Source organism: Phascolarctos cinereus, unplaced genomic scaffold (assembly GCF_003287225.1).
Source record: "Phascolarctos cinereus isolate Bilbo 61053 unplaced genomic scaffold, phaCin_HiC Scaffold_5;HRSCAF=322, whole genome shotgun sequence".
Taxonomy (NCBI): domain Eukaryota; kingdom Metazoa; phylum Chordata; class Mammalia; order Diprotodontia; family Phascolarctidae; genus Phascolarctos; species Phascolarctos cinereus.
In genome coordinates, this window is record NW_027555958.1 from 353,661,451 (window position 1) to 353,949,808 (window position 288,358).

At 37.7% G+C, this 288,358-nt stretch overlaps 1 protein-coding gene across 9 annotated transcripts; it reads left to right on the top strand.

The window, feature by feature from the left end:
• The first annotated feature begins 37,385 nt into the window (after positions 1-37,385).
• ENAH (ENAH actin regulator) lies at positions 37,386-185,937 on the top strand. 9 transcript variants are annotated; one of them, XM_078156289.1, is made up of 17 exons: positions 37,386-37,752; positions 104,944-105,109; positions 110,976-111,153; positions 129,569-129,625; positions 137,282-137,366; positions 158,516-158,796; positions 160,127-160,342; positions 160,826-160,936; positions 164,033-164,340; positions 164,631-164,776; positions 164,943-165,000; positions 165,610-165,658; positions 172,194-172,260; positions 176,316-176,378; positions 180,268-180,346; positions 181,610-181,667; positions 182,260-185,937. In XM_078156289.1, the coding sequence occupies exons 1-17, from the start codon at positions 37,748-37,750 to the stop codon at positions 182,295-182,297; spliced, it is 1,965 nt and encodes a 654-aa protein (XP_078012415.1). In that variant the 5' UTR covers positions 37,386-37,747; the 3' UTR covers positions 182,298-185,937. The 9 variants fall into 9 exon arrangements, with proteins under 9 accessions (XP_078012415.1, XP_078012413.1, XP_078012416.1 ...); XM_078156287.1 differs by having other exon boundaries at positions 160,127-160,936; XM_078156290.1 differs by lacking the exon at positions 160,127-160,342.
• Positions 185,938-288,358: the final 102,421 nt, after the last annotated feature.

A 288,358-nucleotide genomic window follows, 5' to 3' on the forward strand; every position in this document is an offset into this window, starting at 1 on the left:
TGGTGCCAGATTTTGGAGGGTCAGGAGGAAACGGCCAAAGTAATGTGAATAAACACCTGTCTTTAATTTCAAACATTCTGATTTGGAACTTACGCTGGTAGGAAATCAGTTTTTTTTTAAAAAAATCAGTTCTCAAAAAAAAAATACTAGGAATCCTCAAACTTTTTGTAAAGCTGAGCAGCGTTTTGATTGTCTGAACCCTTGAGATTCAATTCAACAAATGAATCCAACAAATATTTATTGCCAAGAGTAGGAAAAGATCTTGGTAAATGTTTAACAACCAGCCCTGGAGGAGATGGGGATGTACTCAGGACATGCTTTTAAGTTTAATCTACATTATTAACATTTTGTCCATCATTTTCGTAAGTCTAAAAAAATCAACAAAACAATAAAACCAAGTCCTCATTTGTAGCATTTGCCAACTTCCTTGGCATAAATGCTCAAATTTAACAATCAGCTCTTCAAAGCCAGTATACGCAGGTTCCAGCACACCCCTGGCAAAACTAAGCCTGGAGTGCCTGAGCAGAGGAAGGGAGTGGCCAACACTGGCAAGTACCAGTCAACTGTGGAGGTGGGGGTTGTGACAATGGCAACCAGCTTGGTGACAAACTGGCAGATTTCAATCACCTGGTTGAGTACTGGTGGATTGCACCTTCACTCCCACCAATAATTTTTCACAAATAACTTCCAGAACAGTCTTTAGTAGAATTAGGAGAGACAGTATGACCAGCTTGGTCTAGTCCAGTTAGGGAGTCAGTAAATGTCTGGTCCAATCCCACTTTTGCCTTTGATTTTGGCAAATTCCTACAAATGTCTTGATTCTTTTATTTAACTGTGAAATAGGATATTGTCACATTCTCTGTAAAAGGGCACAGAAGGAATTTCATAGTGTTTGGCTCACTCGGAGCTTGAACAACAAGCATGCTCTAAATAAAAATGTTATTTATTCCCATATTTCTACTCATTTGTCATGATAGTTCTTAGACCACTTTAAAAACAAATGATGTAAATTGTGGATGTGCTGGGAGGGTTGGTGATGGGGAAAAGAAAATACCACTCTCCCCTTTATCTTAATCTCATCTGCTCTTTGACCAAGCAAATTCTGTGGATGATTCATCAACCTATGACAGGTACACAGTTACCATGAAGAATGGAGTTTCCATTACAATGTTATATTTATATTAGCTCTTTAAGCCACACAAAATTCCACAAAATTATAATTTGCAAAATGCCAGGGGCTGTATGTAATGTAGAAAAACAGAATACTTTTTTCTTTTAGCCTTCCTGATTATTTCATTTTCCAGTTAAGTAGGATATATCCCATTCCCCGCTTACAAAAGAGCATACAGGGTAGAAGTAGTGTGTCATAAGGGATGGAGGACTGAAGCTGGAGTCAGGAAGATTGGGTTCAAACCTGGGTTCAAGTCTCATCACCAGACCTGTGCTTTAGGAAGATCAGTTTGTCAGTTGAGTGAAGGATTGATTGGACTGGGGAGAGACTTGAGGCAGGCCTGAGGTGATGAAGGCCTGCAGTGGGTGGCAGCAGAGTCATAGGAGAAGAGTGAGCATGTTATGAAGATAGAAAGGACAGGACGGGAAAAATGACTGGATATATTGGGAGCAAGAGAGCATGAGGATGATACTGAAGATGTGAGTCTGGGTGACTAGGAGGATGGCTGTATGGTCAACAGTAATAGAGAAATTAGGAAACGGGGAGGGTTTGTAGGGAAAGATAATAAGCTCAGTTTTAGTCTGAGGTTATACCCATACTAAAAGCATCTTAGATTCTTGATGTTTTTAAAAACAGGATAGTTGCTGATTACTCTAGATGTGTCTTCTTAAACTTTAGCTGGCCTTAGTTTCTTCCATTATGCTTTTTTTTTTCATTCCATAAAGTGGATTGAAAGATGCTTCATCTTGCATAAGGTAAAGCAGGTTATTCCACACACAGCAGTATCACACCTGGGGTCAATTTTCTTGATCTCTTTGATGCATCCAACCCTGAAAGATTACTGGGTTTGGGATCAAAAGAACTGAGCTTCTGAGAGTCACTTTCCACCACTCTCCGAAGTCTGTTTCCTCACCTACAAAATTTGAGGATTGAACTAGATAATCTCTGAGATCCCTTCCAGCTCTAAATATGTGATCCTATGGTACCATGAATTTGTGTGTTGTAGTGAAGGCTGTGTAGAGACATCCAAGGGTGGGAACATGGAGGGACAGTCAGAGACACAATAGAAAGACACTAGAATAGCATTCTCCTCAAACTGAGGCACCTCTAAAACATGAAAATGACAGACAGGGATGTTGCTAAAGTCTTGGGTCTAATTGTCTTCAGGACTTTGCAGAGGGGAATTCAAGACAGACCCTTTCAGAGAAAATCTCCCAGGACTTAATGCATCTTACCTAAGGTCTCTCCACTGTTCCATGAATAGGGCTTTTGGGTCTCTTGTGCTCTGTGTATCAGGGCGGCTGCAGAGTGCTGAATGGGAATGGGAGCTTTATAGGGAAGGATGGGGTCTCACTCAGGTTCTTTTGTTTGCCTTCCCACCTCTGGGGTCATAGAGAGTGAGGTGCCAGTCAGCAAGGTTATTTGGGAGATGGAAGCTTCCAGCATAGAAGGTCCCCAGTAGATTCTTTGGAGGCAGAGATTATTTAATTTATGTCTTTACATCACCAGTGTGGAGATCAATACCTGGCTTGTAGCAGGCACTTAATAAATACTTGCTACTCTTGCTGCTCCTTCCTTCCCTTCTGAAATGCTCACGAAGCATGTTGGATTAAATTTTGACAGAGGGACTTAGCTTCTCAGGTCTGAAAGGGACATTAAATGCTGTCTACTCCAAACTCCCTGTTTTATAGCTTCTCCAGTCAATTGTTGTGATAATTTATACCTAAAATGCTTGCCAAAACTCCTACCTTTTAATGATGCTACATATTATATAAATTGTTGTTTTGCAGATTTCTGTATTTCTAAGCAGAGGAAGAGCTGGAAAGAAATGACATTAAAGAATACTATATCAGAGGAAAAGATTTGAATGATGGTTAAAGAATGTTGTGAGGCTTATTCACACGAGCATGAATTTTCCTCCTTCAGGACCCAATACCGCAGCTGCTCAGCAAGGAACGCTCATTGATTCCAAAGGGAATATCACACACAGGGGCAGCTGCAATGTCCAGCCCTTCAGAGAGGATCAGTTGTTACAAAGAAGTGTCTGTGTACAGCTCTGCAAGAAGCCAACCAGAAATCTGGAGAGCTGTAAGCATATGCCAGCAGAGAAAATGTTGCATCATAAGCTTACATGAATGAATCTTTGCCTGAGAGACAGTAACCAAGGCAATGATACTAGTTGAGAAAAATCATGCAAGCTTGTAAGGCCTGAATTTCAGTGGTTACTCGATATCATAAACACTTTTCTAATAATACTTCAGACATTCAGGGTTGTGGGGGAATGAGATATTCCATCGAAGTGAATTTCCAGATAACTGAAACTTATTCCTTTTAAGTAATGTGTTTGTTGAATTGAATTAAGTGCCAAAATTTCAAAAAGTTTGATAATTTTTAATGCAACTTTCTCAAAGGCACATTTCCCTGCCTGCTTCAATAGTAATTCAGAATTTACCTGGTGGTTTTCCTGATGAGTCAATCTCATCATTATAAAAATTAATCATTGCATTCAGGAGCTATTTAGGGGGGTAGGAATCTTTATTTCTGCCCCAATGACCCCAAACTTTTAGGCTGAGCCCTTGTGTCTGTTTTTTATAATTTTTCTGTTTTCCTTCCACATCTATGAGGCTGTCACTTCTGGCTAATTTCAATGTGTCTGCCTTCAGAAGGCACCCCCACTTCACTCCCTTCTGATTTGGTGTTTCTAATCTAATAATACCCCTTTAGAATCGTGTCTAAATTAAGAGCGAATAGGTTTTGAGAAAGAGGATACATTACATCCTCTGATGTATAAAGGATGAGCTTTAGCAGTCTGTGACATTGATCCTAACTGCTCAGAGGCCTTTCTCAGTTAACTTCCTGATTCGTGTCTGTGTTCCAGTTAACAGGGTTACCAGGTTATTGACAAGTAGACAAGGGAGGTATTATTGTACGATGAGTTTTATTAGTATGTCTCCTTATAGACAATGGACATGTTCTTGAAAAGTATGAAAATTGCATTTTTATAAAGCTATTTCAGTGGATTTGCAATCTCACCAATGTAGTTGTTTCTTCCAAAACTAGAGATTGTAGTCCATCACATTACTGATATATCAGTGCAGCACTTGAGCTGAAAGGATTTTTCCCCCCTCTTTACCATTCTTGCTTTAGGATGATTCTATTTTCTTTTCTGAGCATCTATTTCCTGGGGAATATTTTTTACATCAGTTCTTCTGCATGTCATCACTGATAGCATGCAACCATCTATTCGTGCCCAACCAGACATCTGTCCCTTGTCTTCAGATCACTAACAATTTTCACTCTAGAGAGATTGTGTATTGTTCCAGTATTTGTAGACAGACTGATTTTTAAAAGATGGATTTTTTTGTTTTAGGGAATGGCTTTGGATCATTAAGAGTCAGTAAGTCAATCAATAAACATTTAGTAAGTGCCTGCTATGTGCCCGGCACTGTGCTAAGGCTAGGGATACAAAAATGCAAAAGACAGTTCCTGCCCTTAAGGTGCTCACAATCTAATGGGCATGATTTCTCAAATGCAGTTTAGTCTGCTCTTTTGTTCCTATTCAATCCTGAGTTCAACTCTTTGTCTCTCTGTGGCTTCTGTCTCAGATAAATATACTCATTGGTTAAGTCAATTGGCTGTCTGCCCAACTGTATCTCATGTTTAGAACAATAGGCATTATCTATCCACTTGGTTTTTCCTGAGTGGATTCTTAGGCAGAAATCATTAACAAAGTTCTAGAGAATTCTGAGACTTGTGGGAATCAGCAAAATCATCTTTAAAATGGAGCATTGGCTACTCTGGGGAATCCCTTTCCCATTTGTGCTGTGCTAGACATAAGAAAGCACTATATAAATGTCAGCTGTAATTATTATTAAGGTTTGCAAAGCACTTTAAGTATGTTACCTCATTTTATCTTTACAACAATCCTGTGAACTTAGTGCTAGAAGTATTATTCTCCCCATTTTACAGATAAGGAAATTGGGGTTTAGAGAATGGACTCTGGTTACAGAGCTAGTTAGTGTGTGAGGCAGGACTGAAATCTAGCTCTGTCTTGGTTCCAGGCTCAGAATTCTTTCCACTCTATCACTGCTTTGTGACAGTGACCAACACAATAGATGAACATATAGCTCTCTGTTTTGTATATTGATAAACAGAGGATTTTTGCACAAAGTTATCTCTGTTGTATTTATCAGCAAATGTGGCATGTTTATTATTTTAACATATGCATTGGAAACACCTTGTTTAATGAGAATCTTTAAGGCTGCATTTTGTTCTGCTGAATAATTATATTTTGTAAATCAGCAAACAATAAACATGGTCTGGTGTGTTATTCTTTGCACCCTTAGTCAATTGTGCAGCTATGAAGATATGATCTGTTGTAGCTATCTATCAATATATTCATATATCAATATCTATATGTACATGTACACATACAGACAGACATATATCTATGCATACATATATTGTGAATATGTATGATATATATTTATATATTTACAAATGCTGCCTTCTCTTTCTCACATTTTCAAGGATACTCTCAATATACATGTAAATCACTCTCATGAAAACTGTACGTAAATAAATAAAGTAGTCAAGAGTCATTGTTGCCCCATTGATGAGCTTTTTCAGTAATGTTATCATCTGGTTTTTGTTCCATTTGGTGTGTTTCCATCTTCAATATATCTTGAGAATTAATGTCTCAATGCTTTCAAAATCATGTTGTTTGTAGTGTGGAATCCATATTTATTTCATTGTATATGTGCAATGTATATATACATACATATATATATTTAGTTCGGTTCAGCCCCTCTTCTCATTTTCATATTCCTCTAACTAGTGAAACAGCAATATCATTTTGAGACGTTAGAATCTAAATGTTTCATTGTCATCAATGATGAAAATAGTTTGTTATAGAAATTCTGATGAATGTTACATTAATGGTATGTTTGTTATGTAACTTTTAGTTACATAACTAGTCAATAACTAGTAACTAGCTACATAACATAGTCAATTTTAAATGTTCTTAGAATGACCTGGTTTAACTGGGTCTCAAACAAGCTTTCTGCAGACTTGTTTTACCCTGTACCACTCTACTGTGTTTGAAGAGGCAAGGCCATTCATAATCTTCTCATTCTTTTCCATAAGGTTTTAAAAATGAGTTTATGATTTATATCAGTGTTAGCACTCTTGGTTTCCATGTCTCTTTGCTCTGCAATCAATAAATCAACCAATAAACATTTATTAAGTGCCTCCCATGTGCCAAGCACTGTGCAAAAGAGTCAAAAGACAGTCCCTACTCTCAAAGAATTTGCAATCTAATGGAGGAGACAACAGGCAAACAATATATACAAAACAAGCTATAACCAGGATGAATAGGAAATAATTATCAGAGGTAAGGCACTAGAATTAAGAAGGTTGAGGAAGGCTTGTTGTAGAAGGGAAGATTTTAGTTAGGACTTAAAGCCAGGGAGGTCAAGAGTTGGAATGGAGGAAGGAGAGCATTCCAGGCATGAAGGACAGCCAAAGAGAATGCCCAAAGGTAGGAGATCAGGAGCGTGCAGGCTGAGATAACTGCTGGGTTCTTTTGAAATTTTTGTTGTGGGTTTGCTTTATTAATTAAACTTCACAGGAAATTATAATAGGCTTTATTGATGTTTTTTCTTTTATTCATTTTCCTTTTTTTAACATTACATTTTTTTGGAGTAGGATCAAGTTGGACTTGTTGTAGTTGTCTGCTACATCTTCCTCTTATTTTTGTGTAAATAGAATCATATATGAAAGCATCAGGACTGCTTGAAAGAGACCCATGATGAATCCTTTGATAAAGTAAAGAGTCATTTTGTGAAACAATCATTCCTAATTCATTTCAATTCAATAAATACTTATTGAATGTGGTGAATTCAGATTTTATAAATATAAAGGTGTGCTCAGTTTACATTTCAATAAAGTTGAAGGTCCTGAGAAATCTAACTCCGCTTCCCATTGAAAACTCAAAAAAGAAAAAGAAAACCCTTGCCATAAATATCCATAGTCAAGCAAAATAAATCTTCATACTGTCAACTTAAGAAAATGCGTATCTCATTTTGAATCTTGAATATATCATCTCTCTGTCAGGAGGTAAGCAGCATAGTTTATCACTGGTCTTCTGGAATCATAGCTGGTCAATTCATTGATCAGAGTTCTTAAATCTTTCGAAGTTGTGTCAAGATTTTAGGAGACACCCTGTTTTCCAGAGCTGAGGCCCAGCAAGCAAGCTGTGCCCTGAGCTTGGCATAACAACAATCCCTTGTGCTCAAATGCTCTCACCCTCTGGCAAAATCATATAATTATTGTATTGCTTTGACCAGCAAAAGGTGTTCTCTGAGCTCGGACAAGTGCTGGTCATGAAGCCCTGCTATGAATCAGATTGTTGCTGTTACCCATCTTTGTCAGGGCTACAGCTCACTACACAACCATTGGTATAAGCATTGAGATTGCCCCACACTGCCTTGGGTCCCTCCAATAGGGGTGGGGCCCCGGCACATGTGTCCTTGCTTGCAAGCCATTTCCCTCACTTTGACATTAAACTTGTTTAATTCCTGACTCTTCCTGTCAGAGCCTGCTGTGTTCTGCTCCAGCCACTCACAGGTTAGAGATCCAGCTGGCAGTTGATTGTCTTTTACAATGTCATTATTACATAAATTGTTCTCCTGCTTCTGTTCATTTCATTCTGGATCAGTCCATCTTCCTAAGTTTCTCCAAAACCATCCCTTGTGACATTTCTTAAGGCACAATAGTGCTGTTCCATTATATTCATGTGCTATACTTTCGTTTAACCCTTTCCTACTTGATGAGCACTTCCTTAATTTCCAGTTCTTTGCCACTACAAAGGGAAAGAATAAGCATTTATTAAGTACCTCCTATGTGCCAGGCACTGTGATAAGCACTTTAGAAATATTATCTCGCTTGATCCTCACAACAATTCTGAGTGGTAGGTGTTTTTACATCTCCACTTTACAGTTGAGGAACTAGAGACAGAGGGTAAGTGACTTGCCTAGAGTCACATAGCTGGAAAGTATCCTTGGCTGGCTACTCAGGTCTTCATGACTCTAGGTCCAGCACTCTATCCACTGTACCCCACAGCTTCCCAAAAAAGCTGCTAGAATATTTTTGTCCATACAGGTTCTCTACCTTTTTTGAAAGAGTACAGTAGCACTCCTGTTGAACAAAGGACTATTAAACCCCAACTGAAAGAGCATGGAAACACCCAGTCAAGCTTGAAATGGGAGGTAGTGGAGAATGTGACGGCCTATCAAAGAGTGAACTCAGGGAATCTGGTAGATTGATCGCTACATCTAACATGCCATGTGCCCCCATGAGGAGCCTGCCCAAAGTCTGAGTGGCCTGCGTGGCCTAGCCCAGCGGCAATCACGTCCTTTGGGGAGCTAACCTGCCATATTTGGCAGCGATTGTATCCAGCCTAGCAGCAGACCTACATGCTCAGCCCATCCCAATAGTAAATGAGTCCATCCAGCACAGATGCCGGACTTTGCAAGCAGCAAGCCCAGCTGAACCACTTGTCCATTTGAGACTCCATGCTCTGTAGGGGGCCAATCTAGCCAGCCTAGCAGTGGAGTGACTTCTCCATTACCCAACACTCATGTCCCACCCTACAGTGAATTACATGTGGACCCTCTGAGGAAAGAAAGGATGTTAAGGCCTTGCCAGAACTGAGAATGTGACTCAGCCACGTGTATCCCCTATGCATGTTATCTCCTATCATTGTACTTTAAGTATGCACCCATTCTCCAACTCTGTGTGTCTTGGGAGAATGCCACTCAGGTTCTGGGAGGAAATGCTGCTGCTGTTGCTATGTCACTTGAGTAAATATTTGTGAATTGATCTGAATTGTTAGTAGGGAGCAGATGGGTGCAAGGTTAGTTATATTAGTGAAGAGCCAATCCCAGCCATCTTAATAAGCAGGAAAGACTTCGATTATCAGGGTAGTCACCTAGAACCCAAGATAGAAATTGTCTCTCTGGGGACCAAACTTGCAAGTAGGAATGTGAGCTGAGGAAGTAAGCCATGTGCTTGATTTTCTTAGTTACAGTTTCTTTTTTTTTCTTTTCTCTTTTTTTCTGTTTTTTTAAGAAATTGTACTTATCCTTACAAAATTTCTGAGATGTAAACAGGTGGGGTACGGATTAAACCAATTTTAGAGCTAGAGAAAAAAAGTCAGAGATGTTAAGTGTTTTCCTCAAGCTGACGTAGTAAATAACAGGTAGAGTGAGAAAAACAATGTAGACCTCTTGATTCCTAGCCATACCCATAAGACCATGATGTTATTTATAGCTATCAGTTTACTTATATCCTAAAAGAAAATGATATACAAAAAGCATATTCAATGAAGAGTAAAACAACAACAAAAAAACCCTTTTAAAATCCCTTCCTATTTCAAGAAAGTGTACAATTTGGAAAATGAAAGTAAAACATTATAGGAATTTGGTCTGGAAAAGGCCTTAGAGATCATCAAGTCTAACCTATTCATTTTATATGTGATAGAATGGCTGACCTGGAGTTAGGAAGACCTGAGTTCAAATCTACCCCCAGACACTAGCTGTGTAACTCTGGGCAAGTCTCTTAACCTCTGTCTACCTTGGTTTCCTCACCTATAAAATGGAGATAACAACAGCCCTACCTCCCAGGGTTGTTGTGGGGGTCACATGAGAGAGTAATTATAAAGCACTTACTCCATAGTAAGTGTTATGTAAATGTTAGCTATTGTCATTAGTGATGGAAAAGGCTTTCCACTGTACTTAGAGTCAGAAGACCTGGGTTGGGGTCTAATTAGCTTATTACCCTGACTTTGACAATTACCTATATGACACAAATGAATTCCAAGATCTTAGACAAGTCCTTTTCCGAGACATAGCTTTCTCAAGTCTAAAATGGAGGTAATAATACTTGTGATGCTTACTTTTTTTTTTTGGTAATTGGGGTTAAGTGACTTGCCCAGGGTCACACAGCTTGTAAGTGTCAAGTGTTTGGTCTGAGGCTGTATTTGAACTCAGGTCTTCCTGACTTCAAGGCTGGTGCTCTATCCACTATGCCACCTAGCTGCCCCCTGTGATGCTTACTTTTCAAGGATGTTGTGAGAGAAGTGCTGTGTAGACTACAAAACACTATGTAATTATGAGCCAATAATTTAATAACAGCTGATATTTATGTAGCACTTTTCCTATGTTTCATTTAATCCTTACAACAACCCTGGGAAATGAATGTTATTATTATGCCCATTTTACAAATGAGCAAACTAGGGCTAAGGGATGTGAAATGAGTTGTCTAGAATCACATAGCTAGTAAGTGTCAGAGTCAGGATTCAAACTCTGAAATCTTCCTGACACCAAATCCAGCTTTCTATCCACTATGCCATGTTGGACATCTATTATTCCAGTGTTAATTGATAGTTAATGGTAATTCTAGTGGTGTGCTGGCTTTTTCAGAACTTTTGGAACTCAAGCCTTCATGTGTGCCTTTTTGTAGAGCAGTTCATTAATTTTGGCAGCATTTGTGATCTTTCTAAAATGCTTAGGAAGGAGATTGCTGTGACTGCAGCTTTGTGCATTTTGGGTCTTAGAAATGATTTACCATTTACTAAATCTGAAATCCAACTTGTGGATTTGGCTGTGACTCTTGCCAGCTAACAAATGGTAAAATACTGGAAAGAAGTTAAGAAGCTATCATGGTCTGCTTTAATTTCTAACTTTATTTAGTCTGATCATGCGGAAAAGAAACTCCTGGATTTCCAGACCAGAAAATGTGATACAGACTAATCATTTGCATTAGTTGAAACAATTTCTGTCATTTCCCACATGGAAAAAATTCTTCATCCTATATTTATAACATAACATGCTTGAGTAAACTGAACTGCTTTTTTCTTCTTCTAGATTATAAATACAAGTTGTGACTACTTAGTCAAACAGTAGAAATAAATTTTCCTAAGTGCTTCCATTTAGTTTCCTTTTTAAAAAATATTCAATTCATCTCATTTCTCTTTATGCTCTATACATTCAAATCAAATTGGCCTATGAGGTATTCTTCAAGCTTGACATGACTTCTTCCTCCCTCCCTGTGCTTTTTTTTGTACAGGCAGTCCCCAGGACCTAGAATGCACTCCTTCCTTACCCTGCTCTTGGAATCATGACTTTCCTTCTTGGCTTAGTTCAGGAATCACATATTATAAGATATCTTTCCTGTGCTCTATGGTTGTTAGTACTCTCTCCTGGACGATACTACTTTATATTGACTGCTCTGTGTATCTGTTGTGTCCCATCCCCCAGTAGAATGTAAGTTCCCATTTTATTTTTGTTTCTGAATCCCCAAAACCTAGCACAGAGCATTCTTTGTTGATAGTAGGCATTTAATAAAATATTCATTGAATTGAGTTGAATAAAAGAATACACACACACACACACACACACACACACAAAGAGTAAAGTGAAAGAAAAGATGTATTACTTGTGAAAGAATTTAGAGGAGAATTTGCTACCATATCTTGGGTCCTTGTGGATTTAGATTAAAATGGCCTAATTCTTCCCACATCTCCTAGGAAAATTGAAGGGAGGAACATATTTGAGAAGAAAGACCAAGATAAGTCATTTTCCTCCTTTATACAAGAAATCTGATCCTTAAAAAGTCAATTATGAAAAGAATTTCATGTAATGTTCATTATCAGAGATATCTATAACTAAGTTTTATGCATTAGCAAAGGTAAGGTCAAATATACTGAATATTTTCTGCATTCTAGGTTAGCTTCATAAATTTTAATTATTTTGAAATTGTCAATACTTCCAGAATCTGTGATGTTGTTGATGGGTAACCTTCCTCCATTGACATGGGTCACAGCACCTCTGTGATTTAGGAGATAGTTTGAAGAGAGTTGTTGTGGTTGAAAAAAATTCATCAATCTGAAGCCAACATGGTGATGAACCTCTTTGAATCTAGCTAAGCTGGCCATTGGATGACAAAGAATTCATCAAGGCCCATACATGAAGCCTCTTCAGCTTATCAGAACCAGCCAGAGTTTGTTTCACTGGTATTACCTTCAAGAAACCAGGATCATCTCCAAGATAAGAGGAAGCATTAGAATAGGTCTTTGATGGAGGAATTATGTCAGGTTCAATCCAACAGATATTTATTGAATGCCTTCTATGTGGCAGGTACTGCTCTAGGCACTAAGGATAAACAATAAAAACAAAACAATCCCTTGCCCTTCAGTATTTTATACTCTGCTGGAGATAACGATATGTATACATGTAAGTACACAAAAAATGTAGAATAAATGCAAGGCAATTTCTTAGGTAGGGGGTGCAGAAGGGCAAAGAGCATTAACAGCTGGAGAGATTAGGATAGACTTCCTGAAGCAGTTGCCAACCAAGCTTTGTTTTGAAGGAAGCTAGGGACTCTAAAAAGTGTTGAAGAGGGAGGGCATTCCAGATATGGGGCAGAACTTGGACAAAGTCATAGAGGTGGGAGATGACATGTCAAGCTTGGAAAATACCTAGTAGGGCAGTTTGTCTCAAATATTTACTGACAGTAAGATGAACGAGAACATCACGAACCAGGAATGACAAGTAGTATCATTTAGCTGGAACACAGAGTACATGAGTGGGAATGATGTGTGATCATTCTGGAAAGTCAGAATGTAAAGAGCTTTAAATGTTAGGGCTGTATTTTTCTAGAGCCAATAAAATAGTTCACACTTTAAGATTTGCAAAGCACTTTACATGTGTAAAGGATGAAGGGGCATACCACTCTTAACAGCTGTGTCACTAGTAATAAATAGAGGGGGAGTAGGAGCTCCAGCTCCGAATGTAATAGAGATATATTTTAAAAAAATGCAGTCCCGCTTGTAATAGATATGGAGGAAACTTATGCAGAAACAATAGGTAACAGGTAGATGGTCCCATGTAATTCAACAAGTGTTCTTCAGGGTTTTCTAATAGCAATTACCAGGACTGAGGAATCAAAGATGAAGAAGGCGCTCTCAGGAGGGAAGCTCTTTTATTCCCCAATCCTGTCACACCAGAAGTTTCCAAAGAGAAGTTTAGCTCAAAATGTTTACTTTATGAGGTTTTTCCTGGCTGGGTTCTCCCTTGCCTCAAGGTCTTATTGGTGTTAGATCTAGGGGAATATTTAAATTATTGGATAACAGGAACTGGCACACATGCAGAGTATTTCTGACAGTGCCTCCCAAGGCTTTCGAGTCTGCTTTCAGAATTGTGATAAAGTATAACAGAAATGTCTTGGAGAGACTTAAGCATTCAGAGATATTCTGTTTGGTCTGCCAAGGTGGAGAGGATTGGCTGCATAGCTAGAACTGTGGCTACCATCAAAAAATCACTAGTAACCAGGGCCCCCACAATTTTCTCTTTAGCTGTTGGACTGATTGTTCTTGTTTGACTCCTCTAATGTCCAATGAGAGACAACCCTATGAGGAGAGAGGTCTGGAGCCTTCTACCCTCTAAGCTAGACACATGGTCCCACGAAATGGGCCTCAGTCTTTTGTCTCTGTGTTTGTTCTGTTCCATTTTAGCTGAAGGGAGTAGAGACTCTGGAACACTCTGACCTTATGAGTTTTCAAAGGCCAGGAGAGTGAGTCTCTGGACATTCAAGATTCCTGGTGTCCCTGTATCCCAAGTGGCTGGGTTTGTAGCCAACTGAGTATCAATAACCTGGGAATGAGTAGTGACCTTCAGGAGTGACCTTCGGTCACTAGTACAGGGTAGTGGAGATGGAAACTCATTTAGAAGTCATGCCTTATCTGGATATGAACTTGGTAGGATTAGGTCTATGGTGGGAACTGTGCCAAGAATAAGTAAACTCTCTCCAAAGACTGAGGAGGTATAGGGAAGAGAGAGTGCCTCAAGGAGTTGGGGAAAACATTTGTACTTCTGTTATTGCTGTGACTTTGAAGTAAATATCCTTTACTAAAATTTAATTGATGTTAAATGACTAAATGGAACTGGGATGCTAGCTAGTTGGCACTAAAATTGGGGGGAACACAATCAGTGGGGGATAAAGCCAATGGCATTTGGAAAGAGACACTTCCAAACCTCTCAGGGTACTCATCCTGGTGGAAGGCTTGGCTCTGGATGAATAAGCCAGAGCATACTCACTGCAATGTTATATGCTTGTATGGACTCTTATTTATGAAAAACTTGCCTCTGCCTAGGAATGTGATTATAGAACATCTCTCTTGTTTGGGGGCTATCCAAAATAGGTCGGTGTCCACCCTTCCTTCTGCACCAGAGCACCCAGAGAAACAATGATAACGTCTCTTTCCTCTTTAAGGGGGTCTAAGCATCTTTCCAACTCTCCTCTTATTGTTTTCTTAACTCCTCACAATTCAGCTTCTGACCTTATCATTCAACTGAAGTTTAGTTGCCAAATCCAGTGGTCTTTTCTCAATCCTCATTCTCCTTGACCTTTCTGCAGCCTTTGACACTATTGATCACTCTCCTCCTTGATACTTTCCCTCCTGGTTCTCCTCCTACCTATGTGACTGCTCCTTCTCTGTCTCCTTTACTGGAGCTTCTTCCAGATCATGCTCTGTAAGGTGTACATGTAGGTGTTTCAGGATTTGGATTCTTTTCCCTCTATTTTGCTTCACTTGGTGATCTCATCAGCTCCCATGGATTTAATTACCATCTCTATGCTGAGGATTTTCAAATCTCCCCCATTGGATTATAAGCTCCTTACGGGCAGGGACTGTCTTTTGCCTCTTCCCCCCCCCCAATTCTTAGCATAGTGCCTGGCATATAGTAGGTGCTTAATAAATGTTACTGACTGATATCTATATCCAGCACATAACAAGGGTACAGGTGGTCACCTGTTTTTTGTTTATAATCAGACATAGGACATATATGATAACACAAAGGGGGACGTGACTGAAGAAGAAACAACATAAGTGAGTACTGGTTGCTTTGCCTAGTATACAAGAAGATCACACCTCTCTCTCTTTTGTCTCATAATAGCAGCCCACCAAAGTCTGGAAGGGAATGGGTCAGGAGAGCAGACATCCAGAATTCTGACATACCTGTTCAACCCGCCTATTCTTCCTTCCCTATGGCACCAAGATGGAGGAATTCTCTCTTCTTTCTTCCTCCAAGGATTCCCTCCTTCAATAACAAGTTCCACATCACCAAAACTGATGAATTCTGGGAAAGCCTCTGCTTGTAATATCCATTTACAGAGTGACATCTCTATGGCAACATTCTCTGGGCAAAAGCCCAGGAGCCAAGTATTCCACATGTATTATCAGATTTGATCTTCAAAACAACCCTGTGAGGTAGATGTTATTCCTACCCATCCCCCCTCCCCATTTTATAGATGAAGAAACTGAGGCTTAGAAAGGTTAAATGATTTTCCCCAGATCACATATAGTAATAATAATATATTAAAATATGAGCAAATCACTGTTGAATAACAGAATTTCTTTATGTCTTAGGACAATACTGTAAAAGTTACTTTAAATTCTTAGTTCTCAAATCAGTACAAACAATAGAGCAAAGCAAAAGTTTTATGAGAAAAAAACTACATTAGTTCATTAATTTAGGGAAAAATTAGTGACATTATAAGTGTTACTTGAATAAAACAGTTGTAAAATAAATATAAAATTTGCTTTAAATGTTAAAACCAAAAAGACATAATAAATGCCAATATGGAGAAGATGAAGATTTTGATTGAATATGTTCCTTGATTTCTAAAATTAAAATAAGCATATCAGAAGAATTTGGGGGAAAACGACTTCTAAGAAGCTAGTTTGGTTCATATGAAAATAATGAGAAGACAGAATTTTTTGGGGAAATTTTGAATCTCAATTCTCAATATAACACAGAGTAATAATGGACTCAACCACAGGGAAACATTTTTAACAATATAGCAATAATCTAAAATAACTGTTTTGGCTTATTCCTGCTCAAAAGAAATATCACTCCAAAAGTATTTAATGGATGAGCTGTCCCTTGTTTTCAGAGGTGATGCTATTAATCTGAAGCAGAGCCAGTATCCTGTTCTTCTTTTTTCATAGTGGTAAAGGATTATACCAACCCATTAGTGTTTTTTTAGTCATTCCTTTTGATCAGTGATGGCTGTTGGTGATTAGGGATGAGAGCTTCCATTATAGACTACTATATAGCTAATTGGTTCATATAGAAATTGAGTCCATAGGCTTCACATCAAGGGAGAAGGAAACAGGTGTTAATTAACTTAATTAACAGGTATCATTAACCTGGTCAAGTTAGGATATTATCTGATGGGTTTTGAAAGGGCAGGTGTCTGATATAAAATATATCATTTCTTACGAATGCCAATAATCCTTTGGTTCTACCACCTTTAAAAGCATCTACTCAGTCTTGTTTTATATTGTTTTTATTTCTGGACGTGGATTATCTTCTCTCCTAAACTATGAGCCCTTTGATGTTAGAGATCATAACTTTTACATCTTGGCATCTTCTACAACTTTTAGCACAGCTCTCATGTATTGGTTATGCAATACATTTTTGGGAGGGTAGGGGAAGAAGAATGAATGAATGAATGAGGATAATCCAGACTAAATTGCTCATCCTATCTTCAGTGCCATTTTGTACTTAATCAGCTGGAAAATGGCTTCAAATTTTTCCTTTCTTTTTACTAGTTTAGACAAAATTCAAGAGAATAACATACCTTAAAAAAATCTATTTAAACCTTTCTTGGGTCAGAGTCAAAATTAACACAATTTCAAGATAAATTGAAATGAATAAAATAAATAAATAAAACTGAAAACTATAATAGATATGTTTTGAAAAAAATGATTTTCCTTTACTCTATTTTGCCATGAATTGATGTCGTATTAAGGTCACAAATTGACACAGATAGAAAACAATATAGATGGCATTCTCACTCTACCTGCCAACCAACTATTCTAGAGAAGAGGAGAGAATTTATACAATGTGAAATTCAATAGAGCAGTATAATATTTCCTTATTCCTTCATTCATTTAGAAAGGTTATTCTAACATTTATTGAGTGCCTACTATGTGTAAGACACTATTGTATAAGTTATAAAAAAGAAACAATCATATTATACTAGGCAGCACTAATGGAATTGGAAATAACTTATTCTAGGAGCTTAACACACTATTTTTCATTCATTTGAAGACATTTTTATAGTTGAATAAATGAATATAGCATTTATTAAAGGCTTACTATGAGCAAATCATTGTGCTAAGTGCTGGAACTACAAATGGAAAAAAGTAAGGCATCCTTGCTCTCAAGTTGCTCATATCTTAGTGGGAAAGACAACATGCAGATAGTTTCAGCTGCAAATCAGATGGAAAGGTCCTTGGTCCTTAAGGTGAAGCAGCAAAGCAGATGATAATATCTCCTCTTTTAATGTCATTTCTGCTGATAAAATCCTAAGTTTCTGATTTTGAACCATTTGATAGTGCCAAGGACTTTCGTGGCAAGGACTTTCTTTTTTGGGTGTTAAGTAGCCATGGCACCTGCAGGGACATTTGCCTGGTTGCTTCCCAGGTTATTGGCTGTAGTGGTCACTGGGCTGGAAGCACGGCTATGCTGAACCCATCAGAGTGTGAGGGGAGATGGTGCTTAAGGTGACAGTGGTGGTTTGACCTATTTGACATACGTTGCCTCCTGTCCCTCTTCAGGGGGACATGCTATTTCACTTAGGTTGCCTTGCCTGCCCTGTGTGTGGCAGTTGATTGGCAATTGGTAGAGATGACTGGTCCCTTCTCCAAGGGAATTGCTTCTCTGGATATAACTGAAAGGACCATGTGGGAGCAGGACCAACGGTCTGGAAGGTGCTGACACTCCCAAAGATCTTGTGCCAATATGAATCTGCCTACTGATGGCAGCTGATTAGGAGTTGTTGCTGGTGGTAATAGTTTGGGCCTCTTCTCCACAATGATTTCTCTCCTCTCAGTGATGGACATCACTGGGACAGGAACAGGGCAGGAAGCAGGTCTGGTGTGGGACACTGCTTTTCCTGAGGTTCTTAGGTTCAGGGTCCTAGGTTGGCTGCATCAGAGTCTGAGAGGAGATGGTGGTCAAGGAGGTGGTGGTAGTTCAATTTATGCTTCCTCCTGTCTCTCTTCAGGGTGTCCTGATGCTTCACTTAGGCTGCCTTGCCTGCCCTGTGATTGGCAGTTGATGGGGATGGCTGGCTCATTCTCCACAGGAGCTGGTTCCCTGGAATTTCTCTATGAGGTATAAATCAATTCATTTCTTCTTTTGTATTTAGATCTAATAAAATAATTATCTTCTAAAAGTGGCAATTTTAATATTTTTCTTTATTCCCTCTGTTATTATTCTTATCCTAATAGTTTACAAATACAGAAAAAGATAAACTCCTCACATTATTCCTCATCCCCATCCCTTCCCGTCCCCAACTCCTTCACTGGAAAGAAAGCTACCAAAACATCCTATTCACCCTCAAAACAGATTCCTTGTCTCTTAGCTTCTTCCCAGACTTATGTTCTATCCCTTCAGCCCACTTATAGACTGTTACATCTGGAAGTGGCCATAGACCTCAGCTAGTCCAACTCTTCCATTTTGCAGATGACAAAACTGAGGTTTGTGGGGGTGACATGACTTCAAGGTCACACGTGGTTTTCCCCACCCATTTAGTGCAGTCTTTTTTGCCACCCTGAATCACCATTACTGAAAGTCAAGCTCTGAAATGCTATTCTAGGATGTGTGGAGCTATTGTTGTTTTTTCATTTTCTTTCCCTCTCCTCCTAAGTTTGAGGACAAACTTTCATTATAATGCTATGGTTCTCAAGCTGAGAGGGCAAAGGCTCTAGTCCTGGTCCCAGTCTGGCACTGACATGACATGGTAATGTTGGAACCACCCACTGAGAACCCTATCCTCCATGGCTGGTGGGTACAGACCAGGAAAGGCAAAAGTAAATCTACCTGGCTGCTTGGCTTCACTTGTCTATGTGGGCTTCAGGATGAGGTGATGAACTATATACGAGTCACTGTATGTCTAAAGGAAAAGGTCAGAAAGGGAAGAGAATTTCCTGTAGGGTCAGAAAAGAGGGGTTATTATTGCATAAACACTCTCTGTAAGGCTTTCATGCTAATAAAAAGCAGGGATCATAGATTTACGGCTGGAAGGGACTTCTGAGGCTATCAAATCCTTACTTTACAGAGTTGAAAACTGAAGACCAAACAGATTAAGTCACGTGTCTGAGGTCACAGAGATAGAGAATAATGGAGGAGGTATTTGAACCTGACTCCAAAACCATCCCTTTCCACTGACCCAACCTACATTGTATTCTTAGGAGCAGTAAATTAGAGGTGGGCAGAAGGATTGCTTTCAGATGAAAAATATTAATTGAGTACCTAATGTGTGCACTGTATGTGTGTGGGGAAAGAATTTATATAACACTTTAAGGTTTGCTAACCAGTTTACAAGAATTATCTCATTTTATCCTTATAACCTCACCTGAGAAATAGGTGCTATTTTTATCTTTATTTGACAGATGAGGAAATCAGAAAGAGGTTAAGTGACTCATCCAGGGTCACACAGCTAAATAAATATCTGAGGCAGGATTTGAACTCAGGTCTTCTTGAGTCCAGGCCAGCAATTCAAGCTCGGTGCCATCTAACTAGCACATGAGAGTCACTTGATAATGCTCCCCAGATCCTCTCATATTCATCCTCGAAATCCCCTTCCTCTCATTGTCCCGCCTAGCCTCACAACAGATCTCCTTAAAGAAGCATGCACAGAGTCAAACCTAACATAAACATTGAAGTTCCCCAGTACAACAACATTCACATCTGAGAGAACCCCCAAGTACGGTATGATCGTTATGACCACGCTCCATTACACAGACTTGCCACATGCCTGAGATACCAGAATGAGATGAAGAATCCCAGGCTGGTTTCCTGCAGAATTGTTTCCTAACTTAATTTGGGCATTGCCCAGTAGGGGAAGAAGCTAAATCAGACTTGGTATTAAACAGAGGAGTGAAGACATAAAGTGATTATAAAATACATCAGGAATTACCATCTCATTAGCATTAGGAGAGAAAATTAAAGTAGAAAAATAAGAAAGAAAAGACCAGACTGTGGATGTTAGAAAGGAAATATTTGCACGCAAGAGAGACGCCGAATAAATACAGCAAGATGCTGAGTGAGAGCAATATCAAAAGCAAATAGAGGCTGCCCAAAGTCAAAATTGTTCCAAGATGACAAGTCTGCAATGGAGCTTGATTTGGAAAAGAAAACATCAGATGGGAAGCAGGCGTGCTTAAGCTCCATCATGGGTCTTTTACTGATTGTCTGGGTGACCTTAGACATGACACCTGTACTCTTTCTACCTCCAGTTTTATTTTTTTGTACGATGAGCATATAGTCCACAAGCATAGAATAACCGACTCTTTTCCCAAAGACTGAAGTAGAAGTGACCAAAAGGCATCATCATCACCAACAGGTATTTATTCACCACCTGCTCTGTGCCGGACACTTCACTAAAATCTGGAGATGTGATGATGAAGAATGAAACAAATCTCTACTATCAATGAGTTTACATTTCTGATGGGCAGCTAGGTGGTGCAGTGACCAGAGAGAGAGCTGGGCCTGGAGGCAAGAAGACTTGACTTCAAAGCTAACCTCAGACAAGTCCTGGCTGTGTGACCCTGGGCAAATAACTTAACCTTTATTTGCCTCAGTTTCCTAAACTGTGAAATGGAAAATAATGATAATAATAATAAGCACCTACCTTTCACAGTTATAAGAATCAAATGAGATAGTAATTATAAAGCACAGTACCTGGCACGAAGTAAGTACTGTATAAATGTTGTCCATTATTATTATTATTTGCCTCAGTTTCCTCAACTGCAAAATAGGGGATCAAAACAGCACCTGCCTCCAAGGGTTGTGATGATCAAATGAGGTGATAATTATAAAGCACATAGTAAATACTATATAAATATTAGCTATTATTATTATTAGGATGTAAATATATACTTTTTTTGCTGCTGAAAGACAGGACCCCATGCTGTGTCGTTTGAATGGTCCTGGGACCATAGGGTCTTAGATTTAGAGCTAGGCAGAACCTCTGAAGCCATTTGGTCTAGTCTCTTCATTTTAGAGATAAGGAAACGAATCCGAGAGAGGTCATGAGACTTGCCCCAGGTCACACCCCAGAGCAGGCATTTGAAGATTGAGATTAATTTGGGGAGCACTCTGGGCATACTGAGGAATATGGCTCTCGGGGGAGAAATGCCTAAACCCAACACAAATTTGTGTTTGGGACTGGGGAGCAGAGTAGAAGGAGGTTCATAGGGTCATAGATTTAGAGCCAGAAGGGATCTTAGAGGCCATCCCATCCACCACTCCCCACTCCTGTCTATATTTTTTGGTTGTTCAGTTGTGTCTGACTTTTTGTGACCCCACCTGGGGTTTTCTTGGCACAGATACAGCAGTAGTTTTCCATTCTTTCTCTGGATCATTTTATAGATGAGGAAACTGAAGCAAACAACGTTAAGTGATTTTCCCAGTGTCATACAGCTAGTAAATGTCTGGGGCTAGATTTGAGTCTTCTGGAGTCCAGTCCTGCCCAGAGCTCTATCCACTGTGGCACCTAGCTGCCCCTGTATTGCAGAAGAAGAAATCAAAACACAGAGATTAAGTAGGTTACCAAGAAAGAGGTCTTCTTGTCTCCAGGTCAGTGCCTTTGCCACAATACCGGTGCCCTCTGCAAGAAGAGGTAAAATCAGAAGACAGTGTGTCATTCTGGAAGTTAGCACAAAGCCTATTCCAAGTAAATCTGTATTTATGCAGAGACTGTTGGGGGCTCCCTTTTTATGTCCAATGGGTCACTCAGAATTAAATCCTCAGAAAGCACTGATCAGACTTAAATGCATAAGCACATCAAGGGTCACACCCTATGATGCTAAACCTCAAGGTGGTTTAGGAATAGGAAGAGTACACAGCCAAGCACAAAAACTCATACATGGGAGATAATGTTTCTGGGACCTGAAACAGTAGTTACACTGAGGTACTTTCCTCCTCCAAAGGTCTCACTTGACTCTTCCTTGCATTCTGTCCTTCTGTTGAGAGAAGCGGAAAGGGAACAATTTAGTGACCAGCAAAACCATATGTAAGGGATCTCTTAGAAGAGCCTGGATGACCAGTGGTCAAGGATGTTGTAGAGGGTACTCATTCAGGCTTCAGGGCTATGCTGGGGCTAGCTCTAAATGACTGGTGGAGAGATTGTTTAATTTTCAGTGTAAACATTTACGCCTTATTGTTTAGTTGTTTCAGTCATGTCTGACTCTTCATATCCTCATTTCTTGGCAGAAGTATTGGAGTAGTTTGCCTTTTCCTTCTCCAGCTCATTTTACAGATGAGGAAACTGAGGCAAACAGGGTTAAGTGACTTGCCCAGGGTTACACAGCCAGGAAGTGTCTGAGGTCACATTTGAACTCAGGAAGATGAGTTTTCTGACTTCAGACTCAACACTCTATCCACCGTGCCATCTCACTGCCCCATTTATACCTTGGAAATCAATAAATACCACAAAGCAGGGTTTGATTTATGGTTTTGTTATTGAAGATTAAGCTTGAAAGTATATCATGTAAACATCCTCCCTCTCTCCCAAAGAGCTAGTTGTTAAACATTTACTAGCACACTCCTGCCTTGGTGGGACTAGATGACCTTCAAGGTCCCCTCTATTTGTGGAGATTCTGTGATCTTAAGTTACATTGCTTCCCCCACTTAAATATGCTATCTATATACAACTCCAGCATGGGTAGAAATATCAGAAAGGGGACAGCTAGGTGGCGCAGTGAATAGAGCTCTGGTCTAGGAGTTGGGAGGACCTGAGTTCAAATCCAGCCTCAGACACTTAACACTTACTAGCTGTGTGACTCTGGGCAAGTCACTTAAGGCTGATTGCCTCACCAAAAAAAAAAAATCAGAAAGATTTATATTTTCATCATTACTGTGCACATCCTGGGCAATAAATATTGCAATAAATATTCCACTATGTTGCCTTCCCTACTGGGCTAACAAGGGTGAATCTACATATGGAAATAATAAGCTTCAACAAAGGGGAAGCCCTCAGTCTGGAACCTGATTATTAGAGCTATGAGTACTGTCTGGTAAATCCATAACCCACCATCAGACCAGATGAATTCTTAGGCTCCACCATCAACACAAAGGGTACCTCAAGAGAGTTAGAGGAGTTTTGTTCAGTTGTCTTCAGTTGTGTCGGACTCTATGATCCCACTGGGGGTTTTCTTGGCAAAGATACTAGAGTGATTTGCCATTTCCTTCTCCAGCTCATTTTACAGATGAGGAAACTGAGGCAAACAGCTGATTGACTTGCCCCAGGTCACACAGCTATTAAGTGTCTGAGGTCACATTTGAACTCAGGAAGATGAGTATTCTGCCTTCAGACTCAACACTCAATCTACTGTGCTGAGAAGCTGCCCATCTTAGAAGCCATAATTTTCTTCAAAGTTTAGCTTGAAGCACCACCTCCTACATATATGAAGCTTTTCCTGATCCCCCTTGCTGCCAATGCCTCTGCCCAAATGACCTTTATTACCTAGGGGTTGTGGGTATCATTGTGAAGGGTGCAGCTATGCAATAAATTCATGTCACCTCATCCCTACCCCAATAATCTCTGGAGATTTAACGAGACTTACTTTGTTATAACAATTAGCTTCTTTTTTTTTTTTAAGCCTAGGGATAATACAGAATGCCTAAAAGCCTTTACTATAGTAGCTTAACTGCACTAAGATTTTTGGGACACCCAGTGTAATGACCCTGAGGTTTGCCTTGGTCCCCTCTGCGGCTTTATGGAGTTTATATTAAACAAAAAGTTAAAAAGTACAATTATTATAGCTCAGAGCCCCTAGTTAGACAAGGTCCTAACATTTAGGCAAAGGTACGACTCTTTAAACTAATTTAGACTTATGGTGAATTTGGGTTACCAGGAATGTTAGAGTAAAGAAAAAAGCAGAGTACTTTTCAGTGTCTGTTAATAGACAGAGAGGGGAAATTGGGGAAACAACAGATTTCTTGGGACTTCCCTCAGTCCTAGAAAAGGTTGCTTTAGCTCCAGTCTTCTGCTCTGAGATGCCTGTAAGAATCATGGCCCTTCTTGATCTTCTCTGCCCTACTTTTCACTCTCCTTTCACCCATTGTCCTGCTTCCATCCATTCTTTCCAGTTTGGCTCCTTAAGTCCTGTGTGAGGCTGGGGCAGTTAACCTGCCCCCACCGCCGCTGCTGAACCATTGAAGTCTAGCACTTTCCTTTCAGTACTCTCAAAATCTATGTGCCACTTTGAGAACTCCTGGGAGTGACCTGATTTCTTCTTCCTATTCCAAGATCCAGATAGTCCCAAATTGGTCACATGACTGAGAGGGGAATGCTTGTCTCTCTGAACTACAAATCTCCAAGCACCAGTCAGTTCTCAAGCCCCTATTATTTTATTCTTTGTATACATTTTATGTAGCAAGGATAATCAGAAGAACCCTGATGGGGCCCTTAATCAAACAGATGAGATTGTAAAGTGTGGACCTTTGTTAGAAGGGGACACCTTCCAGGGAGCTAAATATGTAACCTGGCCACTTGCTGAGAAATAAATATCTTGGTTTCATGAAGGTAAGATATGTTGAACTCTCCTAGTTGGTTCCCCATTACTGGTGCTTCCTTGAAAATAATTGGCAACTGAGAGTCATACTAGGACACACTTTTTGGAGGAATTATCAACCTCCTTTAAGAGTCGGTTGTCCATGACTATTATGGATATGTTTTGTATGACTACACATGTACAATCTATATTGAATTGGAAGAAGGGAGAGAATTTCGAACTCAAAGTTTTAAAAACAAATGTTAAGAAGTGTTTTTCTATGTAACTGGGGAAAAATAAAATACTAAATATATATAAAATAAAAAAAAGAGATATTAGCAAGGAAAAAAAAGAGTGAGTTGTCTGCAGCCTGACCCATTTTTACCCATTGGTCTCCTCTGTCTTCCAACTGGGATGTACCAAGTGTGAGTGTGGGAGATGGGGCATTCCTTGATCCTGAGACAAGAGTTCTTGGCCTTCCTAGTTCCTGGCTGCCTTCTTTTGCTCTTATATTTCATTTTCTCAGCACAGTTCAGCCACCATCAATCCTAAGAAATGGTTGCTTCCAGCATTGGAGGTTACCTCTTGAATAACCCTGAGTTTGAGAGTTGAGCACTAGCTGACTAGAGAAAGGATTTCTTTAACAGCACATTTCTCAGAGGACATGATAACTTCCAACAGGAGGATCCCTCAACTTGGTGGACCAAGCTGTGCTGAGACTGGGCTGGAGATCTGGACCTTGCCAACCCTTCATGATAAATGCTATGACATGCTCAGACTAAGCAGGTTCTAGGTGAGTGGAAATGATTTGTTTAGTGGTCTGACAAAAGATCTTTATCTTCTGGGGCAATAAAACAAATGTAATAGGCTATCTTAAGTGTTTTATTCCTGTGTTTGTTCATGAACACCTGTGAGTCCTTTGGGTCTTAGGGAGTTAGGTGGTGCAGTGGACAGAGTACTGGGGCTTGAGGTAGGAAGACCTGAGTTTAAATGTGACTCTGAATCTTACTTGCTATGTCCTGATCTGCAAAATGTGGATGAAAGCACCCACCTCCCAGAGTTGCTAAGAGATTCAGTTGAGATATTTTGTAAAGTGCTTTGCAAACCTTAAAGTGCCATTGTTGTTACTATTTTCTGTCTCGGGCCACACCAGATATTCACACTGCACATTAAATACAGTTGTGGGAGGGGGGACTTTCTGGTAACATATGAGGAAACCCTAGACCAGAGCCACACATAACTAAGCTCTGTTTTAGAGATCGCCCTGGAGTTTTACTCTACAGTAGGGCTGATGTCAGAGATGACTCCTCCTGGCCAACTGGCCCCATTTCCAGAAAGGCAACTCTCCATTGCCATCTATAGCTTTGCTTGGTTTGGACTCTACACCCAAGGTAAACTGATTACTCGAAATCTCAACTTTATACCGATTGATTAATTTTGGCTACTACATAGTCTCAACTCCTCTCCCCTCTGATTGAAGAACTGGAGGGTGGAGCACTAAACTCCTCTCAATACCTTATTCAGAGTATTTCTCCCCCTTCCCACTCCATTCCCTGGTGGCCCACCCCTCTTTTCATTTTATATATGGTCTTCCCCCATTAGATTGTAAACTCCTTGAGGGCAGGGACTGTCTTTTTTTTTCTTGTTTGTATCACTTAGCACTGTGACTGGCACATAGTAGGTGCTTAATAAATGTCAAATAAATAAAATGTTAAATGAAATAAAATAAAATAAATGAAATAAAAACCAACTCTCTAGGATTGAACCCAGGTTCAACCTGGCTTGTGGGTAATATCTGCATACTTACTTGTCTAAAGGCTGCCTCCCTTCATCTCCCTAGGATGTAAGCTCCTCTAGGGGCTTTGTCTTATTAGCATCTATGATAATGCCTGGCACATAGCAGGCACCTGGTAAAAGCTTGTGCACCCATTTATGGATGGATCATCAACATCTAATCTTTCTGAATTTTCTGTGCCCAAGATCTTGTAAAATTTGCAGGACAGGCTTGCACATAAGATTTCCCAAGTAACATATACTATACAGGGGTAAAGCACAGGCATTACTTGAGAACACCAGCATTCTGAAGGCAGTTCTAGCCCTGGCTCTCTTGTTTTCTTTCCTTCAAATTCGGAGCAAACTTCGCCAAATGTGCCCTTCAAATATTGGAGCTCTACCCCTGCAATATAATGGACTGGCCTCAACACAAGTCAGGAGAGGCTTGTTTACTGCCCAACTGACTCTCCTTGCCTTTATATGTAAAGAAACCTAAGGCTTTTATATCCTGGCTGCCTCAAGGTGGGAAAGACATTGGTACCCTTCTTAGGGCTAATGAAAGCATCTACTGCCTTTCTGGCCCTGAAGATTATCTGCATTTTCCTTCTGATTGTATTAACTGTGTCAGGAAAAATGAAAAGATTGTGACAGCAACCTATGTAATATAGACTAATGGAGGATTCCGGAATAAGGAAATCTTAGGATGAAGAGACTTATGTGCCAAGGCTATGAGGGATACTGGGGGATTCCCAGTGTGGGACCTTGTGGGACTTGGGCCACAATTCACTTGTGGAGGATATGATAGCATTAGACTTCTTCTATTTGTCCCCAAAAGGCAGAGATAGAAGTGATAGGAGGAATCAGCACAGGGGGAAATTTAAGCTTGCTGTAAGGAAAATTTTCTAATCAATTAGAGATATACAAGTGGGCAACTTTTTTTTTTTTGGTGAGAGGTTAAGTGACTTAGGTAGGGTCATACAGCTAGTATCAGGTGTCTGAGGTTGAATTTGAACTCGGGCCCTCCTGACTCCTCCAGGGCCAGTGCTCTATGCAGTGCTCTATTCACTGTGCCACATAGCTGTCCTCCCTACTTTTTTTTTTTGCATCTGTCTATCTTAGAAGTCATCAAATTACAGGTTTTCTAGAAAAGGGTGATGACTACTTATTAGATAGGTTGTGGAGGGAATTCTTTTTCCATGTGAGATGGATTGGATAGATGCTGAGGGCCCTTCATAGAATCATAGATTTAGGGTTGGAAGGGAGGGTAGAGGTCATTTAGTCTAGGTGGTACAGTGGTTAGTGCACTGGGCCTGGAGTCAGGAAGACCTAAGTTCAAATTCAGGCTCAGATACTTACTAGCTATGTGACTCAGGGCAAGTCACTTAACCTCCATTTGCCTCTGTTTCCTCATCTGTAAAATGGGGATAATAATAGCACTTACCTCCTAGGGTTGTTGTGAGCATCAAATGAGATGATAATTGTAAAATGCTCAGCACAGTGCCTGGCACATAGTAAGTACTATAATAAGTGTTAGCTATTGTCCAATCACCTCATTTTACAGATGAGAAAATTGAGGCACACAGTGGTTAAGTGACTTACCTAGTCACACAGATAATAGGAAGCAGTGACAATGCATGGTTATAATTCTCCTACTGGCCAAATTTAATAGTTGAAAGTTCTAAGTTCAGCAGCATAGAATGTGTGTGATAGATTTTTATATATCCCAAACCCATTTTTTTTTAGTGAGCCAATTGGGGTTAAGTGATTTGCCCAGAGTCACACTGCTAGTGAGTTTTTTTATGTGTCTGAGGCTGGATTTGAACTCAGGTCCACCTGACTCCAGAGACAGTGCTCTACCCACTGTGCAACCTAGCTGCCACTCTAAATCCATTTTTTTTCCAGTCTTCCTCTCTCAGAGTTAGATGCCAAAAGTTTAGCTTCCCTATCAATCACTTTTAAAAAAATTTTTTATTAATTTATTTTGATTTATCAACAATCACTTCCATATGCTTTTGAGTTGAACATTTTTCTTCTCTTCCTCCCCACCTCCCTCCCCGAGACAGCTCACAATCTGATATAGGCGTCTAAATCCATTTTTCAACAAATACTTGGGCAAAAGACATGAACAATTTGAAAAGGATTGCAAACTATCAATAGCCATAAGAAAAATATTTCAAATTCTGAATAAGAGAATTGCAAATTAAAACAATTGTGAGGTTTTGCCTCTTACCATAAAATTGACAAAGATGACAAAAGGCAGAAATCGTCAAGGTTGGAAGGATTATGGGGAGTCAGGCACACTCTAGAATTCTGGAATTCTTTTTTTCTTCTAACAAAATTTCCTTTTGCTGTATAATTCCAGCATGTTTACAAGTCATGGGGTCTGTGGCATATTACTAACAAAGAACTGTTTAGGATAAGCAGTGAAAAGACTGTCATCAGAGACACGTGTGAATAGAAAAGAAGGTGGACTGGTCTTACAGAGAGAGTGAGGAATAACCAATGGGCAGCTGGCAGGCTCTCTCGGCACTCACACAATGCCAAGAAATCTAGAGGAAGCAGAACTGTAACTAGTAATTTCAGAAAATCAGGCAAAGGCAGGTATCCAGGTCAGGCTTCACAAAATGTGCCCTTAAATAAACTTTTTAAGACAAATTCATTTTAGGAAAGGAAGGCCCCATGATGTAAGAACCAATAAGGGGAGAAATCTTAGGGCCATTTATTGTCTTACGGTGAAGAGAAAGACATTTGGGGACACAAGCCCCCTGTAAATGAAAACCCCAGGATATGAAAAGACAGCATGTAGGGAGGCTGCTCAATCAGAGTGGGGCCTAGCTGAGAAGGAAGCTCTTCCTTGGGAAAGAAGGATGGGATGGCAGTCTACCTAGGAGCTTCCTCTTTTAACTAATTATTCCTGTCAATTAGGCTGTAAATGCCTTCTAAACGATGGTGCCCTAGGACGAAGATCTTGGTTATTTTGCCCAAGTTAGGGCTCTGAGAGGAACTCCCCTCTCCCCCACCCTCAGCATGCTGGTTGGAACTCCCATAGAGGATTTGCAGAAAAGACTTGGCTAAGAAGTCAGATAAGAAGAGAGAATGCTGGAGGGAGCACCCAAATTGATAGCATCACACACTTTTCAAAGTGTGTTTATAAGTGGGAGTTGGCACCTGCCTGCTGCACTGTCTAGTAAACAAAAAGATTTCCCCAAGTTTTCTGGGTGAGGGCACAAGGTAAATAATGTGTAAAAGCTGCTCAAAATATAACTTCCACCCTTAGTGCCATGTATAATTCTGACACAAAGTTATTGGGGAAAATCACAGGCATCACACTTCTATCTTGTCTTTAGGTTTACAAAGCCCTTTACATATATGATCTCACATAAGCAACATGATGAAGTAGGTAGTGTTATTATCCCATTTTATGGATAAGGAACCTGAGGCTTAAAGAAGCTAAAGGAATTGCTTGTTTGCACGGAGAGTAGGTGGCAAAGCTTGTACTTGGACCCAGGCCAGCTGAGTCCAAATCCAGTGTTCTATAGCAGAGTGGTGTCAAACTCAGAGAAACAGGTGGCTAGCAAACTGTACATAAGGATCTCTGTGGGCATCATATTGACTTGGAAAATCACATGTTAACACTGTCTATGTCCTATTGTATTTTTATTTATTTTGTTAAATATTTCCCAATTACTTTTTAATCTGGTTCATGTGCTACACGGCTTCACTTATGTTGCAAAGTACTTTGACAGTTTCTAAGGAAAGAAAGACATGCTATATTTGCACAAGTAATACATTTGTAGGCATGAGCGTTGGAATACTAAAAAATTTCACAAGGACAAAGAGAGATGATTGCTCTTGTCCTTCCTTTCTAGTATTTTTACATATCACTCCCCTCCTTATACTCATTATTCAGATGTACTTGCTGTCCTTCCCTGCCTCAATTTCTTTTCTTACCACTCTTTCATCTCCAATCTCTGAGACTTTGCACTGGGTGCTCCTTCCATGTATGGAATGTTTTCCCTCACCTCTGCCTCCTGGAATCTCTGATTTCCTTTAAAACACAACTAAGTACCACCTTCTTTAGTACCCAGGGGTTAGGACACTCCTTCCCCAACCTACCTTTTATTTGTATTGTATTATATATGTGCATACTGTCTCCCCCATTAGACTGTAAACCTCTTGAGGGTAGAGATTATATTGCATAGTGCCTAATTCATAGTAAATACTTAATAAATGTTTGCTGACTGATTGATTCTAAAAAATTCAGTGGTATCCCAAATAATATTTAAAAAAAGAGTTTTTTTCTACTTACTGTGCTGACATGCTTGCAGTATAGTCAATTTCTTCACCTAAAAATGAGTAATGATAATAGCTAATATTTATGTAGCACTTTATGGATTGCAAACATTTTACAAATATTGTTTCATTTTATCCTCACATCATCCCTGGGAGTTAGGTGCTATTATTATCTCTACTTTACAGATAAGGAAGCTGAGGTAGCCAGAGAGAATAAATAACTTGCCCAGGATCTCTAGCTGCCCTCCTTAAAAGAAAGTAGGGGCGCCTGATAAATTAAGGACAATCATGTGCTTTGAAACCAAATGAAAATATTATGATTACTGATGTGACCTGGGTTGATTGTTTGAATAATTATTGATTATCTTTCCTATTAGCTTCGGGGCTACATTACTAGAAGTTGAATTTTGACATTTAACAACTATACAATAGAATAAATATGTGAAGAAGACATGAATTAGAACTTGTCCAGATCACCACAGTTAATAGAAATTCTTGAACAAAAGTAACATGATCCTATGAAACGAATATCACCTAGCAGAATCTTGGTTTTGAAATTCACCTGAAATGCAAGACAGTAGCTTAAAAAGGATATGAAAATAGTGTCTGAATAAGTTGGCAGTTATAGTCAACTTACCAGAGAAGTATGTATTTTAGGTACATCTTGGGTAAAATGTTCATAACTTAGGTACACTAGTGGTCAGTGATGTCACCTTTCTCCTTCATTGTGGTTTGTCAGAAAATAGTTTCTTATTCTCTCACCCTCCTATTCTCCTTTAGGAAAATGCTTCAAGCGCATTATTGAAACCACAATGTCTATCCTTGGTATTGACTGATAATTCTTCGCTGTGTTTATAGTAAAAGCACGAAAGAGGATAAGCTAATGGCTACATCTTATCAAATGTCCTGAATAAGAAGGATTACATTTTAGATCTGGAAGGGACCTTAAAGCTTATATCTACATTGTCTTTCTGTCTAGTTCCTAAGCAATCAACCAGTAAGATTTATTAAGCACCTGTGAATACCTATGTTCTAGGCATTGTTGGGCACTGGAGATACAAAAACAAAAAAGAGCAGTCCTTCCCTCAAGGAGCTTACATTCTATAGTGAGAGATAACATGTATACATGTAAAGATATACAATGTAAATATACATGAAATATAGATACAATAAATATAAGGTAATCTGGAAAAGAAGCACTAGCCAGGAGAAGTTAGGAAAGACCTTATGTAGGAGCTGGCAATAGAACTGAGCTCTGAAGGGAAACTAAGGATTCTGACATGTAGAGCAAGCGAATCCCAGGCTTGAGGGATAGCCAGCCTGTGTAAAAAGCATGATGGAGTTGGAAGCTGAAGGGATGGTGGAGACAGGAATTGTAGTGCAGAACATTAAGAACAGTTTGACTGGACTGAAGAGTGCAGGAAGGGGATTAATAGACAATGTGCCCAAAAGGTAAACAGTATTTTGACTGCTCTTCAGAAATGGCCAAATTTTTAGTGCTTTGCATATGCATAATATTTGTGGATTGTTGAATGAATGGTCTTTAAATGGAAAACGGTATTTTTTTTTGTATGAGATTATGATGCATGTGTAAAGTCAATGATACCAGTCCAACACTGGTCAGGGATGTGGATCTTCTTGCAGTTTCAATCAGCTAAGAGCTAAGAAAAGAAAGAGAAACTAAATTAACCAAATATACCCTAATTTGTAAGACAGAAAAATAACAAAACTGAAGGAAAATCCACACAAGGACGTCTATCTGTATATCCACATATACAACTAAGGTTGAAAAGGGATGACAAAATTGTACCTTCTTGAATCCCACTGCATTAAGTTTCACATATATATTTTTTTCCATTCTTGGAAATATAGGCAAAAATCACAATGAGGCAATAGTAATAAGAAGAAACAGAACACAGAAAGTACTAGTAGCAGACAGAGCAATCCCATTCAACCCCAAACAACACCCCACCTCCCTCTGCTCCTCACTCCTACTCATGTAAACCCTAACTTTTAAAGGGAAAACCTTCTTTAGGTGAGAAGGGAGACTTTCCCAGCTATGCTCAGAACTGATTTCCAGACTGCTGAGTAGCATTAGTCATGCATCCTCCTCATGCCCATAAATGGAGGAAGGCCGACGCTGATGATATCAGACTGACTCAAACAGGGTATATTCAGAGAGAAACCTCAGATCCAGACTGACAATACTCCTGCAGCTAATCGATCTTAAACAGAAGCACACTTTGTTTCATTTTATGCCTGGTGCACACTGCTAACAGGCATTTGTAGACTGGTTCCTGATGACTGTATACACCAAGGTTATGGAGGGAGAGAGTACTCAATGCATCAGCATATTAGTGGTAGAAAAGGTTGAGGATTACTAACAGATCATGGGAACTAAGGTTTGGAAGAGACAAAACATTAGGGTGTGATGCTTCTTTCAATAGCTAAAAGAGTGCTGATCTTAGATCATATCTGATTCAGTGTCAGAATTAATTCTTAGCCAGAGAACATCTCTGATTTTGCTATTTCAACACTCATGAGATGAAAAGTTAAGTACATTCTTATGACATACCCTCTATGATCAAAGGTGTTCTCTGAATTTCCCTGCCTTTCCCTTTTTCTTTGGTTAACACTTAATATGAATGAGATGCAATAAAAAAAATAAGAAAGGTATACTTCAGCACAATACTTTGCACATAGTAAATGCTTAATAAAGGCTTTTAAATTAATTGATAATGAATAACCCAGATAAGGAAAGTATATTTAAGAAAATTGTTTTTACCATAAATAACAATGACAATAGCTAGCATTTATTTATGTACAGTATGTATTTAACCCTGTGAGGTACTGCTGTTATTATCCCAATTTTACAGTTGAGAGAACTGAGGCAAACAGAGGTTAAGTGATTAACCCAGGGTCACATAGTTGGTAAAAATAAGTGTTGTCTGAGGCTGGATTTGAACTTAGGCCTTCCTGACTCCAGCATGCTAGACCATCCATGATAGCGAATCTATATCCAACCATGGCATGACCATGAGCTGGCAAGCATGTTGCTATTCAAAAGGATGGATTTAGTTGTGAGCAGCCAAAACTTTCTGGCTATTATATAAATTATAAGAATTAAAGATAGCCATTCATATTTCCAGTGCTCACTCATCTAACTCCAGTTAATTTTTTAAACAAGAAGTAAGTTAGACAGTCTCATGAGAAGAATTTTGCCCTTTGTCCCTTGGCAGAAGGGGAAAATCAGCTTCTCTTCTGGCCCTCTCTACTGATGTCCTTTTGAACTTGAACTCTGAAGTTTTCCTTGCATTGATATGAATGGACTTAAGTCAGGTACCTGTGATTTCTTTACGATCTCCCAAGGTCTTGCTAACAAAAATACAAACTATATAGAGAGAAGCTGCCTTCAAACCCTGCCTCTGATGTTCAGATATCTATATGACCTTAGACAAGTCATATCATCTCAGTTTCCTCATCTTTAAAAGAGGGGGATGGGCTGAGCTCCCTTAGAATAACAATTCTTGTTACAACATACACCCAAAGTGCTCTTCCTGGCTTTGTTTGGAGACTTCTAGTGAGGGCTAACCCATATTAAATACTTTTCACATTAGTAGAATATTATGTGGACCCATGTTAGCAATTGTGATTTTTAATCACGCCTCTTCCACCAACTCATCTTGTGACTACCACTGTACTTTAGCATTGCCATTATATTAGAATAACAATGACATTTATTTCATTCATTCAACAAGCATTTCTCAATTACCTACTGTGTGCCAGCTGGGGAGTTAAATGCTGGGGGGACAGAATGAAAGTTCTTGCCCGCTAGGTGTTTACACTCTATTAGGGGAAACAGCATGTACATAGATAAGTACATTCAAAGAATACACAAAGTAAACACAAAGTGATTTTTTTGGGGGGGAATGACTAGCAATAGGGTGGTGGGTCAGGATTTGTGATTCAAAAGGGTATTATAAATGAATAAATGAAAAAGCATTTATTCAGCGCTTACTTTGTGTTAGGAAGTGTGTTGTAAAGATTAATAAAGGGCAGCTAGGAGGCAAAATGGATAGAGCACTGGCCCTGGAGTCAGGAAGACCTGAGTTCAAATGTGACCTCACACACTTAACTAGATGTGTAACCCTTGTCACTTAACTCCAATTGCCTCAAAAAAAAAGATTAATAATATCTCAAGTATTTTCACATCCGTTGATAAAAGATATTAGGGATGATTTGGGGGTGGGAATTGCTATAATTTAAGTAAAAAGCCAACAAGCATTTATAGTTATCACTTTCTATGTGCCAGGCACTGACCCAAGCACTGGGGACATAAAGAAAGGCAAAAACCAGTTCCCTGCCCTCAAGGAGCTCTTATTCTAATGAGGAAGATAATATGTAAACCAGTATGTACAAAGGAGATATTTACTGTGTTAATGGGTTTAAAATAGTTAAGGCACCCAAACTAGGGACTGAGACATCGGCCCTTTGCCAAGCACTCCCTGGGCATCTTGACTTAGAGGACTGTTGACCGGGAAAGGACAGGTCCCAGCATGAAAATATAATTCAGTACTCCGTGTAGAGGTTTGAAGTCAATGAAGCCCTTCAGGTTAACAGCCGAAGCAGTCCATAAGCTACACCTTTCTATTATTGACAAAGTAGAGCCACTTAAGATTGACTGCATGTGACCAATAGGCCTGCCATTTGTGAGCCTACACTCCCTCTTTTCTGACAAAAATTTCACACATCTGAGTTAAGACTAGAAATCATATTTGGCCTTCCCCTTCTCGTTACTGCTCTTAATAAGATAAACCTAGCAGCAACTAGCATTTTCTATAACCTCTTTTATTTAAAAAAAAAAGCTTTCTTAGACCTTATGAGGGCTATCATTTGTCTTGGGTTACCATGCATTTGCATAATTGTATTTGCTTTTGGACACTTTAAAACACAAAGACAAGCCCAGGTCTTCCAGGTGGCCCCCCTTCCCCTTTCAAGTTAACTTGACTTCTGTTTGCTTCCTCCACTAGTCTTTACCTATCTTTATATGGCATTGATTTCAGGCCGAGAGAATTTGAATGACTGAGATTTTAAGTCTCATATGAACACACTGCAAGAAAAAAAAAATCCCTTCAGTACAATGGTGAGATAATGGAATTTCAATTGGCTGCATTATTCTTATTCTTCGATTCTTGCCCTAAACGGTTCTATAGTGTTTCTGGGATTTGTTACACAGCTACCGTGGTTTACCCCGAGTTGGCTGCTTTTCACGTGGATGAAGTCATCTCTATACATAGTTTGCATATCAGCTTGTTAAACTGGTAAACCACTATGGGATTCTTCCGGATAGAAAGGACCCGAGCAAACAGAGATCACCACACTTCGCATTTATTTAGTGCTTTCATCTTAGAGGAAAGTAACATGCACCGTAGTGGCCAGACGGAGGGCTGGAGCAGTATGTCAATTTGTGTCTCTCGCCTGCTAATAGGGTAGCAACAGGAGATAACTCGGAGCATAAGCACAGAGAACAGAATCTTAACAAAATGATTTTAAAGGGCCGCTGCTTCTTCCAGGAGAGCATCACACAGGGAATCCCCTGTGCCTGGCCCCCGGTGACGACAGGGACCAAATTCCCAGATGCTTTAATTACACCAGCTCCACCAAGGTCGCGGGGAGAGAAGGGGGCTTTTCATCTACAATTCTGGCACGAAACCCCCCCGCCCAGTGGCGCCTGGGGTTTCTTCCCAGAGGCAGGACCAGCTGGGGGCAGAGTGGGGTGGAGTATGGAGGGGGGAAATCTCTCTTTTCATCTCCTCGTTTCGGGGAGGCCCTCGGACTGAGGTTAGACTGAGTCTCCTCCTTCCGAACGGTTTTGCCGGGGCCTCCAGCAAAGGAGGCAGAGGTTTCTTGGGCACGTCGAAGAGGAGGGAGTAATCCCACCGGGATGGGGTTGGGATAGCAACAAAGAGTCTTTAATAATCCAGCACAGCCTTTTCCCTTTCCCCAAGTCTCAATGCCCCTCCCCACTCTCGCTGCAGGGGAGAGGAGTGGAGGGAAGGGAAAAGCTGGGCCGGCCCGAGGGGGAGGGGGAGGATGGGGGTGGGGGGGGGGACGACGACGCTCTCCCACCAGCCCTTGCCCTCTCCCCGCCTCCCTCCTACCCCCACCTCCCCCCCCCGCCTCTCGGCGCTAGCCCTCCTCCCCCGGGTTGGGCTGGCGCGTGCGTGCTCCTTCGCCTCGCGCCCCGCCCCCTCCCCGGGCTCCTCGCGGCGGCGATCCTGATCCTCCTCCTCCTCCTCCTCCACCTCCTCCTCCTCCTGCTGCCGGTTGCACACGGCCTCGGTAGCGGCGGCGGGAGCGGGAGCTGCACGCAAGTCTGCCTGCCTGCGGCGTCGTCGTCCCCAGACCGGCTTCCCCAGCGGCGGCGCGAGGCCGGCGGGCTCAAGGATCCCCCGCGCCGCGTCGGGGGAGGAGGAGAAGGAGGAGGAAGAGGAGGGAGGCGGCGGTCGCCGCCGGGGGGACCGGCGCCCCCCTGTCCGCTTCTCCGCCCTCCCCCTTCCCTAGTCTCTCTCTCTTTCTCTCTCTCTCCCTCTCCCTCTCACACACACACACACACACGCACGCACATTCACCCAGACACACACGCACTCATACTCACACTCGCACTCGCACTCGCACTCGCACTCCGGCCGGCGGGCGCTTCGGCTTTGTGTACCGAAAGAGGATGGTGTAGCTTCCCCGGCAGCGCCAGAGCCCCGCCGATCCCGGACGCTGCCGGTCTCTTGTCTCCGGAGCCCGGCTCCCGCCCCACCCCGCTCCGCTCCGTCCTCGCCCTCCCTCCTCCTCCGGCCGGGGAAGCCTCCGCACCGCCCGGCACCATGAGGTGAGGGGAGCCCCGGGGGGTCGGGGGGGGGCCCTCGCGCCGTGCGCCGTCACCACCCCGCCCGGGCTGCTCCCCGGGTCCTCCTGCCTCCACCCTCCGCCCCTTCTCACGAGGGGCTTCCTCTGCTCTCCACGTTTCTTTCTCTAGCCTTTCCCCCCTCGGCCGCCTTTTCCCCATCCTTTCCATCCCCCCTTCTTCTTTATGCACCTCTGGCTTTTCCCTTCTCCCCCTCCCCTTATCCTTTATCCCCTAAACCGAGGTGTGGGGGGGAATGGGAAGGGAGAGAGTAATCTGTGCTGATCTACGTGGTCGATGGGAGAGAAGACAGTTTTGTGGTTATTTTTTACACTGTGTACATGCACTTTTCGTTTAAAAGACGTGTTGTTATCATTAAGTTTGAAAAGATATGAAATCCAAAGAGGTAATTAAGAAAAAGCTGTGGCAGGGATAGAAAGGTATAAAATCCAAAGGTGAAATTGCAAAATTGGGGGAGGGGGAGAAGTTAATTTTTCTTTTGAATCTCCTTCACCCCCCCCCATTTTTTAAACCAATACAATGCTAAAATCGCCGCTATGTTTGAGGAGACTTGGGGGTGGTATGTATCGGTTTGTTTCTCAAACCGGTTTTCTCCCCTTTCTCTGTGTCAGCTAGTGTTGCATTGCAGCAGCTGCTTTCCCCCCCTTTCTTCCTTATGTGTAATCAATAAAATAGAAGCCAAATTATCCCTCCACCGCCAATGGAGGGAATTAAATAAATATACAGTTTTTTAAGATTTAAGTCATCAGTGACAAAGAAAAAAGTGAAGCATGATAGGGTAGTGTTTTTTCTTTATATTTCTCCAATTGTGTAGGAGAATAAACCATGATGTGGGGTCTCATTCATTGAAGGAGATTTTTTTAAAAGCCATTTCTAAGCCTGTTTTGTGTCCATAGCCACCTTTTTTCCGGATTGGTGCAAGACTTCGTGAGAAATGTGACATGATAGATGGAATGCTGACCTATTCTGCGTTATCATCATCCTCATTGGCCTTTAGTTTAAATAATTGGGGATAAAGTAAATTACTCCTTTCCTTCCTTCTGAAAGAGATTGTATTACATTTGGTTGGATTTGAATATCCTTTGTGTTAAAGATTAATGGCTAACATTTGCCAAGACCTTTATAATGTAATACAGTGAGATTCGCATGATATAATCTAAAAATTCCTTTGCTTCTGCAAAAATTGTCTAGTCACTGGATTTTTTTCTTGAGTTTAAGTAGTTTCTAGTTTAAACCTGTTTTTTTCCCCCTTTTATCAAAGGTAGTTCTTGACTTGTTTTTTTTTCCACATTCATTTCCTTGTGTTGGCTTTGAGTGGTCAATCTGCAGTTATTTCTGCTTTGTTAGAGTTTTTTTCAAAGTTCTTACTTATATCCCTATAATTGGCAATGTCTTTAAAAAATTCTGTGCCCATCTTCCCTTTTAATTTCCAACTGCTGTAGTGTGACATACCAATATCTATGCATCATTTTGAGAAGTATTAGCTTTATTAAAAATGTTGACACCTGTCAGTGAGTGATTTTATTAATTTATAGGTATCCTCGTGAACACTCAACCTTCTGTTTAATGAAATAACTCGAACCTATTACTGGTTTCTGCAGTCATGCTAAAATACTATAAACAATCTTGAGAGGGAAGGAGAGTTCTGTTTGTTTTAAACCTGAAGTAAATCTATTAAGATTTTATTAACTATTTTATAAAATAGTTATTTTTAAAATATTTAAAATCCAGTAACAATGGAAAAAACAAAATTTTTTAATAGAAATACTGGTTTTTTATATTACAGTGAAGAAAGACTATTCCACTATATAGTTTTCATTCTTGTGTAGATAAAATTTTTCTGCTTACTTCAAAAGTATCCCTTGTAATAAAAAGGAAAACTTCCAAGCTCTAATTTTTCACTTCATCTTTGATTTGGAGAGACCCAGCAATTGCCTTGACGCTTTACTTGTCAGTAAGTAGTAGTACAAAGGGTAATGAAAATTCTTTCAAGTCAGTTTGGATAGACTGACTATCTTTAAATAGCTGCATTTTAGTAATTTAAGAAATTAAATAAAAATGAGTTCCAGCTTTTCTCTTTGAACCGTTGGGAAGAGAGCTGTTTGGTTGGTAGACCTTTACAAGTTGGGCATACATCTGGGTGCACTTTCTTATGTACCAATGAAACTTTCCAAACTCTAATTGGATAGAAAACTGAATATGTGTTGAGCCTTAATAATGAATGCATTGCGGGAGGCTTTGGGTGGATTTGATCCTGCTGTGAGTGACAGTTATGCCAACATTTGACTTTGTTTCAAAATGCTGCTTAAGTACTGTAGTACTACATGGCATGTTTTTCAGCCTATGAATAGCTGATAACGCAACTATTACTGTATCAGAATAGTTAAGTGTATTTTTAAAATAGTGATATTGTGGGATTGTGCTAATGTTCAAAAGTGTGTCCAGAAATAGGTGTACTTGACCAGGGAGTTCCATTTACATTAGTTAGAACTCTGAAGAGATGATACAGTCAATCTGTTGTGGTTTAAGCATTTATGACATGATATATTGGATGCCTTCCATTTGAGAAATACCATAACCACTGTTATCTTAATGTGGAAAAGCATTGTGTAATGGTTTATATATACTGAAATGATCAGAAAGCCACTTTGTAAATGTAAAATCCCATACATAGAATTGCTAACTAACACTTCATTTTTTGAGGTTGGTATCTATGTTTTGATCTTAAACTGATAACTGGATAAAAAAAATATTAAGGCTATAGGGCTCATTCTAGTCCATGTTATTTGGAATAGCTTCTTGATTCTGAAACATAACTATGTTATTGTCATTGTATATTGGACTTTTTGGTTCTGTTGTATTTATATACTATTTTATGTATGTAAACTTTGTAATGTACAGAGGATCACAAGTGAGGAAAACCTAAGCACCAAATTCTGTCAGTTGATTTTCTTTTAATAAAGATTTTAATCATGAATTCATTGTTTAATTATTGAAACTGTTTCCTGGAAAAGCTGAATAGCCAAATATCAGTAGCAGTGCTACTCTCTTAATATTGACACCATGTGTTTAAAAACTAGCTGGAATTTTGTTTTGCCATTGTATGGAAGGAGCGGAAGAGAAAGTCTAGGCAATAGTAATGGAATTTTTTGAGTTCTTGAGATTGTAGATGAGATCTGGATAGTAATGACAAAATGGCTAACGTTTGACAGACTCCCTCCAGTGCTAGTGGCTGTGGCAAATTACAAAGGAATTTGTTGTTATTCTTTACAAAGGACACGTAATGTGGTAGACAAACGTATGAATGCAACAAACATTTACTAGCACCTGTGGTGTACAGAATTTTGAGTTAGGCGCTTGTATAGGAGTTCACTTTAGTCTGGGAATTGGAATTAGAGGATGTGGGTGCAGGTCCTGGCTCTGACACACACTAGCTGTGTGCCCTTAAAGTCACTTCACTCTGAGCTTATTTCTTCATCTGAAAAATGAGGGAGTTGGAGTTGATGACCTCAAAGGCTACTCCTTTCAGTTCAAATAGCAATAAACACCTGCCCTAAAGGAGTTTACAGTTCAGTAGGGGAAAAAGACAGTAACTCACATATCACAATGTTACATGACAAGAATTAGAAATTATTAGAATTAGAAAATAAAGTGGTAACAAGTTGGGAAAATAAAATTGGGGAATATCTGAGAAGGAAGATAAATACTTTTTTGTGTTTTTTTACACCTAACAGTTCAAAAGAAAGCTGGAAACATAAAACCTTAATCCTTTTCCTGTACAGGCTCTCTCTAGGTGGATGGTGCAGTGGATAGAGCCCTGGGCATAGAATCAGGAAGACTCACATTCATAAGTTCAAATCTGGGCTCAGACACTTATTAGCTGTGTGGCCCTGGGCAAGTCACTTAACCCTGTTTGCCTCAGTTCTCATTTGTAAAGTGAGTTGGAGAAGGAAATAGCAATCCACTCCATTATCTCTGCCAAGAAAACCCCAAATAAGGTCATGAAGAGTCTGACACAACTGAAAAAACGACTAAAGAACAAAAGCATTTGTATTGTAATAAATGAGTAATTTAGAGAAAATAGTGACAGTATTCTGACATATGTAATAGAGCACAATTTTTACCCTTTCTTTTTTCTCAATATTAAAAAAAATAAACACTACAAATCTCTAAAATTGATCAATTAATCAAATATTTACTATATTAAGTGCCAATGTCCCAGACCTTGTGCTAGATGTCAGTAAGTCAGTTAAGCACTTATTTAGTGCCTACTGTTTCAAATCAACTAAGTGGAAAGGGCACTGGGCCTAGAGTCAAGAAGATAAATCATTTAGCTTCTGCTTGCCTCAATTTCCTCAGCTGTAGAATGGGGATAATAACAGCAGCTACCTTGAAAGGGTTATTGTGAGGGTCAAATAAGATCCTTGTAAAGTGCTTAGCACAGAGCCTGACACATAGTAGGCACTATGTAAATGCTTATTTCCTTCTCCTTCCACCGTGTTAACTGCTGACTTGACTAAAACTGTCAAAATGACACAAAACAAATATGAAACAGTTACTTCCCACAAGGAGCTTAAATTCCATTGGGGGAGATGTGTACGAGTAAAAATGTCTACAAAATAAATACTAGGTGACTAGGTGGTCCTAGCAGCTGGGGAGGATCAGGGAGGCCTTAGGTAGTAGGTGGTTATGCTGAACATTGAAGGAAACTAGGGATTCTGGGCATAGATTTTGTAGAGAATAGAGATGGCAGATGGAACAGCATGAAGGCCATTTTGACTATTGAAGAGTATAGGAAGGGGAGTCATGTAAAAGAACATTGTAAAGGTAGATTGGTGCTGTCTTGTGAAGGGCTTTAAATGCCAGAGTTCTTGAGTCTAGAAGGAATAGTGAGCTCCTTGAGTTTATTGAGCAAAAGAGTGGTATGGTCAGACCTGTGTTTTAGGAATAGCCCTTTGGCAACTGAGGGGAGAGAATGGAGGTAGAAAAACCAATTAGGAGGCTATTAAAACGGTTCAGCCTGTGAGGTAAGCAGGACTTGAGCTTGGATGGGGCCCTGGGCTAGGATGCTGGCCACGTAAGTGAAGACAAGCGACAGATAGAAAAGATGTGAAGATAAAATCAACAAGACTTTATAATGTAATTTTATTTGTTAAAATTAAATTCTGGTGAGCAGCACTCTTTTTGATCCTCTTATAAAAACATTGTTGCCATTAAATTGATTTTTGTGAGATTTTGTAGTTCTATCTCAGTTGCCCCTCTCCTTTTACCATTTTGTAATCCTGTAGAATTTCAGGCAAATCTCATGTCATTCTCATTTTCAGAATGGGGATATGAATATTTACTTATTGGCCTAAGTAGCCTTTAAAATATTATACTGTAAATAAGCTTTGTTACTTAATCTGTGTAATGCTTTTTCCTCCTAACAAGCAAAAAGCCAGTTTTTGAGGGCTGATAAGTATTGTTTTAGATTGGAGGCCCATGGTCCTCTTAACCTCATTGGTGCTAAATCTGGTTTCAGAATTAATTTATACAAAACGTCACACAATTTAGCCTTATGTAAAACTCTACCTTCTTGGGGCTAGTGCCTTTCCTCTGTGATTATCTTCAGTTTGTTGCTTATATTTCTTGTTAGTTATGTAATTGTTTGCTTGTCTCCCTGATTTGACTGAGAGAGCTCCTTGAGAGCAGGGACTGTTTTTTGCTATAATCACTCATATCTGAAATGAAGAGATATGTATATGTTGTTCCAGATTCTGCTTACTTCACTGCATTAGTTCTATAAAGCTAATTCCTATACATATGGAGTAGCATTACTGTACATACCTATTGATGTCCATATTATCTCCCTCATTAGAATGTAAGTGCCTTGAAGGCAGAAGCTTTTTTTTTGCTTTTTTGTATCCTTAATGCTTAGTATAGTGTCTGATAAATGTTCAGTAATGTTTATTGATTGCTTCCAGGTTGATAATATTATTAATGGCTTCTTTTTGAGGTACCCCTTTTGTACCCCTTTTTGAGTTCCATGTTTTTCTGAATTCCTCATGTATTCGTTGTTTCTTATGCCACAGTATTCTCTTACATTTATGTATCACAGTTTGTTTAGCTTTTACCCGGTTGGATACCTATTTTGCTTTCAATTCTTTTTTACCTTAGCAAGTGCTGCAGTGCATCTTTTGGCATATATTGAACCTTTCTGTTTTTGTCCTCCTTCGTGTAGAAGTTTAGTGGTAGGAGCTTTGGGTTGCAGTATATGTGCAATGTTTTAGTCCCCCTTTTTAAAATCACAATTTTGAAGTATTTTATAGAATAGTTGGATCAATTCACAGATCCACTGACAGTGTTTTTGTTAGTGTACTTGTCTTCCCATTGTCCATTACCATCTTTTGTTGTTTTTTTTTTCTAATTTGTTGGATGTAAGGGGAACAATCTGAGTTGTTTGATTTGGAGTAATCTTTAATATAATTCTTTTTTAAAAAATTTTCAATTCATCTTTTTATAATTGTTGGTATCTTTGGACTATTTGTCTATTGAGAGTGGCCTTTTTTTTTTTTGTGAGGCAGTGAGGTTAAGTGACTTGCCCAGGGTCACACAGCTAGTCACTGTCTGAGGCTGAATTTTGAATTCAGGTCCTGTTGACTTTAGGGCTGGTGCTCCATCCACTGTGCCACCCAGCCGCCTAGAAAATAGCTCTTTTTAAAAAAAGTTAAATTTATTGGTAAATTTTGTTTTGACACAGAAGATATTTTCTTGAAACATCCAAACAAACCCATCTATTAAGTATGTTACCTGAGAAAACAGTATGGGTATGAACAGAAAGGAAGGTTATACTCATTTAACTTAGGCAGTATGGTACAAACTTTGACTGAACAGTGTTTTGTTCCTGTTTTATTTTCATTGGGCAGTCATCGTGAATACTGTTCTTTTGGCCTTGTTTTCCTTTTTTATTCCTTCACACAAGTTTTCCCATGTTTTCTCTGAATTGTTATTCACTTTTATGTTGCAGTAATACTACAATCATATACTAAGTTTGTTAAGCCAATTCCCTGTCTCCCCCAATTCACAGAATTTTATTAAATTTTTTCCCATCTGAAGGATGGGTCATATAGTCTAACTCATAATGGAAAGGCATCTCCTCTATAACATACCTGAGAAGTAGTCTCCTAAGCCTGTTTGAAGACCTCTTGTTGGGCATATATTTTGTTTACTGTTTTTACAACTTTATTGTGAACATTTTTGTACATATCTGTCATTTCTTTCTGCCAGTGATCTCTTTAGGATATAGTGACAAAAGTGGAGATTTTGGTATTTAAAGATTTTAAACAGTTTACTTACTTTTCTTTCATAATTTCAACTTGTTCATCCAAATAGCTGAACCAGTTCGCAGTAGCAGTAAATTGCTGTTCCTGTATTTCCATAGCACATTTTCCAGCAAGTTTTCCCATCTTTTAGCATCTTTATTAATTGTGTTGGTGTGAGGTAAGGCACATTTTTTCAAGTGGTTATCAATATTTTGCACCCCTAGGTCCTGACTAGTGCAAACAATGAATCTCTTGAAGTGATCACATGTATTTGAATTTGCACTATTTAAAGTTATAATTATGTAGAATATGTAATTCATTCTAGGCCAATGGAAGTGTACAGCATGAATTTGAAGAATGCTAACTTCTCAGGGTATTCATTAATCTTACCAATAGATGAACACTTATCTGTTGGTAAATGGCTAGTAAGCTTATATTTGTATTTTTTCCCTATAGATTTTGGATATCAGGCTTCTGTCAGAAATATTTAATGGAAAGATTTCTTTCCCAGTGACTATAATTTTAAAAAATTCTAGCTGCATCGATTTTTTTTTCATAAAAGCTTTACATTTTATATTAATAGAGATTATTATTATTTTTTAAAAATTTGTTAATTTATTTTGATTTATCAACAATCACTTCCATATGCTTTTGAGTCGAAAATTTTTCTCCCCCCCTTCTCCCCCCCCACCCTCCCCAAGATGGTGCACAATCTGATACAGGCTTTACATTTACATTCCTATTAAACATATTTTCACATTAGTGAAGTTATAAGTAAAAATTAAAACCAATAGGAGGAACCATCAGAAAGATGAAACAAAACTCAACAGAAGGTAAAAATAAGTGATAGCGATTCAACTTCCATAGTTCTTTCTTTGGATGTGGACAGCATTTTCCATTCTGAGGCCTCTGGAGATGTCCCCAGATCCTTGCAATGCTGAGAAGGGTTCAGTTTAATAATATTAGTCATTGCATAACGTGGCTGTTATTGTGTACAAAGTCCTCTTGGTTCTGCTCACTTCACTCAGCATCAGACCATGTAATTCTTTCCAGGTTTTTCTGAAGTCAGCCTGTTCATCATTTCTTATAGCACAATAGTATTCCATTACATTCATATACCACAACTTGCTCAGCCATTCCCCAATTGATGGGCATCCTCTCAATTTCCAATTCTTTGCCACCACAAAAAGAGCTCCTATGAATATTTTTGTACATGTGGGTCCTTTTCCCATTTGTTTGATCTCTTTGGGATATAGCCCTAGAAATGCTATTGCTAGGTGAAAGGGTATGCACATTTTTGTAGTCCTTTGGGCATAGTTCCAAATTATTCTCCAAAATGGTTGTATCATTTCACAACTCCACCAACAATGTATCAGTGTTCCAATTTTCCCACATCTTTTCCAACATTTATCATTTTCCTGTTTTGTCATGTTGGCCAATCTGATAGGTGTGATGTGGTACCTCAGAGTTGTTTTGATTTGCATTTCTCTAATCAATAGAGATTATTATTAAGAGAAAGGCTTCTTGCTCTCATTCATGAATGTATAGTAGAGTTTTCCAGAGGTTACATGATTTGTGAATTAAAGATTTAGCTGCAAACATGAACACTGAATTCATACCTTTTCTACAGAATTGTACTTTTGCTTTTAAATTGCTGTTTTGACTGTATTTGTCTTGTATCAGAACCAACTAATCTTTGAAGATCTCGTTTTATGTGAATGCTTGTTTGCAAACACAAATGATGCTGAAGTATTCAAAACTTTGAATAACTTTTTTGAATCTCCTGGTTTTCCCTGGAACAAATGTGAAGACAATTACAGTGGTAGTGCAAAAGCAGTGGTGGGTGAAACTGCTGACATACTAGCCCCAAGCTGTACTTAGCAGTCATTGAATTCTTCATTGCCATTCCCCTGTAGTTAAAAAAAAAACATTTTCACTTAATGTCCTTGATGAAGCAGTACAATTATTTAGTTTTATTAAATCTTGCCCTCTGAGTACACATTTTTAAAATTTTCTGTGTGATGAAATGGAAAGTACACATTGAGCACTTCTGAATCTCAAAGTGTGTATTAAGTTGCAAGAATGACTGACCGACAAACTAGGGTTATTCAGATTGGTATTTGACATGCATTTTCTTGAAAATGAATGAAGTAAGCCTGTCATTTCATGGAAAATAACTGACAGTTTGTTGCCAATGATAAAATTCGAACTTTCAAGTGAATATTAGAATTTTGAAAAACTTATATATGTTACCTCTGAGTTTTGACACCTGACTGATATTTAAGGATTTTTCTGATGAGATCAGTGGCAATATTAATGAATGTGATTTTTTTGGGGGGGGGCAAGGGGCATTTTATCATGAAATGTGTCAACATTTGGAAGATTTGCATAACTTAGTAAACCAGTATTCTCCAAATGACCAATTCATGATGTTATAAAATCACACATGGGTAAAAAGATCCATTGAAAGTGCAAGCTAGACCAAAGATTTTAGGAAGAGTATGGAAAGTTCTTTGATATGGTTTTATTTTCCTTGTTTCAACTAAGCTGTTGTTGAAAAAACTACCACTTGTCAAATTTTGGAGTAGTATTAAAGAATATCCACAGTTAAAGGCTAATAAAATAGGCCTGGACAGCTGGGTGATGCAACAGAGTGCCGGGCGGAGCGTCAAGAAAGACTCATTTTTGTGAGTTCAGATTTGACCTCATACTCTTACTAGCTGTGTGACCCTGGGCAAGTCACTTAACTCTGTTTGCATCAGTTTCTTCACCTGTAAAATGAACTAGAGAAAAATGGTAAACCATTCCACTATCTTTGCCAAGAAAATACCAAATGGGATCCCAAAGAGTTGGACATGACTGAAATGACTGACCAACAATAACAAAATATAGCTAGTTAGCATTTATATAAATGAACAACAGTAATGAAATATAACTAGATAGCATTTATATAGCACTTCAAGGTTTGCAGACCGTTGTAATATCTTTGCCTTGGACTCTACTGAAAAATAACAACAAAAATACTCCTATCTTAAACCACATAACCGTGTGAGGCTAGACTTTCTTCATATGCTACATACTTCAACCAAAGCAACATTGAACAGCAGAGTAAATGCAGAAACAGATATGAGAATCCGGATTATCTTCTCTATTAAGCCAGATATTAAAGAGATTTACAAAAATGCAAAAGAATACCACTTTTTCTCACTAACTGTGGAAAAATTATTTTTCATAAATATTATTTATGTTAGCATAGTAAAGGTTTATTATTTTATGTATTAAGAAATATTATCTAGTAAGTTAAATATCAATAGATGTAATTCAAAAGCTCTTTGGGGTCATCAGTATTTTTGAAAGTGTAAAAGAGTTTAAGAACTGCTGTTCTATATATGTTAGCAAGTTATTGACCTTCGTTAATAGAGGGAGACTTCTCCCCTCATATATTCCCTAGGATTCCCCCCATATCAGTGAAAATCACAGATCCAGTCTTTGGATTCAGTCCTTGTCAGTATATTTGGGATTGCCTATTTTGTTTTTTACGAGAAAGCGGTGTGGCGTGGAGCTGAGGTGTCAAACTCACTGTGCACATGTTCACAAAGTGTAGCTGAACCAGATTAAAATGTAGTGGGGAAATGTTCAAGACAAATTAATAAAAATATAGTATAACACAGATAATGATAAATTGTGGTTTTCTAAGTTAATATGCCTCTTCCAGGGTTCCTTTCTATTGGAGTTTGACTCCACTGGTATAGAGGATGTTATTCTGGTCTATGAGTTAGGAAGACCTAAGTTTGTATGCTGCTTTGGATAATTATTAATTTTGTGACCCTTGGCAATTATTTAACCTCTCTGGGCTTGAGTTTCCTTATCAGTAAAATGAGAAGGTAGAACTCAATGACCTCTAAGTTCCCTCCAAACTCTATATCTATAGTCCTTGATCAACTCCTCTGGTTAGGGATTCTCCCTTTATCCATAATTGTGAAACCTTATATTCTCTTTGGTGATACTGACTTCTCCACTAGTCTTTCCTCTGCATCCTCCTCTTAAGGAGGCCTTTTCCTAATACTTTGTGTTCTTGAGTTTATCAAATAGTAGACTACTGTGTGCATTTGTTTATTCTCAGTCTTGCTTTTCTAGTATGTTCCACCAATCCCCCTTTTCTGCTTTTTACCTATTGTCATATAGTTTTGTTAATTACTGTTTTGTGCCCTTTCCTTCATTCTTTCTAGGATGTCCTAGCCATACTTGACTTTTAAGTCCTCTTAATGTTATTTTGTCTGATTCTATGAACCATCCCTTTGGTGATTTTATTGGTGAAAGCACCATAGTATGATGAATAAAGCCTGGCCTGCTAGTTAAATGGATTTAAGCTCAGGTCATGTCTGTGATGCATGTTGATTTTGTGATGCTGGCCAAGTCACATAAACTCTCAGTGTTTCAGAAAACTTCATGTTAAAAATTATGAATTTAACAGAAATGACCATTTCAGCATGAACAGAAGAGGGGATTGTATGGGAACTTATATTATGTATATAGTCCTTTTTTTAAGTGCTTATTGAATTTAATGCAGCGATGGTGACAAACCACCCTACTTGTACATATCTCCTTCTGAACTTCCTTCTGTTGTCCTCAGTGTATTTAAAAAAAATTTTATTGATGCTCTTCTTTCTTTTTTTTCCTATTCTTTTGCATTATTCTCACTACGCTTTCCCCAAATATAGGTACTCCATTGTAACAAATAAGCATAGTCAAGTCAAACAAATAGTAGATATGAGTATGTCTGAAAATGTGTCTCATTCTACACCTCTAGTCAGTGCCTGTTTTTGTTCATTTGTGCTATCATTTTAAAATAAAGTTGTATTGTTTTTGAAAGTTTAAAGACCATTCTTAGCTAGGTGCACACAAGAACAGGAAGCCAACAGGTATCTGTAGGCTACCTGGGCCTGTAGCTGTAGTCCCCCAACCTGGGGCTGTAGTTTGTAGACCCCTGCTCTAGTGGCGTACCTTTTTCTCAGAGGTTGGGAAGTTGGAAATAATGCTTCATTATCAGTCTTTTGAAGTCATGGTTGCTTAATTGGTAACTTCTATGATTAGAGTTCTTTTATCTTTCAAAGTCGCTTTACCTTAAGTCACAATGGTTGTTGTGCAAGGTGTTCTCTTGGTTCTGCTCACTTCACTCAGTATTAGTTCATACATATCTTCCCATCTCTGAGTCCATTTTATTATTTATGTCAAAATAACTGTTCCATTCCATCTACATATCATTATTATTCTTCTACTCTCCAACTGACAGTGCTGTAAATATGTTTGGTACTTAGAGATTTTTTCCCTCTGTTTTTTACCTTTTTGGGGAAGTGTGCATAGTACTGTTATGGCATGGTTGATGGATGTATTTCTGGCAACTTTCTAAGACTATATAACTTATAGAGCAGTTATCATATATTTATTGGGAGAAGAAGTTGCCTTTCTGGGAGTTCCTTACTCCAATGAAATTCCAATTCTGGCTTAAAAAAATAGATTGATGTGTCTAAATCTGTAGAGTAACTTTTATAGTATAATGATTTTTAAAAAATTTATTAATTTATTTTGATTTATCAACAATCACTTCCATATGCTTTTGAGTTGAAAATTTTTCTCCCCCTTCCTCCCCCCCACCCTCCCCAAGACGGCACACAATCTGATATAGGCTTTACATTTACATTCCCATTAAACATATTTTCACATTAGTGAAGTTGTAAGTAAAAATTAAAACCAATAGGAGGAACCATCAGAAAGAGGAAACAAAACTCAGCAGAAGAGTACAGTGATTTTTACAATATTTGTGCTGTTGTTGTTTTTCCTTCATTCTGGAAGAGGACCATGACATCAAGAAAGTGATGCCATGACTTGCCTGCAAATTGGATTTAAGTGAGGGAGGGCTGTGCAAAGTCACCAGCCTCACTTTCAACTCCAGAGCCATCTGGGTCCAGTAGCAAGATACAGATCGGGATGACTGGAGATGGCTCCTGCTACTGTATTTGTGCAGCCCAGCCATAAACATGAACATTTCTTGTTAGTTCTTATTCTTACTTATGTAAAAATCATTTTATAGTTATATTTGTGTGATTCCTTTGTGACTTTGTCAGTTAGTTTCCAGATATTTAAATAATTTTGTTGAGCACTACATTTTAGGATAGCTGTTGATAAATGGGGAGAATATCTAATAAGAGGGACGCCAGAAAGGGCCTCTCTCAGTTATGCTATATGAACATTGGATGAAGGAATGGATATATTTAGCTTAAATCTTTTTTTAGGGGGAGGGCATATTAGCCTTTTCCAGGTATTTCAAAGATTGTCACATTGAAGAGGTATTAAATTTTTTTTCTGCTTGGCTTTAAAGGGCAGAACTATTAGCAAGTATTGGAAGTTACAGAGAGGCAGATTTCAGCTCACAATTATTGCTGATAAAGTGGAATGGGTTGCTTATGGAAATAGTGGGAATCCTTATCTGGTTGCCTTTCAAGCAGAGGTTAGTGTTTTATAGAGTGTATACTTGTTCAGACATAGGTATACTAAATGGTGGCTGAGGTCTTTTTCAGTTCTGATAAAGTGATAGTGCCTATTGCTTGTAACATATCTTTGGCACTTGGATAGTTCCATATGAATAATTTTGTAAATGGGTGATGGAATAATTTAATGAAGCTGTGACAAAGAGTGTTTGGTGATAATACATTATTATGAGAACATGTTAGTCATGTCAAAATTACTCCAGACGTATCTGTATGTACTATATTTTTTTGTGTTAGGTATATTATTTCTTTTTTGGGGGGGGGAGTTAGGCAGTGGGATTAAGTGACTTGCCCAGGGTCACACAGCTAGTAAGTGTTATGTGTCTGAGACCAGATTTGAACTCAGGTCCTCTTGATTGCAGGACCAGTGCTCTATCCACTGTGCCACCTAGCTGCCCCATAGGTATGTTATTTCCCTGATTAGTTGTAAATGATTTGATTATATTTGGTGCTATTTTTCATCTCTCACAGTGCCTCAAATGGCCCTTTTTTTGGTTGTTTTTGTTTTGTTTGGCTAGGCGGTGGTGTTAAGTGACTTGCCCAGACTCACACAGCTAGTAAGTGTCAGATGTCAGAGGTCGGATTTGAACTCAGGTCCTCCTGACTCCAGGGTTGGTGCTCTATCCACTGCGCCACCTGGCTGCAAATGGCACTTTGGACATAGGTGCTTAAATGTGTGTCAGATAAACTTAGTATATGCATCAGGGAGAATAACACTCTATTCTGTACCCACAATTTCATCAACCCTTAACCAGGATATCTATGTGACTACTATGATTCTTGGATACTCATAATCACAGAATTATAAAATTTGAAAGATTTTAGGGACTTCCCTCAGTGGTTATGTAGTACAATCCATGTACAAAAAAAATCCCCACTGTAACATACAGCTTCTGCCTGAAGACCTCCTATGAGGGGAAACTACCACTTCTCAGGGTATCATGTTACATGTTTGGACAGGTTTGATTATTAGGAAGTTTTTCCTAACATCAAGCCTAAGTTAGCCTCTTTGTAACTTCTGCCAATTAGTTGCTCTTGGTTCTGCCCTCTGGGGCCAAACAGAACAATTATAATCCCTACTCCATCCACGTGACTGGCTGCTTGCCGATATTTGAAGAGAACTATCATATTCTCCTAATATTCTCTCTAGGTTAGTGATGCCCTATGCTTTCCACAGATAGTTTGATAAAGTATCGTGATATAGTAATTATAGGCTTTGAAGGAGGCACAAGTTGCATAGAATGTAACATTGCTTTAGATATCCATTGGGTAGAGCAGCTGGGTGGCGCAGTGGATAGAGCACCAGCCCTAGAGTCAGTAGGTCCTCAGTTCAAATCCAACCTTAGATGCTTGACACTTACTTAATAGCTGTGTGACCCTGGCAACGTCACTTAATCCTGATTGCCATTTCATTGGGTGAGTGGAAGTCATTTGGAGAAGATCATGACCCACTGCATTAGGGACTGATCTCATGACAAAATGATTCCTCTTAGCCATTTAATAATTTTCTGCCTCTGTGAGCATAGGCCATAGAAGAGGTAGCTAGGTAGGTTTGGCTAGGTGAAAATAATTTGTGTGACATGATTATCTGAGATGAATCTTTTTATAGCATTTTATATTATAGGTTTCACATGTTAACTTATTTGATCCTCACAATACCCCTGTGAAATAAGACCAGAAGGGAACTCAGTTGTCCAAAGTAATAGTTCTTTTGTTTCAGGTATGGGTTGGACTAGATGACTTCTGAAGTCCCTTCCAACTTTGAGATTCTTGGATTCTATGACTTAAAATGTTTTTTCCATTACCATACACTGTCACTTAGGAGTATGAGAGTATTTGATTTAGTTCCCATCTTCAAGAAACTAATCTTGTGGAAAGTAGTATTGACACTCAAAACTGCCCCCCCCATAAGTAAATGATACATGTTTATGTTTTGGATTACAGAAAAGGGAAGAGTTTTGAGTCTGAAATTGATAGGCCAGTGAACTTAACTTTGCATCCTGGGAAAATTCTAGTATGAATATTAAAGAGATGATAGCATAATAAGATCATAGATAATACAGATGTAAAGGACCTCATAGGCCACGTCTAAGAAAGAAAACACCAATTATAAATAGTCACTATGGTTTCACAAGCAGATAATGCAGATTCAACCTTTACTTTTTTGACAGGGCTGTTAAATTGGTAGGTTAAAGGAATGCTGTATATATACTTTATCTAGATTTTAGGAAAGCATTCCTGTAGAAAAGATAGAGAAATTAGGAGTAGGTGTATTTGGAACTGAAAAGAAAGGACAGACTCATAGAATATTTATTAGTTCAGTGTAAAATTGCCAAGAGGTCTCTATTGGAGTGCCCCAGGGATCTGTATTTGTTTCTGTACTATTTAACATTTTTATCAATGGCTTGGATAAAGGCATGGATGGTATGATCTGTGAAATTTTCAGATGACACAAAGCTGGGAGGAATAGCCAAAGAACTAAATGATAGATTCAGTATCTAATAAGACTTCTACAGGCTAGTACATTTCACTGAACCTCACAAGATAGAATTCAAGTGGGATAAATATAAAATCTTGGATTTGATTTGAAAAAAATCAAATTCAAAGAAAAATCAATAGTTTTCAAAAAATCTTGGGGTTTTAATGGAATTGAAGTTTAGTATGAGTTAGCAGCCCAAAAACTAGACATTATTTTGGATGGCATTAAGAGAGTTGTAGCTTGGGCTGCTTTAAGTCATCAATCCCTCTGTATTCTGTCTTGGTCACACCACGTGTGGAGTAATTTTTAGTTTGAGGCCCCATAGCTTATGAAGGAATATGAATAATCAATGGAGGACAGCATCCAGGATGGTGAAGGACCTTGAATCTATGTCATATAAAGATCAGTTCAAGAAACTGGGGAGAAGAAAAGACTTGGGATACGTGATAGCTGTATTCAAATATTTGAAAGATGAGCTTAAAGTTGGTTCTGTTTGGTTCCAGAGGCCAGAGCCAGAAGAAGGTGGGAGTTGCAAGGGATAAATTTAGGCTTAGGAAAAACTTACTTAAATGAGTTATTCCAAAGTGGAGCTTCCTCAGGAAGTAATAAGTTCTCTAGGAGGATGAGATAGCCATTGGGGTTCCCTGTAACTCAAATTTCTTGATTTTGTGATTTAAAAACCGAAGTCTGAAACCCATCACTGAGTTAGGAGGATATCTATCCCAAGCATGTGAAGAGTTCCCTGGATGGAATGAGCAGATGACAACAATTTATTTCAGAGGCCATGAGGGTGGCCTTGGAGTGATTAGAGCTTTGTCAGACATTGAAGGAGGCAAGGTCATCCACTGTATCCTGGGCTACTAGATTTGGATGACTCTTGAACTGAGAATGAGGTTGATGACTTTGCACAACTCTGCCTCACCTAAATCCAATTCATGAGCAAGTCAAGACATCATCCCATGATGTCATTGGTCCTCTTTGAAAGGGAAAGAACATTTGTCCTGTATAGGCATGATCAGAGCCAGCATAGCTTCATGAGCAGGCCTTGCTTGACTAGCCTTATTTTTTGACAGGATTACTAGACTCAGATTAGAGGAATACTGTAGATATAATTTGCCTAGATGTTAGTAAAGCATTTCACAACGTCGTCTTGTGGAAGGAGCCAGAGACTGGGTCTTCCCATCTCACTTAGGTTGGAAATGCAGCTCACTTCCAGGTCTTCCATTGCAGGTTGGTATGGAAATTTTGCCTCTCCTCAAGTAGCCTGTTATCCAATACCATGTGGGAGGTGGGAGGGGGGAGCCCCCCCCATTGGTGCTGATTAGTTTTAGTCTCACTACTGCAGTTCAGAACTCTGAAATTCAAGTGATCCACCAACAGGTATGTACAACATACCTAGGCTTCTCTTCTTTTTCGTTATTCTTGCTACAAAGATGCAGAGATGTAGCTTAGGAGATGGCGCACTTTGATGAATCTGGAGCTGGTTGGATGGCCATAAACAAAGTGTAATTGGTTCAATGTCTGCTTGAAAGCATATCCCCAGTGGAGTGACCCAGACCGTAACATTAAATCCAATGTCTTGGGTAACATTTAAATCCAGTATCTTGGGTAAGTCATAGGTGGCAGGCTTATCAGATTTGCAAATTGCACTTCACTGGGAGGAATAATTAATGCAGCTTTCCCATAGACCTTGACACAGTAGATAGACATTTTCTGGGTTACATTGAATAATAGATGAGAATGTAGAGTGCTTTGCAAGAGTTCATGTAGCAAGAGTTGCTATGTGAATGGTGGTTATTATTTATTATTGCCTAGAATGCTCTAATTTTTCCTTTAAACCTACCTATATTCATTCTACTTATAATTTAAAGCACAACTCAAGTCCCTTCATCTTAAGGAAGCCTTCTCCAAATATTGCAACACTGGTGCCCCACAGGCACAGAATCTGAAAGTAGAGGCCATTTATTCCAACCCATCGCAGAAAAAAATTTGCTATCTATGCCACTGGTATACTACCACCACTACCACTACTACGAGCAGCTAACTAACATTTATATAATACTTTAAGGTTTGTAAAATGTTTTACAAATATTATCTCATTGTATTCTTACAACAATGCTGGGATGGAAGTGTTGCTGGGAAAGTTGTCTTCTATACTTTGCTTGAAGACTTCCAGTGAGAGTAAGTAAAACTTACCTCCCTCCCACCTAAGATTGCCCATTCCACTTAGGGATAGCTCTAATTTGAAGGTTTTCCTTATGTCAAACCTAAATTTACCTCTTTACAAGGAATATCACTGGGAGAATATTAGTGTTCAAAGATGGGCCAAAACCAGAAGTTTTACATAATTAAAAGAGCAGTTGCAGACCATATTTTTATATGTTAACCTGAATGCATAGCCCAGTGCTCTAAATGCAGTAATATTTATAGTGAATACTGATTAGTTCATAAAGTAGAAAAAAATCATCAAATTATCAACGTTGCTAAAAATAGTTAAATAACAGAATTAGATAATAGAAATTTTGAATGTTACTAATGGGCAAAATTTATATTACAAATGATTTTAAAACTTAGTAGACATTAGGAGGTGGTCTTCTCACCTTAAGTAATGGAGTCCTGTGACAGAGTTGACCTGACTAAAGCCTAGCCCCAGGACTCTATTCACTGATCCCTCTTGTAACCCCCTACCTTGACCATCAGGTAGTAGGACTAAGACAGACTATCTGTCCTGCTGCCCTATCCTTTCCCACCTTGAGCCACTCCCCTTCCCCAACCTCTTTTGGAAATTGATAATTTAATTACCTTGGCTACTAGGAAGGACTTGGTGTAATTTTACTGCCCCACGATTCCACTCAGAATCTTCTGAATCGTAGGCAGTGTAGGCCACAGTTCCCTTGACTAAAACTTGCTGTTCACCTTAACATTTATCCAAGTCAGCCCCAAACATTTGATGTCCCTAATCCACAATTCCATACCCTTCTATCCTGCTCTCTGGACTGACCTCCCTCCCATGACCCCTTTTTTTTTAAAAAAAAAAATAAACTGCATAAATATGTTCTCCCTCTGTAAATTACTTTCTTTAACATTTTGTACTTAATTATGGGTACAGATGTTCTCCATCAAACCCAGTAAAATATAAACTCGTTGAGGGCAGTGCTTAGCACAGTGCAGTGAGCAGTGCTTAGCACAATTCAGTAGGCACTTAATAAATGTTTATTGACTTTTATTTTTATCTTTTTATCCCCAGGACCTTGTACATTGTAGGCATTCTTTAATGCTTATTGAACTGAATTAGGTCTGACATATATTGCCAAATCTTCATTTTAACAATTATGGCTTTTATGTGAAATAAAATTGCCAGAATGGATCACTGAATCCAAGTTCTAATGCCTGAGAGATCATTTAGTTTCCTCCAACATACACCTTAAATGGAACCCACTTGGATATGTTCCTAGCAATCTCTTAATCATTTAATGTAAGTTTTTATTGATATTTTCTGATTCTTACATCACCTTAGTGTCCCATGTATCCATCTCTCTCCCTTCCCTGAGAGCCATCTTATTTGACAAATAGTGGTTTTTTTGGAGAGGAAAAAAAAGTCAGAATAATTGATCAATATTTTGAAAAAGTCTGAAAACATGTACAATATGTATCAATTGTGGACTTCCCACTTACATGAAGGGGTGGGCTGGGAGGTGTCTTCTCATATGTTTTTATTCAAGTCCTACTTGATCTTTATAATTTTGTTTAATTTTCTTTTGATTGGTGTGGTGTTCTTTCCATTCCCATCGTTGTGGTTACTGTGTTTATTGTTTCCTTGACTCTCCTTACTTCCGATCTTTCCACGCTTCTCTGTATTCATCACATATATTATTTCTTGTAGCATACTATTACATTCATGTACCACAGTTTAGCCATTCCTCAGTTGATGGGTGTTTACTTTCCACTTCTTAACTGTCATAAAAAGCGGCTTTCTTGGGGAAGCCCAGTAATGGAATTGCCGGGTAAGGGTGTGGATATTTTGGTCACTTTAATTTGTATAATTCCAAATTGCTTTCCAAAATGGTTTACTACTATATATCTACCAGTAATGTATTAGTGTGCCTATCTTCCCAGAACCCCTCCAACATTGACTGTTGCCATTTTTTTGTCCTTTTTCCCAATTTGCAAGAGGTTGTTTCGATTTGCATTTTTCTTATTTGTGATTTAGAGCATTTTTTCATGTGGTTTTGAATACTTTTTAGTTCTTTTGAGAATTGTTCATATCCTTTCATCATTTATCTATTGCGGAGTGGCTGTTAGTCTTATATGTGTTGATTGATTGTTTATCGTAGATACCAATTTTTTATCAGAGAAATTTGATATTAAGTTTTTTTTCCCCATTCAACCAATTCCCTTCTTATCCTAGACATTAATGTGTCTGTGTAGAAGAAGCTTTTCATTTTCAAGTATCAAAGTTATCTATTTTATCTTTTGTAATTGCCTCTATACCTTGTTTAAGAATGTATTTCTTTTCTTTGTCTGTGAGAGGTCTGTGATTTGTTTCTCTTATAATTTTTAATAGTATGATCTTTAATATTAAGGTTGTGTATCCCTTTAGAATTGTGGAATGTGGTGTTAAGTTACTGATCTAAGCATAATTTCTGCCAGACTGCTTTACAGTTTATCAGTTTTTATCAAATAGGGAGTTTTTCCCTAGGTAACTTTATGTGCTATTCTCTTAGTCCTTAATTCTTTTCATCTTTTCCCTTGCTATTCTAGGTCTTTTGTTTTTTCAGATGAATTTTGTTATTATTTTTATCAAGCTCTGTATAATTTGATTGGTATAGCTTTAAAAGTATAAATTAATTTTGATAGTATTGTCATTTTTATTATATTGGCGCTACCTAGCCATGATGACTGAATGTTCCCTTAGCTGTTCAGGTTTTTTTTTTTAATTCTTTAAGGGGTGCTTTCTAATTAGGTCTTTATCTAAAGTCTTTTGTGTTTTTCAGGAGGTTGATCTCCAGATATTTTATGCATTGTGTGATTATTTGGAATGTAATTTCCCTTTCTATTATTGCTTCTTGTGTTTTGTTATGTAATTTATAAAAAATGCTGTCGATTTTTGAGGATTTATTTTGTAGAGTGTAACTTTGCTGAAGCTATTATCTCTTATGCCTTATTGCTATTGATAGCATTTCCAAAACTATATCAAATAATATTGGGGAGAATAGGCATCCTTTCTTCACTCCCATATTTACTGGAAAAGTTTCTTTTAGTGTCTCCCATTGCATATGATGCTTGTTTTTGGTTTTAGATAGATGCTTTTTATAGTGTTAAAGAAAGATCCCTCAGTGCCTATACCTGGTAGGATTTTTAGCATAAAGGGGTTTTGTACTTTGTTAAAGACTTTTTCCTGTATCTATTGAGATGATTTAATATGATTAATTATGTTGATTGTTTTCCTAATGTTGAACCATTTTTTCATTCCTGTTTTAAATTCTACTTAATCATAATGATTTCTCGGAGAAATCACTGATTGTCTGTTAGGATTTTATTGAAAATTTTTGCGTCAGTGTTCATTAATAATTTAAACATACGGTTTTAAGTGCTTTATATTTCTCTGGTTTAGGTATTAGGAATAAAGTTATCTCACAAAAGGATTCTGTTATGATATTTTCTTCCTCAGTAGCAATAATTTGTAAAGCACGAGTATGATTCTTGAAATGTTTTATAGATTTTCAAGGTTTCTTTTTCTTTTGTCAGTTCTTTTACAGCTAGATCTATTTCCATTTCTGAATTTGGGTTATTTAAAATATCTCTTTTTTTCCTGATAGTTTGGGTATTTTGTATTTTTGGAGATATTGCTCTTTTATGTTCTCAATTTTTTTGGGCATATAACTGAGCATAATCTGTTCTGATAATTCTTTGTATTTCTTCTGGTTTGGCTGTGATTTTATCAATTTTATTAGTCTTTTCAGAGAACCAGCTTTTATTTTACTTTTATTCATCATTTCTGTGTTTTCCCCCAATTCATCTATTTCCCCTCCAATTTTTAATATCTCCTCTTTTGTGCTTATTTTAGGTTTATTTTTCTAATTTAAAAAATGCATATTTAGTTTATTAATCTTCTCAGTCATTTTTAATATTTATTTGTTCTTTGTTTTATAGTGTTATTTAGGCATTTCAATGTGGAAATTTCCTGAAAATATGGAGCAAAATTCCTTGTGGAATTATGAAATTAAAATTTCAGAATGAAAAATACTTGTGAAGTGAATTTTTCTAAAAATAATATTTATATTAATGTTTGGAAAATAAACAGGTGAAAAATCTGTAATTTCTTTAGTGTGAGGAACTCCCAATGAATGATTATAACCTGTCTTTGATTTAATAGCTAGGTTCCAATTAGTTGCCTGAGACATATAGGCTAAGTGATTTGTTTGGTCACATGGCTAGTGTCAGAGGTAGGTTTTGAACCCAGATCTTCTTGACTTCAAGCCCAACTCTCTTTCCATTATGCCAAGCTTTTAGTCTGGAAAATATTTTTGTTAAAATTTTGCTCCATTATTGAGAAAAATATAAAATGCCATCAGTTTAATCTAACTTTGATGTAAAGTAAGGCTATTTGAGACTAAAAAGTTGAAATAAATGTGGTCCAGATGTATTTTATTAAGAAGTTTCTGAATATGATGGACAGTGGTAATTAACACCAAAAACATTCCATAGCAAATGCTGTTTTGTAACCTTTGGTCTAAAAAGTTTGCAAATATAGTTTAGGTCAATAAAATTCATTATTTGACTTGCATAGTACTCATTGTGACTTTATTTGTCTAACCTGTTTATACTTCAAGGACCAACTTACTTTCCAAATTCATATCATCCGCTGCACCTCCTAAACCCGTCACAGGCACTGATTTCTCTTTCCTAAATTGTAGTAAGTATTTTGCAGTTTGAAAGTCTTTATTCTCCCATCTAGGCTGGGGAAGGAACAATAACTTAAATATTTTTTGTATTCCACCTAAGACTTGGGACTTCTTTTGTATCCTTTATTGTGAGTAGGATAGTGTTAAGAATATAGTAGGCTTCAGTAAGTTATGGTTCAATCAATTTGTAAGTAATGAAAAATTGCATTGATAAGCAGTTGCAGTTGTTGCTCTTTGCAAGAAAATTTGTCAGAGTTAAATTTTATAATTCTTAATTATTATTAAGAAAGATCAAGTAAAATTCAAAACAATCTTAATTTGTTTTATTCTTATTTCTTTCATTTTAGAAAACTTTTGCTTTTCATGCAGAGAATTTCCTCCACATCCCAAACCATGCATATAGGTATAGGTATAAATGAACCTTTTTAGTGAATGTCCAATTACTGAAAATGGCAGTGTTAGTAAAAACAAACAGACATCAAATATAGTTTTCTGGAACATGCTGTGGAATGAAAGGTCTACTTTTTCTGTCTGGTGCTATTGCTTAGGCAGTGTGGTATAGTAAATAAAGCACTGGACTTAGAGTAAGAGAAACCTAGGTTCTAATCTTACTTCTTATTAGCTATATATGATCCCATGGTCGTATGTAGTAACTTGGCAAGTCATTTAACCTCTGAGTCCCAGTCTCTTTATCTGTAAAATAGGAATGATAATATTTACTATATTTAACTTTAAGGATTATTGTGAGGCTCAAGTAAAGAAAAACAGATGCAAAGCAAACTTTGCAATTCTTAAAGCAGACATTTGTCAGCTATTAATGTAATGTAAGAGAGAGCCTTCTGAGACTGGTCAGACATGTTGACCTACTGTCTACTTCAGATCATTCACATGGGGACAGATGATACTACTAATTTGAAAGGAAGCCAGACAGCATTAATGAATGGTCTGTGCAAGAAACTGAGGACCTGAAAGGATGGGTAGATACCTGTTGAAGGCAGGGTCTTCAGAAGAGAGGTGCAAATGTACAAAGTGAAAGCGGGTTAAGAAAATGGTACCTGAGAATAGAATTTTTAATTTCTAGACCTTGGCTTATGTTACATTTTTCCTTTTTGTTAATTAAAAAAATTTTTATGTAGCAAATTTATAAGGTTTTTAATTACTTTTCCAGTTTTTAACATTTTTATTTAAAGTTTTGAGTTCTAAAATCTCTCTTCTTCCTCTTGCTAGATGGTAAGCAATCAGATATAGGTGATACATGTGCAATTATGTATTGCATATTAGTCATTTTGTATAAGAAGACTCAAATGAAAGAAAAAAATGAAAGTGAAAAATGTCATGCTTCTGTCTGTATGCAGTCAATATCAGTTCTTTTTCTGGAGGCCAATAGTATGCTTCATCATTAGTTCTTTGGAATTGTCTTACTTCGTTGCATTGCTGAGAATAGCTAGGTCATTCACAGTTCTTCATCAAACAGTATTGCTGTTACATTGTACAGTGTTCTGGTTCTCTTCATTTCGCATCAGTTCATATAAGTCTTTCCAGGTTTTTCTAAAATCATCCTGCTTATCATTTCTTATAGCATAGTAATATTCCTTTACAGTCATATACCATAGCTTATTTAGCCATTCCCTGTTTGATGGGCCATACCTTTGATTTCCAATTCTTAGCCACCAAAAAAAAGCTTGTATAAATATCTTTGCGTGTATATGTCTTTCCCTGTTTTTTGGGTGTCTTTGGGATATAGACCTAGCGGTGGTTCAATATGTATTTGTTAAGGACTTACTATGCATTAGATACTGTGTTATAGGTGATGGCGGTGAAAAAAAACCTCAAAATAAACAAAAGTTCCATCTCTCAATGAACTTATTAACATTCTACTGAATGGGCTACCATGTACAGATCATAAGTATATTCTCATACTCAAATGGATCTGAAATCTTATTGACTTAGTCATTCCCTCTAATGATATCAGTCAAAACTCATCCATCACTACACATCCTGTGTATGACTTTCATCCTTTTTCTCCTGAGGATTCGCCGCAGGGGATCCACCCAGTGTCCTGGAGGCCATCCTTGCTTTCCCTGGACATTTTAAGAGTACTAGTGGAGTCCTAGTTATTCAGTTGTCCCAGTGTCCCTCCCTAGTTGTAGGATTCTATGTTGTTCTCTCCCTCTTCCTTCCCCCTCAAGATGATTTCAAAGTGGGCCCCCCTTTGCCTCATTTCTTATTTAGGCTTAATCACTGAATTGAGATTATATGAGATTATAAATGTAAAGATTTTCCCCAGATGACTACTTTCTAGTTGTGGGTTTTTGTTGTTGTTGTTGTTGTTTTGCAAAAGCTTTGTGATTTCATGTAATGAAATTATCTATTTTACCTTTTATAATCACTTCTTTTCCTGCTTTGATTCAGAAATTCTTTCCCAACTGGTAGCTGCAAAAAGAACCTGATCATATTTTTTTCTAGTTTTTTAATGCTGTGATCCTGTTTATGTACCTAATTTTTGGTTTTCCTGCTACAGTGTGTAACATGTTGACCTCCCAAACTGCTTTGGGAAGTTTGTTTTCTCAGCTCTTATCCAGTGCCAACATTGGTTGTTATGATTTTATGTGGCTCAGAATTTCATTTTTTTCCCCTTTTATATCTGGTAGTTATTGGGCATACTATTTTCCTTCATCTGCTTACTGAACATCAGTATTCTGCATCAATTTATATAAGTCTTCTGGTGCTTCTATGAACTTATATTAGTTATTTCTTAGAATACAGTAATATTTGATTAATATACCATGCTTTTTTTCCCATTTCTGAATTGTTGGGCATTTACTTTTTAATATATAGTACTTGTTCCAGTTTTCCACAACTCCATTAGTATTTTGCACAGTAGAGTTATTAAACTGTCATAGAAGCAAATTTTTATAGTTTTGAGTAAAATGGGGCATATATTGTTAGTACAGTAAAAATCTTGTAGTAAATATACTCTGAATTCAATAAGCAATGTGCTAGGCACTGTGCTAAGGGTTGGGAATACAAATAACTAATAGAAATAAAGTCTCTGCCCTCAAGGAGCTTACATTCTTTTGGGGAAAAGACAACCATAACAAGAAGCTGGGGTTGGGGTAGTTAGGTAGAGATGAAGGTACTCAGGTGGGAGGGCATGGTGGAGAAAAATGCTCTGCACCCAGGAGATGAACAAATCAGGGCTGGTGTAATGGAGGTTCTGAGAGTAGCCATCCAGTCAGAGGGGGAAACACTCAGGGTGGAGGGTACTTTTAACTTGTGAATTCAGAGGTAGGAGTGAGCTTTAGGATGAAGAGTTGGGGAAATTTGGTAGAGGAAGTCCAGAATTCATCTCATAGAGGAATGAGAGTTAGCAGCATAAGTTTAGCTTTCATTTGATTTTTTTTCCTTCCAGTTGCATCAGCTTGTGAAGATAACTTAAGATATATGTCCATTGGAAACCACAGATTTTTGAAGTGTTGAAGGCATTTACTTTTTGTATCAGCACTTTATTTGTAGTTATCTGAATCACATATGGTGCAAAGTTTTTTACAGTTTGTTTCATGTTGGGACAGATTAGTTAATTTATACATTTTTTGTGCTTGATTTGCTTTCCTCTTTTTGAAATTTGTAAGGAATATGATAATGCTTTAAAATAATTTAATTTCATAGTAAGTAAAACTTGTGTAGCAAATACCAAGCATTAAATGACAACAGAGCAATAAGAATGATTGATTGATTGCTTTAAACCTGCATCTGTCCTCTTTTGTTTGTCTCTTGAAATTTGTGTCCACGTTTAAATTGATTAAAATAAACACTTTAAGAAACTTTCGAGTCATTTTGGAGAAATTTGTAATAAGCCTAAATCAGCTTTACTGTTACTTATAGAATTAAAATACTATTCTGCAAAAATAACTGAAAGCCCTTATTATAATAAGAATGAACTTTAGTAACAGAGAAGTTTAGAAACTACTTTTTAAAATTACATGTTGAATAGCTTGACTCTTTTTAGGCAAAGCCTGGTTTTTTGTCTTAGATAAATATGAATGGTTAGAATAAACTAATAGAAGGTGCATATGGCTTTATGATCATTAATATATTAGCTAAGAGTAGTCTTAAAAATATTTTTAGACATTAGTTTGCAGTGGAAAGAACACTAGTCTAGAAATCATGAGACATTGATTCTGGCTGTGCTTCATAATTTAGTAGCATTGCAAGTTTCTTCATCTGTAAAATGGGATGATTATATTAGCTGTTTACCTCATAGAATGAAGGGTCCAGTGAGATACTGTTATGTGAAAACTTTGAAAACTAAAAAGCATTCTGCAAATTAAAAGTAGTACTATACGATTTAAAGTTCTGTACACCTGTTGTTTTGTTATTTTACTACTTAATATGTTGATCTGGACATGTCACTCTTGCTCAAAAAATTTTAATGGCTTCATATTAACTAGTAAGTAATGACAGCTAGGTAACACAACTGGTTAAGAGTGCTGGACTTAGAATTAGGAAGACATGAGTTCAAATTCCATCTCTGACAGTTATTAGGTTTGTGACCCATAAAGTCATTTAACCTCTTTGCCTCTGTTTCCTTATCCATAAAATGGGGATAATATAGAAGCAACCTCTTAAGGTTATTGTAAGAATAAAATGAGATATGTACAGCACTTTGCAAACCTTAAAGCATCATGCAAATGCTAATCATTATTACTGAGTTTAGCCCTTGTCATTTGGGGTTTTCTACAATTTGCTGTCTTTGGTAGAAACACAGAATGTTAGAGTTGGAAGTGACTGTAATATCTCTGTGACCTAATGCTTAGTTTTTGTTAAACTTCCATGAAATGCTTGTGATATGCAGGTTCTTTGGAAATACCATGTAGAAGAAATCATAAATCTTTTTAACTCTAGTTTTTCTAGCAATTTATTCAATTCCATAATTTCCCCTTTATTTGTCATTCTCTTAGATTTACTTAAAACTGAGAGAGGGACATTAAATCTACTATTGTGTTATTCTCTATAGCTTCTTGTAATTTAGTTAATTTTTCCTTTAGGAATTTAGATGCTGAGGCATTTGGAACATAAACGATTTGTTTTGTTGTCTATGGTTTCTTTTAGCATAATGTAGTTCCTCTTTTAATAATGAATTTTTGTTTTGCTTTATCTGATAGCATGATTTCAATTCCTGCTTTATAAATTTTTTTTTTCTTATCCAGTCTCTTTCATTTCCCCCCTCCACATAATAGTATTTTATTTTTTCCAATTACATGTAAAAATAATTTTCAGCATTTACTTTTATGAGATTTTGAGTTCCAAATTTTTTTTCCTCTCCCTCCTTCCCCTCTTTATGTTTCCTTGATCCTCACCTTCTTACTCCTGCCACATCCTTCAAGGGAAGGACCTCAAAGCTATCTCAGCCTCCTAATTTTTGATGCTTTTATTCCTTTCCAAAGTATAACACAGTTAAGATGTTCTAGGGAGACAGGCTTACTGGCTTGGTAATGGGTTAATTATTTTGAGACATTGTAAATGTAAGTAAGAAAACTGCCCATTTCATGTGTTTTCCTTGGGCTTATAAGTACACATTCAAACATTTTGACATATTCATATATTGTCACCTGGTCACATTAAAGAGAAGGGATGATTACTTTTCTCTTTGAAGTATTAATGTACCAGTGTTAAGTTACTCAAAGTGTTACTGCATGTATCAAGAAATGTAAATATTTTTAATGACAGAGACTTTATAATCTAATTCAAAATCATAATAATACAGTGAGCACTTTAATGAATAATTCAATGCTCTGGCTCATTTATTCATTCAGAAAATTTTTAATGATATCCTTTTTATAAACTGTAAGTCCTCTTGTGTCATAAAAAGCAGGGAGACATGATTCCTACTGTACAGAAGATTATAATCTAGTTTAGAAACAAGATCACTGATCCTGAAAAATAATAAAGCAAAGAATACAGCTGAAAGAGTGAAATGCAAAATAAATACCATTCTTCTATATTAAAAAAATGAACTATATAAATTTGTAAAGCTTTGATGAAAAAGAAAAAAACAGTATTTGTGGAGTTGTGTATTTGTGGAGTTGTATATGTGGAAATCTGTGAAGAATAAAAATGTGTAGATAGCTATGAACAGTTTTTTTTAACTTACAGTTATTGTGAGTTATATAGATATTTCATCCAGTCTTATTTCAAAGTGTAGGGTAAAGTTACAAATCATTTTTAAAAGTATATAGCCGATTGTGAAAAGAATCATAGCTTGGTTGATAGAGAGCCAGCCTTGAATAACCAGTCAAGGGCTCATCATTTAACCTCTCAATGCTCTAGGTAATTGTTTAGAATGTATGTTTCAGAAGAGGTTCTGACTTTCACTGGTAGACCTGGGAGTTTGTTACTAGTTCAATTACAGGTCAAGTCCCTGTTTTGGTAATTACTTGCAGGTTATGTTCCCCCTCACCCCCAAGATATAGCATATTATGATTAAAAAGAAAACCCTCCAAAACAACTGTGCCAAAGTAATTTTTTTTTGTTATAAAAAACATGTGCAGGTATAATGAATGGATGCTGCAGCTTGTAGTGTGTGTGTGTGTGTGTGTGTGTGTGTGTGTGTGTGTTTGTGTGTGTGTGTGAGAGAGAGAGAGAGAGGAGAGAGGAGAGAGAGAGAATTGTATGTTATTAAGCAGAGCTTTTATTAAATACCTAATTGTACATGATGCTATTATAATAGAAATTCTAGGAGTTCTATAATTTGTTTAAAGGCAGTGAAGTATTTCAGAGACTTGGAAAATATAAATAGGCTGAGATTATGAGTCTCCAAGTTTGTAGGTTTAGGATTTTTAGGATTAGAAAGATTTCTGATGTCAGGGGTCTGTGTACTTGTAGATGTTATGTATTTTGCAAGCCTGATGGGGTTAATTGTTGCTTGGCAAATCAAGAAAAGGCATTGTGTACTGTTTTCAGGAAGCAGATCCTTGTTGCTATGCAACAAGCATTGTCACTTGGCACTGGGTGTAGTAAATTGGTATTCTTGGTACCCTTTATCCTCATATTCTTTATATTCTGAGAGAAATGGTTTGGAGTATCCATCTTAAATTTTATTTTAAAACATACGTTTTAAGTTTTCTGTTATTGGTAATTGGTAATGGTTACATGATTTCATTGCCTTTATTTTCATATATTAAGGACACACATAATATTCTTATGTTAAAAATAAGTGGGGTCACTTAACCTCCCTGGACATCTCATGTTAACAGAATTTCACATTTCAAGGAAAAAGGCTAATTTCTGATAAAAATTTATTAAACACCAAAATAAAAATAAAGAAGTCAAAGGAGATTATGGTAATTAAGGAAGTTATAAAATAAAAAATTTAAAAAAAAACTTGGTTTTGACACTGGTGAGTGATATTGCCAAATACCCATATATTCGAAAGAAAGATGTTTTGTTTGAAAATTGTGTAAAAATGTTAAGCTATTTTGTAAGTCACAGATTCCTAATCTGGTTTCCAAAAATTTATTTTTAAACTATTTTGTAATTCTATGTATTTTATTTTACATATTCACAAAACATTCTGAGAAGAGGCCTATAGGTTAAATTGTATTCCATTATGGGGTCCATGATGCAAAAAATGTTGAAAACCTCCGCTTTGAGTGATGTGTACATCAAAGCTTTGTATATTTTTTTGTTGTATATTATATACTGTCCCTTAGAATTTGATATATTATTATATTGTAAGAAAAATCTCAGTTTGTTAAGGAGTGTTTGAAATCAGGTCCTCAGACTCACAATCATTTCAGTGACTTTTTCTATCACAACGTGTTGCTTTTCTTGTAGCAAAAGGGAAGAACTAATAAAAAAAGACACTGAAGAAGCATTTAGAGAGAAAAATGGGAAGATAATATGACAGTATTTTTAGTCTTAATTTTAAGATACTATTGGATTACGTCTTGGATGAGATAGTTCTTAAATCTGATGGCTTTGGAAAGTTGTCATTTTCTTCCAGGGGCACATATAAGTGAAGATGAAGACTTTGATCATAAACTTAACAGCTAACTGAATTCTTTCTAGTGGTTCCTGAAATTGTATTTCTACAGCATCTGAAATGCTTTATTGCTCATATAGCTCCGTTCATTCAGTCTTTCTAGTTAGCTCTTAAAGAGGGTTTCTTTAAAAGTATCTGTGGCAGTTATTACTAAGTGATTAAAAAGAGCTTTTTCTCTGAACTTGATCATTAATTCTTGTAAACCTCAAGATTGTTGCAACTACATTTTAATGAAAATGTGTGGATTTTAAAAACAATGCAGTTGATTCAAGATCTGTTTAGAAAAGGAGTGTTCTGATTTAGTCTCTTTAGATCTGTGTAGCTGCAGATTTACAGAATTTATAACTATGTATTTACTTATTTTGATATTCTCATGTGAATTTTCCCTAGGGTATGAGAACCTTCTCAGTTATTCTCCTAGTTGGTTAAATAATGCCTTTCCAACTAGAGTCATCAGTAATCGGTGTTGGAATTACAGTTATTCATATCAGTGTAATTTTATTAGTTAAGAATTTCTGTTGGATGCCAGTTGGTTTCAATACAGTTTGTAGAAGTTGCATTTATAAGTCAGCTGGTCTGTCAGACTGGTGGTATATGAGAAGAGCTTGAATCAGTTGTTAGTCCAGAATTATTCCTTAACACAGTTCTAGATGGAGCTGTTTGTCCTAGTATGTTCCAGTTGCTTGCTGCAAGCTTTTGTCTTTATAATGCTGAGAAGCTATTCTCTGAGTGAGTCAGATACTGAGACTAAAAATGCATTTTCTGAAGCAAGCTGAGTGGCCACTAGCCTGTTATGTTTACATGGATAGATTCTGAACCCCGGGTACTGGTTTTTGATAAATTTGGCTTTAGGTTTGGGTTCTTTGCAGCTAGTACAACCCAATGTTGGTTTAAATGGCACTTGGAAGAAGACTCCCTTTCATATTACCTTGCCTGTTAGTTTGCAGATGTATGTACTGAATTAAAAAAAAAAAACCCTTGGTAATTGTTTCTAGAGCTGGAAGGGACTCCAAAAGCCATCTCAACCAACTACTTATTTTCAAAATGAGGAAACTGAGGCCTGTGATTGGTGAAATATACTGTTAAAGGTACAATTTTCTTTCTCACTACAATCACACACTGTCAGGTTGAGGCCAATAAGTTCTAGTAGTTAGATTGCTCTCTGTTGATTTTGATTGAGTTGCTAGGTTAAATTTTAGAGGCACTAGTAGAAATATGGTAACTGTAGACCTTTAACTTTGATAAGCACATATTTCTTTAATGAGGTTTGTATTAGTTCTCCTGCTCTTCTTCCCCTACTCCACATTTCAGATTGACTTTATAGTTCTTCCTGACAGTGTTACGTCTGATTCTTGTCCATTTTATTAGTCTTTCTCTTAGGTACACTTCAGATTTTGTATGTGGTTACAATACAGATGTAAATACTTTTTAATTCTGTAAACTAACATAAAAAAATATAGCTAAGAAAGGTTCCTACTGGTGTTCATCCCAGTGATGATCAGTCAGACTTAATCCGCTTTTAGAAAGGGGGTTTACTAAGTAGATAGCTAGGACGATTGTTACAGAAAAAACCTCCTAAACTGGGGGGGGGGGTATATTTTGACCTTTTGCATGCAAGATCTCTTGTGATAGTGGGATCAGGCATAAAAATATATGACCAAAGTTTTGAATTCATAGCCCTTTTTGCTGGAAATCTTTCTTCTCCCTTTTGTAGAATTCTAATAACATCCCTCATCTGTAACTCTGCTGGACTCTACTTGTCCGTATCCTTGTAGAGTTCTGAAATTACTTTTCCTTGATGTATTGTTTTTCTTTCCTGTGTCTCAGAGCCCTCACTATCATTCTGAGGACGTTGGTAGTGGACCCTATTTGTCTAATCCATTGGTTCTGATCGATCTCCAGTATCATAGATTTCGAGGATGAGGTGGGTGAGGAGTTGTTGAAGAGGAGGGAAACTCATTTCTCTCTCTGACCCCTTTCAATTCCTTCTTAGGAGTCCTTCATCTTTGGATTCAACCATAACTTTGCTGTTAGGATGGACAGTTCTGAAAAATCTCACTATGTTATGCATAGGCCCAGAGATGTTATTTTTTCAGCCAGTCATAAGACATTTGTTGCATGGTGTTTTATTCAGTGAACCAAAGGTAGTAGGATCCTTTCAGATTGATTAAGGACTTATTCACACCTAGTTTATTTTATTTTTTGGGTTTGATTAAATATCTTTTACCATATTATTTAAAAAATTCCTTAATCTATTTTTTCAGTTAAACATTTTTTTCTCCTCCATTGAGGGGGGGACAGCTAAATTCGTGTAAGATTTATGCATAGACAAGCAAAAAAAATTTACATGTTGACCATGGAACTGTTTCCTTCTGTTATCTTTATTTCATTACTACTCTGCAAGGAGTGGATAGCATTTTTCATCATCAGTTTTCTATTTGGTTATTGCATAGATCAGAATTCTTAAGTGTTTCAGAGTTGTTTGTCTTTACAATGTTTCTGTAAAAATTGTTCTCCTGATTATTTCTCACTTCACTCTGGATTAATTCATACAAGTCTTCTCAAGTTACTCTAAAAATATCCTTTCTTAATAATGTCTGTTGCAATGGTGTTCCATTATATTTATATAACACAGTTTGTTCAGTCATTCCCCAATTGCCATACGGGACATTTCTCTTTTAAGATTCCAGTTCTTTGCTACCATAAAGAGAAGTTATAAAAGACTTTTGTACATGTAGGTCCTTTTCCTTTTTCTTTGATCTCTTTGGAGATATAGGCTTAGTAGCAATATCTGAATGACTAGTAGCAATGACTAAGGTTAAACAAAGTTTAGTAACATTTTGTACATAGTTCCAAATTCCTTTCCAGAATGACTTGGACCAATTCACAGCTCTACCAGCAGTGCCTTAATGTGCATTCTTTCCAGTAACTCCCCTTGACGTTTTTCATTTTCCTTTTTTGGTCAGCTTTGCCAATCTGAGAGGTATGAGGTAAGACTTAAGGTTTGCTTTAATTTGCATTTCTGTAATTGTTAGTACTGTGTAGAGCGGTTTTTTCCCCCACATGGCTATTGGTAGATTCTGTGTTTCTTCCTTTGAAAACTGCCTATTCATATCCTTTGCTAATTTATCAATAACGACTTATTTATGTAGATTTGAATTACTTCCTTATGTATCTTGGAGATGAGACTTCTGTCAGATATTTGTTGCAAAGATTTTTTTCCAGTTACTATTTCCCTTATCTTAATAATCTTAACTGCATTCAACTTAACCCTTCTTTTTCTAAACTTTATTTTTTTCAATTAATGAAAATTCTTCCTCCTACTTCTCTTCCTCTATTGAAAGAAAAACAAAACCCTTGCAAAACATGCATAGTCAAAACAAATTCCGTCATTGGCTATATCCAAAAATACATGTGAAAATTTATTTTGCTTGATTATACATGTTTTCTACAGTGATTTTGTTTCTCTTTCCTTCTCAAATGAGAGAGTAGGAGGGGAAGAAGAGAAGGAAGATTTTTGCTGATTTAAAAAAAAAAAGCCTTATTCCCTACCCTGAGTATATCATCTCTGTGTCTGGAGGGTAGGTAGCATGTATCATCAGGAGTCCTCTGATCAATTGCCCACCTATTCTTTTATGAAGAAGCTTGTGAGAAAAAGGAAGGAGGCTGCTTTAGCACTGGTGCTCTAGGCTTGATGCAGTCTATTTCTGCTTCTGGTCCCTCTTTTCTTTTTCTCACCCAGAGCCCAATCACAGGTTCTTAAGTGGTTTTTTTTTTCCACGTTTTGTTAGAATTTTTCATTAGGCCTACTTCTTCCCTGAAACCACCCTCTCTCTTACTCTTCTGCCTACCTCCCACTTTCCCATTTGGGTGAAGTGTGTTTATACATACAGCTGTGTTCTCTCCTTTGACTACTTCAGATGACAGTGTGAGGTTCAAGCGTCGCCTGTTTCCCTCACTTTTTCCTTGTTTTTTGTTGTCTTTCCATTGTTGTTGTTGTTATAAAGTCATTTCAGTTGTGTCTGACTCTTCATGACTCCATTTGCTGTCTTCTTGGCAAAGATATTGGAGCGGTTTGCCATTTCTTTTTCGAGCTCATTTTACAGATGAGGAAACCGGATTAAGTGACTTGCCCTGGTCACATACCTAGTAAGTGTCTGAGGCCAGAATTGAACTCAGGTCTTCCCTGACTCTAGATCTGGTGCTATATCTACTATGTCACCTGGTTACCTTTTCTTTCCATTATGTAACCCGAATTATGAGATTAATTTTTCACACTCTTTTCCATTTTCCCACTAATGTTTTCCTTTCCCTTTCCTTTTTTTAAAAAGATCATCACAATGGAAAACTATTGTTCTATAAGAACTGACAAGCAGAATGCTTTCAGAAAAACCTAGGAAGACTTTACATGAACTGATGCAAAGTGAAATGAGCAGAACTAGGAGAACATGGTATGCAGTAATAGCAGTATTGTATGATGACCAACTATGAATGACCCAGCAATACTAAGATCCAGATAAAGAACCAATGATATGTGAATGCAGGTTGAAGCATAGTTTTAAAGCTTTCTTTATTATTTTTGCTTTTTTTAGTGTGTTTTCTTTTGCAACATGGCTAATAAGCAAATATTTTATAGGGCTACTATAATCTGTATCAAATTGCTTTCCTTCTCAAGGAGAGAGAGAATTTGGAACTCGGTTTTGAAAACTGTTAAAATTTTTTGTTTACATGTAATTGAGGAAAAATAAAATAAAAAGTGAAAAAAAAGATCATTACAACATTAAAACAAATAAACATCTGCAGGTTCACAGTGACTAAACTGCTGGTTTCTCTTTGATCTGGGTTTCTAGCCTTGGTTTTAATGTTGCTGAGACTCTCCTACGCTTCCAGCTGTTGGTTGCTTTTGTACTTATTCCTTACTTCGTACACAATCTATAGTTGGCCACTGTTCCTTTTCCTGGATATGTCATCCCAGTTTCCCTCCTTCAGCACCTACTGGGACTGTGACCCACAAGTGGTTTAGTGATGGAGTGTCCAGTTGCTACCTGTTCTTGTTCTCTGTACAAGATCAGGCATCACTCTGCCAGACTCAGTTTCCCTTTTTGCCCCGATGCATAGCTTTGGGCAGATCTTGGTTCATTTCTTCCATTGGAAGAGTTTGTGTGTTTGATTTTGAGTAGATCCAGTCTCTAGAGTTCAAAGATCTCTTTTAAATTGATCTCAAGCTTATATATGAATCTAGTCACTCATAATATGCTCTTTTGGCAAAAAATTATTGTATCTAATTGCCAGTTATCTAAGAATACCTTAAAAACTATTTTATAGAATATCAAGCAGTAGAAATGTAGTCACTTTAGTATAAACCATGATACAGTGTTAAGTTACTGCTTTTGTATAAGGTAACTACAACAGCTATTTGGATTGTTCTTAAATTTTGGGTTTACTGCAGAATGGAGAGAGTTGTCATTTAAAAATTAGTGCTTCAGTTTTTTCTTTTGATTAAAAAATTATTTTCTCTGTGCCTATTATGAGAAATAAAACTTGTAAATTGTACGGCATTGTATAGATGAAAATTGTTGCTTGTGTTCCTTAGTAATCAACAGTCTCATTAATCTACAAAAATGTTACATGAATGGTAAATTTTGTTTCTGATCTTTGTTTTATAAATAGACAGTGCATTTATAACTTGATTATTTAGATGTAATTACTACTTTTCATGGTATAGCTGTATTAGTTGCTTGATAAGAAAGATGTAGTAGCTTATACTTTTTGGAAACTTTCATAATCTTTATGTGCTTTAATAGTATGTTGTTATTTAGTTCAAAAGGAATATAAATGCTATAGATCTCTAATTGTGTGTTTTAATATTTCACATTTCCCATCTTGCATATCAGATATATGTCTAGAATAATTTTTGGCACATTAAATGCCTAACAAATATTTGTTGACTGAATTTCAAATCTTGATGAATGTTTGTAGTATTATTATCTTTCTAGTCCAAGGGATTGGAAAAAATCACAACATTATTTGGTGTCAGCAGTGCTAAAATTTGATGCAGAAGACCTAAGTAAATATTTTGGCTCAGTCCCTTTATTGGAATGCATAGAGGAGGCTGTCTCTATAAAATAAGATTTTGGAAAGGGCAAAAAATGTTAAGTATATGGTGAAAAACAGCAATGATTATAGGAAGGAAGGAAACAAACATTAAGTACTTATGTGATAAACAGTTTAGAAATACTGTTTCATTTTTTTCTCACAACAACCTAGGGAGGTAGGTGCTATCATTTTCATAGTTTAAATTGAGGAAACCGAGGCAAGCAGAATCACTGATTTGCCCAGGGCCATGCAGCTAGTGAACATCTGGGGCTGGATTTGAATCCAGATTTTCCTGATACCAGACTTGGCTTGCTGTCTATTACATCATAAACATAGGTTTTCAATAGGCTAGCTGTAGGAAGAGGAAGTATGATTTGGTATTTTGAATTTTAAGTCCGTTTCCTAGTAGGTATAATGGTGATATAAGATATATATGACATATCCCTGTAAGATATTTGAGTATACATGGGAAGACTAAATGTGTGGACAATGCTTGAGGATAGAATGGATATCTATGGATTCTGTTTTACTCTTACCTAAATCTGCTGATTTCTGCCCTAATTAGGAGAAGGGCTATGGCTGGACACTCCTGTCTCTAAGATGGATATTAGGTTAAAATTACATCTATCTGTTCTCCTCAAATATTGCTGGTCTAGAGTTTGACAGGTTAAAAAGGAAAGCTGCCTGCCTGGTAGCATTTAGCTTACATTTGCAATCTCAGCCCCTTCCCACTAAAATACTGGTTATACAAAAGATGATTCCACGTAGTAAATAGTGAGTAAATTGTAAACCCGTTTAATTAAGCAAACCACAAAAAAAGAGTTGGAGAAGTCGTATTAACTAGAATTAGTGTAAAGTATGCAAGAATGAGTGAGCTCTTTTCCTGGGAGTGATAAGAGATCTCATCTTAAGCAAAAAGAGAAACAACACTTTTAAAAAGAGAAGGTTCATTCAAGTAGTTTCTAGACCACTCTAGTAGACTCCAGAGACATAATTGGATGAGCTTTCCTTGCATTCTTGCAGTTTTCAAGTTTTTCTACTCCATTGCCCTAGAGTATATTCTGTCTTCCTTGAAAGAACTCTAGAAAGAACTATATTTCTTAGGAACAGTCACTTCTTCCTCTGTTTGCAGCACTGCACAGGAGAGCCTGTCCTCCACCCTGCTTGGGTGGGAGCTGCTTTATAGTTTGCCAGTTTTTTATATATTTGCATTACCTATCTCAGACTTGTGAGTGGCCCTGAAGGTCATCTAGTAGTTTTAATTTATTCCTGAACAGGAATCTCTGACAGATTGCTCATACTGCCTCTGCATGAAGACCTCCATTGATTGAGGAACTCCCTAACTCTGAAACCTTTGCATGTTACACTCAGTACTCTAGTTCTGCCCTCTGGGACCAAGCTAAAAGGCTAATCCTTCTCTCACATTACATTTTTAAATGCCTGAAAACAGCAATTTTTTCTTCCATAGGTCTTCTCTAGGCTTATTTGGAGCCATGGTTAACAACAACAACAACAATATCCATAACAATAATGATATCAACAGTTTATAAAACATAGTATTTTAAAGTTTGCGAAGTATAGATTGTTATCTGATTTTCATAGCAACCCTGTTAGGTTTGTTCTCCAGATATTATTATCCTCATTTTCTCAGGGAGTAAAATCAAGACTCAGAGTGAATAAGTAATTTATCCATTTTCCCATAGCTAGTATTACAGAGCAGAATTTGAACCCAAATCTCTCGATTCCAGGTTTAGCACTCTGAATCCACTATTCTTGCTTCTGTCTTCTTAACATTTTATTTTGTTTTTGGTTTTTTTTTTTGGCTAGGCCATGGGGTTAAGTGACTTGCCTGAATTGAACACCCTACTACAGATGTGGTCTGATCAGGGCAAATTACATAGGATTATTCCATCCACCATGCTATAAGCAATACTTTTCTTTATTTTTTTTTTCCTCCCCTTCCGTACAATGGATTCATAGTTCCTGAAATATTTTATGGAGTAGAAATGAAAGAAAATAAAGATGGGAAGAGCATAGGGCTCTTAGCAAAAGGCAAGAACCATATGCAATTTTAATGGTGTTCAGGGTTTTATTCTCAAGATAATATTTGAAAGAAGGTATGATACCAAATACTTAAAAAAAAAGGATTTTCATACTAAAAAAGAGCAACTGAGAAAATAACAGTACTGTCCCTACTTTCCCATCTCTACAAAATCTTTGAGAATAATGTTCCCGTACATTGAAGGTTATCCTTGAAGAAGTAATGAACAGGGAAAAAAGAAGACTTTTCCAAATAATACCCTATGACAGACCAACTTTTGTAATGATACAATTGATTGAAAGTTATAGACAATGTGCATACCCTTTGATTCAGCAATATTACTACTAGGTCTGTATCCCAAAGAGATCCAGAAAGAAAAAAAAAAGGGAAAAGGATCTATTTGTAAGGTCAGGTGTGAAACAAGGATGCCTGCTGTTGCCAGTATATTCAATATATATTGAAAATCCTAGCAGTAGCAAAAAGAAGAAAAAGAAATAGAAGGAATCAGAATATAAAAATATTTATAGAAGATCTTTTTGTGGTGGCTAAGAATTGGAAATCAAGGGGATGCCCTTCAATTGGGGAATGGTTGAATAAGTTGTGGTATATGATTTTAATGGAATACTATTTTGTTATAAGAATTAACAAGCAGGATGATGAGACAAACCTGGGAAGGCTTATGGGACCTGATGCTGAAGTGAATGGAACCAGGAGAACCTTTGAACTACTTATTTTCAGCAGTGCAGTGATCCAAGACAATCCCCAAGGACTCATGATGAAAAATGCTATCTGCCTCCAGAGAAAGAATTGATGGCATCTGAATACAGACTGAAGCTTCCTTCCTTCCTTCCTTCCTTCCTTCCTTCCTTCCTTCCTTCCTTCCTTCCTTCCTTCCTTCCTTCCTTCCTTCCTTCCTTCCTTCCTTCCTTCCTTCCTTCCTTCCTTCCTCTCTCACAAAATGACTAATGTGGAAATATGTTTTATGTGATTGCACATGTATAATCTATATCAGATTGCTTCCCACCTCAGGGAGGGAAGGATAGAATTCAGAACTCAAAACTTAAAAAAAAAAAAAGAATGTTAAGAATAGTTATCATACATAATTAGGGGGAAATATTATTTTAAAAAAATCATAGGCAGTATCAGACTCCACTGTTCATACAGTTAGATGTTTTAAAATCCCATTAATTTTCTAGAGCAAAATGCCTTGTTAAAGATTCTGATCTCCAAAAAGGTATCTAACGGTTTTGTCAAAATCATCTAAGATTCCTTGAATAATGTACAGGAGCAGCTTGGTATGAATCGTATTCCAATTATGCCTAATCAAGCCCTCAGCCTTGAATCACGCCCACCATTTCTTTCCTTCCCTTCTACACGTGCTACTGAACAGATGTGGAGAACATCACTCAACCGTTTTGACTCGGTCCACTGCAAATTTATGTTACTTAACTGCAATTGGCTTCCCATTTTTTTTTTTTTGGTGAGGTGATTGGAGTTAAGCGACTTGCCCAGGGTCACATAGCTAGTAAGTGTTAAATGTCTGAGGCCAGATTTGTACTCAGGTCCTCCTGACTCCAAGGCTGGAGCTTTATCCATTGCGCCACCTAGCTGCCCTGGCTTCCCACTTCTACTAGGCAATCTTACCATTCCCCTCTTATCACTATCTCATTCTTTACAGTGGCAACCCTCTGCAAACATCCCATATCTCTCACTGTCTCTGCTGAGGACCTTACTTTGTACTTTACAGAAAAAACTGAGGCCCTTTCACCATGCAATCCGTCTTCTCCCCTCTTCCTCCTCTTGCTCAGGTGCCTTTTGCCACTCTCTCTTCCTTCACTCCTGTCTTAAATGATGAAGTGGCCTTACTCCTTATGAAGGATTATGCCTTTACTTGTTCAAGCTGTCCCGTTCTGTCTGTCCTATCTTCTTCAAAAGATTGTCCCCTCACATCCTCACTATTTAGCTTGTTTTCAGTCTCTCCTTCTTTACTGGCTCGTTTCCTACTGCCTGCAAACATGCATGTGTCTCCCCTATCCTGAAAAAACCCTCGCTTGATCCTTTGGTTGCTGCCAATTATTTTCCTATATCTCTTCTGCCCTTTGAGGCTAAACTTCTTGAAAAGGCCTACGATACAATGCCTTCAACTTCTCTATTCTCACTCTCTTCTTAACCTCTTACAATCTAGTTTCCAACCTGCCTTGTCTTCCTCTTTAAAAAACAAGACAAAGCAAAAAACTAATGATTTTACTAAGTTACTAATGGTTTCTTAATTATCAAATTCAATGACCTTTTCTTAGTCCTCATACTCCATGACCTCTCTACAGCCTGTGACACCGTTGATCACTCTCTCCTCTTTGATACTCTCTTTTCTCTAGGTTTTTGGTGGATACCACCCTCTTCTGGTTTTCCTCCTATCTAGTTGACTTCATGATTTCTTAAACATCTCCTTTGTTGGATCTTTCTCCAGAGCACACCTTCTACAGGTGTCTCTCAGGGTTTTGTCCTGGGCCCTACTCTCTTCTCCCTCTGTGCTACTTCACTTGGTGATCTCATCAGCCCCTGTGGATTTAATTACTGTCTCTATGCTGATTTTCAAATCTACCTTTTCTGCTCCAATCTCACGTATCCTATCTTGAACAGTATTTCCAGTAGACATCTTGAACAGTATTTCTAGTAGACATCTGAAATCCAACATGTCTAAAACAGAACTCCCTTATTTTTCTTCCTACCTCCTCTCTTCCTACTTACTCCCTTTTAAAAAAAAATTATTAATTTATTTTTAGTTTTCAGCAATCACTTCCATACCCTTTTGAATTTTAAATTTTTCTCTCCCTACCCAAGATTGCATGCAGTCTGATATAGGCTCTACATATACATTCCTATTAAACATATTTTCACATTAGTCATGTTGTAAAGAAGATTTAGAACCAAAAGGAGGAACCACAAGAAAGAAGAAATAAAACAGAAGGAAAAAAAGCAAATAGTATGCTTTGATCTGCATTCAAATTCCATAGTTCTTTCTTTGGATGATAGCATTTTCCATCATGAGACCTTTGGCGATGTCTTAGATCCTTGCATTCCTGAGAAGAGCTAAGTCTATCAGAGTTAGTTATCGTACAATGTGACCGTTACTGTGTACAATGTTCTCCTGGTTCTGCTCACTTTATTCAGCATCAGTCCATACAAGTCTTTCCAGGTTTTTCTGAAGTCTGCTTGCTCCTCATTTCTTATAGCACGATAGTATTCTATTACATTCATATACCATAACTTGTTCAGCCATTTCCCACCTGATACGCATCCCTTCAATTTCCAATTCTTGGCCACCACAAAAAGAGCTGCTATAAATAATTTTGTACATGTAGATCCTTTTCCCATTTTTATGATCTCTTTGGGATACAGCCCTAGAAGTGCTATTGCTGGGTCAAAGACTATGCACATTTTTATAGCTCTCTGGGCATAGTTCCAAATTGTTCTCCAAAATGGTTGGATCATTTCACAACTCCACCAACAATACATTAGTGTTACAGTTTTCCCGCATCTTCTCCAACATTGATCATTTTCCTGTTTTGTCATGTTAGCCAATCTGATAGGTGTGGTGTGGTACCTCAGAGTCGTTTTGATTTGCATGTCTCTAATCAATAGTGATTTAGAGTATTTTTTTTCCATATGAGTATAGATAGCTTTAATTTCTTCATCTGAAAATTGCCTGTTCATATTCTTTGACCATTTATCAATTGGGGAATTCCTACTTTCTCTATTACTTTCAAGGATTACACCATGCTCCCTGTCCCTTAGAGTCATGACCACATCATCCTGGTTTCCTCACTTTTTCTCCACCTTTATATCCAGTGTGTTGCCAAGGCCTGTGAACATCTCAAATCTGTTCCCTTCTCTAACACTGTCATCACTCTAGTGCATGCCTCATCGCCTCATGCCTAGATTATTGTAGTAACCTTCTGGTGGGTCTGCCCGCCTCATCACTCCTCATTCCAATTCATCCTCCGTTCAGCCACTCAAATGATTTTCCTAAAGTTACAGGTCCCAAAATCTTGTCATCCTTATATTCCAGAGTAAATTCCAGGGGCTTTCTGTTGCCTCTAAAAGCAAATACAAAATTCTTGTTTCAGCATTCAAAGCCCTTTGTAACATAGCCCCTTCCTACCTTTCTAGTTTTCTTAAAACTTAGTACCTGTCAGGTATTCTTTTAATCAGTGACTTTGGCCTCCTGGCTGTTTGAAAAATAAGACTCCCATCTCTGAACTCTCAGCATTTTCTCCAGCTGTCCACTATACCCTGAATACTCTTTCTCCTCTGCTTTGAATACCGACCTCCCTAACTTCTTTTTAAGATTCAACTAAAATCCCACTTTATACAGAAATTCTTTCTCAAGCCTTTTAATTCCATTGCCTTTCCTCTGTTAATTATTTTCTGTTTATGCTGTATGAAGCTTGCTTTGTATGTGTTTACATATTGTTTCTCCCATTAAACTGTTCCTTGAAGGGTAGGGACAGTCTTTTCTCTTGCTCTTTTTTGAATCGCCAGAATTTAGCACAGCACCTGGCATGTAGTAGGTTTCTAATAAATCTTTATTAAGTTATTGATATTCAAGGAGACATAAATGACAGACATATATGATTATTTGTAGTGTTTGCCACTGTTGTGGAAGGTGTCCTGCAGAGTATAAATTGAAGATTGAGTCTCCATTTTTTGAGGTCCAAACATTTGTTTCTCTTTGTAGATAACATTGTACCAACTACATCAAGCTAAGAAAATTGCTGAGCCACCTACATGAGATCTATAATCACAGTTTGGCTTACTAAATAAGTAGATGGAAAATGCTTATTATAGACTACGATATGAAGTTTGTATAACAAGCAAGCTCATCATCTCATAGATCTTGGACAGATATGGGGTTAAAATAATGACCTGGACCAAAGAGGGAGCAGGTGGATGGCCTTTTGGAAATTGTGCAGTTCTGTTTTTTCAGGCTTCTCCTTGAAACAGTGACCTATCTTTTTAACAACAGTGATCTTCCAAGGATATATGGCTGCAAGTTATGGAATACCACAGTCTCCAAAGAATTAAAGTTACGGGGACACTAAGGGCAGTGGAGAGGTAGATTGGTACTCAGGTGTGAATAGACTGCAACCATGTCTCTCTTTTTTGAAAATACGGTTCATTTTGCCATTGTCCATTCCCACTGTATTTCTGTTCAGTAAGATTCCTCAGATCATTGCTGATAATAATATTAAACTTCTCTGTCATGAGCAACAAGATAGCAAGCAGATTATACATTTTCTCTGATCCTCATGACTTCTCAAACCTCTCCAAAATCGAAATTATGTACCAGAGGTAAAGCAGTTTCAGCTGTCTGCGTGGTCTGTGTAGAATATCAAGAGCCTAAACAAGGGAAAACCTCAGTGAACCAGATAACAGCTCATATTCCCTAACACCTAATCATTGCTTACTGTGCACCTCACCCACCACTCAGCACACTTGGGCAATAAGACTGCTTGAGCTGATCCATAGGCTTGCAACAGATTCCACATCACAAATCACATCTTCCTTCTTCATCCCGCCTTCTTCAGAGTTGCAGGCATCCAAACTCTATAAACGGCAGAAATTTGCTCAGGCCACAATAGTCACAAGGCAGTGTTGTTCTCTTTCATAGTAGAGTTCTTTAGGAGAGGTGAGAAACAGAGGGAGTGGGGCAGGGCGCACCTCTTGCTTGTAAGAGAGATCAAATCCACACCTTGAGGACCTCTCCTCACTCTCAACTCCAAATGGCAGAAATTTGCTCAGACTGCGATAGCAGCATGACAACTCTCTGTGCCATGACCAGAGAACTGAGAAACAGAAGGAACAGGGCAGGGCAAGTATGTAGAAGTCTGTATTGTATGCCATGAAGTTTGAGGGACGGATCTCAGCATCAAGCATTGTCACTTTATCCTCCTTAGAAGGAAGTATTTTAGTTACTTGCCAGGGCTAATTCTTCTAGTATGCATTTGGACTTCATTTAGGAACTTGATCTTTTCTCTTATGCTTTTAAATAGCACTTTTGCCACTGTCTTTGTGCCCTCTACTCCAATCGTGTTCAGGGTCTTACTTGATCCTATAGAAGCCTTCTTTTGAACTTTGTGTCCTTTGTGGTTCTCATCAGCTGCGAATAATTTGAGAGGCAGTAATTGTTTTGAATTACACATGGGGTTGGAGTTGATTGCATCTCCTTAGGAGTCAACAGTATGAGATGGCAGCCAAAAAAGCTCATATAATTTCAGGCTGCATTAAAAAGTAAAGGGCAAATGATTAGGTATGTGGTAGTCCTGATATATTTTGTCCTGGTTAGACCACATCATATGGAATATTTTGTTCCATTTTGGATGTTGTATTTTAGGAAGAAAAGTCAGTGCTGAATTGAACAGTGGCCAGAGCAGGGTGATCAGGCTGATGGACCTCAAGGTCATTGCACGAAAGCTTCTTTTGAAGGAATTGTTGATGTTGAGTCTGGAGAAGAGAAGACTTAGAGGGTTGCATTAACTATGTTCAAATATTTGATGGGTTGTCAAATAAAAGGAATTAAGTAGCATAATACAATAGACAGAACACTAGATTCAGAGTAGAAATCAAAGAATTTAGGTTTAATTCCTGGCTCTGTTTAGGCAACAGTCTAGGCTAGAGTCCTTGCCTAGCCCTTTAGGCTACAGCCCCTCATCTGTAAAATGAGGGGTTTGGACGAGATGGCCTCTTGAGGTCCCTTTCAACTTCACTATCCTGTCACTTATCCTTGTCCCACAAGAGGAAACTAGAAACAGTGCGGAGAAGTTGCAGAGAGCCAGTTGTCATCTGCCTGTATGGGGAAATTTTCTAAAAATTTTTGTTGTTGTTTAGTTGTTTCTCAATCATGTCTAACTTTTGTGGCTTTCTTGGCCAGGATACTGGAGTGATTTGCCATTTTTTTCTCCAGCTCATTTTACAGATGAGGAAACAGGCAAATGGGAGTAAAGTGACTTGCTGAGGGTCGCACAGCTAGTGCTGGATTTTAATTCAGGAAGAAGAGTCTTAGAATTTTTTAAATGTGTAATAGCTTGGGGAGGTAGTGGATTCTTCCTCATTGAAAGAAGTCTTGAGGTTGGAAGACCATTTATTGGATGTGTTGTACAGGGGATTCTTAGGTCCCTTCCAACTCTAGAATCATATTTTCTGTTTTGCTTTTTGGTGATAGAATCATATTTTCTATGATTGCATTTTAAAATTAGCCTTTATTGTTAACATCCTTTAGCAAGTATAATGCTCAAGAATTCTCCAGGGACTTCATTTGCCTCTTGAGCAAAGTTCAGACTCTTCTGCCTGCCATTTAAATCCTTTCATAAACTGATGTCACTTTATCTTTCCAACCTTATCTTTTTTTTGAATATAAATTTTTTTATTTTTAGTTTTCAATATTTACTTCTACAAGATTTTGAGTTCCAAATTTTCACCCTGTCTTGCCCCTTCCCTCACCCCAAGATTTCATGCATTCTGAATACCCCTTCCCCTAGTCTTCCCTTTCTTCTATCTCTCCCCTTCCTTCTCTTATCCCCTTCCCCTTCTATTTTCCTGTAGGGCAGGATAGAGTTCTGTACCTCATTTCCTGTATTTCTTATTTCCCAGTTGCACATGAAAACTTTTTTTTAAACATGTCTTTTTAAAACTTTGGGTTCCAAATTTTCTCCCTTCCTCCCTCCCCACCTACCTTCATTGAAAAGGCAAGCAACTCAATATAGGTTATACATGTGCAGTTATACAAAACACTTCCATAGTAGACATGTTGTGAAAAACTAACTCTGTTTCCCTTAATCCTATCCTGCCCTCCCATTTATTCTGTTCTTTCTTTTGACCCTGTCCCTCCTCAGAAGTATTTACTTCTGATTACCCCCTTTCCCAATCTGCCCTCCTTTCTATCATCCCCCTGCTCTCTTGTCCCCTTCTCCACCTATTTTCCTGTAGGGTAAGACAGATTTCCATACCCCATTGAGTGTGTATGTTATTCTTTCCTTAAACCAAATCCTATGAGAAAAAGACTCACTCATTCCCTCTCACCTTCCTCCATTTCCCCTCTACTATAAGAGCCTTTTCTTTTCTGTTTTTTTTTTGTGAGATAATTTACTCCATTCTACCTCTCCCTTTCTCCTTATCCTAGTGTAATCCTCTGTCATCCCTTAATTTTGTTCTCCAGATATCACTCCTTCATCTTCAAATCATCCTGTGCCCTCTGTCTATCTGGTCTGTCTGTCTGTCTGTCTATCTGTCTGTCTGTCTGTCTGTCTATCTATCTGTCTGTCTATCTATCTATTTATCTATCTATCTATCCATACATATAATTTTTTCCCTCCAACTGCCCTAATACTGACAAAGGCCTTATGAGTTGTAAATATTATCTTTCCATGCAGTAATGTGAACAGTTCAACCTTAATAAGTCTCATGATTTCTCTTTCCTGTTTACCTCTTCATGTTCCACTTGAGTACTGTATTTGAAAGTCAGATTTTCTATTCAGCTCTGGTCTTTTCATCAAGAATGCTTGAAAGTCCTCTATTTCACTGAATGACCATTTTTTCCCCTAAAGGATTATACTCAGTTTTGCTGGGTAGATGATTCTTGGTTGTAGTGCTATCTCCTTTGCCCTCCAGAATATTATATTCCATGCCCTGCAGTCCTTTTAATGCAGAAGCTGCTAAATCTTGTGTTATCCTGATTGTGTTTCCACAGTACTTGAATTTTTTCTTTCAGGTAGCTTATAATATTTTCTCCTTGACCTGGGAATTCTGGAATTTGGCTACAGTATTCCTAGGAGTTTTCCTTTGGTGATCTCTTTCAGGAGGCGATTGGTCGATTCTTTCAATTTCTATTTTGCGCTCTGGTTCTGAAATATCAGGGCAGTTTTCCTTGACAATTTCTTGAAAGATGATGTCTGGACTCTTTTTTTTTGACCATGTCTTTCAGATAGTCCAATAAGTTTAAAATTCTCTCTCCTGGACCTGTTTTCCAGGTCAGTTGTTTTTTCCGGTGAGATATTTCACATTGTCTTCTATTTTTTCATTCTTTTGGATTTGTTTTACAGTGTCTTGATTTCTCATAAAGTCACTAGCTTCCAATTGCTCTAGTCTAATTTTTAAGGAAGCATTTTATTCAGTAATCTTTTGGACTTCCCTTTCTATTTGGCCAATTTTGCTTTTTAAAGCATTCTTCTCCTCGTTGGCCTTTTGGACCTCTTTTGCCATTTGGGTTAAGGCTATTTTCTTCAGTATTTTTTTGGGTCTCCTTTAGCAAGCTGTCGACTTGTTTTTCACATGATTTTCTTGCATCACTCTCATTTCTCTTCCCAGTTTTTCCTCTACTTCTCTTAACTTGCTTCTCAAAATCCCTCTTGAGCTCTTCCAAGGCCTGGGACTGATTCACATTTTTCTTGGAGGCTTTGGATGTAGAAGCTGTGACTTTGTTGTCTTCTTCTGGTTGTATGTTTTGATCTTCTTTGTCACCAAAGTAAGATAATATATAGTCTGACTCTTTTTGCGCTGCTTGCTTAACTATCCCAGCCAATTACTTGAGTTTTAAACTCTTTGTTAAGGTAAGAGTCTGCTTCCAATGTGGAGAATGTACTGTCCCAAGCTTTGGGGGTTTGTACAGCTGTTTTCAGAGGTACTTCTAGGGACCTGTAAATTTTCAGTTCGTCCAAGGTGGTATAATAAGGGGCGAGGTGTTTATTCCTTTCCTGGCCTGTGCTCTGGTTTGTTAATGACCATAAGCACTCCTTTCTGTCCTGGAACTGTGAGGAGGGTTTTCTTTGCACAGCCACGACAAGCTCCACCACACCAGCACTCCTGCTTACCCCAGGACTGTCCAGAACTGTGACCCAGATCCAAGCACGGGCAAAGCAAGAGATTCATGCTTCAGTACTGGCAAAGAGATCCCTGCAGTCTCCCTCTGATCAGCCACTGGATTCCCCCTCAGTCTGTGGGCCAAGCTCAGGAGGCAACCTCTGCCCCAGGCCATGCTTGGGGAATGGAGCTGAGACCACCTCGTTTCTCTCTCAGCACTGCAGAAACAGACTTTTCCCACTGACCTTCTACATTGTCTTTGGTGTTCGTGAGTTGAGAAGTCTGGAAACCGCCACAGTTTCCCCCATTCAATCCTCTGAGGCCTGCTCCAGGTTCGCTGAGGCTTGTGGGCCACGCCAAACTGCGTTCCTCACCCAGCCCGGTGCAGTATACCTTTCTGATCAACCATCCAGGTTGTCTTGGGCTGGAAATTTGCTTCACTCTGTCTTTTTGTGGGTTCTGCTGCTTTAGAATTTGTTTAGAGACATTTTTTATGGGTTTTTGGAGGGGTTTGGGGGAGAGCTTAAGCAAGTCACTGCTTTCAGTCTGTCATCTTGGCTCCACCCCAACCTTATCTTTTATTGCGCTGATCTCATCCTTTAGCAGAGCTGAATAACTTTTCTACCTCTGAACAAGGATTGTGTTCTCTGGCCTCCATACCTTTGCCCAAACTGTTCTCTGTGCTTAGTACTGTCACTCTCATTTTAAAAAAAAAAAAGGTCTTTGCTTTCTAAATTCCTACATGAATTTTAAAGCCTAGTTCCTCCAGGAAGCCTTCCAGTGAGACTACTCTCCTCTACCTCCATGTACTTGGTGGTGGTAATGTTCTTCCTTCTCAGAGCTCATGGTAGTTTACTTTATAAATGTACTGCATTTGTTATGCAATATTCTGTTTTGTAGTTATCTGTCTCTTACTCACCAACTCCAGGTGGGTATATGATCTTTGTATCTCCTAAGTGCTCCACATACAGTAGAATTTTTTTTTTTGGTGGTGTGAGGCAATTTGGATTAAATGACTTGCCCAGGGTCACACAGCTAGTACTTGTCAAGTGTCTGAGGCGGGATTTGAATTCGGGTCCTCTTGACTCCAAGGCTGGAGCTCTATCCACTGTGCCACTTATCTGCCCCAGTAGATTTTTAGTAAATGTCTCTTTATCTTTGACTTTTTTCTTTTCTCCTATTAGGGAGTCTGTTAGTATTCCACTATTCCTGTTCATCTCCCTTTCCCTAAATCACTGCCCTTCCTAATTGTTGTTTTTGTTTTTGATATCTATCACCCTCATCCTGATTCTTTCTTACTTTTTTGTATTTTACTACTTTCTCTTTCCTTCTGAGTCAAAAATGACAAATTGCAATAAGTATGGTAAAATACTTCGATCTTATTTTTCCTTAGTAGATTGCCACTTTCACCTTCTTATTCAGTGGTTCTTTTGTCACAGACCTTTTCTTTTCTTCTAGGTTTGGAGTTGTTTCTGACACTGAGGGTGCCAAATACCTGGTGGTTGTATTTTTTCTATATGTTATATGTGTTTGATATTTGTGATAATTTGGATGGAAATTTACCTTTATATTCTGTCTATGCAAAAGGGTTTGTTAAATACAATTAATAGTATGAACAAGATTACAGAATGTTTAAAACTAAACTTTTTTTAGTACCCTCAAATAGTTTAGATTGTAACTACTTATAGTTGGTGTGCTCATTAGCCTTTAACAAATATTAATTTTTTTGATCATTAAAACAATTTCCTCTAGGAATTCTGCTAACAGTAGCTGTTAGCTTAGCTCTACTTAGTAAATATATTGTTCTTTGTAGTTGAAATAATAAAAAAAGTTTGTAGAAAATGAAGTTCTAAAACCTGGTGAACAAAGTAAGTTGAAAGGGAGGAGAATTTTTCTTGACTAACTGAAGAAAAAGGGAAGAGTTAAATAATTAGGTTAAAGGAAGAATGAAAAATGAACTTACAAGTAAGGAAAAATATTAAAACCTAGAGAAAAGAAAGTATTAGGGTTTTTTAGGGTGAAAGAAAGTTGCTGGAAATTATGTTGCCTTAAAGTAGATTAAAATAACTGAAGATACAAAGCACTGTGGTAATAGAGGAACAAGGGGAAAATATTAATACGTGAAAGATATGGAGGATTAGTATGTGGAGAGACATGGAAGAAAACAAATTGAACTTTTTATAGCTTTAATTGTGAGTGGATTAAACAGTCCAAAAAATGGCTGAGTTTATATTGGATAAGAAAATAAAGCCCTTTGAGCTATTTCTTATAAGAAACACACCTAAAGGGACTGGAAATTTTTAAAAACCTGTTTATCAGGGAAATTAAAAGAAATAGTAGTTAGAATCATGCTGTCAGAACAAAAATAAACATGTACAACATAAAAAGGGATAAACTAAGATATCAGATTGCTGAAAGAAGCCATCTTCAACAAACCAGTATGAATATTAAACTTACATGCTGCAAATACTTTAGCATCTAAATTCAAAAAGTAGAAATTAATTGACTACAAGAAAACATAGACAGTAAGATAATAGTGGCAGAAGATTGGAATGTTTTTTGTGTGGTAATTTAAGTAACAAATCTGAACAAAAAGGAAAATAAAGAATTGAACAAATTGCTGGAGACATAGAGTCAAAGACCCAGTTAACATCCTCTAAATAGGATTACTAAAGCATCAGTATGTTCTTTGCACCACATGGAGCCTCATCACCACATGAAAGCTCCATTCTGACTGAATTCCTCCAACTTAGTGATCAGCTTCATATCTCTCTTCTTCAGTCATATGGTGTCTTTAATGGCCTTATGTTGATGTAATGTTGCCAATTGTAAATCTATCATTTGTGTTCTAAAGAAATTCAGACATTACTTTATTACTTATCCTGAAAAGTATTTTCATAGAGGTATAATTAATGATCTTATAATACATTGACTGTGTATCAGTGCACAGAGATTTTGTAAACAAATGCAAAAAGACATATTAAATACATTATTTGCAGACTGTTATTCAGTAAAAATAGTAATCATTTGGCGGAGGAGAAAAGGTGGAGAAACCCTGTGCACCCAAATGGACACTTAACAATGAAACTCTAATGTGTGTCAAAGAACAAATCATAGAAACAATTAAGAATTACGTGAAAGAAAATGATAATGATTAAAAGCACACCAAAATTTATGACATGCTGCTAAAGCAATCCTACAGTGGAAAATCATTGACAAAACCTACAAATTACAAAATAGAAAAATAATGTATTTAATATACATTTTTAAAAGTTAGGAAGCCAGTAAGCACAAAAGAAGAGATATTAAAAATTAGAGGAAGAACAGTTAAACTAAAACAAAAAACAACTATAAAAATGATAAAACTAAAAGCCGCTTCTTTGAAAAGAGTAGTAAAATTAATAAATTTTTAGCCAATATAATGAAAAAGAGGGCAGAAAAATAAAAGCATTGAACCAGCAAATGATATCAGAACAAATCAAAAAGAACTTGCTCTGTACTAATAATCCTGAGAACAGAAATGTTTTAAACATTGTGTCCAGACTAACTGAACACCAAATAGAGATCTTCAACAACCCAGTCTCAGAAGAGATAGTAGAAGTAGCTGTAAATGAAAAATCTGTAAAAGAAAGAGTTTCTAGTCCTGATGGATTGATGGGACCAAATTCTATCAAATTAAGAAAAAATAATTAGTACCAGTAGTTGAGAAATTATTCTAAAAATTGAAAAAGAAAGCACATTACTAGATAACCTTTACATATGTAGTCCTAGTACCCAAACCAGGGAAGAATGAAAGATAGATGGAGAATCAACAGAACTGTTGACCAATACTATGAATGAATATTCAAAAATTTTAAATAAAATCCTGTCCGACTACATAGATAATTCATTATGACAAAGTTGGATTTATACCAGGGATTCAGGTTTGGGTCAACATTTGTAAGATAATTGATATAATTATTATATTAATTAAATACGGTTATCCCTTTCACATTGCGACTTTTCCCATCACAGTTATGTTATGTTGCAGATCGGCATAAGAAATTAAATGGGAATTTTTTGGGAGTCTTGGCGGAAGCCGCAGATGACGCAGAAGCCAGTAGATGACACAGAAAAAATTTAAAAACTCAGAAATGCATAAAGTATGTGTATATTATTGTACAGTATCAACATATTTTATCTCTTAATACGATAATAATTCAGACTTCTTCTGTGGTATGGAGGGAAGACCAGAAAAATTTACGTGGACTTTCCAGATTGCAGAGGTGCCACACCCCTGACCCTTGTAATGTAGAAGGAATAACTATTACATTATAACATTAATTAATTAATCATTAAAAACAGCAATCAAAACAATAGCTAATAATAATAGCATGTTATGCTTTATGGTTTGCAAAGAGCTTTACAAAAGCCTCATTTTTATTTTCACAACAATCCTGGGGCATAGGTATTATTATTATCATTATGCACATTTTACAGATGAGGAAACTGAGACAGAGGTTATATAACTTTCTGACAGTTACACAGCTGTGTGAGTGTCAGAGAATTCAGTTCTTCCTGATTCCAAATCCAGGGCCACCTAGCTGTGCCACCATGCCACTAAGCCAAAAGATTATCTCCATTGATCACTATCTGTGGTGCCACAGAGTTGCCTCTAATGCACGTGATTATGTCAGTAGGTGTGGGAAGGACCTTTGATAATAAGCAATCCACAATTTATGCTAAAAAAATTTTCCTGCAAACTTACAGGCATAGTTTTAGGCATCTATTTGTTTTCAAACATAAAAAGCATGTCACTAAAATGGAGAAGTAAGCAATGTATACAATGAGGATACACTAGAACCTTTTCCAGCAAATATAGAAGTAAAGCAAGGATAATTAAATAATCATTCCTGTTTTTATTTAATATTTTTGGAAATATTGTCAGTACATACCCTTTGACCCAGCAATAGCACTTCTAGGCTATATCCCAAAGATTTACAAATGGGAAAAGGAACTACATGTACAAAAACATTTATAGCAGCTCTTTTTGTGGTGGCAAAGAATTGGAAGTTGAGAGGATGCCCATCAATTGGGGAATAGCTGAACAAGTTGTGGTATATGAATGTAATGGAATACTATTCAGCTATAAGAAATGATGAACAGGCTAACATTAGAAAAACCTGGAAAGACTTGTATGGTCTTGTGCTGAGTGAAATGAGCAGAACCAGGAGAACGTTGTACGCAGTAACAGCCACGTTGTGCGATGACTAATATTGATAGACTTAGCCCTTCTCAGCAATACAAGGATCTATGACATCTCCAAAGGCCTCATGTTGGAAAATGCTATCCACATCCAAAGAAAGAACTATGGAATTTGAATGCAGATTGAAGCATACTATTTGCTATTTTTTTCTTCTGCTGTGTTTTATTTCCTCTTTCTGGTGGTTCCTCCTATTGGTTCTAATTCTTACTTACAATATTGGTAATGTGAAGATGTGTTTAATAGGAGTATAGCCTGTATCAGATTGCATGCTGTCTTGGGGAGGGAGGTGGGGAAGGAAAGGGAGAAAAATTTAAAACTCAAAAGCTTTTGGGAGTGATTGTTGATAATTCAAAGTAAAATAATTCAAAGTTTTAAAAAAAGAAATATTGGCAGTAGCTAGATGATAAAAAAAAAATTATAAAATTAAAAGCCATTATAGAAAGATACGCAAAGAGGGGTTAAAACTGTTTCTAATTGCTTAGAAAATACTTAGTATCTTTTCTGGTACCCTAGGATTTTCTAAAATAGTGGCTTCAAACTCTTAAAAATCAGTGGCATCTATATGACGGTAACAGTATTCAAAAGGCAATGATAGAAAGGGAATTCACATTCCAAATAATTACAGAATTATAAAATATCTGGGCATCAGGTCATCAAAGCACACAAAAGACATATACATTAAATAAGTGCTCCTTCAAGAAATAAAGAACAAATTAAATATCTTGGAATATTCAGTGCCTATGTCTGGGCCATACAATATAATAAAAATGACAATACCACCCAAGTTAATTTAGAATTTTAATGTTATACTAATCAAATTATCAAGGAGATACTTACTAGAACTCTTTATAAATAATTAGAATTTATTTGGAAAAATACAGTGAATTTTTTGCTGGACTATAAAGGGAAGTAATGAAAAGAGGTAGAGATGAAGGGGAAATAACACAAAGATAATGCTGTTAAAACAAATTAGGAGCAGATAATACCTGTCACAGCTATGGGTAGGAGATATATTCTTAACCAAACAGGAGACAGAGGTAATTACAGAGGATAAAATAGATAACTTGGATTACATGAAACTGAAAAGTTTCTGCAAAAACAAAATTAGTATATCTAGGATAAAAAGAGATGTGGTGATATGGGAAAATTCCTTGTCCTATCCTTGTCACATATCATTTATTAAGCATCTACTGTGTGCCAGGTACAATACTAAGGGCTGGAGATGCAAAGAAAGGCAAAAAAAAATCAGTCCTTGCTATCAAAGGACTCAGTCTAATTTATATCAGATTTCTATGAAAGAATTTTGTATCCATTCATATCCACACACACAAAGTCCCCAGTGGATAAGTGGTCAGAGGGTAAGAACAAATAGTTGTCAGTTAACAGGCCTTTATTAATTACCTGCTGTGTGCCTGGTCCTGTGCAAAGTGCTGAGGAAATAAAGGCAAAAACCCCCCAAAACATATCTGTATACAAGCAGGATATATACAGGGAAAGCTGGAGATAACTTTCAGAGGAAAGGCAAAGGCACTAAGATTTAGGAGGACTGTGAAAGGCTAAGATTTTAGCTGAGACTTAAAGGAAGCCACGGAAGCTGGAATGTGAAGTATTGAAGTTTACTGTCCTTTCCCAAAATCCCGAACAGCTTCCCTTTGAATCTTGAATTTCAGAATATGAATCATCTTTTTAATTCCTCTGCAAACTGAGCATCCTTATTTTCTTGCATGTGCTTTCTAGTTTGCTTATGATTGCAGAAATGTTATGCCATTCTTAATGACCAGACTGTCACAAATAACTGTCCTTCAAAGAATACCTTCTCCTTAAAAGTGTGTCACCCGTAGCAACCGGTCAATAATCAATAAGTAGCTTTATTTTGAAACTAAGACAGAGTGCAATCTGATATAGGCTGTACTTACACATTCCTACTAAACATGTTTTCTCATTAGTCATGTTATAAAGAAGAATTAGAACCAATAGGAGGAACCAGTAGAAGGAAGAAACAAAACAAAACAGAAGAAGAAAAAGCAAATAGTACGCTCCGATCTGCATTCAAACTCCATAGTTCTTTCTTTGGATATGGATGGCATTTTCCATCATGAGACTTTTGAAGAGGTCAGATCCTTGTATTACTGAGAAGAGCTAAGTCTATCAGAGTTAGTCATCGCACAGTGTGGCTGTTACTGTGTACAACATTTGCCCGGTTCTGCTCACATCACTTGTTATCAGTCCATACAAGTCTTTTTAGGTTTTTCTGAAGTCAGCCTGCTTATCATTTCTTATAGCACAATAGTATTCCATTACATTCATATACCACAACTTGTTCTGCCCTTCCCCAATTGATGGGGAATCTCCAATTCTTTGCCTCCACAAAAAGAGCTGCTATAAATATTTTTTGTGCATATGGGTCCTTTTCCCATTTTTATGATCTCTTTGGGATACAGCCCTAGAAGTGCTATTGCTGGGTCAGAGGTCTAGTAAACTTTTCAGTCTAATAAAGAATGGAGTCTAAGATAGGGACAAAATAATTATGAAAGAAATAATGTAGAATTTGATAGTAAACATTTATTAAGTACCTATTATGTCAGCCTTTATGCTGAGTACTAGGGTTTTATTTTTGTGAAGAGGACCAGTCACATCACAGAGTGATGTCTTGACTTGCATGTCAATTGTATTCAAGTAAGGCAGAATTGAGCAAAGTTGTCAGCCTCACTCTTTCTTGCTGAGTTGTTGAAGTCCAATGGCAGGACAAAAGTCAAGATGATTGGCAAAGGTCTGTGATGCAGTGGAGGACCTTGGTGTCTTTGATTCCTGACCAAGCTGTAAAAGCTCCACAGCACCTGCTTTAGCTGCCTTCATAGACATCCCTCCCTCCTTACCAACTGATGGGTTTTGAGGCCTTTGGTTACTTTCAACCTGGTTTAACCTATTGGCTAAGATGGTTTAACCAGGGTGTGGCTACTTCACATGCTACAGCTCTTGGAACTTGGGATGTAGGGGGTATTCAGAGAGGACTAACACTTAGTGTAAGTCCCCATCCACCTTTGGTGCCTGCCAACTTTCAGGCAATAGATAAAGATGGTGAAGGAGACAACCAGTGGAAGTGCCCTGCCTAAGAGATATAGTATCTTGTTTGAGGAACAGCAGGGAGGCCAGTGTCACTGGATTGAAGAACAAGACATGGAGATAAGGGGGCATAAGGTATAAGAAGGCTGTAAAGGTTTGAGGGGTGGGGCTAGGTTATAAAGGACTTTGGTATTTGATCATGGTTACATTAGGGAGCCACTAGTTTATTGAGTAGGGGGAAGGGTTTGACATGGTTGGACCTGTGCTTTAGGACGATTTATTTGACAGCTATATAGAAGATGGATTGAAATAAAAAACTTATGGCAAGCGGACAAACCAGTAAGCAGTTCCAGTGGTTGAGGCTTGAAGTGATGAAGACCTGTACCAGGATAGTGGCAGTGTCAGATGAGAGAAGGGGATACACTTGAGAGAAGTTTTGGTTAAAATTGACAGATCTAGCCAGTAGATTGGATGATCAGATGAGTTCCCAGCCCATTGAAGGTTATTGATCTTTTGGATACACTTTTTAATGGTTAGTTAGATGTGGCATTGTGCACGATTGTGTTGTGGGGGGGGGCAGGCAGCTAGGTGGCTCAGTGGATAGAGCACTGTCCTGGAGTCAGGAGGAGCTGAGTTCAAATCCAGACTCAAACACTTGATACTAGCTGTGTGAACCTAGGCAAGTCATATAACCTCATTTGCCTTGCCGAGAGAAAGAAAAAAAGATTGTGTTTTGGTATTCTATCTCCATTTGGTAATTCTGTGATTCTCGAAAAATACTACTTATAATTACATTGGTATATATCTCAGAGCTCTAGTTTTTTAATTTACCCATTACCACCCCTATAATAACAATTTCCCACTACTTAACTTTTTCCATATTCCTGTATTCAATCTAGATAGGAGAAAACTATCCTCAACCTCTACCTCTTGCTCTTTTATCATGATCCTCTTTAATTATCCCACCTCTTCTACTCCAGTTCTGCCTTCCTCCCCTGCTGTACCCTCTGAAATTCACATTCCATAATGAACAAACTTGTCTTCATTCTCATCTTCTTTCTCTCATGTTCCTTCCATCTGTTAGTTCTCCCAGAGACCTGACTCCTTTCTGATGACATCACACACCTGGCCCTTCCTGCCACCGCTGACTTTGCCTTCACTCACACCCCTAGATATCACCAACACCAAAAACCTCTGTTCTTTTGAGGTTCTCAGTATCTATTTTTTTTGTACAACCCAGATTATGATGGCTGTTATATACTGACCCTTAGTCAGTTCTTCCTTCCCTCCCCAACTCCTTCCCTTGTACTTTCAACATAATTTCAACATCTCTTAAACTTGATAACCTACCAATTCCTCATTCTTTTAAAATCCTGTAATCTTCGTTCCACCTCAACCTTATGTAGAGATGGACATACTTTGGACCTCCCCATTTACTCATAAGTGTTCCATTTCCCTAATGGTAAATTCTGTCGTTCTTATATGTGACCATAACTTACCTACTTCATCTTATTCTGTCTTTCCTTATGCATAGCTCCTCAACCCATTCTTAGTTCTCACAGAGACCTCTAGTACATCAGTGCCTCTGACCATTCATTACTCCTGGTTTGACTTCACTTTCCTCTTTCTTCAGTCATGACTCTGTTATGACTGCTACTCCTTTCAACCCTTGGCTGTTTTCAACTCTAGAAACCCTTTTGTCTTGTTGTATTGCACTCAACCCTTGTGAAACCTTAGTTAAGATTACTCCCTTCTTCTGCTTCTTCCATTTCTACTGATTTCTTGATTGCCAGATTTGCTGAGCTTTCCCCAGTCATTATAGTTCTTAACCTATCTGCTGCATTTGACAGTTTGTCACCCTTTTCAGTATACTATCTTTTCCTCCAGGCTTGTTGGGAACTAGTTTCTCCTACTTGTCCTCCTCCCTACTTGTCTAATCTCTCCTGAGTTTCTTTTGCTGGTTCATCATGCTGGTGCATCATCCATATCACATACCCCTAGTTGTTGGTTTGTTTCAATGCTTTGTGTTAAACTCTCTGGACTCTTCTTTCCCTACATCTTCTTGGGGTGACCTTATTAGCTGATGTGTTTAACTGTCATCTCTATGCTAATTATTCCTAGATCTGTGGCCAACATTAGTCTCTCCCCATCTTCAGTCATACATCAGCAGTTGCCTATTTGTTATTCCAAACTGTTTATCCTAGGGATATCTTAACAAATTCTGTTTTAAACATATTAATTTTAAGTCAGGCCTATACCTCTTGCAAACTTCCTTTTTTCTGTTAAAGGCACCACCTTTCTGGGCTTCTAGGTTGGTGGCCTTAGTGACCTTGACTATTTACTCTCCTTCACCCTACATAGCCAGTCAACTGTTAGATGTTTTTCTTTGTGTATGCACAATGTTTCTTCCATCTGACACCTCCTCTGTACCACTTAGCTCAGCTCTTCGGTTTCTGCCTAGATTATTACAGTGGCCTCTTAATTGGTCTTCATGCCTCAAAGTTCTCCCTACTTCAATCTATCCTTTAAACTGTTTACAGTCATCCTCATAATTCTAGCAAACCTATATCCCTGACCTTCATAGTCCTTTATAATCTGACTCCTCCTTATACTGCCAGTGTTTTCTTAACAAGGACTCTACTTTTATCCCAGCTTCCTTTGTATTCTGGATATGCCATGCTTCTCCTGCTTTCAAGTGTTCTCCTTTTAATGTCTTTAGGTAGATGAGAGGTTAAAGGGAGAATTAAATCTGAGGAAGGACTAGATTTAGGAGGTTTTCATTTCACTTGTTTCCACCTTCACTTCACCAAGCAGAATAGAGAAACCACCTAGGAAATCAAGGGAGAACATTTCTCCTGGAAAAGGGATAGGAAGCACTGTGGAGTAGTATAACACGTTTTGAACTTGGGACTCATAGAACCTGAGTTTGAATCATTTTTCTGCCACATGCCACATAAAGGCCTCAGTCAAGGCCTTTAATTTTCCTGGGCCTCATCTGTCAACTCAAGGGGTTAAAACAGATAATTCCTAAAATTTCTTCCAGCTTTGATCCTGTGATCCTATAATTAGATTATGGGGGTACCCACATTTTTAATGTGGCCTTTGTTCTGGTTAATAATATAAGCCTCTTCATTACTCATACATATATATCTACTTGCTTTTTATTCCCCTTCACTAAAGGTAACATTCCTTCAGGTCACCTCCCAGAGGACAATTTCCTAGTCCCCCAGTCATCAGACTCAATGCTCTAGGCATAAGCCTCTCCATATTGGTATCTTCCCTTATTCTTTTGTCTCCACATTACCTGTAGATATACCACCTGGCATAATTCTGTGTTCTTCCCCAGTTTCCTTTTCTCTCCCACCTGCTCTCTCCCACTTTGCCTTTGACAATTCCTTGCATTGTTAAATTCTTCATCTCACCTTTGACACTAGCCATGTGACTTGTGATAAACTGTTTAACCTCATCCCTCATTTTCTTGACCTCTCTGCAGCCTGTGACACTGTTAATAACCTCCCTTCTCCTTGATAATCTTTTGTCTTTAGGTTTTAGGGACACCACTCTTTCCTTGTTTTCTTCTTTCCTATCTGACTACTACTTCTCATTCTCCTTTGCTTGATCTTCTGCCAGATCACAGCTCTTACTACTGCTGTAGGTGTCCCATAGTGTTCTGTCCTGGGCCTTCTCTTCTCTCTCTGTCTACTACCTCATTTGGTGATACCATCAGCTCCTATAGTTTTAATTACCATCTCTATACTAATGATTCTCAAATCTCTCTATTCTGCCCTAACCTTTCCGCTGATCTCCAGTCTGGCTTCTCTAACTTCCTAGATATTTGGAACTGAGTATCCACTAGATATCTTAAACTCAGTATCTTTACCTCCAAATTGTCATCCCTCAGCACCTTCCTTTCATTTCCTCAGGCTTGTAACCTAAGTGTCATCCTCAGCTTTTTACTATCTCTCACCCTCCGTATCCATTCTGTTGCTAAGACTTGCCACTTTCACCTGTCCAACATCTCTGGAATACATCCCATTCTGTCCTCTGACACTGTCACCCCTGTAGTTTAGGCCCTTCACCTCATGCCTAGACTGTTGCAGTAGCCTGCTGCTGGTTCTGCCTGCCTTAAATCTCTCTTCAGTCCAATCAGTCCTCCATTCAGCCTCCAAAATGATTTTCCTAAAGCACCAAAGTGCCAGTCTGACCATGTCAAACCCTGCCACCACAAAAAACCCCACCAAACCAAAACCCAAAACTAAACTAAACTCCAGTGGCTCCCTGTTGCCTCTAGGATCAAATACAAAATCCTCTCTAGGATTTAAAGGCCTTTGTAAACTAGTCCCCTCCTACCTTTCCAGTCTTCTTACACTTTACTCCTTTCCAGAATGTTGTCACTGTTTTGTTCCTTGAATGAGACTCTCCATCTCTTGGCTCTGAAAATTTTCTTTGGCTGTCCTCCATGCCTGAAGTGCTCCCCCTTTTCATCTCTGCCTGCTGCCTTCCCTGACTTCCTTTTAAGTCCCAACTAAAATCCTGTCTTTCATAGGATGTCTTTCCCAACTCTTCTTAATTATAGTGCCTTCCCTGTTGATTATTTCTTTATCCTGTATTGCAGCTTGTTTGTACATATTTGTTTCCTTATAGTCTTCCCATTTAATTGTGAAGTCCTTGAGGGCTAGAATTGTCTTTTGTCTCTTTTTGTATCCCCAGTGCTTAGCACACTACCTGGCATATAATAGGTACTTAAAAATGTTATTGACTAGGAAAGGTATGATCTTTGAATTCCCTTTCAGCTCTTAATCTAAGATCTATATCCTGCTTCATTTCCATTCCTCTGATCTTCTCTGTCCTCGTTCTGGCTCAGCTTTCTCACTTGTTAAAGCTAACTTTTCCACCTGTGCCATTCATTCAATGCCCTTCCATTTCCTCTGTTACCTCATTTCTTCTGTCATCCCCTCTTGTGTACCTTCAGTGTCTTTTTGCTCTTAAAAACATAGCCAAGTCTCATCATCATTAAAATTAAGTCTTATCTTGCTATGATTTGTTACTCTGCAAACTATTGCTTTATTTCTTACCTGCAGTTAACTTTGATCTTTTTGCATTTAACTTTGCATTTCCCTCTTACATGATTAAATTTTAACTTTTCACGTACAAGTAATTTTGTATTTAAAATCATTAGGAAAATTGAAATTTATGATGTCTACATGATGTGTTTTTAAAAAAATTTCAATAAATAGTATTCTTCTTAGTAGCATTCTTTATTTTTAATAATGAAATTGTCCGTAGGGTAGATCAGTATGGTTCTGGGCAGGGAAACGTTAAAAAATATTTGCAGATGCCAGTTCTCCATCCTCTTGTTTTTTCAGGTGTTCTGTATTTTCACTGTAGGTACAAGAAGGTTATAGAACCAATTCAGGAAAAAAAAAAATTCCAACCATTTGTTAGGTTGTGCTCAGGAAACAGTAAATTAATGTGAGCGGATTTTCTAGTTATCAAAGAATGTATTTATGGAAATCTTCAGCAGTAGCCCTAAAAAGAGTCACCCTCTCTGTGTTTTCCTTATTGTGGGGAAAAGGTAGAGGCATGTCACTGGAGTCTCTTAGGGTTATAGTTGACAAGTAGTTAAAAAAACAGGTTTTTTTTTTTAAAGCATGGCTAGAATTGGTAGCATTTAGTACAAAGACTTTGTCCTGACCCTCAATAGCTGTGTGAGCAAATAATTTAACCACTCCGATAATGTAAAAAACAGAAATGTATTGTAAATGTGTGCTGATATCATTAATCAGCAGTGATTTTTCTGAAAAAGCCATTAGGAGTCCTCTTGCAGTGTCATGCTTTGTAAATGGTTTCTCATCATAGATCATTTCCTCTCCTGGCTTCTTTGGCTTTTTTAAAAGTTCCAGCTAAAATCCCACCTCTTACAGGAAGCCTATTAAACCACCCTTTGTGATCTATCATTAATGGTTAGAGTTTTTCCTTAGGGCTCTCTCGCCTCTGCCCCCAAGTGCATTCAACTGTGTTTATATTCTATCCTTTCACTACTTTTTCACCTGCTTTCCTCACCCAACTTATGTGACATTAATTTCCCCTACCCTTTTCATTTAACTAATAGGTTTTCCTTTCTACTAAAAAAAAAAAAAGATTATTGCTACATTAAAAAAACAAAAAACAAACAACATTTCTAGTCTTAATAGTCTCTTTCTTTGACCCTTGATAATGATACGGTTCTTCAGGGACAAATATATCATCTCTATATTTGCACGTATATACTTTATCCTTGTTTAGTCCCCAGTGATTGCTCTCATTTAACTTTCTATGTTTTTTTTGACTTATGTTTGTATTTCTAAGTTTCTATTCTCTCTCTCTCTCTCTCTCTCTCTCTCTAAATCAGAAATACTTGGAAGGCCTTTATTTGTTTCCCCCCCCAATTTTATTAATTTATTGATTTATCAACAATCACTTCCATATGCTTTTGAGTTGAAAATTTTCCTCTCCCCCCCACCCTCCCCAAGACGGTGCACAGTCTGATATAGGTTTTACATTTACATTCCTATTAAACATATTTTCACATTAGTGAAGTTGTAAGTAAAAATTAAAACCAATAGGAGGAACCATCAGAAAGATGAAACAAAACTCAACAGAAGGTAAAAATAAGTGATAGCAATTCAACTTCCATAGTTCCTTCTTTGGATGTGGACAGCATTTTCCATCCTGAGTCCTCTGGAGATGTCTTAGATCCTTGTAATGCTGAGAAGGGTTCAGTTTAATAATATTAGCCATCACATAATGTGGCTATTATTGTGTACAAAGTCCTCTTGGTTCTGCTCACTTCACTCAGCATCAGACCATATAGGTCTTTCCAGGTTTTTCTGAAGTCAGCCTGTTCATCATTTCTTATAGCACGATAGTATTCTATTACATTCATATACCACAACTTGCTCAGCCATTCCCCAATTGAGGAAGGCCTTTATTTGATTAAAATATAAAACGTCCTCTTCATGTCCCCACCCCTTAGGGTTGTAAATTTATATTTTGCTTTGTGGAATATCATATTCCAAGCTCTCTCCATCTTATGTAGTGGTAGCTGCTGCATCCTTTGCAATCTTGACTTTTGCTCTTTGTTTGAATTCTTTCTAGCTGCTTTCAGTATTTTTCCTTTGACCTGGAAGCTTCCAATTTTGGCCCTGATGTTCCTGAGGGTTTTCATTTTAGGATTTCTTTCAGGAAGTGACTCATGGAGTCTTTCTATTCTTACTTTGTCCTCTGGTTCCAAGAGTTCTGGGCAGTCTTCTTTTATGATTTCTTGAAATATGAAGTCTAGATCTTCTTTGCTCATGTCTTTCGGGTAGGCCTGTCATTTCTTAAATTCTCTCTCCTTAACCTGTTTGTGTGGTCAGTTTTTGCTTTGAGATTGTTCATACTTTCTTGTATTTCTTCAATCTTTTGGCTTTCCTGTAATATTTCTTCTTGTCTCATGGAGTCATTGGCTTCTATTTGGTCCATTCTCATTTTTAGAAGTTCAGTGCTTGTATAAGGTTTTATTCCTTTTCTTGCCAAACCTTTGTTTTCTTTCCAATTTTTTGTTTTACAGCTCTCATTTCTGTTCCAGCTTTCCCCCTTGGCATTCTCATAATATATAATCTTTTCTTAGCTCACTAAATTCTAGCTTTTATCTCTTCTGGGAATTCAATTTTAACTTGTGCCTAAGCTGTGCTTTTCTTTGAAGCTTTTCTTGTAGATGTTTTGAAATTATTCTCTTCTTTGTTTCCCTCTTTATTATCCTTGATAATGTGCTACCTCTTTGTGATTGGATTCTTTTTGTTGTTGTTGTTGTTGTTCATTCTTTCATTTTTACTTTTTGACCTTGGACTTTGTGTTAGGACCAGTCTCAGTGCATTTCTGGAGGGCAATATCTTGGCCATGCTTGGTCATATTTTGTGTCATTTTTTTTCTTGCTGCTGCTTTATCAGAAATTGGATAGTGTGTTATTCCAGAATCTCAAAGACAGCTCATGTTACAAACTTGGAAGCTTTTTGTGTACCCAAAGTTGTTTGATCCAGGAAGTCTAAGCACTGATCTCTTAGTCTTAGCTTTGCAAGTTTCTGACCTGGGTTTGAGACTAAGTGTCTGTGGATCTGCCACTGCTTGCTTGCACCGTCAGGAGGCCGCTTACTAGACTGGCTAGAAAGCTCCATAGGTTCGTAGTGACTGAACTGCTGGCTCCTCTTGACCTAGGATTCCTGCTTTGGTTACAGTGCTGCCAGTTGCTACCAGTTTTTGCTCTTTGCACAAGATAAGGGCTCTCTGTGCCAGACCCTTTTTGCCCTGATGCATAGCTTTGGGCAGACCTTGGTTCATTCCTTCCATTGGAAGAATCTGTGTGTTTGATTCTTACCCAGTCTCTAGTGTTCAAAGACTGTTCGACCCTTTTTCTTTTGCTGAGCTAGGCTGGAAGAATGACTCGTGATTTTTTTCTTGGATTTCTTGACCAAGACTTTTTTTTTTTAAGCTTCCTTCTAGTCATGCTGCATGGCTAAAAGTCAGTGAAGTACATGCTCATACATATAAATAGGATGTAAACACATTACTGGTGAGGAAATAGGCAAAATAATGGATACAAATGATATCTGAATTATGAGTAACTAGAAAAGTAGATAGTCTGGTTATGGAGCAGAAGTGAAGATGAAGACCTGAATTCATGTCCAGCCTTAGCCGTTAGTCGTGTGACCCTGGTCAAGTCATTTGACCTATTAGCCTCAATTTTCTTAACTTTAAAGTGGAGGGTAACAATAGTACCTACCCCCTGGGATTGTCGTGGGGATCGAATGAGATAATATTTGTAAAAAGCGTTTAGCATAATATATCTGGCACATAGTAGGTACTTAATAAGTGTTTGTTCCCTTTCCTGCCTTTGAAACACTGGAGTTACAGATATTACCTAACTCTTGCTCCACATTATTCTTTAATGGTAAAACATTGAGTTAAATCCTAGGAGACTTGGAATTCTACTTTAGGAAGGAGTAAAATTTAAATGAAGTGATATAACCTCAGTTAACTTCTGTAACTGAAGATGTAACTAATCTACTTACCTAAAATAACTGCCCTCATGTCTAAAACGCAACTTGAGGTGATCCGTAGATTTGAACTAGTCATGCTAACTTAGTAGTATGTCACAGTGAATACTTATTTCAGTTACACAGTCTGTTTCACACGACTAGCTTTTCTGTCTTTTGTTACCTTGATGGCTTCTTCTAGGTTTGTCAACTCTTAAGTGCTTCATGTGTCATTAAGTATGAAAGGAAGAAAATACAGTAAAACAAACAGATTTATAAAAAATAAATTAGCTTTCATGTATAGTTAAATACATGTATAAATAATGTAAAAAGAGTCTTCATGTTCATTTTGGTAAATGAATTAGATATTTAAATTTTGTAGAAAAGTCATTTTCCACTTTCATCAGTGGCCTTGATAAAATTTGAGTTCCTTCCTTGGTGAGGTTCACAATCCTGTATACTCTTTTCTATAACTTTGTATCAACTGTTTTATAAATCTTAAATATCTGAATTTTGTTCTTCCAGTGAACAGAGTATCTGCCAAGCAAGAGCTGCAGTGATGGTTTATGATGATGCCAATAAGAAATGGGTGCCGGCTGGTGGCTCAACTGGGTTTAGCCGAGTTCATATATATCACCATACGGGTAATAACACTTTTCGAGTTGTGGGAAGGAAGATTCAGGACCATCAGGTAAGGACCTTTAAAAAAAAATAAAGGTTTTTGTCTCTTATTTGATGTTGAAATTACTTAATTATTTTATTGAGTACATGTAAAGATTCTAATTGAAGTAATAACCTGTACTCTATCAACAATTCTTAAACTTTTTGGTCCCACCATCCCTTTACATTCTTAAAAGTTGAGGATTTTCCATAGAGTTTTTGTTTATGTGGATTATGTCTGTTGATATTTGCCCTATTCAAAATTTAAACATGTTGGCATTATTATGAAACTAGTTTTAATCTTGTGGATGCCCTGAAGGGGTCTCTGGAACCCCAAGAAGTACTTACACTACTCTTTGAGGACCATTTTCCTAAATTTATTTTGGCTACAGAGCTGTACTTAGTAATGTATGATCTGTGTTTTCAAGTAAAAAATTAACCATAATATCATATACAAATTAAACTATTATTGACATTCTTCTAGAGCTAACCAAGCCACTCATTAGCTGCATGATCTTAAATAAATTTTCACTCCTTTTGAAAAAAAATTACTCTTTAAAAAAAATTCTGAACTTAATATATAAATATGTATATATAAACTTTATATATATATATACACACATATGTATATTATACATTTTCATATGTAAAGTAGAACTCAAAAATAGGACTGTACATAAAATTATTCCCCTCCATTTTATTTACACAGCTTGCTTTTTTCCAGAAACATATAATAAAATCATCAGGTTACTTTCAAAGCCATCCTTCTTGTCTGTGCCCCTCCTTCTTTTCTCTTCTATACATTTTAAAAAGTAGCAAAGGTCTCTCTCTTTTTTTTTTTTTGGGCATCACTACTGCTAATTCCCCATACCTCTTAAATCCTCATTTCCCATAATTTGAGGAACAGATCGCAGGCTTCACTGGAAAAGCACTTTTATATGAAGTGTAGTTAATAATTTCTTGGACTGCTTTAATAATAATTTAGTTTTTTGTTTAAGAGTTAGAGGACATCAGAGAGGAGGAGCCAGTTGCTACAGTGGAAATGGTACTCCTTCCTTGAGGTAGGGAAGTGATCATTAATCTTATCATAACAAAGGAGATAATAGTTGGCTATAGTCTGACATGCACTCTAGAGTTGAGAGTAAATTTTCGAAGGTCTAGCGATAGAATAAGTAGGAGGATCCCATGGCCTAAAATTCGTTAGGGGAAATGAGCCCAGGAGGAATGGGAAGCTTTCAAGACTGATTTTCTGAAGATTCCATGGGCATTGTTTCTATTAAGAAAAGAGAAAATTTTAAAAAGAGTGTGAAGGAAAGGCAGGTAACAGAGTAAATACAAACACATGGCAATCCTGTAAGAAGGTTTTTTTTGAAACTGGTGGGGAAAGGGAGTATCAGAGAAAGGGGGAGGGGACAGAATTATGGTACTTGATAATGGAAAAAAAGGAAGTTCTAGTCAATTGTTATTTTGCTTCTATTTTCCATTCTGTGTATAAATAAGTAAAGGGATAATCAGAGATTAATTACTGTCCTTAATGAGTTCAATTTATCAGATCTAGATGAAAAACACGCTAGCATTCTGGCAGATGTTTACTTAGTCACTGTCTCTGTTTTTTTTAAATATTAGAGAAAATGGGAAGTGCTTCAGGATTGGAGAACAGTAAATGCTATCTGTATTCATTTTCAGAAGAGGTAAAAGTAGAGCAATTTTTACTTAGATTTCTGACAAAATTATAAGGTGGTTTGTTTTAAATAAACAGCAAGGCCTTTTTTCCATGAGTATGTCATACTATACTAACCTCAGTTCCTTTTTTAATAACATAATTAAACTGGTAGATGAAGGAAATACTTACCTAGATTTCAGTCAGACATTTCGAAAAGGCTTTTATGGCCAGCCTGGGCATTATGGAGAAATTTCATCTATTTTTTTTTTCAAGGCCCTTGTGCTATCATTGTGGAGATGTAGTTGGAGAGATGTGGACTTGCCACTATTAGAATCTGGATTCAGTACTGGTTGAATGGTTGGACCCAAAGAGTAGTCATTAATGGGTTAATTTAAATGTAGAGTGCCCCCAAGAAGGTTTCCTGACCTTGTTCTTTTTAACATTTTCTTCAGTGTTTTGGATAAAGGCATAGATGACAAGCTTATATGGAAGTTTATGTAGTCTCCACTTCTTGCTGTGAGCATTTATTGAAGGGATTATTGATGTTTAGATGGAAATAGAGAAGACATGAGGGTGTAGTCAGGTATTTGAAGAAATAAAATGTGTCCCTAGTGACTGGAGAATACAAAAAAAATTATGGCATGATTATTGTATAATTTAAAAAATGGCAACAATAAGGAATTCAGGGAAGATCTTCCTGGAATTTCATAGGAAGATTTTAAATACTGTTGGTGAATGAAATAAGCAGAATCAAGAGAACAGTGTATTCAAAATTATAACAATAAAAATGAATAAATCTCTAAAAGGAACTTGGAGTAACTGATTAATGAAGTGAAAGTCCAAGTGAATTCATAATCAGCTCTTCCCCCCCCATATAAGTGGGAGGGGATTATACATATTTACAATACAGATATGGTCTCTGTATTGGATATTTTACTTATAAAGGAAGGTTCAGAGGGGAAGTTTGTAAAAACTGATGTAAAAACTACCAAGAGTTAAATAAGAGTATAAAATGTTAGCCTTTCAAAAAGATTTTTTGTAAAGTAATGGATGACAGATCTATGCAACATTATCAGGAAACTAGCGTTTATTAGTAGTGTTCTGAGATTGATGACTAGGAGGACTGCTCTGGTCTTGAATGTAGGTCTATCAGAGAGAGATTATTAGACTTCACATTCTGTAGGTTGGTTAGAACTAGAAGGGTCCTTAGTTATCTAAGGTTTGGTATGTAAGAATTTGTATGTTCAAATTCATGAAAGGTCTTAAAAATATAAAAATTTCTATCCAGAAAACTTGAAGGTGTGATCTTAGTATAGAAATGAATTCCTTGCTCATTATAAGTAATAAAACCGTATTTTGAAAGATTATCTTAGTTATTCTGTGATTTTCCCTTACCTCCTTCACCAACCCACTGAAAATCATTGTCATTCCTGGAAAAGATTTTAGGTCAAATTTTCAAACAAGACATTCATTCCATCTTTCAACTCTCTCGACTGTCGAGCATTTTAACTGGCTGTCTTCCATGCATGGAATACTCTCGAACATTCTACCTTCTATAGTAAGCTTTTCCTGGTGTCTCTTAATTCTTTTGCCTTTCTTGTGCTGATTATGTCCTATTTATCCTGCATATAGCGAATTTGTTCATAGTTATCTGCATGCTGTTTCTGCCCTTAGATTGTGAGCTTTTCAAGGGTAGGGGCTACCTTTTTCCTTTCTTTGGATCTCTTGTGATTAGCACAGTGCCTGAAACATAATAGATGCTTAATAGATATTTATCGACTGACTTCAGGTGAATCAGGGTTACACAGGATTTAATTCCACAGAAATGATGTTTTAAATTTGATTAAATTTAGCCCTTATTCTTTGTATCATATAGCTTAGTAGTAATCTTGGATAAATTATACACCTGAGGTATGAGCATTTTATGTTGACATGTCATTAGAAATACCTCCAAGATTTGTAGATGACCAATTGGAGGAGTTTTGTCTCTTTCCTGCTTACTTCACTGGACTGCTTTGGGACTTAATCTGACTTCTCTACTACCCTTTTCATCATCTTTTTGTATGTTGTCTACCTTCATTAGATTGTAAACTCTGTGAGGGTACGGGCTGTCTTTCAGAGATTAGCACCGTGTCTGCCACATAGTAGGTTGATGGAGCTGGTGTGGCTGCTTCAGAACAGTATGAAAGAATAAAAAAGATATTTTGGAAAGGGGACAAGAAGAGAAACTTCACTTTACACCCTACAAATTTGCCCTAACCTTTAGTTTGAGAAGTAGCTAGTGAAGAGAAACCAAGTCTAATTCTGCAACTGTAGACTGCTAAGAGGTGGAAGTCATGTGTCCATTATCAATCTTCTGGAGTCATGATTGGTCATACATTGATCATGGTTCTTAAGTCCTTCAAAGTTGTTTTCCATTACAGGCTTGTGTTCATCGTATGTATTTTTCTTCTGGTTCTGCTGACTTTCACTTTGTATTAGTCCACACGTCTTCACAGGTTTCTCTGTATCTGTTTCTTTCTCATCACATGTCTTGTTGTAAGTAATATTCCATTGCATTCATATACCGTGATTTGTTCTGCCATTCTCTAGCTGACAGATATTCACTTTGTTCCTAGTTTTTTGCCGTTACAATAATTGGCAGCTATGAATGTTTTCTTCTTCCTTTGATGTCTTTGGATATAGGCCAAATGGTATGTCACAGCTGAGTGAATTTTGTGGTATAGTTCCAAATTGCTTTCTAGAGTGGTTGGAATATTATACCTTTCCAATAGTACATTAGTGTGCCTTTCCTCTAACAGTTGCCATTTTCCTTTTTCATCATCTTTTCCATTTGATGAGTGTGAAGTTTAAACAGAGTTGTTTTAATTTATTATTCCCGTTGTTATTAGTGATTTGAAGCATTTTTTCATATGGTTATTGTTAGGCTAGATTTCTTCCTCTGAGAGCTACCTGTTGTGCAGTGAATCTTGTTTTTATAAATTTGAATCAGTTTCCTATACACCTTGGATATTGGGCTCCTTCCTTTGAAATATTATTTGTAACCTTTGACTGCTTGTTTACTGGGAAATAGCTCTTTGGTGTTCTTCTAGTACCCTGTATATTTTGGATATCAGGCTCTTAATAGTTAATTAATTGGTGCATTGGTTAATAATTGGTGCAAATATTTTTCCCAACTCTATTACTGCTCTTTTGTGAAAAACTTTTAAATTTTATTTAATCAAAATTATTTGATAATCTCTGTTCCTTGATTCTTAAATTTCCCAGAACATTAAGTATCTCTTTCTCTGTCACAGTCTCCTTGCTAAGTAATTATCTGGTGTCAAGGAGGACTATGAACCTTTTCCTCTTCCATATGTTCTGATTTGTAGCCTTTGCGGATTTCCAAGATGTAAATGCTCACACTGAAAATTTAACAATGGTTCAAGCTGTCAGCACACCCCTGCACAGTTATCTTTTCTTCCTAATATAGTCTACCTTGTATTGTGCTTTTCTGTGTATCTATCGTTATATCATCAGTATAAACTTCATTTTTATCTTTGTATTCCCAGTTCCCCGTACAACCTCTTGTTCATAGCAAGCATTTAATAAATGTTTGCATTGAAGTGAAGTGATTGATCAAACTCACACAGTAAATCAAGGAAGTAAGTAATGTTATAGAACCTTGCAAAGAGTAGTAAGATCCATTGATCCTACTGTTTTGCGTCCTCATCCATTAGGATATAAGCTCCTTAAGGGTGTGAACTGTTTTTTCTTTTTGCTTTTATTTGTATCTCCAGCACTTAGTACAGTTTTGGCATGTAGTATAAGCTAGTGATAAATGCATATTTCCTTCCTTCCTTCTTTGCACACAATATTCTTTCCCACATCTGTTCTTTTGCGCATTTTGTCCTCAGTGGCTGAAATGCACTCTCAACTTAAATCTAGGAATTCCTACCCACATGCAAGGCTTAGCTCAGGTGCTATTCCTACCTGAGATCTTGCTTGATTTCCTCTAGGTGACAGTGCTTCCTGTTCTTGCCCCTGAATTTTTATCTTTGTCTTCTTCATATTTACGTGTCTGTGTATGATTTTCACTTTCTCCCCTATCAGAATGTAAATTTGTTGAGGGTAGGGTCGTTTGGTCTCTGTCTTTGTATCCCTTCTATTTGGAATAGTGTCTTTTCCACATTAGACACATTTAAATCCTTGCTAAATTACACTGAATTAATTGTACCAATTATTGTATTTTTAGGTCGTGATAAATTGTGCCATTCCTAAAGGATTGAAGTACAATCAAGCTACACAGACCTTCCACCAATGGCGAGATGCTAGACAGGTGTATGGTCTCAACTTTGGCAGTAAAGAAGATGCCAACGTCTTTGCAAGTGCCATGATGCATGCCTTAGAAGTGTTAAATTCACAGGAAGCAGGTAAAGTTTCTAAGTGGTTTTTCACTTGTAGCTAGGCTCAATTTAGGAGGTGAAATTTACATTAAATTATCCCTAAAATAGTGAATTATGGTTTTAAAAACAGCTTCATTTTTGGTAGTGAAAATTTTATTTTGATAAATTGTTTTGATTACATGTTTATAGTTAGATAAACTTTGATTTGCTAATTGATTCTAGAGAAATATGAACTTGTGTTTGTTAATGGATATATAGCATATGGGTCATTTGTTCCTATCATTTAAATCATTTTGAGTATGTTTTAATGTTTCAAGACTTCAGCGTTTTGTTACAATATTGGTGTGGGACTGGAGGGCCAAAAAATAAACAAAAATTAAGCAGGTTTCTTTGCTTGCACTTTCTTCAAGAGATGCTTTGTGGAATAAAATGTATAAACCACAGAATAAATTTAATCCCTTACTTTCATACAGGAAGAAACCTAAAAATTTCACACATAAATGACATATTCCTTGCAAAGACAATGGTAGTAGAATCATCTGGTTCATACAGTGATCTACATCCATTTTTTTTTAGGAAGTTAACTATAAAGGATATAAAAAAATTCCCTTATGTGCGATTACTTCTGTGTCTGTTACATTTTTAAAATTAGACTATAAACTTAATGTTGCAAATTTGTCAGAGGTAGGCTAGAAAATGAAAATAATCATTACTGGATCTTAATTTTAATATTTGATGAATACCATAAAATCTTAAAACAAATTGTAAGAGATTCATTTGTGTGTCTTTGTACCTAGCACTGCTGTGTGGTCCTCCATTATGTTCCGTCTGACTTAATAAAAGTTTTGTAACTAGTATAAGTCACAGGTAATTAAATTGTATTATGGACTCCATGTAGTCATATATTTTCACAAAAACCCCTTATGTTAAGAAAAATAGTCTCACTTTGATTACTTTTCTGTAGTATAACTTTAAACCTTAAAGGTGATCCTGCTTGAAAAAGATGTTTATAAACTATCTTTTATTAAACTCTGGCCATAAATGTTTTATATACGTCTTCTGACAAATGAAGAGTTAAATACAGTAGACATCTTTAATAGAAAAATAAATAATTATCATTCACTTCATTTTGAAAAAAAATGAATTGTATGACCAAGATGCCAGTAGCTAAAGTGAGAAGCAAAGAAAAATATGCTTGGACTTTTATATTTTTAGAGTACATTAAAATCTAAATCTCCCCCCCCCATATTCTTCAGTATTTTCTTAGCTAAGGAAGTATTGTCTTGTCATATGTAATAGCCTTTTGTGGTCACAGATATTTTCTTCTTTGTTGGCATTATGTTATCACTATAGGAAGAGAATATGATATTATGTGTGTCTTCATGAAAAGGCTCATTTACATAGTACTTTGAGATTTATACAATGCTTTCCTCACAATTATCATTTGAGATAGTTATTACAGTACTATTATCATCCCTATTTTAGAGGTGGGGGATGAGAAGTTAAGTGATTTGCTCATGATTGGAAATTGAACCCAGCCCTTCTTATTCTTGATTCTAGTATACTTTTCACGTACTGTACTATTTCTTTATTAATATGGTTTATAAAATTTCTAGATAAATTAGTGAGTTTTTAGAGGCTTAAGTTCAGTGTATATATTAACACCCTCCTTGCCCCCACATTGACTCTGCCAGGTCCAGGAGGAAAATCTTTGACTAATAGCTTTTTTTCGTATCTAAACAAATATACATAAAAATACTGTTGAATAACTGAAAGTAAGGCACAATTCAGTAATAAAGGAATAACTGTTTAAATCTTAAAAAGTTCTCTCTCAATACCATTGAGACTAATTTAATTATGGTAATTTACGACTGAGGAAAAATAATTCATTGCTACTACTTTAGTAATTGGGCATACTTTCCTGTAGTTTTTTTTAATAAGCAGAAGTGCTACTTAACTGTGAAATTTCTGTTCCATACTTACATCAACAGGTAGAAAGTTTTTATTGAAGAAACTGTATTAAAACAATTTTCCCCTAGCTATTTTAAAGTATTCTTCATTTCAGCTTCCATTTAAGGCAACAAAATAGTACCTATTTCTTATTAAAAATTTTTTTTGATCTGGATTTCCTCAGTGTGTAGAAACTCCTTTTACCATATAGATCAACTCCTCTGTGATTTATAATCTGAGAGAGAATTTCCAGGGGACTGAGATGTTAAGTGACTTGCCAATGATCACATAGCTCCTATTTATTTGTCAAAGGATGTGAACCCAGGTTTTCCTGATTGTATATCTGGCCAACTAATTGCTCTGCTTTTCTTTGCCACTTTGGAATATATAGTGGGATATATAGCTATATTAAATTATTCTTTCTATCCTGCTTAGATCTGATTAGCAAAGATCCTGATTCTAATGTAATCATTGTCAGAAATCTTTGTTATTCTTATTTTTCTTTAGGGCAAGTGATAATCTTTTTTTATGAATTGAGCCCCTTTGGTGGTCTGGTAGAGCTTATGTATGGACTCCTTCTCAAGGATAAAATGTTTAGGATTGCAAAGGAAGCCAATTATAGTGAAATAGTTATCAAAACAGTAAAAAAAAATCATTGACCTTGCTTTTATAAAAGGTGTATTAGTAAGGATATAATTTTAAAATTTTCTCTTTACTTCTCAATCATAAACTTAGGATTGATTCTTAATAAGAACATGTCTTAAAAGTTTGTTGTTTTTACACACCAACATTTCTTAAAGCTGCTTTACAGATGAGTGTGATGAAGGAGCAGTGATAAGAGCAGTGGAGATTATTATGGATGGAGACAAGCATCATATCTTACTTTCTGACACCATACACACATTCCTCAAGAACAACGTCTTGATACTGTCTTATCCTAGTCCTCAGAATTGGGAATGTGGCAGCCATAATTCTGGATATTTAAATTGGGATGGGGAATATATTCATAGATAGATTATGAAACTTAATTTACTTGTAATTGTCCTCAAATGTAAGTTATGGGAGGAACAGGTTATGTAGCAAACTAGAGCATAGGTCAAATTTATGCCTGGGAAAATTTGGACCAGGATTTAAGATGTAGATGACCACAGTGAAAATGGGAAGGGAGAAGGAACAGGTGGAAGTCTGTGTTTCTAGCATGGGCAAGTTAGTTATGTTGTCTTTTTTTTTCCTGTTCCCAAGAATTTATTGTGTCCAGAGCTTACCTCTTGCTCGATCCACTGTTAGAAATGTCTGCTCTGTTACATGCTTTGAGACGTTTACCAACTTGTTGCTAATTATCCATTCAGTGATAGCCTACCAAAACTGATTTGAAAAAGTTTAACATGCTTTCTAATTTCTGACCTTTTCTCTACCCACCAAACAAAAAAATTGCCTAGTTAATACACAGGAGTTACTATATTAGATACCAATTTTTACTATTAGTATTTTTTTTTCATGGTGTAAGTGAAAATGTTGCATGTTTGTGTGTCTTTTTTTGTTAAACTTGGCATTATCTCAACTCTTCTGCTTTCTTAAATTGAGCCTTAGCTCTCTTTACCTTTTGGGCTAACTATAACATTACCGAGGTATTAAGTGAACTCAGGCTGGCATTCAGTCTAGACATAGATATGAACACATGATAGAATCTCTACCACTATATCCCAAAAAGAAAAAAAGAGACAAATCAAAAAATAATTTTAAGTTAAGACCCATAAAGAATGTTTTACTACTCTTAAAAAGAAAACTGATTGGAAAGGGTCACATTATAGAATTATTTTTCAATCTTTCATTTTATTTTTGAAAGATAAGTAGCCAAGAATATTTTCTTTTATTTAGTTTTGAACTTGGCATATAAGTCCATCTAGTATATTCTGGAATTCACTGAAGGTGCTAAATATAGTAGGTGATATTTGCAATTTAAAGGCATAGACCCTACATTTTTATCATTTTTGAAAGAGAGTAAATTAGTATTCTTTTTTGTATCAGATACTTTGGTATTCTATTTAAAAAGTATTTTGAAAGAGAGTAAATTAGTATTCTTTTTTGTATCAGATACTTTGGTATTCTATTTAAAAAGTATAATGGAAGCTGGTCTTGATTTTGAATGTGAAAAAATATATAGTAGTCAGACAAGCTTTTATAGCATTTCCTTTCTATATTATTTATCAAGTCAAATCTAATAGTTAGCTGGAGATGATAATACATTAAATGTGTAACTCCTAATGGTGCTTCAAATAATTTGTTTAATTTTTTATTTTAAAGAGATTTGAAGAGGAACAGAAAATTACTTATAAAAATACCATGCTCATGGTAAAATTTTTGACAAAAATTTTTTTTGAGAGAATCGTAGGTAACATTCAGAATTATTTTTATTTTCCCCTATTCTGGTGCCACCAGTCCAAAGAATTACTTAATTAAGATTTTTTAAAAAGTAGGTATTGATCTTTTGAGGTTATATCACCTCCTGGTCCCCATTGTATCTTTCCCCCATTCCAGACATCCTTTTAAAGAAAGCTGTGATCTAGTTTTTAATGCATTTTTATAATATAAATTAAAGACCATTTATCCTATTGAAATTTTGTTTCAGCAACCATAGGAATATCTACGGAAATTAAGATGGAAATACCCAGATCATTTCCATTTTATTCTAATTATGTCTGTCATATACTTAAAATATGCAGTTCCTTTTGTTGTTCTCTATAGGTTTTACAATGAATGTTGGAAGAACAGCTTTTTATTACCTAAAAAGTGTAGTCTGAATAAGTTGTCATTCAGATATTTTGCATAAATCATATTTTAGGACTTTGTAGGTTCAGATACCTTTTTTTGTGGGGTAGGGGAGTAGTTTAAGGAAGAAGTAAGAGATGAAGGAAGTAACTCTTGGTTAGTAGGAAATCTAAAAAAAAAAAAATCTAGAAATATCCAATGTCAGTTTTGAGGATTTTCTCTTTCAATTTAACAAATTGCCCATGGTGGGGGAATTTGTTTCTAAGAGTAAGACAAATATGTGTATGCAACAACAGATTTGTGTAGCACTTTTTATTGTTTGAAACATTTTCTTATATGTTATCTCATTTCTCAAAACACAGTACTTTGATGTCATAACCCCATTTTACATATGAGGAAACCAAGTTACACTGACTTGCTCAAAGTTAGAATTACAGAGTCCCAAGAAGATCTGTATCCCCCAACTCTTATGTCTTTGGTGTTTTAGTTACTTAATATTAGTCTACACTCTTGAGAAGTCTTTTATCTTTCAAGATGCTTGACTGACTCAATTTATGATGTTGAATAGCCCATATTAACCTGAATGAACAAGACAATCAATGCATTATTTCAAATTTAGAGATATAAAGAAGGATGTAAATGAAAGGCTTGTAGTTTTGGGACAAAAGCAGGGCTTACTGGAAGAACACACAAAAGCAGATGCCAGTTCGTTAAAATTTTTTTGTTAGGAAATGCAGCCTCAGCAGCTGGGTGGCACAGTGGATAGAGCTCTGGCCGTGGAGTCAGGAGGACCTGAGTTCAAATCCAACCTCAGACACTTGACACTTACTAGCCGTGAGACTCTGGGCAAGTCACTTAATCCCAATTGCCGAAAGAAAAGAAAAAGAAAGAAAGAAATGCATTCTCAACAGATCCTGAATCAGAAGCCCAATCATAACTCCAAAATCCTGATTTATAGAGGACCTGCCAAACAAATCTATAATGCAGATGACAGTATGCTTATTTTCCTTTAGGGCAAGTCATCTTAATTTTTTTTATGTGCAGTGGTCACATTTAGCAGTCTGGTGAAATCACATGTAAGAATATTTTTAACGTCATAAAATATATAGGATTACAAAGGAAACCAGTTATGTTGAAATAAAGTTATCTAAATAAAAACCTAAAAAGAAAAAGTTTATGGGCCCCAGTTTAGGAGCCCTTGCTTTTGTGAAATGTTCATTAGTAAAAACTTAAAATTTTTTTACTTCTCCTAATCATAAGCTTGGAACTGACTCTTAATAAGAGCAAATATTCAACTACAGTTGGTTATTTTCACTGACAGTTTACCCATAGTGGACAAAAGCATTTCTTAAAGTTATTTCCCAGACTGATGTGATAAGGGAATGGACATGATGACAGATATTGCTTGTGCTTAGTGACTTAATGGAGTTAGTATGATCTCTTGGTGCTGCCGTTTACAGTCAGTGTTATTTTAAGCCAGTTGCTTAAACTCTTTGATTAGCATATGTAAATGTCCATAATAAATAATACCTGCACTATTGTTGTGAGGACAGTTCTTTGTAAACCATATAGCATTGAAGAAGGGTGAGTTGTTATTGTCATTGTCCCTATTATGGAGGTTGAGCTTTATATTTGTTATATTTATTAGTAGCTGATAGGATGTCTGAAAATTTTCTTGCGTGTCAGAAATTGTTTCAGGCAACCCAGTAATTAGGGGGAAGTATGTAAAAGAAATAGGCAAAGAACTATCTCTTACACTTCTCATATGCCCAGGTGAAAGGTGACTAGGGTTTGAACTAGTGTGGTAGCTGTGTATGGGGGAAGAGAGGAATGTCCATAAGAAATACTGTCCTGATGGAAACAACAAGATTTGGCAGCTGATTAATATTCCATTATGTTTATGTACTACAATTTGTTCAGCAATTAAACAGCTGATGGTTATCTACTTTTCCACCAATTCTTTACTACTATGGGAAGTGCTGCCATGAGTACTTGACTGCTTTGGGGCTATATAACTAGCCAAAGGAGCTCTGGGCCAAATTTCTCAATTTCTTAGCATAATTACAAAATGTTTTGAACTTTCCAAAATGTTTGGATCAATTCACAGTTTCGGCAACAATGCACATTCTCATTTTTTGGTCATCTTTACAAATTTGCCGGATATGAAGCAAAACCTTAGAATTGTTTTGCTTTGTATTTTCTTACTGTTAGGGATTTAGAGCAATCTTTCATATGGTTAAGCTCAGGGTTTTTTTTTTGAGAACTGTTTGTTCATATCTTTTGATTATGTACATATTGGATGATGTTTTCTCTGTTGTGTATTCGTGTTAATTCCTTTCAACTGAAACTGCTCTTTCCAAAGTTACTAGTGATCAGTTAATTACCAAAACTAATGGTCTTTTCTCAGTCCTCATTCTTGACTTCTTTTGCTGGCTTTGACCAAAACTCAGGCATTTGCTTTGCCTTTATATTCTCTTCTCTAGGTTTTTATGCTGGATTTCATGTGGTGGAGGTGGGGAGTGGGGAGGATCTCTCAAAGCTATATCATGAGCTCCCTTCTCTTCTCCTAAATTTCACTTGGTGATCTCTCAGCTCCCACGGATTCAATTATTATCTCTGTGCTGATGATTCTTAAATCTACTTGTCCTGCCTTAATCTCTCTTCTGACCTCTAGTCTTACATCTCCAAATGCCTGTTGGACAACTTAAACTGGATGTCCCAAAGACAGCTTAAACTCATCATGCTCAAAATGGAATTTATTATTTGCCCCCAAAAAAACCTTCCCTCCTTCCTACCTTATAACTGTCATTCTTATATCTTATATTATCATTTTACAAGTCACTTGGGATAACAGCTGGGGTGTTTATCTTCCACCCCCCCATCCTCCTGTATTCAATCAGTTGACAAATCCTACCTTTTAAATATTTCTTGTGTGTGCCCCTTGACGCTGCCACCATCTTGGTAGAGGCCCTCATCAACTCATATCTGGACTGTTGTAGTAGCCTGATGGTTGGTCTCTTTGTTTTAAGTCTTATCATCTTCCACTTTTCTGTCAAATTGATCTTCCTAAAGCACAAGTTTGACCATATTTCCCTCTTTGCTTCCTTACTCCCATTCAATAGCTACCTCTTACCTTCAGGATTAAATATACATCACTTTTAAAAACTGTCCTCTTCCTACCTTTCTAGCCCTCATGCACCTTACTTCCCTCCATGCCCCCTTGATATTCCTAGCACAATATACTCCCCATCTCTAGACTCCTTGAATTTTCATTGGTTGTCCTCCAGTTCCTGGGATTCTCTCCCTCTGCATCTTCATCTCCGGGCTTCCTTTGATTCTCAGATAAAATCTCAACTTCTTCCAGAAGCCTTTCCTAATAATACTTTTAAGTGCTTCCCTCTGAGGTTATCTCCAGTTTATCTAATCTTGTTTTTACGTAATTATTTGCATAAAAATATTAATTGACTTGATTTGATTTGACTATTGTAGACCAGGTTGAGAGATGGTAAACCTTTGAACTAGGGTGGTAGCTGTGTCCTTCCCATACACTTTACTCTTGTTTTGGTGTGACAAGACTAGGATATATACTATCTCCTTTCTTATTACTACAACATATGCCACTCTTACTGGTGGCTAGGTTTTACATTAGCATTCTTGGTTGCCATGTCTTACTGTCAACTTTTCTTGATGGTTACAGTTCAACAAAACTGTCTTTTTCAGATGAGCTATCCATCCGCATTTCCATTTGTTCTTGTAAAGTTGATGTTTTAATTAAGTCTGAGACTATATTTATCCCAGCTAAATTTCATTTTATTAGACTTTGTTCAATGTGTGAGCTGAGCTCCCCCCTTAGCTTTGTTTTTGCTTTCTCTGTAACTTTATCTTAAGTCATTTCTGAGTCTATTTAATTGTCCTGTCACCTGCCTCATCTTTCTCATCTTTTCCACCAAGATACCATGGGGAAATTTGTCAGACGCTTTGATAAGATTTAAGTAAACAATAATTACGGTATCCCTTTTATTTGCTAGTCTTGTAACCATTTCAGAAAAGGAAATGAAGTTATTCCAACAAGATCTGTTAATTGGCCTTTCTCATTGTCTTAGATATTAGTGCTGCTACCCCCCCCCACTTGTGTTCCTTTTGTATGTATTTACATGTGCAAGCTGTCTGCCTCCATAAAATGTGCGCTTCCCAAGAGTAAGAACTGTTAAGCAACTCCCACAGAGCCTGATACATAGTAGGCACTTAATAAATATTGTTTGATTGATAAAGCCATGCTCTCTGTGTTCACCATTTCCTTTTCTAGATTATCCCTAACCCTCCCTTAATAATAGGCTCTAGAATTTTACCAGAAATCAAATGCAAGCTCACTCCATTCTTTTTCCTGTTTTGAAAATTAGACCAACATAAGATGCCCATCTCCAATTCTGAGGTAGTGATTCAGAGATCATTAACAATGGCTCAGTAGTCATATCCAATGACTCTTTTAATTCCCTGAATTGTTTATCTGGGCCAGATGACTTGAATTCATCTAGGGTAGGTAGGTTTTTTCTTACTGTCTCCTTAATTTGGGTACCAAATCCACATTAGCCATTTTTGTTCTGTCTTTCCATCAGATATAATTTTTCTGAGGAAGATTCTCTTTCTGGTTGGCTATAATCATGACAGTATACTCTAAGCAGTGATCTAGTCCTTTTGTGATTTTACTCCTTTCCTCAAATAGCTAAAAACAATAGCACTTGTTTTGTTATCTGTAGCTCTTTACTAGTCTCAGCTTTGGCACTCCTGACATTCTTATAAAATCATACCATACTTTACTGTTCCGTCTTATATACTTTTTTAAATTCTAATTTAAATTTTAAATTCTAATTGATTAGTGAGTTCTCTTTCCATTCACATCAGTTTCTTTAGTTATCTCCATTTCCCTTTTTATCTTGAAGGTTATAAAATATTTTTCATAAATTATGTGCAGTACAGTATATGACAAAAATGTCTCTGTACATATATGTCTCTTTTGTCCCTGCCCAGTTGAAGGTGAAGATTGTCAATCTAGACATTTAATTCTTCCAGGTTTTTTTTAATCTCTTGTTTTTCTTTCTTGTATTCTTTTATTCTTCATCAACCCCTCACCCTTCTTAGAAGCAAGTAACCTCCCTGACAAAGATTGTTTGGTTATGCATATTGTAATAAGTCCTTAATAAATGTGTGTTAAATTGACCTGAATCCTGGTCACATTCCTTTATTGACACAGGAAATATTGTCATTACATTTATTGAATGATTTTGGAGTGAACTTGTCAGTGTATCACATAATATTTCATGTCTAAATGTGCACTGAAGCAGCTTTGCTACCTGTTAAAGAGATTATAGAAATCAACAAACATCAGCAATTTGGACTGTCAGGTCTTTAAAATCATAATAGATCTTTTCATAAAAATCAAAGGTCTATTTCAGGAAAGTCATTGGAGTGAAAGTTTGTATTCCTTTGTCACTGACTGCTTCTAGGATTTAGTACCCACTGAGTTCTACCAGTCATCTATTTTTCCTCCGGTTATTTCTCCCTACTTCCTCTTCTGCCATTGTGAAGAAAGGTTAGGTCCCTTTTCTTATCCCGTAATGCAGTCTTTCCACTACTTTCCCCAAGAAAAGAGCTGCATACTTTATGATTTCAGACACAGGTCCAATCTATCTAGTTAACATTTGATAATATTTTTGAGGGGTGGGGGTTGATCAATTGCATCCAACTCTTTGTGACCCCATTGGTTTTGTTTTGGATTTTTTTGGGCCAAGATACTGGAGTGGTTTGCTATTTCCTTCTCCAACTCATTTTACAGATGAGGATATTGAAGCAGACTGGGTGAAGTGACTTGCCCAGGGTCACATAGATAGTAAATGTCTCAGGCTGGATTTGAACTTTGGTCCTCCTGACTCCAAGTCTGCCACTCCATCCACTGTGCCACCTAACTGCCCCATATTGTAATGAACTGTAATTTTTTTAGATGTTTTTGTCATCCTATTTTATTTTTACCTTTGACAGTAGAGCTTCTGACGAAGAATACCCTGTCATAGGAATACATTTTAGTCATTAATAGAAACATTTCTGTGCACCAAATGTTTGTTTTATGTAAATCAGTTAAAAATATAATGTGAAACCCTCTTCTACACTAGACCAGCAGGCCTCCATTTTAACAGCTTTTATTCAGAAAGCTTAGACACAGTATATGCTGAATCACAGTATAATTTGAAATTCAATAAAAATTTAAAATCAGATCTTACCTGTATAAGACATTATCTTTAAATAAATGTATAATACTTTAGTGAGTTATGATTTCATCTCCATAGATAGTCCTAGTGCAGATTATAACCTGTTCCTGTCTGGAAAATGACCCTCTCCTCTCCATTTAGCTATCCCATATCTCTTCTCCCCTCTGAAGGACTATACTCAGTTTCTGTGGGTAGGTGGTTCTTGGTTGTAGTCCTAGCTCCTTTGCCTTCCAAAATACTCTACTCCAAGCCCTGTGATTGCTTAATGTAGAAGCTGTGTTATCTTGACTGTGGCGCCATGATATGTGAATTGTTTCTTTCTGGTTGCTCGCAGTATTTTCTTCTTGGCCTTGGAGCTCTGGTATTTGGCTGTAATATTCCTCCAGATTTTCATTTTGGGATCTCTTTCAGGAGGTGATTGGTGGATTCTTTCAGTTTCTATTTTATCCTCTGGATCTAAGATATCAGGGCAATTTTCCTTTATAATTTCTGGAAATATGATGTCTGTGCTCTTTTTTGATCATGGCTTTCATGTAGTCCAGTAATTCTTAAATTATCTCTCCTTTATTTTCCAGTTGTTTTTCCAATTTTCTTTCCTTTATCTGTTTTCCATTGTTTTTCCAATTTTCTATTTTTTTCATTCTTTTAATTTCATTTTATTTTTTCTTCATGTCTCATGTAATCCTTAGCTTCCACTTAACCAATTCTAATTTTTAAGGAATTATTTTTGTCAGTGAGCTTTTATACCTACTTTTCCATTTGGCCAATTTTACTTTTTAAGGAATTGTTTTCTTCAGTCAATTTTTATATATCTTTTTTCCATTTTTTGGTGTTACCTTTACCAAGTGGTTGATTCTTTTTTTATGGTTCTCTAGTATCACTCTAATTTCTTTTCCCAATTTTATTCTAGCTCTTTTATTTGATTTTTAAAATCCTTTTTGAGCTTTTCAGGAATTCTTTGGGGCCTGACACCAGTTTTTGTTCTTCTTTGAGCTTCATATGTAGCCTTTTTGATAATGTTATCATCTGAGTTTGTGTTTTTATCTTCCCTGTCATAGAAACTTTCTGTGGTAAGAGTCTTTTTTTGTTTCTTGCTCATTTTTTGAGCCTATTTCTTGACTTTTAATTTTATGTTAAAGTTGGACTCTGCTCCTGGGGTGGAGGGGGCACTGTCCCAGGCTTCAGATTTTTCATGTAGCTATTTTCAGAGGTAATTCTGGGAACCTGTAAGTTTTCAGTTCTTCCAGAGTGGTATGAAGTAAGGAGAGATGTGGTCACTGCTCTCCTAGCCTGTGCTCTGCTCTGTAAGAGACCACAGGTACTCTTTCCTACCCTGGACTGATGACTAGGGTCCCTGCTCCATTGTGGCTTCATGCTCTACTGTGCTTAATGTTCCTCCTTACTATGGGATTGTGACCTGGGTCTGTGACTCAGATCCCTGTTTGGGCAGTGTGACAAGAGTCCTGCAAGCAGTACTAGCAGAGGGCCCCTGTAATCTCATTCTGACCAGTTGTCCCTGGGGGCTGAGAGCACACTGCTGCTGATTCAGTTGCCCCCAAGGCCTGCATAGTCTCTTTCTATTTGAGTTTGACATTGCAGTTTAGTTGAAATGTAAATTACATGAAAGAAGTATGATTCTGATTAGAATTCTAAGATGGAAGCAGAATGAGTCCCTTCCTTGTCCTCTAATCTCTTACTTCCCTTTACAGTCTTTTTCTGTTAATGGGGTTTGGGGTGGTCAGGAAAAAGATAAGAATTTTACTCTGATTTTCCCATACTGCTGAATGGAGACTGTGAAGGTTGTAGAAGGGAGTCATTGGGACATCTTCACTCATAGCCTTCTTTTCACTGCAATCACCCACTTCAAGCCCCTATCATCTCTGCTTTAGACTGTTGTATTTGCCTTCTAATTTCTCTGCCACTACCCTTTCACTTCTCTAATTTGACCTTCACACAGCTGCCAGAATTATTTTCCTAATATATAGTTCTCACTGTATCATTCCCCTGATTGAATAGCTTCAGTGGTTCTTAGTGTCTTTAGGCCAAAAGATAACTAACTCAATCTGGCTTATAAGGTACTCTCAGTCAGGCTTCATCTTACCTTCCTAGCATTATTTGATCCTATTCTACTGTACATTACTGCCAGACTAAACCTGTTGCTCATCTCCTTTTGCTTTTTCTTGCCTCTCTATATATTCATGTAAGCCATCTTTTTACCTAGAACACACTACCTCCTCATTTGCCTATAAAAAATTCTTCTTGTCCTTTAAGATATAGTTCAGATGAAACTGCCTCCATAAAACCTTCTGATTACCCTCAGTTCAAAGTCATCTCTCTCCTTCTACCCGCGTCAAATTTTTTTCTTTTTTTTGGGGGGGGGGAGGTTCTAGGCAGTGGGGTTAAGTGACTTGCCTGGGGTCACACAGCTAGTAAGTGCCAAGAGTCTGAGGCTGGATTTGAACTCAGGTCCTCCTGACTCCAGGGCTAGTGCTCTATCCACTGCCATACCTACTTGCCCTACCCCCCCATCAAATTTCTTAAAGAACTTTTATCTATAGATTTCTGCTTTGTTCTTGTCATACTTGTCACTTTATACCTTATATCACAGTTAATTATGTGTTCTATCCTTATTCGATTTTAATCTTGAAAACTGGGACATCCTATCGTGTACCCAGTGCTTAATGATAATAATTATTATAATAAAACCAAAATTTATGTAGCACATTGAGGTTTCCAAACTGCTTTACAAATGTTTCATTTTATCTTTACAATAACCTTGTAAGGTAAGTACTTTTATCTCTATTTTGCAGGTGAGGAAACTGAGACAGAGGTTAGGTGACTTGCCCACATACCTAGTGTCTGAGTGTCTGAGGCAGGATTTGAACTAGATCATCCTGACTCCAGTCCCAGTTCTTCACTGTACACTTAGCTGTTTCTAGCAGCTTAGCACATTTTTGTACATAGTAGACACTGAATAAATGTTTGTTGAATTGGATTAAATAAAATTGTTGGGTGTTGAAACTGTAGTGGGCCAATTTTGGCAACATGATGAATTGAAACAGGAAAATGGGAATGAGGAAAAGGAATTCCATAGCAGCAGCATGTAATTTACTGGAGCTGAGTCTTCCTGGGATATCCCTTCTTATTTAAAGTTCAGTTTTAAGTCAGGGTTTGCCTTGGGTGGCAAAACTAGGCTTCTAGCTATTTTCCTAGGCTTCTTGTCTAGTGTTAATATTTTGAAGCAGTATGTATTTGAGAGAGGAAGTGATTGTGGGTTGATTTCCTCTTTTTTCCTTGCCTACCTAAATATAACTAAAATCTGCAATTAATAAAAATTCACACATAACCTGTGATACTGTGGATTTTCAGACTAATACTATACTAACTTTTGACAGTATTGGGTGCTTTTGTGGTAGGATTTGTATATTATATTGTGTGTGTGTACATATACAAATATGTATTTTTCTATCAGATTCTGAGGTATTGAATATTAATGAAGTTTTTACACTACATTAGAGATTCTTAATCTCTCTTAATTGAACTATTTTCTTAATTGTTACCATGACACTGATCCCCTGTATATTTCTTTTAAGAATTCAGTTCAGCTCAGTAAACATTCATTTAGTGCCTACTATGTGCCAAGCACATTGTGTGGCATTAGAGTACGATGATAAAATAAAACAGATTTTATATTCTACTGAAGAGGACATAAAATGTGAACAGACAAGTGAATGCAAAATATGTGTGCCATAAAGACAAAATAATTTGACTGGATAGGGACCTGGGGGATGGAATAAGAAAGAGCTTGGTGTAGGACATGACAGTTGAGCCAAGCTTTGAAGGGGGAGCTAGGAATTCCAAGAGGAGGGAGTGGAGAGTGTTCCAAAAATGGGGGACAGCAAAGGCATGGAAGACTGCAAGTTGGCTAGTTTGGCTGCAATGTAGAATTGTAAGAGGGAGTAATATGAAGTCAATCTAGAAAGATATTCTGGAGGCAGATTTGAAGAACTTTAATCTCAGGCATTTAAATTAAACATAGGTACCTGTATTTTATCCTGGAGGAAAGGGTGAACCACTGAAACTTCTTGAGGAGAGTTAGACCCATGTTTTAGGAATATCTTAAAGGATGAAGGATGTGTTGATAAAGGGAACCTCCAATTAATTAGTAGGCTATTACTGTAGTTTTGGAGGCTGAATTAGGGAGATAAATGAGGAAAAGGGATTGTAATGCAAGGGTAGAGTTAGAATTAAGATAAAGTATGTGAAGCAAAGTCAAGATTTGAATATCACTTTGGAGTTGTGAACCTGAGTCTTTGGAAAGATGAGGAAATTAGGAAGAATGGTAGGCTAATGGGGGAAAGATAGAATTCTGTTTTGGACATTCATTTGTTAAAACAAGCATGTTGAGTTTGAGATGCCTGTGGGAAATCCGGATAGAGATGTCTAACAGGCAGGTGTTGATGTGGGACTGGAGCTTAAGAGAAAGCTGAGGTCTAGATTAGTAGATTTGGTTGTCCACCTTCACAGAAATGATATATTAAATCCATGGAAGCTGATGATGTTGTTAAAAAAGAATGTAGAACGAGAAAATGGCGCAGGATTCACCTAGCATGGGGGTGGGGGGGGGTGGGGAACATACATGGATGTCGATCAAACAAAGAAGATTGAGTAGGAATACTCTGGAAGGTAGAAGGAGGAGCCAGAGGACTGTGTCACAAAACCCCAGGTAGGAAAGAGTATGTGAGTAGAGAGAACATGGTCAACAGTATGAGATGATGATACAGAGGGGTCCTGAATAAGTAGAGCCAGATCTTATTCTAATGAGAAGATTTTAAAAGTCTAGCAAGAATATTAACCACAAAAATATGAGGGAGAGACTGCTGAAGCTCTTCCCCAAATTGAGGATAGGGCCCCAAATTACCATTTTAGCACCAGCACCTTGTATTCTGAATGAACAGTTAGAAAACCTGAGTTCTAGTCTTGGCTTGACCCATGTGACCTTTGGCAAATGATTTAGCCACTCTGAAACTTAGGTTTTTGATTTGCAAAATGAGTAAAATAATTTCCTTGTCTATCTGACATCTTGTAACAATCAAATGAGATAACAAATGAGAAAGATTCAAAAATATTAAAGTGCCATACAAATATGATATAATTATTTTGCAGTCACCTTTTAGAGGAGCTCTAATTTGCTTTTGACTACATTTCAATATTTATTAGCTCATTTATGTTGCGTAGAATCATTAAATCTTAGTATTGTAAGGGAATATTTCCAACATTTTTTTCTTTAAAATTCTTTTTACTGAATTAATGCTTGGTGTAAAAGTTATTATCAAATGACCAGAAATTTGTCTCCCAGGTTAGATGTTATTATAAAATGGCTTTTATTGAAATTTGTCATTTTAGTGTCTTTTCCCCTTGCACTTTTGTATTTTTAATCTTTTTTAGCAAAGAAAGAGTTAATAGCATCAAGGATGTTAAGCAGGAAATGCTGTTATCCTTATGCATATGATGGCATGAATAATTTAGTATCTTCGGGAAATGCAAACTGCAGTAAGAATTCAAGCAACCTTTATCAGAGTAGTAAGCAGTATTTTGCTTGACAGGATGAAGTGAAAATTCTTATCAGAAAAGGAAGGCTTAAACTGTTCATTGTAAGAATATTATATGGCAGTTTAAATTATAATATGGATCCAGATTTTTTTTGATCTAAAAACAGTAAGACTGCGTAAGAGAAATCATGGCTTACCTGCATTCTGACAATTCTCAGGAGGTAATTGGCAACTGTCCTTGCCAGTTTGGTTGGTAACAGGATGTGGCAGTTTCTGTGCTGTCAGAAGCGGGATAATTTCTCAAGTTTTTCTTGTAAGTGTTTATTTTTCTTATGCTTCTTTACTTGTAGATTGTTTAAAAAAAATGGCTAAAACATCAGCCTTTATCCTTTTTAATTTAAATCTAGTCTCTATAAAACATTTTTAAAAATTGTCAAGTAATATTCCAAAATAAAATGAGATTTGTAATTTTAATTGAAAAATTACTCTGTAAGTTTGTTTATACACAGTCTAATCTTAGACTTAGTTTGATAGATTTTTCCTTTTATATGATAATGTATATTATAATTTGTAACATTATTGTAAATGTCATCACTATATGTTTAATCATATTTTGAGAGCCTTGCAGTATTGATACCCTTGGCTTTCATCCTCAATTTAATTTTTTTTTAAATGTTGTGTTTTGAGTGTTAAAATTGTTTAATAAGATCTCCTTAAAAATAGGAATGTCAGAAATATTCCTGCTTAAAGAAACAAGACATATAAAATTGAGTTATCTTAAATTAAGCCTTCTAAAAATGGTCTAGATTTGTTGTATTATACTGTGTTTTAAACACTTTTAGATGTGTTCTCTTCTACTAAATATAAGTTGGTTTTATTCTGTTCTTAGGAAACAACATTTTTAGGTAGTACAAGCTGTACTCTAAAGTATCACTTTTTTTGCCTTTGAAAAGAAAGTCTTGATTTTGGTAGTGGTTGCTTTAAAAGTTATTCTTTTTCTTTTGGCGATATTTAAACCAGATTATTTTTAACTCACTAAATGTTTCTTGGTTACTACAAATGAGAACAGAGAACATCTCCCAAGAATTTAGATCTTGTATGGATCATATAGATGTAGAAGTCAGATAAAGACATATGTATATATAATCATCCCCCCCCCAGCCCCACCAACTTCATACCTGATTTTGAGTGTTGCACATAGTCTTTGTTAGTCCTCCAAATTTTCATATTTTTCTGGGATATAATCAGTGATACTTGGTCTTTTAAAAGTTCTGTGTAATAATTTAAATGTATTTAGTAATGTACATGAGTTTATTTCATGGATATTCAGTGTTCTAGTTAATTTTTTCACTTCCTCTCTTTGGCACATAAACATATGTTGATTAACTTTCGCAAATGGTTTTGAGGGGAAGGGAGGAAACAACAGAATAAAACACTCAGAGACAATGTGTTACTATAATTTTGTTTCAATACGAATGAAATATGTTAATTTCATGTTGTAATATAAAACTCATTTGCTGTAGGCTTTTTTCATGTTGATGGGATCTTTTTGACAAATAGAAATCAGAAAAAAACCATTTCAAATGTTCTTATCAAAATATATCTTGCTCATTCAGAGTATTTTCAAGTGAAAATTATCTTAAACAATAGGGCACAAGTTTATTAGGGTACATATCGAAAAATATTTGATCATAAAAAAGATATATATATACATATACATATATATCTCACAGAGTACCAAATTCTTAATAGGACTTATAGGGAAAGGTGGAATAACCAAGAAATATGTATAAATACACACTAAGCATTTAAAACCACCTTTTAGTCTACTATGAAGTCCCTGGACTAATCATTTACAGATGGCCCCTTTGTCCTTTGAAGCTTCTAACACCAAGGTGTCTGTTGCAGCCCAGAGCAAGGTTACTGCTACCCAGGACAGCACTAATTTGCGATGTATTTTCTGTGGTAAGCAACATTATGTTTACATTATTTTTTTCAAGCTGTGGTACATACTGCTTGCACTTTTCATAAGTCTTATTAACCCTAGGCCATGGTCTAATTTTTGGTAATTGGAATTTATTATAAGCTACTGTTATTATATTGTGATCAATGTTGTTGTATTACTTTGATAGCTTTTGAACCTGCTCATTAGGAGGGGTACAGAATCACTCTTTGGGAAATCCTGATCATGATCAACTCTTTGTACTCATATACATAAAATTTTTTAAATTAAAAAAAAAGTTATGTTTAGGAGAGAACTGTCTTTTCTCATTAGAAATTCTTTCAGTGATTATAACTCTTAAGGTATACTGGGACCTAAAAAATGTCTCCTCATACACTACTTTTTATCTAAATTGTATTACCTCCAGTTACTGGATGGCTGTGAAGGCAATAGAAGCTTCTATTTCAAGATCAATAGGATGGTGTCCTGGATACACTTTATTAAAAAAAAAAAGCTCAAGTAATTGTGACTTAGGTGTAAACTTAGGCTTTTAGAGAATGCACATATAAGCCCACTTCATTTTGGTGCCCTAATAAGACAAATTATGAAAAAAAAAAGCATCCAAGCGAAAGATTGGTATTGTGTCTTGGGTATTTAGTTAGGCTTTTTCATTTTGGTTTCCTTTTATTTCCCTTTATTCTAAAGTACTATCATTTTGAAACTCTAAACTCTAAAAAAGCAGGCTTAATTTGACAGTTTCTAGAGTGCCAAGTAATTTGAAAAAGTTGGTTATTTAATAAAAAAAGTATTATAAATTTTATGCTATCAATATAAATTCACTTAAGGTTGTATTCATTGCTATTATTATTTCAGAATATTTCAACTTTTGCTGCTTTGTATCCAAGGCAATCAGAGCATAGCATTTTAAATATTAATGTTGTTAATTTACTAGAAGGAGATTAAGGATAAAGGAAAATTATTTTAAATTTGTGAATATTTGCTTGTTTGTAATTAGCAAGGAAATATTTATTGTATTCTTCCAAAATAAAAACTAAATTAGAACATTAGCGTTTAATTGTTGTAGTATTCACATATCAGTTGCATTGTTTACAGATTTTCATATAGTGACTGAGACATGATAGCTGAATCAGGTTATCCATCATCAGCATTTATCAGGTGGAGCAAAATTTCCTTAGAATGTTATGTTTTGGTACTATAGGACATATATTTCTGATTTTCTTCCCTAGAGAGGCCATCCAGGCTGTCTTTTGAGTCAGTCTTATGTTAATATTCTATCCTAAATTGTAAACCACTATGTTTATGTCCATTTAAAGGTCATCCTAATTCTTGTTTCCTTTGAAAATTTCTTGCATTTTTGGTACATTGCTATTTGTCTTTCATGTTAAGACCTATGAACAGAAGATAGTGCTTGCAAATTGGCCAGCCCTTCTGTAAATTAAGAAGGGATTGACCATCTGCAGAAAGACTAATTCATCTTCTGTCAATCAAAATAATTCTATAAAAAGTTGACAGTGAAGTGGGAAAAAAAACACTAGTTGATTAAAATAAAAGCTACTCTTTTTTGAGTCTCCTCTGAATTAGATTTTGAAATGAATGCTTAGAGCTTCCATTGAGAGTAAAAAGTATAACATTTATTACCTTACTAACTAGTTCTCATGAAATAGAGATGACTCTGGCTTCTTTGAAGAATTTGCCAGTTGAGTGTGAAGTGGGAGGAAGGGAGGAGAAAGGTTTGAGTGATAGCCTGATAATGAATTTTGTGTCTCTTGTCCAGTGGCCAAGCCAGCTAAGTTAGCTTCCAGGAGTGATGAATTTTTTTGGTTGTAGGAGCATAAAAAACCTTCTAAGCTGTAGAGGGGTTGTTACATTTGTCAGCGAGGCAAGTACCCTCACTGATGAAATGACAGTTATCTTTTTTGAAGAAAATTTTATTAGCTTAATTTTTTGGTATATGTATGAAATTCTCCACTGATATCCTAATTACCATATGATGATGTGGAGATGACCCTAATTTCTTAGCTATAGACCAGTTGAGCTTAAGCTCCGTCAGAGCATATCAAGTTTAGAATAGTTTCAAACCCAAGTGATGAACTGTATGCCTGTCATTTAAGGACCAACCTAGCTAATTCTAGAGAGGTTTCTCATCAGATTTGGCCATATAGGCAAACAGATTTTTTCAGTCATAGACTCTCTGCCAAATTATGGAAAATTTCAAAAAATGTAAGTGGAAGGAGTGGCCACACCAATGAAATCACAGAAACAGTACTGTTGCATTTTGAAGTGAGTGAAATATATACTCTTTTAATGGTGTAGTGAAATAATTTAATTTGTATCTAGAGAATGAAAATAGTATAATTAGTGGAATAGATACGTGATGTTAACAAGAGAATGATTTTTGGCAACTTGACAATTAAAAAGACAAAAATATTCAAAGGAGATTTTTCTGTAATAAAATAATCAGAAAAATCAGTTGCTTTAGTAAAGAATAGTAAGGAGTTTTTGGTAATCCCTCTACCATGCATTCTCTTCAGCCATCACCAGCCAGGATAGGTTAACATTTACTAAACGTGTTTGTAACAATCTATGGGAAGGTAAAAACAAAAGGACAAGACAACCAAGAACAAAGAGCACTCCTTCATTAACCTTTTTTCCTCATTAATTCCCTTTGTCAGATCCTACTAATAAATAACTTTTATTCTTTAAAATTACCTTTATAATTAGAAATCTCATTATGAGAGGGTAGATTTTTAGGTATATCATAGCTATGGCTATCTCTTAAAATATATGTTGATAGACAAAGCCAGAGTTCAAATGATCATTTCCCTGCTGTTTAGGAGATTTGATGACATTGTTTTACTTTTGGCATTTTTAAATACTTTAAATATTCTGAGACATGTAATTGCCTTCCCCACAACCTCTTCCCCTCTCCTTTATTTGAGTTCTATAATGACCATGATATTTTAAGAAAAGAAGTGATGGTTAAGAGAATACATAGCCTTAAGTATTCTCAGTGGGCATCTTTATGTTTTAGGTCCCCATCTTTATTTTAAGTTGAGCAGAAACCTAATTCCAACTTTTTTTTTTAAACCACTGAATAGTCTCATTAAAAAAAAGGACAATTATGTGACCACATTTTGGTTATTTTCCTTCAATATGTTCATCCTTTTTAATCCTGCTCTGTTAATACTTTCGGAATGCTTATGCATTACAATTGACAATGCATACAGAATGCTTTGTGGTCGCAGTATTTAAAATTTGACAGCAAGCCATCATATGGTAGCTTTAAATAAAACTCAACACAGACTAAATGCAGTTTTTTTCCCTAAATTCAGAAACTTAGAGTGAACAGCATTCAGATAACTGTGATAGATTTTTCTAGATTATAGCTGTACAAGCCATTGAATGATTTTTTAAAAATAGAAGTCTACTTAATGGAGAAAAAAAAAAAGACTGCCTTTTGCCAGAACAGATTAGAAGAGTCAAGAGAGCTACTTGTTTTTCACAATCTTTTTATTATTTTAAAAAGACTTTGAAATTATTCTTATCTCTTCAAGGTTTCTTATATAAATATAGTAAACTTAATTTTATCAAAGATGAAATCACTCACAAAGTTCTGCTGTGCTTTCTTCTGTAGAATCAAAAGTTATTTCTTCTCTTATTTTCTCCAAAGAAAATTTGTCATGTCCGTTTTGACTTTCCTCAATTAAAATACATTTTCTCTTTGCTTTTCTTAAAATTCAGTCCTATGGTTTTTACTCAGTAGTTTTGCTTTTTAAAATAAAAACATCATGCTTGAAGTATGATAGACTTTACTTTTGCTTCCCCCCGAAAAAATTGAGTAAAAATTATAAGATTGAATCCAGCCTCTGTCTTGGTCTGTTACATTTGCCTTAAAATGGATTGTTTTAGTAACTAAGTAGCAAATATAGTAAATTGATGTGATTTCTATATAGGAGATGTGAATTAATGTAGCTTTAAAAGTTTAGGGCAGTCCTGATGTGGACACATAGAAGGAGCATGTTTCTTTGGAATGGAGAGGTAAATAAAATCACAAACTCCCACCTTTCACATTTTCTTTTTTCAGGTTGCATTCAGTATGTGATACTCAGTTGACAGACGTAAGCTTTCACAACTATTTTGTAGACAGTGTCTTTAAAATTCACATATTTAGTTTTTGCTCATTTTAAAAAAACTCTGTATAATTGGATAGTTCTGTTGCTAAAGAACTAAATAACTGTTGAATGAATGAAAGAAAACTAAAGTTTAGTGACATCTTTAGTCTTCCAGTTTTTTTTTTTGTTGTTTTACAAAAATGCCTTTTCTGATATCAAATGACCAGGTATTCATAAATTTATTAGTGTAAGAAACCAAATCATGATGAAAAGAAGAGTTCAAGCATATTAGCATGTTATAGACGTATTTTTATTAAAAAAACTTAATAAGATAATGATATTTATTTTCATTAGATACATCATTGCTTTGACATTAGTGAATGTAGGAAGAGTTATGTGAAAACTTGTAGGAGTATTAAAATTTATAGGACTGGTTAGAATTTTTCAATACTTAAAACCTAAACTCATGAAATTAGGTTTCTAAAAAGCAAAGTTTTGCAGTATTTTAAAGTTTTTAGTTAGAAAGAATTAGCATTATGACATCAGTCTTCCTGATCTATTTATTTCAAAGGTAATAAATACTTTCTTCTTGAAAGAGTACATAGTTTTAAGCTGATATCAAATTATTAGGCAAGCTATTTTTAATAGACTGTAATTTAATAAGCTTTTGGACTATCATGTTAAAGTAGTCTGTAAAAACGATAACCATTACCAAATAATTATTCATGGCTTAGTGGCCTTACAAATTCACAAGTTTCAGTTAGATTACCAAAATGTTTACCCAGAATATTTAAATGGTTTTTGGCAGCCTTAAGTGTTCTTTAAGGGTTTTATATTACTAATTAGGATTTAGTATTCACTCTTAGAAAGTTTTTTGAGCCTTTAGTTTTTCAACATGTACCTTGATATGTGGTGTAGTGAGAAAACATTCAACTTACACTGGAGACCTGGGTTCCAGTGTGATCTCTGTGCAAGCATGGACTAGGCTCATAATATGGCACTACTGAATTCGCAGAGATGTAGTAAACAAAGCACTATGCAAACTTTAAAGTGCCATAGAAATATGAATTAATAAATATTGTTATTACTGGAATCATCAGATCATTGCATTTTGGAACTGGAAAAAGAATTAGAGGTCATCTAGTTCAACACTTCTTTTTACAGATAAGGAGCCTGAGCCCAGAAGCATGAGTGACATCCCCAAGAGTCACAGAACTTAAGTAATGAGAGTTAGGACTAGGATCCAGGTCTCCTAATTCCTTAGCCCAATGTTCTACCTGAAATTGAATTTATTTCTTTTAACTGTTTCCGTTTTAATTTCTATTACTTAAAAAAGATTTCATCTGCAGGCATTTCATCATGTTATTTTGTACATGCCATGAACTAATATTGGAGCAAAATTTCTTCCTTTTATATGCTCTTAAGAACTTTACTACCAGCATATCAGAAAGCTTGGCTACCTCTAAAAAAATCTTTCTGATAGACTAGTAAATGATTTTGCATTTAAAATTAAAAATATACCAGATATTGTAAATAAATGCTACCTCAAACTATTTAACCTATAAAAGATGACCACTGTATAAGACTCATAACAGTATGAATTTTCACATTTAATTTACACTAGATAAAAGTTGTTCTTACACATTCTTGGAAGTAGGTTAATTACAATGACGATGTCAATTACTAAAGCTAATTGCCTATTTGGAGTAGTTAGATAAGAATGGCCTGGCACCACCTTTAGATACAGACTTTTTAAAAATTGTTTCTTAAATTTATCCATGCACTTGTACCTGCTTTTCTAAGAAAGCCTAACAACTACCTGTTATACCCATTCTTCCCCCAAAGTGTTAGAGTTAATAATGCAAGATGTTAACATAATAGTAACAGACTATATTCGTATTTTTATTAGGGGGTGTGGGTGTGTGTGTGTGTGTGTGTGTGTAGTTGGTATATTTTAAGATACTTATACTGTATCTGAATGATATGCACTCCAGCCTGCAAAATTGTTCAGCTATTCATAGTGTGCTGCTTAGGTGAGAGTAATAGATTTTTTAAAAACAGAGAATAGTAGTTTTTAAATGTCCTTTAGTTGAAGGCTTAAAATTGATTACCTTTGGAAATTTAAAGAAATGCACCACCAAATTTATGTTAGCTGATTACTCTGCAATTTACAAGAAAATACAAATTATTTTATATCAAATAATTATTGAAAGTGCATTATATAAGGGGAAAAATAGAATTAAGGTAAATAATCATGATCCTTTGCTGCTGGATCTATTAGCTCAGAATTCTAATGAACTTGATCCTTTCAAGTATGAAATCTAAACCTGGCTATTACCTAGATATTTAATCATTTGAACTTTTAGATCACAAAAATTTGATTTAGTATGTAGAAACATTTACTTTTGTATGTGAGTAGTCTAGTGGCTTTTCAGAAGATCTCAAAAAAATGCCTTTATTGGTAAACATGTTACCGTTTTTATTGTTGAATATGTTACCCTTTTGACAAGTTTTGGCATGTTAAGTTTCAATATTTTCATATTCAAGAGTAGAAGGTGACCATTATTTCTTTTACTGGACTAAGTTTTAAGATTGAAATGTTTTGGCTCCTAAATATGGTATGTAGGAATAGTTCCAATATTTATTGATCTCATTTTTAAAAATTTTAAATTTGTCTTACTATTATCATTGTCACTAATTTGGGGAGCAGTTCTATAGTTTTCAGCAGAAATTGCCCCAACAATCGATTGCTGGAATGATGGTTGATTAACGATAGACTTGGAACATTAGGATATGTAGTAAGTAATGTGGACCTACGAAAAAGCCTATTGGTAGCTGTGGAAGATGCTTTTTATACACAAAAGTCTTTGAAGATTAACTATGTTAAAAATTCAGGTAGCTAGGTTAATTATAATGGTTACATTTAGTATCTATTCTGTTCAGTGCCAGAAATGCTGAGCCATTGAACAAAAAAGTCATTTTTCAATTGGCCAACAGATTTATAATGCGTCCTTAAATTTGCAGTAACATCATAAATCAGTATTAGTAACAAGGTTCTCATGCTCTTTTTCTCCTGTTTTTCATTTCCAGTGTTCTATTTAGGTGAGTTTTCAATTCTAATTTTTCCTTTTGAGTCTCTTTACACCCTTATCATCCTTCCCCTCTCCCTCTTCAACCATGAGTAATTACTTCAAAGATAATGTTTCTTCATTGTCTTAAAGAATGTCAAGTTAGGTGCCTCTTCAGATTCTCATTGAGTACTTGTTTTACTATTATGCTCTTCATGTATAAATTTTTATTTTTTCTTTATTCCTGAAGTTTTCCCCATTTGTTTCAAGTAAGTCTTCTGGAAATAATGACAGTATTTTGTTGCAGTCTTCTTTTATTTGCTGTGTGTTATGAAGCTTATGTTTTGTTTTGCTACAAAAGGAAGATACATTTGTAAATATTTGTGATGATTTTGTATTATTTTCCTGATTTTATATATTTTATCAACTTTAATCTAAAAGTAATACTCATTTATAATCTTGTTTTCCCCTTTTATAGGTCCTACATTACCTAGACAAAATTCACAGCTGCCTTCCCAGGTGCAGAATGGTCCATCACAAGAAGAATTGGAAATTCAAAGAAGGTAAATTCATTCACATTGGGAATTTATAATTTTCTGTCTTATGTACTACCATTGAAGAATTGAAATGTGGAGAAATCCTAACATTGACATTTTGAATGTGTTAGGTACAATTTGCCTTGTCAGTTTTTCTTGGAAAAAATTTTTCTTACTACCAAAACGTTTGGTATAACTTTTATGTAATCATCAAATATATTTTAACTCCCTAGTATATATGAGGTACTAAAGTGGGCTGTAGAAAGAACCATAAGACATGGTCCAAAGTCTCAGTGATTTTATCTGGTTTAGATGGTAGGGCACATAAATGAAAAATTAACTAGTATTAACTAATCAGTAGTAAAAATAGGAAATGTTATGACAATTCAGAGAAGCAAAATATAACAATAAGCTGAGATGGTCAGAAAAGATTTCAGTAAGAACGGATAGAGGCACTTGACCTACATTCAGAGGAGTTTTTAGGTAGTAAGGAAGAAGAGCATCCTGGGTATGAAAACTGATATGAGCAGTATCATGGTCTTAGAAGGTGATTGGTCAAGTGCTTAGAATAATTAGTAGTAAGTGAAGGTGTGGCTGGAGTGATAGCCAGGGACAAAACTGTGGAGAGTTTCAATATTAGGCTAAGTATTTGGATTTAAATATAGAGTCAAATACAAAGGCAAGCTCATTATTCCCCAGATTCTCTTCTACCCTTGCCAAGTGGGTTTTGGCTAGCAGTTAAAAGCACAGACAAGCATAAAATGATATGGTTTATAGTTTACAATACTGACAGGAACTCAGAACCAGTCAATCACCATCAAAATAAGGAACATGCAGGTAGTATGAGTTCAGAGACCAGAATTGAAGTCATAGTCTTAAGTGTTGGGCCAAATAAGCCGGGAACAAATCAAATTCAAAATTTCATTAAGTGTTAAGGAATTATTGTTTAGAAATTCAGATAGGAAAAGAGGTTACAAGCAGAGACTTTTGAGACTGGATATGAGGGAGTAGGTGAGATAGGGAACCTGGGAATAGCCTCTCAGGATATGATGTAGCAACAAAGGTATGACCAGTGATCCTAGGATGGTGCTGATCTTTCTCTTGCATTTGTTTTAAGCACTCCTCTCTGTGTGTTCATAGAAGAAGTGGCAAATGTGTGCTGCTCTTTAGAGGATAATAAAAGCTCTGCAGGTACTTCTGTGTAGTAATGGTAGCATAGGGAGTGGGCTAGGCTCCTGTAGAGAAACCTCACAGTTCTTTTTCTTCCTGTACATATGTATCATGGCCAGATGAATTTCCTGCTATTCCATTGGTCAAAAGTTTTTAATAGCTCCCTAATACTTACAGGATATATCAGTTTGTCAAAATTATTTATCAAGCTCCTATGTGCAGAGAATTGTTTTAGGAGTATCAGCATAGATAGAGTTGTATAGGATGTATTGGAGGGAAAAGAGAATCAAGATAGGATCACTGATTAGGAGGTGTTAATGAAGGCCTGATTTGTGCTAAAGGCTTGAGCAAGAAAGAATGGAAAGGAAGGATGGACTGCAACAGATATCTCAGAAGACAAACCAGAACTTAATCAGTTATAAGAGTGAGAAGTTAAAACAAAATAATATTAAAAAAATAAAATAAAATAAATGTAAATATTTAAATATATTTCATATATTATTTATATTCTATAATATATAATTAATAAATAAAAATTAATAGAAATAAAAATATAAAATAAAACCCAAAAAAATCCTGAACTTAGAATCACAATATTCCTTCAACTCACATTCTAGGGAAGTTGGTTTGCTAAAATAGCTCCTGTGTAGTGAAAGAGATGTCAAGGAATCTGGATCATGGTCAGGGAAACTTCTGTCCTGTTTTTTTTTTTTTCTGGCAAAGCCAGGGATCTCTAACTGTAAACATTTTTTTATCTAATTTTGAAATTTCCACTTAACAGATTTATGTTGGTAACAAAGTTGGGGAAGCGGGGCACAGGGAGGAGGAAAGAGAAAGGGGAAGAAAAAAGAGGAGAAGGAGGGGAAGAAAGAAGAGAAGATAGTGTTTAGAAGAATGATGGTGTTTCATTGACCAAAAAAACAAAGTATGAAGAATAAGCTTGTTTTGAGAAATGGTCAAAGTTATGGTTTTTGACACACTCACCTTAAAGTTTCACCAGGATAGTTAATTGGAAATGACAAGAATATATTTGGAGACAAGGAAAGAGCAGAGCAAGAGATTATAGGTTTGTAAATAGTCTAAGTAGAAGCGGTAGTTGAAACTATAATGTAACAACATCTCTGAGTAAAAAAAAAAATGGGACAAAGGCTGAACTTCTGGAAGCATCCAGTTAAGAATGAAAAAAGGAAGTCACGTTAGAAAAGTAGGATAATCAGTATAGTATGTCATAAACTTCAGAAAGTGGTGTTTTGTTTTTTTTAAACAATGTTCGTGTAATTCTGTTCAAGAAGCCAAGATTTCAGGATGATGGTTAACTTGTACATGTTTCCTGTTAGTGTATCATATCCTCCTTATTTGCTGAGAGTTGGGAGTATCTTGTAATTTCTAAAAATCAGTTGTTTGGTAAATTAATAATACTACCATCTTTTACCTTTGAACTATGCTTGTCTTATTTATCTTTGTTCTGTTGTAAATTGGACCAGTGAGATTGAACATTGGCTTTGGTGAATAGAAGATATATTAATGATGAATTAAGGGAAGACTCAACTCTTCTAGATACTTGCTAGAGATTCTTGTTGTTTTTTAAAAACTAACTTTTTATTGACCTATTTTGTTTTTACACTGTCCACGCTTCTGAGTGTGATTCCCCCACCACCCCTAACTGTGTATATCTCTCTTTTGGTGATCTATTTTGTTCATTTATTTAGCAAGCAAAGGGATCTACATTAAAAAAATGTTGGGTGGTTGTTGTTAATCCTTTGTTCTCAAAGAGGACTTATTTGCGCATGAATTAGATTTGAGTGGGGCAGTCCTGTACAAAGTTGTCAGCCTCACTTTGTCCTTTAGAGTCATCTAAGTTTAGTGGCAAGGCAACAGGATGACTGGCGATGCCCCAGGTTGCAGTGAGTGACCTTGGACAAAAGACCTAAATTTTAGTCTTGGTTCTTACGCTAATTAGCTCAATGACCTTGACTCAAGCCATTTAACCTTATATGGTGTCAAAGTCCTCATCTCTAACTCCTGAAGTAGAAGTAAATAATCTCTAGGAGCCCTTTTCATCCTTAACAGTAATGTAGAATAGAATATGAAAACACAAGAGAGAGAAAGTGATTACTTAGAGGGGGTGGTGGTAGTGGATCAAAGCCAGGTTTAGATGAAAGAAATTGTGTGTATATGTGTATATATACACACATATATACATATACATATGAGCTAGGTGGTGCTGTGAATGGAGCTCTGGGGTCAGGAAGACCTGCCTGTGTTCAAATTTGGCCTCATATACTTACTAGCTCTTACCTGGTCAAGTTACTTAACCTCTTTGTACTTCAGTTTCCTCAACTATAAAATGGGGATAATAATCATACCAATCAGGGTTATCGTTAAGGTTAAAATGAAAAAAAATTTATAAAATGTTTGTCAATATTAAAGCACTATATAAATGATCAGCTGTTAGCTCAAGGGTTAGGTAAAAATTGGATAGAAGAAGCTTTGAGTGAGGGAGGAAGGAATTCAGTCTAGGCATTGAGGAACTTCTTTGAAAATAGCAAGTAGCCCAGTTAGATTGCAGTTCCAGAGTTATAAACTGTGAGGCCACACTTGGACCAGATCAAAATGTTACTGGAATGGTAATTTGTGGTTTTCAAAGTTAGCATGCAGTTGGCATATTAATCCTTTTCTAATTGAGTTTGACACTAGTAGTTTATATCATTTACCCCCTTACAGAATTCTCTTACTTCCTCTCTATCCATAAGGATCCTATTTGAAGTTCAGAGTCACCCTTACCCTCATTCTAATCCATGAATTTTTCTCCCAACTTCTCTAGGTATATTAATCTTTTCTTTTTTCTGATATCAATAGAAGTCATTCAGCTTTATATAATACTTTATTGTGAACTCACTTGTATTTTTTTTATAATTGCTTCTTGCTTATTAATCTTGCCCCCTCAACTAGATATTAAAATATTTGAGGGCGGAATTGATAAATTTTCAGGTGATAAGCACTTTTTAGCATTGAATAGATTTCTTTGTCTGCAGTCAGTAGTTCCCATTTGGGTCCAATTTTTTATTGGTACCTCAAGCAGTAAATAATTGTCCAATTATGTGAAAAATAAAATTTCCCTCTGACAGCAAGTATGTGAATATTTGGAGCATTCTAGGTTTAGGTGGCTATATGAAACTGTTATGATCATGCACATAGTGATTTTAGTGTTCATGCACCAGTCACATCAAACTTCTGCTTCTGAGTAAAACATATTCTTGAAATTTCTCAGTCTGATCAGATTATTTCCAAATTGCCACAAGAAATCAGTATTTGAGCACAAACTGATTCCCAGTGGATAGTCAGATGCATACATGTACCCTCTTTTATGTCCTGTACACTGCTCCAGTGTAGCATTCTCTTATCTTTCTGTTGTCTGATAATCACATGATCAAGATATTAGGAACATTTTTGTTCTTGAATTGCAAATGTCAGAATTTTTGGAAACCACGATCAGTGGACTTGTGCATTACATGCATTATAAGCCATCTTGACACATATCCTGCACCATCACAAACATTCTGGAGAAACAAACCTTGTATTGCTTCTCATTGAATATTAACCCTGTTTTCTGCTTGTGTTACTGTTTTATCTGGATGATTTTCCTGTTGTCGGTATCTTTGGTCAGTTGCATTCAGTAGTTTCTGCGAAAGTGTAGTTGGTGTACCAGTGGTGGAAGAGAAGAGAGTCAGGAAGTAACATCTGAATAGAGTCTTTCCTTGCAAACATTGGTTTATATATAAACATTGTTAAAAATGGAGTAATATATGTAATTGCACCATAAGTACATTTATAATTTAATACAGTGTTGTCATTAGCTAATATGAAATATTTTATATCATGACATGCTATTCACTTTGTTGGTTGGTTAGGTGGCTAAAATAAAAAATTTTTATCTCTTTGTAAGATTTGTGTGAATGAGTATTTTAACTTTATTCTTGTTTTAAATAAAAATACAGAAATAAACGTGATGGGGAAACATTTAAAACTATCTTTGGTGTTGAGCCACATATTGCAAAACTTTCTTTTAAAAAGTCCAATATAGAAATCATTTCTGTATGATTATTGTTATATTAAACATCTTCAGGTTGTAACTTTTTTCATTAAAGATGTTATTTAAGTTCAACAAAACTTGTAAAATAAGAAATTTAATAGGAAGTCTTATAGATAGTAAGCATATGCGATCTTGCTCAATAATCTTTTTAATTCCTATAGAATGTTCAGACTATCTGTAATTTTCAAATTTTATACTAACTAGAAAAAATTTTATACTTTGTAGTTAATGTACGTTTTAATTTGGAATTTTAGGGGGCAAAAGTTGCTGTAGTTATTAGCATTTAATGAATATATCTAAAAGTATATTATGAATAATATATTGAATTACCCTAGTTCACAGCACCTTTTTTTTGTTGTGAAAAGCGTTCATGGAACAAAATACATTGGGGAAACACAATGCCGTCTGTAATCTGGCATTTTCCTTCCTTCCCAGTCTTCTCATGTACTCTGTGATTGAGTGATACTGACCGCCTTGCTGTTCTGCTCCATCTTCTGACTGGGCATTTTCACTAAGTCCCCCATGCCTGGAATGTTCTCCTTCTTCATCTCTGCCTCCTAGCTTCTCTGGCTTCCTTCAGATTTCAACTAAAATCCCATCTTCTAAAGGAATCCTTTCCCTATTGCTCCTAATTTGAGTCCTTTTTTTGTTGATTATTTCCAATTTATCCTGTAACGTAGTTTGTTTATAGTTTGCATTTTCTCTCCCCCACTAGACTATGAGTTCCTTGAAGGCCGGGACTGTCTTTTATCATTCTTTGTATCCTCAGTGCTTAGTATAACTCTTGGCATGTAGTAGATGCTTTAACAAATGTGACCAGCTTCTCAGTCTTCTGCAAAGCATGCGTTTCCCTGTCTGTGTTGGTAATCATAGCCATGACATGCTTCTTAAAGAAGGCTCCCTTGGATCCTTTTGATTACCGTTTCCAAAAGTCTGTAGGCCTGTACCCATCTAAGTGCTACAGTGGCTAGAGGGCTGGGCTTGGATTCAGGAAGATCTGAGATCAAATCTGTCCTCGGACACTGGCTGCGAGACCCCTTCAATGCTTTTTAAACTGTGGTAATCACTCATGGGGCCTTGACTCACAGTTTAAGAAGCGCTGAGGACCAAGTGAGATAATATGTGTAAAGTGCTAAGGTGAGTAAGTGCTTAATTATTATTGAGTATTATACTTATTGAGTAGGTGCTTAATAAGTACTTTTCCTTCCCCTGTCCACTCTGATATTATAGCCTTGAGGCATTGATTCACATATAATATTAGAGCCTTACACTGGACATCATCCAGGCCAACTCTTCCTTTTATAGTTCAGCAGAATAAGGCCAAGAGAAATGGCCATTCTAAAAAACTGTCAGTGCCAGGGTGCCGGACTCCAAATGAACTTAACCTTGAGCTTACTCAGCTTTGAAGTTGGACAACATTCTAAAGTATGATTGTGTGAAGAGGAAGACAGAAGGAGATGGAATCTTGAGTAGAATAATTTTTAAAAATCTTTTTTGTGGGGTGGCAGTAGATGTTGGGGGTATGGAGCTAAGGAAAATGGAGAAAGAAGGGGCGAGGGATGCCTGAGTAAATACTCTATAGTGCTTAAAAAACTCTGTTGAAAAGATACTTTGTTTATGTAGTATAATTTTCTAAGACTGGTTTTTCTGAGTTTCTTTTATACTGATTATCTCTTTATTTTCTATACACCTGAGGTAAAATGTAGAATTAAACATGATTTTATAGCTATATGAATTATATTTTTGACTACAAAATAACTTTCTTCTTCCTGTCTTTTGATATATGTGTGTGTATGTGTGTGTGTGTGTGTGTGTGTGTGTGTGTGTGTATATGAGAAATAAATGAACTCAAAGAACAATACTCTAATGGTGGATGAATGTTCTCATACCTTTATGAATTAGGAAAGACATCAAAGACATATAGAAGTATATGGCTAGAGACAAAAGGTGTGATTTCATTAGTATAAAGAACGCTCTTGTAAGGCAATTCCATCTACCATTGTTGATTTCCTACCTTCTCTGCAACTTATATTCTTAGATTTCCCTAGTGCACCCAGAGGTTATGTGCCTTGTGCAAGGTCACACAGTGAGTATATACCAGGTCTTCCTGGCTCTCAAACCAGCTCTTTAGCCTTTTTGCCATGCTATCTCTCTGAATAGGCAGTTAGGTGGCTTAGTAGATAAGAGTACTGTGCCTGAGTCAAGAATAGTTCAAATCTGGCTTCAGACAAAGTATTTGTATATAGAGTATTTGTCCCAATGGACAGTATTGGCATACTATAGTCCGTGGAGTTACAGAGTAGTCAGACGTGACTAAACAACTGAAGAACATCTCCTCTGAATTGAAATATGTTCAGAATCAATGTAAAGGGAATAATAACTGTTAACAAGTATAAAATAGCTAAAAAAGAGATAATTTAAAAGACAGGACATTAGTGGTTGAGGGATCAGGGAAGCCCTTATGTAAATTAAATGTGATATTTTTAATGGGCTTGGCATAATGCCTGATATATATATAGTAGGCATTTAATAAATGCATATTCGACTCCCCACCCTCACCCTTTGCCTTCCCCTCCCCATTCCAGGGTGGTTACTTCTTAAAAGAAGAGATTCTTTGATGTAGAGGTGAAGAGAGTACATTACAGATAAGATGAATTGGATATGATATGTGAGGAACAGAGAGAAAGCTTATTTGCCTGGATGGTAGCTTATAGGAGGAGTAATGCATAGTGAGCCTGGAAAGATAGGTTGGAGAAAAGTTGACAGGGGTTTTAAAAGCTAAATAGAGAAGTGTATATTTTATTTTATTTTTTTTTGTGTGTGAGGCAGTTGGGATTAAGTGACTTGCCCAGGGTCACACAGCTAGTAGGAGTGTATATTTAGAGGCAGTAGAGGTTGACAAACTCAAGCCTGAGAGCCAAATCAGACTGCAGTTTGCTTTTGTAGGGCCCTGGGAACTAAGCATGATTTAAAAAAAATTTTAAATACAGCAAAGCTTTATTTTAAAACGTAAAAGCCATTTTGGGCTTGCTGCTATATGAATATTGGCTGTGAGGCCTAGTGTGATTGGAAACCTATCCCCTATGTGATAGGAAACTGCTAGAGTTGGTTGAATAGGGAATGATGTGGTCAGAGATCTGTGCTTAAGGAAAATCACTTGGACTGAAGTGTGTAAGATATACTCAAATGGAGAGATAGATACTTGAGGTAAAGAGACCAATGGGGAGGCTATCATAGTAATCTAAAAAATAAAGGTTATAAGGGCTCGAATTAAGGTAGCAGCTATGTGAATTGAGAGAAGGTGTTAGATATCTGAGATGATGGGGTATAAATATGGTAAATTTGCTACGCATGCCACCATTCATAAAATATTATAAATACACACAATAAAACGCTATATATACATGTATAAATCTTTTCGTGCTGCAGAATTTCATGAGTTCCTCCTTGTGGATACTTCCTTAATGGTGATCCTAACCCTCAAAAATTTCATCATCTCTCATTGACTAACTTCTCTAAAATTACCTTGTTTTCAAGAGACACACATGTGGTTTATCATCAGGTCTGTATTCAAAACCTTTTTAGGTTGGTAAGACCTGCCAAAACTTGTGTTCCACTGGTATAACTTTTAAAATAAATTCTAATGGCTCCCTGTCACCTCTAGGATCAAATATAAAATCTTTGGGGCCCTTCTTGTTCTTTCTAATTTTGCAGCATTCACTTTGTATTCTTTTGTAGTTAAGCTTTTCCATTTACATTGTTGTCAGTGTGCATATTTTCGTGATCTGCTTGGTTCACTCTGTATCAGATCGTATAAATCTTTCCATGCTTCTCTGTAGTCTCATATTCATCATTTCTACTTGAAGCATGTTAGTATTATGTGCTACAATTTGTTGTTTAGCCAATCCCAATCAGCTAGCATTCACTTTGTTTCAAAATGTTACATAATTCTAAATTGTTTTCCAAAATAGTGATACCGACTGACAGTTCTACCAGCAATGTACTAGTGTGCTTGTCTCCTCACAGCCCCTCCAGCATTGACTATTTCCATCTTACTAAATTGTAGATGTGAAGTTAAAACCCTCAGGGCTCTTTTAATTTTCCTAGCCTCTCCTTCCATTTAATTCTTGAAATTGTCCCTGTTATGTATTTGGTTAAGCCGTTCTTATCCATAGCTGTGAAAGGCATATGATCTGTTCTTCTAAAGTTTTTCTTTTCCCATCGCATGGTCTTTAATATTAAAGCCATGTATTCATTTTGAATTTATTGTGCAATATGACATAAGATAGAGGCTTAAGCCAGAGTTTTTTCCTAAGTAATTTATGTTTTCTAGTTTAACACTGAACTATTGAGTTCCATTGTTTCTGATTCTTCCTTCCTTATCTAGCCTATTCAGAGAGGTAGCATGGCAAAAAGGCTAGAGAGCTGGTTTGAGAGCCAGGAAGATCTAGTATATATTGACTGTGTGACCTTGGGCAAGGCACATAACCTCTGGGTGCACTAGGGAAATCTAAGAATATAAGTTGCAGGGAAGGTAAGAAACCAGCAATGGTAGTTGGAGTTTCCTTACAAGACAGTTCTTTACACTAATGAAATCACACCTTTTGTCTCTAGCCATATAGTTCTATATGTCTTTGTTGTCTTTCCTAATTCATAAAAGTACGAGAACTTTCATCCACCATTAGAGTTTACCTCTTTTTTTAACTCATACTTTATGGGTTTTTTGTTGTTTTTTTATTTTTTATTTTTTTAATACTTTATGGTTTTGATTGATGACTGCTGTTTTACAGTATAAATTAAGTAAATGCTTTTCTCCCTTTAAACCCCTACTTTTCATTGTTTCCTTTGAAATTCGTTGTCTTTTGCTTCTTCAAATAAATTTTCTCCCCTTTTTATACCTATGATTTCTTTTTCTTGTCTTATTGCTATTGTTTTTTGGGTAGAGTGGGCATCCTTTGCTTTACTCTGTATTTATTGAGAAAGCTTATAGTGTATCTCCAGTGTATATGGTATTTACTTTGGGGTTTAGGTCGATATTTTGTGTAACATTTTTAAAAAAGGTCCTTTCATACTAATATTTTGTAGGCTTTAAGATTGTAGTTTATCAAAGGTCCATCATCTATTCGTCATTGTGTTGTTTTAGATCTCTGGGTTTAATATGGTTAATTATGTTAATTATTTTTCTGATGTTGGAATACCTTTATCTCCATGGCCTAAATCCAATATGATCATGATGATATTTGGATATATTTCTGTAGTCTGTTTGACCAGATTTAAATATTTTAAAGTTGAACTACATTAATTTATATTGGTCTTTGATTTTCTTGTGCTTTATCCTTCCCTGTTTTAGGTATTAATACTATTTTATCTCATAAAAAGAATGTGTTAGTATGTTCTTTCTAAGTTTTTTGAACTAATTTGTATGGCATTGATACTATTTGTTCTTTAGAACTTTAATACAATTCTGTCACTCTGTTTGGACTAGAGTTTGTCTGTCTCTCCCTCCCGCCCCCTCTTCCGGTCCTCCCATCCTGTCTCCTCCCAGGTTTGATAGATACTTTTTTGCTGGTTCTGTTTCTTTGTCTGAGATTAAATTTTTATTGAAATTCTCTGTTTGCTCTCTTGTTAATAGTTTATATTTTTGAAGTTATTCCTCTGTTTCTTTTGTGTTTTTAACTGTCAGTGTTTAACTGCCTAATAAATTCAGATAATTTTTTTCTTTTTGTGATTTCCTCTATCTGCTTGCTATTTTGTTGATTTGATTTTCTCTTCTATTTAATCAGGTTTTGTCTTTTCAAAGAACCAGATTTTAGTTTTATTTTTCATTTCTATAATATTTTTGGTTTCCAGTTGATCTTTTAATGTCTGATACCTTTTAATGCCTTTTTTTGATGGCCATGTAATTTATTGACAGATTGATAGTCATGTAATAAATTCTTACAATGATTGATTTTGTTTTTATATTTCCAGTATAACAGTTAATGTCATTCTTTGGTGTCCTCTTCACATTATTAATCCTGCTTCCTCTCCTAGTTGTGATGTATCCAAAGAATGTGAGTCAGCTCCTATTAACTAGGATATTGTGTCATTGTGAGCAAAGAGCTTAGTAAATATCTATAAATAGTTTATAAATCACCATTACTGTGTATAAGAGTTGTAAAAGGGAAATACTTATCTCAGACAGAAGAAGAAAGTTAAGGAGAGTTGGAACAATGAAAGTCTATAGTTCTCCACTTGTCCTTCAGAGGCACAATGGACCAAAGGTTGACCGTCTTCTCTCGTGAGTACTGTCTCTTGATAGAGCAACACTAAATGCTGCTGTGTTAAAACTTAACATTTTTCTAATTTTGTGTACTTTGATTCATGAGTATTCATTTAAAGATATGACGACTAGCGTCAAACCACTAAAGAACAGTAGAGATCTGCTTTTATTTGATGGCAAATGTAAGCTGCCATCTCTTAGTTTTCAGATTGTTATTCTGAGTTTTAAAAAAAAAATCAGTAATAGCTTTCCAAATGAATCCACAGATTTTTTCAGCTATTGTTTTTAACCAAATTTGTTTAACCTCTGGGAGATAGGACGCATAGGATACATAAAATTAGCATCCGTAAGTAATTTGACCAATAGTAGTCATTTTCTCTTACAGATAAGGAAGTATTCAGTGTTAAAGAGCTGATACATTTATTTATTCATTCCTCTATTAAGTATTTAGGATTTATATCTTGCTTTCTTAATATTTGAAATATATAATCCTAATTCTAGAGGCAATAAGAGTAACTTTTGTTTTTCACAGAGTATTTACCAGTAATACATGTGGATCGTTGGTCTAGACTAAAGAATATTCATTACTACCTATTCTAAGCACATTGTAGCATTCAGCACTGCATATTGATTTCTACCCCTAAAAATGACATTTTTGTTGCATTTTTTGAATTAAAGAATGTTGAAGATATCAGATTTTCATTACTAATCTCTCTAAATTAAAAAATGTTGGCGTCTTTGATTTTATAAGACATTTGTCTTTTGAAGGATATCTCTCTAACAGTAGAAGGAGTTATGCTTGGGAAAGTTTTTTGTTGTTGGCATTGTTCTTTGGTAGAATTCATATTTATATGGTGCTGGAAGCTTTTCAGAATGCTTTCTTTACAACAAGTGACTTAGAAAGACTTGTTTCTTCTGAATAATGTTTGGGCAACTGTGGGTCATCCTTGACTCCTCACTCTCATCCTCTATGTCCAGTCAATGGTCAAGTCCTGTCATTTTCACCTCTATAACATTTCTTACATAGACCTTTTCTTTTCTTTGACACTGTTACCACCCTGATACAGGTGCTTTTACAACCTAACACCCTGTTGAAGTGGTCTATGGTAATATTGTAATTTTTTATCTCCTTGCCTCAGGTCTCTCCCCATTCCTGTCTGTCCTCTATGCTGCTGTGAAATTGATCTAGCTAAATCACTTATCTGACCATACCACCTTCTTTTACTCCCAAACCCCTATTCAGTAAGCTCTGGTGGCTTCCTAATTGCCTCCAGGATCAAATATGAAATCCTCTGTTAATGTTCAAAGCATTTTGTAACTTGGCTCCTTCCTACATTTCTAGTCTTTTTATACCTTACTTTAACCATGTACTCTGTGATCCACTGATGCTGGCCTCTTTGCTGTTCCTCAAAGAAGATGCTCTGTCTCCTGACTTTAGCCATTTTCACTAATAGTCCCCCATACCTGGATTGCTCTTCCTCTTCTTCTCTGCCTCTTAGCTTCCCTGGCTTCCTTCAAGACCTAGATAAAAATCTCACCTTCTACAGAATTCCTTAATCTCTATTTATTCTAGTGCTTTCTCTTTGTTGGTTGTTTCTAATTAATCCTGTAACATAGCTCATTTAAATTTCTCTCCCCTTTAATTGTGAACTCCTTGAAGGCAGGGACTGTCTTCTGTCTTTCTTTGTATCCACAGAGCTTAGCACAGTGCTTGGCCATAGGAGGTGCTTCATAAATTCTAGGTGACTGAGTGACTGACTAGTAGACTTTTAACTAAAAGATCTCAGTTGTTGAGTTGATAGTGACATAAGAAAGTGTGCGTAGGGGAGAGCCCTAGGTATAATTTTTTATGGACAATTCTAACTTATTTCAGGCTTTTTTTTCCCTTTAGTTACCTCGGCAATAGAATATAAACTTCAGGTTATTTGAGTAAGAGCTACAAACTGCCTCTTATTTTTGCTTCCTTTTTGTTGTTATTCAGTCATTTTAATTGTGTCTCACTCTGTCGTGACCCCATTTGGAGTTTTCTTTGCAAAGATACTAGAGTGATTTGCCATTTCCTTCTCTAGCTCTTTTTACAGATGAAGAAACTGAAGCGAAAAGGGTTAAATAACTTGCCCAGGATCACTCAGTGTCTGAGGCCACATTTGAACTCAGGAAGATGAGTCTTCCTGACTCCATGCCAAGTGCTCTATCTACTGCTCCACCTAGCTCCCCCTTTTACCACATGATTAAAATGACAAGGACAAAGACATACCTCTCCTAATAGGTTAGTTATCTGTAGGACCAATGATTTAATGGTTCAGTTTACTAAATTACTTTAAAAGAGTTATAAAAAATGTTAATCTTTGCTTCTTCCCTTTGAAGTGGACAGGTGGTTACTGTTCTAGGCAAAATTTTTATTTCTTTGGAGTAGCTAAATGAACTAAATTTAGCAAATGCTAAATGAATTAAATTAGCAGATGTTCTAAAAATCTGATTTTGCCACTAGTTTGAAACTCCTTGTACCATTGGAGAGGGTATGCACACCAGTATCTTTTGCTGTCTCATAATCCATATCAAAAACTCCCAAATTGTGGGTTTTCTTCAGTTTTTCTAGGCCCTCTTTCATTCTCCTTCTACACTCACTTTTTTGGTAACTTCATCAGCTCTGTACAGATGAGTCAGATGTATATATCCAGCCCTACTCTTCCTACTGTAGTCTGTCATTTGCCTGTTGGACTTTTCAAACTAGATGTCCTGTAGGCATCTTAAGCTTAACATGTCCAGAACTGAACCCTTTATCCCCTAGCCTCCCAGAATTCTACATAACTTCTCTGTTTTTGTCCATGATGCTGTCATTATCCCAGTCAAAAGGTAAGGCCCAATTTAGTGATGTTTTGATCATAGTTCCAAATTACTTAACAAAATAGATGGACCAAATTCACAGTTCCACCAACAGTAGATAAATATACCTCCTTTCTCTCAGCCCCTCCAAAATTTGTCACTTTCTTCTTTTTCGGCTTTGCCAATGGGATGGCTATGGGATGGAACCTCAGAGTTGGCTTTGACTTGCATTTTTTTAAATATGAGAGATTTGGAGCATTTTAAAGAATGTTTATGTAGATAATGTGGATTTTATTCCCTGGAGAACTGCTTGTTTTTTATGCTGCTTCTTGAATCAAAATCATTGTTGGTAATATGTTACAGCCTACTTAACACCCACCATGAGGATTCCTTTGACTCATCTGCAGTTTTTATTCTGGTTTGCAAAGCATTTTCCTCACAAAATTTTTGTGAGGGTAGAACAAGCATTATCCCCGTTTTATGTTAAAAATGAGGCTTGGGTACCTTGTTCCTTGCCCGTTGTCATATAGCTAGTTAGTATTCCTGGTGAGAGAGGTAAGATTTGGAAGTAATTTGTATAGAGGTCATTATTAAAGGTATGAAAGTAGATGAGAGCTCTGAGGAAAGAATGTAAAGAAAGGGGAAAAGGCTAAGGACAGGGCTTTGGGGAAGCAGGTGGGAAGAATGAACAAAAGGAGCAGTTAGGAGACAAAGTGCTCTCTAGTGTCAGATGTACAGGTTTTATAACCTTTTAGAAAGGAGTTTCAGTAAAATGATAGTGTGGAGCCAGCCATTCATATCACTACACATTCATTCTATGCTAAGAACATTATTAAATAATATACATATACAAGGTCAAAAGGATAAAGTAGTTTCTGTTTAGGGGAGAAGTCAGGGAAAAATGGAGGTGGTATTTGAGTTGTTTATAATAATAACCATAATTAGCATTTGTATAGTGCTTTTAAAGTTCACAAAATGATTTAGATGTTATCTGATCCATATAACAATCCTGTAAGGTAGATGCTGTTATTATCCACATTTTACAGAAGAGAAAACTGAGAATTTAAATGATTTGCCCGGGGTCACAGTAAATGTATGTTATTACTAAATTGTAAGTTCTTCACTGGAAATTCTTTTGAATTTCTCTTCCCTATATAACCTCCACCAAGTGCCTAATAACTGTCCTTGGCAGAGAATAAATAATACATTTAAAACATGTTAACAAACTGGTAAGAGTGACAGAAAGGACACTGACAAGCTCAGACCTATAACTATCACATCTCCTACAAAAATTCTTAGTATTTCTTAAGTATAAAAGATTTAGTTCTTTATTGAGAATTTTTACATGTATTTTTTCTCATTTGCATTTTTGAAACCAGTTTTAACATTTACACTTTATAGAAGCAACATTCGTTGTTTAGGTTTCTCTGCATCACCCCCATTCCCCCATTGTATTTTTGTCATTCTCCCCAGCTGATTTAGACTCATTTAGATGCTCTATAAGCCATCTCCCCTTCTGCTAATATTTTTCTCTTGGTGTATCTGCTTATGCTCAAAGTCTTTAACTGCATTTTTTTCTTCCTGGATCTTTGGTGATTTCCATTTCCGTTCCTTCTTTCCCCCTATTGCTTACTTTTTGACTCCTTCCCCTTTTATATGGGATCCGTAGGAGTTGGCTGTACCTTAAAGCCATCTCAGCCTCCTCCCACACTGGAGAATTCATTTTTCACTGTCTTTGGTCTCTGAACCAAGTGACTTTATGGGGATAGAATTGGCTCCACTTGGATACCAACGTCCCTTACTTCTGGCTGGGTGGATCTCTTTGTCTCTGTCTGTCTCTGTCTCTCACTCTCTTGTAGCACAGAGGGAGTAGAGTTGAGTTCTATTGCAAAGCCATGAGTAAAGTCATTCAGCCTTGCTAGAGCTTGGTTGCTATAAGACGAGATCTACCTTTTCTTTTTTTTTTGCTGATAACTTTTGATAACCTTTTTAGGGTTTTTGGTGTCTTAGATCATGGAGACAACTGAAATTATTTTATCTCTTGAACATAATTATGATTTTGCAAAGTTTTGAGAAATTGAGGGTCAGAGAAAGTGTCTAGCTTTTCATCTTGTTTGTCACTTTAAATGTCATTTTAGGGGCAGCTAGGTGGCGCAGTGGATAGAGCACCAGCCTTGAAGTCAGGAGGACCTGAGTTCGAATCCGGCCTCAGACAAAACATTTGACACTAGCTGTGTGACCCTGGGCAAGTCACTTAACCCCAATTGCCTGAAAAAATAAAAAATAAATAAAATAAGTGTCATTTTAACTATGTCCAATTCCAAAATTGAGTTCACTCATTATAGCATTATTTAGTCTGTTGTTAGAGCTCAGTCCAGGTCAGTTCTGGTATGTGATTTGATTCTTTGTTCTGCCATTTAAAAAAAAAAGTTATTTCCAGGACTTAATAGAACCCTTGTATGTACAGTGAGTACTCAGTAAGCACTTCTTTGATTCATCCATATAAAATTAGAAAGTGGTCAGTTTCCCTTACCTTGCCAAAATTTACTTTTAAATTTTGCTGAAATAATTAAGGTTCTAGAGGATACAAAAATCCAAGGCTTTAAATCTGGACATGCTGTTTAAATGCAGGTTTTTGCTATCATTGCCTCTGGTTGCTATGTATTTATTTATTGTTTATATATATCTTATCTGGACTTTTTTTTAAAAAACAATTTCTTTCATAGTACGGCCAGTTTTTGAAAGTTTTTCAAGAAAGTTGATCTTGGAAATTTCAGAGTTAATTAGATTTGTTATTTATTATCATTTGTCTCACATTTATGCCTTCTTTTATCAAACAGGGGCCTTTCATTCGCTCCCTTTTTTAAGTCTTCTACTTAATCTTGTCCTCATTACTGTCATCTATTTGTGACACAAATACTTCCTATTGTCTCAAAAATATTTGTAAAGCCCTCAGCACATGATGGGTGCTCTGTAATGTTTATTTTCTTCCCTTCCTTTTCTCTCTCCTTCCCCCTTTAATGGGATACGAACTCTATATTTGGAGAGTCACAATTCTAGTTTCTGATATTTACAGTGAGTTTAAGTGCTTTGGTTACATAAACAGAACAGGATCTAAATAACAGTGTCACACTACAGTGCATTGGGAGAAAGATTTGAACAGAGTTCAAACAGAGTTCAAATCCGGGTTCATGAGAGAATGATTATATGTATGCTGTAAAATTAGGATATTGGGCTAGATGATCTCTAAGCTTCTTTCAAGCTCTAAAAACAATTTTGCAATTCTGTGTACTTCCGCCATTACCTTTGAGCATTATCAGTGCTTATTCCCCATTACCACCCTTTCTCTGATCTACTAAGGCTAAACCGTATCATATTTCATGAGGATTTCATCACATCCACAGGCTTTAAATACAATTTTCTTAATGAATTAAAACAAATAAAGTTTTATTGCATATACTAAGAAATAGTTACTTTCTGGGGCCTTCCAGATAACTCATTGTATCACCAACAGGATTTCTCTTTTACTTATTGAAGACCCCAGTTTGTTTCCAAGATGTGAAAAGATTGAGGGTTATTTGGGGAGGGGTTTTTTGGGTTTTTTTGGCAATTGGGGTTAAGTGACTTGCCCAGGGTTACACAGTTAGTGTCACAGGTTTGGTCTGAGGCCAGATTTGAACTCGGGTATTCCTGGCATCATGGCCAGTGCTCTATCCACTATGCCACCTAGCTGCCCCCGGTTTTGTTTTTTAAAAGAAAACTAGTATGTTAGGGTTTTTTTTTTAATATAAATCAGATCACTAGTATGTGTTTCGTATGCTTTTTTGCTAATTTTGCATTAATACATTGAAATGTGTGTCAGAAATAATCTGATGTTAAAAATCTGTGTCACAAGTTAAATTGACTTTCTCTTAGGGGGGAAATACCAGTAATTACGTTTTAAAACTTTAAAACTACTACAAATTTTTTTTAACCTTGAACAATCAAAATGATCTCAAGATTCTCAGCTTCTCTTGGTAGACTTGTATGAGGTTGACTGACAAAAAGTTCTTCATTTTGTATAGTGAATTATTTCTTCATTACTACAGAATATGTACTATGATTCTATGCTGCGTGTTAATTGCAAAGCTGTTTCACAACCCTAAGCTCCCCATGTTTGCAAAGTCCCATTTTAAAAAATATTAAAATTGTATTGTTATTGGTGTATAGCAATTAAAAATTAGTAACACCATAGAAAGGTAGAGAGGTTGTTAGATATAATTAATGAGGTTCTAGAAAGAACAAGAGTAAAGAAGGAATTGTGTATGATAAATTCCGTGGGGGTTGGGATTGTTTCATTCTTTGTTTGTGTATTTCCAGTGCCTAACTGTCTGACAAGCATTTAAGTTATATCACCAAAATACGTACATATTAAATTTTTCGTTTGATAAAATGTAATCATTAATCTTACCTGCTGGATGCTGTATGGTCCAGTCACTTTTCTGGGAATATGAAAGCCAAACATTATGCAGCTTCTGGTCTCAAAATTACATTTTATTAGAGGAGACAGGAAATATGTATTTAGTGTGGAAAGGCACTAGAGGTTGGGGTAAACAGAAAAGTCTTCACATAGAAGGTAATAGGATTTGAGTTCTTTGTTGAAAGAAGTATGGGATTCTATGAGATAAAAATAATAATTAGCATTCATATAATACTTAAAGGTTTGCAAAGTGCTTTACAAACACCTTATTTCATCTACCACAACCCTGGAGGTAAGTGCTATTATTATCACTGACATGTTAGAAATCAGGAAACTGAGGCAAAAAAAGGTTAAGTAATTTGTTCAGGCTCAATACTGCTAGTCTGAAGTTGAATTTGAACTCAAGTCTTCCTGATTCCAGGTCCAGCACTGTATTGCTTGTGCCACATAGGAAGGGTATGCATTCCAGACGTGAGTGATGGGAGGTGAATTGCTGAGTGTAAACAGAGAAAAGGTCATCAAAGAAAGATGGGCTGTTCCTGTGATTAGAGCAAGGGACGATCAATGGCAGCCAGAGTGCTTCACTGGGCATGCAAATACCCTTGCATATCAAGGGAAAAGTAAGGAAGTCCTCCAGCACATTTGGTTATCCCCATACCCCAAACACCCCACACCTCCTGTGCTGAATTTCTGTGTAGATACTGAGTTGTGGTCTTCATTGTTGGTGGGAACTTCCAAAATCCTGGGGTCACAGATGAATTTAAATTCAGAGAAAGGCTATTTTTTTGGGCAAGGAAGTAAAATGATAGGTAGATATCATTGTATGTAGTTCCAGGAAAAGTTCAAATACTGGTATATTCGTTGCATAAATCATCCAAGTAAGCATGTGTTTCAGGCCTCTCTAGGTCCTGAGCCAAAATCCACTCTATCCAGAAGTCTCCTTGTGAGTCTAAAATGATGATTAGTAGCAGTTATCTTTGTGTGGCTCTACCCTGCTGAAGTGATATGACTAATTTTTATTTTAATGAATATATACAATTAATTAACAAATGTATTGATAACATGACATAATTATTTACCATATTTTCACTTTGCAAACAGTCACAGCCAGAATCACTTAAAAACCTCACTATATTGTAGGTTTATTCCTCTGTTTGTAAAAACTCTCTATTTCGAGACTATCTAGATTCTCTCATGATATTAAGTAAATTCTCTTTTCAGAATTCTTGTTCACAAGATAAAAATGAATACAGCTTTATCAGCAAAGATCTCTGCATCGCCCTTCTCTATATTTATCATCTATTCATTTTCTCCCATTGCATCTTCAGAACTGAATAAGAGACTACAAAAGGCCTCACAATATGTATAATACAGTAAAACAAATTTCCAAATTGACCATATTTAAAAATATATTTTCATTCTCCATTTTAATTCCATCATGAGGTCATATAACTTTTAAGGGAATTTTTCAAAAATTGGTCCAGTGAAAAACATGAATTACATTGAATTTTTTTTTGCCAGTTTATTTCTCTGATAAATTCAAGGTCCTACTTACGATACATATATATTGGCTGTATAATGCCAGGCAAGTAACTTCATCCTTCAATGCTCTAAGCAACTCTATAAAACTCTTAAGTTTCAGAGAAGGTAATGACTTTCATTATTAGAAGGAGCTTTTTCACCAAGGAGATTTGGAAGGGGAGGTACTCTTAAAATCACAGTTCTAGTCCCTGACCCTTAGCCTATAAATTGAAATCTAATCTGTATGAATAGTGATTCTCTTGCTGATGGGGGTGGGGTGGAAGGACGGGAGAATTTAGTACAGTTTTTTTGGGGGGGCATTTTTGTGAATAATGCATCATATGCATGATATGAAGTAAACTAAAGTTTTTCAAAATCATGAACTTGGTAATTTGTTTCACTGAAATTTAAGAGACTTGTAAGACCTAAATTCAGATGTGGCTTCAGACGCTTATTAGCGGTATGATTCTGGGCAAGTCATTTAACCTGTGTCTGCCTCAAAATGTGGATAATAACGGCATGTGCCTTAAAGGGTTGTTGTAAGGATCAAATGACATAATATTTGTCAAGTACTTCCCTTCCTGTCTTCCCTCCCTGCATCCTTCTCTCCTTCCTTTCTTACTTTCCTCCCCTGTCTGGAACTAGTTCACAGAATAATTGCCGGGTCAAAATGGTGGAAAATGTTGTACTTCTAATGGAGTACCTCTGTTTGATTATTGTCCTCATTCCTTTTCTTCCATTTTCTCCCTCTCAAATCTGTCATTAGGTAGTTTAGCCTCAATACATTATCACCAATCATCAGCTTAGTTGTTAGTTAGTTTCACTTTTTTTGGTTTCTCTTCCAGGCAACTACAAGAACAGCAGCGTCAGAAGGAGATGGAACGGGAGAGGCTGGAGCGTGAAAGAATTGAGCGAGAGAGGTTGGAAAGAGAGAGGTTAGAAAGGGAAAGACTTGAAAGGGAGAGAATGGAGCAAGAACAGCTCGAAAGAGAGCGGCAAGAACGCCTAGAACGAGAAAGGCAAGATCGAGAGAGGCTTGAACGGGAGAGACAAGAAAGAGAGCGGCAAGAACAGTTAGAAAGGGAACAGTTGGAATGGGAAAGAGAGAGAAGAATATCAAATGCTGGTAAGAAGTTTATGCACTAGCCTGTTCTTTGAGACTTGACTATTTTTGGAATATTTGGCGTCTCGTCATTTGAAATTAACTTGGGAATAAATAGCTTAGTGGAGAGTTTTTTAAAAATATAAATTAGGAGTTTGAACATCATCTTTTTTCCTTTTATATTGTTAAGAGATTGGAATAAGCCATATAGAAAGTTTTAGTCTGGTGTTGTCCTAACTTGGATTCCTGATTTGGATATAAGATGTTACTGTGTTATAGAGGACCATTTTGGATTGGTTAAGCTGGTCATAAATTTCCTGTCGGTGAAACTGAACTAGATCTTCTTGGGCACCATGATATCGGGGTTAAGTGTGGTGGGAAATGTAGTTTGGCTTGGTACAATGTAGATTGTACCACGGTATCTCTGAAAGTGACCTCAACTTAAGAGTGAGAAATGTATTTACTGTATTAATAGTTATGGATGTAGCTCCCTAAATATTTTCCAGGATTGTGTTTTTAGTAAAAATAAGTGTTTCATATTATAAATCCAGAGTTGTGGTAGCTAGCTCAAGTTTAAAATATATAGGTATAGGTAAATACCAGGGATCCCAAAAGTTCTTAGTACAGTTTTAAACTGTTGTTTTGTGGGCATCCCGCCATACATATGTAATAAAAATTCTTAGAATTCATCGCAATACTCAATATTTCCTGATAAAGAATAATAATATGTTGAAATCATTTAAAATTCAGAATGCAGTGCATTTTAGAACAATTGTATTATAGATGTAATAAGGTTTCACAAAATTAATTTTAAAAATTGTATTCAGAGATATTTTGTTACTGTCAGTTTTGCTGCTGTTAGCAATGATAGCTTAGAAAACTCAAGGAATTATACATAAACATTGAGAAGAAAATTTCTCTTTGTGCAAATTTTTGCTAATTTACTGGGGGTTTTTTGGTTTGTTTTTTGTTTGAGAAAGAGCTTATTTTTACTTCTATAATTTTTCTATTCTTTTGGTAGACTTCATAATGACTGTTAAGTTCAGAATTTTTAACTAAAAAAGAGAAAAAGGTCTTATAGAAGGACCAGGTAAATCAATTTATATAGATTTCAAAATTTGTTTATAAATTAAAATACCAAAAGTTGCTAAAAAGTAAAAGTAGCTGTTGATAAACTTTCTAATAATAACTTTCACATATGCCTAATCCTCTGGTACTAACTATAGTCTACATTTATACATTTTGTTTGAATGCTGGTTTTGTTGCTTCATTAGCTCCCTTTTTCTCTCTCTCTCTCTCTCTCTCTCTCCTTTTTTATCCTGTCTTTTGCTGCTGCTTTCCATCTTCTGTCCAGCTCCATCTTTCGACAACTCCCTGTATAGTGCTCCACTTCCTGAATATTCCAGTTGCCAGCCTCCTTCAGCACCTCCTCCATCATATGCTAAAGTCATCTCAGCTCCAGTGTCAGATGCCACTCCTGATTATGCTGTAGTGACCTCTATACCACCTACTTCCACACCCCCTACACCACCACTACGACACTCAGCGACACGTTTTGCAACCTCTTTAGGTTCAGCCTTCCACCCTGTTTTGCCCCATTATGCTACAGTTCCTCGTCCTCTGAACAAAAACTCTCGACCTTCTTCTCCTGTGAATGCACCCCCTTCTCAGCCTCCAGCTACGAAGCCTTTTGCCTGGTCTGCTTCAAACTTTGCACCCCTCCCTCCATCGCCTCCAGTTATGATTAGCAGCCCTCCAGGCAAAGCTACTGGTCCAAGGCCTGTTCTCCCTGTTTGTGTTTCTAATCCGTTGCCCCAAATGCCTCCGTCACCTACTGCACCCAATGGGCTTCCTGATTCTGTAACATATCCAGCACCTTCACCGTCTACCTCAGGTCCAGCAGCTCCACCTCCGCCACCACCACCTCCAGCACCTCCACTGCCTTCCCTTCCGCCACTGTCCCACTCTGGACCTCAAGCTTCTCCTCCTCCAAGCACCCCTATTGCCTCAACTCCCTCATCCAAGCCTAGTGTTCTCCCTTCTCCCTCTGCAGCTGCCCCTGCCTCTGTTGAGACTTCTCTAAACTCTGTGCTGGGAGACTCCTCTGCTTCTGAGCCAGCCTTGCAGGCAGCCTCTCAGCCGATCGAAACTCCGACCCAGCAGGGTAAGGCTTTATTTTTTTGCTGCTAATTAACTAATCACTGGATATCAACAACTTTAATAATTGCCTTGAAGGATGAGGAGAATGCTTTCTTAAAATGTTACAGCTTGATGAAATGTTAAAGAGATTATCTAGTCAACCTCCATCACTACCACCCCACGTTACCCCACTAGTTTACAGATAAGCAAACTTGGCTTGCCCCAAAACACAAGCAAATTAAGTAGCAGGCCTGGTACACAGATATTGTGATTCCTATCCCAGTGTTATTTCCACCATGCTGCGCAGTAGAAATGACTACAATGAGCTGGTAGCAGTAATAATAATGTTTTATTTAGATATAAGATATAAATATGAATTAGGAGATTTTTTTACATGTTATAAGTGGGTACTCATACCTGAATGTTGAAATAGCAGATTATTCTGTATGCCATTTGTTAACTTATATTAATTATTCACACTTAAGTCCCAACTTGTCTGTCTACATTAAAATAAATTTTGGAGGTTTTATGTATTATAAAAATAACCTGTAATGTGAACCGGAAGGCAGGCTTTTGTGGCGTTATATGACTGAGTAAATCTAGGCTTTAGTTATACTGCTGAAGTGCCATTGTCCCCATTTACATTTTCATGTTTAATATATATGCTTATATTTTTTAAAGTACATATAAAGTTATAAACTATGAAACTTGCTTCTTGTGGTTTTTTTTTTTAATTTTTTAAATTTTTTTTGTTTTTGTTTTTAGGCAGTTGGGTTTAAGTGACTTGCCCAGGGTCACACGGCTAGTGTCAAGTGTTTGGTCTGAGACCAGATTTGAACTCGGGTCCTCCTGACTTCAGGGCCAGTGCTCCATCCACTGCGCCACCTAGCTGTCCCCTTTCTTATGGTTTTTATAAGAAAAATTATGGATATATCCATTAGATATAAAAATTAAGCTGTCATAGATTAGAATATTTTTAGTTATGAAGTATAGCAAAAAGGCAGCATGGCATAGTTCAAGAGCTAACTTCAGAGCGAAGACAACCTGAGTTCACATTCTGCTTCTGATTTGTCATGGTTATTGGACCTTGGAAAAGTTACTTTGCCACTCCCCCCCCCTCTGGCTACAAGCTGTAAATAAGGTGCTATAGAGGGAATGTCCTCAGCAGGTTCCTTCTACCAGTGAAATCACAGATCCAGTGTCTGTCTCTGTCCCTGCAAAGTATATTAAGTAAATTCAAAATATATGTTGACCTAAATTGTTCAGTAGGTTTGCAGTGAAGATGCTTACAGTAAAATTTTAGTTTCAAAATTCAGCTTTATAGCATGAGTTTGAAAATGTCTATAAAAAGCAAGCAACTTGCATTCCTGTGTCTTTTGTGACATGCATATATTTATTTTGATTAGTTTATTCATTAATGTCTTTAAAAAACCCATAAGCAGGGCTGTACAGTCAGTCTAATCAACCCTGTATCCTGTCATGGGCAAGAATATTTGTCCCAGGGGCAGCTAGGTGGCGCAGTGGATGGAGCACCGGCCCTGAAGTCAGGAGGACCTGAGTTCAAATCTGGCCTCAGACCAAACACTTGACACTTACTAGCTGTGTGACCCTGGGCAAGTCACTCAACCCCAATTGCCTAAAAAAAAAAAAATTTTTCCTGTCACCAAAAGTATGCTTTGAGTGAAGGGTACATTACATTTGCTCTCCATGTCAGCTACAGAAAGTTGGAGATCTGCCTCAAACTTACTAATTTCCACAATATGTTATGTATTGATCCATGAATTTATCTTCCATTTCATTATAACATTCCCTTATAACCTCTTGGAAGCAATGATATTCACAAATTTTCATTAATTGTATCAATTATAACTTGTCAGCTATCTTAAAATATGCCTCTTTAGATCTGAAGGGGCATTATTATAATCTTGTATTCTGTGATTATATGCCTAGGTGCCCTGTCAATGTGCTTCATGATTTTATAAACTTAAAATGTCACTTTAACCCTGTTCTTTCAGACTGAAAAGTATTTTTAAAAAAGTTAGTCTTTACACTCATCCCTTTGTTTAATTTCTTTGTTGTTGTTGTTGTTGTGGTGGTGGTGGTGTATTGTTGTTAAATAACCATTAGCAGATTTCTTTACAAGATTCAGATGATTCTTATTGCTCATTTCAGACATTTAGATTAGGGCTATATGAGACAGCCTTAATGTTTCATTTGGTTCCAAAATGTTGTGTTTTGTTTGCTCTGCTTTTAGTTTTCTTATGGAGCATTGAAAAGAAGCAGGAAGTATTTGAGGCCAGATTATACTTTGGGTAGTCAAAAATTAGTTGCTAGGGCATTCTGTATTGTGTTTTAGGTGTCCACTATGATTTTCACCCTAGGTGTGGATATAGTTAGGCTTGAAGGGAGATGGACAAGTTTGTCTTTAAGAACAAGACTTCAAGTAGCATTCTTTGTTGCTTCAGCAAGTGGCAATTAAAGCACTATTCCTCTTATTAAATCCCCAGTAAATCCTCAGTGACCTACATTTAAGTAAATGATAAATAGCTGTATTGAGTTTGTGTAGAATCAAATAAAAGATACTCTTCTACCCTGGGACCACTAGTCTCGGTCATGAATTCACTCCCAGGGTTTGAGCCTAAGTCTTCTTGAACACGTTGTAAGAACATCGCCAAAGCAATGACATGACAACCCCTGTTGCCTTACCATGTAGCTTTAATCAGGTCGTTTTGGCTATCTGTATAAAACCCTTCCCTCCCGGATGAAAACTGGCTAAAAAAATCGTTTTGGATGCTTCTGCAGATAGTTTGAGTTTAGACACTACTGCCTACAGCTCACTGGTAGTTTTTCATTTTGGCATCAGATAGACATATCTTTTTCAAAATTCTCATTCACAAAATGTTTATTTAGATAACTTCTGTTGTACTAGTATTATTGGGAGTCTGCTTTATGTAATAGAAGTTTTTGACTATTAATAAAGGCTTTTCCTAATTACAACATTGCACACATATGTATAAATTTAATTTTTCATTTTAGTTTTTATTACATTCTAGACACTTGCAAATAACAGTTCTTATTAACCTTCTTACTTATATCCTTTTGTAATATTTCTTTTTATTAGGTGTTGTCCTGGGACCACCTGCACCTCCTCCCCCTCCACCACTTCCGCCTGGTCCAGCCCAGACTTCAGGAGCACTCCCACCTCCTCCTGGTCCCCCACCCCCACCCCCACTTCCATCTTCTGGGCCACCTCCTCCCCCGCCTCCACCACCCCTTCCTAATCAAGTGCCCCTTCCTGTTCCTCTACCACCCCCTGCCCCTCCACTTCCTGCCTCAGGATTTTCTGTGGCATACATATCAGAAGACAATCGCCCTTTAACTGGACTTGCAGCTGCAATTGCTGGAGCCAAACTTAGGAAAGTTTCACGGGTAAATGCATCTTCAAGTTTTTTTTTTTCCTTATTATCAAACACTGATTGTTATTCGTAAATAATTATGTCAAATCATTGACTTTGTGTATAAGGAATGATTCCAGTAGTTGTCAGTAAGAGTCACTGATGCCTCACTCTGCTTGTTAAACGGTGTCCAAAATATACTTGATTCTGATGTGCTGTTGTTAAATGTTGTCACTTGTTCTGTTTTGTAACTAGATCATGAACAAATATAACGCTCAGAAATTTGTTATATACCTATGTGTATATGTATATATTTTCATTAAGATTGAGGACTCCTCTAGTCCAAGTGGAGGAAGTGCCACTGGAGTGAATTCGACTTCAGCTAAAACAGACACAGGTCGTGGAAATGGACCACTTCCTTTAGGTGGTAGTGGCTTAATGGAAGAAATGAGCGCCCTGCTGGCCAGGAGGTAAGTTGAGAACTTGATCATTTAATGCCAATGCCTAGAATAGAGAATTTGAAAATGAGATTTATTACAATTGCTATTTTTTACTGGATAGAACCTCCTTTATTTGAGAGAGAATGTTCTTTATATTAAGAGATGGATGATTTTGTTTGGTTTTGGTTCATTCTAGAAGAAGAATTGCTGAAAAGGGATCAACAATAGAAACAGAACCAAAAGAGGATAAAACTGTAAGTTGGTTAACATTTTGTCTTAATACCTGAAATCAAGAAAATATTGTAGTTAAAGGAGTCATCTTAAAGATGATTTAATATGAGTCAATTAGAAATGGATTTTATCAGATACTATTTGTTTTTTAATACGTCAGTAATGTTTTAAATGTTGGATGTTATTTCTTAGTTCTTGTTAAATTTATAATGAATTGTTGGCTGTCTAGTGTTAATTGTCAGTATGACACAAAAACAGAAGATTGAGAGTCTCAAAACTTCAGTTCTACCATTGTTTAGCAATGGTGGTCAAGTAATTTAACCTTCCTCTGCTTCAGTTCCTTTATCTTACTTAGCATTAATGCTAAAACTACCTTAGCTCTTCCTCTTGTGTTTGACTTTGCCACCACTGGAGTCAGATAATTAGGTCTGAACCAAAGCCATGAGAACACATAGGAAGGGAAGAGGAAGAATGTAGAAATGGGACTAAGAGATAATGAGGCTCAACAAAAATAAAGGAAAGATGAGATGAAACGAGACAAGTGAGAAGAAAATAAAGTGTAATCAGAGGATTTTTAAAGGCTGTGTTTTCAGTAGATTTGATAAGTGATATACACTTTCCATTTTATTCAGGAAGATGCAGAACCTTCAGCTTCTAAGACCTCTTCGACAAGCACACCTGGTAAGTGTCAGTTAAATATCTCTATTTCTTTCTAGAAGTCTTTGAAACCTTACATGTTGACTGGTTGGGGGTGGGACAAGGTAACAAAGATTTCCAAATTAAAACCTCAATAGAAAAAGAAAGTTGTGATTTATATCTGTTTGCTTGACTCCAAATAGAAACTATAGAAATGAACTTTTGAACTTGAGACTAAAAATTCATCTTAAGAAGGGTTTTCATTTCCTTTTCATCTACCTAGTTTTTAGCGAAGTGGTTAATAAAGAGTTTACTATGCAGGAAACATTAGTCTGAATATTTAGGTTTGGATTGATGATTGACTTGTAACATTTCTCCCTTCCAATCTAGCACTCTCTCTTTACTACCTATTTAGATTCTATACTTCAAGACCCCATTGAAGTTTTAACTCCTATGAAGCATTCTCTAAATATCCTAAGCTAAATGGTCTCAAATGAAAAATTGACTGTTTTAAGTTTAAGCACCCATCCATTTATACTACTATCTAAATCTTTACTACATAAAATTTCAAGAAGTTCTTTGCAAATATTCACAGAGATGTCTTAGTTTTAGATCTTTACTCTTGGCCATAGTATACTATGTCTAATATCCCACTAATCTTACCCTACCAAAAAAGGGAAATCTTTTGTGATGATGAGAATATTGGGTTTAGAGTCAGAGGAGTCAAATCCTCCCTCTGCTTCTTGCTACCTTTGTGACTTTGGTGAAGTCACTTCTACCTCCCACCCCTATAAAATGAAGAATAATATAAGTATTATTCTTTTAAGCACAAGATAAGGAATTAAAGCCATAAATTACACTTAAAAACTGAGAATTATACTTGGGAGTTTATGTTAAAATAATCTTATTTTCTTTTTCTCTCTAAATGTATGATGTTGTGAAATGAAGTCTGGTATTACTTGTATTTAATGAAGTTATACTGGCTTTTAATGATCATTACCTCCCTTTCTAATTGCTCACAAAGCGTACCTTTAACACTGTGTTCTAGAATTTTGCCAGGAGTTCAAGTAAACTGGTTTATACTTTTCAAACTCCACCTTTTTCCTTTTTTTGAAAATTGGGACATTTTTTCTTCTTTAGCCCTGTGTGACTTACCCTGTTCTCCAAGGTCATTTGAAGATTGTCAACAGTGACTCTAATCACATTTACCAGTTCTTTCAGTATCTTAAATGTAGTTTTTCTGGGTCTAATGACTTGAGCTTATTGAGGGCAACAAGATACTGTCTCCTCACTTCTCTTGACTTTCCATTCTCTGCTAACCCATTTTGTGATCTGTCCTTCCTGGTCCACAGATCATTTTCCTTAGAAAACAGAAACAGAATAATTGTTGAACATCGCCACCATTCTTGTTCATTACTGTGCCCCCTACTCAGCATTATTTCTGTCCTTTCTTTGATTCTCCTCTTGCCAACTCCCATGTACATAGTAAAAGCAATTAAAAAAAATTCTCTCCCCCCCCATTTATTGCCAGTCTCACTTCATTCTAGCTCTCAGTACTTCTGGCATAATTCTTCCCAGAATCTCTTATGTTTTTGTCTTCATCCCCATTAATTGTCTTTCTATCTAATACCATTTTTTAAAAAATCTGAATTGCCTAGTAAATTTCCTATACATCCGTATTAGTAACTCCCCCCTTTTCATTAAAATAAATTCTCCTTGTTTGTTCAGAATTTTATTCTTGAGAGCTTTTTTGGTTTCCTTTTTAACAGACTTCTCCATGAAATCTTCTCTTACAAATCTAAGACACATCCGATTATGCCTGGCTCTCCTTTCTTCTGTCACATTCTATAATACAATGATTACTGACCCTTTAGGTTCCTGACATTTCTAAAGACCTAATTCCTCCAACTCATTACTTGAGGTGAGGAGTTCCTACCCCACCATCTTCTTGCTTCCAGCAAGACCCTTAGCCCAATTCTCCTTCCATTTCTCAGTTCCCTTATTTCTAACCCCCTCAACCCTACTTCTCCAGTGTCCTCCACATCTGTCCATCCCTTACCCTACACCCTGTGGAATGCCTGCTCCATAATTAACAAATTTGATTTTCTTTCATCTTAAACCTTTACCTTTCTCACTTCTTCCAACTTCTGGGACTCATTGAGATCTGTCTTCCTCCTGACGACATTATTTCCCTTTCTTAGCACAAGCTTCATTTTTTTCTCATCTTCATCTGCTCCCCAGCCATCTTCAATAGCCGTATTGAGGGAGTCACAATATTCCTTGTTCCCAATTGATACTTCCAGACTCTCCCAATAACTCTTAGCAACTTCTCCTCATTAAGAATGTCTAAATATCTAGACCGTGGTAGCTATTATCTTACGTGTCCCAAGTCATTCTCCCTTTTTTCTCAGTGAATTCAGTTGCTTGTTACCTGCCTTTCTCTCCACTGACTCCTGCCTTCATATTAGGGTTCTTCAACATACATATTCATTTTACTTCAAATGCTTTATTTCCTAGTTCCTAATCTACTGAATTTCCATTAATTGCTCTTCTTTTCCAACTCAGCTACACACAGAAATGATCCTAACCTTGATCTTGATCTTGCCATCACTTATAAATGTTCTGCTTCTATGTTCATGAATTCTGAGGTTGCTTTCTCTCATCATTATCTGTTATCATTCGATCTTTCCCTATGCCTGGCCAACCCCTAACCATAACAGGCTGTTCTCTTCTCTGGTCCCAGTTTTAACCCCTTGGTGAACCAGTTCAACCCTGCACCATTCCCTGCTCTCAAATCCCACCCCTCTCCCCAGTCTAGTCACTAGTCATAATTTGTTAAATGTCAGCCCTGAATTACTTTCAGTATCTATTTCTTTTACTTCTCTACACATGCTACTGAATGGAGATGGAGGAAGCCACAAAATTGTGCTAATTAGATTATAAATTTTGTTCTTTAATCTTAGCTAGACCCTCATTACAGCAAGACAAACCTTCACTTCTTTCTAATTGATTCTTTGTCTCACCTTCCACAGTGGCTGTTCCACACATTCTTATCATTTCAAGCCTCTCATGGCACTCCTTACTCCCACCCTCTCAGCTTAGGACCTTACTTCATACTTCACCAGAAGGGGGGTGGGGGTGGAAGTTTGAGGCCATCCCTGTCTTCCACTTCTGTCTTTCCTCTTTTAATTATTTTCTATCAATCTTGCATGTGGCTTGTTTGTTTTCTCACCCATTAGATTTTGAGCTCCTTGAGGGTAGGTACTATCTGTTGCCTCTTTTTATATCCCCCAAACTTAGCACCATGCCTGGTTTAAGGCACTTAATAAATACTTAATTGATTGACTGACTCCTCATCTTGCATCCCCTTGACGTCATTGCCCATTATTCCTCTGTCCATTCAGTCTTGTGCATAAAATCGTTTGTCTTGTTCCCTCTTGTCTTTAGCAGATTGTGCCTGTCACCATACCCACTGTCTTCTGATCTTCAATTTCTCTCCATTTAGTGGCTCTTTACTTGATATCAACAAACGTGTCTGTGGCTTTCTCAGCCCCCCAAAAATTAGTACTTAATTCTAACATCTTTGGTAGCTATTGTTCTGTCTTTCCCTGATTTTTCTGGTAACTTTTTTGAAAAACTCATCTTTATGTTTCTTCACCACTTTCTTGTAAACCTTGTGCAGTATAGCTTTGAAATTTTAACATTCAATTTGAACTGCTCTCCAGAATAACTAATGATCTGTTAATTGCTAAATCTAAGACTTTTCTTAAGCCTCACCCTTCATGAGCTCTTCATAGCATGTGACACTGTTGATTACCTTCACCTCCTGGATCATCATCATCTTGCTACTTCTCAGTTTCCTTTTCTGGATCTTCATCCTTGTCACAATTCCTCAATGAGGATATCTTCCAAGACTTGGTCTTAGATCCTTGGTTGGTTTTTTTTTCCCCCTCTTCATATTCTCTCTCCATATGGTGCCTGAATCTGTTTAGTCCTGGTTTTCTTTCTCTACAGCATCCCTCCTTTACATTTCCTTCTCTCCATTTACATTCCCATCACTCCAGCTTATGTCCTCATAACCTCTTGCCTGGATTATTCCAATAGCTTCTTGATTGGTCTCCTTGCCTCATCTCTCCCCACATTAGTCTGTCCTCCACAGGGTTGCCAAAGTGTTGGTCTGATTGTAGTCTCCCCTCTACTCACATCCCCACCCCGCCACACCTCCACTCTATAAATTCCCCTGGCTCCCTACTACCTCTGGGATCAAATATGAAGTTCTCTGTTGACATTTAAGGGTCTTTACATCTTGGCCTTTCCTTCTTTTCAAGTATTTTCATACTTTACTTCCCTCTGCTCTCTTGAACAGTGATACTGTCCTACTAGCTCTTCCTCACGCACTATTTCCTGTCTCTGCACCTTTGTCCTGACATACCCCAGGCCTGAATTGCTCTCTTTCAAGACTCAGTTCAAATACCACTTGCTGCAGGAGGTTTTTCCCTCTCCCTCCATACACTTGAGCCTTGCCTTTTATCTACACTTGTCTTGAGTGCACCTATTTATGTATTCACATGTTGTCTTTCCCATTAGTATATAAGCTTCTAGGGGACAGTGACTGTTTTTGCCTTTGTTCAGCTTTTAACACAGTACTTGGAACCAACCAACCAAGCTCTTAATAAATGTGATTGATTGATCCATATTGGCCAGAATCAGGTCAAATCCAGCATACCATAGTTTCCTTAGTTACATCCTCTGCCTTTTGAAGGCAAAAATTATCAGTAAAGCAAATTTTTAAAAATTGTTAGCAGACAAAGATCTCTAATAAGATTTTCAGATATTTGAAGTCTGCCCCAGTATATGCTTTGTGATCTGTTTTCCAAACACCTCATCAAATTCCTCTTTTTGTCTAGATAGCCTGTAGTATATAACCCTATAAAAATATTGCTTCTGCTCCTTTTTGCCCCTAGTGCTTTCTATCATGCTTTCTATTACTCTCCTTGGATATCTTTTAAGACCACTCAACCCTCATCCTCATATTCTTCCAGAGCCATATTCCAGTCATGTCTCAGACTAACAAGTCTCATTGATACCTGTCAGATCACATTTGACTTGTTGTAAAAGGCTTTCTAATTCACTTTGTTTTTTGCCTATGCTTTATATATTTTGTGTATTGCTAGGTGTTGCTATAGATTTCATTATTGGATCATTTCTTGGATATTATTGTCCTTATATTATCAATCTTCCTTTCTTTTCCAGTTTCTGTGTTGTACTTGGTACTTTCTTTAGTACCTGGCTTCCATATATTAAGTAATTTTCTCTTACTCATTCCTTATTTTAAAGTTTCCTCCTTTCCTTGTACCATAATGGAAATGATTTATCATTATCCTTCCTTGGAAATTGCATTTCTCTAGTGAAGAGCTTAGAATCAATTTAAGATAGACATTCTCCTGCTAATAGTCCCCTAACTGCATGTTCAAGAATCAGAAGCAGGGCATTTTCATGGGATATTTATAATTCTTAGTCTTTTTTTTTTTTTGGTTGGGCAGTGGGGGTTAAGTGACTTGCCCAGGGTCAAACAGCTAGTAATTATTACATGTCTGAGGCCGTATTTGAACTCAGGTCCTCCTGAATCCAAGGCTGGTACTCTATCCGCTGCACCACCTAGCTGCTGCCTTATAATTCTTAGTCTTAAGGAAGTCTTGTTTGTTCATCTTTAGGGATGACATCAAACCACTATGCCTGTAGGAGAAGACATTTCAATAACTGTATTTCAATATAATTGTTTTCCTTTGTAATTATATGTATATAAAATGCATTTTAAAAACATCTTATTCTAAGAAGGGATCTGTGACCCAAAAATTAAGAACCCCTACTCTAAAGCTGATTTTAGTTCTCCATCCAACATTAATTTTAAGTTTGGATTAAGTTTTTTGGTGTTACTGTTGGGCAGTGTGCATTTTGGGTTAGTTAACTTAAGTCATTGATGGCATAAAGTATTTTAAATTGAGATAAGTATCAACTTTTGAATTGAGTAACTTAATCAGAGCTTAATTAATTTGATAGCTGCATCAGCAGGAGAACAGCATTACAGCAGGTCCCAAGATTCTCCATCTTTAGTGGGACGACAGCCCCTTTTATTGTGCTTTATTCAAATACTGTTCTGATAAAAGTAACTAGAACTATCTGTATAATTGAAAAGATTCAAGAAAATTGTAGCTATGTGTGGTAAAACCAGTAAAAATAACTTTTAAAATTTTAACATATATCTTGTATCTGTTGTCACATTTAATTTATTCTGAGTTCTAGTCTTAAATGGGAACAGCAAAATAATCAGTAGGATCATAGGATTTAGAGGGAGAGGAACCTTATGAAAGGATCTTCCAACTCCTTGATTTTACAGATATGAAAATTATGTTATAAGTCTTAATCAGAATGGAAATCTTGCCTTTTGACTTATGTCGAATTAAAACACGGTTTTCATTTTTGCATGAATATGGTGAGTAATTTGTATTTAAAATTTTTAAATGTTTCTGAAAACTTAAGTATTTTATATTTTGGTTGTATGTCTCTCTCCTTTTTAAAGAACCAACAAGAAAACCTTGGGAGAGAACTAATACGATGAATGGCAGCAAGTCACCTGTTATCTCCAGGTACATTATTTGTATAAGTGACAGTTTAAAAATGGCACGTCATACTGCCTGAGAAATTTTAAAAGTAGTTTTGTAAAAACTTCTGTTTAAAACGTGAAAGCCTTTTAGTTTAAACAGTTTTTAGTGATGTGGATAATGAGAGGAAAGCAATCAATTGATACTTGTCCCAGAAGTTAGTCTGTTACTTCATTATATATACCTCATAAATGCTTATTTTCATCATTTCCTCTCTCTCCCCTCACCTTCCAAAAATTGACATTATTTTTCTGTGCGATTCTAGCTAGTAGTGTCTTGCAGCTTTCATCCTGAAAAAATGAAATTCCCTTGGCTGTAATGGAGTTCTAGTTCTGTTACCTCTGTCTGAAAACAGAATTCCTTGAAAGATATTATTCTTTCACAAAATACTTTGTTGTAGCCTTTCTGTATGTAAAGTCTGGAGCTTTTTGCCTAATTTTACTCCAGGTTAGACACACTTGACTTCTGAATTTAGAAATCTAGGTGATAGGAAAGTATAAGTCGGATATCTTGAAATCTCCATGAATCTGGTATGTGTTAAGCCTGGACCCATATTCTTAATTTGGCTTTTTTTGTAAGTGGTTTCTTTTGCAAGAGGCAGGTTGATATTATTGTCTGACACAATTGTTGAAGTTATCAGAAACCTTACATTATTTTATTATGATTAAAATGCTTTTGCCCAAATTTTTTTTCTGTTTTAAGTCTCTGCATCATAATTAATCAGCATATTCATTATATTTGTATGACTGTCGGATGGTGTCCTATTTTATTAAGAATATCAAGATCTGGTTCCATATCACATAGCAAATCTTGTTGTTTATAAATCTTTTTAGTATACAATCTTAGTACATTTATGTTTTCTGAGATATTTTAAAGTGCCTACATTTAAGTATAGTAATTAAAAGATCAGATATTATAATATTCCTACCCAGTGCTAGAAACTGTTCCACTTATTTTCCAGGTGTCTTATTGAAGTATTTTCTAGGTAATTTATATGCTTTTTGTAATAATGTATGAGTCTAGTGGGATTTTCTTGATTTCAAGAAAATAAAGTGATCTTTTAAAAGACAATGCCAAAAGGCTATCAGTTGTTAAACTGTGTCCTGATTATTGGTTTTGAAAGTATGGTCATTGTACTTTTAAGAGATGCATTACTAGATTGCATGCCAGAGAATGAACTGTCCTAAGTCAGTAGAGGACCACTTCTGAAGATTCATCTCATGTGGGTGAAGTCCTCTCTCCATGTGTGGGACTGGAGGTTTCCATACAGTCCATCTTCTTGATTTTCATAGGTAGCATGGGGCCTTCTGTGCGTACTTGAGTTTTTCTACCAGGAAGCTTAGTTATTTCTCCTTAATTCTTTGTGAAGTGCTCTGATTGACAAATGCAGTCGAAGGACATTAAGATAATTATTTTGCTTGAAATTGAGCATAATTTGATTCCTGTGAAATTTAGGATGAGGCATTGAAAGCTGCCCCTCTGATCACCGTAAGTGGTATAACTAGGTTCATTAAACCTAAGAAAAATTTATTTTCATACATTTTTGAGAGTATTTAGACTGTTTCTTTTAAAGTCTTGATAGATACTTTAAAAATTCACCGTTTAGAGAAGTGTTATTATAGTTTTTTCATTAGATATGTTAACATGTGAGACATGATCTAGAAATGAAATTTAGCTGTAATGCAAATGGGAACTTCACAAATATGTGTTGTATTGAATTAGATTATTCCTTTTCCTCCATTTCATGCACACACGCAATTGTGTGTGCATTCATGTGTATGTAGTAGTTGTTTCTTGGCCACTAAGATAATGACTTATGTTTTCTCACAGAACCCCTGTGAAGTAGGTAGTATAGTTACTATATGCCTCATTTTACAAACTAGGAAACTAAAGCTTAAAGCTAAGAAAGGTCCTCTGCCATTAGAATTACAGGACTAGTGTTGTATTTTGTTTTGTTTCTTAAAATTGTTCTACTGACTTAAGAGATGTCGTGGTAGGTAATAGATTTAATTAAAAGGCGTTTTCAGCTATTAATAGATTTGGGGCCTTTACTTTTTTTCTTTTTCTTAAATTTTCCTTTGGAAAATCAGGGTTTTCTTTTTCCTGGCATAGTGGAAGAATGTGCTACATCTGGGAGCCAAGAGAAGCCCAAGTTCAAGTTCTATCTTTGGCTATAGACCTATTGCTTTTAGGCCAGTCTGCCAGCCTATATTTCCTTCTCACCTATAACACAGTATTGTAAAGGGGGATTAAGTTCTAAAGTCAGCATGTAAGACTAGTCAGAGTTACCTTTGAAATGACTTTGAATCAGGGGATTAAGTTCTAAAGTCAGCATGTAAGACTAGTCAGAGTTACCTTTGAAATGACTTTGAATCAATCACCCATAAAGTACAGAACAATCTCTTTAAAGCTACAGTTGGAAAGGGGGTTAGGTTCTTTTTAAAAGAAGTCAGTCTGTATCAGAGAGTAGAGGGATCCAAGGTCATTGCCGTGGTAATAATTAAATATAAATTGTATTTTTTGAGATGTCCTTCTTAGTAAACAATCAGGCAGCAGGTTAGAACCAGGACTTCTACTCAGAGATGAAAATAAGAATAGATAAATACTTAGCTGTGAGGAATGGCTTCCTACATGAATTTGATTCTATTCAAGGATGCCGACTGCCTCATAATTATTTCTTCTTCCAGGACGCAGCAGGGGCTTTCTGGCTGGCCAGAGTCTTTAGGAAGGCCAGTTCTGGTTTCTCCTCTCAGTAGCGTCACTAGTCTGAAAAGACTTTCCGTGGCAGTGATGAAAAGAGGGGTCTAGAGTCATACCTCACACAGCAAAGTACACTGGGAGCAAAACAGGAGCACTGATACTGGCTGGGGGTTCTGCAGATGAGCACTTCCCGTGCTCTTTGGAGCATGTGCTTATTGAGTAGATGGATTCCCTGGACTATTGTTGCTCTCTCCCACCTATTATTCTCCCCACCCTCTGCCTCTTCCACTTCTCTTCCTTTTCCTCTCTTTCCCCATTTTGTCCTCTTTTACCTTCCTGCCCCTTTACACAAGTAGTTCATGAACACATAATGCTGTTGCCTTATAATTAATTTCCGAGGATCAAATGAGATAATGTAGGCAAAGTGCTGTGTAAACCTGAAAGAGCCATCTAAGTGTCAGATATTTTATATATAATATATATATATATATATATAATATATATATATATATATATATATATATATATATATATATATATATATATATATATATATATATATATATATATATATATAGTTGCGTCTTATCTTTTTGCAGTACAGGGAAATAGTGACCTTTTTCGTGTGTGCAAGTGCACATTTGCATGTGTGTGTTGTGTGTGTGTGTGTGTGTGTATAAGGTGATTTAACATGTTACCTAAGCCTGCATTTTGTCACATACATCAAACCAGAATGTCAACCAACAACAGTAAAAATTGAAGGGGAAAAATGCTTTAGAATAAAACTGCTTTTGCTTTGTTGACTTGAGTTTAAGGTCCCTAAAACAACTTACAGATTCTTTAATACGTAGTCATTCACTTGATTTTTATCAAGTGTTTTACTTAGTAATATGTTCAGAATGTGATGAAAATGGGACCTGTGCCTTTTGTTAAAGATAATTTTGCCTCATTGAATTCATGTTTAAAGGATTCTTGACTGGTACTTTAAAGTGTAGAGCTTTGTACTTAATTATTTGGAAAGATCTATCTGTAAACAGTTTTTATTTTGGTTGATCTATGGTGGTGTTGGGTTGCTTTCTTAAGGCAATGTGCCATAAAGATAATCTCTAGGATTTTTTGCTTTACTAAAATTGAAAAGTAAATAGATTTTCTTCAGTGTTTATAAAAATTTTTTAAGTTCTGATTTTTGTTGAAAGGCTGTATTAAAGTTATTGCCTTCTGTTACTTCTTACTTTATTTGACATAACTTGCAAAAAGCAAGACCTGTAAAACAGTACCATGACAAAAACTTTCAGAACATACTATTGTATACCCTTTTAAATGGTTTTTCCCCTTCATAGACGGGATTCTCCAAGGAAAAATCAGATTGTTTTTGACAACAGGTCCTATGATTCATTACACAGGTATCATCCTGATGTGACTTTGTGATTTGAGACCCATTAATAACATGCATTCAGGATAGGGCTGAGCTTTTTTTACATGGACTGGTAATCACCACACAAAAAAAAATTACAAAGTTTGACTTTATAACTTCTTTAAAAATTCATTTTTAAGAGTGGTAGAGCTCAAAAGCTTAATTAAAAACTTACAGTTGTATTTCTTCTCCTGTAGTCAACCTCACTGATGAATAAGCTGATGTCTACTGTGTTGTGATAGTAATTTCAGCATAGTCAAACCAGTGGTCATCCATATTCATACCTCACACTGCTTATTATTCCAGAGAATTATTTAAAAGTGTATATTTTGGCCCACTTTCTTTCTGTATGTAGCCAAGACCCTAGTTTGAGAATGGCTCCATAGGAACTTAGGAAAACCAAAGCCTTATGAATCAGATGACTTAGTGCTCCTAGCCCTTCTTTCAAGCAATGATGGAGGTATTTCTTACAACTAGTTTCCATAAAGTGTTGTCCCTAGCAATATGTATCTGAAGCTGCTCTTTTTATAGTGGACTTCATTTACGTGAGAAACAAAGCCAGAGATCTTAAGAAGAGGGCTATCAAAATTAAGTGAACTTTGTTAGTATTAACGAGAAATGCATTACTACATTTGTAGAATAACTTCAGAAGTTGAATGCAGGCCAGTATTTGACATATTTACTTTTTGATGAGAATCTCAATTTCTAAGTTGCTTAGTGGTAAATATGGTGTTTTAATTTAGCAGTTAACATTACACACTAAATTCTGAATTGGCTTATTTCATTTGACCCATTTAAAATAATAGAGACTAATGTTTAATTCAAGTTTTGCCTTTTGATGATGAATTATATTGATTTTAATGGCTCACACAGATCATTGAGCTTTGAAAGATAGTTTAATCTCTCTTTAACTGATTCTAGCAACAAATTGCACTCCTCGTAAGTGTAATAGCATAAGTAGCTTATGGGAAACTACCCTGACATACCTCTTCCTTTCCCATAAAATGGGAATAATCCCTGAAACCTAACAATTATTTTTCCTTTGTCCTCATGCAAGTGAAGGTAAGAATCCAGCACCTCAGAACAGCTAATTTAGCCACATTATTAGACATATTTTTTCTTTGTTTAGAACATTTACCAAAGCTGTTGAGAACAGATATTTGAAACCATTTTGTGGCATTAGGTGGCATTTAAGGTGTTCTGTAACCAAATTCACACATTTTGTGTTACTATTAAAATGATTTTCCAGTAATTTTTGGTCATAAAGACCAGTAGTAGTTTTTTCTTATTAAGCAATATGGTTTAATTTATAATTTTTTAACTTAGTTCCGATTAAATCTCATTTGCTAGCCTCATGGAATTTTAAATAGGCATAGTAAAGTGCATTTAACATTTAATCATTGTTAAGTAAATAAATGTTCGCTACATTCTTCAGTAGCACATTTCCCTAAAAAAATTGTTTGATACTTTGGTTGAAACATTTTTTTCCAGAAAGTGGTGATTACTTCTTTCCTTCAGTATGAAAAGTTCCCCCCTTTAGCTAATTATCCTGGTGGTGCTGGTGGTGGATTGCATGTTAGCATGAGTTAAGTCTTTTAAAACTGCATGTTTCAACCATAGTTTACTATATAACAATATAATTGATCTGTTGTTCAGTAGATAAATCTGTGGCCTATTTCATAATCCTTATTACACCAGGATGTTGTCTATTTGGTGAAGTTAATTCAGATATTAATTTTGCAAGTTAGGTGAGAAAAAATGATGACCTAATCCTAGTAGATGAAGATATGCTACCAACACAAATAAGAGAATTTTTAAAAATACAGTTGATGATTAATTATTTTATACTAATTGTAGACACTAGGAATAGCAGAGGTGAACGAATTCCCATATATGCACATTACAGTGTTCTACATACCATGGGCAGCCCAGTAAATATTTAGTGGTATAGTGAACAGAGGGTTGAATTTGGAGTTAGAGCACCTGGGTTCAAATCCCAGCTCTGCTGCTTCCTACCTTTGTGACGTTGGTAAGTCACATAACCACGCTAGGCCTTCCTTCGTTTCTTCAGCTGTACAATGAGGGGTTTGGGTTAGATATCCTTCCAGATCTCAAGCTATGAGCCTGTTTGTATATGGCACAAACACTGGAAATAGAGGGACAAAACCTCTTATCAGAGAGAATGAACATGCATTTTCTTATCCAAAAGAATCATATTTCTTTTTTTTTTCCTTGTATTTCATTCCAGCTTGCATTGGTGGGTATGTAAGGGTGCAAAATTTGGCTGATTTGATGTCATAAAACTGTAAACTGAAATAAGTATCATCTAATTACACCAAAAGATTCAAAGCTTAATAACACTCTATGAAAAGCTATTTTTATTGAATAGACCTTGTGGTTCACAGAGTTTCTAACATCATTTTAATAACTTATTAAATTGAAAGTGTGTGATTTATCTTTTTACTTGAATTTGTTTTTCATATGTGGAACTCTTAGGTTAATTTACTATTTTGACTTTTAAAATAGATGTTACCAACTACAATTGAATTTTGTATTGAAGGTTTTTCTCTTCTTGCCAGATTTGGAAAGAGAGGCAAAGTAATTTATTTTGGAATAGTTTGGCTTAAGATGTATTTAATCACCAGAGGTTATATGTCCATATATTTGTCAACAGATTCTGTATTTTAAACATATTTTTAAAAAAAAAACGAAATATTTTAAAGTGAATATTTTTCTAAAAGTGAATATTTGTAGAGTGGCTAGCCTAAAAAACAAAGCTAGAGGACATGTTTTTTAAGCTTTTTTTCTATGTCCCAGAGTTAAAGTGCAGTTCAAGTAATATCTGCACCATGCGCAAAGGTTATTAATTTACCAATATTCTTTGTTAAGAAAATGGTATTTTAATTTAAAAGCTTGGTTTATTATAGCAGAAATGTGCAGTTTCATAAGCTTATTTTATGAGTTCTCCACTAAAATCCTAATCTGGTGTTTCACTGTGGCATGGCAGTGACCCTAGGTTTTCACGCTGTGCCAGTGAATCACAAGCCAGTCTGGAGAGTCTGCCAAACTGGAGAGGGTCAGGTGACAGCCATTATCCAGAGATCAGACTTTAAGTACAAAAAAATCTTGTCAGTGAAACAGTTTCCACTAGGTGATGAATATTGGGTCACATTGGATCCTGTCCACAAAAGTAAATACCCACATCATTAAAATAATAGATTTTGTGAAATATTAAACTATTTTATCAGGTGAGTTTTCCCAAAAATTTTTGTGTAGAAGAAGTTGGATAATTACCCACAAATATACCTGAACCTAAGCGTCTGTCTTTGCTTCTCAAAATCTAGCCTGTAGTATTGTCAGCACTTTTTTGAATCAATAAGCATTTATTTTGAAAACTTTCTTTTAATGTTCCTTTTTTGTGGGACATAGAATTTCCAAGTCAAAGTCATGGTATCCATTCTGTCACTTTGCTACACACCTGGTAGAGAAGAAAACAAGAATCTGATGAAGCTGCCAAATGGGCCACTTTGTTGATTTAAATGGCCCTGTTAGGGATGTTTGTCTTGTTGGCATGCTGTACATTCTTTTCCTTATTGTGTTCTGAAAGAACTACTTTCTACTCTTCTTTTCCCTCTCCATTTGTTATTATTTTCTAGCCCATTAGCAAATAACAGGTAGTCCTGAGAGAAAAAAATGGAAAAACTTTTTTTAAAAATTAGTTTTCTTATTTTTGGTGGCTAATTTTCAACCAGATCTATTTTCTTTTTTTAAAAATGTAATTTAAATTTAGTATTTGGTTTTAAATAATTCCGTTGTTAACCATTTAAAATTTTAAGCAAAATTCACCTTTGTTTTTTCCCAATTTTTCCTTTCTATAGACCAAAATCTACACCATCTGCGCAACCCAGTGCCAATGGAGTGCAGTCAGAAGGGCTAGACTATAACAGGTTGAAGCAGGTATAATGTATTTACTGGCAGTTATTCATAATTTGTGTCTGTTTCTACTTCTAATATCAATTGTACTTTATTCTAGAGTAGCTTCTGGGGTAATCTATATGTGAAAATAAACAAAGCTAAAAATTGTATTTAATTAAACAATGAAATAACTCTTTTTGCAAATTCATTTTCATATGATGAAGAGAGAACAGTTTAATTAATCTTCAGGAAAAAAAATCAACATCTATATTATGTTAAACAGAGAAATCAGGTTTTTAAAAATGCAGCCATAATGTGGTTTTAATAGTAAACATAGAGTTATCAAAGGGTTGGAAGTATAGATATGAGAATGAGGTTATTTAATTTTTCACAGTACATTTGCTTCTGAAAGTTTTGTAAACTGAGGATTTTTCCTAATTGAATTCCATTTTTCCACTTAATCTAAATTGCCTTATTTCTGAGATGATTTTTATTTGCTCATTTATTTTGGGGCTAGAATTTTAAAGAAAATTCAGTTATGCACTTCTTCACTTCCCTATTTCTATATCCTATAATAAATTTAGTTATTTAAATGTCTTAGGGAAGTTATTATTTGAGACAACCTGGTAGTGAATCATTTTGCAAAGAGGATCATTTTGTTGTGTTAATAATCATTCCCTAATTTCTGTAGTATTCCATAGTTTCCAAGTCTCACATCTTGGATTTTCAAAATATGGGGTATCCCCAAAGTCTTAAAACTGCACTAAGATTTGGGACACCCTCTGTAGTAATCTCTTAATTCTTGGTAATAATGGAGTGGAGTCAGTTGTTCAAACATTTCTACTTGGATTTGAAAAAATGGTTTTTGTTATTGGTTGTCTTCTGTGTGTACGTAAAACTATAACCTCCATGGACCTCACCTTTTTGTAAAATGAAGTTTGAACTGGGATGTTCGCACAGGTCCCTTTGAGCTTTAATGCTATGAATATTTCCAACTAAATGATGTTCTTAAGATCCAACAGTTTGGCTATCCTACCTTGCTTCTTTACTTGGTCATTTTCCTCCTTCCCATCACTTTTTTAACTAATTCAATGAACTAAACCAAGGAAGAGCTGGACTCTTTCCAGAAATCTGCTGATTCATGCCTTTCTTAGGGCAAGGAAGTAATTGTTTTAGTTTAAAATATCATCTCTTCCACTTCATGCTACGTTCCAATAAGGAAAGATTCTGTTTATGTTAATTATTTATCGAAGTACCTGTGGCTGTGATTTATTTTCCTCTTTCTTTTTTCTCTGCTTATTTTAGGATATTTTAGATGAAATGAGAAAAGAATTAACAAAACTAAAAGAAGAGCTCATTGACGGTGAGTTTCTAAATGTATATGCTACTTACATCAGAAGAAAACAATTTGTAAAAATAAATGAATAAATGTATAACCATTTAAATGTTATTTTAGAACTACAACTGCTTTTGAATTGACTTCGATGCTCATTCACCTCCAGACTTAGGCTAACCTTGGAGGCAGAGGCTTATGTCCCAAAGAGAGGGACATAAAAAGTGTGTGAGAGTTAGATATAATTTGTGATATACAAGCTTATTGGATCTCATACGTAGTAGAGTAAAGAGAAAAATCAAATGAGTAAGAGCTTCTCAAAGATGATGCCATTCTTCATTCTTATTCCTTTAAAGTTAAGCCTTCACATGGATTTTTTCATCTGCATGTTCACACAAAAATTAAAATAATAGTAGCATTTTTAATTTGAAATGAAATGATATATGTATTCTCTATCTGGAAACTTAGTTTTCATAAAAAAACACATCATTTTTTATTGTCTCTCCTTAATAAGATGGCTTGATAAATTCATCATTGTCTGTAGTTGTGAGAGTCATCATTTCATTTGCGATAATAACTAATGGATTTTCTTTCTTTTTTTTTTCCCCCTTTTTCTAATCAGCAATCAGACAGGAACTCAGCAAATCAAATACTGCATAAAAAAAAGTAAAACTAAGGATAAGACTTTGACCCGAAAACATAAAGTAACTACATTTTGTGGGCTGTTAGAAGAAAATGGAAACAAACACTTGGAATGAGGGAAAATCAACATATTATAAAAGCTGTCACACATCTACAATGACCTGCTATTATTTCCCTCCCAGTTTGCTGCTTTTTTCTGACCTTTACAACAGGATGGAAAAGAGTCTAAGAATTACTGTAATGATTATGCAGAAAATCCTATACCTGTCAGGCAAGATCACAGTGCATTGAAATATTCTCATGTCAAGATAAAATTGCACATTTTTCAGAATTCATTGTTAAAACAAAGAGGAGAAAAGTTCAAGAAGGCTTTTCAGAGAGGTTTTCAGTGTTAATGAAGGATTTAGCAAGTTATTTTGTTGTACTGCAAATGTTTCTCAGGTTTTGTCTTCCTGTCACATTTGATATTCCATGAATTATTACATGTATAGGTTCAGATCACAAAACATGGAACAAGTGGAAATGTATGTGTTTATGAGAAGGAGTTATTTGTAAGAAAGTGACCTAAACATTGACTTGTCCAGTTTGGGGAATTCTAGAATGATAGGAAGCCTCTCTAGTTAGCCTTCATGCAGTTTTGTAGATTAAAAACAAAAAGTACAGTCCAAAATTCAAAAATGTAGATGCCTTCCTAAATTGTTAAAATGCTTTACCAAATCTACATGATACAATCAGTGGTCAAATGTTAAAAATAGTATGTTATAGGTTTACTGTAGGTTTCCAAGCTTTTTTTAGATTTATGCATGTGGACATGTAACAACCACCACAAAATTTGTTTTTTGTTTTTATTACATAAATCAGTGCACATCACAAACATTAAGTAGTCTTTCCACACCCAGCCCCAGGAAAAAAAAAATTATTTGTGGGAGGAAAGGGGGGAATTATTTTTCATTTAAAATTAATTATTTTTCTGCAATATATTTTTTCTCAGACATTTTGTGCATGAATAATAATGAGGAATATTTTGTGACTTTAATCAGTAACCATGTTAATAGAACAAAGTACTTAATCTTTCTTTACAGTTACTTGTATCTTAGGTAACTTCATGGGTCTGAGTTTCACATCATCTAGCTTATCCCTGTGGAACTCAAAAAGTTCGATCACTGAATTTGGGAATCATTACATCCATGTCCTTGCTACAGTAATAAAGAGTACAAACATCCAGGTACATATTCCTGGCTCTCTCTTTGAGGCTACTTTTGAAATTTGCTTTGATAAACTAACAAGGAAAAGAATTGTGATAATACTAGGTTCACAGAAATACTGGGGATAGAGAAGATAATGAAGAATTCTACATCATTTTCTTTAGGGAATGAAGTGAGATTTTACTGGTGGAAAGAAGAAACAATTATTCTGCGTCTGTGTCTGTGTGTGTGTGTGTGTGTGTGTTAAATCCACCTTCTCTTTCTTGCCTTTTTAATTTGAAGCTGGTAAGATTAAGTGGGAAAAAGATTCCTGTGAATGGCTACCAATAGAAATATAATTCTTGGGAAGTTTTAGTAAGTCAAATTCCACTATACACAACCCCCCTGCACCCCTCGCACCACCAGCTCCTCACCTCCCACCCCTACGTCCTCCTGCCATATCTTGATTTATGCTAAGCAGTTTTAGTGCCACATTTGTTTTCAGGTCTGTAGGGATCAGAAATTTTACTAGAATTTGGAAAAATACTCACATTTTAATTTGCCTTTTAGATTCTTTGAGTCTCAGTTTATAGGACAAAAAGCTTTTACATAGCATATTCCCCTATGGTTAACCAAAGTAGATCCACAGCACTTACCACTTCAAGGAAGGTTGATAAGGGATGTTCACCCCTTTCCCCCCCACCCCCTTTAAAATGTTTCTTGCTTCTGTAGAGATTCCATTTTAAAGACTAGACTGTGGTGGAACTTATCATAATAGTATACAGTTCTTCTTTCCAGTGACTGTTCATTGTTCTGCATGTGATAGTGAAGGCATTAAAGATAAAAAGCAAGCTTTTAAAGTACTGTTCTCTGTAAAAAAGTAATAGGAGGCATTTCATCTTTGTTCACATAATTTTTTTAAGCACACATTTTATCATTGAGATTGTTTACACCCCCACCAATCTGATCAGAAATCATGTTTGATTTTGTTAGAAAAGTTCAATAGCCTGGTGGAATAGTATATTGGGTACAAGTAGTCCAAGAGACTAAAATACTGAATCCTGAAAGAAACTGGTTTATGCACTAAACGTTTTGTGCCTTGGTCAAAAATTAACATGATTTCTGTATAAAAGAAAAAAAACACCCAATGTTTATTCATGCTACTTTTCATCTATCTTTTATGTTATCCCAGGTTGCTGAATTTGTTTTTTAAAGGAAATTTGATTGAATTAAGGTTTACTGTAAACATTTGCTGTCATACTGACAGTTATGTCATTGCCAGAGATTTCAGTAATTAAAGTGAGACATAGAAGCTAAGGTTATTTTCCTTATTGTTAAAAATTAATGTCCTTAAAACCAGAATATTACAGTTTTTGTGCTTTTGTAAATTGGATGTCTTAAGCTGAGTACAGTTTAGGGGATCCTTTCTAATTCCAGGAAGGTACTGCTTTCTCAACACTGTGATCTGATCTGTGACAAATCTGTACTATACACTCTGTAAATGGCTAACAAGTCAATCGCAAACAAACTGAATGTACAAATCTTAGTGCTGGTGCTGAAATCTCTTCAGAAGAGTCATCATGATTTAAAAGTTTGTTGTTTAAAAAATTTTTTTCCACATTAAGTGTCAATCAAAACTGAAGATGAAACACTAATGAATGTTGAATTTTCATGCTTTAGGTGTACCTCCTTTTTAGATTTTATTTTTCAATTTGTTCTCTGCTATTTTTACCATACTGTGTCATTTAAATTTCCTACATGCTAACTTTTCATTTGTGCGATTAAAATAAAATTGCAATATATACATGTTGCAATCACTTGTTTGTGACCCTTAGATAACCTGGATTAATCCATTAATTTTAAAATAAGCTCCAGAGAATGTGAAATACCTTTGAAGTCCCATGATTTCACTAGTTGATGGTTTATGTGTTATTGTCCCTACTCTTTGAAGGAAAAGTTTTATAGTAAATACCAAGATTGTAAATGAAGGGAATATTTAACAGTCAGAAATGAAATCTAACAACTGCTTTTGAATCAGACATGGATGTCTGTACTTGTCTGGCCTTTTCTTCCAGTGTATCTTGACACAGTGTTTTACTCAAACAGCCTAAAGATTTGTGCATATATACTATTCATTTTAATTAATCCTCATTTTGTGCTAGTGTTTTTTGCTTGTGTATATTTTTAAACTTCTAAAACTCAGTTATCACCACAAATTTACATTTTCAAGTTCAGAGGGAAAAATTAGTTTCGTAGAAAGAACATTGTTAAGTAATATTCTAGTGAAACCTGTATGTAGAAAGTTTTTCCATTTAATATGCTTTTTCTTTAAAAATCCAACATTAATATTTTTGCTTTCACTTTTTTCAGGCCTTTGGAGAGTGTCACTGTGGGGTTTCCTTGTTATTTTTTAATTTCTTCCATTTGTACCTAATGAACTCTGTTAGAAATATAATTATAGTATTTGTACATTTCTTTTTGTCAGACCCATATTTTTTGCTTCTTTAATTTTGTTCACATCCATTTTTTACAGGAGGGAGAGTCTCTACAATTCCATTCTGACTATGTGAGCTCAGTAGCATTAGTAATAACTGAATCTGCTACCATCCTAAAGAATAAGGCTTATTGACAAATCAGTCTTGTCTTAAATGTCTGCCTGTATAGATAAATTGAATCCATAAACAAAATATCTTTCAGTTTCCAAATGTGAGCATAGATAAATTTACCATCAAGCTTTAAAGCCTCCTAAAAAACATTTTGTGCAAGAACTTGAGTATAACTCCAAAAATTATAGTATTTTGTAAGCATAAAAATTCTGGTTCTGAAAGCACAATGTGCAGAGGCATCATACAATATCTCAGAATCCCTTAAATAGCCCTTATTACTCCACTTTCTTAAAGACATTTACTCAGCAACCATTCACACAATTGTTTCTGAAAAACTGAGATCCCGTTTTTGTTTTTAATATATGGACTTGTATCTGCCCGTCTCACAGAACATGGAAGGAAATTTAAAGTTGAATAATTTCATGGGTGGTTGACTCCAGACGTGATTCTGGAAATTCCCTTTAAAAAAAAAAGGTAGACGAATTCTTGGAAGAAGATGTTCGATTGTCAAGACTAAGTTTATCTGGAATTTTTCCTTCAAGGTTGTAGATTAAAAATCCAGTGAACACAGTTACTTTCTCCTCTGTTGGCCACCCAAAGAATTTAGAAATGAATGCTCTTTTAAGTTGGTGTTTTAAGGATATTCTTAGTCATATGAGTCTGAATAAATTGGACTGTGATAGAAAAGCTGCTATTTTCATAACTTCTCAGGAAAGATTGTTGATTGACATGAGCCATATACAATGTTGGAGTTATGCAGTATAACTATTCCAAGGTAGGAAATCTGTATTATTGTGGGTTAATTAGGAGAGTTAAAATTACTGTTGTCGGTTTATTCAACTGTGGAGTGACCCCTTTCTCTCTCTTCCCACATTGATTCTGTCATTTTTGGTCATCTGAGGAATGTTTTGACTATGTTAATGAATAAGAGTAAAATTGGCATCATCTCACATATGTGATAAGAAGAAGAAACAAAACCAGGACTATAAATCAAATTCAGAATTAATAGAAAAGGCTCAAGTAAGCATCCAATTTAGTCAGATTATTTGAGCCAAAAGAGATTAAATTCTTTATAAATATAAATGTTAAGGGTCAAGCCATGCAAGAAGAAAATTTGGTTTCATGATAGATAAGGTAGGTGAAACTAGTGGTGATTCTAATATCAGTAAGGATATAAGTTGCTTACAAGTTAATATCTATTTTTCCAAGCATTTTCCATGTTAAAATAATAAAGACCTTGAGAAAATTGCCCATTTCTTTTGAAATTTTTTTTTGGAGGGAAGAAGGGTTTTTTATATCTTCATTGACGTAGGTAGCTTTGAGTAAGGAAGCTCTTTTGGCCAGTGTAGATTATCAGCTAGTTGTTATGAAGTTTGTGATAGTTGAGAATTTAGTTGGGGTTGCTGAGAGGCTTAATGATTTACCTATGGTCACACAGCCAGTATCGCTAACAAGTGAGATTTGAACCCAATTTTTATGAACTGTAAGTTGATCTGTCTACCCACTGTTAAGGTTTTTTGGTTTTTTTAACCCTCTTTTTTGGAAAAGACAGAATGGAAAATAGATGAAAAAAAGTTTATAAATGTCACTTATTCTAAGTAAATTTTATAAAATGAATTTTTAAGTACCTGTCACAGAAGTAGAGCAGAGAGGACCTTGGAAAACCAGGGATGCTGTATCATTTGCACAAGGTTACACAAGTAGTAAGTGTCAGAAGTAGGATTAGAACTCAGTTTCTCTTGACTTTATAGCCTGTTCTCTCTGCAGTGTACCGAGCAGCAAGTACTCAATAAATGCCAAACTACAGAATAAAATAGCTTGGAAATTAATTATATATAAACCTTTCAATGTTAGGGATTTTGAATATCACATTCATTGGCATAATGTGCGATTGCAATCTAAGCCTGTTAGACATAAAAAAGGGAGAAGCAAAGCTAAGATAAATGAATGTTTTTACTAGTCTAACCTTGAGGACAGAGACCTTGTCTCACCTAAATTTTTTGTTTCCTCCCAGCACTTAATAGGGCTCCGCATACAGTAGGCAGTAAACGTTCAAAAGAATAAATGAAGTCAAGGGAAAAGTCCAGGGCCACCAGTGTTTTGGCCAGTTGTGAACAAGTAATTCCAGATTGAAGAAAGCATTAACAAAGAAAAAAAATCACAGGATAACCAGTTCCCTACATTTAAGTATTGTTTGTGTACTATGATGCTTAAGATAACATGGAGTTGGCTACTATGTAAGTGCCTTCAGCTCTTGAGTGGTTCTCCTTACATGCCGTTATGGAACTCACTGAAAATGAATATTTCTTTTTACAGCCAACTTTGCTGAACAATATTCATTCCATAAAGACAAGAATATGTGTAAAATAAATTTTGGCAATCTAAAATTTCATCCTTCTTTTTAAATCTAAGATTATCAGGGACTAAATGAGGAAACTATATCTAAATAGCTGAGTAGTGTTACATGTTTCTTACTGTGGGTGGTTCCCCCCCCCCCGCCCCAGAAGGGAAGGGATATTGATAATTTGGTAGTGGAAATAACATTTAAGTGAAAAAAAGAGGGTTAACATAAAATATGTTTAAGAATACTAAATGTGAGTCCTGTCACACTTAACACTGGGATTATATATTGAAAACGTTTTTCCTTTTTGTGTTTTTGCATAGATAAGTTATTCCATGTTCATTCTGAAGCAAGGTGGCCATCTAGGACTTCCTAAGACCAACCCTAGAGGTTAGGATTAAGATAACATAATGCCGAGGAAAGCATGTTCTTGTGGTTCACAGTTCTTCCCCTCCTCTTCCTAAAAAAAGACCATAGTGATTATATCACCAATAAAATACTAATTAAAGAGGCTTTTTTAGTTTTGGAAAATTTAAAAGTTGAACATTCCAGATTATTAATCTTTTGTAGTTGAATATAGAAGACTTAAAGACTGTGACATTTTTACCTTTTTGAATATACCTTCAACTTCTCTTTGTATTTTATGATCAAAGATTGTCAACAGATAGGAAAGATTCCTGAATAGAGCAGGCATTGTGAAAGGTGTGGTAAAGAAGTCTTATAGTCATAGCCTTCATTTATTGAAAAGAATAACTTCAGTTGTGAGTTGGTTTGTTAATGAGGTCAATTGGAGCATCGTTCCTGAAACATCTTAGATTTCTTTTGTTGTTTTATAGTTGTGGGTGTTGTTTGCCTTTTTGTTTTTTCCTTGTCACTTAAACATCACTATAGCCTTGTCTTCTTAATCTGGCAGGTTATTTTGTCTCAGGAAGCATTCTAAGAGGAAAGTCAAACCTGGCTATTGTGAAAATAAACTAATTCACCCAAGGGTTAGTGCCACATTATCAAAAAGAAGTCAGGTCCAAGATCCTGAGCTGTGTGTGTGTGTGTGTGTGTGTGTGTGTGTGTGTGTGTGTGTGTGTGTGTGTGTGTGTGTGTGTATACATATATATGTATATATATGTGTGTGTGCGTGCGTGTGTATATGTATACACACGCACGCACACACACACATACCTAGGCTCATTTAGAGTAAGCATTTGGCAAGTGTAATTCAGTTTTAATAGGTACAGAGTTTATAGGTAAATTTTCGAAAGAATAATTCAAGTACCTGGTGTAAAGCTTTTACTTTGAAAGGTTAAGACAGTCCCCACTGTTCTGAAATTTGGGCTGGCCTTTATGTTTAGTGTGGGAGGGAAGTTGAGTTTTATTTCCTTTTTTTCCCTTCAGATACTGCTTTTTAGGTATCAGAATTGAACTTCAATATGATGTAGCATAGGTCACAGGGGTGGGGAACCTGCAGCTTTGAGCTATGTGTGGCCCTCTAGGTCCTCAAGTTCGGCCGTTTGAATCCAAACTTCATGGAACAAATCCCTTTAATAAAAGGATTTGTTTTGTAAAACTTAGACTCAAGTCAGAAGGCTGCTTGGGACCTAGAAAGTTGCATGTATCCTCAAGGCCACAAGTTCCCTACCCCGGCACAGGATCATAGATTTAAAGAAGGAAGAGAACTCAGGTTATCTAGTCCAAGTTCCTTATTTAAAGATGAGGAAATTGAGGCAAAAAGGACTTTGCCCAAGATTATACAGGTGGTAACAGGTAGAATTTGAATCCACAACCTCTCACGTCCAAAGTCGGTTGGTATCTGCTGAAATACCATTCTTTCTGGAAGAAACATTCATTTCTTTTCTTGATACCTCTTGTCATTAGATCTATTTCTTTTTTGGTTGTCATCAGTTCTGCTGTCTTTATGATATCTGCTCCCTAATCTTATTTTCTCACATTTTATTGCGGGTTAGTGGAAAAAAGGGAGCAAATGGATGAAAAGCTTAGCTTGCAACTGGGAAGATCTTGGTTCAAAATCTGCCTCTGATAAACATCCTGACTGTGTGACCTGGGACAACTCACTTAAACTTCCCAGAGCTCTAGGTAAATCTCTAAGGACTACAAGATGCTAACCTGTATTGGTAGCAATTTCCATTCCTGGGAGTTCCCTCTTCCAGTGAAATCACAAGTGTAGCTCCTCCTACCTTCTGTCCCTTACTGAAAAGAGCTGTGAGTCTCGAGACCTAACTTCTTTTCCTAGTTACCCCATTATTGATATGGTTTTGGAGAAGTCTTTTTCTTCAGGCTACAATTTTCTCAGTTTAAAAAATAAGAAGACTGGACCAGATGACTTTTTGGGGCCCTTTCATTTCTGGTTTTCCAAGAGTTTTTTTCCCATACAATAGAATTTGTTACACGTTAATCTGATAAAATTGAGCTCCATGTTTTACTGTTAATTTTATCTGTTCCACGTCTGTGGGGTTTTAAAAATTTAAACATTCACAGAAGAGTATGTTAGGTAAGAAAAAAAATTGAATCTTAGTCCAATGATAAGGGAAAAAATCTATAGCAATATAAGTAATGTTATATAATATCATGGATAACATGTTTTGAGGCAGTTTGCCACAGGTTTTTCCCTTAATTTTTAGTCACATGTATGTATACCTGCACATAACATATGTTAAGATATGCATGATTTCATTGGTATGTAAACTCCTTCATCAACATACATTGCCAGCCCTCTGTTTCATATGATATGGTGACTGAAAAAACTAGTTACCTGGTAGCCTCTGCATATTTGGGTTGGTCTTTGGTTGATAGACCAAAGTTGCCTTTCCAACCTGACAAGATTTTATCAGACCCTGCTTGTATGCTCTTGGTGCATGCTTCTTTGAAAACCCGGGTTATTTTCAAATCATGACAAGGCTTTGGCATAGAACTTTTCATGCAGGGTAGATTTAAAAATAGTCCCTTGACACCTTTACCTGTCTATCACGCCATTTACCTAAAACTATCCTTTGTTACTCAGAACCTTATTTACTTTTTTGCTCACATTCACTTATTCATTCACTTTTAAGTTTAAGGCCATATTGGGAGTTTTTAATAGAAAAAACTAGGAAGACCAGTGTTATACTTTGGACCTTTTGCTGACCCAAAGTCATTTTGCTACCATGCCTGGTGAAGGAGCTGTTGGGGCAATGGTGAGGAAGAGGGGAGAGGAGGGTGTAGAGTTGTATATCCAAGACAAGGAGTGTTATTTGTTCTTTCTAATCCATCTTGGGAGATCATAAAACTCTTCCCTACCCACCCCTCTCCTCATTCCCCCATCCCTATCCCAGCCTTCAGAGTAAAATTATATTCCATCTATCAGGCACAACTAAGGAGAATTGTCATTCAGACCCTTTTCTGTTTCCCTGCTTAGCTCCAGAGTTAGAGAATAAGTTCAGACAAGCAGACAGGGTGGGTTTATCCATGGTGCAAGTTGGTATGTTGTATCATACTAAACATAGGCCTGCCCTGAAAAACCTGGCTTCAGTAAAATCGTCAATTTACGACCCTTGTGTTGGGTGTTAGCACGAACTAACCTGCGTGTGTATATGTTAATGTGATTTTTTAATGAATGTGATTTGCCCTGTGGTATATTTGGATCCAAGACAAGCTGTGTTTAATGAGATTTTATTAAAAAAAGGTTATGAAACCACTAGTCTGTTACCAAGAATAGTTGTAGGTTCTCTATGTTGGATAGATATCTTAAATAATTTGAATGTAAGTGTACTCATTAATATCCCCATGCAATTAAGGCATAGCTGAGGGTTGAAATAGTTGACTTTGTGAATCTCTCACCATATCAATGATAGATGCTTCCATTTTTCTTGGAGGCCCTTAAAAACCTTAGAATTCCAAGTATCCAAGTTGCCATGTTTTCACCTTACACATTTCTTTTGTTAATGAATTAATTTTTCTGTTCTTTCTCTGGACCATTTGCCATGCCATACATCCTTATAAGACCATCTGGGAGTGCATGATCATAGCATTTAGAACTGGAAGAAACCCTAGAGGTGATCTAGTCTTATTTCACAGATGAGGAATGTGAGGCCCAAAGAAATTGACTAAGGTTATATGGGTCTTAAGTAGCAGAAACAGGATTTGAACCCAGACTTTACCCATTGACTCCAATTCTAATGTTCTTTCCAACGAAGAAAGTGGGATAGAGTGTTGCTTTCTACCTCAAAAGACCCTTACCTTTCTTTTACTTATCTTCTGAATCCAGGGGAATGTATCACAAGATCTCTGCTGTTTCATAGTTTTTGGTTAGTATACTACTCAAATGTCTTAATCCCCCATTTTTTCTTAAGATTTAGATAAACAATAGAAGAAATTGGAGTATGGCATGATTTATTTTGTCTTAAGAAGTTAGATCCTGTTTTATCTAATTCTGTACCGTTCAATAGATATTAGGCTCCTGCTATATGCAAGATTTGTTTGTTAAAACCATGTTATTGTGCTTCCGTAGTAATGAATTTATGTCTTTTACTTGAAACATCTGGTTGATAGGCAAAACGAGAGGTTTTTGTCCATAGTGAATATAAATGTCTCATCTTTTGAGATGTCTTTAATCCAAAAGTTTCCACAATTTTCACTTGAAATACGTGGTTGCATAGAAGTTATTTTTTGGCTTGCTTTATAACGCTAAGAAAGCGTTTTTGTAATCTATAATTATAGGAATGTGTTGTTGTAAGCCTCCAATCTCTACCTTATTGGTACACTGTGTGAAAGAAAATGTCCATAGTAGGGATAAGAATTGTCTAGGAAGCAAAGCAAAATTTTAAGTGTTTCTCTTCCATATGCATTAGTTTAAACCCTTCTCATTTCTAATATCTGTTAAGAGCTCTCAGTGTCTCTGTTCCTTAGTTTCAACCAGCTAGTTTGATTATATATTTCCTGTACTCTAAACCACTCAGAATGAACATGTCAGTAGTAGGAGAACTTAATAATTAAGCCTTGTGGGCCAATGTAACTAACTCTTCTATACTCACAGCCCTACTAGATTTTATAAGGCCAAGTGTAGGTTTTCCCTTTAAGGTTTGCTAAAGTATAATGCTGTCTAAAAGGGTAGACCGACATTGTCACCCAAGGATGATTCTCTGGCTGACCAAATGGTTGGTTTTGGCTTGTGGCTTCTTACGGTGTACTGCCATTGCTCAGAATTGGAATCTCATCATCTTGCTTTGTTGCTTACTATATTACTGTAACCATGCATGTGTGACCAATGATTTCTGTGCTAAACATCCACAAAACACATGCAATACAGTCAATCACAGCCTCTAAAAATCTTATAGGTTAACCTTTGAGGACCTTTAATGGGATCACAGTTTTAAAGTGAAGTAAATTAGACTGATAATATTGCAAGGTTATATTTTAATTAATAGGAATTTAATTTTAGCATGGAAATTTCATTTACTCTTTTCTATGGTAAGTTTGATAAATTACCATTAAATCTTTATTAAACTCAACAGTAGTTGAGTTGACCCCTGGGAACTACTTATTTTAAATTAAAACTACAGATTGTAAATTGCTGCCTATTTTAAATAGTTTGAAAATGTAAATAAAGTGGGACTTTATTGTCCAGACACATTCTCTTAACTGTACTATCATCTAAGCTTAGCATCTGAAAGTGACTGGGATGAAGAAGGAGTAAAACCAAATCAGTTGCAAGAATGGGATTAGTTGGTACCTGTTTTTTCACCAAAGTTTCAAATAAGAATGAATTAAATGAAAATGAGGACCACTTGCAAGCAATCTATGAAGTGACTTGCCAGAAAGTAGCAGCTCTTGCTGCACAAAACAGTGCCTTCAAAATGATTCTCTGTGTAAATTGCATGCAATTTCATGTAAACAGTGTAACTTGTATGCGCATGACATTATTAGAATGTGTAGTGCTCAGCAAATTAAGGGCTCAGCCCTTCCATTTTGATGCATCAGCAAGCCTACTGAAGTCATTGGAACTAATGTGACTTAAGGTTTGCAGCATCAGAACCCTCTATATTTGCATTAAGCAACATCATAACTGAACTGATGCATTCTGTTCTTACTTTTTCCTTTTCCCACTTTGCAGCTTTGTTGGTTTTAATTGCTTCATTCTTCTGCTTCTTGATATCTTTACAAATAAAAGATGAAATACTTAAGACTAATGAGATTTGTATTTATTTTAGCAATTATGCTCTAGCAACGAAAAGAATGAGACTTGTGAAAAAATATTTGCCACTTCCTAACTTTGAACATCCTAGTTCCAGAAGCCAGTTTCAAACCCAAACATGAAGGAGAATATCTTTACCTAAAGACTTCTAGTAATCTTATGCTCTCATTGAATAATTTAGATATCACAAAACAGGAGGGTTAGCTATGTCCTAGACTCACAGATTCAACCGTAGTGATTGTCTCCAGAGAAGAATATATTCAGACTTACAGGTGGAGAATTTCAAGTGCATTGTCAACTGCCTTTTCAGAAACCTTTTGAAAGTGATAGATCACACAGTTGGATATTCTTGAATATCAGATATGTTTATTTGAAGAAGATAAGTTGTACAATGGATAGGTTACTGGACCTGGAGTAAAAAGTACTCAAGTTCAAATTCGGCCTCAGACACAACTAGCTGGACCCGGGGCTGGACAAGTCAGCCTTTGTCTTCCTATTTCGTCATCTATACAATGAGAATAATAACACCTATCTTGCTATTGTTTGTTATGATTGTTGTGAGGATAAAAAGATATTTGCAAAGTGCTTTGCAAACCTTAGAGTGATACATATCTGCATGTACTCCCATAAGTTCTAGCTACATTATTATTATTATTGTTTCTTAAGCTACAGAGGTTGCAGTGGTATTACCACTTTATGGTGATGCTGTAAAACACTTGCAATTATGGGCCTGAAGAAAGATATGTTACTATTAGCCTTTCTCTATTTCAAATTCCCATTTTTCACTTTGGAATATCATGGAGGGCAGGAATCTGCAGAGTGATGGAATAAATAGGAACTTTGGAATGTATGTTGATTTTTTACTATCCTCTGTGTCCAATGTTAAGAAGTCGGTATTAGGAGAAATTATGACACTCCTCAGTGTGATGAGAAAAGGATGGTGATTGACCATATCTTTGCCATAGTTACATTGAATTTGAACTGATCGTACCCTCTTCTTTCATGTTAGTACCATTTACAAGTAAATTCACTCCTCTCTTCTTAGAGACAAATTATTGTGAAATGAATGCTTTGAGTGTCTTCTAAGTGAAAATATTTAAGCCCCCCCCTTTTAAGATCCCCTTCTTATAGATGAGGAAACTGAGGCTGATAGAGATTTAAGTTTGCCCAGGGTTACACAGCAGTACAGTAGCTGAGGCAGGATTCAAACTGAGATCTTAAAACTCCAAGCCATGAGTTCCATTCACTAAGCCAAGCTGCTTCTCATCAAAAAGTTAAAAGTAAAAATTTATAATAAAAAGATCTCTAAGGCCTACCTGGTGACACAAAATGTCAAATGATGTTTCATGCGACCAGTATGAAATAAGCTCTCCCCATGGGGGTTGATTGTTTTAGAGATATGTGGCAGAAAGATTATTGAATTAGTAATTAGAAGTCTTGGTTCAAATACTGGATCCACACTTACTATGACTTTGGTTAAGTCACAACCTTTCTTATCCTTTTTTCTTTCATTTTTAAGATAATATAGCTGTTGTACCAACTTTACGGAGTTGTGTGAGAATTGAATGAAGTAATATATGTGAAAACACTTTGTAGGTTCTGAAGTACTAGACAAATACTCTTAATGTTCTACATGGATGATATAACAAGTAATTTCTGGAGTGGGGGTAGGGCCCGACAAGATAGACAAAAGAACAATCCCAGCCAGAAAAAAGAAGAGTCTAATGGAAATGGCACTCAGGAGTCAGGAGGCCTGGGTTCTGACAATAAGGACAAAATGTTACCCTCTCTGGACCTCAACTTTCCTCACCTGTAAAATGAAGGGACTGGAACAAGATTTTCTCTATGTTCTCTTCGGTTAGAACAGCCTATGATTTTAAGTTTCTGTATGATGTGCTGTAGATGGGAGGCTTAGCACCTTGGCCTGGGGTAACCAAATGGGAAACAAGGTGGAAAAGACTGAGAGGGAGTTTCCAAAGTCTCACGCATCATAAAGGAACTGCTAGTCAAATGTGTGTCCTCTCAGGCACAGAGACATACATAGCAATAACTGCCCTTAGGGAGGGACGATGAATTAATCCACCACTAAATGTTATGAGATTGAGTCACTGATAGGTTAGCCTGGGGGGAAGAGGGAGCAGTCCAGAGTTTTGTCATCTCTATGACAAGCTTCTGATGGAGAAATTAGCCTGTAGTCACATGGCTACTACCTGTTAGGGGCCAACTTGAACCCAGATCTTGACTCCAAGGCTGGCCATATACGGCCATATTGCCTCTTTTTTAGTATTTATGGGGATAGGGACTACCCCTATGATTTTATTAGTATCAGGTGAGGGAACTCCTTTGCCCATCACTGCGTTTCTTAGAGCAGAGAAGGGTCAAACACTGGCAGCTTGAGGCCCACACAATAACGGGGAAATAAAATTCAACAAAATAAAAATATAATAAAGCATTGTTCAGTCACTTCAGTCACATCAGACTCTCTGTGACCCCATTTAGGGTTTTCTTGTTGAAAATCCTGGAGTGGTTTGCTATTTCCTTCCGTAATGAAACATAGATTGTATTAACGCATGGCTTCCGACATCAATGTGTGACCCACAGGGATCATTAGGTATAACTTAGTTCTCTCCGTTTCTATTTGACATTACTAGTCTAGAGCACCTCAGTTAAGTGATTTGCCCAGAGTCACACTACCAGGCATATGTCAAGAGACAGAACTTGAACCCAGATCTTCCTGGTTTCAAAGCCAGCCCTTTTTGCTTCCATCAGAAAAATAAATAAAAAAGAGTCCCTGCTCCCAATAAATTCAGAGCATTCTCTCTGTCTTTCCCTCTCTTACTCTTTAGCATTACACTTCTGGAAAATAAAATTTGGTCATGAGGAGGGTCAAGGAGGAAAGAACTGAGGAGGAATTTCCACAATGAAATTTCCCCAAAGGATGTGAATGGGCTTTTTAAATTGGTATTAACAGCTTATGTTTTTATAGGGAGCTTTATAGACATTTTGACTTGATCCTCATAACAACCTTGGAATGTGAGGCAGGGCCAAGTATTCTCCCATTTTGACAAGTGAGACATGATCAGAAACGTCCAGTACACCAGGACACAAACTCAGGTCTCTCTACTCCTAGTCCAGTTGTTTTTTCCTACTCTCCCAAACCACCTCCTTACGCAATGAAGAAAAAGCTATTAATAGTGAAACTATGGACTATGAAAATATCCGGAGTGGCGTCTTTTAGTGCCAAGGCCTCTGTGACCAGGTTGAACAGTTAAGCCACCATATGTAAGTGCACGTAGCCAGGAGGCGTGGGAGTTTTTTGGTGTTTTAAGAGGCAAGTGATTGCCAATGCCAAGGTTGGAGCCTAGGGACGGCCCTCCTGTGCTTGTTGTAGTCTTCTCATTTACAGTTATTAAACCATCGCAGCATGGATTCCTGGCTGTGACTCAAGGAAGAAATATTTCAGGGTTGAAGGGAGCCTCCTGGAGCAGAAGCCCAAGCCATTCGCATGTCTGTGGTCCCAGCTGGCCTCACTGTCGGAGCCTGAGCACAAGTGTCTCCTCGGCTGGGATTCTCCGGCTCACTTTTTTGCCCATTTATAACTACACTAATGGAAACAGAGAACTCCAGTCATGCACACAGTCCTCTTGACAAAACCCTGTGCGCTGTTACTTGCTTGAAGGCTTTGCTCAGCCTAGGATGAGGTTTTCAGCAGAGACTCAACTCCCAGCAGACCATTTATCTTTGAGTCTAGAGTCAATATCAGAGATAGACTAGAATTTTGAAATAAAACTCCCTCTTTCTTCTTGTTTCCACACATTGAAGATCTGTGGAAAGATCTCTGCCTTTGAAGTCAAAAGCCACAGGTTCAAATCTTGGCTCAGCTATTGATTACTTGTGTAACCCTGAGTTATTTAACACTTGGATTTGGGGTTCCTCTGTCCAGAAGGGGTGGATTAGGTTATCTCTAAGGTCTGTTCTAACACCAAACCTTGTGATCCTACATTTGAGTACTGCTGATTTCTATATATCTAGCTATGGTTAATCAGAACTGTGTCTTTTTTTTTTTTAAAGAAGGCAGCCAGGTGGCTCAGTGGATAGAGTGCTGGGCCTGCAGTCAGGAAGACCTGAGTTCAAATCCGACCTCAGACACTTACTAGCTATGTGACCATGGACAAGTCACTTAACCTAAGTTTGCCTTAATCCGCTGGAGAAGGAAATGGTAAACCATTCCAGTATCTTTGCCAAGAGAACCTCATGCACATTGTGGTCCACCAGGTCAAAAAGAGTTGGACATGACCAAACAACAAAAAAATTTTTAAACATACTTCTTGACACATCTTTGTTTTAAATATTTTTTCCAAGTGATGTTAGCTTATCCTTCTAAACTCTTGAAATGTACACTTTGGCAAGAAACTGGAGTTGAGAAGGAAGCTTCTTAAAGCTTTTTGTATAACTTTTTTTAGATGGGTGCAGGAGAGGGGAGGAGGGAGAAAGAAGCAAGGGCCCATCTTCCCTGGAAACTGGTGAGTTTTTTGCATGGGGATTTTTAGGGGGACCCTGCTTTAGGGAGTTTCACATTCTCAGTCCAAGGAGTCACTGTTTTTGGACATAAAGTTAGTTCACCAAGTTAGAAACCTCCCAACTAAATTTGCCTTGTTCTGTGAGAAAAAGAGGGCTTTTGCATTCCTCAAAACACATCATAACCATTGCATGTTGTTATTTATGCTACTATTAAAAAGCTGTATGTATTCAGCAGTTTATTTTATTTTATTTTAAAAAATTAATTTATTTTTAGTTTTCAACATTCACTTCCATAAGCTTTTGAGTTTTAAATTTTCTTCCCTTCCTCCCTCCCCAAGATGACATGCAATCTGATATAGGCTCTACACATACGTTCCTATTAAACATATTTTCACATTAGTCATGTTTTAAAGGAGCATTAGAACCAAAAGGAGAAACCATAAGAAAGAAGAAACAAAACAAAAGAAAAAAAAATGAGCAAATAGTGTGCTTCAATCTGCATTCGGACTCCACAGTTCTCTCTCTGGATGTAGATAGCATTTTCCATCATGAGACTTTTGGAGATGTCTTAGATCATTGCATTGCTGAGAAGAGCTAAGTCTATCAAAGTTAGTCATCACACAATGTGGCTGTTACTGTGTCCAATGTTTTCCTGGTTAGCAGACAGGTTTTTTTAAGCAGTAGATGGACCTACTTTTGCAACACCATGAGCATTTGCTATGGAAGGTAAAGTTGGCCAACCAGCATTCTTCCTTTCTATTCTTCCTTTCCCCTTGAGGGTGTAACCTCTACTGGTGACTCTTCTCTCCTTCCCATTCCTCTTTTTTTCTCTGGAGATTGAATCCTTCCCACCCAGATACAACAAATAGCTAGTTTTTAGCTGAGAGGTAATATGTAAGGACCCTCAGGTCCATATATTCCTGTTTTCTATTTTAAAGAATTTCTATCAGAAGGAAAGTTAATATAATCACAATAACTTGGAGCTCACAGTTCTTCAGACTGAGGGTTCTTTGCCCTAATTAAATTTTTTTTTTTTAGTTAGAGATCACCTACCCTGCCAGGTACCATGTGCTAAATTCTAGGGATAGGAAAGCCCCCAAAAAAGTTATGTACAAATAATTATGTACAAACCAAATATATACTGGATAAATTAGAGATAATCATCTGAGGGAAGGCACTAGTATTAAAGAAGGAGGGGCAGGGAAAGGCTTCTTGTAGAAGGTGAGATTTTAACTGGGACTTGAAGGAAGCCTGAGAGGGCAGGAATCCTAGATAAGGGAAAGAATTCCAGGCATGTGGAAGATGCTACCCACCCACCCCTTTAGGTTTGAGTAAAAATCGATATACAGGAAACATTTAGGTCAAAGAAGCAAACAAATGATATTAGAATATCTCTTACTCTTCAGGCTTGGGGAGAAGTTGGGTCAAGAGCAGACCCCCCCCCTTTTTAAATTTCCCTTATTCCTTGAAAAGGTAGGTATAAATGACTTCAGCTAGAATCACAGGATCATAGATTTAGAGCTGGAAGGGACCTTATTTTACAGATGAGGAAACTGAGACTCAGTTTAAAGTGATTTATTCAGAGTTACAGAAATAGTCAAGTGGAAGATCTGGGATTTGAGCCCATGTCTTCTAAGGCAGAAGTGACCCTTCGTCCTGCCAAGGTCAACCCCTCTACCTGGACCCTCCATTACATCTTCTCCCAGTTTCTACGATCAGACCTATGCCTTAGGAAGGTTATTTTAGCAGCTATGTGGAGGATTGATTTTAGAGGGTAGACACTGGAAGGAGCATAATTAGGACAATACTTGGATAAGGGCTGTGTAAATGGAGAAAAGGGGAAAGATACCGGAGCTAGAGGAAGAATAGACAAGAATCAATTGATAACTGACTGTATGGGGAATGAAGGAGAAGGAAGAATTGAGGATGGTTTCAGTGTTGAGAACCTAGGTGACTGGATGGCAGTTCCTTCTGTGGAAATAGTCAATAAACATTTACTAAGTGCCTACTATGTGCTAGGCACTATGCTAAGCACTGAGGATACAAAAAAAGGTAAAAGACATTCCCTTAGCCTTGCGGGAGTTCACAATCTAATGAAGGAGACAAAATGCAAACAACGAAGTACAAACAAGCTACGTATAAGATAAATTAGAAACAATCAAAAGAAGGGATTTAGAGGGATTAGCAAAAGGTGGGATTGTAGCTGGGACTTAAAGGTAGTGGGGAGGTAGCAATGAGGAGGGAAAGCATTCCATAGATGAGGGACAGACAGTACAAAACCCTCGAGTCAGGAGATGGAGTCTCTTATGGGAATAACAAGAAGGCTAGGATCAGCGTGGTGTGTGTGTGTGTGTGTGTGTGTGTGTAAGAAGATGGGGGGGCAGGTTATAAAGGTCTTTGAATGTCAAACAGAGGATTTCATATTTTATCCTGAAGATGATAGAAACCCATCAGAATTTATTGATTGGAGTGTAGCCAGGGAGATCAGCACTTTAAGAAGATTACTTTGAAAGCTAAGGGGAGAGAAGCTTGAAGGGAAAGGGACAGGGATTATGAGTTTGGTTTTGAGCATGTTGAGTTTGACACATCTGTAAGGCATCCAGGAGAAGTCCAGTAGGCAGATGATGATGAATGATGAGAGCACAGGAGAGAAAATAGTGATGGGTATATAGATTAAAGAGTTTCATCCAAAGAGAAGATATGTGAACCAATGGAAACTGAGATTTTCAAGAGATAAAGCCCCACCAGAGAGAGATGCTAAATGGGCAAGAGAAAGGTGATGATACAGCAAAAGAGACTGAATAAGAGGTCAGATAGTTAGGAAGAAAATAGATACTAGAGCATATTAGGGAATAGAGAAGAATACAGCAGTGTCGAAGAAGCCAAGGGTGGAGAGTGCATCCAGGAGGAAAGGAATAGTCAACAGTACCAGAATTTTCAGAGAATTTAAGAGGCATGGGGATTGAGGAAAGCCCATTAGATCAGCAATTAAGAGATTTTTGGGTGACCTTAGCTTTGGTTTCAGTCAGATGATGGGGGCACTGAACAGACCACAGGGCTTTGAGAAGTGAGTGAGTGGTGTGGAAGCAGAGGCAGGAAATGTGGATTGGAGACAACTCTTTCTAGGAGTTTGGCAGTGAATGGGAAGAGATAATATTCAGGATGACAGGTTTGGTTTTGGTTTTTTTTTTTTTGGCTGCCATGTCAGACTAGTGACTCACTGAGTTTGTGGTTTACTGAAGTTCATGTGAAAAGCTTCTGCAAGTTTCAGGGGACTGCACTAAAAGGCTGACTAGATTAACTTTAAGCTCTTTCTGGCAGCTAGATAGTACCTTGGATAGAGCACTGGGCTTGGAATCAGGAAGATTCATCTTCACGACTTCAAATCCAGCCTCAGACACTAGCTATATGACCCTGGGCAAATCACTTAACCCTGTTTACCTCAGTTCTTCATTTGTAAAATGAGCTGGAGAAGGTAATGCAAGTCATTCTAGTACCTTTGCCAAGAAAATTCCAAATGAGGTCACAAAGAGTTGGACAGGACTGAAAAAACAACAACGAAGTTTTTTCCAGATCTAGGATTCTTTGGCTTTACATTTAGGTAAGGAATCTAAGCCCAAACAGAATTAGGATTTGATCCTCCAAGATAGTGAATAAATTTAATGACATTTTTAAACAAGGGTTTTTAATCTGGAGTCCCACCGCCTCTTAGTCTGGGGTAAATTTCAGGGATTTAGACTGAAAAGTCTACCTGACTCTCTCCAAAGGTTGGCTAATGGTTTATTAAATGGGGGAAGATATAGGCCATGTAACCAACAAGATGGAGGACAAGACATTTCTTCAGTTCTCACAAACTCTCAAAACTCCCCCAAATAAGGATTATATACAAGAGGTAGAGTAATTGTAGTTATCTGCACAAGTCAAGACACCAAGAAGTCAATGAGGTAATAACCTGATGACTTAACAGCAGAGAAAGCTAAACCTTAATCCCTAATGGACTCTCACAATACCCCCTCTCCTATCAGCCCCCCACTTTGGCAGAATGAATGGCACAAGATTATGCTTTGGGATCTAGTGAACAATTTCCTCGCTGTCCCTGAAGAATCTGCCAGCACCCTGCATCCTGCCAGCATTCCACATTCTGTGCCAAGAAGCAAAAGACCACAACTCCACCTCTTCCATTAGCCCCAGGGGGAGTTGGAGACATAATAGGAAAGCCTGGGGAAACAGTAAGCTACAGCAGCAAGCACTCAATGACTTTGGAGTAGAAAGGACAGGCTGCCCTAGGACTGAACAAAAGGGTTCTAGCATCCAGATTTGGTCAGTTCTTGTCCTCCAGTCCCCAGAAGTCACTGCGGGGTGGGAACTGAGGCCAGTGAAAAGTGAATTTCCACCTTGGGAGGAGGCTGAGACAGCTTTGAAGTCTAGCCCTTGGGACCACCAAAAGAGGAGTCAGAAAATCAGTGATAGAGAATATAAAGTGCTTAGCACAGTGCCTGGCACATGGTAGGCACTTAACAAGTGTTAATTGGTTGATTGAAGAAAAAAGGCTGAAATTACCAAAAATCTAAGGAGGAAGAAAACAGCTAAAAAGCTTGATAAATTGATAGGGAAGACATTAAAACAGAAGGGTGATGGCCAGCAGGGCATTTAAACGAGTCCATAATCAGTACTAAATAAGTATAATAAGTACTGAATATTTAAATAAGTACTGGAAAAGTACTGAAAGATGAAAGAAATTCAACCAACACCTGAAAAATTAGAGGACCCTGTGGATTCCCAAGAGAACATGGGAGTACAACAGGCTATTCCTGAATAGTTGGAGAGAAAAATAAGGATTGTGAAAGCAGAATTTATGGCCTGTACAACAGAAATAATTGGCAGAATAGAAAAAACTTGAACCCATGGTAGTGTCTCTGCAGCAAAACAAAAAGAAAACTGATTTGGAGTTACAAGCATACTTAAGTGGGGGAACAATCTGGAAGAAGAGCAAAAAGAAATAACATTAAAAGAATACATGATCCCTATACAAAGAAAATATATTGATCTCTAAAACAGGATGTACAGAGACAACTTCATTATCATGGATCTCCCCAGAAAAACATGCCAAGTCAAAAAAATTGAACTCCATGATGTAAGACATAACAAAACTGGTTAGAATGCTTAAATACAAAAAGTGCCAGCTGAAAGACTGCATATTGCCGCTAAACAAAAACCCTTATGGTGCAAACTCCAAGACATGTTATGGTTAAATTTAAAAATTCCAATGACAACAAATTCTAAGTGACCAGGAGAAAGACCTTGATTATATAAAGGAATGGAAATTTGAATAATACAAGGCCATTCTGCACCATTAGGAAATACAGAAAGAAATAGAATTACATGCTTCAAAAAGCAAAAGAAATCAATATACAACCCGAAATAACCAACCCATGCCTAATCATCAATAAAGAAAAGATAGACATTCAATAAAAGAGAGGCATTTGAAGGATTTCTACCAAAACAACAACAAAAGAAGTGAACAAATTCAATTTATTAATTTTATAGACACCTCAAACAACAGAAATACAATAAAGATAACAAATACAACTACTAAGGAAAGCACAAATAGTAAAATAAGTTACTCCATCTATAGAGACTATTAAAAGGAAAAAAAAACTAGAAAGAGAAAGACACTGGTTTAAAAACCAGTAACAACAAGAAAATAACAACAGGAAACTAAAAGATTTCTTTCTAAAAGTACATAAGGAGACAAGAGTGAAAGAGAAAACTTAAAAAGAAGAGATGATGGTGGAAGATAGTCCAGAAATGTAATGGACTAAATCCCACAACCTCCCCAGCTAAAAGTGAATTATTATTTTTATTTTTTTTGTTGTGGTGCTAAACTGTAGAATGAAAGCCAACTCTTCAAGAAAAAAGGATGAACAACAATAACAAAAAGGGAGAGAGGAGGTAGAAAAAAGAGGGGAATGTATGATGTACCCTAATCAAATCAATGGTAAACAATGAAGAGAAAAAACCTCCTGCAGTCTCTAGGAAGAAGAAGGGTTATAGGAGAATAGGTGAGTCAGCAAAAAAAGAAAGAAATAGGGACAAAAGAAGTTAAATCTCAAATCAGTGGTGAGTGGGGTTCCCTCTAAGAGCACTCCCATGTGGGGAGACATATTCTGTAAGGGGAGATGTGGACCTTACGATGGATGCAATGTATAAGGTGTTAGCACTCAGAAACACCACTGACTCTGAGAGAGTAATACAGAGAATGAGGTAAAGAGATCCTTTATAGAAAACAAAAAACTAAAAACCAATGAAGTTGAAGGGGAAGAGAGGAAGTGGATTTTAATTAACTGAGAAAAGAATTAGATAACTAGAAAAAGGAAGGAAAAAAAAGGAATAAGTAAAACTCCAAAGCTAGAGAAAGTGATGACAATGGTGACTTGAGGGTCATGGGAAGAGAGACTGGGTTCCCTTAAAGTAAATTAAGCAAAAATAACCAAAGAGAAAAAGTGCTGTCTTTAAAGAAGAGAAGGAACAAAATAAAAAATCCTAATTCAGAAAAAGTAATATTAGAGACAAATGGAAAGAAATACAAACAATTCTCATAACTTTAAATGTGAATGGATTGAACAGTCCAATGAAACAGAATGACAGATTGAATAAGAAAATAAAACCCCCCAATCTCTTGCTTACAAGAAGCATAGATAAAAAGCAAAGACATACACAGAATATAAATAGGGGCTAAAACAAAATTCACTTAGCATCAGGTGAATCAAAACAAGCAAAAGCTATCATGTTATCAGATAGAACAAAAACAAACTAACAATATAAACAAGGACATTACATTATGCCGAAAGCATCTATACACAACAAATACTAATATTAAATTTGTATTCTCTAAAAATATAAATTTATATTCTCCTTAGCATCTAAATTTTTTAAAAGAAAAAATTAACTGAATTACATGAAAACAGACAGTAACTTAGTAATTATAGGAGACTTTAATGTTCTTCTCTCAGTTCTGGACAAATATAACAGAAAAATAAACAAAAGGAGAAGTCTAGAATTATACAAATTTCTGGAAAAACTCGAGCTAAGACATTCATGGCATCTTCTAAATGGGACTGCTAAAGAAGATAAGTATTTCTCAGTAGTGTATGGAATTTTTGCAGAAATTGACCTCATATTAGGTCACAGAGATATCAGAACTAAATTAAAAAGGCAGAAATAATAAACACATCCTTTACAGACTATAATGTGATAAAATCAATAATTAGTTCAGTGAGCACAAACAAAAGACACAGGCCTAAACAGAGATTTAACAAAGAAATTATAAATAATAAGCATGTCAGAGAATAAACATAGAAACAATAATTATGTGAAGGAAAATTATAATGATTAAACAACATAAAATTTCTGGGATACAGCTAAAGCAGTCTGCAGGGGAAAATTATATCCCTAAAAACAAATAGAGAAAGAATATTAATGAATTGAATACGCATTTTTAAAAAAAAATTGTAAATAGTTAACAAGCAGTTATTAAGTACTTACTACGTGCCAGGCCAGACAGCTAGGTGACACAGTGGATAGAACATGGGACCTGAAGACAGGAAGATCTGAGTTCCAATCTAGCCTCAGACAATTACTAGCTATGTGACCCTGGGCAAGTCACTTAACCCTTTTGCCTCAGTTTCCTCATCTATAAATATAAAATGAGCTGGAGAAGGAAATGGCAAACCACCCCAGTATCTTTCCAAGAAAACCCCAAATGGGGCACAAACAGTTGGATATGCCTGAAATGACTAAACAACAACATGTGATGGGCACTGTGCTAAGTAAGCACTGGAGATACAAAGAAAGGCAAAAATGTCCCCTTGTCCTCAAGGAGGGCAGCTAGTGGTACAGTGGAGAGATGCTGGGTTGGAGTCAGGAGGGTCTGATTTCAAATCCAGCCTCAGACACTTATTAGCTGTGTGACCCTGGGCAAATCATTTAACCCCTATTTGTCTCAGTTCCTCTACTGTAAATGGGAGCGCATTGGAAAAGGAAATGGCAAATCACTCCAGCATCTTTGCCAAGAAAATCCCGTGGACAAAAATCCATGGGTCACATAGAGTTGCACACAAATGAACAACAACCCTCAAGGAATTCACAGTCTAATGGGGGAATACAATATCCAAGCAACTATATATGCATACAAGATACATGCAGGGTAAACAGGATGTGATCTTCAAAAGCAGGCATGGAAGGAGGGAGGCTGAGGGGGCAGTAGGACTTTTAGAAAGTGAGATTTTAGTCAAATCTTGAAGGAAACCAAAAGGTAGAGATAAAGAGGGAAAGCATATTTAGTTCTGAGGTAATGGGGAGTCTTTGGATATTATTGGGTGGAGTGGGTGACGTGGTCAGAATTGCCATTTTTAAAAAAATTACTTGGCAGCTGAGCAAAGAAAGGATTAGAGTGGGGAAAGACTTGAGGCAGGAAAAATATTGAAAACTAGCAGATTTTGTTTTTTCTTTCTTGTGTTTTTTCCTTTGGTTTGGATTCTTCTTTCACAACATGACTAATATGGAAATATATTTAATATGATTGTACATGTATAGCCTATATCAGATTGCATGCTGTCTTGGGGAGGGGGGGAAGGGGGGAGGGCAGGGAGGGAGGGAGGAAAATTAAGAACTCAAAATCTTATAAAAGTGAATGCTGAAAACTAAAAATTAATTAATTGATTTTTAAAAAGAAAACTAGCAGAGAAATGGATAAATTGCAAACCAAAAAAATTATATTGATAATAAAGCTAAAAACTGGTTCTTCCAAAGGACCATAAGATTTATAAATCTTTAGAAAATTTAATTAAAAACAAGAGGGAAGAAAATCAGATCCATGAGTAAAAAAAGAAATAGTAAGTGAACTATGTGAAATCACAACAAAACTGGAAGAAATCAAAAGAATTATCAGATCTTCTATGCCAAAGTTATATGCTAATAAAACTAATGAAACTATTTAATTTAATTTTTTTTTTTAGGCAATTGGGGTTAAGTGACTTGCCCAGGGTCACACAGCTAGTAAGTGTCAAGTGTTTGGTCTGAGGCTGGATTTGAACTCAGGTCCTCCTGACATCAGGGCCGGTGCTCTATCTGCTGAGCCACCTAGCTGCCCCCTAATGAAACTATTTCAAAAGAAATAAAGGAATACCTTCAAAAATATAAAATACTCAAAGTAACAGAACACCAAAATGGAAATCTTAACTAATCTTATTTAAGTAAAGGAAATAGAACTTGCCAAAAAGGAACTACAAAAAAAAAAATTCCTGGTCCTGATGGATTCATGGGAGAGTTCTATCAAACTTTTTTGTGATTTAATATTTTATTCCCCCCCAATTACATGTGAATAATTTTTAACATTCTTTTAAAAATGTTGAGTTCCAAATTCTTTCTCTTTCTCCCTCTCTTCCCCCCTCATTGAGAAGGCAAGCAATTTGATATAGATTATACATGTGCAGTCATGCAAAATATATTTCCATGTTAGTCATGTTGTGAAAGAAAGTACAAACAAAAATACCCAAGAAAAATAAAGAAAGTAAAGAAAAAGTATGCTTTGATCTACATTCAGACTCCATCAATTCTTTCTCTGGAGGTGGATAGCATTTTTCATCCTAAGTTCTTTTGAATTGTCTAGGATCACTATATTGCTGAGAATAACTAAGTTATTCACAGTTGAGTGTTGTACAATGTTGCTATTATTGTATATGATGTTCTCCTGGTTCTGCTCATTTCACTTTGCATCAGTTCATGTAAGTCTTTCCAGGTTTTTCTGAGAGCATCCTGCTCATCATTTCTTCAAGCCCAATAGTATTCTATCACAATCATATACAAGTTGTTCAACCATTCCCCAACTAATGGACATCCCCTCAATTTCCAATTCTTTGCCACCACTAAAAGAGCTACTATAAATATTTTTGTACATATTGGTCCTTTTCCTTTTTTTTTTTTTAATAACTTTGGGGCATAGACCTAGTAATGGTATTGCTTGGCCAAAGGGTAAACATGGTTTTATAGCCCTCTGGGCATATCAGTTGCTCTACAGAATGGTTGAATCAGTATCCGACTTCACTAACATTGCATTAGTATCTCAATTTTTCCCAAGCCCCTCCAACATTTGTCATTTTCCTTTTCTATCCTATTAGTAAATTTGATAGGTGTGGAGTGGTAGCTCAGAGTCTATCAAACTTTTAAAGAACAATGAGTATCAATACTTCACAAATTGTTTTCAAAAATTGAGAAAGAATGCACTATATAAGATTCCTTTTATCATCCTAATACCTAAATCAAAGAAGGATAAAGCACAGAGGAAAACTAAAGATCAGTATAATTAATGACTGTTGTTTCAAAATTTTAAAATACTATTCTGTCAAGCATCTGGGAAGTAATTCCTTATGACCAAGTCAGATTTGGTTCAACATTGGGAAAATAATGAAAAAAAGGTAGAAATGAAGGGAGAATAGCCCTTTCATACCTCAGATTATATTATAAAATGGCAATCATCAAAATCATTTTTTATTGGTTAAAAGCTAGAGAAGTAGAACAATGGAACAGACTAGATAAAGAAGAATCAAAAACAATGGAACTTAATAACTCAGTGTTTAATAAACCAGAAAACATTAATTATTTAGGAAAGAACTCTCCCTTTGATAAAAACTCCTGGGAAAACTAGAAAGAAGGTTATCAGAAGTTGCTATTGTTTTTTGTGACCCCATGGACTTGTCTGTGGGTGGTTTGCCATTCCCTTCTCCAGTGTGTCCCATTTTAAAGATGGGGAGCTGAGGCAGATAGGGGTTAAATGACTTGCCCAGGATCATCCAGCTACTAAGTGTCTGAGGCCATATTTGGACTCAGACCTTCCTGACTCTAGGCCTGGTGCTCTATCCAATATACCACCTACCTGCCCTTATAAGAAGTTAGGTTTAGACAAACATCTTACTCCATATTTCATAATAAAATTTACATGAATACATAACTTTAATATTAAAGATAATAATTTCAATAATAACTTCAATATCAAATACTGTATCAATGAAACTATTAGAAGAGAAGAGGATCACCAAAGGTGATCCTATGGTTAGGACATTTTTTTTGAAATTAAATTAAATTTTAATTTAATATTTTATTTTTCTTTATTTCTCTATATTTATTTTTCTCCAATTACATGTAAAAATTAAATTAACATTTAACATTTTAAAATTTTTTTAAAATTTAATTTAAAAATTCTTGAGTTAGGACATATGTTCTTAACCAAACAAGTGAGAGAGGCAATTAGAAAGCATAAAATAGATCATTTTAATTACATGAAATTGAAAAACAAAACTAATGCAGTTAGGTTAAGATGAGTAGCAGTCAAATGGGAAACAAAAATCTTTATCAAATTTTTCAGATAAGGGTTTGATATCCAAGATATGTAGACAACTGGCAGATAGAGAAAGCCAAAAGCCATTCCCCAAGAGATAAGCAGTCAAGAGTTATAAATAATTCTCAAAAGAATTATGATTAATAAAATATAAAAGAATGCCTGAAATTACTAATAAGAGAAACTCAAATCAAAACAACCCTTAAGTTTCATCTCAAACTTAGGAAATGGGCAAAGATGACAAAAGATGGGAATCACCAATGTTGGAAGTGACCTGTGAATCAGTAAAACCATTCTGAAAAGCAATTTGGAATTATGCAAATGAAGTGATCAAACTATACATACCCTTTGTATGTATTCCACTAGTAGGCATATACCCCCAAGGAGGTCACTGAGTTATTTATAGTAATACTTTTTTTTGTGGTAGCAAAGAGTAGCAAACCAAGTAGCTGCTCATTGATTGGGGAATAGTGAAACAAACCTTGGTATGTGAATGTAAAGGAATATTACTGTCCTTTAAAATGAAAAATATGATAGAAATAGATAAATGAAGAGCTCTACTTAACTACACAGTAAAGGAAGCAAAGCCAGGAAAACTGGTGGCTGGATGAGAGGATAAGGTGGTTTTGAACCTGTGGGTAGAGGACCTCCGGGGGCTCCCCAAGACCTTTCCAGGGTGTCCACAAGGTTCAAATTATTTTATAATAATTCTAAGATGTTATTTGCTTATTAAAATACCCCTCCCCTTTCCAAACATATGTGTGAGGCTGGATTTTCTTCCTATACCTTAACCAAAACAACAATCACAACAAAATGAATGCAGAAGAACATATGGGAATCCAACTGTCTTCTATTAAGCCAGACATAAATAAGATTACATATTACTAAAAGGAGAAAATATAGTTATTTTCCTAGTTATCGGAGTATTTTATTTTTGGAGTAGAAAAGAAACTGAAAGGGAAGTGGGTGCCCATTGACTGAAGAGTGGATGAACAAACTGGTGTGTGAAATGAAACTGTCCTCCACCATTAGCAATGGTCTCTTAAGTGCCAAACCTAATTTTCTCAGTCCTTAGCTGTCTGGACCTCTCTGCAGTGTTTGACGCTGTTGACTTCCTTCCCCTCTAACTCTCTCCTCTTGGGATTTTTGTGTTACTTCTCTCTCTTGTTTCTCCTCCTACATGTCTGATTACTCCTCAGTCTCCTTTGCTCATTCGTCTTCCATGTCATGCCCGGTAACTGTGAGTGTACCCTAAAGCTGTGTCTTGGATCCTCTTTCTTTTTTTCTTTATGCTCTCTCACTAGGTTCTCTCATCAGCTCCCATGATTTAACAATAACTATGCATATGACTGTATAGTCTATATATCCAGTCCTAGTCTCTCTACTGAGCTTCCGTTCTGCATCACAAGGTATTTATTGGATACTTGTCTGGAGACATCTCAAACTCACCACACCCAACACCAGAACTGTTTCCTCCCTTCTTCGAATTTCCCTGCTGCTGTTGATAAGTGTAGGGGGAAGGAAAATAAGCATTTCCGTAACACCTGTTATGTGCCAGGCATGTCCTACTTTACTATCATCTCATCTGATCTGCGTGACACCCTGCAAGACAGGTGCTATTATTATGCCCATTTTTACAGTTGAAGAAACTGAGATTAAATGACTTGCCCAAAGTTGCACAGCTAAGTAAGTATCTGAGGCTGAGTTTGAACTCAGATCTTCCTGACTTTAGGTCTAGCATGCTCTCCACTGTTACTTTTTAGCTGCCTTTACGAATAGAGTTTTTTACTGCCTCGTTAAGGGCACCACTATCCTCCAGTCGCCCAAGTGCATACCTGGTGTCATCCTTAACTCCTTAACTCTCACTAACCCCAGTGCAATCAGCTGCCAAATCCTATCATTTTTATCTCCGAAATATCTCTGTCATATATTCCTCTTCACCACTTACACTGCTCTCAGACTAACTCAGGCCCTCATCGTCTCTCACCTGGGCTACCGTAATCGCTTCTTGCCTCAAGCCTGTCACCATAGCCAACAAAATGATTTTCCTAAAGTTCCCAATCATGTTGCCCCACCAACCCAATAAATTCCAGGGATTTCCTATTAGTTCTAGGATCAAATACATACGTTTCTCCGTTTGACATCTAAAGCTCCTCTGGCTTCTAACCACTTTTCAGTCTTTGTACACCTTATTCCATCCAGACACACTAGGCTTCAGCCACACTGGCTTGCTTGCTCTTCAGTCCAGTCAGTGTCTCTCTATAAGAAAAACGCCCTTTCAGCATTTCCAGCTCTTTCTAACCTGGCCCTTTTCTGGATTTCTAGCCTTCTTAAACTTTACTCAGTGCCTGGCACAGAGCAGGCGCTTCATGGATGTTTATTGACTGACTCTCTATGCACTCTGTCATCCAGCCACCCTATGCTATTTTCGATTCTCTGAATAGGATCCTCTATTTCCCATCGCCTGACCTTTGCACTAGTTGTTTTCCATACCTGGAAAGCTCTCCCTCCCAACCTCATTCTTAGTTTTCTTGGCTTCCTTCAGGATCAGTCAAATCCCACCTCCTACAAGAGACCTTTCCCAGTGCCTCAGCAGCTAATGCTTTCCCCTTTCAGATTACCTTCCTCTGCTTTGTAAGCGCAATGGAGGTGTTATCTCTTCCATTAGAATGTAAGGTCCTTGAGGGCAGGGACCAATTTTTTGCCTTTCTTTATATCTGTAGAGTAGACACTTAACAAATTAATACTTGTTAGTTGACTGACTTCCTTCTAAGCTTATTCCTGTCGTTAGATTTTTTTTTTTACTTTGGAATTAGGATTCCATCCTGTGGCCATTTTAGGTATCACAACTACCTCTTAATAAATTGTTTTGTTGTTGAATTATTTCAGTCCTGTCCAACTCTCTGTGACCCCATTTGGTATTTTTTTTGCAAAGATGCTGGAGTAGTTTGTCATTTCCTTCTCCATCTCATTTTACAGATGAGGAAACTGAAGCAAACAGGGTTAAGTGACTTGCCCAGTGTTGCACAGCTACTAAATGTCTAAGTTCGCATTTGAACTCAGGTTCTCCTGATTCCAGGTCTGGCACTCCAACCACTGTGCTACCTAGCTATACCTCTTAATAAGGAAGTCAGTCAACAGTCAATAAACATTTATAAAGCACCTATGTATCAGCACTGTGCTAAGCACTGGGGATACAAAAAGAGGCAAAAAAAAAATTCCTCAAGGAATTCACACTCTAATGAGGGAGACAGTAAGTAAAAAATTATGTACAAACAAGTTATATGTGAGATAAACAAGAAAAAAAAATTGAAGAGGGAAGGCATTAGTATTAAGAGGGGCTGGGAAAGGCTTCCTGTAGAAGATGGGATTTTAGTTAGGATTTAAAAGAAGCCAGAGAAGGCAGTGGATGGAGGTGAGGAGGGAGAATATTCCAGGCATGAGGAGCAGTCAGGGAAAATTCCCAGGATGTTTTGATTAGGGAGCATCAAGGCAGCCAGTGTCAGTGGAAGAGTATGGGGTGGGTGGAGGGGTTTGATGTAAGAGAGTGTAAGAAGACTGAAAAGGCTGGGCTCTGAAGGGCTCTGAAGGCCAAACAGGATTTTGTATTTGATCCTGGAGGCTACAGGAAGCCACTGGACTTTATTGAGTTTGTGTGTGTGTGTGTGTGTGTGTGTGTGTGTGTGTGTGTGTGTGTGTGTGTGTGTGTGTGTGTGTGGTGGTGGTGGGGAGGGAGGAGGTGACATGGTCAGACCTATGTTTTAGGAAAATCACTTTAGTGGCTGAATGAAGAATGGATTGGAGAGGTGAGAGACTTGAAGCAGGCAGACCCCTGGGCAGATGCAATAGTCCAGGTGTGAGTTCAAAAGGCCTGCATCCGGGTAATGGCAGTATCAGAGAAAAGGGAACTTCCCTGAGAAATGGCACACAGGTGAAATGGACAGATTTGGCATCAGCTTGGACGTGGAAGATGAGAGATAGTGAGGAGTAGAGGATGACTCCTAGGTTGGGAGCCTGAGGGATTGGGAGAATGGCGTCGCCCTCTACCGTGAGAGTGAAGGTAAGAGGCAGTGGAGCATTTAGGAGAAAAGAGGAGAATGAGTTCTGTTTTGGACATAGTGAGCTTAAGACATCTACTGGACAGCCAGATGAAGGTGTCTGAAAGAGATTGGAAGGCAGCAGAAAGGTTTGGGCAGGATAGGTAGTTAGAGAATCGTGAGCATAAAAGTGCTCATTAAATTCATGGGAGCTGATAAGGTCACCAAGTGAAGTAGCATAGAGGGAGAGGAAAGGAAAACAGAACCCTGAGGGACACCTATGGTTAGAGATGTGATCTCAATGAGGATACAGTAAAGGTGACTAAGAAGCAGCAGTCCAACAGGTAAGAGAAAAGCCAAGAGAGAGCGGTGTCCTGAAGACCTAGAGAAGGGAGTATCAAGGAGGAGAAAGGGGATCGAAAGTGTCAAAGGCTGCAAAGAGGTCAAGGAGAATGAGGACTGAGAAGAGTCATTGGATTAGGCAATTAAGAGACAGATCACTGGTAATTTTGGAGAGAGCAGTCTCAATGCAATGATGAGGTTGGGAGCCAGATTGCAAAGGGTTAAGAAGAGAGTGAGAAGAGAAACACTGGAGTCCCCTACTATAGAAGCCTTCTCAAGGAGTTTAGCCACAAAGGGCAAAAGAGATGTAGGATGAAAGTTAGTGGGGATGGAAGGATCAAATCAGGGTTTTGAGAGGATGGGGAAGACTTGAGCATCAAAAACAGGAAGCAGGGCAGAGGAGGCTGGCCGACCAGAGGCGAGAAAAATCCTGTCCCCAGGCTGGATTCCCACGCAGGCCAGGAAGAGCATGGCTGGAGAAGGTAAGGAAGCAACTGAGAGTTTCTTCACTTTCTGCCTGCACACGGAGGAATAACTCCCCAGCTCTAACAAGCCAGGGAGAGACTCTGCGAAATCTTCATTGTGAACATTTACACCTTGTAATTGGCAAACACTACAAATGAGGGCTTGATTTATTGTTCTAGTAATTTATCTAGACAAGAAAGTAATGGAGAAAATGTTATTAATGCAGATCAAACTTAAAAGTGTGTTGCAGTACATTTTGTTTTCTGAGGGGAGAGCAGGTTGTTAAAAATTTATCAGCATATTCTTACCCCCACCCTTCCTTCATTCAGTTGTCCTGGAGAGGTTTTTTCCTCCATCTCTTACCCTGGGAAGTGTGGCATATGCTGCACGTTTTTTAATGGGGCAGAGAAGAATTTCACTACTTGAGATTTCCTCATATTCTAATTGTTATTATGTCTGTGAGAGGCAGGTAGGGGTGGAGTGGAGAGGATGCTGGGCCCGGGATCAGAGAGACCCAGAGTCCTAATCTTTCTTCAGACATTTACAAGCTATGAGATCTTAGACAAGTCATTTAACCTTTCAACCTCAGTTTGTTCATCTGTAAAATGGGTGTAATAATAGTACCTAACTTACAGAGTTGCTGTGAGGTTCTTGCAAATCAAAGGAAGTATGTGTGAAGTGCTTTACAAACCTTAAAAATGAAGACTTAGTTACTTTAATGTCAAAATTTAATTTTTTTGTTTTTTGCTTTTAAATATTATTTATTTTTAATTTATTTTAAAAATTTTGAATTCCAAATTCTCTTTCTCCCTTTAGTTCCTTACCCACCTACTGAAAAGGCAAGCAATATGATGTCAATTATCCATGTGAAATCATACAAAACATATTTACATATTAGCCAGATCATGCAAAAAAAAAAAAAAGCAAGAAAAGTAAAGTGAGAAAATTACACTTCAATTTCCTCTCAGAGCTTATCTGTTCTTTCTCTGGAGGTGGATAACATTTTTCATCATGAGTCCTTTGGAATTTTTTTAGATCATTTTATTGATCAGAGTAGCTAATTCTTTCACAGTTGATCATCATCATAATATTACTATTACTGTGTACAATAATCTTCTGGTTCTGCTCACTACACTCTGCATCAGTTGATGTAGATCTTCCCAGGTTTTCTGAAACTATGCCCCTTGTCATGTCATTTCTTATAGCACAATAGTATTTCATCACAATCATAAGATGCAACATTTTCAGCCTTTCCAATGGGTATCCTCTCAATTTCTAATTCTTTGTCACCATGAAAAGAGTTGCTATAAATATTTTTGTACGTATAAGTCCTTTTCCTTTTCCTTTGACCTTGTTAAGGTACAGAACTAGTAGCAGTATTACTGGATCAAAGGGTATGCACAATTTTGTAGCCCTTTAGGCATAGTTCCAAATTGTTTTCTAGAAAGGTTGGACTAGTTCAGAACTCTACCAACAGTTCATTAATGTACCTATTTTCCCTCATCCCTTCCAGCATTTTGTCATTTCTGATAGGTGTGAAGTGTTGTTTTAATTTGCATTTCTCCAATCATTAGTGATTTAAAGCATTTTTTCATGTGACTATAGATAACTTTGATGTCTTTTTCTGAAAACTGCCTGTTCATATTCCTTGACAACTGATCAGTTGGAGAATGGCTCTTATTTTTTAAAAATTTTTTATTAATTTATTTTGATTTGTCAACAATCACTTCCATAAGCTTTTGAGTTTTACATTTTTCTACCCCTCCCTCCTCACTTCCCTCCCCAAGATGGCATGCAATCTGATATAGGCTATACATATACATTGCTATTAAACATATTTTTACATTAGTCATGTTACAAGGAAGAATTAGAACCAATAGGAGGAACCACCAGAAAGAAGAAACAAAACAAAACAGAAGAAAAAAAAGAGCAAATAGCATGCTTTGATCTGCATTCAAATTCCATAGTTCTTTCTCTGGATGTGGATAGCATTTTCCATCATGAGACTTTTGGAATTGTCTTAGATCCTTGCATTGCTGAGAAGGGCTAGGTCTATCAGAGTTAGTCATCGCACAATGTGGCTGTTACTGTGTACAATGTTTTCCTGGTTTTGCTCACTCACTCAGCATCAGTCCATACAAGTCTTTCCAGGTTTTTCTGAAGTCTGCCTGCTCATCATTTCTCATAGCACAATAGTATTCCATTATATTCATATACCACAACTATGGCTCTTATTTTTGTAAATTTGATTCAGTTTCCTATATATTTGAGAAAAGAGGTATTTGTTAGAAAAACTTGCTGTAAAATTTTTTATATTACTTCATTGTCTATGATACCTTTTATCAAAATGTAGTTTCCCTGATTATCTTTTTTAATTAGGTCTATTTCTGCTTTTTCTTTGTCTGAGATTGTGATTGCTACCCCTGCCTTTTTTTTTTTACTTCAGCTGAAGCATAATATATTCTGTTCCATCTCTTAATTTTAATTCTGTGTGTGTGTCTTTCAGTTTCGAATATGTCTCTTATAAATAACATGTTGTTGGACAATCCATTCTGTGATCCACTTCCATTTTATGGGTGAGCTCATCCCATTCATATTCGCAGTTATGATTACTAACTGTGTGTTTCCCTTCCATTTTCTTCTGTTTATCCTTCTCTCTCTCTTTTCATCCTGTCCCTCTTCAAAAGTCTGCCCTCCTTAATCTCCTTTTTAGCATCCCTCCTTTCTCTTATATCCTTCCTTTCCTATTTCCCTGTTGGGTAACCAATTCCAATGACAGTGAGATTCAGGCATTGCCTGCCACCCCACTCTCTATTTTCCCCTCCACTGTAAAAGCTCTTCCTTGTTTACCTCTTTTATGTGAGAAAAATTTTCCCATTTTACCTCTCCCTTCCCTGTTCGCCCAGTTGCCCAATTCTAATTTTTAGGGAATTATTTTCTTCAGCAAACTTTTGTACCTCTTTTTCCATTTGGCCAATTCTGCTTTTTAAGCAGTTTTTTTCTTCAGTGAACTTTTGTGCCTTTTTTTTTTTACCATTAAGCCAATTCTATTTTTTAAGATATTATTTTTTTCAGTATTTTTGTGCCTCTTTTATCAAGTTATTAATTGTCTTTTCATAATTTTCTTGTATCACTTTCATTTCCCCTCTCCACTTTTTCCTCTACCATTCTTATCTCTTTCTTTAATTCTTCCAGGAATTCTTGTTGGTCTGGGGTTCAATTAGCATTTTTCTTTGAGCTTTGGTTGTAACTGTTTTTACCTTGTCTTCTGTGTCTTGGTCTTCCCTGCCACTATAGTAGCTTTTTTATGGTCATATCCTTTTTTGTTGTTGTTTGTTGATTTTCCCAGCTTATGTCTTTGAACTTTATGTTAAAGTTGGTCTCTGCGCACCTGGCAGTGGGGAGGCACCGTCCCGAGCTTCAGGTTTTTGTGTGCTATTGTTTTCAGAGCTAGTTCTGGGGCAGTCTGCAAATTTTCAGTACTTCCAAGGTGGTTTGATCTGTAAAGAGGCATGGTCACTGCTCTCTGGCCTTTACTCAGGAAGGGCTATTGCTCCCTTGCATTGCATGTCCTAGTGATCCTCTTGACCCTGGAACTTGCTTTCTGCAGTCACAGGCACTAGCACTCCTCTTAGTTCTGGAATTGTGACCCAGAATTGCATATGGCAATAGAGGTGCCAATCAGGGCCAGCTGCACCCAGTACCAGAGAAGAGTCCTCTATAATCTTTTTCTGAACAGTTGTCTGACTCCCTTACTTTCTCTAGGACTGACAGCTCGCAAAGCTGATGCTGTTGCCTCAGCTTCTAGGACCTGCTATTGGTGCTGAGGCTTATATGCTCAGGGTTGGTCCCCACCCTGGAGTCATAGACCTCTTCTGCGGACCTCCTAAGTTGTCATAGGCTGGGAAAATGTCCCACCTTGATCTTTTGCTGGTTCTGGTCTCCAAAATTCAATTTCAGACATTATTTTAAAGTTGTTTGGAGGGAAATACTGAGAGAGGTAAGCTGGATGGCTGCCTCTCCTCTGCCATCTTGACTTCACCAAGATCTTTTTTTTTTTTCAAAATTTAATTTGTGGCTTTATGGCTTGATATATAGATGGAGAATGTTGGGAGACGGGGTTTAGCCCATGATTTTCAAAATTGTTAATTCAAAACAGCCACATTGAATGTGGAGCAAGACCAGAGCCAGAGCCAGAGCCCTGATTTTTTTTTTTGGAGGGCAATGTTAATAGTACATTTGAATTTCGTTAATTCTAGTTTATTTTTGTCACTCTCTTGTCTTGTATTTTTAAAGAGGATATGGCATTTTTTTTGCCTTATCACCTTGAGGGCCAAGGAATTCTCCCTTGTGCCCAAGTAACAATTGTCCATTTCTTCTAGTGGCTGGCCTGATTTATTCTGACACAGAGAACAGTTGATCAGTGCCTGCTTCATAAAACCCTTTCCGTATTGAATGACCAAAAAAAAAAAAATCAAGTCAGTCTTAGCCATTTCTACTTTAGGAGTGTGAAACCCAATTCTTTTGACCTTCCTTTGTAGCATCTATTTCAAATCTTTTTGATCATTTTTTATCAATTTCAGGATGGTCCCAGTGGGGACCCAAACCCTGCTTGCTAAAACCTGGAAAGATTTCAGCTTGGATACAATCCAGTTGTCATACGAAGATACCTCAGAAAGGGTGGTGAAATGCAAAACCTGCTTATTGAAAGCCATTGACGTAGCTTTGATGCAGTTCTGTTTCCCTCCTACTTTTCCTTTTTTTTTTTCCTATCTCAGGCTTTTAAGTGACCTCTTTGGGCACTGCTTAAACCTACTAGTCAAAGAGTCCATGGTGAAAATAGGACTTCTCTAAATGTTAAGAGCTCCCCCAAGTTCCTCCTTTAGTACCTGAGAATCAAGTAAGGGTGACCTTGGCTTCTTAAAGACTACAGCAGCAAAGAGTGTAAACTTCTGCCAACTTTACAAAGCTGCAAAGGCTTTGAATAAGAATGTACCCATTGGATGGACTGTCTGTCTGTCGTGGAAGGACTAGCTGAATTCATTCTGGAAAGGCACCTGTCGAAGACAGACTACAGATGAATGGTAATATAAGGTGTACCCACACCTAAGTCAAGAGCACACTAAAATCTAGCTGATCTCCCTCCTTGGAAAAGAAATTCAAAACACTTGAAGCAACATCATGTTGAACTTAACCGAGTGCAGAGCCAAGAGAGGAGAGGAGGATTCTGGGTATTTTCAAAGGTCATTGCTTTCCTCTGTTTGGTGCTCATGGGCATTCTAAACGTTTACTTGAAGTTCAGGGGCCTAGCCTCATACTCATCAGGTTGGCAAAGATGAAAAAAAGTGAATGCTAGATGAACCATGGGAACACAAGTACACTAAACCCATTGATGGGGCTGTGAATTGGTCCCACTGTACTAGAAAATAACTTAGAATTATTCTAACGCAGTTACTAAGCTGTTTGTGCTCTTTGACCCAGCAAAAGCATGAACAGGTGCTAATAGGTGCCCAAGGAGGTTAAAGGAAGCAGGAAAGGCTGCATATATGCAATGATATTTATAGTAGAACTTTTGAAGTAAAAAATAGAGAAGCAAAGTGAGATTCCATATGTTGCAGAATGCTTAATCTAATTGGGATGGTTGTTGTTTCAGCTGTGTCTAACTCTGTGTGACCCCATTTGGGGTTTTCTTGGCAAGTATACTAGATGCTACTATTTCCTTCTCCAGCTCATTTCAGAGGAGGAAACTGAGGCAAACAGGGTTAAGTGACTTGCCTAGGGTCATACAGCTAGTAAGCGTCTGAGGCCACATTTGAACTCAGGTCTTCCTGACTCCAGGCCTGGTACTCTATCTGCTGTACCACTTAGTTGCCCCTCATTGGGGTACATGAGTGTAAAAAACAAAAACCAGACAGTTCTTGTCCTCAAGATGTTTATATTCTCTTATGTTTGGCATTTAAAGGTCTTCACAACCTGTCTCCAGCCTACTTTCCATACTTGTTCTATATTACTCCCTTTCCAATTCAACCCAACTGGCTTCCTTACTGCTCTTCTTAGGTGACATTCCTTCTCCCATCTCCACGCCTTTGAATAGGCTGACCCCCATGCCTGGAATGCTTTTTCTCCTCACCTCCACCTCCGAGAATCTGAACATAGTGTGATGAGAGGTAGCAACGTGGCTATCACAAGTAAAGAACGTCTAAGAAAAGGGAAAAGTCATCCTATGTTATTGTTTCTCCCACATTCACATTCTTTTTTTGTCTGGCCCTGTGATTTTATTGGCACAGGGAAACTTTCCACCAATGCATATAAACATAACTTGTCATCTTAGGGAGGTGCTTGGGGCATTGAGAGGACAGATGACTTGCCCAGAATCACCCAGCAAGTGCTTATAGAAGCTGACTATAAGTCTGGCCCCATGTCCCCTAAGCTATGCTGCCTGTCATCTATGTAACACAGACCACCCTGACTCCCACTGCCTGAAGGCCAGGTGGCTTAGATTTCACCATTTCTCCCCAGGTTTTTCTGGTTCATTTAAAAGGGTTTTGGGGAGGGGGTGACTAGGCTTTCTGTGAAGGGAGAAAAACCCCACTGATGTTGTTCCCTCAGTTATAGGGGGTGTCCCCTTGCACCCCAGTTCCATTTAGCCAGTAACAGTCAGATTAGGTTTTACATAGACATAGCTGCTTCAGAAGGTATAATCATACATATACAAACTTACTCCCCCCACATGTGGGAGGCATCATTCCCCTCCTCCCTTTGCCCTGCCTCAGTCTCTGGAAGGGAGAAGGGGATTCATATCCCTGTGTAGTTCCTGTAGAGCACATTCTCAGTTCCAAGTCCCAGGACCTGAGTTTCTCAGGGCTGCCCTGCCCAGCTGGCTTCACTACCACTGGCCTGCATACCTGGCTCCAAGGTCGCCATGGGGATTACCTCAGACACCGGGACATGAGGAGGAAAAACACCACAGAACAGAAACAAATACCCCTAGGTCCATTTCTCCAAGGGGGTTAAAAAAGATGGAGTAGGGGAAGACAAGACCTTTTGGTCTCACTGGTTTAATTCATGGTGTCTTTGCTGTGTGTGAAGTGGGATCTTCACCCTCTGGACTCAGCAGATAAGAGATACTGAAAAGAGCCCAGCAGAAAATGTGGAAAAGAGAAGGACCAGCTGGGTCTCACCAGTTTTAAAGATGTAGGCAGCCAATGAAAGGAGGCCACCCTCACACATGTGGTAGTAGACACAGTGGACTTCATATCAGGCAAACTGAGCAGGCTGAAAAGGCCCCTCAGTAGGGGCAGGTAGGTGGTACAGTGGATAGAGCACGGGTCCTGGATTCAAGAGAATCTGAGTTCAAATCTGGCCTCAGACACATCATACTTATTAGCTGTGTGACCCTGGGCAAGTTACTTAACCCCATTACCTAGCCAAAAAAAAAAAAAGGGCCCCTCAATGGTGTCTCCATGTTAGAATAGGTCTGCCCAAAGATGCCTGGGTAACACATATATACTTATTAATTAACTAATACATACTAAGACCACCATAGATCAGCAAGGAAGAACAGTCTTGGTTGGGGTGGGCTGGCAAGGCTAGTCCCTTTCTTTTGGGGGAGTAAGATGACCTGAGGTTATCTTAACCTTGCCTAAACATGGGGCCTGAGAACATCAGGCTTTGATTTATATATGTAACTTCATGCTTGTTTTATTCCACAAATTAAAAATAAAAAATATTTAAATAAATTCATTTAATAGGTTGGAAACAACCAACTTTGCCCTGAGGAGTAGATAGTGTCAGAGGAAGAGGGTGACACAAGTGTGTTTTCCAGTCCCTTGTCAATCGTGAGAAAAGGCAAAACAAGCCAGGAACATGGCATTACTTTCTTAAGTTTTTTTTTTTTCATGAATTGTACGGATGTTATGAGTCATTTGTAGAGTATTTTTACTCGGTCACATTGGTTCCTTTTTAGGCTTTCTTAGAATGGTGCCTGGTTTGATTTGGGGTGGGGAGGGCAATACTAGTTTCTGTTTTTCTTACAGTGACTCAACCTTCTCCTTCCTCCCAGAAGTCTCTGTGCCACCCCATCCCCCCACCCATGAGCCTCACCTCTTGTGGTATTCTTGGTTGACACCAAACTGGGAAGCTCCCTCCCCTTCATTTTATTCAGCCCGAACACTGAAAGAAATGGGAAGAAACACTGGGGAAGCCTTCCTCTACATCCTCTTCATCTTCAACCTCATTTCATTTATTGAGGACTTAAGAAAAGGCATCAGCCCCTTGGATGTGGGGAGGGATAGAGAGGCGGCCCTGGGAGTAAGGAAAAGGGTACCACCAGATTTTAACCTAGTCTCAAATCTGGCCTCTCAGACCTACAATCTGTGTGACTTTGGACATGAATTTGGCCACCCTAGCCCTGGTTTCTTTCTCTACAGAATTAAGGGATTGGACTAGAAGACCCCTAAGAAGAAAGGAATCAAAAGATATTGGAGAGAGCTGTGGATTTAGAGTGAGAAGCGGGTGTGGATCTTGGCCTGGCCATCTCCTTGCTGTGTGATCTCCAGTGAATCCTGACCCCTCTGAATGTCTCCTCATCTGTAAATTGAGGAGGTTGGGGTAGGCGACCTCTCAGGTCCCTCCCAGCTCTGCAGCTGCAGTACGAGGATCTCTTCAACTCTAATTCTTGGACCCAATTATTCCTATTTTTCTGGCATGGAGACCAAGGAAAGATTTTCCTCAGTCCACGTGAGTGAGGAAGCTCAGATATAGAGCCAGACACATCTTTTTGCTTCACAGCTGTCTGTGCTTCCTTCATATCCTCAATCTTTTTGGAAATCAATGGTCTGTGACTCAGGGGTGGGGAACCACCACATGTGGCCCTCTAGGTCCTCAAGTGTGGCCCTTTGCCTGAATCTTGGCTTCAGATTGATCCAACTTGTCAATTCACCGATAAACATTTATTAAATTCATCATTGCCTATCATGTGTCAGGCACTGGGCTAAGCACCCAGGATACAAGAAGAGACAAAAGACAGCTCTTGTCCTCAGGGAGCTTACACTCCACCCTAGGATTAGTCTCAGTGGTAGTAGTTTTTTCTCCTCCTGCCTGGCTTGGACTTCAGGATTACATATGCAGGGGTGTGCTGGTCAATTTAAGTGGCATATCCACAAAGTCCTGTTAAATTTAATCTCCATTTTTAACACTTTCCCAACCGCTTTCTTAAGTCTAGACTGTCAACAATGCAGTAACTCAAGCCCTGATTTGTAGCATTTGTCAGTTTCTGAAGCGTGAATCCTTACGTTGAAAATTTAACCATTGGATGTTTTAGGCTGGTTTGAGCTGGGCTCAGCCCTGTGTGTATAGTTCAGGTACAAGGACAACCTCTTCACTGTTGGGTTGGGCTTTTTTTTTTTAGGTTTTTGTTGTTTAGGTTTTTTTTTTTTAAGGCAATTAGGGTTAAGTGACTTGCCCAGGGTCACATTAAGTGTCTGAGGCCAGATTTGAACTTAGGTCCTCCTGAGTCCAGAGCAGGCACTCTATCCACTGTGCCACCTAGCTGTCCTTTTGGGCATTTTTTTCCCCCTTTACCTGTGATTTTCTTCAGTGTAGGAAACTTCCTGGTGTGGAAACTTCTACTGAAACAGAGCAGTTACTCATCTGTCTTAGGATTACCTGGGGACCTGAGAAATGAGGTGATGTGCTTGGGGGTGGTGGGAGTGAACAAGTGTTTATATAGTACCTACTGTGTGCCAGGCACTGTATTATCTCATTTGATCCTTACAACAACCCTGTAAGATAGGTGCCATTATTAAACCCATTTTACAGTTGAGGCAAACAGATGTTAAGTGACTTGCCCAAGGTCATATAAGTGTCTGAGGCTGGATTTGAACTCAGAGCTTCTTGACTGCAGGCCCAGTGTTCTAACCACTGTACCACCAGCTGCCTCTATATACACAGCTAGTATATATCAGAAGCAGGTCAGGAACTCAGGTCTTCCTGCGTCCCAGGCTTTCCCTCTATCCAAGGCATCATGAATTGATGCATTGCCTCTCCTAGTCTTTCTTTAACCACTGAAAAATTTCAAGTAGCAGGCATTGATGTTGGGTTTTGTCTGCCCTAGAGCATCTTCTTGGATTCCATCACTCATGATTGGAAAATTTTAACATTCTGTAGTGACCTTTCAGTTTCATCTCTGGCCACCTGGCTCCCTTCCGCTAGGGACTTTGAAGGGCAACCCAGATTGTTTGAAAACTTGTATGAATGTTCACTCTGTTCCCTTGGTTTCGTTCTTCAAGGAGGGTTATCTAAGAGTGAGGTCACTTTGGAAGCTGTGTCTCTGCGTGAGAAATCTAGGGCTATTCTAGTGTATGAGAACATTAAAACTCAGAACACTGGTAACCTCCCTCCTTGATTTCTCTCTGACCAGTTCACTTACTAAGACTCTGGTTCTCAGCCTTTTTTATTTCATGGACCCCTTTGGCAGTCTGGTAAAACCTATGGATCCATCTCAGAATAATTTTTTTTTTTGGCAGTTGGTTAAATGACTTGCCCAGGGTCACACAGCTAGTAAGTGTCAAGTGTTTGGTCTGAGGCTGGATTTGAACTCAGGTCTTCCTGACTCCAGGGCCAGTGGTCTATCCACTTCACCACCTAGCTGCCCCCAGAATAATGTTTTTAAATAACTGAAGGAAATGCCAAATTTCAGTTAGAAGTCAGTGAAAATGAAAACATAATTTTTTCCCTCAATCTAATTTTACTTATGACCTGAAGTCTATCCACAGACTGCCAGGTTAAAAAAACAAAAAACAAAAAACTTTGTTTTAGATATTTTCCTGTAGTTCTCTTAGTATAAAGCCTCTGCTGTGCCTATTACTTCTCAGTTACTCTGTTGTAGTATTTCTTAGCCAGCTGGAGGTGATAAGCAGAAGCAAAAATGATAGCTAACATTTATATAGCACTTACTATGTGCCCGGCACTGGGCTTAGCACTTCACAATCATTATCTCAATTGATTTTCATAATAATCTTGGGAGGTAGGTGCTATTATTATCCCCCATCTTACAGATGAGGAAACTGAGCAAACAGAAGTTAAGCTACTTGCCCAAGGTCACACAGCTAATTAGTGTCTGGATCTGGATTTGAACTCAGGTCTTTATGACTCCAGGCCTGACACTCTATCCACTGTGCCACCTAGCTGCTCCAGTAAACAAAGAGACTTTTAACCTGAGTTAAATAAAAAATCCCAATGGATTTTTGGAAGCCTGCCTAGGGCAAAGAAGGAGAGAAGAATTATTTTTGGCGTTATTTAACAATGCACACTTGGTTTCACCTCCTATGATGGGTAAAGATATCTGCAAAATGAGGGACTTTCCTCAGTCCCCCCACTCAACACTTCCACTCATCACTGGTTTTTGTATTACAAGTAGAAGCTATTTCCCAAGACTAGTATGGGAAAAGCTTATCTGAGGGAGGAACCTAATGCATGAATCTTTCTCATTATTCATGTTATACATGGGATGCCAAGCCCCTTATTTCCTTATATATTTACATATATATGCTACACTATGTTATATAGTCACTTAACTACTGTCTGCCTCAGTTCCCTCAACTCTAACATGGGAATACTAATAGCAGCTACCTTACAATGTTATTATGAGGATCAAATGAGTTAAAATGTGTAAAAAAAAAAAAAGCTCTTAGCACAGTGCCTGGTACATAGCAGGCACTATATAAAGGCTCACTCCTTCCCCCATATAGTATAATAAACACACTATATTATATATACATATACATGTAAATGTGTATGTGTGTATATATAATATGGTATAAGTACTGTGTAGGGTATTCAGCTTTAAGCTTTAATAACTTAAAATTTCACTAAGATTTTTCAAACACATTATATTGTATGTTTATTATATACATATACATACATACATAAGAAAGTGACATACAGTAATATACATACATACTATATATACACATATATAGTATAGACATATATATGTATAATAATAGCCAGCATTTATATAGCACATAAGTTTTGCCAAGCTCTTTGAAAATATTATCTTATTTGAATCTCATCTTATTTGAATAGATACAATTATTATTCCCATTTTACAGTTGAGGCAACTGAGGCAGACAGAGGTAAAGTAAGTGTCTGAGGCAGGATTTGAACTTACATCTTCCTGACTCATATGCGCACATGTGGGTATATATACAGATGGATATGTATGTGTGCATATGTACATACACATGTGTGTATACATGTACACCTGCTAGCTCCTTCATTAGAATGTGTAAGCCCCTTGTGACTGGGGATTATTTCATTCTTTGTTCTTGCATCTCCAACATCTAGCATGGTACCTGGCAAATGGGAAGACTAAATAATTACTTGCTGCTTAATTGATTGATTGATAAGGACTTCTTGAGAACGCTGAAAATTTGGCTGCATGTGCTCCTCTCTGAAGAGCCACGTTAATGGAAATAAGGACCAGAGGGAGAAAAATTAATATAGTTTTGAAAAGATACTTAAAAACAACCAACTTGAAGGCAGAATTTCTGGTTTAGGAGTTAGTCTCTGTCCCCACTGGAATGATAGGTTGAGACTAGGTTATGAAGGACTTTTCTCTGCTCCACCCTTAGGACCCCTCTGGGCTTTGATAGGCCAGCTTTGGCTTTAGCTTGCTCAGATCCAGGACTCCACAGCAATTTCTGGACATCTCTAGTCATATGGACCCTCCCCCTCTTCCAGCTTCCTTTTGTATGTGTCTTCTGGAATTAGAATGTAAGCTCCTTGAGGGAAGGAACATTTTGCTTACTTTTCCTGTGCTTAGCACAGTACCTGGCACAGAGTAAGCACTTAATAAATCATCATCATCATCATAGGGCGGAGCCAAGATGGCGGAGTGAAAGCAGTGACTTGCTTGAGCTCTCCCCAAACCCCTCCAAATACTCATAAAAAATGGCTCTAAACAAATTCTGAAGCAGCAGAACCCACAAAAAGACAGAGTGAAACGAATTTCCAGCCCAAGACAACCTGGATGATTGATCAGAAAGGTGTATCGCACCGGGCTGGGAGCGCAGCGCAGCGTGGGCGCACAGGCAGCAGCAAATCTGGAGCAGGCCTCAGAGGACTGAATCCGGGCAGCTGTGGAGGTTCCCAGACTCCTCAATCCACGAATGTCAAAGACAACTTAGAAGGTCAGTGGGAAAAGTCTGTGTCTGTCGGTGGTCAGAGAGGAAGGCGGGGTCTCAGCTCCATTCCCCAAGAGCCTGGTCCTAGGGGGGCAGCTGCTTCCCGAGCTTCCGGCCCACGGACGGAGGGGGAATCCAGTGGCTGATCAGAGAGGGACTGCAAGGATCTCTTTGCCAGTGCTGAGGCAGGAATCTCTTGCTTTGCCCGTGTGTGGATCTGGGTCACAGTTCTGGGAGGCAGTGCTGGGTGAGGAGGAGCGCTGGCGTGGTGGAGCTTGTAGTGGCTGTGGAGAGGAACCCCTCCTCACAGTTACAGGACAGAAAGGAATACCTGTGCTCACAGGCCAGGAAAGGAGTAAACACCTCGCCCTTATCATACCACCTTGGAAGAACTGAAAATTTACAGGTCCCTACAAGTATCTCTGAAAACAGCTACACAAACCCCTGAAGCTTGGGACAGCACACTCTCCACATTGGAAGCAGACTCTTACCTTAACAAGAGTTTAAAACTCAAGTAATTGGCTGGGATCATGAGCAAGCAGCGCAAAAAGAGTCAGACTATATTATCTTACTTTGGTGAAAAAGAAGATCAAAATATACAACCAGAAGAAGACAACAAAGTCAAAGCTCCTACATCCAAAGCCTCCAAGAAAAATATGAATCAGTCCCAGGCCTTGGAAGAGCTCAAAAGGGATTTTGAGAAGCAAGTAAGGGAAGTAGAGGAAAAACTGGGAAGAGAAATGAGAGTGATGCAAGAAAATCATGAAAAACAAGTCAACAGCTTGCTAAAGGAGACCCAAAAAATACTGAAGAAAATAACACCTTAAAAAACAGCCTAACCCAAATGGCAAAAGAGGTCCAAAAAGCCAATGAGGAGAAAAATGCCCTAAAAAGAAAAATTGGCCAAATGGAAAAGGAAGTCCAAAAGATTACTGAAGAAAATACTTCCTTAAAAATTAGAATAGAGCAATTGGAAGACAGTGACTTTATGAGAAATCAAGACACTGTAAAACAAATCCAAAAGAATGAAAAATTAGAAAACAATGTGAAATATCTCATTGGAAAAACAACTGACCTGGAAAATAGATCCAGGAGAGAGAATTTAAAAATTATTGGACTATCTGAAAGCCATGATCAAAAAAAGAGCCTAGACATCATCTTTCAAGAAATTATCAAGGAAAACTGCCCTGATATTTTAGAACCAGAGGGCAAAATAGAAATTGAAAGAATCCACAGATCTCTACTGAAAGAGATCCCCAAAGGAAAACTCCTAGGAATATGTAGCCAAATTCCAGAGTTCCCAGGTCAAGGAGAAAATATTACAAGCTGCCAGAAGGAAACAATTCAAGTACTGTGGAAACACAATCAGGATAACACAAGATTTAGCAGCTTCTACATTAAAGGACCGCAGGGCATGGAATATAATATTCTGGAGGGCAAAGGAGATAGGATTACAACCAAGAATCACCTACCAGCAAAATTGAGTATAATCCTTCAGGGGAAAAAATGGTCATTCAGTGAAATAGAGGACTTTCAAGCATTCCTGATGAAAAGACCAGAGCTAAACAGAAAATTTGACTTTCAAATACAGGACTCCAGTGGAACATGAAGAGGTAAACAGGAAAGAGAAATCATAAGAGACTTATTAAGATTGAACTGTTTACATTCCTGATGGAAAGATGATATTTGTAACTCATGAGAATTTGTCAGTATTAGGGTAGTTGAAGGAAAAAAATTGTATGTATGTATATATAGAGAGATATAGAGGGCACAGGGTGAGTTGAAAATTAAGGGGTCATATCTGGAGAATAAAATTAAGGGATGAGAGAGGATGATACTCGGAGAAGAAAGGGAGAGGTAGAATGGGGTAAATTATCTCACAAAAAAAAAAACAGAAAAGTCTCTCACAGTGGAGGGGAAACAGGGGAAGGTGAGAGGGAATGAGGGAATCTTATTCTCATAGGATTTGGCTTAAGGAGAGAATAACATACACATTCAATTGGGTATGGAAATCTGTCTTACCCTGCAGGAAAATAGGGGGAGAAGGGACAAGAGAGCAGGGGGTGATAGAGAGGAGGGCAGATTGGGAAAGAGGGTAATCAGAAGCAAATACTTCTGAGGAGGGACAGGATCAAAAGAAAGAATATAATAAATGGGAAGGCAGGATAGGATTAAGGGAAATAGAGTTAGTTTTTTACAACATGTCTACTAAGGAAGTGTTTTGCATAACTGCACATGTACAACCTATATTGAGTTACTTGCCTTTTCAATGAGGATGGGTGGGGAGAGAGGAAGGGAGAAAATTTGGAACCCAAAGTTTTAAAAACACATGTTTAAAAAAAAGTTTTCACATGCAACTGGGAAATAAGAAATGCAGGAAATGGGGTTCAGAAGTCTATCCTGCTCTACAGGAAAATAGAAGGGGAAGGGGATAAGAGAAGGGAGGGGGGAGAGATAGAAGAGAAGGCAGACCAGGGGAAGGGGTATTCAGAATGCATGCCATCTTGGGGTGGGGGAGGGGTGAGAAATTTGGAACTCAAAAACTTGTGGAAGTGAATATTGAACACTAAAAATAAATAAATTCATATTAAGAAATAAAAAAAGAAGAGGAGTTATAAATTACCTCATTAGAATGTCACTTGCAGTTATATTTATACTGAGGATCACAGAAAATTGGGGAAAAATTATTACCATTTTGCAGATAAGAAAACTAAGACTTGGCATGGTTAAATTACAGTATTGGTACGTTAAGACTCAGAATCAGGAAAATATGTTCAAATCCTGTCTCTTACATTCAATGGCAGTTGCTGTATCTATAAAATGGAGATAATAATAACCCCTATCTCATGGAGCTGTTGTAAGAATCTAATAAGATAATGCATATAAAGTACTTTGGCAACTTTAAAGTTCTACATAAATACGAGCTCTTATTATTCTTAAGGTTATATAGTTGGAATTTGAACCCAAGTTTTCTGACTATAAGTCAGTCTCTTTCCACTGTGCCATGTTGCTGCCTTGAACATTTTTTAAAGTTAGAATAAGACATATTTTAAAGATTTTGTTTCTATGTTTTTTATAATCCCTTTTAAAAATCCTTTAAAAATTTCCTTTTGAAAAATTCTAACCCTATGTTCAATGAAATGTGTGTTTGTGTAGGGTGGGGGAAGGAGAACTCTCCAAACCTTGGTCAGCATGATGAAGGCATTAATGTGTGGGTATGCTGAAGCTAGTTCAAAGTAGTTCCAGAAAGTCAATTGTTAAATGTTTACTATGTCTTTATATCTTAGAAATAGGTAAATGCTACAAATCAAGCCTTAAATTATTAATTGTTTAGACTCAAGAAAGTGATGGAGAAAATCTGAACAATGCAGATTAAACTTAAAAGAGTAAAAAAAAATAAATCATCATCATCATCTCTCTCTCCCTCTTTCTCTCTCTCTCTCTCTCTTTCTCCATATCTATCTATATATCTCCAAATCTATCATCTGTCTCTCTGGCTATTTGTCTATCCATCTATCTAGAAGAGTTTATACTTGATCACAGAGTCAATAGAGAGCTGCTGAAATGTATTAAGTAAGGGAGTGATGTGACTGGATCCAAGCTTATGGAAAATTAACTTTGGCAGCTACATAGAGGGTGGACTGGAGTGGAGAGAGTCTTGAGGCGGGGGGATCAGTTTTGTGTGCTCTCCATACCTGTCCCAACAGTCCTAATAACAGCTGACATTTATAAGACACCTTGACGTTTGCCAAGCACTTTATATAGACTCATGATGGCCCTGTGGTGTGAGGGCTATGGATGTCATCAGGGGAGTGAAATAACTTGCCTGTGTTCCCACAGCTTGTGAGGGATAAGAAGTAAGAATTGAGCCTAGGTCTTCTTGACTCTAAGTCCAGCATCCTGCCTGCCTGCCAGGTTACATTCCTTCCTGATTCACAATTAGGTTGGGTACAATACAAACAAGTGACCTAGTTTGCTCAGAGTGGATCTCAAGACCTGCATCGCTTGCTGAGGTGAAGATAAATGTGCCTAACCCATGGAAGAAGACAACCCAAGATCCCCCGAGCCATAGGAGAAAAATGTCCTTTTGAGACTTAATGTCAACTCAATAATGGGGTAAATCCCCAATGACAGCCTACCTTGTGACCTACTACGAGCTAGTTGAACTATAGCTAAGTAGGCATGGGATGCCGACCAAATAGTAGCATGGTATTAGTAGAGAGAGGGGCAGTGGAGTAGACAGAGTGCTAGGCTGAGAGTCAGGAAGATATGAGTTCAAATCTGGCCTCAGACACTTACTAGCTATGTGACCCTGGGCAAGTCACTTAACCCTGTTTGCCTCAATTTCCTCATGACCTGGAGAAGAAAATGGCAAACCACTACAGTACCTTTGCCAAGAAAACTCCAAATGGGGTCACGAAGAGGGGGACATGTTTGCACAACAACAAAATAGTAGAGAGAATTATGTCTTTTATTCAGAAAATTTGAATTTGAGTTCTGAACCTAATATTTAATAGCTATGTGCCTGGTTCATATCATTTGACTTCTCCTTGGTTTTTTCATGTGTCAAATAAGGATAATAAAATATGTCTGGGGAGATAGGGGCTGGTCTCTGGGGTATAACACCTCCCCAAAATTCTGTACCTGAGTTCAGTAGGTGATATTAACCAGGAACTCACAAGGGAGCTTAGCATGCAAGATGCAAAGATTTTACAGAGACTTGAGTAGGTGCAAACTACAAGAGGTGTAGAAAAGGGGAAAAAAATGGCCACAGAACAAGGGGCTGCCCCTGGCTGGCATCTCCTCCTCCCTTGATTTCTGCCTGGAGCACACTGAGGTGTTTCTTCACGTCAATGCCAGACCTGAGGCATTGATGCTGCAACACTTTGGCAGCCCATTGGAACGTTGTAGCCATCACCCTCCTCCCCCTTCCTACCCCCATTCGTGCCAACCCTACATTTTCATACTTCAGCACATTAACACGTTGGTAATGTGTTAAATGAAGCTCTTTCCCTTCCATGCTGGGAAACAAGCTACAGAATCCTGAGGATTTATTGACCAATGCACGGAGCCCAATTCCACGCAAAGAGATGCAGGACTTTCAGTGTTCATCTCATGGGCAAGATGCTAACAGCTGCCTGAGATTGAGCAGAGATTTAGTGCTTCAGAGTGAGAATGCACTGGATTTGTAATCTTTTATCCCTGAATGTTGGGAAGAAAAATTTCTTTGTGGAAATGGGCGGTAAGGGTAATTGCTGCTGATTGTAATTTTCTTATTACTTATTTTGCATTTATGTTTTAGGTAAATAATATTTTGCATCACTTTACTGTGATGGGGTTCTGGCTGGTCAAGATTCAGAAAGAAAATGGGAACTCGTGAACAATTAAAGGTGGAGTCAAATAAGCTCTAGAGATGTACCTATTTCCTAGGATCATTGTGAGTAAATCTCTTTGTACAATGCAAAGTATTATGTGAATATAGACTTTGAGAATTACATGTGTATCTAGCACCTGGGGATAGGTTTCAAGTGATCCACAACTCAATCCTGCCCTCTTTTTGTGGGCCCACCCCTTCTCAGGGTTATCTTTCTGGGGCCACCCTTCTCCTCAAGTATAGGGCCTCAATCTTCTGCCTGTCATAGGACCCTGTACTCTGGGTCCTCAATATATCATATTGAGTCAATCAAGGGGAGTTTGATAATTTTTAGTTTTCTGGCCACTTTCCCACTGTCGGCACTTTTGATATTTTGCACAGGAGGTGGGGCTAGCAGGAAAAACTCTCCCTGGCTCTCTGACTTCTCAAGAGCTTAACCATCTCCTCTAGTGAGCCAGTAGACGGCTATTGACTTCTGCTGCCACATAAGTAGGAAAGCTCTTACAGGAAGAAGGAAGGGTACTAAATTTCACAAACATTTTTCAAGCACCTATTTCATGGAGGGCACTGCCCTAGGCTCTTGGGGGTGCAAAGACAAACATGATAGTGTCCATGCCAGCAAAGAGCAAGACCACTCAGAGCTGAGAAGGTATCACAGACAAGGTGGCCCCTGATTTGGGCCTGAAGGAGGATGAGAATTCTGAAAAGTAGCATGAAGGAGGGGAAGAGGAGGGACCTTCCAAGCTTGGGGGAGAACCTGTATTAACACATAGTGCTGGGAAATGGCTGGTAGAGTTCAGGACACAGTGAGTGATCCACTTTGGCTTAAAAAAATGGAGTGCAAAAAAAAAAAAAATAGAGTACCTGGAGGGGAATCTAGTGCCTGGAAAATAAGGCCATGAAATAGGACTGGAGAGGCAGGAGTCAAATTGTGGAGTGCTTTATATAGCACTGGAGAAGCAGGAAGTTTGGGCTCCTCATGAGTTTCGCAAAGGGCCGCTCTTCCCTTTTTGGTCATTGCAAAACATCTCCAGAAAGAGCTACAGGAAGGGTGTGTGGGGGGGTGTGGGGGCGGGGTTGGGGGATCCTTACTTAAATGGCATTTGCAGCTTTGGAGGGAGAAAAGAAAAGCTTGAAGCAGTGATGCCTGGCCTCTTGCTTCTAATCCACCTGTTATTAACTGCTCTGTAGCTAATGCAGGGATGACTGGGTTTTGTGTTTGAGTCTTGAACATGATTATATGTGATCATGGGCAAGTCAGGATCATAGAATTTTTAGAGCTAGAGGCCCAACATTTCTATAACCCTTTAAGGTTTACAAAAAACTTTCCTTCCGATGAGCTATTAACCCCCTTTGATAGACACAGAAGCTGAGGTTCATAGCGGTTAAGAGACTTGCCCAGGGTCACATAGCTGAGACAAGATTCAAACCCAGGTCTTCCTGGCTCCAAGTCCGGCCCTCTATCTACTATGCCAGGCTGTCCTTAAAGCATCATCAAGATGTGAGCTATTTATTTTGCACTTTCCCCATATGGAGAGAATTCCTGAGCTGAGTAATTGATTTTCACTTGGAGAGTTTAGCTGCAAGCAGTTTCATACATGAATACAGTGTTTTGGAACTAGCTATTGAGGCAGCTGGTAGCTAGGTGGCTCTGGATCGAGTGCTGGGCCTGGAGTCAGGAAGACCTGAGTTTAAATCTGGCCTCAGATACTTACTAGCCGTGTGATCTTGGGTGAGTCACTTAACCTCTGTTTGTCTTAATCCATTGGAGAATGAAATGGCTTACGAAGAGTCAGACATGACTGAACAAAAACAAAATTCTAAGACAGAAATGGCTTAGATATTGATTAATGATAAATTAATCTGTTTCTGGCAGACTTGTATCTGAATGCAGAATACAATATTAGTATTTTTCTTTGACACCAGCCCCTTTGAACCTCCAATTTGACTGTGCATTTTACGGACCACAGTTGGCATCATAGGGCTGGAAAGGAGTTGAAAACAAGTTTTTCACCTGAAAGTCAAATAAATGTATCAACAGAGAGACCTCCAAGTACATAAAGGAAAAGGGAGTTCAGCTAAGTTGGCTGGGGCATAATGTTTGGAAGGAGCTCAAATAGTCCAAAGTTATAAGCTTTATAGAGCTGGGACCATAGTAGTTATCCAAGAAGCTGCATTAGAAGACCAGCAGATGGCAGCAGAAATCACCTTAGCACCTAGCTAAGTTGGAAGCAGTGCGTGATTAGAGGACATCAGTAGTTCTGCGGCATTGAAGGTATAATTTGTGCTGGCCACGTTTTTCTCCCTGCCCTGCACATTGTGTCCCCTCCCCTGCTAGTGCTGTGGTAACTGGTGGGAAGGGGAACTCTCATAAATATGAGAGGCAATCTTTCAAGTAACTTACTCTACTGTGCTGTTTTTTTCCCGTGAGGCTTGCAGTATCCTCGACAGAAATGAAAGTTTCGGGCTGGGCTGGGATTGGGGAAAAGATGATGAATTCCATTTCTGACATATTGAGTTTGATACGCAAGAAGGAGAGCCAAGTGAAAATGATCAACAAAAGACAGATAGAAATGCTGGACTAGATTTCAGGAAAGATAAGGGTTAAAAAAATAGGTCTGGAAGTCATTTGTGTAGAGATGATTGAAGATGATGGCATCTTTGAGAAAGAGAGTGTAGAGACAGAAGAGGGCTTGGCACTGGGACAGACAAGAAAGAATCAGAAATAATGGAACTCAATAATGCACTGTTAGATGAACCAGCAATCATTAATTACTTGGAAATTGATTAAAAAAAAAAGGACTAGTCCATCCAGAGAAGATTCAAGATTCTTTATTTTCCTTTCTTTTTGTGAGGGAATGGGGTGAAGTGACTTGCCCAGGGTCACACACCTAGTAAGTGTCAAGCGTCTGAGGCCAGATTTGAACTCAGGTCTTCCTCAATCCAGGGCCGGTGCTCTATCTACTGCGTCATCTAGCTTCCCTAGAAGATTAAAGATTCTACTTTGCTCCTTGTTTCTTAGGGCATCAAAGCTGAGATTGCTTCCAAACCCAACCTGGATTCTGACCCCCAGATTCCTATGGCTCTTACAGCAAGCCAGGGTTGAAGACTACACTTTCTTTACCTAAGATGGAAAAGACCACATAGACCATGTTTTTCAGGGATACATATAGCCTTAGCCAAGGGATGCCGGCCAGAAGTCCATCCTGTAGTGTCTCACTGGACCACTGGCTGCCCATCACACCACCAGAGTGGTGCTGAAGACAATGAGGCAAAGAACATCAAAGAGGAAGTAGCCAAAGTGACAGGTATTTTTGAATGCCTCCAAAGCCAACCAGAGAGCCTCCTCTTTTGCCACGTGGTTGGACGACTAGAACCAGTTAACAGAATTCTTCCTCCAGAAGTGGCTTCTTAGCGTCTTCCACGTGGAGACGTCATCAGAGGCACTCTGAGCATATTCCAGACTCCCATTAACTGAGAGGAGACTTGGGCTTGTTTGTTTGATTTACTGTTTAAGTTTCAGAAAAGAGAAAGCATCTTCGCCATCTCCTATTTGTTGACATGGAATGAAGTAAGAGCAGTAGTCTTGTGAATAACTCATGCCCCACATAACATTGCCCTGACAAGGTCATGTGACATACGGTGTGCCCCACACTACTTCCAGCCATGCATGCTTGCTGCTGCCTCCGTTTCTATCATGCATCCTCCCAAATTGATCTCTCTCTCTCTCCATCCTTGCCCGTTGCTGGTTGGTAAGAGTTCCCTACATCTAATAGGACTAGCCACTTGGCCACTCCATTTTCCTACCACACTACATCTTGCATATCCCCAGTCGCATCCCCCCTTCCACCTGCTCCCCTTTCCACCTCTTGGTCTGGGAACAACAATCAATCAATGATACCACTGCTCATGGAAAAGGTACATTGTATTATTATCTGATGTCTCGGCTCACTAACCCTGTTATTTCAGCCTTCCCTGGTCACTGCTCCCCTATAAAGTGGTCATCTTGAGGGTAGGAACGATTTCTCTTTATTTCTTCAGCATTTAACACAGTGCTTGGCATATAGTTAACATTTACCTGTGTTTTCATGTTTTCATTACCCACTGCACTTAAAAGTAACTCACTTGGTCAGTTGGGAATATTTATTTCTTGGTTGAACTAATCAATCAGAACTAGGCTTGGGGGGCAGCTGGGTGGCTCAGTGGATAGAGCACTGGCCCTGTATTCAGGAGGACCTGAGTTCAAATTCGGCCTCAGACACATAACACTTACTAGCTGTGTGACCCTGGGCAAGTCACTCAACCCCATTGCCTAGCCAAAAAAAAAGAACAACAACAACAACAAAAAACTAGGCTTGGACACCTCCTTGAATCAAAGATATTTTAACTACTTTGTTCTGGTTGGTTGAGAGATTTGGCAATGCCCATTGAAACCTCTATAAAACTAGGGCGCTGGTCTACAACCCAAGAAGTTCAAGTGTCTGTTGTCAGAAAGGAGAGAGAGCCACCTCTGAGAAGGAATCTCTTAGGAGAGTGGTGAGGAAAATGCTTTGGCCTTAGGTTAGGTCCTCTCCCCTCTCCCTTGGTTGGACAGTGACCTTTTGAGTTTCAAGGGGTCTGGAGGACTTTAAACTTCCCATCTACCAACTGGTGGCCTAGCAGTGTTCCTGAATGCATTGCCTGCATGGGGAAGTAAGGACAAACTGGATGCAGATTTAAGGCTCTACAAAAAGGTCATCAGAAAAGCTACATCATACCTCAGGGCAATATATTGAAGACTCCAGCAAAAGGACTTCCAGGAGCTGAGGTACCCCTTTGCCACATATGCTTTCAAGGCTTGAGCCTTCTTTTCCTGGACTCTGTCCATACTTGTGACAGAGTATGTCACAGATTTTTAGGCAGACATTTTTTATCATTGTTCTTACTCTACCACCTTAGAAAATATCTTTTTCAAAAGGCTAATTGTCTGCTTGACTAATTGATACCAACCAATAAGAACAGGGTAAGTTCACCAGTGGGGGCTCATGAACATTGGAAAGACAACTGCTCAGGTCTAACCCAAGAGCGCTGAAGAGACAGAGTAACCATACTCAGAGGACCTGAGTTATCAGTATGAGTGAGAATTGGGATAATATATCCAAAGTATGTACTGCACGTTCATTTTTGCACTCATCCTTCAGCTCCTGGAGCAAGCCCCTATGCAATGCAAACTTTCCTTTTCTATTCCATGGGAAAGACAGAGATACAAATGCAAAAGATATGAAACAAATAACAAAGAAGAGAATCAGATAAAACAGGTTCATACACAAAAGGATTGCAATATTTTACACTTCCAAGAGTTATAATCTAATCCCATATAATCCCTTGTATTCTCGTCATATCAGGAGGTCACAATCCCTTTCAGAATTTATAACCCTAGTGGTAAAAGTTTAGAAGGTGGTATTTTAGGTGCTTCTTGGAGTTTCCTTCCCAGGATAACCTCTTAGCTGAAACCTCTTAGCTCTGGAATATTGTGGTTCATAACTGCATCCAGGGACAACATGACCACATTTTTTACAAGTTTTTTCTCGGAAGCTCCAAAACTTGCTTTCTGGTGCCTGCTTGAATCAGCCCCACTTTTTAAAATTCCCACTTTATAGAGTACTCCCCATAAAGAAAAGTTATTGCCTGGTGACTTTACTATACAGTGAGCTCATGCACAATGATCTGGGAAGTGTTGTCTAGAGAATTTCTCCTAGTGAATGATGCTTTCTTGGCCCTAAGCATTGTGGGAAATAAAGTCCTAGGTTCATGTCCGCTACAAATGTTTATTTTACATATTGTGATGAAAGCTCACAGTAACTTTGTTGGACTCTCTGTCCAAGCTGATCTGACCCATGTTCCCCACTTTTTGCCAGGTAATTCCAGCTCTGATCCTGCTCTGCCCTGTCCCTCCAAAACTAATCCCCTTTCAATCCTATATCACTGTTTTTTTTATATATAGTAGAGTTTACATGCAGCCAGTGAAAAACATTGTTGTTCAGTTGCATGTGACTCTTCATGACCCCATTTGGGGTTTTCTTGGCAAAGATTCTAGAGTAGTTTGCCATTTCCTTCTCCAGTTCATTTTACAGATGAAGAACTGAGGCAAACAGGGTGGTGACTTGTCCAAGGTCACACATCTAGTAAGTGTCTGAGGCCAGATTTGAAATCATGAAGATGAGTCTTCCTGTCTCCAAGCTCAGCACTCTATCTACCTTACCACCTAGCAGCAGTGGGAACCATTAGTTAGAGTAGCCACAAATGCCATGATCTATTTCACCTTTGCAAGCCTCAGTTTCCTAATCTATAAAATGGAAGAGTTGGATTGGATGGCATCTGAGCTCTGTCCAGCTCTAGATTTGCCTTTCTTTGCTAGCTTTTAGAAGAATATCTTGTACACTGTAGATGCCTAGTGAAAGCTTGTTGACTGATTCAACTAGAATTTACTGTCTTCTTCCTCTCCCTCTTCTTCCTCAGTCTTGTACTTCCTCTTTTTCTTCCCCTCCCTTCTCCCCCCACCCCAGAGTGGGAGGCAAATTTATTTGAATGAATGCATGAATGAATGAATGAATGCAACTGCCAAACTTTGTCACCTGTCCTGACACATGGGGGTCCATTTGGGTGGGCCCTCTGCTATGTTTACTTTTGGGTTCCCTTTAGCCCTATCAGGCTTCCTAGTTGAGGACAAATGATAAGACCATAGATTTTTGTGCTGTAAGGTAATGTTTATCTACCAGGACCACCAGGGACATCAGTGACCTGAGGCAAAAGGGAAATGCACCATTGATAGAAGATAGAAACGTGAGTCCCTCCAGATCACAAAGTCAGCAGGCTCTGGTCTTCCCCACCCAATAAGCTCTACATTATGGAGACACAATAGGGGGGAATCATCCCTACTGAGCTCTGAAGAAGTTACAGAATGTTTCCAAGAAAGCCTTGGTCCTATCGACCCTACCTGCTCCCTTCTCCCTGCTGCTCTCCAAGGTATCCACCTCCCCTAAGACTCCTCTCCAGCTGAGCTGGTAGGCTGCAAACAAGTCCCCTGTTTAGTTGTACCCGCAGCATTACTGAAGGGAGGAGCTGATGGAGGAAATGATCTCAAATGTCCAAGCCACAAACCTGGGCGGGTCCTGGCAGGCTCTGCAGATCATGTTTGTTGTTTCTGAGCCACTGAAGCAGTGAAACCTTGCCCTTGAACCAACCTCCCCTTCCTTCCCCCTCTCCCCGCCCCGCCCCATCCCCCAGACTACACATCTTGGCCGGGTAAGGAACGAGCTTATGTATGGACTGGATTCAAAACCTGATGCAGACACTTAACTAGCTGTGTAAGCTTGGAAAAGTCATTTAAAGGCTCTGCTCAGTTTCCTTATCTGCAAAATGAGAATAATAATAGCACCAACCTAATAGGTTATTGTGAGGACCAAATTACATAATTTATATAAAAAGCTTTGCAAATATAGGAGTGAGTTGTTACTATTACATATATAGGTCCTCAGAAATTTATTTGAATGAATGAATGAATGCAACTGCCAAACTTTGTCACCTGTCCTGACACATGGGGGTCCATTTGGGTGGGCCCTCTGCTATGTTTACTTTTGGGTTCCCTTTAGCCCTGTCAGGCTTCCTAGTTGGGGACAAATGATAAGACCATAGATTTTTGTGCTGTAAGGTAAGTTATAGGTCAATGAGTCAAACCCCCTCATTTTATAGATGGGGAAACTACATCCCCGAGAAGTTATAAGACTTGTTCATGGTCACATAGCTAGTAAATCTGTGGTAAGCTTTGAACCCAAATCTTTCTAACTCATGCCATCCCAAATCCTGACATTCAATCCTCTCTTCCATTCTAGTCTGTTGAGTTCTTTTTTTGGAACCTGGCTTTGATACCAACATTTTAAATATCGCTTTAGCTTTGTGTCTTGTGCAAGTTTGATAAGCAATACTATCTGTATCTTCATCCAAATTGGAGATAAACACGTTCAACTGCAGAGGGCCAAGCACAGACACCACGAGAGACTGCCTTCCAACCTCAGATTGAATCCTTAAGGACTCCTTTTTGGATTTGGCCACTCAGCCAGTTCCAAATCCACCCTCACTGCTCTGTTTTCTAGTTCCACATCTTTCTAGCTTATCTGAGAGGACAGCATAAAAGATTTCCATGCTTTAATGAAATCTAGGTAAATTATTTAACAAATCAAAGCCATCTGGAGAGGGTCCTGCCTGGATAGAAAAGGGTTAACTCTGTGACCTCTCAGGCTATCCTTTCCAGGTTTGAAGACCTAAGGAGTGTGAAGTGGTCAAAATCTTCATCTACTTCTGCTGAGTCATTGGCTATAGCTTCATGTTCATCATATTGTCTTAACTTTACATATTATTTTGCAGTCACACAGTATAGTACTTCTTATACTCAGTATCTCATTTGATAGGTGGCCCAGTGGATAGAGTGCCAGGCAGGCCTGGAGTCAGAAAGGCTCATCTCACTGAGTTCAAATCTGACCTCAGACACTTAACAACACTTAATAAGTCACTTAACCTTGTTTACCTCAGTTTCCTCATCTGTAAAATGACCTGGAGAAGGAAATGGCAAACCCCTGCAGTATCTTTGCCAAGAAAAACCCCAAATGGGGTCACAGAGAGTTGGACACAACCGAAAAATGACTCAACAATAAACATGAAGTCATGTAAAAATATTTCCATATTATCCATTTTTCCAAAAAAAAAAGCAAGAAAAATAAAGTGAAAAAATTATCTTCCATTTGCACTCAGAGCTCATCAGTTCTGTTTCTGGGGGTGGATAGTGTTTTTCATTATAAGTTCTTCATAACTGTCTTGGATCATTGTCTCGATCAGAAGCTAAGTTGTTCACAGTTGGTCATCATAATTTTGCTGTTACTGTGTACAATGATCTCCTGGTTCTACTCATTTCAATCTGCATCAGTTCATGTAAATCTTTCCAGGTTTTTCTGAAATCATCCTGCTTGTGATCCACGTTTGGTGTCCACCTCTCACCTGTGGCTCCAAGAGACTGTAGTATGTGCAGTGGCCACACCCTGGTAAACTGTCTTGGCAGAACACTTTGTTCTAATGGCCACAAAAGTGACCGAAACAGGCACTCTGGAGCACTTAGAGCTTGGTCAGACATCAAAGATGCTGGTCATCTGCTGCATCCCTGGCCATTACCAGTCATCCTGATTTTTGTCTTGCTATTGGATTTTGATGACTCTGGAAAAGAGAATGAGGCTGACGACTTTCCACAGCTGTGCCTCACTTAAATCCAATTCACATGCAAGTCAAGACATTACCCCAAGATGTCATTGGTCCCCTTTAGAAAATGAAGGATGAACAACAATACCACAATTTGTTTAGCCATTCCCCAATTAATGGACATTCCTCTCAATTTCCATTTCTTTGCCATCCCAAAAAGAGCTGTTATAAATATTTTTGTATAAATAGGTCATTTTCCTTTTCCTTTGATCTCTTTGGGATACAGACCTTGTAGTGGTATTGCTAGGTCAAAGAGTATGCACAGCTTTGTAGCCCTTTGGGTGTAGTTCCAAACTGCTCTCCAGAATGGCTGGACCAGTTTATAACCAGTTCAGACTAGAAGTTCTAAACTCAATCACCCAAATTCTCTTGTCCTGTCTTGCCTTACAACCAGCATTTACTCATCTGTAAGATAACTGGCAAGGGGCAGAGGCTTCCTTGATTCCCACTAACTGTGAATGAAGCCCTGTCTTTGCATGAGCTGTATAAGTATGGACAAGCAGGCAGCTTGCCTCACCTCCAAGATTTTGTGTCAGGTTGGCCTCAACCAAGCAGGCAGAAGGCGGTTGAGAAAGCGTATTGCAACAGACTGGGTTTCTATGCTGAGTCAAATAGAAGTCAGATCTGGTAAAGCAATGAACCCAGGCAGGAAGTTTTCAGGGTCATTGCAAAGACAGGCCTACCTGACATGTTTTCTTTTCTTTTTTTTCCCACTTAAAAAAAAATAAACAAAAACCCCCCCAAACCTCAGAGGGCTGGGCCTGGAGTCAGGAAGATAATGAGTTCAAATCAGGCTTCAGACACTTATTAGCAGTATGACTTTGGGCAAGTCAGTTGATCTCTATTTCTCTCAGTGTCTTCAACCTGTAGAATGGAGATAATAATAGCACCTAGCTTGAAGGGTTGTTGGGGGAATCAAGTGAGCTAATATTTGTAAAAAGCACTTAGCACAGTGCCTGGCACATAACAGGTGCTATATAAATGCTCATTCCCTTGCTTTCCCTTAGCTCCCGGGTAGTGGACACTTCTATCCCTTTTCAGTGGCTCTGACTCCTAGAAGTCTGATTGTTATTGAGGCTCATGTCAGCCCCAATTATGGGCAGGTTTTTATATTTACCTTAGTTCACAAAGATTGGGGTTTTCAGAAAGACTAGTAACTATGGGGAAAAAGTAAAAATAAAGGGAAAATAAATGTACAGAAGTGCAACGTTAACAAAAGATAGATCCCTGACTTGGTCACCTCACGGCTGGCTCAGCTTGCTGGGCTAAGTAGCCCTCATCTAACCAGCTGCTAGGCCAAGTGGATGACATCCTGGGTTTTTGGGCCAAGTCCTCAGTTCCTGTCTGTTTCAGAACTGTCAGACTTTCTCATCCTTCCCACTAAACCAAAGTCAGTGGGCTTCCAAGGTAGTTCTCACTTGTTTCCATAGGGAAACAAGGGAATGACCCTCTCTCCTGTCTTCTAGTTTTACAGCACTGTAGTGCTTTTGACATCATGACTCAGCTGCTTCGTTATCATAGAACTTCCCTCAGTAGCTAGGGTCTTCTTACCTTGCAATATCCCTCTGTGGTACTGGTCCCCTCCTCTCTTGGCGAGTTCTTTTCAGGGCCTCCATTTGGGGTATAGGCCTAGGGTAGCCATTCTTCATTCTCCTCCTGGCTGTGCTTGTGACTGGAAGGACTCTGCCAATATATCCTCCCCCAGGTATCCCTTGTTATCCATCCCCAACCTCCTCTTTCCAGCTCTTTTTTAATATTATCTTTTCCTATTAGAATGTAAGTTCTTTGAAGCCAGGGAGTATCTTTCTTTTTGTTTGTGTCCCCAGTGCTTAGCATAGTGCCTGGTACATAGTAGGAGCTTCATAAATGCTTGTTGCCTTTTTGCTAAGCAATAAAAAGTTTCCACTAAAACTAAGAGTCAGTTCCTTCCTGATCTGATTACAACCAAAACCATGACACCAAAAGCTACTCTGTACAGCAGAGAAAGTTCCCTCAGGCTTAGCTGATGGCTCACCAGTATGGCGGAAAGAACGGTAAATTTAGAGTCAGAGGATCTGGATTCAAACCCTACCTCTACAACTGTGTGTTTCGTGTGACCTTGGGCAAAGCCCTTTATTAATCTAGGTTTCAGAGGGACTTGGGTTTGATGATACCTAGGCTTCTTCCTTCTAAATACATGAATCTATGATTCTATCAGGGAAGCTAGGTGCTACAGTAGGTAGAGTGCCAGACTTGGACTCAGGAGGACCTACCCTTAAATCCAGCCTCAGACACTTACTAGCTGTGTGACCCTGGGCAAGTCATTTCACCCTATTTGCCTCAGTTTCCTCATCTGTAAAATGAGCTGGAAAAGAAAATGGCAAACCACTCCAGTATCTCTGCCAAGAAAACCCCAAATGGGGTCATGAAGAGTCAGACATGACTGAACAACAAAGAACAAAAAATGATCAGATGATCACGGCGTGTTCCATTGGTACCTATGCAATGGCAAGAGATCTCTAGGGAGGCGCCCGTCAAGTTGGATGGAATACCTATGGAAGATTTATGGGAGGACGTGGACTTGAGTGACTTTGGATAAGAAGACTCTGGATACATCGTAATCTGCATTGTTGGAGGGTATACCTGGATGAGATCACAAATCCATTAAAATATCATAGTAATATCTTATATGACACAATTCCTTTATTTAAAATTATTTTTATTTAAAAAAATTTTTTTGACACAATTCCTTTTTAGTAAGACTGTTGGAGATTGTCTCCTGTAGCTTTTTTGTGGATGGATTTCATCTTAACAACTAAAGTAAAACACCTGAATCCATCTTCTAACACAGCTCTAAGAAAGGGGAAATCCAAACTGTTAAAGTCAATGGCCTTTGAAATCATGGAAACTGATGAGATGTGGGTCCTCTTTTGTGATGGAATTTGTTCCTCTGGCTAAGGAGCTGCTTATCCATCCTAAATGATTCTTTTTACTTGAAGGCCATGGGGTCAAATTCTACTCACCCCTTAAAAGTGCAAAGAGTGGTAGGGAAAACTGGTAATTCCAGCTCCTGAAGAAGCCAAAGCTGGTGGATCTCTTCAGTTTAGGAGTTCAGAGCTATAGGGAATGAAAGCCAATTGGGTGTGTGTATCAAGTTTGGCATCGATATGATAAGTCCCTGGAAACAGGGGTCACTAGCCTGCCTAAGGAGGGATAAACTGGCCCAGGTATGAAATGGAACAGTTTAAAGTTCCCATCCCAATCAGATTGGGCCCTGAGTGGTATGTGTACTTCTAGCAAGTCTCAGTTTAAAAAAGAAACAAAAAGATAAAAAAAAAAAAACACAAGAGTTTAGGATGAGAGTCATGCTATCCTTCAGGTGTCTGAATTGATGTCTGGGGCATCTATATGATATATAGTATATAAGTATAGTTATATACTTATATAGTATATTTAAGTTATATAGTATATAGTAAGTATAGCATAAATAACTATAAGTACAGTTATTTATATATAGTATATAAGCATGTTATTTAGATAATCTATAATACTATATCATCTAATCTATAATATTATTTATGCAATAAGCTATAATATTATGTTATCTAATCCATAATAGTATATATCCAACAATCTATAATATAGTGATATAATATATAACTGTATTATATTTATTGTATATATTCTATTGTGTTAATTATATCCATTATAATTACAGATAATTATAATAATCTAAAATATCATGTTATCCTTCATCTGTAAAATGATCTGGAGAAGGAAATGGCAAACCACTTCAGTATCTTTGCCAAGAAAACCCCAAATGGGGTCATGAAGAGTTGGGTATGACTGAAAGGACTTAACAATATCAACAGATTATCTTTAATAAAGGTCATCTAGTCCAATCCTTTCATTTTATAGAAAAGGAAATTGAGGCCCAGAAGAAGTCACTTAAGAGGCTGCTTAGGTAGTGTGTGGTAGAATCAAGATTTGAACCCTGGTCTTCTGACTGAAAATCCAATGCTCTGTCCATTAAACTACTTTTGTTTAGATTACTTAAAGTTTTCAGTCTGTACCACTTCTGGTAGGAATAAGTTAACTACTCTTGGTTCAAGAAAGCACTTGCTTTTATATGTTCTAAATTTACTTTTTTAAAGCCTGACAGGTTATGCCCATGTCCTGCAAAGATCCGGCATAAAGAAGAGGACAGGAAGATGTTAGTAGGTCTGGCATAAGCCTGGTGTTGACTGTGCATGATTATACTATTTCATCAGCCTTTGTAATCCCCTATCACTAGCAGAGTCTGTCTTGTGGGAGAGTAGGCCTAGGCAGTGAGATGAGCACTGGAAACATCCGTCCCCTTCACCCTCATCCTCCATCTGTCTGTTTATATAGCTAATAAATTAAAAAGCATTTAAGTGCTTATTGTGCCATGAACTATGGTATATGATGGGGATATAGATAGAAGTAAGCAGTACAACCCCTGCCTTCAAGCAGCTTATAGTCTAATAGGGCAGGGGCTACATACTCCTCCAATGAGTCCACGGATAGATTTTAGGGAGTCCGTTAACTTGGATGGGGAAAAATACATCTTTATTTCAATATATTTGGTTTCCTTTGTAATCCTATTGTGTTTTTTTTTGTGCATTAAAAACCTCATTTTGAGAAGGGGTTTATAGGGCTTCACCAGCCTGCTAATGGTGGGGTCTGTGACACACAAAAAGGTTAAGAACTGCTGTAATAAGAGAAGGAAACACACACAGAGGAGACAGAGAAGGAAAAGAGGAGTGGGGTGAGGATGGGAAAAGTAGTTTGATGGTCAGGACACGTTGTGGTGGTGCTAGATTTGAATGTAGGTCCTCCTGACTCCAGGTCTGGCACTTTGTCCACTGCAGTACCTAGCTCCAGAAAAGAAGATGCAAGCTCGTCAGCTGGAATAAGGCAGAAGGAAAGATGGGATGATAACAGATTATGATCAGATAAAGGAACATCAGAGTTTGTGAATGTGGAAGTGGTGCATTTGTGGGTGGTGGCAAGATCAAGGCAATGGCTACTTTTGTGTGTGTCTGAGACAGGGTAGATGAACCAGAAGGTCAGGGAAATGAGTAGCTTGAGGAACTGGGAGTGAGTATCAGTGTCTATGCTGAAGTCCTTAAGTATAAGCACAGGAATTGGGAAGGAGAGAAAAACTATGAGCCAGGCATTGAACTTATCAAGGAAAGAAAGAGAATGTCTGGGAGGTCTGTAGATAACAGTTACCAGAATCTGGAAATAAGGCTTCATTTGAAATGCAAATCCTTCAGGAGGTGTTAACACTTTTTAAAGTTAAAAGTTCAGTCATTTTTTCGGTCCTGTCCACTCTTTGTGACCCCATTTAGGGTTTCCTTGGCAAAGATGCTGGAGTGGTTTGCCATTTCCTTCTCCAGTTCATTTTATAGATGAGGAAACTGAGACAAACTGGATGACGTGACTTGCCCAGTATCACACAGCTAGAAAGTGTCTGAGGCCAGATTTGAAGTCAGGAAGTGAGTCTTCTTGACTTCAGGCCTGGCACTCTGTTCACTAGTCACCTAGATGCCCCTTTTAAAGTGAAAAGGATTAAAATAAATGTGAGCTATCATTATTATTAGTTGATCATTGTTCATTGATAAGAGGTCTTTTCAAAAGAATAGCTAGGAGAGTCCCATAACAAGTAAATGTTTTATGTTGAGAAGTTGCATAGTGGAAAGGGAGCTTGATGAGGAAGGAGGAATACTGATTCTGCCATTTTGTGTAACCTTGTTAAGTGACTTGGCCAGTTTATTCACCTGTAAAATGAGGAGGGTTGCACTAGATAACTTCTATCATCCCTTCCAACTTAAACTCAATGATTTTATGACCATTAGCAAATCACTTGACCTTTTGAGTCTCAGTTCTTCCATTTCTCCATCTGTAAAATGTGGATAATTTGTAGTCTATCTATATTGATCCACCCAACTAAATTCTTTTAGTGAGAGAGATAGAGAGAGGAGAGAGAGAGAGAGAGAGAGAGAGAGAGAGAGAGAGAGTCAGAGCCTCAACAGGGATGACATTTAATAGCAAGAGGAAGAAAAGGATGCACAGGATTATCTCATTGGCAGTAGTTGTTCCAGGATTCCCAAGTCTGGGATATTTAGCCAAATAAGACGGATTTAGAGCTAGACAACAAACCAGAGTTGAAGGACCCACCTGACCTTTGTTTGTCTATCATTTTTATAGACTCGGCAGAGGAAGAAGTATAATGCGAGGGCAGACCACTTTGGTCAGCAAGGATCATTTTTCTCAGGCTACATATTCCCTGTGTGTTCCTATACTTAGCACAGTGCCTGGTAAAAGGTAGGTGCTTAATAAATTTTTATTGATTGTACCTACTCCCTTTTAGGCTTGTGTCTAGAATGAAGCCAATAAGGACAGATGTGTTCTCTTCTCACTTCATTCTGGATGGCCTGATGGATACATGCATGAGTTAAATTTTGCCACTGCCGATTAATACTAGTCTCTAAAACAGAAGAACAATTTATATCATGGCGCCCATCTGGAGTTCGCTGTCTGCTCCTTGGCTGGGGTTGAACGCCAATGAGTCTAGGTACTTACTTGTCTCTCCTAACAAACTGTTGTGTTTCAAGGATTATCAGGCTATCTCACAGGGCTGTGGGAAGGAAACATTGCTATTGATGGGAGAAAGATGTCTTGGTGTCTTGGACACCAAAATGAGAGATCCTGGGTGGTCAGGGGAACACTGAAGCGACAGTACCAGAAACATGGAATATGAATCAGTCAACAAGCATTTTTAAAGTGCTTACTATGTGCTATCCATTCTGCTAAGCACTGCTCATGGATCATAAATCTAGAGGTGGAAGGGATCTAAGCCCAATCTCCATTTTACAGATGAGGAAACTGAGACCCAGAGGAGTCACTTACCAAAGGTAACACAAATAGTAAGGCTGGGAATTGAACCAAGGTGCTCTAACTAAATCCAGTGTCCTTTCCACCATACCATGTTGGAATGATAGCTCAAAATTTATGTGGCTCCTTATATCTGTGTAAATGAAGCATTTTCACATCCATTATCTCATTTGATCATCACTACAACCTATGAGTCGGGCAGTGTAAGTGTTACCATTCCTGAGTTACATAAAAGGAAACTGAGGCTCACTTAGATGAAGTAACTTTCCCAAGGGGGGTTGGGGTTACCCAGCTAGCAAATGGCAGAGCTGGGATTTGAACCCATCTCTTGGAATCTAGAGTCAGATAACTTGGCTTTAAATACGGGCTCTGCTGTGACTGTCCCTGTGGCATTGGACAAATTATTTCCCTCTCTCTGCTTCCCTATTTTTTTTCTAAAACAAATGGTCCTGCAGCTCCAGACAAACTTCATCTGTTTCAAAATGTTGCCCAGGGCTGGTTCTGTCCTCCTGACTCTGCCTTGTAGGACTGCTGAATGAAACACATGGGACAGGAATGCTAATGACCCCAGAACATTACTCTATTTGACTTTCTCCCATGGAGGTGAAGATACAGCCCCACAGCCATCCTTTACTCTGACAGCCTCTGACAGCCAGACACTCCTGCTTAGCCCAGGGGAGTAAACAGACCCACAGCTGCCTATAAAAAGCCGGAAATGGTTTTGTTTCCATTCAAGGTTGATTGCTGGGTGTGGGGAATGGGGTGGGGCGGGGGGGGGAAGGGGAGGAGGAGAAAATCTGGCTGACGGAGGTGGGAGGGGAGAAGCAAAGCCCTTGAGAAGATCCATTTGCCTCTGATGCTTACGTTATTATTCTGGAGAGAGGCTTTCTTCATCTAGAGACTCAGATTCTTTGTTTCCTTGTGGTATGGAGGGAAGGGAAAGAGAGAAGGGAAAGCAGGAGCCCCCCAAATTGCATTTCTCCACATTTCTGCTTTGGGAGTCTGGGCAGGCCTATGTTGAGAGCAGGACAGGAAAAACTTTAGCTCTGAAATCCAGACTGGTCTCCCCTTGAGCCAACCGACGGCCAAAATACACAAAGGCTAATTTTAGCCTGAATAAATTGCTGCACTCTTGTGGTTGGAATGAGCCAGCAGAGTTCTCTATCAAGCCCAAAGGACTGTCAGGCTGAAAATTATGATCCATTTGTCATCCAGAGCTAATGAATAATAGATCAGACCCTGTACCAGTCTCAGGCCAGGGTTTTCTGTTGATTGGTTTCTTTTAAGGAGTAATTCCCACTCAGATAGTATTTCTGAACCAACCCAATGGTGCATAGCCCAATAGAATAAATGCTCCCTGCTCAAAAAGCAAGCCCATCTCTTCATCTGATAATTATGACTGATGTCTGCATAGTGCTTTAAGGTTTGCAAGGTTCTTTACATAAATTGTCTTATTTGAGCCTCACAAAGACCTGCGTTTCAGATATTATCCCCATTTTACAGATGAGGAAGCAAGCTGGGAGAGGTTAAACAATTTGTCCAAGCTCATGTAATTATTGTGTGAAACAGGATTCAAACACATGTGCAGTCTGCTTAGTGTCTCTCATTTGGTATGTGTATTCATATGTGAAAGGCCCTGAGTAGGCTGGGGACTCCAGGAAGGCAGCCTGGGTCAGGAGCTCAATACCTACTACATAGACACTACATACATGCTGTTGTTGCTCAGTCATTCCGTACTGTCCAACTCTTTGAGACCCTGTGGACCATATTGTCCATGGAGTTTTCTTGTCAAAGATACTGGAGTGGTTTGCCATTTCCTTCTCCTATGGATTAAGGCAAACAGAGGTGAAATGACTTGCCCAGGGTTACACAGTTAGTATCTGAGGCCAAGTTTGAACTCAGGTCTTTTTGATTCTAGACCCAGTGCTCTAGCCATTGAGCTATCAAGTTGCTTTATACACATAGTATATGTATATATACATATATACACACACACACAGACATACAATTTTATAAATGTATATATATGTGTACCATGAAGCAAGAACAAGAGAAACCAATGGACAGCCCATGTACTTCACTGGCAACCACGTAATATTAAAAGACCTAGAAGAAAGGCCCTTTGCACATTAGGTGGACCACCTATGGAAAGTTTATGGAAGGACATGGACAGGATTCATGCAAGAGGAGAAGACGTGGATGAGTTGTGTTCTCTGTTGTTGGAGGTAATAACCACAATGATAAGATCATAGGTCCATCCATACACACAAACACATACACACACACACGTGCTGAAAGTATGGCATAGTGGATAAAAGGGTGTTTATGTATACACACACATATACACACATATATGTGTGTGTGTATATAAACATACACATATCCACACATATATACAGAAAGCCTCACTATATACACACTATACACACACATACACAATTGTACTGTTCACACACATATATGAAGCAGCATGGCCATGGCATTGTCGATAGAGAGTCTGGAAGAGTTGGGAAGCCTTGGGTTCAAGTCCTAGCCTTGACAAATACAAGGGGTTGGGGGGTAAGGGAAGGAATAAGTATTTATATAGCACCTACTATGTGCCAGGCACTGTCCTAAGCAAATATCTCATTTGGTCCTCACAACAATCCTGGGAGGTAGGCGCTGTTATTCCTATTTAACAGTTGAGAACATTGAGGCAAACAGAGGTTATGTGACTTGCCTAGGGTCACACAGCTAGTAAGTTGGATTTGAACTCAGGTCTTCCTGACTCCAGGCCCAACCCTCTAGCCACTGTGCTGCCTGGCTAGTCATTTAATCCCTCAGTACCTCAGATATCTCTGAGACCAAAGGGCAGAGAAGATGCTGGCTTGTACTGGTGGAGGTAGTCTTCTCCCTGGTTGTTTTGTTCCCTGTACTGATAAAAGGTCCAAAATAAAACCCAACATATTTCTATATCAATGTCTACATGTGTCTGGACATTTGATTTCTTCAGTGTCAGAAACTTTCAATGTGGAAACACCCTCTACTGCCACTTATCTATAATTTAAAACTTTAAAAAAGTTGGCTGGGGGCATGGAGATGCTAAGTAACTCATCCAGGCTCACATAGCTGGTACAGATCAGAGCAAGACTTGTCTGACTTGAAGGCTGGCCTTCTTTCCATTACAACATACTGCATCTCAGCATGGATAGCACATAAACATGCACACGTTTGGGCAGATTTAAGTTTTAAATAGCAGAAAACTGAGAGCAGCTAGCTGGTGCAACAGATAGAGCATCAGGCCTGGGATCAGGAAGATGAATCTTCCTGCATTCAAATCCAGCCTCAGGCACTCACTAGCTGTGTGACCTTGGGCAAGTCACTTAAACCTGTTTGTAAAATAAGCTGGAGAAGGAAATGGGAAACCACTGCAGTATCTTTGCCAAGAAAACTCCAAATGGGGTCATGAAGAGTTGAACACAACTGAAATGAGTGAGCAACTGCACAAAGACTTTTGTCTATACACATCTACATTAATATTTTGAAAGATCTATGACATCAATGATGCAGGCATTCTCTCCCATCAGTGCAGATAGCAACCCATCTGTGTATCTGTAAACACAAAGGGTCCATCCAACGTGAAGTGGAGCTGTCCTCTAGGTTTCTTAATGCATAGATACCAGCTGAGCATAGGAGCTGTCCATTGGTACTACCTGACTCTCATGCAGCCTCCTGCATCTCTTTGATGGCATCCTTGTACACAACTTCTTTTTAATAATTTCTCATTGGTAATCTGTTATAATCTACTCACACCCATTATGTGTTCCTCCATTGTCTTTTGGGTGACCTGGAATTTTAATTCCTCAGGAACTATGGCATTCCATGACCTAGAGCCAAAAAGTATCGTGAAGAAAAATAATGAGTCTTTTAATAAAATAAAACAAAACTAAACACTGTGTAATTATAATGATCAAGCTTGTCCATGGCTCAGACCCCTGGGTCCTGTGAAGATCATCTCTGGCACCTGAAACTGAGGAGGACAAACAACACACCACAGAAACAAATGTCCCTCATGCCCATTTCTTCAAGCTGGGGTAAAAGGAAGGAAGCAGTGGAAGGAAAGTCTTTCCCCTCTCACTAGTTCAGTTCATGGCATCCTGGCTGTGGGTGAACTGGGATCTTCATCTTCTGGAAGCAGCCAAAAGCAGAGCATCAGAAAAGGGTGAACAGCTTTGTCTAGTCAGTTTTAAAGATGAAGGCGGCCAGTCAGATGAGGCTTCCCCCTACCCCTGTGGTAGGGAATGAAGATACCTCCATGTTAGACAAGCCAGTCATGCTCCAAAGGCTCCTGACCAAAGAACTCTGAACCTAGTAGAGCTTTGGGAACCCACCATGGGAGCTGGAGAGCATCTCTCAGATTCTATATAATCATATGGAGGCAGCTAGGTACTATGGGGTACAGAATGCTTGGCCCAGCGTCTCAGGAAGGCCCAAGTTCAAATCCAACTTCATATACTAGCTGTGTAACCCTGGGGAAGTCACTTAACTACTGTTTAACTCAGTTTCCTCAACTGTAAAGCGAAGATAATAATAGCATCTACTTTGAAAGGTTATTGTGAGGATCAAATGATATAATGTTTGTAAAAAAGTGTTTAGCACAGCATGTGGCATGTAGTAGGAGTTATATAAATGCCTATTCCTTTCTGTTTCCTTCATATATGATTTATAGTTGGACTCTGGTAGCATTTTGTACATCTCTTATATTCATATTTTTATACTTTGCATTACAGATGTATGCTTTTAAGCTTTATACTAGACAGTAAACTCTTTGAGGGTAGCCAATGCCTTTATTCATCTTTATATCACACTACAACCCCACTAGAGGGAAGGAGGAAGGAAGGAAGGAAGGAAGGAAGGAAGGAAGGAAGGAAGGAAGGAAGGAAGGAAGGAAGGAAGGAAGGAAAGAATGAGCTATATTGGATAAGCAGGGATGGCAAAAACTGCATGGAAACAGGGCATAGAAACTGGGGCTGGAGAAGACAGATTAGGGAGGCTGCCATTGAGTCCTTCCCATGTTCGGTTTGGGGAAGTATTCTTCTATGTTGAGAACCCTTTCCTTCAGAGCTTCTCTTTTGATTGTAATGCTGCTGTTATTAATTCTGCTGCTCCCACTTTTGGGTAGACAGAGGCAGGAGCCCTTCTCTTGCTCAACTCCAAAGTCAAAGCTCTTAGGACTCAGACCAAACAGATATAAAAAAAATTCAAAATGGAACCCTCTGGGGGTTCATCCCAGTTCCCCTTTCCAGGAGCTTTTCATGGAACCTCTTCCCAGACCATGTTTGGCAAGAAGGCACAATTTAGCTTAAACTGTGTCCACAGTGCAATGTGACTAATCTAAAGGGTTTCTTAAGGACTCACCTTTGGAATTGTTCTTTTAATTACTCAAGGGATTTTATGGCTATAATAAAGTTTGATTCTGAACTAGTCTAGACTCCCTGGGATTGTTCTAGTTTAAGATATCCAGTCAATGCTGGTTACCCTCACCCATCTCTGAAACTGTACCCAAAGGCTTTCTCACAATTTTGCAGAGGAATTGGTGGTAGCTCTAAAGTTTTTTTTTTGTATTACCCAGTAAATGGAATGGAAACCCTCCCCATCCCCAATTTAATTATTCTATTCTCAAAGCTCAATTCAGATGCCACCTCCTTCACAAAGCCTCCAAGAACACACGATTTGGAGTCTGAGAACCTGGATTTGAATACTGGCTCTCCTTCCAACCTAGGTGGTTTGAGGTAAGTAATTTCCTCCCTTTGGGACTTCATTTCCTCACCTGTAAAATGTGTGTGTGTTGGGGGGGGAGGAAGGTAATCTTTAATGTCACTTTTTATTCTAAACCTTGCAAAGGTCACAAAGCCTTCCTTAATCTGGTCATCCTCCCCCTCTGCTGAAAATAATCTTTCCCATCTCAAATTTCTAATCATGTTTTATTTTCCTGAATCACCTTTTCATTTCTTTCTCTCTGCTTTGTTATCATAGGTATGTATATATTCCCCTACTTAGATTGTAAGCTCCCAGAGGGCAGGGTATGTTATATCTATGTACCCACAGTGGCTTCACATTGTAAGTATTTAATAATAAAAGTTTGTTGAATTGAATTAGCCGATTTCAACCCCATCAATTTAGCAACAAGAAGTCACTATTGGAGGCTGAGAAACCATAGCTTGTTCTTTCTTCCTTCTTCTTTCTTTCTTTCTTTCTTTCTTTCTTTCTTTCTTCTTTCTTTCTTTCTTTCTTTCTTTCTTTCTTTCTTTCTTTCTTTTCTTTCTTTCTTTCTTTCTTTTTTCTTTCTTTCTTTCTTTCTTTCTTTCCTTCTTTCCTTCTTTCTTTCTTTCTTTCTTTTTCTTTTTCTTTCTTTCTTTCTTTCTTTCTTTCTTTCTTTCTTTCTTTCTTTCTAAAGGTCAAGTGAGATAATGTTCTGTGCTTACAAAGGAGTCTTTCAGCTACCCGTCTCTGAGAGGTTCTTATTACAATGCTCAATTCTCCCCACAGCCCTCTTGAGTAGGGTAACCAGACGTGACCCCAAAGGGCTAATGCATAGTGGGTGATGGGGGATGGAGAATTTTCTCTACATATTTGCAGTTCAAGTGGCGTGTTGTTATAGAATAACCAAGTCCAGTATACTGAGGAAACAGTTTAAAATCAACCAGCCACATCCCTTTCTATAGTCTATGTGCAACACGTTTCTTTCCTAACAGAGCCTGAAGAGGTCTTCTGGTATAAAGTACTAGGCTTGGGTTCTGATGTGTGAGCTCAAGCCTTGCCTCAGACACAGGAGCTGTGTGACTCCTGGGCAAATGATATAACCTCTCTGGGCCTCAGTGTCCTTATCAAAAAATGAGGGAAAATAATAGCACCAGTGTCATGAATTGTTTTGAGCAAGCAATTAGACAATGTGTAATATATAGTGAATGATAATCAACCGCCTGGCAATGGGCGTCTCAGAACTGACTTGGGCTTGTCCTCAAATGGGGCGTACAGTTTTTGTTGCCAGATTGTACTTGAAGCCCTGCCAGTGCTTATCTTCTGCTGGCATAGCTTTCAAGAGCCCAGCATCAGCTCCATACCGTAATAAGATATCAAAGGAGTACTTTACGGAGGCAGTGTGGTGGAGTGGGAAGAATGTTGGATCTGGGGTCAGAGGGTCTTTGTTTGAATCCTGACTCAAGGGCTATGTGTTCTTGGGTAGATTAGTTAAGCTCTCTGGGCTTCGGCTTTCTCACCTGTAAAAAACAAAGGGATTGGACTCTGATGACCTTTCTAGCTCTAAAATTATCATTCTGCTGGAGGTGAACTGCTACTTTCATTACTATTATTTTTAAACCTGGTGTGGTGCAATGAGAAAAACACTGGACCTGGAGTTAGAAAGATGAATTCAGATCCAGTATCAGATACTAGCTAGGTGATCTGGGCAAGTCTCTTAACCCTTGTCTGCCTCAGTTTCCTCACTTGTAAAATGGGGAAAATAATAGCACTTTCCTCCCAGGGTTGTTGTGAGGATCAAATGAAATAACATTTGTAAAGCACTTGGAAAACCTTAAAGTGATCTATAAATGTAGCTATTACAAGCCAATCAGAGATAGTTTTACACAGAGTCTCTGTTGTAAGTAGGATTACATAAGGTATTTGTTGTATGTAGTTGTTCGGTTTCCAAGGACATAATTCAGCCCAGAAGATATTATGTCAGATAGGTCAAGGGCCTGTGGTTTTGTTGGTGTGGTAACTCCCCCTGTTGGATCTCTCTCCCCTGGGACAGATCCCAACTCCCCAATTACATAGAGAAAGAATTACCTGAAGCTCAGGGAGTTAATGTACTTGTTTGTGGGTGCACAGTTCGTAACAGCTAATAATTATCAGAGGATTTCATCCCAGGTCTCACTGACTCCGACTTTGAAAGCCTATGTATGTCTGTATACCACCTCTTAGAAGACAGCATCAACCGTGTTCTACTGCATCTTGCTACCACAGGGTTCTTTTGTCCTTTGTTTTAGACAAGAGAAAACTTTGGACTCTGTGTCTAAGGAGACATATGTCTACAACCAAATGAAACACTCTTGCTGGAAGGCCCAGGAGAAGAGGCAAAGACCCAAACAGGCCAGGAATACCCCATGAACATCCAGAGCTTTCTCGTGACACAAGGCCCATTCACTTTCACAGGAAGACTAGATGTTTTGAAAAAACACAGTAGAACTTGATATATCTGGGTTAATGGGGACCGGGGCCTCTCTGAAGTTCCAGATGACCAGATGACCAGGTGAGGAGTCTTGGGATCCCTCCCCTGCCTGAGAGAGGGGCCAGAAGGGTCAAATACAGTGGGTGCCATCCAGCCATGGGAATTGCCACCTTGGGACTCACCAGGAAGCTTTCCCCTCTAAGAAAATGGGGGCCTCTCAGGCAAGCTAGTTTTCCCAGATACAGAAAAACCCGAGGGCCTTACCAGCAGAAGACATAAAAGCCAAGTTACCCCATACTTTCCCTTAATTATAGAACTGTAACAGTTCAGGACCAATTTAATAAATGTCTGTCTAAGAGTAGGGCACTGTGGTAGGCTTGAGAGCATTACATTTCATTTAATTTCCTTTTGTTTCCCTTCCTTCCTTCCTTCCTTCCTTCCTTCCTTCCTTCCTTCCTTCCTTCCTTCCTTCCTTCCTTCCTTCCTTCCTTCCTTCCTTCCTTCTTCCCTCCTTCCCTCCCTTTCTTTCTTTCTTTCCCCTTTTTTTTGGGAGAAGAGTTATGGGTTGATAGATTTAGTGACTCAGTGGCTGAAGAGGGATACAAGATAGCAGAGAGCAAAGAGCACTGAACTTGGACTCATGAAAGCTGTATTCAAATTCTGGCACTGACACTGCTACATGACCAGGGACAAGTCACTTCTCTGCTCTGAGCCTTGGTTTCCTCATCTGAAAAATGGAGATGATATTTGGTCACAGGGTGTTCATATTGTTGCCCATAACAATGTGGGCAAAGTGCTTTGTAAACCCTGAAGTGCTGTAGGAATGTGACTGTAATCATTTGTTTCATAATGATGGTTCAGACAGCCCTTGACTCTCCATGGATGGAGTAATAGCAAAGAAAGCCAACATCCTCAGATTTTGTAGGACTAAGAGACTTAGGGACTTTTTCTTCCAAGTCCCTCATTTTAAAGATACGTAGAAAGGACAGAGAACCGTTGAAGATGCCAGCACTACCACGTAGCAGTTAGGAATGACCTCAAGTCTTCTGGTTCTTTCTTATTTATTTATTTATTTTTGCTAGGCAATGGGGTTAAGTGACTTGCCCAGGGTCACATAGCTAGTAAGTGGAAAATGTCTAAGGCCAGATTTGAATTCAGGTCTTCCTGACTCCAAGGTTGGAGCTCTAGCCACTGTGCCACCTAGCTGCCGCCAGCTCCTTTGGTTCTAAATCCAGTGGCTTCAAGTTCTCTCTCTGCCCTTGATTTGAAACTTTATTTTTGTTCTTATTGCTAATCTATCCTAAAATCTGCTTTACTGATGATAAAACTGTCTAGGTGGAGTTTCTATTTCCCTCTGTTTCTATAACACCTGTGGCAAAAGTGATAACCTGTATCAGGGTGTCAAAAGCAGAGATTGTCTGAAGTAAGAAAAATCACAATATCCTCATTGTCCAGAAGCTGATGATCAATGCTCTAATGGCTCTAAGGGTTGTTGAAAATCTGTGGTTTTTGGGGGGAGCTAGGTGGTGCAGAGGATAGAGCACTGGTTTGGGAGTTCAAATCTGGCCTCAGACATACACAGAAGCTGTGTGACCCTGAGCAAGTCACTTAACCCTGCTTGGCTTCAGTTTTCTCATCTGTAAAATGAACTGAAGAAGGAAAGGGCAAACCACTCCAGTATCTCTGCCAAAGCGGGTCATGAAGACTTGCACACAAGAACAACAATAATAATGTGTTCTTTTTATCAGGGTTCAGGAAAAAGTATCTGAAGGCTCTACGTATTGGACCCCATTTCTCAGATAATAGCTTTCACTGTCTACTTATGGTACAATCTATGTGAAGGAATAGCAAGTCATTGCTTCCAGCCCTAAATCTATGAATCTTTTTTAGCCTCAGTCTCCTCATCTGCAGAATGATACTATGAGGGGGTCTTTATAGTATGAGGCAGCTAGTATAAGCATTGTTGTGATGAAAGAGCTTTGTGAATTGTAAAATACCATGTAAGAGATGAAGCTAAGAGGGCAGGTTAGGAAGAAACAGTCCAATTCAGTCTCCTCCTCCCAATTACTCCAACAATGATCTAAGAAGAACACCAGACTGAGCAGTGGTCAGGAAATCAAAGAAGAAATTAAAATGGTCATCTAGAGCAGCTAGGTGGCCCAATGGATAGAGAACAGGGCACGAAGTCAGGAAAACTCATCTTCCTGAGTTCAAATCTGGCCCCAAACATTTAATTGCTATGTGACCCTGGACAAGTCATTTCACCCTGTTTGCCTCAGTTTCCTCATCTGTCAAATGACCAGGAGAAGGAAATGGCAAACCACTCCAGAATCTTTGTCAAGAAAACCCCAAAAGGGGTCATGAAAAGTTGGACACAACTGAAAATGACTGAACACCAACAACAGCATAGAGAAATAATAATTGTGAAAGAGCTTTCTGGGCATAAGAATATTGTGGGTTACTTGAACTGTGCTGTTAGTTAATTAGCTTAGTTAATGATAATTCACTGGCAAATGCTCATCTTAACAGGATATTGTCAAGGTGGACAGGTAGCAAATTAAATGAACAAGCAGTTATTGGTAGGTTTTACTGATCAGGAAGCGTTGTGAATATTCCAGGACACTTGTGAAGCTATTTCTAGGTTGCCCCAGTATAAGAGTTAAATAGTACATGGGTTTCTAAAACTAGAAATATTTTATCGAATGGTGATGGTAACTGTCCTTTGTGACTCTGGCAGTACTGCTAATAAATTCCTTAATCTTCAGGAAGAGAGGGAAAGTGTAGAGGGAGAAGAAGTTTAGAAATATATGACTATCATGCAGAGCTCCTGAATGATTGACCTTTAATGGAGGGGAAATCTATCACTGCCGAGACTTACATCTGGTTATGAAATAGAATCATAGGATATCAGAGATGAAAAGGTTCATTCTCAGACCAGGCATCCTTCACTCCCTTTCTGGCTCTGCTCTTGACTCCCTGGACTTCTCTGCCACTCCTCGACTGCCTTCTCACCCTGGAAGGAACTTCCACCCCTGGTACCCCTTCCTCCCATTGCTGAAGTTTCTCCTAGAGCCTCCATGTTGAGGAAATGCCCAGGTCAGTCATGGTCACTTCTCTCCTCTCTTAGCTCTACTCCTAACTCTCCGGACTTTTCCGCACCACACCTCATCTGCCTTTTCACCCTGAAGAACCCTCTATCCTTACAGCATTGTCTCTATTGGTGAGTTTTCTTGGAACCTCCGTTTTGAGGAAGTGCCCAGGAGGGTCTCTCTCCCTCTCTCTCTCACCTTCCCACAGCTTAGTGTAGTACCTGGTGCATAGAAAACACTTAATAGATATTTGTTGATCATTTAGGTCATAAATTCTACCTGGTCTACTTTGGTTTTTTTGGTCTGTTTCTTCTTTCACAACATGATTAATATGGAAATCTGTTAAAAAAAGGCAAGTGACCAGGGCAGGAACTGTGGAACAGGGGAAAGCTTGGATCATTGACTCAGTGTCCAAAATTCTGAGCTAATCCAGCAGCACCAGAACACTCAGAGCTGATTGCAATCAAGATCCCCAGTCAACATCTATAATCCAAGGAGAGAGGAAAAGAAAGAGAAAAAATGTCCTACACATACTAAAGAATTTTTAACAGATTTTTTTTCTAGTGGTGTGATCGAAAGGATTACGGACTGTGCGGTACTTTCACTTTAGGTTCGGATCTCAAGATATAATGACACGTACTCAGTATAAATTTAACAAATTATCACATTTATTTCACAATGATTAATAACTATTAAGGCAAAACACACACACAAATAAAGATGAGAGAATAACATTCAATACAATAAGTAATAATCAAAATAAAGAAAAGGGGGAATAAGAAAAGAAAGGATACACACTCACTAACCAGGCAAGCTCAAATCCTACTGGACTGGGGAAACTGAAGAATGGTCAGAGGTCTGGTCAGGGAGGCAACGGGGCAGCATCCTGCTCCAACTCAATAGAGGCCGTGCACGTGATCCACCTCTGATCAATAGAGATTCGGCGTCCCTATCTCTGGCATCCAGGTACTCCAAAAATCCCTTCCAAATGACTCCTTTTATATTTATGTAAACCAGGGAAAAACAATCTTGGTGTTTTATTTTGTGTACGTAGCCTTGGTGAGCGCTCAGGTCCAGGACACGCACACATCTTAACAAAGGCTGGAGCTTGATCAGAGCCCCAAATACCTATTGTGGTAATCTCCAAGGAGTGATCAGTTCCTTGGACTAACAGTTACACTCTTTTCTCAAGGAAAATGTTCTTTGAGATGAATTGCTTTCCCAGGTAACATAGTTTGTTGGTTACTTACTGTTCTGTCTCCTTGGTAACTATTGGCCATGCATGTTAACTCCAATTTACATTCTTTAAGTCAGGTCATAAGGTGGTTACACCAGGGGGCTGGGGAGGATCTCCTCAGGGGCTGGGGAGAATCTCCTCAGTTTCCCTTACAAGTTGTCAAGAACAGGAAACTAAGGAAGAGCTGAACTGATTATGGCACATGAATGGAATAGAAGAGTATTTTGTTGTAAGAAGTGAAAAGACTGTTTCAAAGAGACATGAAAAGACCTGCGTGAGCTGATATAAAGTGAAGCAAGCTATTATGTGCAACTTGGTACTTTTTCACTTCTGTGGAATCAGTGTGAAGACCTATGTCCAAATCTTGCCTGTGACAGGATATAGGAGTTTGGTCAAGTCACTTCTCTCTCTGGGCCTAATTTTCCTCCTCTGTAAAATGAGAAGGTTGGACTCAAGACCTCTGATGTCCTCCCAGCTCTAGGGTAATAATGATATGGATCAGATGAAAGGAAGATTTTTCTTGAAACTGAGGACTTTGAGAACGTTATGGGCTACTTTGATCCAGCAATATAACTACTAGGTCTGTATCCCAAAGAGATTAAAAAAAGGGAAAAGGACATATTTGTACAAAAATATTTATAACAGCTTTTTGTGATGGCAAAGAATTGGAAATTGAGGGGATACCTATCAGTTGGGGAATGGCTGAACTACTTGTGGTATATGATTATGATGGAATACTATTGTGCAATAAGAAATGACAAGCCAGTTGATTTCAGAAAACCTGGAAAGACTTACATGAACTGATGCAAGTGAAATGAGCAGAACCAGGAGAACATCATATACACTAACAGCAATATTGTATGACGATCAACTGTGAACAACTAAGGTATTCTCAGTAATACAATGATCCAAGACAATTCCAAAGAACTCATAATGAATAATGCTAGTTATCTCCAGAAAAAGAAATGATAGAGTCTGAATGCAGATTGAAGCACACTTTTTCACTTTATTTTTTTCATTGTGTTTTTTTTTGGTCTGTTTCTTCTTTCACAACATGATTAATATGGAAATCTGTTTTGAAAAAAGAAAAGAAAGTTATGGGCTACATTTACAAAGGCCAGCCTAAGCTATGAGGCCCTTCCCTGTGTGTCCTGGTACACTTAACTAGGACAATTTTACAAGAGCTCCTTGAATTTGGCTCTTTTTCTCTGATATGCACTTCAGTGGAAGGCTGCAGTGCCTCTTAGGATTCAGATAGTGGCAAAGGAGAGCCTTGTCATGCTGGGTTAGGGTAATTGAAGCTTTGGCCACATGCCTGGGAGTTTTCATGGAGTCCTTCCCCTCAAATGAGACCCTATTCAATTAATGAAACAAAAGAAAAGCCATCCCATTTGAAGGGCCAGCTCTGAGTGAGCCCTTGTTGTTAAGACAGCTTCTAGACTAGGGGTATTCTAATGCTGCACTCCAGGGCATCTATTAACAAATGCTTTAGGAGGGGAAGCTCGGATATAAGGAGGAAGTCAGCTAGTACATTATCCTCATTTTACAGATGTGGATAATAAGACCATAGATTTAGAGCCGGAAGGGACCTTACAGGTCATCTGGTCCAAGTCCTTCAGGGGGGTGATGTATATTTCCCTTCCTTCCAGCATGTGGTTAATCCAGAACACAGCCCTTAATCCAGCAAAACAGATAGCATAGCACACAGGGGAAGGAGCAAGGAGGTGTGTGTGGACAGCTGGTTTCTGAGAGGCAGAAAACCCTGAAAGGAAGAGTAGAGAATGGCAACCTAGTGTTGATAGGAAAAAAAAGGGGAGGCCTGCAAGTTGAGGGAGGATGAGAGATAGGAGACAAGGATGGAAGAGAGAAAAAGAGGATGAGAGAGATGAGGATGGTGTGTAAGAAAAGAAGAAGAGAGAGAAGAAAAGATTAAAAGAGAAGCAGACAGTAAGAGGCAGGGAAAATGAGGAGAAAAGTAAGAATTAGATTGAGAAAAGTAAGACTTAGATTGAGGAAGGGAAGAGAGCAGAGAGCAAGGAAAGAGGCAGAATAATTTTTGTCCACCACTGGACAATATAATATATAAGCCTTCTTTTCTTTTTTTAAAAATTAATTTATTTTTAATTATCAATAATCACTTCTATAGGCTTTTGAGTTTTAAATTTTTCACCTCCTCCCTCCCCATCTTCCTCCCCAAGACGGCATGCAATCTGATATAATAAGCCATCTTTTCTAACGCCCTAGAACATATCCCTGTTCCTTCCCCATATTATTTTTATTTATGACAAACTTTTGCCAGTGAAGTATACCATTAGAGGGAGCTAAGTGTCATCATGGATAAAGCACTGAGCCTAGAATTAGGAATATCCAAATTTGGATGTGATCTTGGACACTTACTAGCTGTGTGACTATAGGCATGTCATGTAATTGCTGTCTGCCTCAGTTTCCTCAACTTTAAAATGTGGACCATGATAGTACTTGCCTAACAGGATTGTTGTGAGGATCAAATGAGATAATATTTGTAAAGTGCTTAGAACAATGCTCGGCACATAGTAGGTAATTATGAAACAGTTGTTCCCTTCCGTTTTCACCATTCTGTTCATGCTCCTCTAAGTCCAGAACCCCACCTTGGGCTTGAGACCTAGGTACCCTGGCTTCTCAGGGCTTCCCTGCTGGGTTAGCTACAATGTCCTTCTTGGAAACCTGGGTCCAAGAACTCCATGGCTTGAACTGTTGGGTCCAGTGGGGTTTAGCACCACCACTAGCACCTGGAACTGAGGAGAAATAACACAGAACAGAGACCTGGGGCCCATTTCTTGGAGCCGGGGTAAAAGAAAGAACAAGTAATGGGAGTTGATGAGATCACCAAGAAAGATCATAGATGGAAAGGAGTGCTCAGGACAGAGCTTTGGGTATACCTGCAGATGTGACATGAACGATGATCTTGCAAAAAGAAGGAGTAGTCAGAGAGATAGGAAGAGAACAAAGAGAATGGAAACAAGAAAACCCAAAGGGGAAAGAGTATCTAGGAAGAAAAGGTGGTCAACAGGGTCAAATGTTGCAGAGAGGTCAACAAGGATAAGATTGAGAAGAGGCCATTAGATTTGGCAACTGGTTCATTGGTAACTTTGGAGAGGGCAGTTTTAGTGGAATGATGAGGTTGAAAATCAGATTACAGAGGATTCAGGAGAGAGTGAGAAGGAAGTGAAAATATGATTGTAGATGGCTTTCAGAGTTGAGAAGTGGATGAGATATAGGTTAATACTTGATGGTGAGATTCTAGTGAGTTTTTTTGGGGATGGGAGAGTCTTGGGCTTCAGGGAAATGGCCAATAGATAGGGAGAGAGTCAAGATTAAAGAGAAAGTGGAGACAGTCTTCTGAGAAGATTGTCATCAAAAGCACATACAGCAGGACTGACTTTGGTAATCAGAATGGCCACCTCATAATCAGAGGCTGTAATAAAGGAGGATGTAGTGAGGGATGGTGTCAGCAAGACCTTTGATAGAATGGCCTCAGTTTTTTCAGTGAAGTATGAGGCAAAATATTCCACAGAGAAAGTTGGGGAGGGAGTGACCTGGGAAGCTTGAGGAGAGAATGAAATAATAGGAATAGCTGTTGTGGTGAATTAGATATGGAATCAGGAAGGAGTAGTAGGCTTGCCTTCCTGAAGTGAGGGAGTTGAGATTAGGTAGCATAAATTTGTTAGTTCTTAGACATTAAACCCTGTGAAAACTCAGGAGAGAGACTTCCAGGAAACATGTATAGTGACCTTCACTCTACTTATCTGAGTAGTTCCCTTTAATTATGTCAGATGGTCTGTACATCAGGCATTACTATCTTGCTGGCATACTGTCTGCCTTGTGTATTTAGATATGTTAATGTGTTGGATAAATTTTAATTAGGATCAAAGAGTCTCTGAAAATTTTCCCCTGGTTATTTTAGTCTGGAATGGTGTTCTACAGGTCCTATCATGTAGTGATGCTAATAACTCATGTTTATATAGATTTATATGGGCTTTGAGGTTAGTAAAGTACTTTTGTGATGGATGGACATTAAATTATTTGCTCAGGGTCACACAGTTAAGTGACATAGCCAGATCTCAATCTTGGGTTTACTGACCCCAAGTCTGGCATTCTTTCTCACTCTTCATACTAATCTTGGCACCTTCCCAGAGCCTGCGGTTGGTTTTCTATTGGAGAATGTTGGGGGAGGAGTGGTTCTCATGGTTAGGTAATCTACTTTACAGAACTGCAATGTGAGGTTCAATTAACAGTAAGTATTAAATTAAAGCCTCCAGAGAAAATATGTTGACAAATACTAAATAAATATTTATTCAAGTAGAAAAAATGACTTCCCTGCCCACTCTTCTGATTTATGATATCTGCATGACTTGAAGTAAGAGGCAAAGTAGGGGGCTGTCTATAACATGTAAGATGAAAGAGAGAGAGAGAAAGAGAGAGAGAGAGAGAGAGAGAGAAGAGAGAGAGAGAGAGAGAGAGAGAGAGAGAGAGAAACTACCTAGTAGAGGTGAGCTATTCTCCTACCACTCTATCTTTCCTCTGAATGGATCAAAAGATGGCCAAGAAACCCTGGGAACCATTAATGAGAAAAGGTGTGGTTTCCTTCCAGGCAGTTTTTCAGTATAGTTGTATTCATGTTGATTTTTTTTCCCCCACCTGTTCCTTCTAATCCTTCCAAAGTAGCACTGATCAGATCCCCTACAACAATGGTTCTCAAACATTTTGGTTCACTTTGCATTCTCAAAAATTATTGAGGACCCTTTCCGCCAAGAGCTATTGTTTATGTGATCTCTGTCTATTGATTCTTACTGTATTAGAAACTAAGACATCTTAGGGGCAGCTAGGTGGCGCAGTGGGTAGAGTACCGGCCCTGAAGTCGGGAGGACCTGAATTCAAATCTGCCCTCAGCCAAACACTTGACACTTACTAGCTGTGTGACCCTGGGCAAGTCACTTAATCCCAAATGCCTAAAAAGGAAAAAAAGATACAAAAAACAAAGAAACTAAAGCATCTTAATATTATTATGAATAGTCTTGACCTTAGGGATTTCCCAAGAATCTCAGGACCGCACATTGAAAACTACTGCCCTACAGCGTAGTATACAGAAAGGGTTTTTTTTTTCTCTTGGGAATTTGGAGGTAATCTACTAAATTATTCTGATTTTTTTTTTAGATGTTGGAAATTTGTCTATTTTACCTGTTCTTGGTTTCTTTTAAAACAGGAGAGGAAGAAGAAAGTAAGTTAGCCTAGGGATTATATAGGAATGTGGGTAACAATAGAAAAAGGGGCCATGCTAACAGGAAGTTTCCTTGGATGAAAATAGGACCAGATGTGTAAAATAGATCCAGTGGACTAATTCTAAATTTGCTTTAGGAATGTTCTAGAAAGAAAGATGCTTTTCTTCACTGGGGAGGGGGTAGCAAGAAGGGTTTGATGATCTGGTCTGAATTCTGGATGGACCATGCTATGTTAGCAGAAGATGGCATGACACAGTGCAAAGAGCACTAGTTTTGAAGTTCTGCAGCCCAAATTTGAATCCTAGGTTCTTCTCCTTAATTTCTGTGTGATTTTTGGCAAACCATTTCATCCTTCTGGGCCCTGGTTTCCCCATCTGTAATGCAATGAGACCACAGAGTTGTCAGGTAGCTGGTATTAGTAACAAAGTCAGGAATTTAGAAAAATGGATTTAATAGCCCAGAAGACTTCCACTAATCCTTTTTGGTTTTGTTCTCAGGTTAATTTGCATGCTCTTATCAGAAGCATTATGGAAGGTGAAGGAAGCCTCATTACTTCAACCCCATATGTCTTCCTTTTTGTTGGGTGAAGTCACCATACTGGTTTTAGGGGATAAAGACTGATAATTATGGACTTGAGAAGAATTAAAAGACAATTTTCTATTTTGGAGTTAGAGTGTTGGCTGGGGCCAGAGACTTTGAGTAAAAATAGCACATGGGGACTCTTGTTTGCTCTGGCTATACATGTTCCTTACATAACTATGCCATACATGTTCCTTTGTGTATGGTCATTCTTTCCACTGGTAGTGGCAACCCATTCGAAAATATAACTCTCGTATGGAGAGATTTTTAGCTTGTCACTTAATTTGCTATGCTATTTGAATAAAAGTCTTTTGCTTTGAACTAATACATCCTTCCTGTTTGGCTTTGGCCCAAGGAAGGCAAAGACAGAAAGAAAGGTCTCATAAATATAAAAATATTCATAGTAGTCCTTTTATTGTAGTAGCAAAGAACTTGAAGAAAGTAGGTGCTCATTCTTTGGGAATGGCTAAACAAATTGTGATATATGAATGCAATGGAATATGATTATACTGTGAAGATTGAACAAATGTGAGGAATTTGGAAAAACTTGGAAAGGCTTGTATGAACTAATATAGACTAAAGTAAGTAGAACCTGGAAAACAACATACATAATAGTTACACCAATGTAAATGAAAAGGACAACGAAATGAAGCTGAATGTTGAACAATTATGGTGACTATTCTTGGCCCTGGAGAAAAGAAGAGCAAATGCATCTCCTTCCTTTTTCTTGTTAAGAGGAAGAAATTTAGTTTAGGAACTATGGAATGTTCCCATGGCCATAAATGTTCAGACATCAGACACAGTTGACATATCAGTTGGTTTTGCTTAACTATTTCTTTGTTACAAGGGAAGTCTGACTGATGGGAGTGGGAGGTGGAAAAAGGGATATATATTCCAAAATAACTGTGATGTTGAAATAAAAGCAAAAAAAAAGGTGGATTCATCAATGGTAACTCATGAACTCTGGCTTTTTTGAATATTTTCCCCCAATTACATGTAAAAACAATTTTAACATTTTTTTCAAAAATTTTGAGTTCTAAATTCTCTTTCCCTTTCTCCCTTCTTCCTTCCTTGAGACAGTAAGCAGTTAGATACAGATTATACATACGTAATCATTCAAAACATGTTTCTATATCAGTCATGTTGTGAAGGAAAACACAGACCAAGAAAAAAAACCACACACAAAAAACTCCCAAAAAGTGAAAAATAGTATGCTTTGATCGCATTCAGACTCCATCAGTTCTTTCTCTGGAGATGGATAACATTTTTCATGAATCCTTTGAAATTGTCTTGGATCACTGTATTGCTGGGAATAACTAAGTCATTCACAGTTGATCATGATAGAATATTGCTGTTACTCTGTAAATTGATGAGCATCCCCTCATTTTCCAATTCTTTGCCACCAAAAAAGAGCTGTTATAAGTATTTTTGTACAAATGTGTCCTTCCCCCCTCTTTAAAAAAAATCTCTTTGGAGCAGATATCTACCAGTGGTATTGCCGGATCAAAGGGTATGCACAATTTTTTTTAGCCCTTTGGGTATAGTTCCAAATTGCTCTCCAGAAAGGTTGAATTAGTTTGCAACTCTACCAACAGTGTATTAGTGTTCCAATTTTCTCACATTTCCCACATTTATCATTTTCCTTTTTTATTAACCAATCTAATAGGTATGAGGCAGTACCTTGGAGTTATTTTAATTTGTATTTCTCTGATGAATAGTGATTTAGAGAATTTTTTCATATTACTATAGATAGCTTTGATTTTTTCTTCTGAAAACTGCTTGTTCATGTTCTTCGACCATTTATCAGTTGGGGAATGATTTGTATTCTTATAAATTTGACTCAGTTCTCTATATATTTAAGAAATGAGGCCTTTATCAGAGACACTTGCTATAAAACTTTTTCTCCAGCTTTCTGCTTTCCTTCTAATCTTGGTTGCATTGGTTTTATTTGTGCAAAACCTTTTAAATTTAACATAATCAAATTATCCATGTGACATCTTGTAATACTCTCTATCTCTTGTTTGGTCATAAATTCTTCCCTTATCCATCATGACCTCTGTTTTTGGTTAGTATTGAACCACTGAATGCTTCAAACCTGGGGTGGTTATTTGATGGCCCACATGTGAGAAGGTCTCAGCAGGAAAACATTGGGCTAGCTAGATCAGCGGTTTTTGACCTTTTTTGGTGTCATGCATGACTTTGGCAATTTGATGAAATCTATGAACTTCTTTTCAGAATAATTAAAAAAAATCATAACTGAAGGAAATGTGAAATTTCAGTTAAGTGATTAGTAAAAATAATGACATCACTTTTTTCCTATCCAACTTCATGGACCCCCAAAAACTATCCACAGAAACTCAAGGACCATGGATTCCAGTTAAGAACTCCTGGCCTATAGGAAATCTGAGGTCAGTTAAGAACCACTGGCCTATAGGAAATCTGAGGTCCTTCCCAATGGTAAATCCTATAATTTAGTTAAAGTTTAGATTAGGAATCTTAGGTGCCAGTCTATAAATAAGTAGACTTAAAAAAAATTTTTTTTGGTCTGGACCTCTGATTTCACTGAAGTAGGCTCTCTTTTGAGGAAACTCGATAAGCATTGCAAATCTTCATTGTCCTCCAATTTATCACCTTGGAGAGTTGCCTAGAGCCCAGAGTTTAGAGGCTTGCCCAGAGTTAGCTGACTAGTATGTGATGGTGGCTAAACTTGAATCCAGGTCCTTCTGACCGCAAGGACGATTTTCTATCCATTATGCTAGTGTGCCTCTCAGATTTCTTTTATCTTTAGTTCTAAGTGCCTTACTATTGGTATAAGTATTACTTCTCTATTTTCCTTGTAAATAAACCCTATAAAAGGCAATCAAGCAGTATGGTGTTTGTGCAGACAAAGGGTAGAAGGGAAACAGGGAGAAGATACCAAATCAGAGGATAAAATTACAGCAGCCATGTCTGAAGAGGAGGGAAATATGATTAAGCATCCATCAGGTACAGAAGATCTCTGGCCCCAAGGAGCTGAGCAGATTTATGGCACCCAAAAGGAAAGATACCTTGGAGACTTAAGTCACTAGTCATTGATAGTGTTAGACTCAAATAGGAATGGATCTCTGCTGGCTGCATAGTGACTTAGAAACCACAAATTAACATTATGTATGTTGTGTTGTATTTTTGTTTATTTCGTTAAACATTTTCCAACCACATTTTGATCTGGTTCTAGTCCCATTCAAGAGCTTTGTTTGCTTTCAGTACTGTTAGCTCTGATACCTCTATTTGGAAAATAGTAAAAAGTCTTTATTTTTCTCATAGCTTTTTTCCCTTTTGTTCTGTTTCTTCTTTCACAACATGACTAATGTGGAAATATATTTTATATTACGACACATATACAACCTATAACAACTTGCTTAATGTCTTAGGGAGGAGGGAGGGGAGGGAGAGAGAGGGAAAAAATTCAGAACTGAAAATCTTATAAAAATGAATATTAAAAAATTAAAATAAAAATAAAAACATTTTTCAGAAGAAAAAAATAGGAAATAGTGAAAAGTTAGAGCCCCTGGGGCCAAAGACAAGGTCCTTTGGATATTTCTCAGGGGGCTGGTCTAAGGTCAAGACAGGGGATCCTTCACACAGGGGTTCTACCTAATTCTGCTTCAAAGCTAAGTAGATTGATCATTGGCTTTGGAAAATAACCTTGAGTAGTAGAATAATCCTTTCCAACTCCTTCACTCTTCTTGTCATTCCTGGCATCTTCCTGATGCCTGGAAGAATGGATTGGAGGAAGACTGGTCCTACTGGGTGGGCAATCTACCTTCAAATACTTCTAAAGAGGAAGCACTGGGCCTGGAGCACTTTTGGATTTCCCCACCACATAGAGTTGAACCTAGAATAAATGCTTCATTAATGTATGTGGGGTTAAATTGAATGAACACTTTGTCCTCTAGGCTAATAATGCCTGGGAAGAGTAGTGGCCAAACTCTAAGCTTCTGGCAACTTCCCAGAGCCCCTTTTTTCTTCCTCTGCCTCTGCCTCTGGTTCTCCTCTCGTTTCTGCTGTTTCGGCACCCAGACTTTTTTCAGTGGAGGAGACCCCTTTCCATTTCCTTTAAATGCGGTAGGGAGGAATGAGATGGAAAGATGATAACATGATATTGGTGGGATAAAATCTTGCCACTTGGAACTATGCCCAGTGCCTAGCTCATTAAGTACCAAGTTCAGCTCAAATAAGTGCTGGCAACCTGTTACTTGGGGGAGACACTCCAAAGGTAAATTTGGGGATAGGGATCATGGCTTTAGGGCTAAAAGGAACCTCAGAGACCATCTTTTTCAACCCCTTCATTTTATAGATGAGGAACCTTCACCTTAAAGTGGACTTGCCCAGAGTTATACAGGGGGTAACTGACAGGAGGGATTTGATCCCAGGGGCTCTGACTCCTGACCCACTACTTTTTCTCCTCTATCATACAACTCTTGAGAGAAGTGACCCTGGTATACAGTATCACTGATTTGAAATCAGTTAACTGGGCTTGCCCATGGTTATTCACATGACTAGTATGTGTCAGAAATAGGACTTAAGTACTTGAAGTACCTTCAAGCTACTAGACACCCTATGCTCCAACTGGACAAGTTAGGGTCAAGGGGAAAGGAGCAAACATTTATTAAGCACTTGGTTGTTCAGTCGTGTCAGACTCTTCAGGACCCCACTTGGGCTTTTCTTGGCAAAAATGCTATAGTGGTTTGCCCTTTTCTTCTTCAGATCATTTTACAGATGAGGACACTGAGGCAGAGTAAGTGACAGAGAGTAAGTGACTTGCACAGGGTCACACAACTAGTAAGTATCTAAGGTCACATTTGAACTCGGGTCTTCCTGATTCCAGGCCCAGTGTTCTATCCACTGCACCCACCTAGTTGCCTACTAAGCTACTTATTAAGCACCTAGTATGTACCAAGCACAGTGCTAAGCATTTTGCAAATATTATCTCATTTGATCCTTACAAGAACCCTGGGAGACAGGTGCTATTATTATGTCCGTTTCATAGTTGAGGGAACTGAGACTGACAGGGGTTAGTTGAGTGACTTCCCCAGGGTCACACAACTAGTAAGTATCTGAGGCTGGATCTGAACTCAGGTCTTTCTGACTTCTGGCCTACTATCCACTGTTCCTCCTAGCTGCCAATAGTAATGATACAGCAGTGTGATCTTTGCTTAAGGCAGAACAAATAGTGAGTTTTCTTTAAAAAGTCAGCCACTGAGAAGCAATTATATGTAGTTGGCATACTATAAAAGAAAGCCAGCCTAGGAATCAGGAAGACAAGAGTCCAAGCCACTTCTGACACCTACTGGCTGTGTGATGGGGCAAATCCCCTAACTTTTCATGCACCAGGCCACCTTTTCTTCTTTAAAATTTTATTTATTTTTCTTTTTTGGAAATTGGGGTTAAGTGACTTGCACAGAGTCACACAGCTAGTAAGTGTCAAGTGTTTGGTCTGAGGCCGGATGTTGAACTCAGGTCCTCCTGACTTCAGGGCGGGTGCTCTATCCACTGCGCCACCTAGCTGCCCCTCCCAGCCACCTTTTAAGGCAGAGGTGGGGAACCTGTGGCCTGGAGACCACATGTGGCCCTCTAGGTCTTCAAGTGAGGCCCTTTGACTGAATCCAAACTTCACAGAACAAATCCATATAATACATTAAATCGGTAATACTGTACACCACGGTCACTTCTTTCAAAAGACTGTATGATAGAGTGGAGAAGTAGTGGGTCAGGAGTCAGAGTCACTGAGATCAAATCCTGCCTGTCAGTTACCCCTTTGTAACTCTGGGCAAGTGTCTCCACTTTGAGCCTTGGGTGCCTCAAAGGGGATTTGTCCTGTGAAGTTTGGATTCAGTCAAAGGGCTGTACTTGAGGACCTACAGGGCCACATGTGGCCTCGAGGTCACAGGTTCATCACCCCTCCTCTAAAGATTATAGACCTGTATAGGTGGAGGGAAGGCCTGGGAGTTCCTAGCACCAAGGCAAACACAAATCCGTCCCCAAAATGTCAACTGTTCTTTGTTGTATATTCTTTATTACAAGGGATAGGTCTCTGGGGTGGGGAAGAGAGTGGAATATAAATAAGTGAAGTAGATATAAAAACAAATGATACCAGTAAAAATCTTTTAAGGGGAAAAGTCAAATACTACAGCTTTATGAAACTTCACCTTGTTAAGTCTAGATGGGACCTGAAGACTATCTTCCCTCTCTGTACTGATGGCTTTATTCCCTTAACTTAGAATATTACTAGCTAACATTGTTTCTAATGCTTTAAGATTTGCAAATAGCTTTACATGTGGAGTACTACTGCACTGTAAGAAAAAACGATCAGATTAGTTTTAGAAAAATGTGGAAAGACTTGCATGAAATAAAGTGAAATGAGCAGAACCAAGAGAACATTGTATACAGTAACAGCAATATTGTTCAAAGGGTAACTGTGAATGACCAATATTCTGAGTAATAGGACCACTGAAATCAAGTACAAAGGACTTATGGAGGAAAATGCTCTCCACCTCCAGAGAAAGAACTGGTGTATGGATGTATAGATTGTATGCTTCCATATATGTATATGTATTGTACATGTGTGCATGTATGTATATATGTGCGTATATAGGTGTGCATTACACTGTATATACACATATGAACACAATGCATGTGCATGTTGTGTATATGTCCACATATGTGTATACATATACACACATATATAATGTTGCTGTTCTCTAATTTGGAGTTGGGAGTGATGAAGGGAGACAACTTGGAACTTAAAATGTAACCAAAAAATAAATAAAAGTAATTTTAAAAAGAGCTTTACATGTATTATCTCATTTGGACCTCACAATAATCCTATGACCTAAGGGCTAAGGGGTTTTATTATAATTCCCATTTTGCAAGTGGAGAAAATGAGGCCCAGAGAGAGTTCAAGGGCCTTGCTCATCATCACATAGCTAGCGTTAACGATAGGATTTAAAACTGCATCTTCCTGACTCCAAGTCCAGTATGCTATCACAATGCCTTACTGCCTAGATATGGCTCCTCACTCAGCTCATGCAACCATTCAGGTCCACAGAGGCAAAGAATCAAGGTTTATTTTCACGTGTGAATTGAAACGTTGCAGATAATCTTCAGGACTTTCCGTTGTGATGATGTTATTCCCTTTGGGGAGCATTTCCAACTCTCCACGATTTAATAAACAGCTGTGAAATCTGGGGTTGAATTACGTGGTGGGAAAGCAGAGGCTGCAGTTATAGCAATGTTCTTCAGAGGGAGTAGCCCATTTTCTATGCTTTCCCACCAATCACTTACGTGCTTCACTTATTGGTTTTCACATTACCGCCTCAACTCAAACCACAGATGGAAGGACTGTACTTAGCATCTCTTCTTACACAGACCCCTGCATGGGTTGGCCCCAGGCCCAGTCCTTCCCACTTCCTGTTGTGCATGTTCTGTTGACAGTGATGGTTTAGTTCAGGATGTAAAGACTGAACTGAATCCAAAAGTAAAGCTTTGAAAACGGCAAAGCTAAGTTCTTGAGCTTCCATCACTCAGCCTAAGGGGTAAATGTAGGTCAGAGCCACTCGTTCAAGCCTGAGAATGAACTGCAGCCTCTTATAGAATGCCTTGAATTATTTCTCTCTTGAGCAATGCCTTCTCTGTCAATGAGGAGGCCAGATAAGATGGTCTAGGAAGACTTTTCCAGCCCTGATATTCCATGATTCTGTGGTTCCATAAACTTAGAACCTTTGAAATTTAATACAGAAGCTCATTAGTGATTCCACACTTAATATCAACCAAGCAACAAGCATTTAGTGCATACTAGGCACTGAACTCCAGATTGAAGATAACAAAGACAAAAGTGAGTCCCTGCCCTCAAGGAGTTTATATTCTATCACCCCTTTTGGGGGGCTTTCTTGGCAAAATTTCTGGATAGTTTGCCATTTCCTTCTCCAGCTTATTTTACAGATGAGGAACTGAGGCAAATAGGATTAAGTGACTTACTCAGGGTCACGCAGCTAATAGGTGTCTGAGGCCAGATTTGAACTCATGAAGATGAGTTTTCCTGATTCCAAGTCCAGTGCTCTATCCACTGCACCACCTAGCTGCCCATACGTAACATACACACACAGTAAATATAAGGCCATTTTTATGGGGAGGCTTTACCGGGGGTCGAGGGCTTAGGAAAGTTCTTGTGAAGGAGATAGCTTTTTTTTTTTTCAAGTCAAGTCAATAAGCATTTATTAGGCATGGCTAATTTGGGCCCTTCCTCAAAATGGAGTTTCTGGGAGGAATTTGCCAATGGAAAAAGGGTATCATGGGGTAGAAGAAGAAGCTAAAACATAATGGCAAAGTCTGCAGACTTTATGCAAACATAGTTTTGAATGAAACTAGGAATAATAAGAGAGGGAGGTAAGGAAGAAGAACATTCTAGGCATGGGAGACAGTCCATTCTCTCCTCCTTTCACCCGGATCCCTTGATATGTTCTTCCTGGTGGGATAGCTATCCAAGACACTAGGGTTAACTGTTTGGGGGGAGTATGGGTCTCATGTTTTTTTTTTTCTTTTAGGCAATTGGGGTTAAGTGACTTGCCCAGGGTCACACAGCTAGTAAGTGTCAAGTGTTTGATCTGAGGCCGATTTGAACTCAGGTCCTCCTGACTTCAGGCCCGGTGCTCTATCCACTGCGCCACCTAGCTGCCCCATATGGGTCTCATGTTAAGAGAACCAGACACCCCAGGAGGGATCTCTTTCCTATTGTTATCATACAGAACATCACAGGAAGTCTCTAGCTGGGTCAAATACAACAATCACCCAGTCTACCAAGCCAAACAACTATTGAATGCTCAACTTGGAAGGATCTTTAGAGATTGGCTCCCTGTTTATCATACAGATGAAGACACTTAAGCCCAGAGAGGGAGCTGACTTGCCCATACCATACAGCTTGTTAGTGGGAGAGTCAGGACTAGAACCCATCATTAGTGGTTTATTGAAACTCCCTCCCATCCTCCTTATTTGTACTTAGCACTTTTCTAGAGCAGTGAGGGACACAAAGGACTTTAGATCACACCCTCAGAGAACTCATGATCACATGATCATTATCCTTCCAATACCTTATGGATGGTATTCTTGGTTTATTTTAAGATTGTCCTCATACTGATAGTTCCTGAATATCATGTGAGATATATATGTGTGTGTGTGTGTATACATATATATGTATGTATGTATGAATGAATGAAAAAAAATTCATTGAATGCTATGTGCCAAACTGTTCTAAATGCTAGAGATACAAATAGAAAAATCAAAACTCTCTCTGTTGTCAAGGAGATAACCCTCTAAATGAGGGAAACAACATATAAAAGAAAGTCCAGCTGCAGGGAAATAGAAAGACCCAGAAGTCCTAAGGGATCAGAGGCAGAGGGGATGTCAAAGCCCAGGAATCTTAGGTGTAATCAGTAGGTCAGATGACAGTGCCAGGAGTGTGGCCCCAGAATCATAGATTTGGAGCAGGAAAGGATCTGAAAGGTCATCTGCTTCAACCCCCTGATTTTATGGATGTAGAAACTGATGCCTAGAGTAAGGAAATGACTTGCTCAAGGTCACAGAGATAGTAAGTGGCAGCGTCAGGATTTGAAATCACGTTCTCTGTTGCCAGATCCAGTGTCCTTTCCACCGCTTCCATTCCCTGTAGTAGTAGCTCATTACTTCTTAATGACCCCATAACATTCATAATGATCTTTCATTCAAACATTTCATATAACTTTAAAACATGATTTAGAACCACACCTCATCCCATGATTTTCAGAATGAGAAACTGATACAGAGACCAGGGTGTTCGAGGTCACCAGAATGCCATCGGCAGACCTTTATGGGAACTGATACTGGCGATCGCACCTGCAGGCTCATTGCTTAGTCTTGTTATAAAGGCACAACTGCCATTTTTTGAACGTTGAAATCTTCTGAAAGCCGGAGAGAAATGCACGCTCTACGTGTTTGTTTTAACGCTTCAGTCTGTGGTGCTCTCCAGAACTCCTGCGCTGCGAGAGAGAGGATGCTTTAAAAAAAAAAAGTAGAGGGAGGTTCTCATTCTTCGGCAGAAGGGTGGTGAGCGCTCCAGCTTACAGCGTCGTCCCCAGACCAAGAGAGCACAGCTGGCGAGATGCTGCTTTTTGTTGTTGTTGGGTGTGTAATGCCAGAATCGTCTGGCAGATGGTAGAGGCAGGGAGGCCCCTTGAAAGGCTATTGTGAGAACTTAGAGGGATGTCAATGAGGAACTGAAGTAGGGTAGTGATAACGGGAAAAGAAGAAATGCTGTGAAGATAGAATTGGCAGGGCTTGATCACCTTGTACATAAGAAGTGAAGGAGAGGGAATAGTCAAAAATAAACCCAAAGTTGCAAATATGGGCAATGGAGGGGATGGTTTTGCTATAAATAGAAAGAGCAGAGTCAGAAGGGTGAACAAGTTTAGGGAGAAATATGATAACTTGTTTGTTTGTTTTATAAGCCTGGGGAGTGGAAAGAGCCTTGCATTGGGTAGTGCACCTGGGCGTGAAGCTTGCAGCTGATAACTACCTGGGTAACCTTGAGCAAGTCAAGGAACATGAGGACTGAAAAAGAGTCAGAGCATCCAGATTTAATTCCTGTGTCTGTCGCTTTGTGCAAGTCACTTAACCACTGTGGGTCTTAGAGCCTTCATCTGTACAGTGAGAGGGTTGGACTAGGTGTCCTATAAAGTCCCTTTGCAGCACTAAATCTACGAGCCAACGAAAGAAGCCATTGGATTCGGCTGTTAGGTTGGAGGTCATTGGGTGGTCTTTGAGAGAATAGTTTCTATAGTGTGATGGGGAAACAAAACAGACTACAAAGATTTAAGAATTCAGTGGGAAAGAAGGAAGTTGAGCCAACAGTTATCCACACATTTTTAAATGATATATTATGACCTTAACATTGAATATCATTACAATTAATTAAAAGTACTTTGCAACAATTTTTAAATTTCAATGCATGATGTTTCATCACAACTTTTCAGTTACTCCTTCTGAGTCTCCAACAAGATTCTTTGATTGTCCACTCATTTCCTTTTGTTTTTTCTCTTCTGTGTTAGCATATACCCTGGACTTAGGGTTATGCTTTTTAAAAATTTTTGTATTATTTAATAAAAGCCTCTCCACATTTCTATATATTCCTCATACTTGTCACCCTTCGTTCAGAGGCAAGTCAAACATCTAGGTGCTATAATGACTAGAGTGTTGGACTTGGAGTCAGGAAGCCCTGAGTTGGAATCTGGTCTTAGATAGGCACTAATTATGTGGCCTTTCAGCAAGTCACTCAGCCTCAGTTTCCTTATCTTTAAAATGGGGATAATAAAAGTACTTTCCTCACTGGGCTGCTGTGAGGGTCAAATGAGATGACATATATAAAGTAATTTTGCACCATATAAATGTTATTATAATACATAATATATGGTAATTACATGTGGTTTAATAATATTAATATAAAATTGTTATATTACATATTATTATTAATTGCAGTGTAATCTTTTATTACATGTATGTGCCAAAATGTATTTAGATATTCCCCTGCTGCTGCATATTTTGGTTTCTTTCTTTTTTTTTTTTGTTATTACAAATAATGCTCCTATGAAAATCTTTGAACAGAGAGCTCTTTTTTATTATTGTTTTTATAACAATTTAAGGGTATATTCCAAAACAAGTTTGATCGTAAAGCAGAGACAGTGATGATGGCATCAGGACAGGCTAGAAGACTCGGGAAAAGGCATTGGAGTAGGAAAATGTGAGGATGTTCATAGGAAGATGAGAATGAACCAGAGGAGACGAAGATTGAAGCTCCCTGAAAGAGAGAGGATTGTTACTGCTGTGAGAGCTCAGATAGAAGGGTTAACCTTAATGAGGAGGAAAATGCCTCCTTCTGAGAAGAGGAAGAGAGGTGAGAACCAGTATAAACCTGAGACATTTTAAGCAATGGGAGATTGGAGCTTAGAGAGTTGATGGAAGGTGGCCCCAGTCTTCTCAGGGAAGTAAGAGTCTGTAAAGAAGAGGTCTGGAATGGACACTTGGTAAATCAGAGGCATTAAGGGTAAAGTCAGGCTGTTGAATAGCAGCAAGGGTCCAGGTGAATTATATAAAATAAAACTGCAGTGGGTGACATGATCTCAGTTTTGTGATTTTTCTCCATTCACACTCAACATCTCTTGGGAAAGAGAAGAGAAATCATATGATGGAGGTTATTGCATAGGTAGAAAGTTATGGACTTGGGATAAAGCCCAAGACCTCTGATTCCAAATTCAGTCCTCTATTCACTGTACCAGACAGTCTCTTTAATCTCTTTGGAAAAATAAGAATACATGTATTCTTTATTACACAGGATTATGAGAAAAATGCTTTGTAAATATTAAAAGTAACACATAAATGTGAAATGCTATAGGGTAAGTTGAATAATTTGATGATTTTTCTCAGCCAACTTGAGGTGACAGTGAATACCAACTTCCTGTCAAGATGGTGGAGGGAATAGAAGTGGAATAGGCAGGCAACCAGCATTTTTTAAGCATTTACTATATGCCAGGCACTGGGAATACAAATACAAGGAAAAAGAAAATTAGTCCTTGCCCTCAAGGAACTTCCATTCTAGTGGGAAGAAGATAATGCATAGAAAGAAGCTGAAAAGGAGGTGGGCAGAAAGATGTATCTATGTGAAGGCATAGTGGCAATGTCTATGGATTAGGAAGCTAGGGAATGAAGCCTGGGCCCATCTGGAAAATGAAGGCCCCAGAAAGAACTCACCAATGGGAAAAGGGGCAGCATGGCTGAGGAAAATTTCAGGGTGAGAAAGAAGTCAGCTGAGTCATGGTGGCAAAGTTTGGAAAAGTCTAATTACCACACATGTACTCAAAGAAAGATAAATCAAAATCATGCCAGACTGAGTAATGATTAAGAAACAAAGACACATCTTGCAGCCTAGGAGGGCAAAGGGGGCACACAGAAGCCTGCAGGCACTAAGGAGGGAGGCCCAGATTGAGGAACCTGGGCAAGGCAATCACAATGCTAGGAAGCCTTCCAATTCTAACAGCCTCAGAGCACTCTGGCCAGGAAGCCTCAGGGTCCTCAGGTGAAAGACCTGAGTGTGTGCTCCAAAGAGGAGGCCCCAGGGTGGTTGAGAACCCAGGAAGTTCTGAGCCCAGATGTGGAGAAAAGAGTTGGCCTAGCAGTGAAACTCCTACTGAGAGTTCACTCCTTATGTCCTAGGGCTCTCATTTTTTTGGCTAGCTGCCATGAGCTTGATATTCTTGAAAAGTACAAAGCTATAGGGGGCAGCTAGGTGTCACAGTGGATAGAGCATTGGCTCTGGAGTCAGGAGGACCTGAGTTCAAGTCTGGCCTCAGACACTTAACTAGCTATGTGATTCTGGGCAAGTCATTTAACTCCAATTGCCTCACCAAAAAAAAAAAAAGTACAAAGCTGTGCATCCTTAGGATATGGGCAAGCCTGGGACCTGCCAGAACTCTGTGCCCAGCAGACACCAGAGGGCCACAGATAAGATGTCAGAAAAGACAGAAACTAAGTAAGAGCCTATCATCACATTGGAACCTGGCCCTGGCAAAATGGGCCAATTCAGGAAGTAAGCTAGAAATATGAATAAACAGAAGTCACTGAGGATAAAGAAATTTTGTGGATCCAGGGATGACTTGGCCTAGAGGAAGAGAATATGTTCATGGTGACTGTGTGGGAGCTAGAGGGTACAGTGGATAGAGCACTGGGTCTACAGTCAGGATAGACCTGAGTTCAAATCTGCCCGTATACACTTATCAGTTGAGTGACCCTGGGTATGTCATTTAACTTTGGTTTGCCTTGGTTTCCTTACCTGTAAAATGGGTATAGAACCTGTCTCTCACGGTTTTGTGAGGATCAAACAAAATAACAATTGTAAAGAGCTTAGTACCGTGCCAGGCACATAATGCTCTCTACATGTAATTATTAGTATGATGTACAGTCTTAAACAAAGGTAAGGAACGGCTACAAGTTCTACCTGAACTCCTAGAAGAGACAAAATGTGATTTAAAAAGGGATATTACAAATGAAATGAGCACTCCAAAAGAACCAGAAGGAGACTACACAGTTGAGTACAGGAGGTGTAAAATATCATCCAAGTCATGAACTACCTGAAAAACAGATGAACCAAACAGAAATAAATGACTCCATGAGACAAGAAATATGAGAACAAAATCAAAATAGGAAAAAAAATTATGTCTTATCGAAAACAATTGACCTAGAAAACAGCAGAGTCTAAGAGTAGTGGAACTGCTCCTTGAAAACCACCATAACAACAATGACAAAAAAATAGCCTAAATATGGTATTTCAAGAAATCCTAACTGAAGATTACCCAAACCAATTAGAATCAGAGTACAAAGTGAAAAGAGAAGGAGTATGCTAATCACCTCCTGAAAGAAACCCTAAATTAACAATCCAGGCATGTCAGAGCCAAAATCCAGATCTTCCAGGATAAAGAAAAAAATATTGCATGGGTTCAGAAGTAAATAATTCAAATGCCAAGGATCCAGTCAGCATTACACAAAACTTGGCAGCTAACATGGTAAAGAGCAGGAGATCCTGGATATTCTAAAAGACAGAAGATTACAACCAAGAATAATTTACTTGGCAAAACTGAATATAATTCCACAGGACAAAAATGGATTTTTAACAAAATGGAAGACTCTTAAGTATTCTTGATAAAAAGACCAGAGCTGAATAGAAACTTTGAAATGTCAGCAACAGAGAGCCAAGAGAAATGCAAAAAGGTAAACACATTTGAACAATAGGAAGGTACTAAAATATGAGGAAGTATTTATATATTAATAAGAGGAGAAGTAACAGATATCCCTTAAGAACTCTAATGTCTTTAAGGGTCATTCATACGGGGAGCTAAATAAGACAAACAGAGGCCCTGGGGATAGTTTTGTTCTGTTTTGATTATTTTAAGTGAAGAAAGAAAAGGTTGGGAAAAGAATATGCTGCAGGAGAGGAATTGGGAGTGGGTCATGGGGGAAGAGGGCATGATGTGAAATTTGCTATTTCACATAATCAGAGGCAGACAGAAAAACAACAACAACAACAACAACAACCACAAACCTATTACAAACATGGAGAAAGTGGTGGAGGAAGTAGAACCTCTTCATCTGAACCAGACAAAGGCTTGAAAACACACACTACACACATACACACACACACACACACACACACACGAGTTTAGTTTAGAAAAGCACTAAAATCAGCAGGTAAATAGGAATCAAGAAAAGGGAAAGGTGTTGGAGAGAGGATAAAATACAAGCCTTTCCAGGTTTTTCTGAAGTCCGTCTGCTCATCATTTCTTATAGCACAATAGTATTCCATTACATTCATATACCACAACTTGTTCAGCCATTCTCCCATTGATGGGCATCCCCTCAATCTTGATTAACAATCACAACTTTGGCCATTATTTGGATAAACATACAAAATAGAAGAGGATAGCAGAATAGATTTGAAAGCAAAGTACAACAATATATTGCTTATAAGAGACACACTTGACACATTTTTTAAAAACCCACATAAAGTTAAAATAAGGGGCTTGAACAGAATTTATTATGCTTCAGGCGAGCTCAAAATAAAAGGAGGGGTGGCCATCATGAACTTGGACAAAGCAATAGTAAAAATAGATAAGATTAAAGGAGATGAAAAACTAAACTTAAAGGCACCAAAATCAATAAACTGATACAAGTACTTATTATATATGCACTAAAAGATGTACATCTAAAGATATAAAGAGAAAGTCAATTTGCTTATACAGAGAAATGGTAAAACTATCTTCTTGGATCAATAAGGTTAGAGACTTTAATGCGCCTCCTTCTAATACAGATAAATGTAACAAAAGGATAAACAAAAAATAAGTTAAAGCCTTGAATTGAATTTTAGAAAAGTTAGATATGTTAATCTTTGCTAATTACAAATTTAGAATAAAAAGAAATATGAATATAGCTAAGTTTATGGTACTTTTACAAAAAATGACCATGTGTTATAGCACAAAAGCCTCATAAACAAATTCATAAAAGGAGAAATGTTAAACTCTTCCTTTACTGACCATGACACGATAAAAATGTATTTAATGAAATGACTTTGAAAAAAAGTATTAAAAATTAATTGAAGACTAAAATTTTAATCCTAAAGAATTGGTGATTCAAAGAATAAGTCACAGAAACAATAGATAATTTTATCAAAGAAAATTACAACAATGAGACAATATTCTAAAACTTTGGAGGTAATTGAAAAGGTCTTTAGGGGAAAATTTGTATTGATAAACACCTTAATCAATCAACAAAGGGAAAAAAACCATAAATTGAGTAGGAAATGTAAAAAAAAAATCTTTTTCAGAGAAGCAATAAGTCCACAACTCCCAACTTAATACCAAGTTTTGGAAATCAAAGAAATGGAGTGGTCAGACCACAGGAAGAGCATTCCAGGAATGCAGGATAGCCAGAGAGAATGCCCAAAGCCAAGAGATGGAGTGGAAGAAATTTCAAGGCCAAGCCAGGAACTTTGGAAGCACAGTATACTAATGAATTGTTGGTGGAACTGTGAACTGCTCTGACCATTCTAGAGAACAAAGTGGAACTATGCACAAAGGACAATAAAATTGTGCATATCCTTTGACCCAGCAATACCACTACTAAGTCTGTACCCCCAAGAAGATCAAAGGAAAAGGAAAAGGACCCATATGTGTAAAAACATTTATAGGAGCTCTTTTGTGGTGGCAAAGAATTAGAAAACATGTCCACCAAGTGGAGAATGGCTGAACAAGTTGTGGTACACGATTGTGATGAAATGTTATTGTACTGCAAGAAATGATAAAGGGGATGATTTCAGAAAAAGAAAACCTAGGAAGACTTATATAAACTGATGCAAAGTGAAGTGATCAAAACTAGGAAAACATTTCACATAGTAACAGCAATATGTAACAATAAATCAGCTGTGGAATACTTAGCTACACTGATCAATACAAAGATCTATGACATTTCCAAAGGTTTCATGATGAAAAACGCTATCCACCTTTAGGGAGAGAACTGATGGATTGCAAGTATAGATTAAAGCATACTTTTTCTTTCTTTATTTCTCTTGCTTTTTTTTTTTGACAACGTGGCTAATGTGGAAATATGTTTTGCGTGATTTCACATGTATGATGGGTATCTTGCCTTCTCAGTGTGTGTGTGTGGGAGAGAATTTGAAAATAAAAATAAAAATTAATTTAAAAAATCTTTTGAAAAAATTGGAGATGAACAAAATTGAAAGTAATATTTTACCAAATTGATATGTAATAAAGCTAGCAGCTGTTTAAAAAAACTAATAAATATATTTATATAACAACCACATTATAAAGAAAAGTAACTTTGAAAGACATAAGAAATTTAACCAATTAAATGACCAACCATGGCTGCAGAGGCATGAATATGATGCATGCTACCAATCTCCTGACAAAGAGGACATGATCTCAGGATGCTGAATAAGATGTATAGTTGAGATAGTTAATGTGTGAATTTACTTTTCTCAACTGTGCATATTTGCCGCAAGTTTTTGTTTTTCTCTCCTTTTTTTCCAATTTGGAGGAAGAAGATGTGGAGAGACAGGAGTTAGCAATAGCATTATCAAAAGTAAAGAAAATGTCATTGAAGCATTTTAAAAAATACACAGAAACAAACAGAAGGAAGGTCAAAAGGAAACACAGATGAGCAGGACAGCTTGGAAAGTAACACTACATTTTATCTATACTTAAAAGGAAAAGTCAGCCGTATATAATACAGATTTGTGGTGATGTATACAATCTGCATTCCTATATGACAATGCTACTTTTACTTGGTGTTTGTTAAATTGAGAATTCTAAAAAAATAATTTTTTAAAAAGATAAAAATTTTTTAAAAAGATTACAAAGCATGAGCCTTTTGATGATGGCTTGCGAGGAGCAATTCGCATGGCCACTGATGCCTCAGAGAGAGGACAAAGAACCTCTAATTGGTTCCCAATGACTAGGGCTGCCTCCAAAGTGCTGGGTTGGCCGGAACTCTTATTGAAGGAGCTGCCTTCTCAGTGCGGTCTATAAAAGTGAACTGACAAATCAGTCACTTTTGGACTTCCTTAACTTTCCCTGTTCAGATCCTTACAGCAAATCAGGGCTAGTCTTGAGGGGAAGGAAGTTTGGGTACAATTACAGTTCCTTCCAATAGGAAATGGCTCTTTTGGGGCAGGGCCACAGAGGAGGTATGTGCTTACAGAAGATCTGAAGGGAGAGATACTGAAAGTGAACTTTCCCACTCCACGAGATAACAGCAATCCAGCCCCTGATAGATTTCCTGCAGAAGCACATGGCACAGACAGATATATGTATACCCACCTGGCCTAAGAGCACTGTCACGGACAATATTCATTAACTCCAAACTCCTGGGTGGAGGAAGGTATTTTTTAAAATTCCCTATGCAGTTTAATCTTGGAATCTAGACTTCTAGCCGGAAAGGGAAGATTTCTTGGATAGTATCAGCCTTAGCTGTTGCCTTGCGGACAACCCCTCCACCACCACCCCACCTTCCCCTTCAAGAGTTTTTAAGTTCAAGATTTTTAAGGATCTAGACCTTTTATAGAGAATAAAGGGGCTTCTGAGTTCTCCTTGGAGAAAGAAGATTGCCCATATAGTTCCTGAGCAGCATCCTAGCAGGAGAACAAAGCCAATGAGTTCTTTGGGTAGTTCAGTCAGGTATCACAGAAAGGGGAGGATTGCTTGTTCAGTTCAGTAGCCCCAGAGTGCATTTATCTTCAAGAGGGGAGAATCCAAACATTAGGTTGACACTACATTGCAGGAAGGGACTAGGGAGCATCCTACGGGACAGCTAGAAATCCATCAGAATGTCAGAGTATTGGCTCATGGCAACCCCAAGTTGTGTTCTCTTCCAAGGGGAGCTGATAAGCTATTTGAATGCTTTATGTGTTTCTACAATTGTTTATGGCCTCCTGTGAATTCTTTGCATCTTTTTCATTTTCTGCGAGGTGAAATACCGTCCTACTATATGCAATGTTCCCTTCAGTGCCTCTATTAGAACATGGACCTTGTTACCCACATTTGGAGAAGGAGAGACAAAGAACAAATATAAAATATATTTAGAGATTTTCTAAACCAAATGGGAGAAATGAGACAAAAAGAAAAAAATTACCCTCTTGGGTTTACCCCCTGGGATCAGACATAATCCATGTGAGCCCAGCATCTTGGTGGCTACTGGTCCGTGGATTATATTAGTATTAAAGGAGGAGCGGTCAGGCATATATTCCAAGAAGGTCACTGACAACAAATAAAGGCTCTTTATACACCAAAATATTCATAGCAGTACTTTTTGTGATAGCAAAGAATTGGAAACAAAATGAATGTTTATCAACTGGGGAATGGAAAAACAAATTGTAGCGCATAAATGCAATGAGATATTACTATATTGAAATAGAAAGGATGAATATGATGACTACAGAGAAGCATGGAAAGATGTACATGGACTGATGCAAGGTGAAGTAAGCAGAGCCAGGAAAAAAGTATGCACAATGATAACAGCAATGCAAATGGAAAGAGCATTTGCCACAAAACAAGTGAGTATAAATGTTGCAGAACTACAAAGTGCAAACTTGGCCCCAAATGAGAGGTACGAGAAGACATTTTTCCTCACTCCTTTGGAGATGTGGTAGTAGCAATGGTGGGGTCCGTGTGTATGGAACATTGTAAGTAAAGCAGGCTGTTTCCCCCCAATTGCTCAGTTTTACTGATTTGTTTTCTCTTTTTTAACTTTCTCTTTTGTCTTTT

What these genes read in the sequence shown, in the direction of transcription:
- ENAH (XM_078156287.1), top strand. An exon ending in CGAAACTCCGACCCAGCAGG is followed by an intron (nt 160,937 to 164,032) that starts GTAAGGCTTTAT and finishes TCTTTTTATTAG; the next exon opens with GTGTTGTCCTGGGACCACCT. An exon ending in ACTATAACAGGTTGAAGCAG is followed by an intron (nt 180,347 to 181,609) that starts GTATAATGTATT and finishes TGCTTATTTTAG; the next exon opens with GATATTTTAGATGAAATGAG.